At 37.4% G+C, this 288,358-nt stretch overlaps 16 protein-coding genes, 7 long non-coding RNA genes and 2 pseudogenes across 42 annotated transcripts; 12 read left to right on the plus strand and 13 right to left on the minus strand.

Annotated features, from left to right (window-relative positions):
* The first annotated feature begins 3,890 nt into the window (after positions 1 to 3,890).
* Positions 3,891 to 5,142, plus strand: LOC136241059 (uncharacterized). Its single transcript, XR_010694126.1, has 2 exons — positions 3,891 to 4,130; positions 4,535 to 5,142. It is a non-coding gene; the product is annotated as an uncharacterized lncRNA (long non-coding RNA).
* A 3,398-nt stretch (positions 5,143 to 8,540) lies between these two features.
* LOC136239928 (retinol dehydrogenase 13 pseudogene) lies at positions 8,541 to 12,660 on the plus strand (annotated as a pseudogene).
* An 8,896-nt stretch (positions 12,661 to 21,556) lies between these two features.
* Positions 21,557 to 23,378, minus strand: LOC136240543 (thiaminase-1-like). Its single transcript, XM_066031536.1, has one exon. It carries the CDS (start codon positions 23,336 to 23,338, stop codon positions 21,797 to 21,799), a length of 1,542 nt encoding a protein of 513 aa, XP_065887608.1. The 5' UTR covers positions 23,339 to 23,378; the 3' UTR covers positions 21,557 to 21,796.
* Positions 23,379 to 33,848: 10,470 nt separating this feature from the next.
* Positions 33,849 to 35,331, minus strand: LOC136240833 (uncharacterized). Its single transcript, XM_066031890.1, has 2 exons — positions 34,958 to 35,331; positions 33,849 to 34,900 (listed from the first exon to the last, which is right to left on the minus strand). Exons 1-2 carry the CDS (start codon positions 35,036 to 35,038, stop codon positions 33,965 to 33,967), a joined length of 1,017 nt encoding a protein of 338 aa, XP_065887962.1. The 5' UTR covers positions 35,039 to 35,331; the 3' UTR covers positions 33,849 to 33,964.
* Positions 35,332 to 40,562: 5,231 nt separating this feature from the next.
* On the minus strand, positions 40,563 to 41,623 carry LOC136241055 (retinol dehydrogenase 13 pseudogene; annotated as a pseudogene).
* An 8,362-nt stretch (positions 41,624 to 49,985) lies between these two features.
* On the minus strand, positions 49,986 to 54,138 carry LOC136241160 (retinol dehydrogenase 13-like). Its single transcript, XM_066032336.1, has 2 exons — positions 53,942 to 54,138; positions 49,986 to 51,147 (listed from the first exon to the last, which is right to left on the minus strand). Exons 1-2 carry the CDS (start codon positions 54,107 to 54,109, stop codon positions 50,353 to 50,355), a joined length of 963 nt encoding a protein of 320 aa, XP_065888408.1. The 5' UTR covers positions 54,110 to 54,138; the 3' UTR covers positions 49,986 to 50,352.
* LOC136241161 (uncharacterized) lies at positions 51,422 to 53,533 on the minus strand. Its single transcript, XR_010694202.1, has 2 exons — positions 52,274 to 53,533; positions 51,422 to 52,215 (listed from the first exon to the last, which is right to left on the minus strand). It is a non-coding gene; the product is annotated as an uncharacterized lncRNA (long non-coding RNA).
* Positions 54,139 to 54,205: 67 nt separating the features above from the next.
* Positions 54,206 to 73,639, plus strand: LOC136241267 (hydroxylysine kinase-like). 7 transcript variants are annotated; one of them, XM_066032454.1, is made up of 4 exons: positions 54,208 to 54,303; positions 57,285 to 57,374; positions 60,219 to 60,858; positions 72,571 to 73,639. In XM_066032454.1, the coding sequence occupies exons 3-4, from the start codon at positions 60,364 to 60,366 to the stop codon at positions 73,177 to 73,179; spliced, it is 1,104 nt and encodes a 367-aa protein (XP_065888526.1). In that variant the 5' UTR covers positions 54,208 to 54,303; positions 57,285 to 57,374; positions 60,219 to 60,363; the 3' UTR covers positions 73,180 to 73,639. The 7 variants fall into 7 exon arrangements, 6 of the variants coding, with proteins under 6 accessions (XP_065888527.1, XP_065888526.1, XP_065888531.1 ...); XM_066032456.1 differs by lacking the exon at positions 57,285 to 57,374 and adding an exon at positions 60,136 to 60,162 and having other exon boundaries at positions 54,210 to 54,303; XM_066032460.1 differs by lacking the exon at positions 57,285 to 57,374 and adding an exon at positions 60,136 to 60,162 and having other exon boundaries at positions 54,239 to 54,345.
* Positions 63,307 to 65,710, plus strand: LOC136241567 (uncharacterized). The gene is made up of 2 exons (XR_010694333.1): positions 63,307 to 63,643; positions 65,573 to 65,710. It is a non-coding gene; the product is annotated as an uncharacterized lncRNA (long non-coding RNA).
* LOC136241110 (uncharacterized) lies at positions 66,839 to 69,837 on the minus strand. Its single transcript, XR_010694167.1, has 2 exons — positions 69,461 to 69,837; positions 66,839 to 69,400 (listed from the first exon to the last, which is right to left on the minus strand). It is a non-coding gene; the product is annotated as an uncharacterized lncRNA (long non-coding RNA).
* LOC136241109 (uncharacterized) lies at positions 69,299 to 70,580 on the plus strand. 3 transcript variants are annotated; one of them, XR_010694166.1, is made up of 7 exons: positions 69,299 to 69,718; positions 69,772 to 69,912; positions 69,957 to 70,012; positions 70,063 to 70,136; positions 70,184 to 70,251; positions 70,306 to 70,349; positions 70,406 to 70,580. It is a non-coding gene; the product is annotated as an uncharacterized lncRNA (long non-coding RNA). The 3 variants fall into 3 exon arrangements; XR_010694165.1 differs by having other exon boundaries at positions 69,300 to 69,718; positions 69,769 to 69,912; XR_010694164.1 differs by having other exon boundaries at positions 69,302 to 69,912.
* A 4,444-nt stretch (positions 73,640 to 78,083) lies between the features above and the next one.
* LOC136240664 (retinol dehydrogenase 13-like) lies at positions 78,084 to 79,238 on the minus strand. The gene has a single exon (XM_066031687.1). The coding sequence runs from the start codon at positions 79,148 to 79,150 to the stop codon at positions 78,185 to 78,187; it is 966 nt and encodes a 321-aa protein (XP_065887759.1). The 5' UTR covers positions 79,151 to 79,238; the 3' UTR covers positions 78,084 to 78,184.
* On the plus strand, positions 79,214 to 83,664 carry LOC136240663 (hydroxylysine kinase-like). Its single transcript, XM_066031686.1, has 3 exons — positions 79,214 to 79,362; positions 81,140 to 81,643; positions 82,961 to 83,664. Exons 2-3 carry the CDS (start codon positions 81,149 to 81,151, stop codon positions 83,570 to 83,572), a joined length of 1,107 nt encoding a protein of 368 aa, XP_065887758.1. The 5' UTR covers positions 79,214 to 79,362; positions 81,140 to 81,148; the 3' UTR covers positions 83,573 to 83,664.
* Positions 83,665 to 87,615: 3,951 nt separating this feature from the next.
* On the minus strand, positions 87,616 to 90,335 carry LOC136240466 (uncharacterized). The gene is made up of 3 exons (XR_010693817.1): positions 89,290 to 90,335; positions 88,704 to 88,891; positions 87,616 to 87,725 (listed from the first exon to the last, which is right to left on the minus strand). It is a non-coding gene; the product is annotated as an uncharacterized lncRNA (long non-coding RNA).
* Positions 90,336 to 90,830: 495 nt separating this feature from the next.
* Positions 90,831 to 98,927, plus strand: LOC136240465 (hydroxylysine kinase-like). Its single transcript, XM_066031453.1, has 3 exons — positions 90,831 to 91,036; positions 95,049 to 95,529; positions 98,182 to 98,927. Exons 1-3 carry the CDS (start codon positions 90,957 to 90,959, stop codon positions 98,794 to 98,796), a joined length of 1,176 nt encoding a protein of 391 aa, XP_065887525.1. The 5' UTR covers positions 90,831 to 90,956; the 3' UTR covers positions 98,797 to 98,927.
* Positions 98,928 to 104,697: 5,770 nt separating this feature from the next.
* LOC136241530 (uncharacterized) lies at positions 104,698 to 107,748 on the minus strand. The gene is made up of 3 exons (XR_010694314.1): positions 107,619 to 107,748; positions 105,347 to 105,411; positions 104,698 to 104,836 (listed from the first exon to the last, which is right to left on the minus strand). It is a non-coding gene; the product is annotated as an uncharacterized lncRNA (long non-coding RNA).
* Positions 107,749 to 108,005: 257 nt separating this feature from the next.
* Positions 108,006 to 115,133, plus strand: LOC136241376 (hydroxylysine kinase-like). Of its 2 annotated transcripts, XM_066032570.1 has the most exons (4): positions 108,006 to 108,135; positions 108,186 to 108,255; positions 112,065 to 112,551; positions 114,426 to 115,133. In XM_066032570.1, the coding sequence occupies exons 3-4, from the start codon at positions 112,090 to 112,092 to the stop codon at positions 115,041 to 115,043; spliced, it is 1,080 nt and encodes a 359-aa protein (XP_065888642.1). In that variant the 5' UTR covers positions 108,006 to 108,135; positions 108,186 to 108,255; positions 112,065 to 112,089; the 3' UTR covers positions 115,044 to 115,133. The 2 variants fall into 2 exon arrangements, with proteins under 2 accessions (XP_065888642.1, XP_065888641.1); XM_066032569.1 differs by having other exon boundaries at positions 108,008 to 108,255.
* A 1,034-nt stretch (positions 115,134 to 116,167) lies between these two features.
* LOC136240371 (erythritol/L-threitol dehydrogenase-like) lies at positions 116,168 to 124,341 on the minus strand. The gene is made up of 13 exons (XM_066031328.1): positions 124,197 to 124,341; positions 123,649 to 123,774; positions 122,591 to 122,674; positions 121,519 to 121,623; positions 121,428 to 121,469; positions 120,843 to 120,892; positions 120,711 to 120,786; positions 120,152 to 120,276; positions 118,478 to 118,623; positions 118,012 to 118,106; positions 117,926 to 117,952; positions 116,417 to 116,475; positions 116,168 to 116,358 (listed from the first exon to the last, which is right to left on the minus strand). The coding sequence occupies exons 1-13, from the start codon at positions 124,231 to 124,233 to the stop codon at positions 116,239 to 116,241; spliced, it is 1,092 nt and encodes a 363-aa protein (XP_065887400.1). The 5' UTR covers positions 124,234 to 124,341; the 3' UTR covers positions 116,168 to 116,238.
* Positions 124,272 to 131,468, plus strand: LOC136240372 (ras-related GTP-binding protein A-like). Its single transcript, XM_066031329.1, has 9 exons — positions 124,272 to 124,382; positions 125,162 to 125,261; positions 125,617 to 125,683; positions 127,394 to 127,616; positions 127,825 to 127,920; positions 128,310 to 128,432; positions 130,709 to 130,800; positions 131,093 to 131,208; positions 131,263 to 131,468. Exons 1-9 carry the CDS (start codon positions 124,371 to 124,373, stop codon positions 131,370 to 131,372), a joined length of 939 nt encoding a protein of 312 aa, XP_065887401.1. The 5' UTR covers positions 124,272 to 124,370; the 3' UTR covers positions 131,373 to 131,468.
* LOC136240373 (uncharacterized) lies at positions 131,036 to 133,188 on the minus strand. Its single transcript, XM_066031330.1, has 3 exons — positions 133,033 to 133,188; positions 132,636 to 132,914; positions 131,036 to 132,055 (listed from the first exon to the last, which is right to left on the minus strand). Exons 1-3 carry the CDS (start codon positions 133,076 to 133,078, stop codon positions 131,793 to 131,795), a joined length of 588 nt encoding a protein of 195 aa, XP_065887402.1. The 5' UTR covers positions 133,079 to 133,188; the 3' UTR covers positions 131,036 to 131,792.
* Positions 133,179 to 138,907, plus strand: LOC136240370 (uncharacterized). The gene is made up of 4 exons (XM_066031327.1): positions 133,179 to 133,484; positions 136,421 to 136,549; positions 137,338 to 137,580; positions 138,007 to 138,907. The coding sequence occupies exons 1-4, from the start codon at positions 133,469 to 133,471 to the stop codon at positions 138,831 to 138,833; spliced, it is 1,215 nt and encodes a 404-aa protein (XP_065887399.1). The 5' UTR covers positions 133,179 to 133,468; the 3' UTR covers positions 138,834 to 138,907.
* A 6,114-nt stretch (positions 138,908 to 145,021) lies between these two features.
* LOC136240374 (uncharacterized) lies at positions 145,022 to 150,530 on the plus strand. Of its 2 annotated transcripts, XM_066031331.1 has the most exons (3): positions 145,022 to 145,506; positions 147,383 to 147,436; positions 150,126 to 150,530. In XM_066031331.1, the coding sequence occupies exons 1-3, from the start codon at positions 145,056 to 145,058 to the stop codon at positions 150,431 to 150,433; spliced, it is 813 nt and encodes a 270-aa protein (XP_065887403.1). In that variant the 5' UTR covers positions 145,022 to 145,055; the 3' UTR covers positions 150,434 to 150,530. The 2 variants fall into 2 exon arrangements, with proteins under 2 accessions (XP_065887403.1, XP_065887404.1); XM_066031332.1 differs by lacking the exon at positions 147,383 to 147,436.
* Positions 150,531 to 151,590: 1,060 nt separating this feature from the next.
* LOC136240375 (ubiquitin carboxyl-terminal hydrolase 9X-like) lies at positions 151,591 to 229,349 on the minus strand. Of its 5 annotated transcripts, XM_066031334.1 has the most exons (66): positions 228,715 to 229,349; positions 228,555 to 228,667; positions 223,863 to 223,975; positions 223,383 to 223,428; positions 223,262 to 223,315; positions 223,049 to 223,164; positions 212,071 to 212,137; positions 211,910 to 212,008; positions 211,246 to 211,368; positions 206,779 to 206,868; positions 205,993 to 206,058; positions 205,847 to 205,936; positions 205,630 to 205,734; positions 205,465 to 205,563; positions 202,914 to 203,021; positions 202,026 to 202,142; positions 201,681 to 201,831; positions 199,110 to 199,197; positions 198,313 to 198,364; positions 198,193 to 198,264; positions 196,710 to 196,813; positions 196,443 to 196,653; positions 194,539 to 194,762; positions 194,295 to 194,426; positions 193,677 to 193,785; positions 191,442 to 191,478; positions 191,347 to 191,387; positions 189,990 to 190,110; positions 189,807 to 189,937; positions 189,506 to 189,568; positions 187,039 to 187,127; positions 186,753 to 186,978; positions 186,204 to 186,386; positions 185,351 to 185,457; positions 184,932 to 185,040; positions 183,159 to 183,214; positions 182,335 to 182,425; positions 180,684 to 180,830; positions 180,227 to 180,290; positions 180,010 to 180,162; positions 179,373 to 179,494; positions 178,696 to 178,809; positions 175,311 to 175,447; positions 174,686 to 174,859; positions 174,481 to 174,622; positions 174,141 to 174,226; positions 173,846 to 173,937; positions 166,034 to 166,211; positions 165,329 to 165,410; positions 165,196 to 165,260; positions 165,048 to 165,139; positions 160,337 to 160,509; positions 159,685 to 159,773; positions 159,483 to 159,624; positions 159,162 to 159,252; positions 158,964 to 159,100; positions 158,577 to 158,750; positions 158,437 to 158,528; positions 154,360 to 154,441; positions 154,248 to 154,307; positions 153,459 to 153,567; positions 153,302 to 153,410; positions 152,383 to 152,476; positions 152,278 to 152,333; positions 152,152 to 152,221; positions 151,591 to 151,797 (listed from the first exon to the last, which is right to left on the minus strand). In XM_066031334.1, exons 1-66 carry the CDS (start codon positions 229,139 to 229,141, stop codon positions 151,768 to 151,770), a joined length of 7,386 nt encoding a protein of 2,461 aa, XP_065887406.1. In that variant the 5' UTR covers positions 229,142 to 229,349; the 3' UTR covers positions 151,591 to 151,767. The 5 variants fall into 5 exon arrangements, 4 of the variants coding, with proteins under 4 accessions (XP_065887406.1, XP_065887405.1, XP_065887407.1 ...); XM_066031333.1 differs by having other exon boundaries at positions 191,347 to 191,478; positions 228,715 to 229,348; XM_066031335.1 differs by lacking the exon at positions 205,630 to 205,734 and having other exon boundaries at positions 191,347 to 191,478; positions 228,715 to 229,348.
* A 10,316-nt stretch (positions 229,350 to 239,665) lies between these two features.
* On the plus strand, positions 239,666 to 270,685 carry LOC136240576 (glutamine-rich protein 2-like). 6 transcript variants are annotated; one of them, XM_066031586.1, is made up of 9 exons: positions 239,871 to 240,107; positions 240,198 to 240,303; positions 252,462 to 252,542; positions 255,874 to 256,102; positions 258,418 to 258,744; positions 259,282 to 259,459; positions 264,120 to 264,296; positions 267,482 to 267,523; positions 269,235 to 270,685. In XM_066031586.1, the coding sequence occupies exons 6-9, from the start codon at positions 259,306 to 259,308 to the stop codon at positions 270,566 to 270,568; spliced, it is 1,707 nt and encodes a 568-aa protein (XP_065887658.1). In that variant the 5' UTR covers positions 239,871 to 240,107; positions 240,198 to 240,303; positions 252,462 to 252,542; positions 255,874 to 256,102; positions 258,418 to 258,744; positions 259,282 to 259,305; the 3' UTR covers positions 270,569 to 270,685. The 6 variants fall into 6 exon arrangements, with proteins under 6 accessions (XP_065887654.1, XP_065887657.1, XP_065887653.1 ...); XM_066031584.1 differs by lacking the exon at positions 258,418 to 258,744; XM_066031582.1 differs by lacking the exons at positions 239,871 to 240,107; positions 252,462 to 252,542; positions 258,418 to 258,744 and adding an exon at positions 239,666 to 239,740.
* A 9,376-nt stretch (positions 270,686 to 280,061) lies between these two features.
* Positions 280,062 to 287,853, minus strand: LOC136239929 (ubiquitin carboxyl-terminal hydrolase 9X-like). Its single transcript, XM_066030672.1, has 23 exons — positions 287,813 to 287,853; positions 285,899 to 286,040; positions 285,640 to 285,725; positions 285,482 to 285,573; positions 285,200 to 285,380; positions 285,061 to 285,139; positions 284,942 to 285,006; positions 284,800 to 284,885; positions 284,465 to 284,646; positions 284,094 to 284,182; positions 283,890 to 284,031; positions 283,608 to 283,707; positions 283,415 to 283,551; positions 282,678 to 282,851; positions 282,529 to 282,620; positions 282,044 to 282,125; positions 281,932 to 281,991; positions 281,706 to 281,814; positions 281,549 to 281,657; positions 281,256 to 281,349; positions 281,126 to 281,199; positions 281,003 to 281,072; positions 280,062 to 280,469 (listed from the first exon to the last, which is right to left on the minus strand). The coding sequence occupies exons 1-23, from the start codon at positions 287,851 to 287,853 to the stop codon at positions 280,302 to 280,304; spliced, it is 2,454 nt and encodes an 817-aa protein (XP_065886744.1). The 3' UTR covers positions 280,062 to 280,301.
* Between the last annotated feature and the right edge of the window lie 505 nt (positions 287,854 to 288,358).

Raw genomic sequence — 288,358 nt, forward strand, 5'->3', positions numbered from 1 at the left:
ACAGTTTGGATACAGGCCTCTGCCTTGAAGTTCTGAATACATTGTACATGATACATTGTAATAGACTAATAGTGCAATGTTAGAATTAATGGATTTAAGCAGAAGAGTTTAATAAAAGTCACTATATCCACTTAACAGATGGCAGGAATGCTTATAGCCCCATATCCTGTTGCATTCAACATTTAAAAAATTTGTTAGCAAAAAAATTGTGTAGTTTGTGTACAATCACTGAACAGACTATATACATGCTGAAAAATTTTTTTACTAAGAGATACAGACAGTGCATAAAAATAAAACAAATGGAATTTTAACAAACTAATTTTGTCTTATGTTTTGATGATACTGTTCTCAAGGGACTGGAGTAAAAGGAAAGACTAGTACTGTTTCTGGTTACAGCATAATATTTATGTTTTATCACAGCCCTTACAATGATTGCTAGAGCTGGGCAGTATTGAAGAATAGCAAACAATATACCTTCTGTAAAAAATATCATGGTAATAATGTAAAAGCCATTGGTATTAAAGTAACAGCTCAATAAAAGCACCATTTAAATACCCATGCACGTTAGCTCAGCAACCCTCAGATACATTACCACAGACAAACTTGTTTACATATAGTTTGGTTAGCTGACTACATCAGCACCTACCTATAAACATTGTCAAGTGTCAGGTTACATGCTAAATATGGGATGAAACATGCCCACAGGGAGGCCATACTGACCAGACGGTATGGTGGTATTAAAACAAGCAGACAGTATATCAAAAGAGAAGTAGAATTCTAGGAAAATGGGAATGGAAAGCGGGGACAGGAACAGAAAGTGGGGATAAGAACGGAAAGCGGGAATGGGAATGACCAACAGAAAACTCAGGAAAAAGTCACATGATGAGTATGTGGTAGCTGCAGTATGTGTAGGTGCATGGCTCCAATGAGGAGACTAAGGACAGTATGAGCAGCTATGGGGACTTCTCTTGGAGCCACTTCAGCTTGACAAGCATACCTGATGCTGCATGCATACTCCTATCATAGGACTTCTATCTGGAAGCAGTAGGTGCAGTTTTGAAGCTTATAATAGGCACTGTCAATTAACTAGAATACTCAGTTTTCTAATGTTTAATCAATTAGTGAATATTTTAAAATGTTTATATGGTTTCAAAGGAGTAGCTAACTTTCAATATTGATGACTTAGCTAGTAGTCATATACCTAGTCTATGACAACTATAGTCCATCATTTCACAGGCTGTCATGATCAGTGTGGGTCCCTGGTGGGATAGGTAACAAAACAATAGTCTTGACTGCTCTATTAGAGTGTTTTGATCATTTTAGCAACAATGCTGCAAAGAAACATTGTCCTATAACATCCAACCTATATATTGCACAGTAACCTTTATCAGACATTTTCTGTGGGTCGTTCCCATTCCCATCCTGTTCCCATTTTACTAGAATTCTATCCCATATCAAACCGGTATGACTTAAATATCACAGATTACTAACAATACTGGTATATTGCCCAGCACCAATGATTACTGTACAAGATATGATCATTAAGGCATGCTTGCTCATTATATATAAGGCAATAACATACAGTCTCCTATAGCAACACAATAGGAGAAACCATGCAGCCATTTTAATACACTAGTTACGGCATTGTTACAAGTGTAATAAGATAGCACGAGGCAAAGTTGAGTTCTATTTATTTAAGCTTGAGGCTAGACCATGTCCAAGTGCTATTCTTCATATCGCACAAGTGTGCATGGTAGTGCTTTAACTGATTTAAACTAAAGAGTGAGGTTGTCCACTGATTTGCATAAATGCATTCTCATCACAGACCAGCTGATATCAATATATCACTACTGTACAAAGATTTTTATTCATATGTAAATGCAGATGATGCACAGTGCAACAATAAAGAGCAGCATAAAATAGATATTGTTAAAAAAAATATGCTACTGGTTCATGTGTACAATGAGGTCATCGCATTGATAGCAATGAAGGTCTGTATATCCCACAAATGGAGTTTTAAGCGCACCGGTATATACCTGTGTGATGGTGTTTACTTTTGTGTAACATTATAAAACCATCCACATTAAGTATTTCTGTTTTATAAATTTCACAGATGCCTCATCTAAAATAAATTCAAATTTCACAGACGCCTCGTCTATCAAAAGGGTCAATGTTTCCCCACTGTTCTCACAATGTATCACCTATAAAATGTTATCAGCATCCCAACTGACATCTAACATGTGTTTCATGTGTTGTACAGCCTCTCCTAGTTGTACTATATAGTTGATCAGGACTCAATGTCATTACTTACATTATTGCATCTCATCCAGCTTGTATCCATGAAAACCTATTATAGTTGTTTTACATGTTCTCCAAACCTCTCCAACACATTCTTCACAAGTGTTGTAATAGGGAGTTGGATATGGCTACAATGAATGATTCAAAGGCATGGATTGATAGCTGTGACCATAACCCACACAACAAACCCAACGTCAAAAGCTTCTGTACAATGATTTCATGACACAGTTGACGTGCTTCCTGACTTGTAGAATCCAGTAGATGTGTATTTTGTACTGTACACAAAGGGCCATAATATAGATTCTATGTGTTGAAGTGTAACTATATAGCTATATAAAGTTGGTTGTGATAACTTCAAAACTTTTTATGTTCTTAAAAATGTGTTAGTGTTTGTTAAAAACACAGTCTTATGGGTAGCATTTTCTGATTGAATCAAAGGTAATTAAAGGTTGGTTTTATCAAAGACTGGCACGTTTATTATTAAGTTAATGATTCATAATAATGTCAATGATGGGATATGAAATTTAAAGTTAGTGTCATACTCATTTTACATGTTAAAATGATAAAGGAGTGTACACAGGAATTTTGAAAGGGGCAGCTAAGCACTGTAAAAAATAACTAGTGAATGAAATAGTGAACGTCACTGAAGATTCTTAGTAACAGTCACTAAAATGTACAGTGACATTGACTATTTGCAACAGTATTCACTACTTATTCTTTTATTGTGAGTGATTGTTTTATTGGTGCAGGTAGTATTGCCTGACTGCTTTATTAGAGTATCTCAATGTTTCCCTAAATTATTGTTCAGAATAGTCATATAATGTTAACTAAGATAAATTTTTCATGATAGCTCTATTTAAAACATGAATTCTCAATTTCTTAATGTTCCAACCACTGTGTAAAATCCAAAAGGATTTCCAAATAAAAGATTTCAACCTGATAACTAAATGAGTTGCATGTGGTTGTTTAAACTTGGAAGTTTTATTCGTAGTTTTTCACAACTTGAGATGGTCGTAAGTATTGAATTTGGTACATTTTCAAGCTAGTTGCAGAAGATGCCAAAACACATGCTTGTCTACAGCTTATTGTCACAACTGACTGCTCTATTAAACACTGATTTACGCTAATATAACACAGCTCTGCTCAATTAGCGATACACTAATACAAAGCACATGAGTGACAAAATGCTGAATGGTATAAAATGTTAGGATACAACATGTACGAATACGTATATATATATATATGTTTACTGAATTTTTTGTGCTACCAACATGAGTCATACTGATATGACTCAATAAACACTGCTTAGTCAATACATTACACCACAGCTGTCTGTAACTATGCAAATGCTAAGACCATTCTCAATCCTTCAACTTTCCTTACAAAAGAGTGGTTTAGAATTCATACATATTACTGTGGTGGAATTAAGGTCAATATTCAACTAAATTGATTAGTATAGTATCAAGACACACGGTAGTGTGTCGTGCGGCTTCTGCGGCCCAAGAAGCCGCCGCGTGCGAAATTTTTTTTGGGCACACTTTGGACTTAGAAATTTTCACGCATTATTTTTTTCCGTATAGTGTTGCGCATGTTATACCGGATACTAATCTGCTCTTGTACACACATTGCCAGGGCACGTTGCTCTAAGCTGTGTTTCCTGCCAGGCTGACAGTATACAAAGGGAGGGTGAAAATCACTTTAGGGGGAGACGCCTCTTTTCCACCGTTCTGCCGCTTTTTCAGCACCAGAATGTTTTCTCACATCGTGATTGGCAACCTCAGTGCCAGTCTGGCATTAGACAATCACAGAACTACTCACAGCCATTGTTGAAAGTGAGTATGAAGCATTTTGTGTTTTAATTCTTGTTAGTATTAACCAACACCAGTTTGATGGATGTGTCAGTGTTATCACTGAAGTGTTAACAGTAGAGGCTGGAGTATTACCAACTCTTTTTATTAATGTATTTATTATCAACTCTTGGTGTTATGAACACCATGGTAGTTAACTGAACAAGCCCTTTAGTGTCGATTTTGTTTCTGAGCAGATAGCAATTGCCAAGATGTATTTTTGATTGTGTATTACTGAAAAATGTGGATGTTCCTTTCCCTATGGATGGCAGTGCTGACTTCTGTATATTTACATAATTTTTTATCACTGATTCATGATGTGGTCATGATTATGTGTGATGATCTGTGATCACATGTATTGAGTACGATATTCTTAATTTATTTTCTAGATGAGATTCTGAGCGAGTGATTATAACCAAAGAACCCCAATCTGTGGAACATTTTCTTGGTGATTGCATACAGCCGAGATAAGTTTGATGATTTAATACTTCCACAATAGGAACAAAGATAGGAAATTCAATATGGGTATACCTGTATGGGCGAATTTCTTTTCAACTTAGAGAAAAATTTATTCATTGTTTTTTCCAGATAATGTTGCACATGTTGTACTGGATACTAACTTGCTACAGACATGCACATTGGTCACAATGTCGTGTTCCCTGCCAGGCTGACAGCACAAAAGGAGGGAGAGGATGACTTTAAGGGGAGACCAATTAAGAGGCCTAATTAAGAGCCCTCTCTTCTCTTGCCATTTTTTAGCAGCAGACACATTGTGATTGACAGCCTCCACTGATTTGTCAGTACAGAGCTCCTCACAGTCATTGGTGAAACTGAGTGTGTGAGTATGATGGAGCTTGTGTTTGTTAAGCAACTGAAACAGCCAACTACCAGTTTGACAGTGCGTGTTAAAACATGAGTGAGTATGAATAGACTGAAAAGGCAGTAATGCATTTGGTTATGCGTGTCATGTTATTGTTCATTCAGACAGTTATCGAGATGTATGGTGTGAGGGTACATCTAAAGAGTATTAAGGGATTTCTGTTGACAGTGAAGCTGTTGTTTCTGAGTGTTGGCTTCCTTTCTTTGTTACGATCTATGTCCTTGTACAGTATAAACTGATACATGTGTGGTTAATCTATTGTAGCAAGTTCTTACTGGCTGATGTGTAACCAGATCATGACCTAGTGCACTTGTATACAGTAGAACTACCATATAATGGACACTTTGAGACCAACTAAATGAAATAGTACTGACAAAAAAAAAAAAGGAAAAATTGTGTTTGAGCAGAATTCCTTATATTATTATATAGGGAAATCCATTCAACAATGTCTGCAGGAATAAAATTTAGGGTTGCAAGTGGGTTAGTACTGCTGAACCGATTGACCCCAGTTCGATCACAATAAAGACAAGTGTCAAGCACTGGGTTTAGTAAAAGAAATAGTAATCGGCATAGATTTGGCATAATATCCATTATCCTAAAGTTCCACTAGTTAATCCTACATTTATTATACAGATCATTACACTATAGGAAGGATCATCTGCAAGGAGACAAGTAGCTGTACCAAAGAGTATTTTAACACTCATAATCAATTAATTAGGTATGACAGCTACAGCAACCTGCAATTCCCATATGTGGGTATGGCCCCGTTGCTTAGTCAGACTAGTTGCCTACAAGTAACAACCTCCAATCCTAATATTATATGGGCATAATACCAAAGATGCATGCTAATAGACAGTAGCATACAGTCCCGATAAGTGGGTGCTGCTCCACATATCCCTAGACACATTCTCGAATATAAGTTTCTTGAGTACATACAACTGCATTTCCATCAATACTTTGTTAATTTATCTCACATCTCAACTGGAAAGCGTATAAGACCCATTTGATCCAGACAAAATATGACCCAAATGATGAAGATAATCTGGATGACCCAACCCAATTGTAACGTTGATGCAAGTATTAAAACATAGGTACACTTCAAGTTCACAGCCTAATGAAAAGTAGGTGTGCTTTAAAATGTTTATCTTAAAGCTATAAAATGAGGCATTGATTCCACTGCAACTTGATGACAAGTGCTCAGTTGTGATGTATCCAAGAACTGATATCAATGATGTATGGCGGCATAACTTCGTTACCAGTTGTTTTAATCAAGTCTGACGATACGCTATCACAAAATTGGCCAAACATATACTTAATAGATGTGAATCTGTAACTTCTTTATAGCCATTAGCTAGCCATACTTAAATCAGTGAAGGACAAGTACATTTTAAAGTACAAGTAGCAATTAAAATACTTGTACGTGTACAAGTGCATTTAAAATGTCAACTGCTTACTTATTACAACTAACTTGCACTACTACACTAACACTACTGCAGCCCTTTGATGGGTGTGTATATATTCAATTCCTGTGCTAGCAAAAGTGTATACACAACATGATTAACAACTCATGTACTACTTGATAAATGCAAGTGCACCGATAATCAGATGAGATGTAGGGGGTATGGAATACTCTGTATCGGCCTTCTTTAGGATTAGATTGAAACCATATAATATGGTTTTGTGATAAACGAGTATTTAGATACACACACACACATACAGTACTGCAGACATAGGCTTGCAGAAACACGGGTGGAACAGCCAACGTAGTGAGCATACATACTCTATGCAATACATCAAAAATACAACTGTGGTAGAATAAGGGACACTGGCTGCACTTGAGTTTACTTTCTCAGTTTAACAAGGATAGGCCATAGCCCTTATCAATTAGTTGTGCAAGGGTGCTTCCAACTTTAAATATGTCTTCCTATAGCCTCCACCTTCAAATGCATGTTCACAGTCCAGCAATGCCAGATTGTTGAATTTCCTATCTTTATTCCTGTATTACATCATCAAACTCATTTCGGCTGTATTCAAGCACTGTGGGAAATGGGCTTGTTCCACACCTCATTCAGACCGGAGTTCTTTGGTTACAATCACTCGCTCAGAATCTCAATGTGAATCCATCTAGCAATAACGAATATCGTACTCAATACACACGTGATCAGAGATCATCGCACATAATCATGACCACATCATCACATGACACAGTGATAAAAACATTATGTAAAATATACACAAAGTCAGCACTGCCATCTTTGTAGGGCAAGAAACATCTGAGTTGGAAACGTTACTTCCTATTGTGATGGCTATACAATTGTTATAAATAAATAGCTGCCTGTCACAACTTGCACATACCATGTCTTCGTATTGGAAGTAAAAGGATTCACATTGTTCTGTAATAGGATGCCACCATGACACAATCAAAAATGCTTCTTGGCAATTGCCGTCTGCTCAGAACCAAAATTGACACTAAAGGGCTTGTTCAGTTAACTACAGTATTCATAGCACCAAGAGTTGGTAATGCACCTATCAATGTTAAGCCCCACTACCCCCCTCCCGGGATTACTAGGGGATTTTGGTCTGATTTGATCTGAAATTCTGCCCCACTAGTGGGGTATTTGATCGTTCGAAATTTTTGGCATTTGTTAAACCGCAAGCTACATAAGAATTAACTGTTTCCTCAAGTGTATTGCTGTCATACTACGTGGAGATTTGACCACTAGTCGTGCCCCCATGGGTGGAGTATTTGATTTTTCAAAAGTCAAATCCCCACCCATTTCCCCTTTATGCCCGGGAGGGGGGAGGTGGGGGATAATATTGATAGGTGCATAATACTCCAGCCTCTACTGTTAACACTTCAGTGCACTGTGACACATCCATCAAACTGGTGTTGGTTATTAAAAAGAATTAAAACACAAAATGCTTCATACTCACGTTCAACAATGGCTGTGAGTAGTTCTGTGATGTGATCTAATGCCAGACTGGCACTGAGGTTGCCAATCACGATGTGAGAAAACATTCTGGTGCTGAAAAAACGGGAGAAAGAGGCGTCTCCTCCTAAAGTGATTTTCGCCCTCCCTTTGTACTGTCAGCCTGGCAGGAAACACAGCTTAGAGCAACGTGCCCTGGCAACGTGAGTACCAGAGCAGGTTAGTATCCGGTATAACATGCGCAACATTATCCGGAAAAAAAATAATGCATGAAGATTTTTAAGTCCAAAGTGTGCCCAAAAAAACAATTCGCCAGGGGCGGATCCAGAGTTTGGAAAGAGGGGGGGCACCTTGCTGAAAAACAGTTGAAGACCAAAAAAAAAAAAAAGGTCACAACAATAATAGCTAGTTATCCTTTACCAAATATATCAGATCTGTTATGTAAAATGAAATCCTATTTTTAGCTTCATAGGTAAGCTACACTGCCTCATGAACATTGTGACTGCTTTATTAGAGTAATCGACTGCTCTATTAAAGTATCTCGATCTCGTATGCAATTTCTTTAAGGGAGGGCATTTGCCCCAAATGCCCCATCCTGGATCCGCCATTGCCCTTGGCATAGACCATAGATGAAGTGGACGAAAACCACAATCAATACAACTACAGTAGAAATTGTTAAATAGTCACGTGTGTGATAGTGGAACAGTGGAGCGATGCCTATGCAGGGGCGGATCTAGGATTTATAAAGGGGGGGGGGGGGGGGGGGGGGGGAGGGCTAACTCAAGGTACTAATCTCTTGGGTAGAGGTAGCGAAGCACACTTCCCAGCATGCGAAGCATGCTGGAACCAGGGGGGCCTGGGGGCATGCCCCCCAGGAAAATTTTGAAAAATAGATGCTAAAACACTGCAATTTGGAGACATTTCCACATAAAATTCATAATATTTTCTGCCTGTAGATATTTTATATACTGCCTTTAGATTATAGGTATGGCTCTCTGAAGCATTTTGCTAATGGAAAAGTTTGGGTAGGTACAGACAACCAAGTACATGATGCACCCCTCTCACAATTGCACAACACTGAATAGGTGCATGTTAGAATAATAATGTTGAAACTGGAAAATTTTGAAATTTGAACAATACAAGATTGAATCTGAGAGCATTTTCAATGGAAATTGTGAACCTGAATTAAGTATTGTCATACATATTAACTACACAAGTAGATGAATGAAGCCCTTTAAACAGACCAATTCATTTCATTGCATGTATAGGTGCAGGCAGATTTGGAAAAATTCCATAACAGAACCAACTACATGTTTCCAGTGAATGTTCTATTAGAGTAGTTAGCTGACTGCTCTATTAGAGTATCTCGATCTTGTAAACCTCCAATGCTGATTCGGGTCCTTGTTGCATAACTTTTAGCATAAATCCACTGATAATACCTTGGAAAGATGTTTATAAGGTGGTTTTATGAGTATTTGTATTATTAGTGATCATATAATTATGCTAAGATAAAATTTCATTATAATACTCAGCATATTGATCAAGTAAGGCCTAAATATGAAGGGGGAAGCTTCAGCCCCCAAAGCCCCCCCCCCCCTGGATCCGCCCCTGCTATGGATTACTGATCAGTATCCATACAATGTTGTGGCCACTGGCGTAGTACTGTAGCTCTAGGAGGAATTCTCGTGTTGTTGAGATGCTACTTTAATGGTGGTGTCTGTTACTCGAAGTGATTACTGGATGGATGAACTGTTATTATTACAGGAACCAATACTGGTATAGGAAAGGAGACAGCCATTGGTCTTGCCAAGAGAAACACCAAACTGATTCTTGCTTGCAGAGACGTAGAGAGAGGAAAACAAGCAGAGAAGGAAATTAAAAGAGTAAGCAAGAATGATGAAGTGAGTTTTAAGCAACTAGACCTAGCTTCCTTTGCTTCCATTAAGAAGTTTGCCACAGAAATTTTGATTTAACAGTGCTGGTATAATGAGATGTCCTTACTGGAAAACTGAGGATGGTTTTGAGATGCAGTTTGGAGTCAATCATTTAGGACATTTCCTGTTAATGAATCTGCTGCTTGACCGAATAAAAGAGTCCCCATCTGGTAGAATTATTGTTTCTTCTCTTGGACATAAAAGATTCAAAGGAATTAATTTTGATAATATCAATAGCATGGACTCTTATTATGATCCTCAAGCTGCATATCGCCAAAGCAAACTAGCTAACAACCTTTTTGCACTGGCATTAAGCAAACAGTTGTCTGGAACAAGCATTACTGTTAACTGCCTACATCCAGGAATTATTTACACTGAACTAGGACAACATTTGAATATACCATGGTGGATGAAGATCATCCTACTGCCTGTGACATTGCTCATAATGAAGACACCATGGCGATGTGCCCAGAAAAATATCTATTGTTAGGCTTGAGTACATTATGCTTTGTAAATTACCTATTAGAGCTGGGAGATATACTGGTATTGTTAGTAATCTGTGATATTTAAGTCATACCAGTTTTGATACCGCCTGTTTTTTTAATACTGCCATACCATCTGGGCACTATGGCCTCCCTGTGGGCTTGCATATTTAGAAGGTAACCAGACATGTGACAATGTTTGTAGGCAGGTGTTGATGTAGTCAGCTAACTAAACTATGTAAACAAATCTGTTTGTGGTAATTTTTACCTGAGGTTTACTGAGCTACCATGGGTATTTGGTACTTTTGTTGAGGTAAAAGGGGGTCTCTGGATTCAGCGGGATGGAATGGTGGACTGGAATGGAATGGAACAGTATTATGGTAATTTCATTGGTAGTCACCTCTTTACAAAGACCACCATTTTACTTTAATGTTTAAATTGCTGCATAGGCGATTCTAAAGGGGGGTCAGGAGGGGCCATGGCCCCCCCTGCTAAAAAATAACTTTTAAAAAATCTTGGGGAAAAGTCGCAGTATAGATTGGCAATGTTATTTTTAGCATTTTTCATGTTTTTAGAATAACTTTTAGGCTGTTCTCAAGCCTTTAAATTGCAAAAATCCTGCAGCTTCTGGGGGTTGCACCCCCAGACCCCCCTGAAATTCTACTTTATACTATAGCCAAACAACAATAGTTATGCTGTTCCCTACTTGGCCCCCCCTGTAGGTCAGGTCTAGAATCGCCACTTAATTGCTGCTATCTTATTGTTTTAGAGTGTATCCCGATAGAATGTCTTATTGATCAGTTGTACACCACATGCATAGAAAAGTCAGAGTGATACCTATTTGTAATACAGCAATATACCCCATACAAAAACAGTTTAGCTGTACAAGAATGACATCCCCATCAAACTAAAAGTAACTGATAACTAAAGGAACTAATATCTGGTGAGGCCACAAATAACTAGCTATAGTTTATAAAAATTTGGTCATTTATGATTGACTCGTACAGCCTTGCTACATTCCTAATTAATTCCTAATTGACTAGTAATTTAGCTGCTTTTTTTTCCTCTACACTGTCAGACTATTGGGAAAGGTACCAATTTACTAGCCTATTAGGGAATTAATTAGGAATACAGTCAGACTGCAAAAGTCAATGATAAAGGACCAAGATTATTGTAAATTATACTTAGCTGCCAGTATATATTAACATATTCATTTCTTGGCCTCACCAGATATTAGCTCCTTTAGTTGCCAGTTGCTTTTAGTTTCATGAACACATCTTTTTTTTGTATAGCCAAGCTGTTTTTGTGTGGGGTATAGAGGTATTACTGTATTGTATCATAAATCAGATATCACTGGCTTTTCAAAACATAATATGTGGCACACAATTCATCACAATAAGACTGTCTATAGTGCTCTAAAACAACAATTCAGATATTGAAGTGAAACGGTCTTTGTAAAGAGGTGGTCTTTATTAGAAGGTGGCCTTTTAAAGAGGTGACCACTAATTGAAATTACCTAAGTACCATTCCATTCCACTGAATCCAGACGCCCAGGTAAAAGGCAGTTACTTTAATACCAATGGCTTTTACATTAATACCGTGATATTTAGTAACACTGTGATACTTTTTATGGAAGGTATACCGTTTGCTATTTTTCAATACCGCCCAGCACTATTACCTATTATTCTTTTTGGCAATTCTTTTTTATTCACCTACTATTCCCAAAATTATTCCAAATATTCCTGGAGTAATTCCTGGAATTTTAAAAGTCAAATGGATATTCTTCTGCAGCTGAAAATATATCCACTTACAAGCATAAAAATTATACGCAAAGATCGAGATACTCTAATAGAGCAGTCACAACTAAACTTGTCTGACTGTTCTATTAGGGTAAGTGACTGCTCTATTAGATGAGTATCTCGATCTTTTTGTCCGATTTTGTGCTAGTAATGATTGTGGATGTTCCTTTACGAATTTTTCTGCGATACTACATGAAAAATGTGTAAATTCTAATTAATTATTCTGGAAGATCACCCTATTATTCCTAAATTATTCCTGATTCTTTTTACCACCAATTATTCCAAAAATATTCCAGCATAATGTACGCATGCCTATCTATTGTGCTGTAGCTGAAGAGTTGGAAGGAGTTTCTGGTTGCTATTTTGCTGATTGTAAAGAGAAGGAGCCATCACTGGCAGCTCTGGATGAGTTGGCAGCTGAGCAACTGTGGTCTCTTAGTATAACATTAACTGGTCTATAACTGTAAGGTGTGTGTGTCTATGACTTGTGATGTGATGTAGATGTATGGTATGAAACATTGTTTTATTCTACTATAATTCTTTCAATTAAACTACTTTTACTAAAGTCACCTTGTTTTACTTTTAACAAAATACAATCCCTAGGTTATATTACACTTTTAGCTGGAGACATGGAACTTGCATGTACAATGTTTTGAGTCTATAGAGAACATCACTGCACATTAAGTAATGAGTGACTATGTTCCTAATCTCAATAAACTTCTAGCTTACCAACATCACACTAGTATCCTGATGTACTTAACATATGGCCAAAACAGCTAGATCTTGGCTTTTCAATATACCATCTATTTAATGTCTCAGAGATGTGGGTTGCAGTAGTCTATAAGTGACTCAAGGCTTGCAGCATTTAAGTTTATGGGCTCTCCTATGAGTAACAACTTGAAATTGTGAGTTGGTAATGAGGAGAGATTTGAACTCAAGGTACCGTATAGCTGGAAATTTTCAAGGGATGAAACTTTAGCGAATTTTGCAAGTAATGATAGCTTCATAAAATGTTTGTTTATACACATAGCTATTACCTTACCAAATCTGTATTCTAGACTTTCATGAAAACAGATTTTTGACGAAACTGAAAATTGGCTTTTTAAAAATGTGAAAATTGGATTTTTTTTAAAAATGTGAAAATTAGATTTTACGCCATTTCACGAAAGTTTCATCCCTCAAAAATTTCTCACTATACAGTATATGTTTACCAGAATTAGCCATCAAAAATTTCAGAAAGGTGGAAGTCAGATGATTCAGTTAGCTAATATTAAATTTCATAGATGAATTTTGTCTCCCCCAATATTTCACTATATTGCTATTTTATATTGTAAATTGTAAACATTTAAAATGTGTGTCATACATACACATTCAAATCATACATCTCCAAAAAATTTTAAGCTCAAAATTGAAAATGGTAGAATAACAGCTGTGGCTTGTAAATTAAACTTTACTGAACAAAATTTAATCTGGACACAATGAAACTATAGCAAGAAATATATAGACAAATTACAAAACCTGGAATGTGACCAATTGTGGCACAAGCCAACTAGGAAAACTGAATTTTTTGCAGATTGAACAAATATCACACACGGTAACTATAATTACACTGGAGTTGCCATAAGTCACCAATAATGGCATCATTTTGTCAAGAGATTGTAGTTCTTCCCTACAATGACATATGAACTTCTGGTTTGAACTATTCAATAGAGCAGTCTTTAGTCTCTTAGCACTCTAAATTTCACAAGAGTGAGCATCGTGCTATAAGTAAAATCGCACAGCCTATTGTGTGTCAATACCTATTGTTAGCATCCTGTACTTCAAACATTTTTTTTTTAATTTTTATAAATAGTGATCAATATAAAACTATGGTACCAATATGTACAACTAGCTAAAACAAAGATAACATAATTACAAATTACCCTAATACAACTTAATTACAAATACAATAACTTCAGTGATAGCATAAATTTTTTTTCCCGAGCATGATATTTTTGTTTGATATATTTGGCAATATTTTCATTATCATATCTAGTGTTGTACACCTACAAAATTTTTGTCACAGGTTAATTGTCTACCAATAATTGGCAATAACCTAATTGGTTTGTGTATATATTGGCAGACATAATATGTACTCACTGAAGGTAACTTCAGTGGTTCAGTGATTGACCTGTCTTGCAATAACAGTTATTACAATCACATATTTACATATGCTTTGAGGTTGTGATATGATGTTAACACTTGTCAGCAGGGGCAATTTATGGTTTACCAAGTGGGTGGGCAATAACCAGTTTAAAGGTTTCTTTACCGTTTATTGGCTGACCTAGACAACACCGGTTAATATCCGGTTAATATCCGGTTATTTGCACACTGGTGTACAGCACTAATCATATCAATACACATGTAGCCGTGTTGTTAAATTCTAGTTTTCTAGAAGAAGATTTAATGACCCCATGAAATTTAGCGTACTCTTTGGTAATGATGCTGTTGTTTAAACACAGCTCATCACATGATGTTGATATATCAACATAAACATCAGAATTTGTTAAGTCAGTGTTGTTATATCAAATACAATATCTGTAGTGTTGAATGTAATTTTGTTGCTGGCAGTTTTTGTTAGGCCACAATATATTACTCCACCATGGTGATTAGCAGTGTTGTAATAAAATGTGATATGAGAATTATGGGATACATTTACAGTGAAGTGATCACTATATAAGATGCATGGCCCCACCACTTCCTGCAGCTGAATTGTTGACTAACTACAATTAAGATTTTTTTGCTACCATTGTTTCACAACAGAAATAGCTCCACCATTCTCTGCCATATTCCTGGTGAAATTCACTGAAATATTTCCTTCAAATGTTACACTACACAGTAAATAATAAAATGTTCCATCTCGCTCTGCAATATTGTTTGCAAATATTGCTAAAATATTTCCTTTAAACATCATTATGTAGCTTTCTTCTAATAAGACAGTGGCTTGGCTTGATGAATATATAGCTCCACCCTTCATGGCAGTGTTGTGTATAAATTGAACAGTTGAATTGTCTTGAGTTGATATATAAGAATTACCTTGACTGATTAGCTCCTTCAGTTATTGCATTGTAGTTGATAAAAGTTACCAATGTACTTTTATAAATTTGGACTTCACATTGAGAAGCGCAATATACAGGTCCTCCCCAATTACTGGCTTCATTATTATTAAATGAGTGGCCATCAAATATGATATGAGATGAAGACCAACAATATACATCTCCTCCATCATCTCTGGCTTCATTATTATCAAATGTTACATTTGATCATGAGTTACTATCAAATGTTATAAGAGAATAATGAGATGAAGTCCAACAATATACAGCTCCTCCATCATCACTGGCTTCATTATAGTTAAATGTTATGTTTGAGTTGATATTAAATGTGATATGAGAATTAAAATATGAAGATGAAGACCTTCATTGTTATTAAATGTTACACTTGAGTTATCTATCATCAAATGAATCAAAACAGATCTAGAATGCAGCTCCTCCATTAACACTGGCTTGATTATCATAAAATGCTACACTTGATCTACCATCGAATGTGATGTGAGATGAAGACCAACCATATACCGCTCCTCCATAACTGGCTTCATTACTACTACATGTTACATTTGAGTTATCATTAAACCTGATGTGAGATAAATACTGACAACATACAGCTCCTTCATTATCACTGGCTTCTTGTTACTAAATGTTGCACTTGAGTTACCATCAAATGTGATATGAGATAAAGACCCACAAAACACAGCTCCTCCATCAACACTGGCTTCATTGTTATCAAATGTTACACTTGTGTTTCCATCAAATGTGATACAAGATGATGTCCCACAATATACAACTCCTCCATCAACACTAGCTTCATTGTTACTGAACCTTACACTTGAGTTACCATCAAATGTGATATCGAAATTATTATTAAATATTATGGCACCACCGTACCTTGTGCTGTATGTGTTGCCTTTAAACATCACCATTGAATTTGCCCCAAATATGATTCTGGAATAAATTTGATAAATTGCTCCTCCAGTAGCTCTAGCAGTGTTACTAATGAAATTTAAATCAGATTTATCATAAAAGATGACATACAAGTTGTTGCTGTAATTCCTCCACTATTCTTTACTGCATTACCCTTAAAAAACAGACTGCTTGTAATTTTGACATTGTTACTTGAAATGTAAACTGGTACTCCTGTGTTGTTGACAAACACATTGCCTTGTAAGCAAACATGTCCAGGAATACCTGAGCCATCAATGTAAACTACACTTTGTGTGGCTCTATTGAAGCAATTTTGGACTCTGACCATCAACATTATTTGTTGACCATGACTAGGTAAGTAATGTATGGCTGCACCATGTCCGCTGTATTCATTTTTTTGCATACAACTGCAATTGTTAATCCACACATCTCCAGGCACTTCTGAAAGTAATACACTTCTTCCTTTGGAGTTATGGAATGAGCATCTTTCAAAAGAAACATTGGATGAGATGTAGAATTCAATTCCATAATCTTTAGAGCCACATCCCTCCCACCGGATACCTTCAATGGTTACGTTCTTGCAGGAGGTGAGCTTTACTGCACCAACTAAGGCTTTGCACTCACTGGGAATAGAATCCATGTTGAACGAAGAGACAGTCATATAATGGGCAAGTTTTTTTATGGAGGTAATAGAAATGATATGACAATTCTATTTAACGCTGATCAAAACAGCTAGCATTATGATGCCCACTTTTCCCCCTATATTTGTTTGTTTACTTTTTTGTAACATTAACTGTTATGACTGGTGAACCCACAAATACCTCATCAAAAGTAAGGATTAATGTTTTCATTATTGTCAAGCACCCAGCTCAACTAAACATACAAACACCACGTGCACACCGATTCAAACCAGTACCATGCAGAGCACAATGTTCACCCACAGTAATGATGGCAATATAATCCACTATAAGTGATCATGCACTGTATACATGATGTCTCAGTACACAAAAAACACTTGTATTCTGTTGTGCTAGACCAGCTGTTGGTTGGCTCTTTAACAACTGCATGTTCTCCATCCTGTTTCACGTAATTTCACAAACATTATATTGAGCCTTTTCACTACTCTTGGGTAATCTACTAATTAGCAAAATATATAATATCCGATGTATTAAAACTGAATACGCTACACGTTTTCTGCAAACGGCCCTTTCAGTGGCCAGCCTTCTTGACTAGCTTTCCTACTTTGAGTTCGCGATGTGACCATCCATGGTTCCACCGTTCTTCAACAGATCGGGTAGCTCTTAAGTCCCACTGCCTTTAAATTCACAGAGTGGTAATGTGCAGGAATCACGTGATTATTAAAGCAGACTAGATTCAATAATCGTCCATTCCACTGTTTGAAGTACTGTTTGAAATTATTTGGCCCTTCTTATAGCCCATAAAACTCAATTCAGTGAGTGTCACATGACTGTCAGTTCAATATCCCCGGCATTATTGAACTGACTTTCGGTTCAGACTACTGCCATATAATGTGTATATCATACTAAGTGACTGCAGGGAACATAGCTACCATCAATTTACAGTGAAAGGTCCACAATGTCAGGGGTGTAGGTGGGAGGGGGGGTTTGGATGGTTTACCCCCTTTTCAGTGGATTATTAACTTCCATCTGTGCTAAGGTCATGGAGCACATTGTCTATCATTCCATTATGAAACACCTAAATCAGAAAACCAACATGGTTTTAGAACTAACCATTCATGTGTAACCCAACTTATCACTCTGACTGAAGACATTTCCCTTGCTTTAGACCAAATAGACATCATCCTACTAGATTTCTCCAAAGCTTTTGATACAGTGCCATACCAACAGCTACTTACCAAATTAAGAAATCATGGAATTGATGGCAGTACTTACACTTGGATCCAAACCTGGCTTACCCATTGCTCCCAATGTGTTGTGCTAGATAGTGAATCTTCAAGCCCCATACCAGTTCTGTCTGGGGTACCACAAGGCACAGTACTCGGACCACTGATGTTTCTATTATCAACATGACCACAGGCATCGACTCACCACTTCGTTTATATGTCTGCTTTACAGAGTTGTTAATAGTGTAGAGGACACCAACAGGCTTCAAGAAGACTTGAATAGGCTGCCGGTCTGAATGGGCAGCCAGCAGATACCTGGCAACTCAAGTTCAATGTTAGTGAATGCACTTTTATACGTTGTACAAGATCATCAACACCACTTACCCATGGCTACATGCTTAACAACCACACTCTGAATATATCTGATCATCACACTTACTTAGGAGTCATACTCCATAAATCACTGTCTTGGTCACCACATTTTTCTAATACAGTCACCAAAGCATCTAGAACACTTAATTTTTTGAAACGTAATTGAAGCAAATGCTCAAAACAAGTCAAGGAATCTACCTACAATGAAATCTCAGCTATCCGGACCCCACTTTCCGAATTCTTGGTTAACCGAACTACGGAACTATTAGATAGTGTTGTTCCAGTTCTAAATACTGGAACTAAAATAATTTTGGTTCCTGCTGTTTTTATTACAGTTCCAGTTCTAGAACTGGAACAATAATTTTGCTTTTCTTAAAACTAGAACTAGAACTATAATTTTGCTTTCCTCAAAACTGGAACTAGAACTAGAATTATAAAGAAATTTTATCAAGTACTGGAACTAATACTGGAACTGAAATTAATCAATCATTTTTCCAATGAGATTTTATGCACTTCACAAGGCCAGAATTTTATCTGCTGACAAAAATACATAATGTAGTATATAACTTCACAAAAGCTGTATGTATTACAACCATGTATGCATGTGCTAAAACACTGCTCAAAACAACTGATTAGCTATAATATTAGAAGACAATGCCAAATGCAAAGCTGGCTCAGTCACATTGTTATGTCTGGTTCAATGTTTGATAATTAGCTACAGGTCTCCCTATATCAATGACGGATCCAGGATGGGGGCATTTGGGGCAAATGCCCTCCCCCCCATCACCTTGTGGAGGAGCCAGCCATACTTCTGATTAAAATACTAAACTTTATGTCAGGCCAAGATCAGTTTATAAAACTCCTGAAAATATGCACATTTTACTAGCATTTATTACAAATTCGCCTGAAACTAAAGCAAACCAAAGTCAAACTAACTGTGAAATAATCATCCAGCACCTTCATGCGTACTAAGCGCTTCTAAAAACAATAATTATTGTGTTGCTGTTGTTTAAGACATTCAGAGCCTTAAAACAGCTTTTAAGACTTCACAACCATCTGCAAAGGCCAAAATGGCAAAAATCAACAGTGATATGCTACTAATAGGTGATTATTTCCTGCTTCAAAAATGCAGCAACTAACAAGAGAATCTGGATCTCCCCAACCACCTACAACTTAGCCTGTTTGTGCCCCTCCCCTTGCCAGCTCCTGGATCCGCCCCTGTATATAGTGTTAGTGTTATTGTTGTTTGTGTAATAATGCTGATAATTACAGTATTAGCTACATACATGAAACAAATAAACCTGGCAAGACTAGTGTATGTAACTTAATAGTGAGCATCCCTAATTCATTATGGCCGGGCTTTTGGTAATCCTTAAGTTAAAATAAGAGTTGTTTTAGAAATTGAAGAATAATTCTAAATGTCATGGTTCCTGCATGAACTGGAACTAGAACTGTAATTCTAAAGGTTATGGTTCCAAAACTAGAACTGGAACTGTAATTCTAAAGGTTGTGGTTCCAGAACTGGAACTACGTAGAACTGTAATTATAAAGGTTATAGTTCCAGAACTAGAAATGGAACTGTAATTTTAAAGATTATGGTTCAAAAACTGGAACTAGAACTGTAAAACTAACTGATACTGGAACAACACTACTATTAGAGTAGTGACTGTTCTATTGGTGTATTTGAAAATACTGATAATTAAATTTTTTTTTTCTTTATGCTATTTTAAGTTATTTATACACAGTTTCAGAGATATGGACTTTTCAGACTTATGGACCACCCCTGGTCCCAAGGAGTTCGGGTAACTGAGGTTCTACTGTATTTAACATTGATCAGACCACAACTAGAATAACTACACCAATATCATCAAATTTCAAACTGATTGTTTGCCATGTTGCCGAATTCTACAGCGGGAATTGGAAAGTTTCATAGTGTGCTAGTTTACTTCTAAAATAATTTGCTAGACCCATGGTTACTCGCCTTCATCCATAGGCCTGGTCTGGCAGCTCTAGACTAAAGAAGGAAAAACCAAAACTTTGGTCACTCATGTCACAGAAATGGAAGGGGCGATGTCCTTCAAATTTGGTATGTCAGTGAGTTCCCATACCACGCAGGAATCTCTACTGTAAATTTCATTGCAATCGGATAAGAGACCATTGAACTACATATGTGTGAATGTCGCGTGATCTTATGTAGTACTAATTGCATCATGTGCGTGGGTGGGTGAAAATAGTGCTACTTGCGTACTTAAGCATTAATTTGACACCAAGTTTGTGGATTTTGGACCATGCATAGGTGAGACCAGAACATAAAATTGGATTTAAAAGTTACCAAAGGTCAAATCTGATATGACAAACATAACCTTTGCGATATCCATAAACTGTGTGGTAATCAGTTTCATGTGATTATCCAAAAGTGCACAAAAGGTTTTAGAATCCTAACTAGTTGAATTATGCTGTTTCTATACTAATCCTTTGTCAGTTGTGATTCGAGCTAGGTTCTGTTTGTAAGAGGTTCCATCATTTAGCATATATTATGCAGTGTTTGAGTGTCGTTCTGCCATAGATAGTGAAACTTACATGCCCCTCCAGTATCTGTGGTCCTGCCCGCTTAAATTCCTGAATATCATGACTGTAATTAGCATGCACCTTGGTTGATGGTTGCAATTGTGTCACCTTACACTCAGTCACCATGAACATGCTATCGGTAATAGTCTCAGCACTCTACATACATCATGCAGTACAAACCACAGAGAAACCAACGACTTCTCAATGTTGCATACTTACTACCTCCAGTTATTTTTGTATTTTATAAGTCAAGAAAATTTTTAAGTTATAAAATAGCTAATTTGCCCTGCTTAGTTGCCCACACTATGTCAGCAAGGTTGGGTCACCTATCAGTTTATCTGTCTTAACCTATAGTACTCAATTTTATTGATAAAAGAAGGGGGATAGGTTGAGCAGGGCACCTATAGGTTAGCATGGAAGCCTACTGGCATGCAGTTAATGTACAATTACCATGCACTCAAACAGAGTCCGTGTTAGATCTAGCTTGCTCCAGTGCCTGACTGGAGTGGAAGATAACAGACAACTATAAATTCTCCGTAGTCTCAGCAGAAATCTGCAGTGCCAGCTCTAATACAAATATAAACAGTTATGCACTCATATATTTCCCATCAATTCAGATTTCTACACACTGTAAAAATGCTAACATGGCAAAATTTGCACAGTATATGTTTCATTCAATATCACAAAATCACTCCTTGCAAAAATTGAGTTGATAAATCCTATATAGATGCATGTATGCAGGTTCTATGAATATTAAATACAATGTTATGCAAACACAGCTCCTTAGATACTTTCTTCTTAGCGTATTAAAAGCCATTCAAACACAGAATGACAAATGTCATCAGTAGTAGAAGGAAAAGATTAATACCTTCACATGTACTTTGTGCATTGTTTGCATGAGACAAACAAATCAAATCACTAATAGCATCAGGTAAGGTTTCCCAATATCTTTGTGAAGTATTCTTAAGGGTAGAATCAAAATCATCTAAATCCATTTCTTGATGTCGCCCATGCTGAATGCTAAGCAGTTCACATCTTATTGCAAATGACACAGTTGCAACAGCTGCTAAGTCCTTTGGTGCATCAAGTACTTCTATCAAATCCTTATTCATTCTGTCTCTTTCATTATAAAATAGACGGTTAGGTGCAGCCACTGCATACTCAAGTACTTCAGTTAGTTGTGTGTAAACAGGATCACTTGTCACTTGCACTGAAGAATAGAAATCTTGTCTGGCTTGCAAAAGGTATCTTGGTGGATGTGGCTCTGGTAGGTCTTCTCCAAATGCTATGGAAAGACGGGTAGATAAATCGGTGTAAAAGTTTATGAAAGTGTTTATATCTTGCTGGTTTTCAGCAGAAAGTGGCAATCTTTTGTTCACCATTAAAGCATCTGTGTACATAAGGAAATTATTCTGTGGTCCCAATGGTGGAGCAATAACACTATATGCATCAAATATTTTGTCGCTATTTATTGCATATTGTAAAAAGTTCCCAATCATTTCTGAGTAACTGTATGCTGTGATAGAGCTACCACCAACAATTTCTTTGGTAAAAACTCTGTTATCTTTAATTGAACCATCAAGACACTTATTCTGTATCGAATTTCTTTCATCACAATATTGAAGAAATGATTTAATTGCAGATATAACATCTGTTTCAGAAAATATATCAGAATCAATTGCTTCATAAACTGAATTGCAACCATGAAAGTCAATGTATGCATCCATATAAAGCAATGGAAGAGTAAATGATCCCTTCACATTACCTAACACAGTTACTGTACGAGGAGGAGTAATTAAATCTCTTTCACACTGATCTAGGGTATCATTTAAGGATGAAAGGTTACCCACTCCATCGTGTAAAGGGCACATTTCAAGTGTCACATTAGCACCTATCAAAAATGTTCCACAAATGAAAGTTGGCACGCCATAATAAGTTCCATTTAGCTGAACAGCTTGTAGAGGGAATTGTAAATATGCTCCTTGTGTGTCTAGATCATAATCTTGGGCATTAGTTTCTGCAATGAGATCATTGTTTACTAGATCTCCAAGTAGAATTGTATCCATTTCGATTATATGTGGTGCATTCGGGCCATTCAAATATTTCGTAACTGCGTTTACGTCATAAATGTCGACAGGAGGAGATACAACGGTGAGGTTAATTTCGGGATTCTGTGATTCAAATGACCTTTTAATCCAACTAGATAGAGATTGAAGCTTGTCATCCAAGAGATCGGGAATATATGGATAGATTGCCACTCTTAGTTCTCTTCTAGCCGCGTGCGCAGATGATAAAATGCCTGCCATTAGAAGCCAGAAAAAAATTGTGTTGAGGATTCGGTTGATCATCTCTAGCGTAAGTGACCTACTCGGTGACCTATTATCGAACATAAAAATGGTGGGGACTATTCTACGGAACGGAACGGAACGGAACGGAATGATGGACTAAACCACGGAACGGAACGCTTTCTAAAATTGAAGCTTGCAACTTACCATTGCTGAAACTTCCCTTATAAGTTAGCAGTGGCATCTCCAGTGGGTGATTAAACATAAGATAAAAATAATTAACGGATCGATTGTGGGTTTTTGTTGGTTGTCATTAGTAACGAAGTATTATTGTGGGATGAGCTGTATCAGTGATGTTCATCCATACGGAAGGGAACTTTATGTGAGCTGTTTTACTTTAGAAAACAGTCTGGGCCGGTCTTTCAAGTCATAAGTCAGTGTATAAATAAAGTAAGCAGGAAGATACTGGTAACAGAAAAGAGCCAGCTGAATTAAAACTTGAAGAATTTTGTGCAGTGTGTGAGGAGCAAATATTTTGGCAGACCGCAAGGAGGGTATATTCTGCAAACATCACTGAAGTGTATGCATGGAGTTATTTATATATTAACAGCTGGTGCAGTGGACTAATGCCGTATTCAATAGTGAGCTGATTTTATCTGTTGCACAATTCAAGGATGTGCCTGACTGCTAGCCTTGAATCAGGCTAAATGCCAAAACTCCAAGATCAGCCAAATCTCTATTATAAGCCGTATGTGAAACCATGCCTGTAGCCACCAGGCAAACGTGATTTGGACCAGGATGTGTGTGTAATTTCAATGTATCTAGTCAGACCTGAAATGGAACACTCACATTAATTACATACCACCTAAGAATCCTAGGATTTCTTAAGTGTAACATTTCACATGCTTCACTTCAAACAAAACAGGTTAAATTTGTTCGTCTATTTTCAAGTGATTCCCAGTCCAGCTGGTCCATGAAATTACAATGGGATCACATGTATTTGTTACAGTGCGGGCTGTCCTGTGTTGGATCTACTCTAGAGTTGAGATTTCAAGGTAGACTCACTGCCAATGTACTGACACTAGTACTGTTGTAGCATGTTTAAGTGGAGGACAAATGAAATAGTAATGCTAGATTATTTATGTATTTTTCATAATGAAATTGATATCCCATTTTGATTTGTACTTCCACTTTGCAACATATTCAAGAACAAGAAGCTACCACACTTAATCTCCAACCACTGTAATTAATTAACCAAGATCTCACTAGTCTGTAATTCACCCTACTGTAGTGATTTTATTGATTCATCTGTATGTTTTCTTCATTTTCCTTTGAAGTTGTACCAAGAGTTCATAATACGGTGGAGTGTCTAACTTGAACGCATTCACCAAACACCCTGCTTAAAGTAACACCTCGGCCTTATTTCAGAACAAAGGCTTTACCTTCTTCAGCAACACTAATCAACAGTTTTCTGTCCCCCAGTAAAGGTGTTGATTTGATGAAAGGTGAACTTTACTACGCAGGGTGTTTGTACAGGCCATACTGAGAGTTAGACACTCTCTCCCATACAAATCAGTATTACGAACTCTTGGTTGTACAGTATAGGTAAACAAAGATAAGTTTCTCTCCCATCTTATTCTAGGATTTCTATCAATGACAAGGAAAATTCAATTATTTGTATACAGGCTCAAAATTGAGAAAATATAAAGAAAGTGAATTAATATTATACAGTCAGTTTGCTTTTGGATATTTAATGTCTCCAACCACAACAAAAATTCGATGAATCCATGCTTCTCATCACTGGTCGTCTGAACATTCTGAAAGTGATACCTCACTCAATCAACCATATATTCTGTTTATTAGACTGAATAAAGTCATGATTACCTAAACAATCAATTAATGTTTTATAATTATCCTATTCCTTTTTCCTGGAGGTTCCACTGATAAAATGCAATTTCAGCAATGATAGCAGCTAGCCAAGCTGCAAGTTGATTCAGAAAGCATTCCATTCTGTAAAATAGACCCCATCCAGAATTCAACTCAGTACTCAGGCTGAGATATCTGACAATAGTCCACTACTCTGTTAATGAATCATTGATGTTCACACAATATAGCCTCCTTGAGGTATCTGAATGTTTGCTCCTCACACACTGCACAAAATTCCTTTAGATTCTGCTTAGACTGAGTTGATTCAGCTTGTCACCATACTTGTTTCCTTTGTAGTGTAGCTATACACATACTGATTTATGCCGATTAGAAAGGCTGGGCCTCAGACTGTACATTCTAAAGTCACTGAAGTAAGTAAAAATAACTCACATACTAGTAAAAACAAGTCATGCATTAGTTCCCTACTTGATATATCCGAAGATGAACCCACTGAGTCAGCTATTCCCACAATTAGTACTTCGTTACTAATGACAACCAACAAGAACCCACAATCGATCCTTAAATTCGTTTTATCTTTCTTGGGGTAACGTTTGATTACCTGCTGGAAGTGCCACTGATAACTTGTACAGCAATGGTAAGCTGCAAGCTTCAATCTGAGAAAGCATTCCGTTCCGCAGTTTAGTCCATCATTCCGTTCCGTTCCGTTCCGTTCCGTTCCGTAGAATAGTCCCCACCCATAAAAATCACGTAACGTATTCGGAAGTTTACAATTTTATTCCGCATATTATGGAGAATTCCAATAGTGTAGCCTAATCTTAATGAGCTTTCCATCCTTTAGAGTTTATGTGTGGACATCACAGCAGTCTTGATACTCATCACCACTGACGAAGAAATGAAGAAAAAGAACACAGGAATCGCCGTGAAGTACAACTCGAGCGTGACTTTGGCGGGTGGAATTGGGCTGACTGTTTGTCATTTACCTGAGTAAAAGATGTATCCACGAAGACTGTACAGAAGGGGTTGTTGTAAAAAAGGATAATAAGACTGTGTTATTGGTCGTAATGTGCTGATTTTTCACTGTACGCATTTTACACTAAACGATTCGCTGTTGTAACTCACAAGTGCATGCTTGTATCAAAACTATACTTCAGTTACAGTATCATGGTCAACGTTGAAACCGGGTCACTACTGCTGACTCGGATGACCCTGTGACCCGGATTAATTAAAGCCGAGACGTGTTTCGGCTAGTCTCGGCAAGCGAACGAGTCTACATTTTGAACGTTCGATTCGTGTTGAGTAAATATTGCAATTGCAACTTCAGGCTAGCTGTAGGTTGAAGACCAAAAAAAAAAAGGTCTTCACCTACTGACAATAGCTACCCCTCACCATAGATACCCTCAGTTTCGTGCTACATACTACACTTACTAACAAATGGGCGTGGCTGAGCGTATGTTGGTAATGTGATAAGTGGGCGTGGCTCACGAAAGAGCTACGCGATAGTGTTTATAAGTTTCCGGGTTTTACTCTTTTCACCACCTTTCATAACCCTTACGTAATATTAAGCTCAAAAGCATCCAGACTTCCTACTGTAGTTGTTGCTCTCTCTCTTCGACTTTAGGGCACTCATCTAGTAGTTGCCGCGAGTAGTCGACTTTAGGGGATGCGTCCAGTAGTTGCCGCGAGTAGTAAGACTTTAGAGGAAGCGTCCAGTAGTTGCCACGAGTAGTAGACTTTAGGGGAAGCGTCTAGTAGTGTTAGCGTTAGGGTTAGGGTTAGAGTTCAGAGTTAGAGTTCAGCTTTGGTTTCTTCTTCACCTTCAGGGTTAGGTTCTTCTTATATACTATATACAGCTTATTTCGTTAGTCACATTTATAAGATACAAAAGAAGGGAATCAAGGGAGCTAGCAGTGGTAGCATAATTGGTAGCACACTGGGCCATCACACTGGGATCCTGGGTTCGATTCCTCTTCAATGCTGCACTTTTTTTTTCGCCTTTTTGGTTCACCGTTATTTTTCTAAGTTCTGTAGGGTTATGAAATAGGGTGAAAAGAGTGATACCCTAAGTTTCCACGTCGTCAAACGAACAATTTCGTTTTTCACGTGATCCAATCCGGGTCAGACCCGGATGACCCGGAGAAAATGTGACCCGGATGACCCGGAGAAAATGTGACCCGGATGACCCGACCCGGCCTCAACGCTGATACATACTGCATGCTCTTGCCTATCCAGTAATATCAAAGACTTGCTGTACATCTTATGGTGTATACGTATACTCAAAGCAAGAGCTACATACATGCATGCTATATTATTTATTGTATATAGTACTTACCTCCCTATCCCTCTCAAAGCCTTCCCTTCTTGGCTACATAGTTGTAAAAAAAGTTGATAATTCTTCTTTAGCCAATGAGATCATAGTACAGTATGATTGGCCTTCATGATAATATACAGTGTCAAAGTCCAGCTTCATATGTAACAACTTTACTATGATCTCATATTATTCCCTAACCATGATTTCATCAAGAAAGGAAATCAGAAAAGTGTTACTTTATATGGCTTGTTACTTAGACAACCTGTTTGGTAACAGTAATAATGCTCATCAGATTTCATCACTTACAAACACTATAATGTACAAGATTTACAAAGAACTTCCTTTGAATTAAGCCTGATCACATACAGGAACAATGATGATAACTATAGCTACTGTTTCATCAGATGTGAGATCAATCATGTATACATCTGCTCACAAGGTTCCTATTACCAGTAGTGGGAATAAGTGCATTTTGAGCCCACATGGTAATAGAGGTATACATTACAGTAATGTGCATGTATTGTTTTAAGTAGCTAGGATATGCACACTCTAGATCTAGAACTTCTGCAACTGTAAGCTAGTATTATACTGAGAACTATCAAGTCTGATGAGAACTGATAAGACTTTTGAATATCTATTAGCTAATGAGTGTAAAATGATTTTTGCAAATCACGTCATATGCAGCTATAATTTCAAATCCTCATCACAATAATCATGCGAGTCATCAGACTATAATAATGACATTATAACTTAGACTAGCTGGAATGTGGTTACTGCAATAAACACATTCATTCTTTTGGTCCATTATAGGGCATGGATGGATGAATGCTGAATTTAACATTCAATCTTTCTCTTATTTTCATAAGCAAAAGTTAAAGCTTAAATCTTTGTGTGCGGCCACTATATAGACCTGCAAGGCTTAAAGCCTGTCAATACAGGGAGTCAGAAACATGTAGCTGAAACATGAAGAATGCAGAAAAAAATCCCAGACCCAGTGGTGACTTGATCCCCTGCAACATGCAGTCTAGGCATGTGCCAGAGGAGCCACAACAGCTGGGATCTGACGCATTCAACCTGTACTTAAACATCAACTTCTTGCCAGCGAATGATTTTATTCTGTGAATGCTATCCCACTAGGGACCTGTGAGAAGGCTTAAATCCTGTGAATACCGGCAGGGAACATGTAGTTTAATAATGATGGTTCTCTCTCGCAGCTCTCTCTCTCTCTGTCTGTGCATGTGGGATAAAGTATGAAATAGTTAAAGCTGACTGGCCTAAAAAATAGGAAGATTAAATTTAAGCATTGAAGTTACCATTAGCTATTATATGTATTCCATCATATAGCTGTGTGTTTGTGTGTGTGTGTGCGCGTGCGTGCGTGCGTGTGTGTGTGTGTGTGTGTGTGTGTGTGTGTGTGTGTGTGTGTGTGTGTGTACAGAAAGGATTACAGACCCTATATGTATAATTATACATATGGTTGCATGCGTGTGGCTCCTGTTAGTCCTGTAATTGACACTTTCTTAGTCTACATGCTGCCATGGCCAGTTAGGACTTTAATTTAGAGTCATGCATATACTGTATACACAATGGTTTTTACATTACATTGATTTCAATGCCTCAAAGATATATATTAATAATAGTGACGCTTGACAAACTATAGTCTAATTCAAATAGGTTTAGCTCTAGAGCGTTTAAGCTGTCAATTATAATTGGAGTTGTTTCCCAGTATTCCCATCATAGAAACCATAATCATGACATTTGATCAATACTACATGATGACATCATAATAATGATTCATTATCATCAAAGGTACATAACTGTGATTCCAAAGGCAATTGTTATTGCTCTTAAGTGACTTTTCAGGAATCAATTTATCATGTTGCAACAAAAGCAGAGTATATAAAGATACTAGGAAAGTGATGATAAAGTCACCTAAGCCACAGAGCAATAACAATTACCTTTGGAATCCAGTTGTGTATACCTTTGATTAATTGGCTTTAGTCAATTCTTAGACTTTGCATTGTTAAGATTGATGTCCTCTTTTGAAAAACAGTTATAACATTGAGAGAGAGTTTTCCTCGCATGCTCTTCTACAATTACAGCAGACATGTGATTATTCTCCTTCTCTTCCATCACACAATTATCAGGTTTTGATTGAGGTGTTGACTTTCTGTTGTTACCACCTGACCAGGAAAACTATCGGTGTTGTCAAGGTAATGGTCTACATTGTGTAAAGTTCAAGAATTGTTCAAGACAATTTTCGTAGTGCACAAATAATTTTCATGACATGGTAGTATCTTCATGTAGTGTCATTTCAGTTTACTGGGCCAGAATGATTGTGAAAAAGCTTTAAGTATATACACGCATGGTTGAAATTGTACTTGAGAGTTATTCGAATAAACAACATGTGTATTTCAAGTATCAATACTATAAAGGTACATTAGCAATTTAACTGCCAAGAAATTTAAAATACTCATGCATGTTTGTTTGCCAAGCAAAACTAATTACTGTAGACTTTAAAATTCCAGCAGTGACCCCCTGGTCTCTATTCTATGCATGTGTTGTGTATAAGGGTGTATGGACGAGTTTGTGAACACACAAGTATATACCATTATTGATGTTTTGTTTATCCAGTCCAGTCTTCAGCTTTAACACTGGGCACCCATAAGTTAAATATCTTCCTACGCTCCTGTGTATGCATGCATGTATGTATGTATGTATGTATGTATGTATGTATGTATGTATGTATGTATGTATGTATGTATGTATGTATGTATGTATGTATGTATGTATGTATGTATGTATGTATGTATGTGTATATGTATGTATGTATGTATGTATGTATGTGTATGTATGTATGTATGTATGTATGTATGTATGTATGTATGTATGTATGTATGTATGTATGTATGTGTATGTATGTATGTATGTATGTATCTGAAAGTATAAAAATACATTGGATGATACTTTTCACAATCCATTCAATGAGGGAGTATGTTGCTGTGATACCATGTTGCTAGTAGGGTTTAGGTATGTTATGCATGAATATATCCAGTAATTGGTAATAATGCTTTATGAACAACTTAGTATGATGCCAAGTTAAAATCTAGTATAATATATTGTGAGCCAATTAATGCGGAGTGTAATAAAAAAAAGTACTGAACATGTATACATGTACTGGCCTGATTTTAGCTGTTTTATATCCTAGTGTAACAACAAAAATGTTTATTACAGTATGTTTCCTTATGTAAAGCTTCTACAGCATCTTTAGACTGACTCACAGCTGTAAATGTTGGCTGCTATATTACTATGCTCATGCACAGAAGTTTCTTTTTAATAATTACCTAGTATACTGCAAAGTATTAGTAGTCATGCATTATTGATCATAAATCAGTTGAAATGGTGAAGGGTTATTATTATACATTATCACAATGAAAGTACAAAGAAGTTGAATAAAATTACTTACATTATGTATACAATGACAGTCACAACTTTGAGTTCCACAGTATTGTTTGGGTAGCTAACTAAGGCTTTGACACATGGTAGACCAAAGCTGTTGGATATTTGACATAATCTGTGCTAAGTGGAATTGCAGGATCTGAGTTGTTGTAGATGATCCTTTTGTCTTCTTTGTAATGGTTATCAATTTTTGCAATGTTGAATCCATTAGTGACAAATTGGTCAATAGTTGACTGGTCACTATAGAAGAAGTTAGGAAATGTCAGCACTTCCGTTTTCCTCCATATTGGCTGCCCATGAGAGAGTTGACTGGTATTTGTGACATTAAATATCTCTCCCTTGTCATCAACTGCAAAACATGTAACAAGAATATCATCAGTATTCCTGAATGCTTCAGTGACTTGTGAAGTGGTAGGATACTTAGGAACTGTTGACAGAATCTGTGCTATCTCACTCTTTACAGTGCTTGGATCAGCTTCAATTTTTGTGTACAATCTACTGTGAGACCAATCAGTAGGTATAAGCAGGAGAGCCTTTCCTCCAGGTACCAGTACTCGATGAAGCTCTTGAAAGTGTTTAGCGAATCCATTAGGTGGTAGGTTACAGGTAACGAAGAAGCTGAGAGCTACATCAAAACTATCATCATCATAAGGTATATCTGCAGCATCTCCAACTTGTATGTGGACCATGTCCAAGTGTGAAGTAGCTTGTTTAGCCAGTTCCACCATCTCTGGTTGTATATCAAAACCATCTACTGATTTTGCACCATATTGAGCAGCAGTAACACACCAGTTTCCAGCTCCACATCCAATATCAAGAACTCTTTTACCAGGCACCAAGCTGTCTAGTTCTTGGTTAAGAGCAGAGTCAAGAAAAGCAGCTCCAATTGTACCATATCTACTAGTAGCAAACCTTCTGACTTTGTCAGTTCCATATCTTGTTCCATCAGAAAGATGTCCATCAGCCACAGATACTGTCTCACTGGTAGCCATAGTAGAAAGCTTTGTATTAATGTAAATGTAACAACGTCTATATATAGTCCTCACAATATAAATATTCCACTGATCATGTTTAGAGATTTACAATGGCTTCTTCCATGTAGAAGGCTCTTTCTGAGAACTTAAATGCTTCTAATGGCAAGGTATACAAGTAGCTTCCTGTTGATGGATGGTTATGTGATGATAAAATTATTACCTCAGAGAATTTGTGAAGTCATATATAGAAACAAAAGATCGTAATGATCATACTATTATGATTATGTACAAAACTACATACGTATGTAGGTGTACTACTCATGGCCCAGGAATTGAGGCCTAATATAGGCTTGGTTTCTATGCTGTTATTAAGCTAATTCACATAATATAAGGACGCTAGTGAGAATTCAAAGTATTAAAATTAACACATACTAGCAGAAGGTGGGCCTGGCACTAAGTAAGGAATTTGCATTCCCCATCATGATGATGTCATGACTAATTCTTAATATTGCTATGAGCTAGAGAGTTTGTACAATTATAGATAGCATTTTGTATGATGTTTCCTTGAGCAAAAGACTTTACTCCTATGCATACATTGCTCTAGCGGCTGACCTATCCAATATCAAATACTTGCTCTATGTAGCTATATGTATACTCCAGACAAGAGCTAAATATATGCTTAGCTGATTTATCGTCAAGCATGTGTATGCATGTAGCACAGTTCACTCTCATACCCAACTTGTAAGAAAAACGGGTTCTTTAGCTGCTGAGATTATTGTACTTCATGATAGGGATACACATTGCTAGCATATGCAGTGTCTTAAATAAATAAAAATACATAGTGCTGCCAGTGTACATGTACATATGTAAGTTTAAACATTTAAACCATGATTTCATTAGCTAATTCTTAGGTTTAGGAAGGAAAACTTAAAAGAATGTACATATACCCATAAAAATTATAGCATAACTTAGAAACCTTGTGTGGTAAGAAACAGAGTGCATAACAATAGTTTAACCCAGGTGGTGCTTGTGGCAAGGCACCAATAGTTATGCTTATCAGACTTCACCACATCAGTAGAACTCAATTCAATTAGCATGCAGTCAGTTGTTTAGTAAAAGAAATACGAGATGTGCAAGATGCTAGGTATAACGTGATTATACCGATATAGACATCTTGTCACTGCATGGCACTATAGTAGTTCATGTATGTACGTGAAAATATACTCGAAGGGTCAACACAGCAAGGTAAGGTGCATGGAGATAAATGTTACTGAAATGATTAGGACCACTGGTGCTCTTACAGAGCTGGACTTGCTGTATAAACGGTTAATATACAGTAGTAAATAATAGCCATGTATTACATTTTAAATTTTCAGTCCAAATTTTTATTCGTCTCAAAATTTCAGCAAGGCGAGCGAGCACTGATTGCCACTACAGATTATATGAAGCTTCATTTTGTGCTGATGTAAGCACTGTCCAGTAATAGTGTGGATGTTGCATACTATATAAGGGAATTAATAGAACATGGCCATGAGTAGTCATTTACTATATATAGCTGGGATAGCAGTGAAAGACCAGTGCTGATTACAAACTCTTCCATAACAATGTATAGATTTACACAAAGCTGCCTTTGAAGTCTGATCACATACAGGGACAGTAGTCATAGGCTATATATATCTGTCAGATTTGAGATCATGTACGTGGCTATTTACATTTGCTGTTTACATTTGTTCAGGAATAAGTGCTTTTTGTACACACATAATTATTATTAATAGAAATATTTTAGGTGAATGTATAGCATTGAAGAGGCAAGCCTATTTGAAATCTATAGTCTTCTTGCATGTTTAGTTGCAAGGATAGTGATGACTTAGTCAGTACTGACAGTCGCATGTTGTACTACATCAGTCATATATACACTAAGCTGATAATGACTCATTGATGCATGTTGAGTTGCCAAATGAAAGTACATTAATTTAAAAGCTAAATAATATAGTTTACATACAATAACTAACAGTCACAATTTCAAAAATAATGTTTGTGTATCAGTCATAGTATAGTTAACTAAGGCTTTGACACATGATAGACTAAAGCTGTTGGATATTTGACATAATCTGTGCTAAGTGGAATTGCAGGATCTGAGTTGTTGTAGATGACCCTTTTGTCTTCTTTGTAATGGTTATCAATTTTTGCAATGTTGAATCCATTAGTGACAAATTGGTCAATAGTTGACTGGTCACTGTAGAAGAAGTTAGGAAATGTCATCACTTCCGTTTTCCTCCATATTGGCTGCCCATGAGAGAGTTGACTGGTGTTTGTGACATTAAATATCTCTCCCTTGTCATCAACTGCAAAACATGTAACAAGAATATCATCAGTATTCCTGAATGCTTCAGTGACTTGTGAAGTGGTAGGATACTTAGGAACTGTTGTCAGAATCTGTGCTATCTCACTCTTGATGGTGCTTGAATCAGCTTCAATTTTTGTGTACAATCTACTGTGAGACCAATCAGTAGGTATAAGTAGGAGAGCCTTTCCTCCAGGTACCAGTACTCGATGAAGCTCTTGAAAATGTTTAGCAAATCCATTAGGTGGTAGATTGCAGGTAACAAAGAGGCTAATAGCTACATCAAAACTATCATCATCATAAGGCATATCTGCAGCATCTCCAACTTGTATGTGGACCATGTCCAAGTGTGAAGTAGCTTGTTTAGCCAGTTCCACCATCTCTGGTTGTATATCAAAACCATCTACTGATTTTGCACCATATTGAGCAGCAGTAACACACCAGTTTCCAGCTCCACATCCAATATCAAGAACTCTTTTACCAGGAACCAAGCTGTCTAGTTCTTGGTTAAGAGCAGAGTCAAGAAAAGCAGCTCCAATTGTACCATATCTACTAGTAGCAAACCTTCTGACTTTGTCAGCTCCATATCTTGTTCCATCAGAAAGATGTCCACCAGCCACAGATACTCTCTCACTAGTAGTCATAATAGAAAGCTTTGTAGTCAAGTTTGTATGAATGTGAATGTAACACCATCTATTTATAGTCCTCACAATTGAGTTGTGCAGTGGCTTCTTCTGGGTAAAGGCTATTTCAATGAACTTGTTAAATGTACAGTAAGTGCATGAACACATCCTGTAATTAAAAATTAAACGTTTATCTCACAAGGAACAGGTATGCAGTTTAGCTGTTATCATGCATAATATTCAGAAAGGTTGTGAAGTCATACTAGATATATATGCACTCATAAGAGTACTAGTAGCCTGGCAATCACAGGTTCTTGGCTAAATGACCATATACCGTTGTAAAAACTTTTACTCCCATGCATGCACACTGCTCTTGTATATCCAGTTATAATATCAAACTTTTATATCAAAGACTAGCTGTACATATTGTGGTGGACATATGCATACTCAAAGCAAGAGCTAAATATACATGCATGCTATATTATTTATTGTGTATAGTACATACCTCCCTATCCCTCTCATACCCGTCCCTTCTTGGCTAGTTGTAAAAAAAGTATATTATACTATTCTCTTTTATGAGATTATGTATGCAGCAACCATGCTTTCAGAAAAGTGTTACTTAACAACTTGTTACTTAGACAACCTGTGTGGTAACAGAAATAATGCTCATCACTTACATTCTAATGTATTGATTTACACAGAATTCCCTTTGAAGCCTGACCACATACAGGAACACTATATTGGTGATTAACTAATAGTTATATGTGAGATCAATCATGTACACATCTGCTCACAAGGTTAGTAGTGAGAATAAGTGCATTACAGCAATATCTCTATTGTTTTAAGCAGGATATATGCACATTATAGAAACCATGAACTTCTGCAACTGCAAGCAAGTATTATTCTGAGAACTATATTAAGTTTAATGAGATCTGATAAGATTTTTGAATGCCTATTAATGATTTTGTAAACCAAGACTATGCAGCTAATTTCAAATCCTTCATCACAATGATCAGAGCCATCAGACTACACTAGCTGGCATGTGCATGGTTACTGCAATAAATACATGCACACATCCATTAATTTGGTCTACTAGGGTATAGATGGATGAATGCTGAATTAACATCCAATCTTTCTCTTATTTCCGTAAATAAAATTGAGTCTTTGTATGACAATTCCTGCATAACGTAGCTACTGAGTAGAGCAGGTAAGAGTTCATAATTTTTATCTAATATTCTGATCGCATGAACTCTTGGTGAAATAACTGAAGTACACGTTTAATCAACTTTGCATAATGTATGTCCTTGATTTCACATGAGTATCAATATCAACTCGCAATACAATACTAGTGTATGCTTTGCTTTCTTGGTAAAATCAATAAGCCATTGCTTTTCTGTATATGCTTTTCATCAAAAGAATGATGCATGATGTTACATTTATTTGGTATAAAATTAAAGTCAGTTTTTGAATAGTAGCCATATTGATTTAGTGGCATTGAAATCATGTCATACTTCTAGTTAAGGAATACACTTTGCTTATTATTTTGGTCCTCACTTCAGCAATCTATATTCAGTAGCATACATCAATCAAGGTGTATGTAGTGCAATTTGTAAGATGTATATCGATATCTATAGCTCTCAGGACCCCATGAAAATGACGCTTTATCATGAGCAATACCACTGGTTTTCATCTACCATGGTATATTGAAGTGTCATCCTAGTTCAGTGTAAAAGACTCCTGGATGAAGGCAGTTAACAGTAACATTTCACTTGCTTAGTGCCAGTGTAAAAATATTATTGGCTAGTTTTCTCTGGCAATACACAGCTCTAGGATCATAAGACTCTATGTTGTTAAAATTAATTCCTTGAATCTTATAATTATATGTCCTAAAGAAACAACAACAATTCTACCAACTGGGGATTCTTTTATTTGGTTAAGCAGTAAGTAGATTTGCTTACAGGAAATGTGCCAAATGATTGACTCCAAACTGCATCTCAAAACCATCCTCAGTTTTCCAGTAAAGACATCACATTATACCATCATTGTTAATCAGAATATCTATCCTGGATTCCTCCTTTGAAGTTTTAGTGGTAAACTTTTTAATGGAAGCAAAGGAATGCTAAGTCTAGTTGCTTAATGACATCAGATGTGAGATCATGTGCATTAACTGTATTGCTGTTTACAGCTGCTTCATAAGGTTCCTATTATTTTAATTTAATGAGGTAAGTGTTTCTTTGTGCACACACGACAACAGAAGTATAACACGTGTTGATAAACACAGCTTAAATTTCTTTAAGTACTCTAGATACCATATAGCTACATACAATTCTGCTTAACTGGTGCTATTCTGAGAATTATCAAAAAGTCACTTAAGTTATAACATTATAATTAATGCTAATGGAGAATGTTTCACTCATTTGATATATTATAGGAAAGCTTAGAGTGAATATTTAAAAAACACACACACCATTAAAATATTTTCAATGAAACATATAGTTGCAAGGAAGAATGCTGACTTTAACAATCAATCATTTGTTAACAAACAAGTACATGTTCAAATCATCCACTCCCATGAAGGGGGCAGACATGCATGCTTTGAGTGTCACTTGAAAATTGTCTGTTGTCATGCCGTGTATAAGTACTGAAACACAATAGATCTAGAGTACTATAGTTATGAAAATGTTAATTGTGATTGCAAATACGAATGTGCACTGTTTTCTTTGCAACAGCTGGAAGCTATAGTTCATTAGTTGAGAAAAGTCAATTTTTGCTAGCACCACTTAAACCACATCCTATACCTCTGTTCCTTCAATAATAAAACCCGGAACAGAACAGAATGTGGGTAAAAAAACTATTTGGGATGCAAGCCAAATTAAATGCATGATTATTAACTAGCAATCACACATTAATTTGAGTTGCACTATAGTCCTTTGTTTAGCCCTATTGCCATATTACAAATCATTTATATTAGTATAGCGGCTAGCCCCCAAAATTGGCAATATTGTGCACTTTTTCATAAAGCCACGAAACTTTACACATAAATAGTACTCCTTATGACATGTAATTTTAGATATAGTGCCATCGCTGAGTTGACCTTTGGTGACCTTTACGGCCATTTTTGTACAGATAATTGATCATTTTTGTCTTTAACTCCCTGAGGCAGTAATTAAATTGTTAAAACATGGTACCAAAACAAAGATCTTGCTGATAGAAACAACTTGGTTTTTATTTGAAGTCAATAGGTGATTTCATTACAAAGTTATGATCATTTTTACTAGCTGCAAAATTCGATAAATTTACCTGCCCTGAAGGTGTGAATTACCTGTGGGCAGATAATTATACATAAATTTATTGAATTTTGCAGCTAATAAAAATACTCATAACTTAAGAATGAAATCACCTTACGACTTCACATAAAAGTCAAGTTGGTTCTATCAGCAAAATGTTTTGTTTGGTACCATGTTTTAATAAGTTAATTACTGCCTCAGGGAGTTAAAGACAAAATTGATCAATTTTCTGTACAAAAATGGCAGTAAAGGTCACCAAAGGTCAAATCAGCAATGGCACTATATCTGAAAATACATGTATTGAGGACTACTATTTATGTGGAAAGTTTCATGGCTTTATGAAAAAGTGCACAATTTTTTGGTTGCGCCACTATACTATATAAGCTGAGCTTGTAATTAATCGCCACTGTAAGAATGTGTTATAGCTACATGTACAATCACCTAAGCTGAAGAAAAATGATTATTTATGATGCTAAAGTATAACAATACTGTCACTTCAGAACTGAATCCGCCTCACTGCTTGGATACAAACTACAACACAAAAATACTACGGTAGTTTACACTTTTAGAATGATAAGCTACATCAGCATTAAACTGAAGTTGATGGATGTTTAGAAACACAACATGCCATGTGGCAGGCATTAAATAGAAACTTCAAGAAAACGATTTCAACATGCCTAAGTAGAAGCCAACTAGCATAAGTTGCCTATTATCAGCAGGTACCAATTATCAGCACCTAGACTACAGAGTGTGTAGAAGCTATCCAGTAACACTGTGGGCTGCTGTACCCTCTAAAACATTTCTTACAATCATTTTCATTCAGTAATTATTGCTCCTAAAGTGCTCTACAAGCTATCATGAGTTCGCGTAAAAATTATTTTTGTATTGGAAAAACCTTGCATCTAACCTGAATATCTCTCAAACAGCTGGCCTCATCTTTGTAAAACTTCTGTGAAATGGAGTTATCCAAGGACTCTATATCACAGAACCAACAAGGCACCAGAGAGTTACTCACAAATTCACACAATCTGCCGATAAAAGATTATTGGTCAATCACTGAAGTAAATTTAATTAAGTTGTATTAAGGTGATTTGTAGTTATGTTATCTTTGTTTTAGTACACATTGGTGCTATAGTTTTATATCAATCAAAATGCAAAAAAAAAACAACAACCTGAGTACAGGGTGCCAATAATAGGTATTGACGCACAATAGACTGTGTAATTTCACTTATAGCACGATGCTCACTCATGTGAAATTTAGAGTGATAAGAGACTAAGGACTGCCCTATTGAATAGTTCAAACTGAAAGTTCATATGTCATTGTAGGGAAGTACTACAATCTCTTGACAAAATGATGCCATTATTGGTGACTTACAGTAACTCCAGTACAATTGTAGTTACCGTGTGATACTGATATTTGTACACTGTGTTCAGTTTTGTAACTTGTCTATTACTTGCTATAGTTTCATTGTGTCCAGATTAAATTTTGTTCAGTAAAGTTTAATAACAAGCCACATCCCAAATAGCTATTATTCTACCGTTTTCAATTTTGAGCTTAAATTTTTTGGAGATGTATGATTTGAATTTGCATGTATGACACCCATTTTAAATGTTCAAAATTCACAATATAAAACAGCAATACAGTGAAATATTGGGGTAGACAAAATTCATCTAAAAAATTTAATATTAACTAAATCATCTGACTTCCACCTTTCTGAAATTTTTGATGGTTAATTCTGGTAAACAATACCGTATAGTTGGAAATTTTCAAGGAATAAAATCCAATTTTTGCATTTTTAAAAATCCAATCTTTGCATTATTTAGAATCCAATTTTCGCTTTCGTGAAAAATCTGTTTTCACAAGTCTAGAAACCAGATTTGGTAAGGTAATAGCTATGTGTATAAACAAACATTTTATGAAGCTATCATTACTCGCAAAATTCGCTAAAGTTTCGTCCCTCAAAAATTTCCATCTATACGATACCTTGAGTTCAAATCTCTACTCAGTACCAACTCACAATTTCAAGTTGTTACTCATAGGAGAGCCCATAAACTTAAGTGATGCAAACCTTGAGTTACTTATAGACTACATGTACTGCAACCCACATCTCTGAGACTTTAAATAGATGGTATATTGAAAAGCTAAGATCTAGCTGTTTTGGCCATATGTTAAGTACATCAGGATACTGGTGTGATGTTGGTAAGCTAGAAGTTTATTGAGATTAGGGACATAGTCACTCATTACTTAATGTATAGTGATGTTCTCTTTTGACTCAAAACATTGTACATGCAAGTTCCATGTCTCCAGCTAAAAGTGTAATATAACCTAGGGATTGTATTTTTGTTAAAAGTAAAACAAGGTGACTAGTTTAAGTAGTTTAATTGAAAGAATTATAGTAGAATAAAACAACGTTTCATACCATATACATCTACGTCACATCACAAGTCATAGGCACACACCTTACAATTATAGACCAGTTAATTTTATACTAAGAGACCACAGTTACTCAGCTACCAACTCATCAAGAGCTACAGGTGATGGCTCCTTCTCTTTACAATCAGCAAAATAGCAACCAGAAACTCCTTCCAACTCTTCAGCTACTGCACAATAGATATTTGTCTGGGCACCTTGCCATGGTGTCTTCATTATGAGCAATGCTACAGGCAGTAGGATGATCTTCATCCACCATGGTGTATTCAAATGTCGTCCTAGTTCAGTGTAAATAATTCCTGGATGTAGGCAGTTAACGGTAACGCTTGTTCCAGACAACCGCTTGCTTAATGCCAGTGTAAAAAGGTTGTTAGCTAGTTTGCTCTGGCAATATGCAGCTCGAGGATCATAAGACTCTATGCTATTGATATCATCAAAATTAATTCCTATGCATCTTTTATGTCCAAGAGAAGAAACGACAACAATTCTACCAGATGGGGACTCTTTTATTCGGTCAAGCAGCAGATTCGTTAACAGGAAATGTCCCAAATAATTGACTCCAAACTGCATCTCAAAACCATCCTCAGTTTTCCAGTAAGGACATCTCATTATACCAGCATTGTTAATCAGAATATCTATCCTGGATTCTTCCCCCAAAATTTCTGCGGAAAACTTCTTAATGGAAGCAAAGGAAGCTAGGTCTAGTTGCTTAAAACTCACTTCTTCATCGCTCTTTTAATTTCCTTCTCTGCTTGTTTTCCTCTCTCGACGTCTCTGCAAGCAAGAATCACTTTGGCCTTTCTCTTGGCAAGATCAATGGCTGTCTCCTTCCTTACTGATACCAGTATTGGCGCCAGTGATAATAACAGTCCTGCCGTCCAGTAATCGCTTCGAGTAACAGACACCGCCGTTAAAGTAGCGTCTTAGCAATACGAGAATTCCTCCTAGAGCTACTATGCCAATTGCCACAACATTGTATGGATACTGATCCATAGGCATCGCTCCACCATGGGTTCCTTTGTGCACGTAACTATTTAGTTGATTTGTATTGATTGTGGTTTTCGTCCGCTTAAACTATCTCTGGCCATAGATAATATATGCTACGTAGTATAGTCTATATTATCTATTTCTGCTGCTGGACCACTTCAGCTTGTGCAGGCCATGCTGCTGGATCAGAAGCTGCAGTTCATGCCATGAAGGAGATGTTTGGTGATAGTTATTGTGAAGCAGCTCTCCTTGTTGATGTATTAATCGTCAAGCTGTACTACATAACATTTCAATGCTTTGTCCATCTTTTTCATTGATCCTGCAAAATACTTATGGTGCCCCAGTCCGTTTGTTTGTTGTTGGAGAGGGGGAAATCCCTTCTACTGAGGGAACAACACAGGGTGACCCCCTTGAAATGGCTATGTACGCGTTGGCAGTGGTTCCCTTGATTAGGCGTCTCCGAATGGCTGTCCCTGGTGCTTCTCAAGCTTGGTTTGCAGATGATGCTACTGCAGTTGGATCACTGTCGATGCTTTCAACCTGGTGGCAACATTTTTCATCAGTTGGACCAGACTATATGCCTACTTTACGAACGCTACCAAGACAGTTCTGATGGTGAAGCCAGAACATCTCTCTTCTGCACAGACCATGTTCGCCAATACAAATATAAGGATTACTGCACGTGGTCAGCGACATCTTGGTGCTGCCCTGGGTTCAAGGGAGTTTACTGAAGAGTATGTCACAACTAAGGTTGAGTCTTGGACTGTAGAAGTTTCTGTTTTAGCAAAGATTGCTAGTAGTAGGCCACATGCTGCTTATTGTGCATTCACCCATGGGTTGATTGGTTGCTGGGTCTACCTGATGAGAACTATTCCTGGTATTAGCTCCTTTTTTCAGCCATTGTAAGATGCTATCCGCTTGCAGCTTCTTCCCTCAATCAGTGGACGTCCTGCAGGTTCCACTGCTGAACGTACTTTTCCCTGTCGTTTTGGTGGCTTGGATGTGGTTAATCCACTACCATTTGTGATTCACAGTTTGCTGTTTCTCAACAGATTACTGCTCCATTGAAAGAACTAATCATTAAACAGTCTGTTTGTGCTCATCTCACTGATACTTGATCCATCAAGGCTCAGGTCCATCAGAGCAGGCGTATGGCAACTAAAGAACATGCCCTGGAGATTAAGAACAGTCTCTCTACACAACTTCAAAGAACTGTTGATTTAAATAGTGAACCTGGCGGAGCTTCTTCATGGTTGTTAGCCCTGCCACTACAAGATCAAGGTTTCCATCTTACTAAACAGGAATTCTGGGATGCACTCCACCTGCGTTATGGTTGGAATTTACTGAATAGTCCTAGTCGCTGTGTTTGTGGTGCCAATTTTCTACTAATCATGCCATGATATGTCGACATGGTGGCTTAACATTCGTACGTCATAATGATTTACGTGACATCACAGCTGAGTTACTACCTAAGGTTTGTAATGACGTTGCCATCGAGCCACCTCTTCAATCTCTCAGTGGAGAAGTGATTACTCCTCAGTCTGCCAACCAACAAGATGATGCCAGAGCTGATATTCATGCTCATGGATTTTGGGGGCGGCGGCAAAGTGCCTTTTTTGATATAAGGGTGTTTCATCCAAATGCACAGAGCTACCGCAATGCTTCTATTCCATCTGTATATAGATGTCATGAACAACAGAAGAAGGGGGAATATGGTGACCGTGTCCATGAGGTGGAGTTGGCATCTTTCACTCCTTTAGTTTTTTCAACAACCGGGGTGGGCAAGGAAGCAGTCACTTTTTATCCCCGTTTAGCTGATTTACTATCCAAACGCAACACCATGACCTACAGCAGCACTCTTACGTGGCTTCGTTGCTTGTTATCATTTTCTCTTTTAAGATCTGCAACTATGTGCATCAGGGGAAGCCGTTCCATCTCTTACAAATCATCTGATGCTTCCCCAGAACTGGGCCTTGTTAATGGCCCCAGGGACTTTTAAGTGTCCCCATTATTGTTTGTATCAGTTGTGTCCAGCACACATGCCTTTTGTGCTGGGGGTGGAGGTGGGAATAAAAAAATATATATATAAATAAATCTATGCTATGGCGAGGTGGGTATTATTATTAGTTGTTATTTTGCTGCTGAAAAACATTTGTACAAAGGTATAAAACTAAACTTTTCACTATAAGATACAGCAGCTGGTGTAGTACTGATAAGAGGTAGATTACAATGGAGCAACTAAAAATTACAAGTAAGTAAACTTTAACAAAGGAGTAATCGGGGTGGGTATGTACGTTGGATTGATGTTTGTGAGATTATAGAGGTGAAAACCTAACCTAGCTAGATACTTGATACTGATTGCCTGTATGGAGGGAATGTAGCTATTATACTCAATTTTTTTGTCAGTTTTACAATTAATTATAATATTACACAATTTGGTCACTTGACAAATGTATAGTGAAGGTGCAAATACTTATATTAGGCCACATATTAGTTTCTCATCCTCCTATATTCAAAATGTCAGTACGGCAGGGCAGATTTTTATTCTATTTTTTTACTAACTAGATAGCCAGCTAAAACGACTCAGAACTGATGCAGTTTTCTTAGACTGTTCTAGCAAGGCACCAACTTTAAAAGGTGCTAGATGGCTGCACTCAGCCACCAGTGGTACCAAAAATCCTTGATGAGGTAAGAAAAATGGCAATGCGGGTGGGGATGAGAAACTATAATAAAGTTTATGTGGCCTTAATGCACCTATCATCTGTAGCGCCCAGTCATAGATTATATATTCCCTACCAACAAAATGTCCCCCAGGTGTGAGAAATTTGCTACTGTAGAATACTTTTTTTTCCATTTTACATCTAGTGGTGATGGTTTCCTGTCACTTTACAGATAGCAACAGTAACCCAGCAGGGGGCTTCTAGTGAGGCATTTGTTTCATGAATCCTCACCCTTCCCATACTAGGGATGTAGGGGCTTAACATTAATAGGTGCATAATCTGTAACAAATGAGAGTAGTGCATCGATTCCCATTTAGTTCAATCAATTTTTTCACTGTTACAGGAATATCTGAGGACCTGTCAATGGCTGAATTGATTCCACCAGTGATATCAAATGAGAGAGTTGCTCAGATTGTGCAAATCCATTACTCTGTTTCCCCTATTGACCCATCCTGCTATATACATGAATATGAAGATCGTAACTATTACATTTAAGGATACAGAAAAATAGTCGTGACAAGGAGTACGTTTTCAAAGTGATGAACCAAAGATTCAAAGTTTCCAGACTTTTTAAATGCATTGTCTAAGCTATTGTTCTTTATAAATGCAGAGGGTTTCAACTGTTCATTTCCTCTATAGCCAGTTGATGCTCCAGAAGGAAGATTTATTATTCCTTTAAAGAAAAGTTATATGTTAGAGACTAAAATGAAAAAGGATGTCACCTATGTGGGATTTCTGCTAACGTATTCCCATATCTGAAGTTGAGTGCTCTCCAAAGTTTCTTATTATAGTATTGTAGAAGTTGTGAACACTTTGCTACAGGTGTGTGCAGAGCATACATTCTTTGTGTGTGTGTACGTGCGTGTGTGTGTGTGCTACAGGCAGGATTTGAATCCTTGACTACTGTACATTTGTATGTGTCCACGACTCCATGTTGCCAGCCTCCTCATGGCAGACACAGTAACACATCACTTGTAGGTGATATGGATAATGGTAGCACTTGCTGTGTGGTGCAGACTAGGCAGAGTCAGGGGATCCCTTGCATTGGCTTGCAAGCCAACAAGAGGGCTTTACACATTATGTATACACCATGCTTTGCACAGGTCTGACTCGGATCCCTACAAATGTCTATGTCATATCCACCCTCCTAGGGGTCCTCTCACCTGGCATAAATTTCAAAATTCAATGCTTGTAAATAAGCTGTTCAGCATCCCAGATAAGCAGAAGAGTATGTGTGGGTGTGTGCATAACAGGAGAAGGTTTGACTGAAGTTGACAAACCTTCACTTATTTAGTGAAACATTATAATGGATTGGCACCTGATTTATTACTCTCTTTTTCTTCAATGGTCCTACTTGACATGGTCAAAAGAATACTTATTGTATAGTTCAAACTTCAAAGCCTACTCAACTAGTTTGGTGTTAACCAAGCAAGTTAGCCTTAAAAGAGAGTATGCATGCTATTATTCAAATGAATATTCCTGATCCCCTACTTTTTAACAGTGAATGACTATCACAAATTCCAATATACATGTTCATATATCCAATCTTGTCCTGTACCATGAGAGGGCTAACATAGCACTTGATATTATTTTATGCACTGTCAGTGGTCACGTCACCACATCAGTGCTCACCTCACCACATCAGTGCTCCAGATAACGGTCAGACAATTTCGGACAAATTAGCCAATGTTTGACCATAACTGTATTTGGCAGGACAAAGAAAAGAGCCCAAGAAGCCCAGTGTGTGCATATTTTGTTTACTTTACTAATAATAGCTGTCTCTTGGTTGCTAGGAGATTAAACATTCAAACCACCCAAGAGAGTGACCACTAATGTACCAATGCCTCTGCTGCACAGAAACCTCACAAAATCACTTGCACATAAAAGAATGCCTATCCTCAGCACAACAAGTGCCTTACATCAGAGAATGCTTACTACAAGCAGTGTTATAGGTCACTTGTGTCCATGCAAAGTATAAATTTGTCTGCACAAGTTTGGATTTGTCAGGACAATTTGTCCTCACACTTAAGAATTCTTATCACTGCCACATGCAAGTACAAATGTTAATTGTGATTGCAAATACATGGGAATTATTTTCTTTGCAATAGCTGAAAGCTATACTTCATTAGTGGAGAAAAGTCAATTATTGCACACATTTTTTAAATCAATTTAAATTATCTCCTCAGTACCAATCCAGTTTCAATTTGTTACTCATAGGAGGAACCATAAACTTAAATTCCACAAGACTTGAGTTGCTTATATAGACTCCTGCAACCCACCTCTCTGAGATATTAAATAGCTGGTGAATTTAAAAGCTAAGATCTGTTTTGGCCATGTTTAAGTGCATCAGGATACTAGTGTAAATTCAAAGTATGTACACATATACCCTGGAGTAAGTGAACATTACATGAAGTTGAATTGTTCTCTAGTACAGATACTACTACTGTTTGTCCTTTGGTAAACTAGAAGTCTGTTGAGATTAAGAAAACATAGTCATGTGCAGAGATGTTCTCGGTAGACTTACATGCAGTGGCGATTCTAGACCTGACCTACAGGGGACGCCAAGTAGGGAACAGCATGACTATTGTTGTTTGGCTGTAATATAAAGTAGAATTTCAGGGGATCTGGGGGGTGCAACCTCCAGAAGCTGCAGGATTTTTGTATTTTGAAGGCTTGAAAACAGCCTAAAATTTAAGCTAAAAACATGAAAAAATGCTTAAAATGACAATGCCAATCTATACTGCAACTTTTCCCCAAGATTTTTAAAAAGTTATTTTTCAGCAGGGGGGCCATGGCCCCCCCTTAGAATGAATCGTCTATGTTTACATCTCTCCACTGCTCCTCGCACTGGCTCCACTATCGTACACTTGACTATTTCACAGATTCAACTGTATTTGTATTGATTGTGGTTTTCGTCCGCTTAAACTATCTATGTTCTATGCCAAGGGTATGTATGTTGTTTATTTAAAAAACTTTACATTGCTGCTGGAGCAGCACTGATGGTCCACTGGCATCCTGTACCAGTGGCCAGAATTTACACTTAATAAGTAATTATAATTAGCTATACCCTACTAAGTACAAGTGAGAATTACAAGTAAGAATTGATTATATATAGCCAGTGTGTTAAAGAAAGTCAAAGTTTGGAGTTCTCGGGTGCTTGCTGCAATTAACACAAGGAAACAAAAAGGAGTAAGTACCGATTTGATATCTGAGTTAAAGTTTGATAGGAAATGATTCCAAAGGTAAATACGTAGATTTTGCTTGATGGTAAGAACATTAAGATCCAAATCAATGACAGGGAGGTGATTCCAAATTCTAGGCACTCTGTTAAAATATAAATTTTTAGTGGTGTCTGAGGATCTGGTTTGGTTCAATTTATGTTATGTGGTATGTCAAGTGTTGCCAGTAGTGTTTCATAATCCATAACTAATGAGAGCAGTGCAGCGAATGCTCATTTAGTTCAATCAATTTTTTCACTGTTACAGGAATATCTGAGGACTTGTCAATGGTTGAATTGATTCCACCGGTGATATCAAATGAGAGAGTTGCTCTGAAGCCCATTACACTGTTTCCCCTATTGACCCATCCTGTATTAAACTACTATAATACATGAATAAGAAGATAGCAAGTACTACATTAAGGAATACAGAAACAGTTGCAGCAAGGAGCATGTTTTCAAAGTGATGAACTCAAAAGATTCAAAGTTTCCAGACTTTTGTAATGCATTGTCTACTCTTTCTTCAACAGTCCTACTTGACATGGTCAAAAGAATACTTGTTGTATAGTTCAAACTTCAAAGCCTACTCAATTAGTTTGGTTTTAACCAAGCAAGTTAGCCTTATAGAGAATATGGATGCTATTATTCAAATGAAAATGCCTGATCCCCTACTTTTTAAACAGTGAACGACTATCACAAATTCCAATATACATGTTCATATATCTAATCTTGTCCTGTCCCATGAGAGAGTTGACATTCTGTATGTAGCACTTGATATTATTTTGTACACTAGTCACGTCACCACATCAGTGCTCCAGATAACGGTCGGACACCAGACATTTTCTGGACAAATTAGCCAATGTCTGACCATAATTGTATTTGGCAGGACATAATGTCCTATATCAAAAGAGAAGGGGTAGGTATAAACAGTGGACCCGGGGACCCATGAGGATCCAGTTTTTGGAATTTTATCCTCTGCAAGTAGTCTTGCATGGCCAATCCACTTTTTCCCATCACGGTGTCCCACACGATGTTTTACCGATTAGAAATTATAAGCCCTCTGAAAAAGTGTCTCAAGCTGACTGCATTTATAGGCCACTTGCCTGCTGCACAATGAGCATGCTAGTCTATTGTGTTGCGTAGCTACTATAGTTTTGAAACATTGTCAAATGCACCATGTTGTATGAGGTCCGGTTGTAGAGTTCCTGGCCTGCTGGCCTGAAACTTGCCAACTCATTGTGCAGCAGGCGAGTGGCCAATAAATGCTTCAGCTTTGGACACCTTTTCAGAGGTGCTTATAAACATCGTGTGAGACCGTGACAAGGAAAAGTGGATTGGCCATGCAAAACTACTTGCACAGGTACCTAGTACAAGTATAAAATATTGTGAAGTGCATGGAATTCCCAAGTTGGATCCTCATGGCATACTTTGAATTTACACCAGTATCCTGATGTACTTAACATGGCCAAAACAGATCTCAGCTTTTCAATTCACCAGCTATTTAATATCTCAGAGAGGTGGGTTGCAGGAGTCTATATAAGCAACTCAAGTCTTGTGGCATTTAAGTTTATGGTTCCTCCTATGAGTAACAAATTGAAACTGGATTGGTACTGAGGAGATAATTTAGATTGAATTCAAAAATGTGTGCAAAAATTGACTTTTTCTCTACTAATAAAGTATAGCTTTCAGCTATTGCAAAGAAAATAGTTCCCATGTATATACAATCACAATTTTTAACATTTGTACTTGCATGTGGCAGTGATAAGAATTCTTAAGTGTGAGGACAAATTGTCCTGACAAATCCAAACTTGCGCGGACAAATTTATACTTTGCATGGACACAAGTGACCTATAACACTGCTTGTAGTAAGCATTCTCTGATGTAAGGCACTTGTTGTGCTGAGGCTAGCATTCTTTTATGTGCTGAGACACTATTACAAGTGATTTTGTTAGGTTTCTGTACTGCAGAGAAGTTGACATTGGTACATTAGTGGTCACTCTCTTGGGTGGTTTGAATGTTTAATCTCCTAGCAACCAAGAGACAACTATTATTAGTAAAGTAAACAGTAAACCAAATATGCACACACTGGGATTCTTCAGCTCTTTTCTTTGGGTAGGTATACATATAAACATATACCCTGGAGTAAGTGAACATTACATGAAGTTGAATTGTTCTCTAGTACAGATACTGTTACTAGGGGCGTACTGAAGGGGGTTTCCAGGGGTTTCAGGAAACCCCTTTGGATTTTACACACTACTTGAAACATTAAGAAATTGAAACTTCAGGTTTCTAGAATCTGAAATTTATCATGGAACACGACATATTTTAAACTTTTATCATAGTTTACACATGATAGCAACACTTATAGCATTGTTCTGAATTATGATTTTGGTGAAAAGATCGAGATACTCTAAGAAAGCAGTCAGGTAATATAAACTATAAACTACTCTAATATAACAGTCACTTAGCTGCAGTGGAAACCCCTTTTCAAAATTCCTGCGTACGCTCCTGTATTATTGTTTGTCCTTTGGTAAACTAGAAGTCTATTGAGATTAAGGACATAGTCATCATTACCTAATGTGCAGAAATGTTCTCTGTATAAAAAGTTATTTTCAGCAGGGGGGCCATGGCCTCCCCTTAGAATCGCCTATGCTTGCATGTCTCCAGTTAAAAATGTAACATAACCTATGGATTTTATTTTTGTTCAAATGAAGTGACTTTAGTTAAACGATGAGTAGTTTAATTAATAGGAAGAATTTTAGTAGACATTAAACACCATACATCTACGTCACATCACATAATGTGAGCCTACACAAGTCTCAGACACACACACCTCACAGTTACAGACCAGTTAATTTTACACTAAGAGACCACAGTTGCTCAGCTGCCAACTCATCCAAAGCTGCCGGTGATGGTTTCTTCTCTTTACAATCAGCAAAATAGTGACCAGAAACTCCTTCCAACTCTTCAGCTACTGCACAATAGATATTTGTCTGGGCACCTTGCCATGGTGTCTTCATCATGAGCAATGTTACAGGCAGTAGGATGATCATCTTGAACCATCGTCTTTTTATATGTCGTAATAATTCAGTGTAAACAACTCCTGGATGAAGGCAGTTAACAGTAACGTTTGTTCCAGACAACCGCTTGCTTAAAGCCAGTGTGAAAAGGTTGTTAGCTAGTTTGCTCTGGCAATACGCAGTTCGACGATCATAAGACTCTGTGCTATTGATATCATCAAAATTAATTCCTTTGCATCTTTCATGTGCTATAGAAGAAACAACAACAATTCTACCAGATGGGGACTCTTTTATTTGGTCAAGCAGCAGATTTGTTAGCAGGAAATGTCCTAAATGATTGACTCCAAACTGCATCTCAAAACCATCCTCAGTTTTCCAGTAAGGACATATTATACCAGCATTGTTAATCAGAATATCTATCCTAGATTCCTCCTTCGAAATTTCTGTGGCAAACTTCTTAATGGAAGCAAAGGAAGCTAGGTCCAGTTGTTTGAAAATCACTTTATCACTCTTGCTTGCCTTTTTAATTTCCATCTCTGCTCGAGTTCCTCTCTCTACGTCTCTGCAAGCAAGAATCACTTTGGCCTTTCTCTTTGCAAGATCAATGGCTGTCTCCTTCCATATACCACACAGGAAAAGTTACTGATAAATAATATGCAAGATTTTACAACAAATATGACTATCCACATACTCTATAGAATTGTTGGCCAATTGAATACACTATAGCAAGTAATATCACCTAAGGAATCTATTGTGATACTTATTGTAGAATTGTTTATAGAATTTGCAATGCATTTTTCTGTGAATCTTATCACAAATCATCTGACAAACTTATTGTATTTCATTTGTTAAATTTTCTATAAAACCATTGAAGAATTCCCCATTGCAGTTTTACTACTAATTTTGTTATAATTTTTCATGACACAAAAAACTTACAAAAATACAACCAAAACTAAAAGCATACAGTAATACAACATGTCCTGCATCAGTACATAGCTATAGTCCTGTCCTTTAGTAATCATATGTTCTGTCTGTTAAGTGATCAACAAATGTTCCATCTGTTTAGTGACAAATGTTCCGTCTGTTTAGTGATCAACAAATGTTCCGTCTGTTTAGTATTCAACAAATGCTCCATCTGTTTAGTGATTAGCAAATGTTCTGTCTGTTTAGTGATCAACAAATTTCCATCTGTTTAGTATTCAACAAATGCTCCATCTGTTTAGTGATTAGCAAATGTTCTGTCTGTTTAGTGATCAACAAATTTCCATCTGTTTAGTGTTCAACAAATGTTCCATCTGTATAGTGTTCAACAAATTTCTGTCCATTTAGTGTTCAACAAATGTTCTGTCTGTTTAGTAATCAACAAACGTTCCATCTGTTTAGTGTTCAACGAATTTCCGTCTGTCTAGTGATCAACAAATGTGTTGTCTGTTTAGTAATCAACAAATGTTCCATCTGCTTAGTGATCAACAAATTTAGTGATCAACATAAAATTATGTTCCGTCTGTTTAGTGATCAACAACAAATGTTCCATCTGTGAAAAGATCAACAACAAATGTTCCATCTGTGAAGAAATCAACAAGCATTCCGTCTGTTTAGTAATCATCAACAAATGTTTCGTCTGTTTAGTAGTCAACAATGTTCCATCTGGATCACCTTAAGTTGGTTAGCCAACACTACAACCTGAAATTTTTACATTCGACAACCATACAAGTTAGGCATTAGCTAGCTATCACCTCACCTGTTGTGTTACTTCAATGGCAGCCATTCTATAGGGCTACCATTAACAATAAATTTTCAGTTATACAAATGAAAGTGCATGTATGCATAAAAATTAGATTAAATCGCATCGTTCAGTCACAATTGCAACTTACCTCTCTGGTGCCGCCAGTTTTATCCCGGCTGGCATCACTGAAGAACTATAACATCTCCTTTACTTATGCCATCAAAACGCCCAGACTTAAAAGAATACCCTCGTGAAGCTTAGGCCTTCTCTCAAACATCCTGCACGACGTCCACGTCTTCATCAGTTTGAACTGAGCTCCCGCCGTTTCTATCACGTGGTTACTGTCATGGTGACGATCACGTGAATTGTTCGACTCTCGGAAGTTCGTCGTTCTGGAAGCTTTTGGTGATGGTTTATGCAAACAGCAAGATGTTTTCAGTCCGTGCAGAGACATTTCAGAGTGTTTGGAAATGAAAACAGGAAGAAGTTTCACAAGAATACATCCCGGAATACATGTATGCTCTGTGCGCATGCGTACAGATCATCTCTGTCTAAGACCTGATTATTTATTGTAGATGAGGCAAGTGGACATGGTGTGTGTAGGGATCACATCACTACAATACTAACACCAATAGAAAGTACTTTTACACGAGTCTTTATCACCATTCTAAGACTGACGATTTGGAGAACCAAGAAATCAACCATGCAACATAACCAGTCAGTATGCCATACCATAGGTAGCATATAATATCCATGGCCATACTTGACAGCAATGTCTGAAGTTGACTATGGTGTGGACAAAAGCCAACGATTGTAGCTAATGGTGATAGTACCTGATCAAACAATCATGTTTTGTGTGCATACTTATACACTCTCATGATTGCATTCAGTTGTTCATTCAATGCAATGCCATGCACATATGCTAGAATCATGTTACTTTCTATAAAAGCTGATGCTTTTTGGAATATACTCATATTGGGATTTGAATGGAAGGTTGAATATTTACCATCTTGTGAAGTTTCAGAACACTGGTGTATAAAGTCAGGAAGTTCAGTTTTCGGTTGGTGGCTGTCCACATGCAGTAGCATGCACATTGTTTAGTGATCATTTACTTTGGATTGGATTGTGCATGGCAGCTTATACAAAGGTGCTTTGCTGCTGTTGGTTCATCACAGCCCTATACACCCAGTCTTTAATCAGTGATGAAATCACAAGTCCACGATGATTTGCATACTACCACAGTCCATGCAAGTTGGATGAACTACTATAATAAATAATTATATGATAATAGCTCTGTGTGTGTTGATGTTGTAAAGATAATTAATATTCAAAGCCTCATGATCAGATGAACACATACATGTGGTAATAGAATTCTACAAAGCATTTTACAATGCACTAAAATTTGCTGTGAAATAAAGTACACTATTTTATAGTCATTATATCACTATTTGTAAAGTGAGAATATATTGTGGAATTACTCGCAATATTCTTTTGTCATAATTCCACAATGAAATATCATGTAGTATTTTATACTATATTCCCCAGTACTGTTTAATGTCCTGTGAAATTGTTTGCACTATATTACTGTGGTTTGTTTCAGTAAAATGTTATGCATAATTCTACTGAGTGTTTTATAGCACAGAAAAATGCTCTGCAAAACACTACATACTATTCCTCAGGTACTTTTCCTGTGCCAGTATTGGCGCCTGTAATAATAACAGTCCTTCCGTCCAGTAATCGCTTCGAGTAACAGACACCGCCATTGAAGTAGCGTCTCAACAATACGAGAATTACTCCTAGTGCTACTACGCCAATTGCCACAACATTGTATGGATGCTGATCTATAGACATCGCTCGCCAGTTCCTCCACCCCTTCGCTCCGGGGCGCCCGCGGGTATGAAGCGTTGTGAAACCCACCACTTTTGTGCATGTGACTAAGCTAATTAATGTACTTGTATTGATTGTGGTTTTCGTCCTCCTTATGCTGTGGGTCGCGTTGGGTTTATGTCTGTGAGATTCCCGAGGAGAATCTAACCTATAAACTTGTGAGTAACGATATGTTTGTTACCGGTATGGTATAACTGGCAGTAAGGTAAGTAAGGGGGTTTCCGGACAGCTGGGTATTCCGGACACTTCATTTTTAATCCGCTACTGAATGATGGAATAGAAACCGATCAGGCTATGGTTTAAGTACTTAAGTACCCTACTTGTGTACTATAAAATACTAAAGTTTTGTTTCGATAGCTTTAAGGATTACCGAGATACATCACAATTTGCTTGCGCGTGTAAAATATTTTTGTGTAAAAACTTTCACTACGCATGTTAACAGGAGATTGAGGGCACCATTTGTAATTCTAAGCCACCGTAGGCATCACAAATGATCAGTCACACTACTCAGTGAACGGATATATGATTTAGAGATAGTACAACTGGAATCCAAGCCCATTACCTGCGACGTGTTAACTGGCACGCGCAATCAACACAACCAGCATCCCGGAGAAGCCCCAAGTAAGGATCCGCGGGGCCACACTACTTAACTATACTGTTTCAGTGTTAAGGCAAGGACTGATACAGATTTCCAGGCAGTAGATTACAGTTAAATGTCGCATCTTTGAAAGCGCTGCAAGACACTCGCCGGCATGGTCCGAGCAAGGCTGGTAGCAGTTCTTCTTAAAAATCGCTGTCACCAACAAAGTAACCAGACTAATAGAATGCTTTGAGTCTCTGCTGAGCCATGACACTCAATAGAGTGCAGCATTTTCCATAACGATGGCAGGTACGCCTTTTTTAAGTGGTGTCCGGAAACCCCAGCCACATAAATTTTTGGCATTTTCTCAAACTGCAAATTTAAACTGCTCTTTCTCCTAGCACCCTATACTTTACCATCCACAATTTATACCACCGATAGCCTAGTTCATTAGCTACAATTCGGCACTAAGCATTTTAGAATCCGTTTTTCTCTCGAGGAGAACTGAACAAATTTCTAATACATGTGCATGTTCTATACCATATGCGTATTTTGTACCATACGCGTATGGTACATACCATATGCGTATACGCGTACGGTACAACCATACGCGTATGGTACGGAAAATCGTACCATCTGAGTATAGCTAACCTGGTATGCGTATAATATCAAGCAGAAGGTTTTTGTACTGCCGTACCTATTGACTACGCCTGATGGCACTCTGCTTTCATTTCTGTTCGGGGAAGAGGGAGGGGGAGGACTGAGCTAGTCTTTCTGTTCAGTGAAGATCGAGATACTCTAATAGAGCAATCATATATTTTATTATTATTATATAATTGCAAGACCTCGCACAGCGAGTATAAATGCAATATACAAATCAAAATATATAGCTATATATACAGCTACCTAATTACAATTTTACAGTTCATTTATAAGGTTGTTAAACACGGTGATAGATGAAGCTTCAAAAGTCTCTGGTTGCAAGTTGTTCCATATAGCAGTGGAAGGAAAAAAGCTGAATTTATATGTGTCAATTCTAGTGAGTGGCAGGGTAAGTTGATCTGATTATAGCTGTTCTATTCTCTAGAGCTAAGATCAATTTAGCTTTACTGTGATTAAGATATAATTTACTTTACTGCATGATGCAAACCTATTTAAAATAAAGCATTCCTTAAAATAAAAGAATAACATGATATCTCGCATGACTATATATAAGTGATGAAACTGACATCTTGATTTAGGACAATATATGATAAAAACAATCATGAATTCATCACACTGTTGGCAGATCCAGTCTTGAATTGTGTTAAGTCCTGCTGATCTGGTAGGATCTGATGAAATTCTACATTGTCAAAACTAATAAAGGTCAATCATCTGGGTTGGAAGCTGTACGAAAAACATGATAACACCTAGCTGCATACAGTATAAGTCTGAAAAGTATAAATCAAAGGAAGGGGATTAAATATAATATGTCTTAATTTATACGTAGTCATGCATTGGTGTATATCTAGCTATAACAATGTATCTCGTTGTCTGTTTAACATTTCATTTCATCAAAGCATCTGACAGTTCCACAAAACACGTGCAACAGAGCCATCACCCATATAATTATGATGGTTTATGTATAAGCACCTGTGGATTATTTTCTTGATGTCTTCTGACTTTTGTACATATTGATTTATTGCCTCGTCCCGCTGTCTACTGCCTTATTTGTCATGGATTTCCATCTTGCATTTTTATAATAAATGACTTCATTTATCCACAGCGTAATTGATTTGAAAGTACACAAGCTGGTATACTGTATACGTTCTTTAGAATAGTTGAGTTAAAATGACCAGATTTGTGAAAAGGTACTTTTCCCACACATTTTACATACCAGCAAACAAAATGGTGTAACACTCGACTCCTTACACTGATAATCTTGCTCTTAGTATCAAAATGCAGATAGATACTAGTAGCTACTGTACACTCATGGATAATTGCATGCAGGCAATTATGAGGTATATGTTCTAAAACTTACGAAACCCCAAATTTCAAAATATGCATGCATGGGTAAAATTTTGTCTGTGAAAAAGGTACCTTTTTGCAAATCCGGTCACAAATTATCTAGTTGTTGCATAGCAACTGCACACACTGACAACGTATGGCAAATTTTAAGTTTTGTTTTTTCTTCCACACAGTACATTGTGGCTGCAATTGCTACATATATATTGCTTCTTATTGGATTCATGATCCATTGTTGATACAATGAAAATTCAAAAACTAGGCCATTATTACAAATGCTAATCCTCCTTCATATCTATAATAGAGTTAATGATGTAATGTAATGATGTGACATGATGTAATATAATGTAATTTATGCATACCTGTAACATTAATATTGTGAACTGTAATTGTAAGAGTTAGTTGTTATTGTGTACTTTCAGTTATTGATTAATAATATTATATACAGTAGTCTGTTTTGCCTATAAATGCAGCTTATAGCAATATTAGACATGCTATACTATAAGACTGATGTGCATAGTAATTAATTGTGCAATAAATTTTTTTAAACTGTAGTTCTGTTCGCTGAATCTTTGCTATTGAATGAGGCATGTGCATTGCCTGCTGAGATGAAGTAGGAAAACATAACATGGCAGAGATTTTATGGTGAGTTTATGAGTTCTAATGTATAGTTCAGTAATGAATGTATATTAAGTAGCATTGTTTTATTATTGTTAAGTGCGTTGTATAGCTACTCGCTACTTACTGTCATGCTTGTGGATGGGAAGACAATGTGTTTAGCTACTCTTATCTGAATGTACTCTTTAAAGTTAACAACATCCACATTAATTTGTGCTGTAGGTCCAGTGTGATGAATATATTGCAGTATGTATAAACAAGAAAAGTAAGTAAACAAGAAATTGGATCCTCAAAAGAAGAAGAGTGTACATATAGTATATAAAAATGCAAATACATGCAGTGAGGAGCCATGTTGCACAACTGATGACACTTACGAAGTTCATTTTTCCAGTTATTAGCTTTGCACAAGCAGTATATGCATATATGTATAATTCAGTTAGAACTTACTAGCTACCTACCATGCATGTTGTAATTGCTCTCCTTGCTTATTTACCCAATTCTGTTGTAAATTGTCAGTTATCCACACTTATAATTGAGTATATTATATAAGACCATCTGCATGCTTCTGATAGCTAATGTATAAAGTAGCATACATGCACAGTACCATTTATGTAAAGTTCTGCAGACAGAGTGAGATCATGTACATAAGATTTAGGTACATTAGTATAGGACTATAGTGGGTATTGCATGGGCATGGCAAGCTAGGATAAAATGCATGTGTGTGCTGATGAATAAATTTATAGTTACAGCTCAGTAGTAAGCAGATTATTGTGTTGTGTTCTAAGTTTGCTCAGCTAGAAATACTTGTAAAGACAGCCCATTGTAGCTAGGTGATGGCAAGGCTAGAAGATACTGAGAAAAGGCATAATACGCATATGGTACGTACCATACGCGTATGTCTATACCGTACGCGTATGTCTATACCGTACGCGTATGGTACGGAAAATCGTACCGTACGCGTATGGTATGTACCATACGCGTATGGTACATACCATACGCGTACGGTACAAAATACGCATATGGTATAGAACATGCACACTTTGTCCGGAAACGCCCGCCCCTACCTTACTGTACAAACCTCAGAGTCGTGAGGGCTGTACTGAGTGCTCTTAATGCACCTAACCCCCAGTCATAGTTAGGCCACTCCAATTGGTAATTATGTTTCTGGTCCACCGCCCGCATCCTTTTTTGGAGAATGTGAAATTTCAGAAATACATGGGTAAAATGGCTGCATCAGCTTTTTGAAAAACCTGGATTTCTGAAACAAATATTGGGCTACAACAAGTATTTTAAGTCTAACTATCTAAATGCCATAATTTGTGTTTTATCAGTGAAAACCTGCAAGAAATGGGCAAAGTGCATAGTACTGATCGATATACTCTAATAGAACAGTCAGTAAATCACAAAATACTCTAATTGAGCAGTCACTTCATAGTTGTTTTGTTGCTGAAATCCGCCCGCCCGCACCTAAAACTTATTTTCAGAGGACCAGAAACATAATTACCAATTGCAGTGGTCTTATATATTCCCATTTTCCCCAGGTGTGGGGAATTTTGTTTAAGCCAGCCTGTGCCATTTATCGCCACTGCCATCATGACAAACAGCCTTGTTTACTCCTTGATCCTCCTATTGTGTTCGGAGCACAGCATAGTTACAACACATGGTGTAAAGACTGTTTTGCCAACCCACCTAGTTACCATTTATCAACCACTAAAAATATTCCGTTCCTCTCAGAGCTTCCAAGTGGAGAGGATCAAAATGCTGAAGGTCCCAACTCTTCTGGGCCATCAAACCTATACCTCACTGCTAAAATGCGCAGCGGTGAGCCCACATTCATGAGGGCTTGAAATTGCCCGATGTATTTGGGCAACCATACATACAGTAATTTTAAAGTGCAAACGTGGATCCCTATAAACTAGCTAGCTAGTCACTACATGCACTGTTATTTATGCAGATTTATGCTATGCTAGCTATGTAGTATGATGTAGCTAATTATATTCATTTGCCTTAGTCTTGTGATCCACTTCACCAATCAGAAAGCTAGCTTATCAGGGAACCTTCAAATGTATGCAGGACACTTCAATATAATACTCTTCTCATTCACTGTAGTTGGCTACATATATGGCATAATCTTGGCTGCTTGTGACCAGAACAACCTTGCTTTCAACTGTGCCGCGGCTGAGATTCACACTCTAGTTTAGTAGCTAGTTACTTCACACCATATAGATGATCTGGCTACCACACTATCTTCCACGTCCACTGTAACAACTTTGGGGAGCAATTCACATCCTATCTGACCTATCATCACATGCCATTCTAACCGTTGCACCGCTGGAGGACAAAGTTCAAATAAACCACATAGTGTGTGATCATGTGCCTACCAACTTTATGCCTGTTATGGAAAGGTGTGCCAAGTGGTTACTGTTTGTATGGCTTACCTTGTGTAAATAGGCACTCGTATGTGTTCTTGCAAATCTATGACGTGTCCATTTATAAGCTGCAAGATTTGATTGTGAGTTTGACTTATAAGGTAACTGGAAATGCTGGAGATTTAGGTGAGCATGCATGTGAGCTGGAGATTTGCCTAAAATGCGTGTAATGCGTGTGACTTGGTAAATCTGTCCTCTGCTACAACATGGTGGAATTCTCTTATAAAATCTATTCCAATTGATTGTAATTACAATTCCTCTGTTAAGGACTTTTATCTCTACACTTAAAGTAGTTAATTGTGTTTCTTGTGTTTGTATGTTTTTGTTTTTGTACTCTGTTGTATGTATGTGTGCTCCAGTAGGGAAGAACAGCTCTGCCGACTACTGTGAGGATAGACAATAAATCAATCAATTTGTTACTACAATATTTTTTTGCATTTAGTGGTGATAGTTTCACGTCAATTTACAAGTAGCGACGGTAATCCAGTAAGGAGACTTCTAGTGAGACATTTGTTTCAGAGTGAATTGTAGCGATTGTTAATTCAAACAATTTTTTCACTGTTACAAAAATATCTGAGGATCTGTGAATGACTGAATTTATTCCACCGGTGATATCAAATGAGAGAGTTGCTCAGATTGTGCAAGCCCATTACACTGTTTCCCATATAGACCCATCCTGTATTAAACTGTTATATGGATATGAAGACCGCAACTATTACATAAAGGAAATGTGTACAGGCACAGAAAGTTGTAGCAGCAAGGAGTATGTTTTCAAAGTGATGAACCAAAAAGATTCAAAGTTTCCAGACTTTTTTGATGCACTATCTAAGCTAATGTTCTTTATAAATGCAGAGGTTTTGAACTGTTCTCTTCCTGTACAGCCAGTTGATGTTCCAGAAGGAAGATTTATTATTTCTTTAAAGAAAAGTTATATGTTAGAGACTAAAATGAAAAAAGATGTCACCTATGTGGGATTTCTGCTAACGTATGTGCCTGGAGTTCCCATATCTGAAGTTGAATGCTCACCAAAGTTTCTATATAGTATTGGAGAATTTGTTGGTAAATTGAGCACTTCGCTACAGGTGTGTACATGCAGAGCATGCATTCTGTTGTGTGCGTTACTGTGGATTTTCTGTTGTCCATTTGAACATTGTGTACTGTGTGCTCAATGCACGTATTGCATAATAGGGCTGAAACGATCATGGTCTTTTAGTATTCGAGTACTTTCCAGAGTTATCAATCAAGTACTCACAAAATACTAACTACTTGTAGCACACCCATTTGACATGTTTTGTACCAACCTTAAACAGTTTTAATACAGCTTTTCAAGTAGCAACAATAATAATACACACGCTATATTAAAGTACTGATGTTAGTGTCTCTGCCAAAAAATTATGCCAATCAAACTCTACATCCTTCATTGTGTCACTCCCTTATTACAAATACATCATGTGAGCTGAGTCACATGATTTTAACAAGTACTCATGTACCAATTATACTATCTGAGTACCAAAATCCTTAACAGGTACTCACCAAGTATTAGTATTTGTTCAGCCCTATTGCATAAATTGCATGGATTATAATTAAGGGTGAAATGAATATTAAATTTTAGGTATTCGAATATTCTTCAAATTAACGAACGAATTAACGAATTATTCTTTAAGAATTTTCTGTATAATTAGGTGCTTGAAAGGGACAAAATCACTTTGATTACTACTAAAACTTTAAATGTTAAAAAAGAAAAGTCCTTTACATGTATTATTAAGACGAAAAATTATATTTTAAAATGACAGTTTTCAGTTGTCAAAATGTTTTCAAGGTTAAATGTATACATTATCTGTTACGAATATTTAACGAATATTTCTTAACGAATACGAATATTTCTTAACGAACGAATAACGAATATTCGTACTATTCGTTTCAGCCTTAATCATAATACAAACTGGTTCTTACTTTGTGTTGTAGTAGTAGTAGTAGTAGTAGTAGTAGTAGTAGTAGTAGTAGTAGTAGTAGTAGTAGTAGTAGTAGTAGTAGTAGTAGTAGTAGTAGTAGTAGTAGTAGTAGTAGTAGTAGTAGTAGTAGTAGTAGTAGTAGTAGTAGTAGTAGTAGTAGTAGTAGTAGTAGTAGTAGTAGTAGTAGTAGTAGTAGTAGTAGTAGTAGTAGTAGTAGTAGTAGTAGTAGTAGTAGTAGTAGTAGTAGTAGTAGTAGTAGTAGTAGTAGTAGTAGTAGTAGTAGTAGTAGTAGTAGTAGTAGTAGTAGTAGTAGTAGTAGTAGTAGTAGTAGTAGTAGTAGTAGTAGTAGTAGTAGTAGTAGTAGTAGTAGTAGTAGTAGTAGTAGTAGTAGTAGTAGTAGTAGTAGTAGTAGTAGTAGTAGTAGTAGTAGTAGTAGTAGTAGTAGTAGTAGTAGTAGTAGTAGTAGTAGTAGTAGTAGTAGTAGTAGTAGTAGTAGTAGTAGTAGTAGTAGTAGTAGTAGTAGTAGTAGTAGTAGTAGTAGTAGTAGTAGTAGTAGTAGTAGTAGTAGTAGTAGTAGTAGTAGTAGTAGTAGTAGTAGTAGTAGTAGTAGTAGTAGTAGTAGTAGTAGTAGTAGTAGTAGTAGTAGTAGTAGTAGTAGTAGTAGTAGTAGTAGTAGTAGTAGTAGTAGTAGTAGTAGTAGTAGTAGTAGTAGTAGTAGTAGTAGTAGTAGTAGTAGTAGTAGTAGTAGTAGTAGTAGTAGTAGTAGTAGTAGTAGTAGTAGTAGTAGTAGTAGTAGTAGTAGTAGTAGTAGTAGTAGTAGTAGTAGTAGTAGTAGTAGTAGTAGTAGTAGTAGTAGTAGTAGTAGTAGTAGTAGTAGTAGTAGTAGTAGTAGTAGTAGTAGTAGTAGTAGTAGTAGTAGTAGTAGTAGTAGTAGTAGTAGTAGTAGTAGTAGTAGTAGTAGTAGTAGTAGTAGTAGTAGTAGTAGTAGTAGTAGTAGTAGTAGTAGTAGTAGTAGTAGTAGTAGTAGTAGTAGTAGTAGTAGTAGTAGTAGTAGTAGTAGTAGTAGTAGTAGTAGTAGTAGTAGTAGTAGTAGTAGTAGTAGTAGTAGTAGTAGTAGTAGTAGTAGTAGTAGTAGTAGTAGTAGTAGTAGTAGTAGTAGTAGTAGTAGTAGTAGTAGTAGTAGTAGTAGTAGTAGTAGTAGTAGTAGTAGTAGTAGTAGTAGTAGTAGTAGTAGTAGTAGTAGTAGTAGTAGTAGTAGTAGTAGTAGTAGTAGTAGTAGTAGTAGTAGTAGTAGTAGTAGTAGTAGTAGTAGTAGTAGTAGTAGTAGTAGTAGTAGTAGTAGTAGTAGTAGTAGTAGTAGTAGTAGTAGTAGTAGTAGTAGTAGTAGTAGTAGTAGTAGTAGTAGTAGTAGTAGTAGTAGTAGTAGTAGTAGTAGTAGTAGTAGTAGTAGTAGTAGTAGTAGTAGTAGTAGTAGTAGTAGTAGTAGTAGTAGTAGTAGTAGTAGTAGTAGTAGTAGTAGTAGTAGTAGTAGTAGTAGTAGTAGTAGTAGTAGTAGTAGTAGTAGTAGTACACTGTTAAAAAGCCTGAGTGCATTTCATACCAAAATTGTATGCATTGCATACTGAGTTGCTACACTAGAAGGTATGAAACAGATCTGCATGCATTACATACTAAAAATGTTAGCATATCACACTAACATATTGGTATGAAATATCATACCCTGTGAGCATACCATGACGCCATAGCTCAGAGATATGCGCCTCTTATATGGGAAGATAAGCGCCTCTTATATGGAGCGTTTATGAATAGGCGCATACAAAAGCATTGGATGCGAGATGGGTTTGGGAGCTTGTTAGAAACTCTCGAGGGAAAGAGGTTGAAGGATCATGACGAGTCGAGTAAACTGAAGCACAGAGTGAGTTCTTAGTATTTGATAAGCAACGGTTTCAGGAAACCATAGATTACAATTATAACTCCCGTGACAAGTCATGCAAGTGTGGGTTAAATAAACTCTGGTAGGTTCTAAGCCTTGTTCCAAGCTCCTTTATATGTTGTGTAACTGTTAGAGTTGATAATGAATACCATCTGTCTCATACCCAGACCCAGCTGGGCCATTTTCAGTCAACCAGCTTTGGCATCCAATGAAAGTTTGGCTGAATCTTAGTCAATCGAATTTAAATTTGATCCGTGTTGACTAACTTCATGCATGCCTCTACAATGAAACTGCATTGCTTTGGTCGCTCCAAATAAATTCTCTGTTCCAGTCCACTGCCTGCATCCGTGTCACTAATATTATAATTCTTCCATTTTTTCTTGCATGCTGAACAGTTTCAATTTTATAATGTGTCAGTGTTCATTGAGTCTCTACAAATTTACATTTTGTTCTACCTGCAACTTAATTTTATGCTGGCTATGTTCAGGAAAAGCTACCAATTTTATAATGGAAATGGACTGCTCGCTTGCATAAATGTATGCCCAGTGGAGGACGGGAAACAGAGTCTTTATTTAGAGTGGCCTTGTGTTTGGAGCAGTCATGCACTTTTGTAATATAAGTACATCTTAGCAATGGTGCAACTAGCCATTCAGCCCTTGGTAGCCACTGAAGTACTGCAGGTGAGTGTTAATGATACACCGGTTTCTGTCTAGTTACAGTAGAGGGTATCTGTATGCAATCTTTTAAAACTGCATGTTGGCTATTTGCTACATTAATATAACTTGCTATTCTGCTCTACGGCTTTCATTATACAAACAGGAGCTAGCTGGAGTTGGCTATAATAATTATTTACATATGCCTATAGGTAGACCCATTTAGATGCTAATAATGGTCCAGCCATTTAGTCAAACAAAATCAGTCCGGCTAGACCAGTTTGATATCCAAATTTGGTCCAGCTAATTACCTACATTCAAAACACTTGATTAACCAGATTGTTTTTCATGTAATAGAACTATGGACCTGTAACCTCAAAAGCAAGTCAGCAGATGTATACAGATATAGTTATTGTTTATGGGTTCATATATAGTGGTATTGAAATTTTAGATTAATCCTAAGATACACTGTACATGCTCAATTAATGTTCTCACAACTAAGCAAGTGCATGGTTGTACTGTCACCTAATGATATAACTCACTGATAAACTTTGTCAATGGCCTACCTTTACTACATTAATATAGATTTCAATGATAGCTGTGACTAGGGTATGTGTGCACGGTAGTATCAGGTGGAGGAGACTGTTCACAGTGATATGGGTAACCATTTTAAATGATATTAAATCGGAATATGCTAGATAATATTGTACAGTGTGTGTGTAGGTGTAGGTGTAGGTGTAGGTGTAGGTGTAGGTGTAGGTGTAGGTGTAGGTGTAGGTGAGACTTTGGGTGCCTACACCTTCACTTGTGGGATATGGTGCAGCCTCCTGCGGGGTTACTAGTCCTAGGATTTGCCTGCACTGACTCCTGTGCTTGTTCACTGGGTAGGCATGACCATACTAACATGACAGCTGAAGGCTTTGCTTTTTGTTTGCTTTTGTGTGTGTCCAGGGTTAGTTCTAGAAATGTTGCTCACCTGGTTTCAAGTTCTGAAATACAGGGAGTAGTTGCTTTGTTTATTTAGGTGTATATTTTCATGTATGGATAACTACTGTTTGACACACGTATGCATGACGACTGCTCTGTTGAAATGTATGATTGTTATTTTAGAGTAGCTATGCATATGTTGATTAGCTATGCTAATCAACATAGAGTAGCTATGCATTATTTTTAGAAACTGTGGAAACACTCATTAAACATTTTTTGTGTGTATTATGTGGTGTTGTGCATGCAGAGTGAAAGCTATCTCATTTGATAGGAGCTGACACTGGATCATCGTCAACCAGTTGAAACAGTGATACAAAAGATGTGTCTTGTTCTTGTATAACTTTGTATGAACTGTACTGTTTGCAATATTATTTCAGTATGGAGATAACAATAGAATACGTAGCTTTCAGTTTTGGTATCTTGTTGAGGCAAAGTTTCCCCGACCTGTGGTCAGTGTTTTTATGGATGTACTTGGACCATACGGGCTTTATGTATGATGCTGGCAACTGGCCCAACTAATGTGTACTCAACATACAGCAACTCTGTACACAGGTCTAAGTGAGGGATATTCTCTGAATCCCTTTCATCAACCATACGAAACTAAAAACTGTTTTCTCAAGGTGTTCAGTCATTTATCAATGTGCTGTGTTGTGTGTAGTACTCATGAACTTTTTGGTTGTGTACACATACTGTGCAGATAACCACACAAATACAAATACATTGTCCACGAAAGTTAACTATATATGTTAAAATTGTGAAAATGAAAAAATGTATTGCAGTGTATATACATAGAGGTTTTGCAGTACACATTCCTTAGCCATGTATGCACTGACTAGTGGATTGAGGATTCTACATTGATTTTTAAAAGCACAAAGCGAGAAGTTTTACTGGGATATGCTAAAAAGCCATTGTAACAAGTGGCTATCTCTAGCAAATATGTATAATATTGAGGGTTGACATGTAGCTATGAATTTTGTAATGTGTTTTGGTATGTACATTCACCCACAATGTCTGCACACATATTATGTGAACATTCCCTGCAAAACCTCTAACGTGCATGTTATTTCCTACCAATACAACTGGAAGATGAAACACAAATAAAATCTGCACTATACATAATTCCTCCCATGTTTGGTAATAAGCTGATCGTTCACCAGAGTAGTATATATTCATTGCTGCGAATTTGCTGGATATGCACAAGCAAGTGCAAGGAGAGTAATTCTGTTGTGTTAGTGTACTATAACTATATTCCTGGACCAAGAATAATTAATGTTGGTCATTTCATTCTATATGAATCACTACAGGATATTTGTATGTAACATGGGATTACGTTAGTTGACTAAAACACGTTGAGAACAATTTTTGATGTATACTGTCCAATGGTTTCATTGCACAGTGACAGATAAAAGTAATGTTGGCCTATAGCCAAATGTAGTCTTGCATCCCATACAGTTTGTGTGGTAATAAACCATCTGGTCATTGTTTTACATTCTGTGACCACTGCCCATGCAAATGTTGGCAGACCCACTGTGCACTATATGATGACAAATATTCTTCACATTCTAAATGCAACAAACTATATAGTTAACAGTCTGTTTGTACAAAGTTTGAAAATGCCATGGGAATACTTGATTTCCCCACACAGAGCTCTCAAAAGTGCTGGCAAGGGAATATTATGGTATGTAGTATAAAAGTAAAAGCCACTTAGTATAAAAGTAATAGAACAGCGCACATATTATATGGTTATTAATATGCAAAAGGTTTCTTCTTAATTGAATTAAAAGAGTTTCTGTGAAAAAAGTAGGGCCATAGCTGTAGCCACTTATGATTGTGAATACTGAAGAGTACAGTTATAACTGATATATTCGGGGAGGTTACAAATCACAAAATAAGAATTATATTATAGTTACCTAAAAATGTTTCCAGAGATTGAGATTCTATAGTGTCAATGAGTAGGTTATTCCAATCACAGGTAGATCTGGGGTAGTAGCTGAATTTATTAGTGATTTGTTCTAGTAAAAGGTATCTCAAAATGGAGAGAGTGGGCTTGGAACCACGTGGTAGCGAGTAAGCCAGGTTGGGATCCAGCTATAAGTAGTACCATTAGGCCACTTCAACTAAATCTTTGTTTCTCGGGCGAAATTCAGCCAAATAAAGGTCGGTAAAATAAAAATAGGCTATTTTGCTAGCTGAAGAGTGATATTGCGAGTCAGGCGGTGGCTAAGCTACATTACGGTTGCTGTATCACTTGTGAGTAGGCAGCTATATGTTGAGATATTTAGTGTTACTTACTTTTTAAGAGCTTAAAGATAAATTTGCAACTCTTTCGTGGCGTTATCACTCTTTGCAAGGTGATCACGTGATTAACATAATTATTTTATGCTGAAAAATATAGGGTCGGTCGGGCCCGAGAAACAAAAGATTTAGTTGAAGTGGCCTTATCTTAGTTTGGTCAGTAAAGCAAATTTCTGCCAAATCTCAAATAACTAAACTTTCACAATTTATTGTATCATGAATAATACAATCTACTGGAGGACGTGACATTGAATTTACAGGTTTTTACAATTGATTTTGTCCCATTTGCAATAGAGTTTGTCACTTTTGCAGAATACTCTTTTGCTATTGATTTTATCATCCTTAACAAGATTGGCAGCTGCAGTAAACACAAAAACAAGATTATAGCAAGTGCTTGACAATCTTGTTAAAGCACAACTGTTGTAAACAACTCTTTAATTCTTCTTACAGCTTCTTTAACAGCTTTGCAATTTTTGCTTAACCATTGGTGATGGGTGTGGTCACTCGCCAACAAACTAATTAACTTGAAGGCCTTTGGTATCTAGTGTCTCAAGTGGTATTCTCTATGGCAAAATGATCCACCCTGTGATAAGCGGCTAGTTTACTGCAGACGATGCAATTATGATGAATTCTTGTGCAAAAGTGACAAAATGTAATGTAAAAGCGATGAATTCAATCACACATATACATGCTTCACACATGAAATATCACATCAGATCAATAAAATTGTTCATGACCCCCTGACCACTCAAAATCTCCGGGCCCTGACCCTGTACTGTCACTACAAAACGTGGGTTGGCTTGGCTGTATATGAAACTGTTTTGTTGCTGGCTTGGTGTTGCAGAAACACACAACCTTGGACCTTACAATTAGGATAATTCACTAGTTTTTCACTTTAATCCATAAAGGTTTCAGAAGAATCCGTAAACATGTATTATCACAGGACACCATTATGTCTAACCTTATGTCATATGTAATAGCCCTGACAATCTATAAGAAACATTGGAAGTCATGTGAAAATAATAGATGTGATTCAGACTTCCGGACGTATGAATTTTTGTAACTTGACTTCAGAGGCTGTGTAAAGAAACAGTGAAGGATGGAAGCAAGAGTTCATTATTATGAACTCTTGATAGATGCTTGTCAGTATTATATATAAACATATAAACAAAGATTATCCAGCACTATATTTTGAGAAAAGTCAGTGACTAAGTATGCTTTAGTCGCCAAAAAGATTTCGGTCAAACATGAATTTCGTCCCACCAGCCCGAATTAAGCTACAATACTCCTCAGACAATAATATTATGGGTATGTTATAGTGTTTAAAGACATACTTGTTCAGTGGCCAATTTGCAGTGGTGGTTTTCGAGATGCTAATAGAGCACCCCATGTTTTATACATCCATAGTGACCTAAGTTCTGTAAAACATCATGGCTATTGACGGACGTGAGTTTAAATGTAATGGCTTTCTGTAAATATGTGTTTCCAGATTCTTCTGAAACCTCTATATAAAATGGTGATCAAGAAGGAAAAATATTGATGATCACAGTTCATTACTCCAGTTGAAAGTGCATCACCCATCATCAACTGGCAGTGTGGAAGTGACTACCAATTGCAGAGTGACCTCAATCTGATGCTGCAAACTTTCAACATGAGTACTGCATATCTATCTGGAATAAAAGCAGCATAGTAGCGGTAGTCCGCCACAAACTTGGCAGCGAGTGATTGTCTGGTAGCTCAGCCCGGGTAGCTAGCCGACTCAGTTTATTTTTGCGTAGGCGCCTCAAGTGATGGTGAAGTGACTCTACATTGACAAGGAATCGTACAGTAGATAAGATTTCACATACTTGGAATCACAACTAACCTTGCTGTACTCACATGATTCGATGTTCCATCCCGTGTTCCATTTAATTGTCACCATCCCTATAACACTCACGTGAGGATGCTATCGACAGCTGCAATTTGTTAGCAACCGTATGGACATACGACGTTGAGTCGAATATTCACAAACGGAGGTTGTTGAGTAGGGCTGTACTTAAAGTTGTCGGAGCTGGTGGTGCATGGTGTAGGCCGGTGTTGGACTGAGCTGCCGCAACTGGGTTGAACCATACCAGACTATTCGGTTTGTTTCATTATACTGATAATAATTTCTTGCTTGACTAAACTTTTTAGCAGGCGGCTACATACTGCAGTCGACCATGAACTGTACGAAGGCGCTCCGCAGGCTCCTGTGCCGGCGGCTCAGGGGGCAGGTTCAATTAACTGCCATTCTCTCAGTTCCGGCGGCCGGGGTTTACATACTAGCACTGATAACAGGTTGGTAACTATGTTACTTGCAGTGGCTTTTAGTTTTTATATAGGTATGCTGACAGAAAAGTGTTGACAGAAGTGACAGGTCAGGATGAAGTGACACCAGGTACGGACAATACAAAGGTGTTATCATGTCACATATCATATCCTTTCTAGCAAACAGCAATTAGTTCTAGTGACATGGATTGAAATACTGCTATATAGTCAGGATGGCCAGACCACCAAACATGGTAAGATTATGGAATGCTATGATTTATCAAACATTTTTTCTTCCCAGAACACTGATTTGTAAATGTATAAGACCAGTCTTATGCTATTAAGACACAACTGATTCAATAACAACAGGTATTATACCGTACAATTCTTACATTAAAATTCATAATCTATAATAATTGACAGAATTAGCTATGCATTGCTTCTGAAAGAGATTTCAACCATGCATGGTAAGTACATTGTTTCTTGGCTTCATCTGTTCACAATGCATACCATAATGCCATAGAAACAACTGCAGAAATAGAAGATAGTGATAGCCGTATGCAGTTCCCATGGATGTCATTCATCTTCAGATCTTCAGATATGCAGTGTCGAAACCTAGAACAATAAATATAATTAGCAATATTTTGAAATATGTATTTGTAATTGTAAATGGATGTTAATCATACCAAAAAAAACAGTCTGCATAGTCTGCATTACATACAATGGCTAGAATGGTTATAATAATGCATTATGGATGTAGATCATACCGGGAATACAGTGTGCATTACGTACTATGGGTAGAATGGTCAGTAATGCAGACAACAAATGGAATGCTCGGTGTGAGGAAGCATATCATCTGCAGTTTGGTGTGATATGCAACCAACTGTTTTAACAGTGTAGTAGTAGTAGTAGTAGTAGTAGTAGTAGTAGTAGTAGTAGTAGTAGTAGTAGTAGTAGTAGTAGTAGTAGTAGTAGTAGTAGTAGTAGTAGTAGTAGTAGTAGTAGTAGTAGTAGTAGTAGTAGTAGTAGTAGTAGTAGTAGTAGTAGTAGTAGTAGTAGTAGTAGTAGTAGTAGTAGTAGTAGTAGTAGTAGTAGTAGTAGTAGTAGTAGTAGTAGTAGTAGTAGTAGTAGTAGTAGTAGTAGTAGTAGTAGTAGTAGTAGTAGTAGTAGTAGTAGTAGTAGTAGTAGTAGTAGTAGTAGTAGTAGTAGTAGTAGTAGTAGTAGTAGTAGTAGTAGTAGTAGTAGTAGTAGTAGTAGTAGTAGTAGTAGTAGTAGTAGTAGTAGTAGTAGTAGTAGTAGTAGTAGTAGTAGTAGTAGTAGTAGTAGTAGTAGTAGTAGTAGTAGTAGTAGTAGTAGTAGTAGTAGTAGTAGTAGTAGTAGTAGTAGTAGTAGTAGCTAATACTTTGTAATATAGTTCAAAGCCTATACCTCAGTAAGGTGTTGATCAGGCTTGCAAGTTGGTTTGAATTGCTAAGGCAATTCACTAGACTGCTGCTCACTTAGAGTCTTTCATTAGGACATATGCTGATATATCACAATCTTTTAATATTTCAGATCTGTGAAATACAACATAATTATTCATTTTTAGAGATTTATATTCTTAGTCAAGTGTATGCTCTGCTGATGTTTCAGCCTCATATACCAAGACATTTTGGAGGTACAGCCCTACATACAAAGTAGCAACAACAGAAAGATCAATTTATACAGAAAATGAATTACAGGCACTTACTAAAGTAGTTGTAACTTATGAATAATATGCAGAGTGGAGACTCGCACCATCATGTTCAACTGTTCACCATGAAAAGGGGAAACCATTGATGGATAGGTTTTTACTTGTATCACCCTTCAGCACTGACAAAGACAAAATCAGTGGTCGCATACTATCTCCTTGACGTGACATAAACAAATGCTCATATCTTATGTTTCAATTGAGGTGTCCACAACTCGAAGAAAATCCTGTATGAGATTTCTAAGATTTTATGGCAAGATTTCAAAGATATTTGATTCGTGTGATTTTAAGTACCCAAAAATATGTAAGATTTTAGATTTCAAAATCTCTACAGGCTGTACAAGTTTTCAAATGAGTTGCAGACCCCTCGGTCTACTGCAAATGAGATGATATATTGAGGTTTTTACCTTTCTTCACAAAGAACAAAGCGTTTAAGAAACTTTACGAAACTTATAAAAACGTGCAAGTGTTTTATCCAGTAATCAATGCCCTATACTGTAAAAATTAGGCTTGCATGTTTATTTTGGGTTGTTAGAAATCTGGTCACATTTAATCTTGCAAATTACTAATTATGTTATGGTGTTGAAACCAGGTTGGGTCAGCCTGGTCACATTTTGTCAGGGTCATTAGGGTCTGACCCACTTTACAGACTATTCATTTATGACCTGGATTTGATCACATATGAAAGCTTCTTTCATGAGCCATGCCCACTTTAATATTAGGGTGAGTTGAAGTTTGTAGGTATGCATGAAGCCACACCCACTTATATTACAGCAAATGAATCTTGACTCGCTAGTTGAGCACTCAAAATGTAGCTCTTGGTGCACACCTAAGTTTCAGGGTAAAATCTGGGTCGGTAGTTGTGACCCGGTTTCAACACTGCTATGTTATACATGTCAAAATCCCAGAAAAATACTTATGTATGTATCCTTGATTCATTTAGCTATTATCTCTTATAGAAATTTTCCCACCTGTATTTTGAGGCCAGATGTTTGTGCTTTGATCTCAAGCACTTCCTAGATAACAAGCTGCTTGTGGAGAATGTGACTGTTACAGAAGACAAGCAAATGTTAGAATCTGTCTTCAAACTGTATATAGAACATGTTAAGCCAAAGTTGACATCTTTCAAAATAGGAGCTGTTCATAACGACTTGAATTGTGACAATCTCTTGTGCGTTAAAGGAAGTGACCAAAATTCTTGGAAACTATCCGGTGTTATTGACGTGATGGATGCAACTGTTTCTCACTCTGTGTTTGATGGAGCTGTTTGTATAGCTTTCTTGATGATGAAAGATTGCACCAATCCATTAGAATATACTGTACCAGCTGTTTCTGGATACCTTAATAACTACTCCCTGAATGATGAAGAATTTGATTGTCTCTACTACCTTGTTGCTGCTCGCTTGACACAAAGTTACCTTCATGCACTTAACAATCAAATAACACAGCCAGACAATTTATGTCGGACAAAGTCTCTGCATAAAAGTTACACAGTATTAAAAGTTTTGTTAAGTACTCCGAAACAAGAAGTTGACAAAATGTGGAGACAGACATTAAAATCAGTTTAGATACTTTAATACTATATATGTATATATGTAGAATATTATATGTGTATTTATCACGCACAAACTAAACAGGACCTGCCTATTCACCTGAAAAATGCTGGCTAAGTCCAATAATATAACACCAGCTAGCAAACTTTGCTATAAGGCAAGTGTTAAATTTACTTAAATGTAGTTAATGGAGACTTCAACTTTTGGACTTGAGACATGAGGATTTGTTCTTGGCGTTGTCATAGTAACAGCAGTAACACAATTTTACCACATATTCACCAAGACAATTTTATACAAGCTACAAAAGACTAAAATTTGAAGTCTACCTGTAGAGAGAGCGGAGATGTTTTTTTGGGGAAAATGCTGCTAATTATATGGAACGGGTGATGGTATTGTGAGAAAATTACTTTAAGATGTTTAAATTTCATCATTTGTAATGATGCATAAAAATTGTCTATAACTCGAGAAGCCTCATTAAAGCTCATAATATATAGTTGAATAGCATAATTATTTATGTAATGAAATGTTATGGCATTGATATTCTGCAAAGTCACAAATATATATTGCATAAAACAATGAAAGAAGTACTGCATGTAAGCATATAAATCATGTAACTGTGTTCATAAACACTTAAGAGTTAGCTTGCAGCATAGCTACCTGTGTACTCAAAACAGCACGTGAATTTTTTTTCCAATTGTTCAGCGAGACTTCAATACCATTATACTGTGAGTAGCACATACTAGCAAGTCGTCTCCGTGTATATAGAGTCTAGTAGGAATATATACATGGCACATCAGACTTCGGCAACCTAATGTTAGTACGATATATATATATAGTACAGCTATATAGTTAAAAGTATGTCATGTATATCAAGTGCAGTAGTACATGTAAAAGAAAGTCACAGAACTTTAATTTCTATGTGTAGGGATCAGTACAGCCACTCACCAAATGCATTTATAGAACAACACTTCAAAAGTGATTCTCACTGTTTGGGGCTGCTAGGCACTAGAGAGTGGGTCCAGTATGGGGAAGTAAGGCAATGAGGCCCAGGCCAATCTGCTCTAGTTGCATTGTTGCCCTGGTCCCCTGGCCCTGTGTGGTAGGGTATCAGAGTTCTTTGGTAGGACTCAAATCATGCAACCCCTAGATAAGTCACTGGTCAATGCTATACATTATATCAAGAGTTAATAATAGTGGACTATTATTAACTCTTGATTATATAGTTTAAAATTCTCTGTGCAAATTAATACCATTGATGGATTGTAATTTTTGACTGCTTACATTTGTGCTGATTAAGGCACTGTTCAGTAGTATATCTAAAGGACCAACTCAAATTCTCAGCTACTCTATATGAGATGTGTATAGCAGTGATGTCTTCACAAACCTTTTCATTTATAATATTAACAGAACATTGTGTATAGATTTGATTTAAAACTATGGTAACATATACAGGTACTATAATTGGCCAGTTGATAGGAAATTACACATGTTATGGTTGAGTAACTTTACTACCTGTTTTAATAGCATCGCTAATTGCACAAATACATAATGTAAGATCATGTACATATCTGCTCCCATAAGGTTCCTCTTGTTATGATCTAATAAGATAAGTGTTAGCACATGATAACGGAAGTGTTATAGATACACACAGCAGCTGTAAATGTACTATATATATATATATATTCCTAGAATCATGCAATTCTGCAAACTGGCGCTATTCTGAGAGACAAGAACAACAGATAAGATGTCAAGTGATGGATGGAGAATGTTCCACAGAATCCACACTAAATGTAGTGCATTTGACAGAGTAGGAATGCTTAGAGTGGATATTAAGGTGGAACTGAGATTTTTTTTCAATACAATAATTAATGTGCTTACTCCATTATGACATAGTCAAGGAAGAATGTTGAGAACATGCAATCATTTTCATAAAGCTCTTTATATTAACAAACAATTGGATGTCAAATTACATTCACTCTAATCTTGTCACTTGAACAGGGACATGGGGCATGCTTTGGGTGTAACTAATCACTGGACTGGACTACTGGACCAATATATTTTTAGTTTTACATAAACTAAGATTGGATTTATTGAGTCTTGCTAGCTGTGAGCCTTGGGAACATTCAGCCCACATGCAATGCAATAAGCAGAAACTAACTTCTATCAGTTTCATTATGCTCTGCCCCACTTTTAAGTCTTAATATTTACTCCTTACCGTTATGCCACAGGGTATGTGATGGCAATAGTTAACCAACGATTAAGTTTTGGAGATAGCAGTAAGCTTGTATGATGCTATTCTAATAAATTCAATCACATATACTAGTCACACAGGCCAGTTTGCACCTGCCGTAAGCTATCATTATGGCAGAAAAAAACCTACAGTTGTGTAATAATTGGAAGGAAGCTATAAGCATGTCCTAGGACGGATCACTCTATTTTATACCATTGGTAAGTTGAGTTGTGGATAACCATTGCTATCACATTCCATACAACACTATATAATATAGCATATATGTGCTGAAGAACATAATAAGTAGTGAAATTCTTAGAAGAGAGTTTTCGCTTATTCTACTGCTCAGTTCAGCAGGCTGAAGGCCCTTAACACTCAATAAATCCAACATTAGCATGTGCAAAAACAAAACAAAAAAATGTCAGTCCGGTCCAGTGATTAGTTGCACCTAAATGCTTTGTTAAGTGTCACTTTGTAATAATTTTTTATTGTCTATTGTCACATGAGTACCAATTCAGTGGAATCTCTCCACTATTACGGACATTTTGGGACCATAAAACTTTGGCCACTTTTTGATGTAATATAGAGGTTTTCCTCTTTTGGAGGTAAAAATGTATTAACCAGACCTGTTGGGACCAACATATTTGTCCTTATTATGGAGGTTTTTTCTATTATGTCCTTAATTTGGGGAGTTTGTTAAGAGAGGTTCCACTGTATGCACTATGCAGTACTACACTAAAACCTCTCTAATCTGACACCTCTGTAATCCAGAATACCTCTATAATCTGACATTGTTTTGTATACCAAAAATACTTTTTTCTATGTAATATACGTATACCACCTCAATTATCCAACATCCTTGCTAATCCGACACAATTTTCATATCCCAATGAGTGTCGGATTATAGAACTAGGTTTCACTGTATGCATGTTAGTAAGTGTGTGTACAACCTTCAAGGCCACTGATTTGCTAATTTGTTTTCTTTGCAACAGATAAAAGATCATTTCTTGAGAAGTTTATTTTTGCATAATGCACTTAAGCATCACTTCCTATGCTACTTCTGTTACTAATAGTCTCATTGAGATTGGAATTGTCTTAGTTTTAAAAGCAACATGCACACAAGGAGATTGCTATAGTTTAACCACCTGTATGTGCAAGCACAAATTCTGAGCTAAAATTTTAGTTGGAGATGTATGATTTGAATGTACATGTACAATCCCCATTTTAAAAGGGCAAGTAGAATTCTAGGAAAGTGGGAATAGGAATGACCAATGGAAAATGTCTGATAAAGGTGATCATGTTAATATACAGGTTGGTAAAACACAATGCTTGTAGCACTGTCGAATCCTTTTGTATATAAGTGCCCCAGTGATCAAAACACTCTAATAGAGCAGTCAAGAATGTTCTGTTAACTATCTCACCAGGGACTCACAATGATAGCCCATTAATATACGTAGCTGCCATAATTAGGTATATGCTAGCTACAGTAATTGTCATCAATGCTGAAGCTGGCACCTCCTTTGAAACTATGAACATTTAAAAGATTCTATTATGTACAAGAAGAGGTTCACAAAGTATTCTGGTTGACTCACAGTGCCTGTTGTAGGATTTGGAAACTGTACCTACTACTTTCAGACTCCCCATTCATGACTGTTCATATTGTCCTAATTAGTCTCCTTATTGGAGTCACCTCAGCTTCAAATACTGCAACTACCACATACATCACCAAGTAATCTCACACCACTCACTGGCACCATTGAAGTAAATTAGGTATGCTAAGTCATCAACACTGAAAGTTAGTCACTCCCTTGATTTTGAAGTACAAATAAAACATGAAGAGGGCATTCTAATTAACTAACAGTGCATGCCTACATATACAAGAAGTTGTACCTGCAATCTCAGGATCAAAATATTCTTGACTGCTCTATCTTGACTGCTCTTAGGCAAATGATTGCAAAGTGTTTCGATTGTTATAGCAGAAGGATGCTGCAAAGAAGCACTGTGCTGTAAAATCCAACCTGTATATTGACATGATGACTTTTGTCAGAGATTTTCAAAGCAGTGCCATTAATCATTCCTGTTCCCATTTACCTAGAATTCTACTTACCCATTTTAAATGTATAAAATTTGTTTATGCCATGGAGCACTACGATAAGTATAACAATAAAGTGAAATATTGGGGGTGACAAGATTCATCTATGAAATTAAATGACTTTCCCCAACAAATAATCATCTGACTTCCATCTTTCTGAACTTTCATGGGTGATAAATTCTGTCAATCATCACCTTGAATTTAATTATCGTTCCTCAGTGCTGGTGCCAGAAGCCTTGAGTCGCTTATAGGCTCCTTGTTACCCAAGCCACCTCACTGAGATCTTAAACAGCTGGAAGCTAAACCTCATGTTAAATACATCAGAAAATTAAGATACTAAATATGACTTCAAAGTCCATACACATACGTATGACCTGGATTGTGCAAATATCACATAAAAGTAATATTATTGTTTGTCTTTTGTTAAGCTATAACTTACTGGAGATTAAGAGCATAAGCCACTCATTACCTACTGTGCAATTCAGAATGTTAATTCTCATTACTCAAACATTTTCATACATGTAAGTCATCCAGCGTGACATAGCCTATAGGGATTCTTTACTTTTGTTGTACCTTAAATAATAATTATTAGTTAAATAAGTTTAAGAGCCATTTAATTCAACAATAACAATCTACTCATATCTGTGTCACATCACAGCCTACACAAGTCGCAAACACCTAGCTTACATACTTTGCAGTTACAGACCAGTTAATTTTATACTAAGAGACCACAGTTGCTCAGCCGCCAACTCATCCAAAGCTGCCGGTGATGGCTCCTTCTCTTTACAATCAGCAAAATAGCGACCAGAAACTCCTTCCAACTCTTCAGCTACTGCACAATAGATATTTGTCTGGGCACCTTGCCATGGTGTCTTCACCATGAGCAAAACTACAGGCATTAGGATGATCTTCATCAACCATCGTAATTTCAAATGTCGTCCTAATTCAGTATAAATTACTCCTGGATGAAGACAGTTAACAGTAACATTTGCTCCAGACAACCTCTTGCTTAATGCCAGTGTAAAAAGATTATTAGCTAGTTTGCTTTGAGCATATGCAACTCCAGGATCATAACTGTTTTCGCTGTTAATGTCATCAAAATTAATTCCTTTTGCTCTTGTGTGCGCACGTGAAGAAACGACAACAATTCTGCTAGCTGGGGACTCTTTTATTCGGTCAAGTAACAGATTCGTTAACAGGAAATGTCCCAAATGATTGACTCCAAACTGCATTTCAAAACCATCCTCAGTTTTCCAGTAAGGACATCTCATTATACCAGCATTGTTAATCAGAATGTCAATCCTGGATTCCTCCTCCAAAATTTCTGCGGCAAACTTCTTAATGGAAGCAAAGGAAGCTAGGTCTACTTGCTTAAAACTCACTTCATCGCTCTTGCTCGCTCTTTTAATTTCCTTCTCTGCTTGTTTTCCTCTCTCTACGTCTCTGCAAGCAAGAATCACTTTAGCGTTTCTCTTGGCAAGATCAATGGCTGTCTCCTTCCCTATACCAGTATTAGCACCTGTAATAATAACAGTCCTGCCGTCTAGTAATCGCTTCGAGTAACAGACACCGCCATTGAAGTAGCGTCTCAACAATATGAGAACTCCTCCTAGAGCTACTACGCCAACAGCCACAAAATTGTATGGGTACTGATTTATAGGCATCGCTCTACAGTTCGTCCGCCGACTCCTTACTCCTTGTGATCTCCCCTAAAAGGTCACTTCCGTTAATAACGTGATCAGTAAACGTTAACTAAATCGTATTGATTGTGGTTTTCAATTCGTCCACTAGTGTTTGAGTATTTCTATGGATCTGTGCGTTGGATGTGCTCCACTGGTGTTTGGATACCCTAGGAGAATATAAACGATAAAAACTTGTGAGTACTGGTGCAATAATTGTATGGAGGGAGCACTACACTACAGCACTTAATAAGCGCCTATAAGTTTAATTAATAGTTTTATTTTAGCGCCCAAGACGTACATAATATTGGTATGGGGGCCAAAAGTGAACTTGTAGCAATGGATTTGTACAGACCATACTGGCAGTTAGATACTCCCCATACAAATTCTGTAATCTTGCATCTGGTGTTGTAAAGCAATAAAAAATAAAAAATATTGACTCATATTGTGAGGAGGCTAATTTTTTTGGGGCCTGGAGTTAGGCCACTATTTAATGATTTTCTGCACCCACATGTATTTTTACTACCGCACGTATTTCCCCATTATTAAAGATTTACCATTATTTCATCTTATTAACCAAATATTAGTATGTGCAGTTCAGCTTTCAAGATTGCTGCATGATAGCTACCTTGCGCATTGTGGCCAAGAGAATGTGAAAGATTAGTGCAATGAAGTTTATAGGTAAGAAGCTGGTTCTCGAGTAGAACTGTGATCACTGATGAAGGACGACAGGATAGTTGCCAAACTAGCTAAGTTAGCAAATTGCCTATTATGCAGAGAGTATTAGGCCCTAGAGAGTATAGAGGTATGAAAATATGTCTGTAGGGAGTGTAGCTAGCTATTGTGGTAAGTACTAGGGATAATGGGTAATGGTAATGACCTGTCCGCCCACACTTTATGTTTGGAATTTTCTGATGAAACACAGAAAAATAATCACTAAATAGTGGCCTTGGCAGCGAAAACTTTATCCTTGAAATGTTTTTGGGATTGTTGCAAAAAATTAACATTACTCAACCTCCTTGCCCCTCAACACTTTCACACCTCAGATCAAAGGAATTCCAAATTATGGGAATAAATAAAGCTCATGTAACCATGAATTGGAGTCTTGCAAGAAGCACTCAGATGAAGGCATTTCGGCATCTTTGCTATTCTATGAGATGGGAAATGTTTTTATTAAAGGTGATAACTAGTAACGTTTTGCGGTATACTGGTCATAATTTTTTCTCCTTAATCCACCTTTTCAAACACACTTTATGTAACAACATAAAACAGGCTGTAGGACCAGGTGTCCTACAGACCTTCAGCACTTGTGCTGTACAAGTGGTAGTTATGATTAGTAGTACAAGCCATAAACCAAACAGATAAACTGTATTCATTAGGCTCCATCCCTTTTCTTTTGATAGCTAGGACATTATGTCTGAGCAAACTGAGTTATGGTCAGACACAGAGGTGGCTATTTGGATGGTAAATGTCTATTGACCGACTGTTATATTTGTCTCTGTTATAGCGCATTCGCAAGTGTTTCGGCATGTTTTTTAAATATGTTTACATACCACAGATAACACGAGTTAACTACTGTGTAACAAAGTTTACCCCTTTAGTATATATTATAATTAATCTTTAAGCAGTGCAAATTCCCCAAGATTCTCAACTTTTTCCATGGTATCCTTAGGACTCATCCATTTGTTAAAACAAACGTAGCTACAATGTTACATGCTGCCTAACCAACTTTCAGGCAAGTACAAAAAAGAAACCAGTGGTTACACTCATATTGGCATGAGCGTGTACTTACCTGACGGAAGTGTTACATGTTATATGAATGCCTGCAGCCCTCAAGCTTTGGGGATACATATCAGTCATGCCCATGTTGCAACTATTACATAACCCCTATGATCTGTACAAATGCTCGACACAAGAGCTAAGCTAACAAGTGCAGTGATTTTCCAGCTTCATTTAATGTGTATGTGTTTTTAGGAAGTCAAAATGACAGAGTTGGTTCCACCGGTGATATCAAATGAAAGAATTTCTCAGATTGTGCAAGCCCATTACACTGTTTCCCCTATAGACCCATCCTGTATTAAGCTACTACATGGATATGAAGACCGCAACTATTACATAAAGGAAATGTGTATAGATACAGAAAATAGTAGTGGCAAGGAGTATGTTTTCAAAGTGATGAATCAAAAAGATTCAAAGTTTGCAGATTTTTTTGAAGCATTGTCTAAGCTAATGTTCTTTATAAATACAGAGGGTTTGAACTGTTCTCTTCCTGTACAGCCAGTTGATGTTCCAGAAGGGAAATTTACTATTCCTTTGAAGAAAAGTTATATGTTAGAGACTAAAATGAAAAAGGATGTCACCTATGTGGGATTTCTGCTAACATATGTGCCTGGAGTTCCCATATCTGAAGTTGAGTGCTCACCAAAATTTCTGTATAGTATTGGAGAATTTGTTGGTAAATTTAGCACTTCACTACAGGTGTGTGCAGGCTATGTATTTGTTAGTTTGTTTGTGTGTCTGTCTGTCTGTGTGTATGTGTGTGTGTGAAGATAGGTATGTTGTACCAAGATTGTAGTTTACCATATAACAGTAGAAGCTTAGACTGAAATTGACAAATCTTCAGTTTATGACAAACTATTTGTTGACGAAAATCACAGTATGATAGATCTAATGATGCCCATGCACTGGTACAAGTGCTTAACTGCTTAAATTAATGTTTGACATTATTTATGTTGATTCTTTGAATTCATGAATGTTTTTCTTCCATCAAAGCTTCCTGCTGTATGGCGGTGCTTACTGTATTGCTATCAATATGACTATGGATTGGCACCTAATTTGAGATGTTTAATTTTCTTTGACTGTACTACTTGACATGGACGGTCAAAAGAATACTTATTGTGTGTAGCTCAGACTCAGTAGTAGTTTGGTGTTAGCCAGGCAAGTTAGCTTCAATAGAGAATATATATGCATGCTATTATTCAAATGAAAGTGCCTCATCTAGTGATGTGAACGACCATCGTAAATCCCAAGAATAGCAAAAACTAATTGGAGCCATTACCACTATATGCAGAGCTTAATTTCACCAGGGATACTGCTTACCAGGTAAAGAAACCTATTGCCCTGAAGGAAACACCTGTAGCTAACTGGTTTACTGAACACATAATGAAGTGAGCTGTACATTTTGCTATAGGCCACAACAAATTTATTTACTGTCGTTATGTAACACAGAATTGTATCTTTATATTTTTGTATGCATATCAGTACTCACTATTGGTAACGTAATTCACTTGACTGTTCAATTAGAGTACACATTATAAGTATTGTGTCGTCTGTTACAATGTATATTTTTCAAGGGGCAGTCACCTCTTAGACTGCATGACTGTTGGAGCATGTTCAAAATAGGATCAAGCAATCAAAGTTTTTTTTTTTTTTTTTTTTTTTTTGTAGCAATCAAGACATCCTCGGAGTTGGCAATGGAATGTTGTCAAAAGCTTACTTTAACTCAAGAATTTACTTGGCTTTTATGGTAGACAATCAAGGTATCAAGATTCTTTTGTAAGTGAAATCAAGCGATCAAGGTAAACTGAATTTTGATGATCAAAATTTTTGATACCGGTTGCAAGTGTTTCAACCGGCTGTGTAAAAGTGACTACCCCTTGATTCTGGAAATCACAGTCCTTTGTAATTCTTACTATTAAGTACTTCAGCTTATGCAAAGTACCTGTTTATTGTATAATGCTATACCTAACACATAATCTTGATTGGACTAAATGTTGTCTATTATCTATTTTATAGAAATTCTCCCATCCATATTTAGAAGCCAGATATTTGTGCTTTGATCTCAAACATTTTCTAGACAACAAACCAATTGTGAAGAAGGTGACTGTTACAGAAGACAAACAAATGTTTGAATCTGTCTTCAGGCTATATTCAGAACATGTTAAACCAAAGTTGGCTTCTTTCAAAATAGGAGCTGTTCATAATGACTTGAATTGTGACAATCTCTTGTGCATTAAAGAAAGCAACGGAAATCCTTTGAAGCTATCTGGTGTTATTGATGTAATGGATACAATTATTTCTCACTCCGTGTTTGATGGGGCTATCTGTATAGCCTATTTAATGATGAGTGACTGCACCAATCCATTAGAGTACACCTTACCCCTTGTATCTGGATACCTTAATAACTTCTCCCTGAACGATGAAGAATTTGGTTGCCTTTACTATCTTGTTGTTGCTCATCTGGCACAAAGCTATCTCCATGCAATGCAGAGTCAAACAGTGGAACCAGATAATTCTTATCGGGCAAGGTTTCTGCATAACAGCTACACAGTATTGAAATTGCTGTTAAGTACTCCAAAGCAAAAGGTTGATCAAATGTGGAGACAGGCTCAATTAAAATCATTTTAGATATAATTTGATGTTGGCTTGTATGATTTTTTGTAACAATACTACATCAGGCCTTAATTTAATTTTTAAGGTGCTGAGGATAAATGTCCTTACATATTCACAAATGTACAGACATAGCGTCAAATTGTACAGACATAGCGTCAAATTGTACAGACATGAGCTAGAGGAGCACTTTGTATAGACTGCTGGAATTGGAATAGGGAGTTTCCATTGAAAGTTTTGAGGTTAAACACAACCACATAGCTGCAACATATCACCAGACTGTGGTCATAACAGCTGCTGGTGATAGCAGTACACAAAGGGGAGGTGGCATTGGTAAATCCTTGGGTTGGGAAAATGTAGTATCTCCTACCAACCAAGTGACAGTTATTGTTAGCACTACAAACAAACATGCACACATCAGCTTTTATGGTACCACTATTGGTTTTGCAAGGACATGGGTGTCCGCCCAAAACTAATTATGTGCAGACATTGTGCTATTTGTGCGGATTTTGTGCGGATTTTGTCCGTTGACCGCACGTTAATTTAAGGCCTGCTACATGCACAGTTTGTGCACTCTAATAGCCAATTGATTTCTTTGATACCGCACGATATATTGTGTAGCGTAAATATTTCGAGGAAGAAAATTTTCGCTGATTTCGAGGTTTTGGGGTTAACAGCGAAATTTTTATCTTTGAAATATTTAGACCTCCAGTACATTTTTGGGTTTGTTTGCAAAATCCACTAAAAGTTTAAATTAGGTAGCATTGCTCAACCTTGAAATATTAAGACTCAGTCAGGTAGTGAATTGCACGGCCAAGGGAAGTAGGGTGCACGACTGCCATATGTTATTTACAAAAATCACTAACTTTAATATAACGTTCACCCAAAACCAACCTTTAAAACTATTCTCTAGTAAAACACATCTCCTGATACAACACAATCTTTGGTATAATGTCATGTAAGCATTCATACAGTGTACTATATAGTAGGGACCACAAAGGTATGGACATGGCCCATGATAAAACATCACCCAAAAACCAGCCTCACTTTTCCCTTACAATGATGAAGCAGTATTGGTTAGGTAAAACTAAGCCCAAAAAAGTCTTCAGATTTACCCAAAACCCTTTCAAAAAAGTTGCTATGAAATTTTTAAAAAGTTATTAAACAGAATTTTCTAGTGACTGACTGACTAACTGACAAGCATAGCCGTAACTCAATAACAACTAAGGCTACAGGTTTGATTTTTCACTGTTCGACGTCGCTTCAGCCAGACACGTGCCTTTTGGCATACCGGAGTACGTACAATGCATTCTACCAGTGTCCTCCTTTGTGTCCGCTATACACAAGTGCACTAAAGAAGTCAAAGATTCATCTTATTTTACTTTAGTTAGACCAGTGCTTGATTATGCTACAATTATATGGGACCCCCACCAGAAATATCTAATTGATAATATTGAGAAGATCCTACGAAGGGCAGCAAGAAGACTATCGATTGACAAGCAGTGTTTCAGGCATGATATTGGCATTAAATTGGTTTTAACAGTAGGCTTACCATGTTTTATCACCTTGTAAAAACAAATTCATCTATCAACGTACCACCTCACCACACTCCACTTACCTCTGCTTACAACACCCACCAATTCCATCCTCTCCACTTGACAGTACCATGTTCATCCACAGCATATTTTCAGATTAGCTTCTTCCCTAAGACCATCTGACATTGGAACAAATTACCCCACCAAATTATTGAATGTGATTCACTCAATGAATTTTCTGATAACTTACATTTTCACTGACAACCAAAGCTGGACCTAGCATATATAACTGGTGCTTTACAGCCAAAACCATGCATGGGTACTATAAGCTACAATTTGTTTGATCGAGTGTCAGTTTGTTTTTGTAATTGTAATTATACTAGACAGGGAGTCCATTCAACAATATTAAAATACTGAATTTCAGTGGAAACAGACAAGTGAAAAAGAAAAACCAGTACAATACATACACATTACACAAAAGAATGCAATTATTGATACAACAACCTATAAGGGGTGGATCTAGGCTGTTTAAAACCTACTTCTGAGAGTTTCTGATCTACTGTACAATATGTCATGTTTTCACCAATAGTTATGTAGTTAGCTATGATAGATTAGTCTACTGAATTTTTATGATTAGCTACAAGTATTTAGCTAGCTTTATAGCTAGTCATTTGCTTCTTCATAGCTTGGCATTTCTGCTTCATTATCACTATTACCATCACCTTCTATATCCTCTTCTGTTTGCTCTGTAGTCTTGGAAGGTTTACTGCTATGTCAATATCAGGAGTGGAGAACAGTACTCTAACTTAACAGAACAGAACTCTAGCTAAGTTGGGGATGGGCGGGGGCAAACTCATATGAGGTGGTTAACATTCAGGAAGTATCTAACTACACCTTAGTGCACAAATCACAATATTAGGGCATATATACCTCACAGGAAAATTTTGAAGGTTGGGATTGAATTTGAGAACAATTTCAGTGGTGCATGCGTACATGAATACAGTATTCCTCAATGACCGTCATTAAGTACTGTACAAGTAGATATCAATAAATGAAAGGCCTTTGAACTACACACATAAATTTGTAAAATTAATGTACATGTCGTATCTCTAATTGCAGATAGGTTTGGATAAATTTCATCCTAAAAAACAGCGTATTGTTTAATGTTTCAACTGAATGTTCTGTTAGAGTAGATGACTGTTCTATTAGAGTATCTCAATCTTATGCTCTCAAAATACTTGTGATCCTTGAGTTTTACTGCTAGAATAGTGAAAGCACCAGTTAGCAGATGAGCATTGGTGAGTATGATTCGTGTGTTATGTCCTATGAGTGTATATAGTTGTAGTTAAGGAAAAATCAGTGTTATACTAGTTGCCTAAGGGCTGGACAGCTGTTCTGAAGTAAGCCCAGTCCCAAAGGGGTATCTGGAAACCCCAGTAACCCCCCCTAAAACTGCACCGGTAAGCACATACACAAAGTAATAAAATTGTAGTCTCCCCATCAGTTGATCTACAAAACAGACCAACAATAATAGAAACTCTTTCCGAAATTGGTAGAAATTCTGGGAACAAGGATATGATCAGTTTTATGATAACATGTTGATCTGTCTTATCTTCAAAACATTGAAAAATACCTCATTGCATGTGTATTATGCATGATGAAGAATATATACGTATGGGTTTGAAAACCTGAATAACTGTGGTGTTTTTGTCAGTCATGATCAGTTAAAGCCAAAGATGGTGGCAACTTTTTAAGAAATACATTATATTATTTTTATGATGCTGTCTCATTTCACATTAAAACATTTCAATGATCATGAGTAAACTGGACCATTAGTCGAGTTTATCTCAGAAAATTAATTTCCTAAGTTAACACGTGTAATACTTTTCAAAGCACATACACTGTAATTATTTAAGTGTCCAACAGTCAACTGCACATAAAATGCCTACTTGTTCAACCACAAAGTCTTCCTAAGGTGATATATAGTATAATAGAAAAGTGTGTTTCATTCACCAAACTACGTATAGCTACATACCAACCCCAATGATGAGAAAGAATAACGTATCATAATGAAAAGTCTGTGTCCACATATGACCTGGAGTGTGTGACATTACATAAACCTATTTAATGCAAACAAAACTATTTTTGTGTAGTAGATTTGGTAGTACGTTGTAAGTGCATGATCCAAATAAACCACCTAATGCTTCCTATAATTAAGTAGCTATACCACAATATTTATGACCAGAGCTGCAAAAGTTTTGAATTCTTTCAGTACTATGAATTCTTGAATTCTTCCAATATATATGGTTCATCAAAAATGAGAGCCACAAGTCCACAGGATTCCCTTCACTGCAAAAAATAAAGCGTGTCCTGCACAATAACAATAATTATGTCACAATTAATATACATACCAATTGGCATATTGACGTTTATACTTATCGTAACATTATTAATTAGTATTAGTATTAGTTGATGGATGTGCAATACAATAAACAATAAAATATAGTGTTAGCCTTTGTTCATATCCATATCCATATCCTGTTTCCCAGTACTTGTCTAGTTTGGCTTTGAACAGTCCAACATTGCTTGACAAAAACTATCTCTTTTGGTAAGCTGGTCCAACTATTGATAACTCTCTGCGTGAAAAAATTAGAGCAAACATTTAATCTAGCATATGGTTTAAACAGCTTCATATGGTGGCCTCTAGTGGGTGTATAGTAGCAGCTGGTGTAAAAATGGTTGTAGGATTAATATCATAGTAGCCATTCAAAATCTTTAAAAACCTCTATGAGATCACCACGTTGACGGCGACGAAATAAGGTAAACAAACCCAAGGAATTCAATCTCTGACAATTTACTAGGTGGGCAGGATCCAGACACATGCATGCACTTCATTTTACAGTGTTGAATTTACAGGAAGGGTGTTAATATGCTTTGGCTTGCATACACTAACTTTCAAGGGGCTACTCAATGTCACCACCCCCTATAGTGTCAACTCACTCAATGCACTTATATCATGATGAAGTTTCAGTCTCATAATTATGCCAAAATTGTTGGAGTTACAGCCCTACAAAGCTATCCTTACAAATAGCAGCAACATGCAGATAGCTTAAACTGCATGATTTGTATAAGAAATGTATTACAAGCACTTACTAAAATGGTTGTAACTTATGAATGCAATGATATATGGAGTTGAGACTCACATCATCGCAGTGTATTGTTTTTTTCATGAATATTATAGCTATAGGGAGACCGCATGGCTAAGTTTTTGTTGTATCCGCACCACAAAGAAAAATCGATGAAACTATCGCATACCATCTCTTTGATGTGACATAAACAAATGCTCATAACATTATACTGGAGCTAAACCAATATGAAAGACCCAGCAGTGGAAAACTTATTGAAAATGCTTTGAAATAACTAATGAAAAGCCAATAAAAAGATGAAAATAATTATGATTTCATTGCTTTTTCATTGGGCTTTCAGTGATTATTTTCAAGGAATTCTGACTGAGTTTTATCAGTTTTCATGATGAATATCCTGTGAAAATGTGACTGCATTTTCATGGCTACCGATGAAAGCTACCTATGAAAACTTCACTTAGTGTAACTTACATTCCCGTTGGTATACTGCAACGAAATGATGAAGATTTTTGAACTCCTCAGGCAAATAAGACGATTGTAATCAATGCTCTAGCTAAATGGCGGATCCAGGATGGGGCAAATCCCCCCTTCCTTTGTGGAGGAGCCATATACTTCTTTCAATTGAAAAACCTTGTCAGGCCATAATCAATTTAAACAACCTACAAAAAAATATGCATATATTACTACCACTTTATTTTATTGCAAACTCAAACGTCAAAGTTGAGGTCAAACATCACCCAGACCAAAATAGTGAGACAATTCTAAGAGGTGATTATTTTCAGTGGTCAGTGCCACTTCAAAAATACAAGAGAATCTGCTCTCCCCAATGCAACCACCTATATAACTTAGCCTGTTTGTGCCCTTCCTCCTTTTCAGCTCCTGGATCTACACACACACACACACACACACACACACACACACACACACACACACACACACACACACACACACACACACACACACACACACACACACACACACACACACACACACACACACACACACACACACACACACACACACACACTCACACAATGTGACTAAGTATTCAACTTACCACCTGAGATTATGCAGATTCAACTTCATTCTTATTCTTTGCTCATTCTTATCCTTTTCAAATTTATAAAAAATTATTTTCACACTTAGAAGGCTTCTCAGCAAGGTGAATGATTTCCTCCCCTGGTAACATAACCCATAGATTACGGATCCCTGCACGGAATTTAGTTTCTGCAATTGTTACAAAGGATTAAGGCGGGAAGTAATCAGATAGCCTTCCAGAGCTCAATCCAACTCAGTAAGTACAGTTATTCAGTACTCTTTGCGGGATATAAAAGATTTGGTAAGGAAGTTAGCTGAAACCCGCGCCTAAAGAAAAACAGGAAGGATTTTATAACATGATCTAACCTTTATAGTAACAGACAGCTTGATGTGGAGTATTTTCTTTAATAGTGAATAATGACCTCCCGCCCACATGGAAATCCAATTTTTTGTGGATGAGAAACAAGTAATCAAGGTTGCCTGGCCTTAATGCCCTGTTACACATACAGAAGTGCATCCGAGATAATCTACACCATCAGCTGGTTGGGCAGCAGTACCAGATATTGTGCCCCCTCCACACACACACATCAGCCCCTCCCCAAACCCACAAGTGTGATTTCAAAAACATCACGTGACTATGTAATCAAAATTAAAACATTTACACACATTGTATTAATAGTTCAGTCATTGGTGGTTTTCTTCAATATCTTGCCCTATAAAAAGTCTAAATATGTTACTTTAACACATTATTACACAATTTACACTAATGCACGCATGCGGGCACATGAACAGGCATGTTTATGTATACAGTGCATAGCATCACAATACAGCCGGCACAGAGCAGCACGTACTGCAAAAGCAACACAGCAGTCAGCATACAAACATATACATCCTGTCGGTGCCCTAATAAGTAAAAAAATAAATTAAATCTAGTATGGCTAATTGTATATGCCATCAGTGAAGGCACAAGACAGGACAATAATACCTAATCTGACGTAGCTACCGTATAGCCAAAATATTTCGAGGGGGAAATTTTTGCTGATTTCGCAGTTTCGGGTGTTATCAGTGAAAATTTTGCCCTTGAAATATTTAGACCTCCATAATTATAGTCTAAGGCCACTCCAATTGGTAATTATGTTTCTGGCCCTTTGAAAATCAGTTTTAGGTGCGGGCGGGCGGAGTTCAGCAACAAAGCAACAATGAAGTGACTGCTCAATTAGAGTATTTTTGTGATTTACTGACTGTTCTATTAGAGTATATCGATCCGTACTATACACTCTGCCCATTTCTTGCAGGTTTTCACTGATAAAATATAAATTATGGCACTTAGATAGTTAGATTTAGTATAGATCTATGGATTTAGCATACTTGTTGCAGCCCAATATTTGTTTCTGAAATCTATAGGTTTTTCAAAAAGCTGATGCGGGAATTATACCCATGTATTTCATATTCTCCTCAGTGAAAAGGATGCGGTAGTCTCGTGCCCAGATCGCTTTTTTTCTTTTTGTGTGGGGGCGGAGAAAAAACTATATCCGACACGCTGATATAATGCAGTGCGCCTTAATTACTATAAGTGCATCATCTCACGTGGTTGTGCTGTCTCAAGTGTTGTGATTTCTCCTAAATGTGTACATGTGTTGGGTCTAACGTAAATTAACTGATCAGCTCGGTGATAACTAGATTTGGATGTGGTCACGAAACACATGGTCTATCTTACCTGCTGGAGCTACGCTGATACGCTACTACCGCTGCAATACGATTACAAAGTGAGTTATTACAAGGTAGTATTATCCTTTACAGTGGAATATTTCAGAAAAAAGAATCGATCAGTCGTTTTTGCTTTAAGGGGCGTTTTAATACGCGGCCATGTGGCCGGCTACTGATTTGATCAGTTGTTTGTGTACCTAACTGGCATACTTTAGGGCGCGTACAGAACTGAGTAGATCAAGGGGGTGACACACAGGCACTCACTGTAGGTAGATCTGCGGTCAAAGGTCAAGGCCACCAAAATCGTGCCAATTCAACGGTCAAGGGTAAAAGCTTCCAACCCACAATCGAAAAGTGCTGAAATACCGTCGCTAAGTCACCGGTCAAAGGTCGAAAAAGGCTCTTAGTCACAGGTCAAAGTGAAATTTTGGCTGGTGAAGACTTTGACCGCGGTTACAGATCTACCTACAGCGTGTACCTACGTGACATCTCCTTGTAGATCATTCAAACATCCGTAAATGCAGTTCTCCATCTGAACTCAGTGTCTGCCCACCAAAAAGTGAATGAGATGACTGCATAGTGCCAAATTCTAATTACACTGATGGCCGAAAAATAAAATTGTTTGACCTGTGTATGCTGAACAAACTCTTAGCAGATCATCAAATTTATAGTTAACCTGTTGTTCATACATGTGACATGCATGTGTAACCACAATTGAATGTGGCGGTGGCAAACAGCTGCAGGTTTAATAGCTCATGAAAATCATAGTGGCTGATCTGGCTAATTAGATATGCTAGGTTTCCCTTTTAAGTACACCCTGATCCTTAATTCAATGCACGTTTACACATCAATGCTGCTGGCTAGTTTTTGATGAGCCCAGTCCAGGAGCTGAATAATAAATAGTCATCCCATGTCAACAGATGAAATGTCTATCCTTGGTGCTTTGGTTGTATACCATGAGCATGCAGATGCCAACTGACTATGAGGCCACAAACTTGTATTGTATACAATTCAGCAGTAGACAGCTATATAGAGCATAAGGAAAATGCCTAAAGGCACTCGATATATGTTGTTACACCATAAATGACCTCATACCAGAGTCATATGCATGCAGATATAGGTCAATGCAGAGTGGAGTACAGTACTGCTCAAATGCAACGTCGTCTCGCAAAAGTACAACCAATAGGCCTTTTCGTTTAACTAACCAAAATATGTCATTACTTCCTTAACTTTTCCGGAGTGCGATGTTGCTAACCACAACTCATGGTTCCCGTTGACTCCTGTACAAAAATACATTTTTTTTAAAGCTGAAACTTTCATACTACCGTATATGCATCCCAAGTTTCTTTAGATGTTAGATGTGGTCTTCCTCTCTCAGGAAAACTTTACATTACAACAACCCGTCTTCGAGTTACAGAAGTTGTCTTTGAGTTACAGAAGTGGTATAAACAGCTGTTCATGTACTTAATCGCTTTGTTTAGTGCTGTAGTTAACGAAACCACTGGTGATAATTCTAGTGCTATTGATAGTTCACCACCGTTCTTACCACTAGCAGCCATTCAAGCAAAGCTAAGGTAGCAACAACAGAAAATAGTGGTCTTATAGTGAATAACATACCTGGAGCAATGGTGAAGGCGCCGTTTGACCGGTGTACTGTTCCAAAACTTTGATGGTAGTTATTGTGTAGAGAAACCAGCGTACTAGAGAGGCTAAAGAAAGTAAAAATAGCTGGCAGTGACGTTATGAATCTACACACTGCTAGGAATTTATCTGATGCTATTGTAGCTCTTGGATAGCTTGTGAGTGCCATGCTGTTGATCTAGGCTACATCACTGGGCTACCTGTATACACTACTCTCCTTTCATACTGTTTCAGTGAATGATACAGGACTAGCATTCATCTAACATGGCAACAAAGCTACTACGGCTTCAACTTGATAATCTCACTAATTACTCGCAAATTAGCACTGAAAGTAATAATCCACCACTCGCCAACGCTTACCCATTCATACGAAATTGTTAGTGATATATATGGTAGCTGCAATGGTACAAACACCACCAATATCAATGGTAATGTATTAGTCATTGAAGGCAACATCATACCCCGGAAGCCATGTCATAGACCAATTATGTCGTCACAGTCTAACCACAACATTCCACTGCCTTAAACGAAAAGGCTTAATAAAACTCACTAATTAAAGGGCGTGGCACCTGTTTAGCTCGTGAGTATGCATCCCATTTCGTTTGGGATGAATGCTCGTGAGCTAAATATGTGATACGCCCTTTAATTAGGGAATTTTTAAATTGCTTACACTTGCGAGACAACATTTCGTTTGAGCAGTACTGTACCTGACCTCATGATTAGGGGTGCAGTAGAAAGGGACCATAACACTCAGACAACTGGCATAGAGCACAGGCCACAGTGCTGGATTTGTTGTAGCTGGTTAATACAAATAATCGATGACTGTTATTCAGAATGTGATAGTGAACTAAGGCTACCCATTTGATGATGTTTTTTGCAGTGCACACTCTTCAGGAGCTAATTCAGATAACTTGCTTAGCGGTACTTGACTAACTCTGTGAGAAACAGCTGTTTGAGGCCACAGTTTGAGAAACTATATACGTAACACACCATGTAAGCAGTCTATCCCTATAATCGTATGATAAGGTGACCCGGCAATGATACTTAGTGTGGTCTCCTGACAATCATTGTTGCCAAATTAGTAAGGTTGTCAGAAAGTCTTAATGCCACTAACACAGAATTATAGAGGTGTCAAATTAGAGAGCTTTGGACCTACCTGCTCACAGTTGGCACATGTGGCATACTGTTCCTGTGCAGTGCATTATTGGGACAGCCTGAATGGTTGATCTAATCGCTGCATGAACAGTGTCCTGTAAGCTGAATAATCTTTGATGTGTCAGGCTGTTTACTTTGAACCACTTCTGTGGCAGAGTTGTGCATGCATTCCCTACCTTGCTTTACCAAACCAAAATATTTTGAGGGGCAAATTTTTCGATGTGAGCAATGTTGCTAAAAAAAATTTTTTGGCGGATTCTCAAGTACTCCCAAAATGTATTAGACTATATGAAGGTCAAGGATTGGTAACCCCCAAAACTGTAAAGTCAGCAAAAAATTCCCTCTTGAAATGTTTAGGCTATACAGTATTTTCTGTTCAAGGTAACAGTTCTTACAAATACCAGTATGTTAAAACTGAATTAACTCAAAGGGTCATATCAAGAGTTAATAATAGTGGAGGGAGAGTGTCTAACACTGCATAGGCCTGTAAAAAATGATCCTGAGAAATTCAAAGGGATTCCTTCAGATGTGTAAAATGTTCACACAGGCAGAACAAGGTAATGTGATGATTGCACACTGAGAGAACAAAGAAATGTGATGATTGAAACAATCTTCACCTATGGAGAATAAAGAATCCCTTTGAATTTCTCAGGATCATTTTTTACAGGCCTATGCAGTGTTAGACACTCTCCCTCCACTATTATTAACTCTTGGTCATATGTTATACACATCTTTGTAATTCACTAGTATGACTATGCACATGAAGTTTTCACATGTCGTATGCACACAACTGGTACATACCCAACTTCCATGCTATTTTGGTTTCCCTGTGAGCCAGTCAAGCTATAATATAGCTTCTGTTTTTTAAGCAGTGCTTCAGTGTACTATAATGACTACACTGTATAGGCTTCTGTTTGCACATAAATGTCTAGCAGGGCTTCATTTTATAAAGACATTAATTATATCTAAGCAAAAGATACTTTTTTTTGTTAATTCTCTAAAGGTAAGATGATCACATAGAACACTGTTAATGTACTTGAAGTAGGGCTGAAACGGATAGAAATTTTTATTATCCAGACATCCTATGGATAGTGACATCATCACGAAAAGTTAGTGTAAAATTATTAGAAACTATCTTGATGGCTTCAAATTACTATCAGGATAGTAAATTATTTATATGTTTCAGCCCTAACTTGAAGCGCTTTATATAAATAAATAAATAAATCTGCATATGTTGCTTGTGCATACGATTTTAGTAGTTGCATCATTTTAAAGGTACATGGCAAGAAGTCTTCTAGCTCCACCAACTTTACCCAATAATAGGGTAGCACAACTGATACAGTCATCCTATCCCATAACCAACATTACTACCCATTCTGTGCAGCTACTAGATGGCTTTGAAGATTGCAACTACCTTTTCAAGGGAAGCCTAATGGGAAACAATGCCACCAAGGAGTACATCTTCAAAATGATGGTTGAAAGCAATCCTGATTATTTTGACGCCATAACTAAGTTAATGCATCACATTAGCAAAGAAGGGTTCAAGATTTCTTTACCAGTTCCATCACATAACAATAAGGACACAATCTTTTTAAAAAAGAGTTACCTTGTCCAGAAAGAGTCACAAGATGATGTCACTTATGGAGGATTACTTCTAAACTACTTGCCAGGAAATGTATTATCTGAGGTAGATAGGTCACCAAGATTACTTTATAGCATTGGAACAAATGTTGGGAAACTAAGCACTGTGCTCCAGGTATGTACATAGCAACAGTATAAAGATTTAGTATTTATTAAAACCCTGAAACATTTTCTATTTATATCTGCATATATGGTAGGGTGTTTGTGTATGTGTTGTGGTGTTTTTCAGGTAGTTAGACTACTGTGGAGTGATACTATGTATACCTACACACTGTTCAGTAGTCATGGACTGTGACGTCCTGCTGTGAAATACAAGTGATTTGTGTTTTGTGTTTTTTAGTGGATGTTTTGTTAGGGCTGTGCAGTTCAGAATTATAAGTTTCAAAGATGGGTACCTTGATCAAACTGTCTGGCAAAAGTTCCTGATTTCAGTACAACTTCTTAGTTTTTTTTTGTTCCAGGGTTGAAACTGGTTCAGGTCATCCCTTATAGAGTATCCAACCAGATTGGATCACATATGAAACTATAAACTTTATGATGTATACGTGTACATACACATCATAGTATAGTCCTGCTATGTTCACTTTTCAGGATTGTGTGTTACAGCCATGTCTGTAGGCTTATGTGGAACCACACTCACTAATCTCAGGGCTATCATTGTAGATAGTACATCAAACTGATAGTCTAGTCTTGTAGCAGGCCATGAGCCATGCCTATTTATTGGGAATGTGCGATACTGTCTGTAGGTATACACATCCATTTATTAGTAAGATATTGAAGTCAGTATTATATGCACAAGCCATGATGCCCACTTAATGAAATATGTTGTGCTGTCTATAGGCTTATATGAACCACGCCCACTAATTGATTGTTAGTTGCAACCTGCTTTGTGTCACAAGGCCGGAGGAGACGGTCCGGTTGGTCAGGCCTGAGCCGGACTAATAATCTGGAGTTGGACCAACTAGCTGACCAGTTTGTATTACTCTCATGCAATCTATATGGACAATCATATCTACACGTACATTTTACAGATGTTGTTGAAAATGCATGACACGAGTAGTTACCTAGTTTCTCAGCCTAACTAAAAAACTACACGTACAGTACTTACAAATGCCTTACAGCACAGCATAGCGTTTGCATTGTTTTGCACAGAAATGATTGTGGGTTCTATGTATCACATGTACTGACAGTTGGCATATGGGAATTATCATGTGTACGGCAGGTGCCTTCTTTGATTCTAAACCAGCGCACTTAAATCACAATTCAACCTTCATAAAATAATCATCAGCATTTCTTGGCTTGTCACTCTTAGCTTCTTTTACTAGGCGAAGGGACAAACTAGGCGTCTCATTCTGCGGCAGGAAGCTGTACACCCATACATCACATGGCAGCCATCTGGATGTAATTTGTAAAAAATTCAACCACCCACTCGTCTGGTCAAGATATTGAGCAAACTCTCAGTCTCATCCCACATCATGCCATTTTCAAATAGTGATTGCACGGTCTCGTGATTGTCCACCAGTATATTTACGTGATGATCCGTTTACTTCATTACATACTCTTGTAGTATAGTATACTGCATTTTTATTGTAGCTGTGTGAATTCACTGTATACAGCTAGCTGCCTAATCGTAAATAATAAATTAATTATAGGGTATTGTCTAAGGGGGCCATGCTGCATGGGTTCCCTGTGAAATTGGGGGAGGGGGGGGGGGGGGGGATGAGGGGCGGATCTAGAAATTTTCAGAGGGGTTTCTGATTCTCTGGAATTGCAACTTCAGCCTAGCTGCAAGTTGAAGACCAAAAAAAAGAAGGTCACTACATGGTTTTGAATGCTGTGAAGGTGATTTCAAAGGCAAAAGTATGAAGTTTAGCCAATGGAAAAGGCCATAATATAATACAGTATGTATAACTCTTAGTAATTTTTATCACCCAGACGAATCGTAGGGGCGCGTGCTATTTCAGAGGGGGTTTCTGGAAACCCCAGAAAGCCCCTAAAACCGCTCCTGGAAATGTTGCAAGTCATTGTTAGTTTTACTTGCTTTTTAAAGGCATTTTCAAGCATTTAAATTGCAAAAATTCTGCAGCTTCTGGGGGTTGCACCCCCAGACCCCCTTGAACTTCTAATGACTATAACTATACAGCCTTATAGGAAGTTTCAAGCTGTGTCCCCTGTATGTCAGGTCTACAATTACCAACCCATTATAGTATAGAAAGTCTGAATAACAACAAGGTATAGGCTAGAGCATATTTATATAGCTAGCTAGTAGTGAAATATCACTAAAATTACATATCTAAGTGTCTAATTTTCAAAATTTTCCCTGGGGGGGGGGGGGGGGGGGGGATATTCCCCCAGACCCCCTAGAATGTTCATGCGCAGAGTGTGCTTCACACACTGTGCAGCAATTTCTCTCTCATTGGCAACACCATAGTAGCAATTTCAACATATACAATGGCCTGACCAACTTAATTTTCCTTCCTCCAGCCCTACTGTCATATATAGCTATATACCCATTTACTCAATGTGCTAGTGGAGTGCCCAAAATGTATCTCTTGGTGTATGCCTTGGGTTTAATTACTTTGGGTCATCCAGGTCAGCAGTTTATGTACTTATCCAGTTTCAACCCTGGTATGTTTGAGTATATGCTCTAATTCATTTGTCCATGTAACCAGTTCTACTTTAATTAGTTGCAGTTGATAGAATTGCACAGCCCTCTATATTGTAGTGTTTGTATTGGGTACATTGTGTGATGTTCTGTTTGTTGCAGAAATTCTCTCATCCATACTTGGAAACACGACACTATGAAAGAGATTTGAAGCACTTTCTTGACCTCAGACCATACTTGGAGTATGCAGATGTTGCTGAAGAAAAGAAATGTTTTGAAAGTGCATTCAGACACTACTCTGAGCATGTTGTACCAAAGCTTCCACAATTTCGAACTAGTGTACTTCACAATGACCTCAATGGAGATAATTTTGTGTGTACGATGGAAAACCCTTCTGAATTTGTTGGCTTGATTGATGTTTTTGATGCAGTTTCTTCCTATTCTGTCTTCGATGGGGCCATTTTCATAGCCTACGTGATGATGTTGGAGTGCACTAATCCATTAGAATATTCTGAACCTGCAGTGTCTGGGTATCTCAGCACATTTCCCCTCAGTGAAGTTGAGTTTGACTGTCTCTACTATCTAGTAGCTTGTCACTTGACTCAATCAACATTACATGCCTTACATAGTCAATCAGTGTTTCCAGATAATCCTTATCGAACAAGGACTCTGTATGAAAGTCGTACCACACTACAGAAACTTCTCAGCACACCTAAACGAGAAGTGGATAGAATTTGGAGAGCTGCACAAGAAAAGACTGTGAAAGACTATAATTAAGCTATGTGTAGCTAGCTACTGTAGTCACAATCATTAACTATTTATTTTAATACGTCGTAACGACTTGTAAGTAGGCATTCCAGCCCGATTTTTAAATTTTGGAAAAATGGACTTTTTATATGCTCAACAGATAGAGTATTGATTGCCGATCTCAGAAATATATAGTTTGTTGGGTTGGAATTAACTACTTTGGCATGCACAGTGCTTTAAAACTGAAAAAAGGTACATTTTTTCTCCGGGGCTCCCCATACATTTTAAAGGGGAAAAAGGCACAATTGAATCAGGAAGCCATGTAGCAATCTGGACTGTCTTGAAACTGCGGTTGCTTCTAGCTGCAAGTTTGTACATATAATGAGAGTAACTTCAGATGTTATCGGATCTCAGCGATCTTTGTATGCTGTGTAATGAGCAAATATGTTTCACCTACTGCACACTTCTCAATACAATGGTGCATACCCACAGGCAAGAGGCTATCTCAAGTAAGTAAAAACACCAAGTTAACAACTTATAAAGGTAAACAACTAAAGTGGAGGTGCCACAAAGATGCAACAATACCTAAGGTGGAGTTGTGGTTTCAATTACAGCATTGTTATGCTGACTTTGAAGTGGTTTGTATTTTTGAGGCTGATGACACAGCCATCAGAAGACTGCTCTGGAGCTGAAAATCGCTAACCCGAGCAAAGTAACTACGTACTTTAAAGTAAGCAACAGTGACTACCTTCCACCCGACACTACGTTTTTTAAAAGTTTTAAAGTATTCTACATACATTACAAGGCTTGAAAAGATTACAAAACAACACAAAACTTACTTATATGAAACGCGCACGACAAAACTAAGATTTTCATGATGATCAGCGTGTGGACAAACCCCATAGCGATTTTCATCCTCATTGGAGCTCGGACTACGGAGCAATCCCAAGTTAAACGCGAGTTGTTGTTTTGTGCCAGGGTTCTATTGGGGAATATACGGAGAATTTTTTTATTAAAAAATCTCGGATACTGGAATGCCTATTGTAAGCTATAGTTATGGTTCCATAATTTATTTTTCAGTTGGTGGTACCGGTATAATGTAATTCAATCTCGTTATGTACAGACTTGCTCAACCACAAAATTATGTAATACAGGAAACTGGGTTGTCACGTGATCACCGCACAAAGTTCTGCGTAACAATGACAGATCGAGTGACCTTTATTTAAAGATTTGTTTACAGTGGAGTGGATATCTCGCTAGTCTGCTAGTATAACAGGTGACCTCAAGCTACCCCCTATATCTTGGCTTCTGCTTCATGGAAGGTATTATAAGTAGTCAGTATAGTGTTCTGGTAGTTTAATAGTTGTGTATGCCAAGTAGTACTTTCATTACATGGACTCTACTGAGTAGTGAGTGAGCCTTGAGCTAATAATGTATGGCATTGTTATCAGGTGGTTACAAATCAACCAAGCTTACCAACCAATGCCATGCATTCATAAACTGTAACATTACTGGTTATCTGCACATGGGACAATGTTGGGATTTGAACTTTGATTAGTACAAATGCCTGCTTTGTGCTGTTGCTTATACCATATAGGTGAAGCGACATAGCCAGTGTTGGGAGTAACGTGTTATGTAATATTATTACTTTTGTGGTAACAAAGTAATATAACGAAATACGCTATAAAAACAGGTCATATAACTCAAGTTACTTTACTTGCAAATGTAACGCGTTACCTAAGTAATATAGTTTCTGTAACGAATCTAATATTACGTAATATTATTACTAAAAGTAACGAAGTTACTGATCTCGTTAGTAATCCATTGAGTAACGTCTAGCCACAACGAAGTAATGAAGCCTACTAAATGAGGCTTATTCACCAGCTTCTTACTTATATCAAGACTTGCACATTGTCCAACAACGCAATCGTGTCACGTGATAAGGTGGTAGTTTCACACGTGACAGCTTAAGGCTATGGACACAGTAATATAATATGTCATATTATTATAGTTACTTTATTTTATGGGTAATATGTAACTGTAACTAAATAGTTCAGCTGCAAGTAATATGTAATATGTAACTACTAACTAGTTACTTTAAAAAGTAACTTGCCCAACACTGGACATAGTCAACCCGGCTGGTTAGAACATTGGCTTGGTAATTGCAGGTTCCAGGTTCGATGCCCCCTCCTCCAACTGTAAGTTGCAGTTTCCTGAGCAAGAGACCTACCTAAGTATGACTGTATAACTGGGACTTGGGGAAGCTAGTGTCACTTAGTGGTGTCGGGGTTATGAGTTCCACGGGCATTTACCGGTTGCTTGCGAAATGTAAAAACAAAATCACGTGCACATTTCACTTGAAGATTTTAAATTTTCTGATGAAAATTTGTGTTCTGCCTATCATATATAACAATCAGTATAATTATACATCACGTTTTGCTGGCAAACTGTTAACTACAATCCTTGCCATATAGTTCAAGATATTCGTATCATGGGTCACGTGTTTGATCATGTATCTGTTCTTACTACATTTTTGCAATCAACCTGAAAGTTGGTAGAAACGTGATCAGTATCCCAGATGATTGAATTTCACGGCTTGCGTTGTACTCTTCTTGATGCTTTCCACGAGCTCTATACAATGCTCTTCACTTCGTCATTTAATAGCACTGTTGCACAGAATGTTTAGAAATTATGACTGGTATTCATTTGATACCTGGCATTTGTTAAGTAGAAAAATTACTTGTATCCTCCCTATTGTGTTGTGCCTTATACTGATTGTTTTATTTTGCAGAGTATTAAAACAAGATGTCACAGAATTCACCAGTTTGATGTAAGTGTGTATTATTTTGTTTGTGATTTTACTATAAACTATATGCAGTCATGAACATAATAATGTAAAAAAAGTTGTAGGTGTTGAATGATCCAACTATTCTAAATGTCATTACTACCGTACAGTACATATTTCTTTGTATAAAAAGCCCGGTCTTGTATTTCCTTCCTAACAGTATTGACACGCCTGTAAATGAATCAGGCAGGCCCTGGTATTTATTTTCAAAGTGTGCTGGAAACTCCCTGGCTTATAATCAAGACAAGAGTTTATTTGCATGTGGCTTTTATACGAAAAATGTGGTATACATGTACCATGGAATTTGTTAATCAGGATACTTGAAAATAAGGACACCTGCATATTCTGGACACTTTGTAATGGTTAACAGTTAAACTTATTTTCACTATGAACATTAAAAATCTTCCCAGCATAGAATGATAAAGAATTTCTTTTTTTTTGCTCTCAAAATAATGGAGTATGTGTTGTGCATATTAAGAGGACCATGCTCTAAATTGCACATACTCCGTAACAAGGAATACTCATCTACTCTAAGTTACATGGAACTGAATTGGGCGTCCTTAGTAGGGAGCTTGATTTAAGTGATGGTTATTTGCATTGCCTATATAGGTTTGTAGTTGTAGATAATTTTAACAAAAGTAACTTCAGTGCCAGCAACTGTCTATCCAGTGCTTTTTTTACAAAAATTGTCAGTAGTATGATCAGAAGAGGAAGGAAACAATTTAAGGACCATTAAAATACAAATAGTTGTTTTCTGGGACAAACTAAAATGAGTGGACGATGTGAAGTGTGATCACTTGTTTAAAGTGTATACCTAGTTAGTGTTACAATGTTACGAGTGAAACACTATTTTATAGATTTCATTTTGGAAAACTAATTATAAGTGTTTTAACAAAACAAAATACAGTAAATCACTTAATGCTGACACAAAGCGCAATCTGAATACAACAACCCCTGCTAGCTAGTGTTGTATTGTGACTATTGAGGTGGCTTATGTGGTAAAATTTCAGATACACTATGCAATTAACAAAATAGTTTTGAGTAGGGCTAATAAAGTGTTACCGACCTCTGTATAATGATAATTAAAGTGGGGTGGGCAGTGGGCACCAACTAGGCTTTAAAATAAAGGAAGAAAACAATAACACTGTAGAATAAATGAGGGGCCTGTGCTGGCTCTTTAGAAAATGTAATGCATTAAAATTTTTACAGAAAATCGTACATTGATTTGTGGTCATACAGTACATGGAGATATACTTTGGTATAAAATTAATATTGTTATTTTTATACGTAACTACTTTCAGTTATATTAACATAAGCAGAAATGGATGATACTAATCACAAACCAGCACTATCCCTACCTGAGGTGTGTATTATGTGCTGAACCCTGGGACCAAGGACCTGTGGGATCCAACTATTCTTGGAATTTTATATACTTCCCTGTGTTTACACGTTCAAGTCACGGCGTTTCATCTTGCATGGTCAGACCACTTCTATATCATCACTTCACATAATGTCTATGATTAAAAGCATCTTGGACTGGCTGCTCATTGGTTACCCCATGAATGCACTATTGTATTACCTAACTGGAGACAAACCATTTTTCCAAGAAGCAATCACTACTGGCTATACAAGCAGTTAGGCTTGTATGCTTCTTCTGCATGAAGGCAAAATGTTTAGTTTTTATAAAGGTCACTATGTGGCTGGAAGTGTGAAAATCAGCATTCATCAGGCCTGTGCTAACCAGTCTTTCAGAGTAGGCTAGGCATCATGTGAAGCATTGTGATGGAGAGTAAGTGGTCTGGCCATGCAAGTCTGGATGCTGGCATGTGATTTGGAGGTACCGATACATATTGTGAGGTATATTTTCCAAGAAAAGTTGGTCCCCACTGAGGACTCCTCAGTACTGCTTATATTATGTACACTAGTAATCACTATTGTTTTTTTGTATTTATCATTAGCATTTATATTCCAGGAGGTGAGAAGTCTATGTGAATGCAGGTGTGCTCATTCAGCACTGCCCGTTTTACAGTGAAGAACCTTTGGTGATGCTGCAGATGTCCAAATAGGGTCAAGCTTAAGGCAGCAATCAATTTGTAAAGTTGTAAATTTGTGTAACTGACAATTTGATTGTAGGCATCTACAGCACCAATGTTGTTCTTTACTTGTTCTTTACATAGGTATTTGTGGAATCTATAATATATAGACGTGGGATTTTAGTTTGCAACACGCACTCAAATGTTGAACAATGTACATCAGTATAATATTTACCACAGCAAGAATATTAACCCTCATGTCGGTATTGTAATTGCTAATGTCTCTCTATATACTGAAACAATATGAACCACGGATCTATAACTGACTGCAATGCTATTCAATATGGGCCGTGGCCTGGTTTTGTTTGAGCTTAGGTAAATTTTTTGACTAGTGTGTAGTTCCATAACTGTAACATAGACAGAATAAGTACAGTTGTGTATGAATTATGTTGTGTATGTAGTCAGATGTTTTATGCCCCAAGTGTTAAGGTTACACATCTGGTGAATGTGCGGATAGTACATTTGATGAAATTACATATCTCGCCACTTAAATAATTGTGCTGCAAGTCTTGCCTTTTCTATACCTCTCATGTCTTTCTTTTTCACAGAAAATCTACTAGATTTAATAGTGTCTTTCCATGCTCATCTTGTGTCAAGCTTACTCCACCTACCAATTCTCCCCTCACAGACCAAGATCTGCCGGTCCATAATCCAGGATGAGCATCCACCAGTCTTTATCTTGCCTGGTTGCTTCGTACTACAGTATAGCCTGACAGACCAAAGTCTTAAAATCAATTTTCTTCCAACAGTTATGCACGTATATTGCCGAGCTATGCTGACTTTGCTCATGATTTGGATGTAGCATATTAATGGATAAAATCTAAATATTTACAGGAACGGTTGAAGGTAAAACTCTGATCCAATCATTTTACGTTGCCATAGAGTGCAACAGGAAATTTTTGAGGTGATAAGTTTGCTTATTGAGATTCAGCAAGTTAAAAATCATTACAGCATAGTGGACCCACTTTACAACATGCAACAGGTGTGAACAAGTAACAATATCCACAACTCATTGTCTAAAGTGACAAACAGTAAGCAATTAGAATGTACACACACTTTATATATAAACTAATTGTCTTCCCATAACCTTCGGTACAGACAGCATGCAGTAGCTTCTTCGAACAGTAGATACCTGTATGGAATGAAAAGAGGTGTTAAAGGCACAAAGCTGCCAAAGGCATAAAGCTTCTGGTAAGGATCACAGAAGACAATCAAATCAGCAAAGGAAGCCATCACAAACCCACAAATTGACACTTCTAGAACTGTGGAGTAAGGCATTAGATAATAGAGGTAATTCAATGATGCACATATTGCAGCTGTGATGGTTGGCATAAGCCCATTTTAGGTCTAAATAATGCCTAACAGTGAATCATTTAGTCAACGCAAATTTAAGATTTACTAACTTCTCAGAAACATTTCAGATCACTCTGAAAGCATATATCTGGGCTTTATTTTGCCTCAGTTCATTCAGTACAGGCTAGTAAGGATGATGTACGTAGATTGACATTTTCCTACTAAAATTCTCACTCAAAATTTACTTGGCTGCATTGGGTAGAACAAGTGATGATATTTGATTGATGATTTGATTGTCTATATGGTATAATATACATACATCACTAAAACTTTGTGACAATAGACTTACCTCAGTGGTATCTTGAGGACTTTACATGTCACCCCAACAATACAGTATCTCTGTGCCACTAGCACCTACAGTAATATGAAGAAGAACATTCGTTACTTGTGAAAGCAGTTGCTTCTCTAAACTAAAAATCACACAATATGGTGATTTTGTGAACCAGACCCTCCAGTCAACATGTTGAGTTGTTGGAAACTAATGATAAACACCATAGTCCCAGTCTAAGGTAACCCGAAATACTCCTTGCAATGATCATGAGCAATGGATGTTTAATATATTATTTGCCAGTATATAATAGAAACCAAGAGTGTCGAACGGTGTATTAGCCCGTGATTAATGATCGCATAAAATAACACGGATATTTCAGTAATTGTTCATTTGTGTGAAATGGTAACTTGAAATGTGTACATGGCAAAAGGCCTTTGTTCGCCAGTTTTCTGTGTTATTCAACCAAGTATTCAACAGTTATTGCCCCCAGCTCGCTAAAACAATGGCTGCACAAATGAGAGTGTTGCCACGCCTTCAGGGATCCACTTGGCAATGCCAGAACTTTAACATTAGCCATTTCCCTTTAATGCTATCACGTTTTCACTGGCTGAATTGGGCTAAATACAGCAACCTATCATGGCACTATAAACGAACAATTACTGAAATATCCATGTTACTTCACGCAATCATTTATGACTGGTAACACACCCGTTCAATACTCTTGGTTTCTATTATATACTCTCACTACAAATTATGAATTGGACTTTGTTATAGGTTGTGAACAGATAAATCATGCAAGTATCACCCATTTACAGCCATGTCAATGTACATTAAAGCACACCAAACGTACAAATGTGACAATTCACAACCAAAGTTATAACCAGTAGTTCCATTTATGATTGCACCAAATTAAGCAGTAAACGCATGTTCCTAGGTAGTAGTAGTTTTACATTGCCAAAAATTAAATAAGATTACACATAACAAATAGCCAGTGATTACAATTTATATAGAGGTGACTTTAGTAAGGAGCTTAATTTAAGCCCCCCACATACTAGGGGCTGGAAACTAGCCACCTGCTACTGAGGATGTGGTCACCATTAATTTGAAAGCAAAATCTACATTATATGCTGGGAAAATATTAAATACTCATAGTGAAGGGAACGTTCGATAAGTTAAGACTAAGTGTTCTTGTAATACTTTAGGATGGCCATATCGTGTACGATCAACACTTTCAATTTTTTTATAAAACCATGTCCAAAGACTGGACATGGTCTATATTAAACAACTAATACACACTTGCATCGGGATTGTTCAAACTGGTGAATTCTGTGACATCTTGTTTTAATGCTCTGCAAAATAAAACAATCGGTATAAGGCACAACACAATAGGGAAGATACAAGTAATTTTTCTACTAAATAAACGCCAGGTATCAAATGAATACCAGTCATAATTTCTAAACATTCTGTGCAACAGTGCTATTAAATGACGAAGTGAAGAGCATTGTATAGAGCTCGTGGAAAGCATCAAGAAGAGTACAACGCAAGCCGTGAAATTCAATCATCTGGGATACTGATCACGTTTCTACCAACTTTCAGGTTGATTGCAAAAATGTAGTAAGAACAGATACATGATCAAACACGTGACCCATGATACGAATATCTTGAACTATATGGCAAGGATTGTAGTTAACAGTTTGCCAGCAAAACGTGATGTATAATTATACTGATTGTTATATATGATAGGCAGAACACAAATTTTCATCAGAAAATTTAAAATCTTCAAGTGAAATGTGCACGTGATTTTGTTTTTACATTTCGCAAGCAACCGGTAAATTCCCGTGGAACTCATAACCCCGACACCACTAAGTGATACTAGCTTCCCCAAGTCCCAGTTATACAGTCATACTTAGGTAGGTCTCTTGCTCAGGAAACTGCAACTTACAGTTGGATGAGGGGGCATCGAACCTGGAACCAAGCCAATGTTCTAACCAGCCGGGTTGGCTATGTCGCTTCACCTATATGGTATAAGCAACAGCACAAAGCAGGCATTTGTACTAATCAAAGTTCAAATCCCAACATTGTCCCATGTGCAGATAACCAGTAATGTTACAGTTTATGAATGCATGGCATTGGTTGGTAAGCTTGGTTGATTTGTAACCACCTGATAACAATGCCATACATTATTAGCTCAAGGCTCACTCACTACTCAGTAGAGTCCATGTAATGAAAGTACTACTTGGCATACACAACTATTAAACTACCAGAACACTATACTGACTACTTATAATACCTTCCATGAAGCAGAAGCCAAGATATAGGGGGTAGCTTGAGGTCACCTGTTATACTAGCAGACTAGCGAGATATCCACTCCACTGTAAACAAATCTTTAAATAAAGGTCACTCGATCTGTCATTGTTACGCAGAACTTTGTGCGGTAATCACGTGACAACCCAGTTTCCTGTATTACGTAATTTTGTGGTTGAGCAAGTCTGTACATAACGAGATTGAATATAATTATACGGCTCTAAGCTTCCGGCGCGCGTATAAATAGATTGATTTTTAAATTTGCGGCTAGACCACTGAAGAGGTGTGTGTATGACCTAGTCTCGCGTGGCCAGACCCTTTCCGCGCAGCCGCTTATCGATTGGAAATTATAAGCGCCGCGCTACAAGGTTTCCAATCGATAAGCGGCTGCACGGAAAGGGTCTGGCCACGCGAGACTATGTGTGACCATAGATCTGGATTATAAGGAATATGTATTCTATGGTGTGACTGTCCTCACTGTCAACAATGTTCTCGTCAGATTAGTGAGTGAGTGAGCTTGTTAACGCTATTATGAGCATGTGGTGGCGAGTAGCGGCTTGGCGGCGACCTGTTAGAAGAATTTCACTACCGCGACAACGCAATAGCACAACTCCACAAACTTGGTAAGCCACAATGTGTTTGTCTGACCTATTGGTCTCTAGCAGTCTGTGAGTGCAAAACTGGTCCATAGTATTATGATATGCTAAGCCTTATTTTCTAGTGATCAGAGAATTTAAATTATTATTGTACAGCCAACCAGATGGCCAGGGCTCTACAGACCAATCGTATGGCTTGCCACTGAGCTATACAGACCACTTAACTCTGTTAACTGTGACAGCGAAATTTGATGATAGTGCATTTATAAAGCTTTGTGTTGGTGTCAAAAAATCGAACCTACTGGCAGGGGCGATAAGGCCGATCCTTAACACTATTGGTGCTGATACAATTATGCCTATGATTAATGCACCTATCAATGCATGTACCACCCTGCCCTTACTCCCCTAGTACAGGCAGGGTGGGTTCCATTCTGAAGCACTGTATGCCTCACTAGAAGCCCCTCTACTGGATTACTGCCACTACCAGTAAATTGAGGATTATTATATTATTTTTTTACTAACTACATAGCTGAATTAGCTAGCTAAAATGACTCAGAATGCAGGTTTCTTAGACCATTCTAGCAAGGCACCAGGTGCTGGATAGCTGCACTCAACCACCTGTGGCATAAAAATCCTTGATGAGGTAAGAAAAGTAGCCATGTGGGAGGGGATGAAAAACTAATAATTAAGTTTATGCGGCCTAAGCGCTGGCGAATGCCCCGCACCTGGGAGGGATATTTTGTTGGCAAATCTCTCTATAACAATTCTGTTCAGCCAGTACTGGGGATCATATGATAGATGCATAATTATGATGCTATTGAGTTGATTGACTTGAAGCTGCTGGTACAGGCTGGGACCTGTTAATGTGACACTGTATAATATTGTTATACTCTATAACTGATTACAGTCAGTGATGGTTCTGTTGACGTAGGCAGATCTGGGGAAAACAAATAGGGGTTTTGTTCCCTCCCTCTTTTCCTGAATTGTAAGACAGCATTCTTACCAAAAATAGGATAAGTAGAAATCTAGAAAAACTGGAATGGAAAGCAGGAATGAGAACAACCAGCAGGAAATGCCTGATAAAAGTCATTGTGTTAATTACAGGTTGGATTTCACAGCAAGGGCGAATCCAGAGTTTGGCAAGGAGGGGGGTGCATCAGGGTAGTATGTACTTGGAGTAGTTGTCTTGAGGAGCACAGCACCCCAGAAGCTATATAGCTATTGCAATGCACAAATATCTAAATAATACTGTTTTAAAGTGGACTGCATTGATAATTTTATGGTCATTAGCTAGCTAAATGAACCTAAAGAATCACATACAAAGCAAGGACCATGTGTATTTCATTTGTGAAACATTCTTAGGAGGCTATGTGCATCCATGCATGGGATATAGTGCTGCAGATGCTGATTTTCATATTCAGCAACTGTACACAATAGTGTTGTGTTGTAGTGACTGTTCTATTAGAGTATTTTGACTGACTGCTTTATTGATTGACAATCTTTATAATTTTTGGGTGAGGGAGGAGGGGAACATGCCAAATATTCCTCCCTTGGATCCTCCAAAGTACAGTACAATGCTTCTATGCAGCATTGTTGGATCTCTACACTTTAATGATCGAAACACTCTAATAGAGCAGTCACCTGCATTAAAAGGAATGTTTTATATGCCAGGGATTGCATTGAAAGAGGAAAGTCTGTGAATTGGTGGACTATAGCTAGGTATATAGACTAGCTGGGTATATATAGACTAGCTAAGTCATCAAAACTGAAAGTTAGCTACTCCTTTGAAACTATGGAAGGATTGTAAAAGATTCATGTACTACACATTAAAATAATAATGAAGATGTTCACAATGTATTCTAGTTAGCTGACAGTGCCTACTACAGGCTTTGGAAACACCCCTGCTGCTTCTATATAAGAAGTCATATGATGGGAATATGTATAAAGGATCTATGATGTAGCAGTATGCTTGTCCACCAGCTCATAATAATATTGTCATAATCTCCTCATTGGAGCCACCTACACGCACTTCAACTATAAAGCACATACCCATCATGTGACTTTTATCCTGAGATAGGTACAACTCCCACATCTATATATGTAGGCACTGTCAATTAAAATAGTTTGTAAACCCAGGGGGAGTTGGACTCAGTGATCTTACAAGGACAATCACTAATGTTTCCAAGGAATATGTGTCCTAATTACAAGGTGATGTGTCCATATTTCACGGATTAATGAATATTTTATGTTTATGGTTTCAAGGAATAGGTGAGTTGACTGAGTTCAGTATTGATGACTTAACTATACCTACTCTATGATAGTCTATCAACCTTAATGCAGTCCCTGGTAAAACATTTTTGACTGCTCTATTAGAGTGTTTCGATCATTTCGCAGAAGGATCCAACAATGCTGCAAGGAAGCATTATAATGTAAAAGCCAGCCTACATTATGTCATGATGGCCTTTTCCTTTGGTCATTCCTGTTTCCACTTTCCATTCCCGTTCCCATTCCCGTTCCCATTCCTGTTTTTACTTACCACTAAAATATAGCTTGGGAACTCACACTCATTTAAAGCACAATCATATAGAAAACTATAGTGATTTATTAGTAAATAATAGCTAGTTTCACCATAGATACAATAACGCTTACCAGGATTAGAAACGGAAGTATCTACGTCATTATTTGTGTACAAAATCCCCGATATTACGTCACAGCCTTTGATGTTATCCGTGTTTCGCCTTACTGCATTGGTACAGATAACTCACTTTCTGTACAAATTTCACTTCAACTACTTCACTACGAGGTTGTATTACACACTAATGGAGCCGTTAGACTGTAATATACTGAGGTAAAACGTTTCTGCTGGTTGTGAATTTTGTTTTTGTAACCGTGTCAGTCAAAAGTGTGGGTCGGACTCAATGAAAAATGGGCTTGTATCTTTTTCACCTGTGAGTATTTAAACTAATTTATACGCTGAATGCATGTCTCATGGCCATAACTAATAAGTAGAACATACTTTATCCAGTGAAACTGTGCTGCTTTGTAGTAAGATGTACCAAAAGTAACCGAAACACGGATCCCACGTGTACCCACTTCCATTTCCAATCCCGGTAAGCGTTATTGTATCTATGGTTTCACTGCTTAACTTTATGCATGTAGAAACTATACTCTCAGAACTTTTTGTGTGAGGTGTGCCACCCAGCCAGCCACCCACTATATAGAACTTTCAAACATCAAAATGTTTCTGTTGTGTATTTTGATGATGCTTCATATGGTAAAAGTTGGCTCTGCAGTATTGCTAGCTATATAGCTATATAGCTGTAGTTTAAAATTTCAGTCTTAGTCACATTAACAAGTTAATTCAATTTTCACAGTGTACATTAGGTGTATTCAGTCACAGGGTGTCTGCACAATCTTTAAAAAAATTATATGGAGATATCCATACTCTTAGAATGTAAGTGTACTTCACACATCAAGCTATCAGATAGTGATTCCTCATAACTATTCTGGTCACACCCAATCAAATAATGTCTTTAATTTGAACATCTTATAGTTCACTCTAGAGGCATGATAGTAGAAAACTTGTATTTGACCTAGGACTATTACATATATGACATTATATTTTAAAACCTATTGCATACGTATATATACTACTTTCATTAAGAGTGTTTATTAATGTAATGTGGTTGCCCAGGTAACCAACTCTGTGAGAACCATATTTGCTTGCAATATTATATCCAACTGTTTTGCATGGCCTTTCCAATTGCAAATTTTGCACCATTGGGTTTTACTCTACTACAAATATACCTGTTTATGATGTGAATCTCTATATATAGGTACGTTGCAAGGTTTCTTTGTACAATGCCACTGATGTCTAATGAGAGGGTAGCACAAGTTATACAAACATCTTATCCTGTTACAAACATCATCCCTGATTCCATTTGGTTACTTGATGGGTATGATGATCGCAACTACTACTTGAAGGGCAGTCCTGCTGGACAAAAAGTTACTAAAGAGTACGTCTTCAAAGTGATGACCGAAAATGATCCTAATTATTTTGATGCCATAACAAAGTTGATGTATTTCATCACAAAAGAAGGGTTTAAGGTTCCTTTACCAGTTCAACCACTCAACTGTAAGGATGCCATATTTTTGAAGAAGAGTTTTCTTGTTCAGAAAGAGTTACAAGATCAAGACGACACTACTTATGGAGGATTACTTTTGAATTATTTGCCTGGAAGACCCTTATCTGAGGTAGATAGATCACCAAGATTACTTTATAGCATCGGGGCAAGTGTTGGCAAACTAAGCACAATGTTACAGGTACATGTAATAATATTATATAGATGTTACTCGTACTGGTAAATAAACATCCATGGCAACTTGGTAAATCCTATCCATTCCAAAACAGCCAAGCCGGCTGTGAATAAATGTGTATCAAAACATCAGTGTTTATGAAACTATGAAATCTCTATGGTAGTCAAGAAGTGACGATAATCATGTTTAATAATGACAGTATCATAAATTGATTGGCATTATTATTATTATCAATGCATTTATTTCTTTACTACCACTTCTATTTTCACTGCCTTTCTTCCTTTAACCCTGATTTTTGATCAACATACTAGGGGATTCATTTATCATACAGTTGTGGTATACTGTATAGTAGGGATCACGGAAGGTTTGGGTTTTCCTGCCCAAGAATATTACCCAAAAGCTAGCCTCAGTTTTCTTTCACAACAGCTCGGCAGTACTGGTTAGGTATAATCAAATCCAAAAATTCTTTCAGAGTGACTTCCAGCAAGTTTTAAACTATTTGTTTATTTAATAACTGGATATCCTACAAACTGACTGACTGATCCTGCCTGTGGCCTGACTAACAAGTCAAGCATAACTCGACTATGGGCTTGATTTCTTCATTGTTTGATGTCGCTTCTGTTTGAGATGTGCCTTTTTGCCAACTACAATATGTGTTTGGTACAACTGTTCACCTATGTAGTAATGAATTATGTTATTGCTAAAAAAAGCAATTAAAGAACATAAAAGGATATCAAGCTACATTTTGAGGGCTTGTATACCAGGAGTAAATCACTTGTATTTGACATGGAGACTGCTGGACATTTGTACTGTAAAATCGTGAACTACATACATTGCATGTGACTGGATATGGGAAAACTGGCCCATGACAGCAGATCTGATTTTTCACCAAGAACACAAAGCCACTTGAATAAACTATCAAATTACACCATCAAAATCAGCTAGACTTGAGTGGTCTGCTTTTGCTGGCTGTCACAGCGACAATCCATACATGTGGTCTGGGGCCTTAATGGAGCTCTGGTCAGTCTGGTGATGGCTATGTAGCTGTACAGCTCCATGCATGGTGTTGAATAAAGACCTGTGATGTAGATTTCCTTTCATTTTAGCCAGTTTTGAGACCTGAATGGCCCATAACTTGTTGGCTGGATGCTCTGGAAGGTAAGGAATTGGTGTAAATTGTGTGAAAATTTTGTACACATAGCTTCAACCATTGGCGAGCTACGACACACTAAATGCTTAACACCAGCATTTCTCTATACTTTCAAATAGGCGATAAGACCAGTTTTCCCAGACTAGGTCACATATGTATTGTAAAAATACATTTTTGTTTTTCCTGTAAATAACACACTGATATGGTATGCCATCTTTCTTAACTGCATGATGCACTACTGTGCATCTTGATAATAAACGTTTTCTTATAATGGAAAAACACTACAAGAGTTACAAGCTTACAAGTGTTAAACACTTTTGATACTGTAATGTTTTGCCAAATTCATGTCCCCATTATACGATGTCATGTAGATATTGCTGCTTTTTGTGGCAAAAATTCCAGTGAACGTCACCGAGTGATTGGTAATGCTCTCTCTAAGTTGATCTGTGTCATTTGTTAGGAAGCAGTAACCTTTAATACTGATCATCTACAGACTCAATCTCACAATAGCTTTTATTTATTCTGGAGGGTATGCCCCTAGACCCCCCAAGTAGGTGTACATTCTGTTATAGCTTTCTTGGTTAAACACTTCTCCATTGATATACAAAAGCTCTTATAAAATTATCTTCCACAAAAATTATTTATTACAACAAAACTTAGTATCACTATGGGGTAGGTAGGTTATTAGGTTGTAACACAATATAATCTGCTATATATTTCTAAATTACAGAAATTCTCACATCCATATTTGGACACACGGTATTATGTTAGAGATATAAAGAACTTTCAAGACAATTGGCATTGCATGAAATATGCTGACACTGCTGAAGATAGGGAATACTTTGAGTCTTCCCTGAATACCTATGCTGAGTACATTCAGCCACGTCTTACAAAATTCCAAACTGGTGTGATCCACAATGACATTAATGAGGGTAATCTACTGTGTACAAATAATAATCCTAGTGAACTTGTTGGCATAATTGACATATCTGATGCGGTTTCTTCCTATTCTGTCTTTGATGGAGCCGTTTTTATAGCCTTCATGATGATGCTGGAGTGCACCAATCCATTAGAATATTCTGAGCCTGCAGTATCTGGTTATCTCAGTACATTTCCACTCAATGAAGTTGAGTTTGACTGTCTCTATTATCTAGTAGCTTGTCAATTAGCACAATGTGCACTACATGGGTTACGCAGTAAGCATGTTTTTCCAGATAATCCTTATCGCACAAAGTCACTCGGTGCTAGTCATACCACCATGAAGATACTTTACAATACTCCTAAAGAAGAAGTGGAGAAACGATGGAGAAGTGCACAGCAAAAAACTGCTCTAGATTTTCAAGAATAAAAATGACTAACATCATTTTGTTATAGTAACAAAGGTAGCTGAGGATCCACTATTGTATGTAATTTAATCAAATTGAAGATTTGCACATTAGTCATACAGTACAGTCAGATGAAGAAACCTCACTGAATATATTATAGTGCTCAGCAGAAAATACATTTACTCTAATAGAACACATACTAGTAATAAAATACTCTTAAACAATGCAGTCACTTTAGGTGTTCCAATAAACAAGGTATAATATTATACTGTCTAACTGATCATTGTAACACATCTAATCGACAAGATCTTGTATAGTAACAGCTGAACAAGCAATACGTACTGTGTGTTTTGATAATTCTCTTTTTTCTCATCCAAACGTCAATTATTCGCTACACATTTTCCCAGTACTGTACATGTATACATGGGATGTTTTAATTTATTAGTTCTGGGTCATAATCTCTTTGGTAATAAATTGCACATGCTTCGGAGTTGATGTAGATACTTATTATCAACTTTATCAGTTAGGTGCTGTAAGTTTGAAGTAAATGTTTTGGCCTCAGTTTTGGGATCCAGTCTTTGCAAAATAAAAAACACTCTGGTGAGCACAAGGTGTGTATATGCTCAATTGATAGCTGAAAAATATTTAGTGCTTTCCAACACAATCTTCTTGTCATTTATACTAACCTGAAAATGTACTCTCTATATATGTAAAAAATCACTAATACTTTCCAATGGACATCGGAGAAAAGACAAAAATTTGTGCGAAGCATGTACACAGCTGATAGATACTTGTATAAATTTCATATTCTATTAACAACTTATTCATAAATTAAATAACCATGCACCCTGAACTTTCTTCGCAAAATTATTTAATGCAGTTCTGTGTATTCATAGCTAAAGTTCAGTCGCTCAGGCTATTGTTTAAACAACCGAGACTTGCAGTGCTACAGTTTCTATCCCCAGTCAGAGTGATCATTTATTTGGGTTGTTTATCTATTGGGGAATCTTAGCACTACATGTCTTGCCTGTGCTGAGACACATTCAAAACATACTGCAAGCACCTTTTGTGTTCCTAAAATATCTACAACTACAAAAAAAAACAAAAAACATTTCATTTCACATACATTTCATGCAAGTGACATCCATTTAAGTGACAAACTTAATCATTTGTAGAAACAGACGTACGTACATGCCTACACAAATATATACAGTAGCTTTATTTATTAGCGTCTTCTGCGTTAGGAAAAAGAACCACCTTGATTGAGTTAGCGCTGTTGTTTACCATCTCCAGTCCCTTCACAACATCAGTCATTGGAAACTTGTGAGTGATTATGTCCTGAAACAGACAAGTTAAAAATATGTCTCCTATACAAACAGCTCTAATAGGTGCCTACCTTAATTGGGACTTGACCTCTTTCTATCATAGAAATAGCTTTAGGGTAGCAGTGTGGAGCTAAAAGGAAATAATATCAGTTATCTACATGAATAACCACATTGAATTAAATACTTGCAGCTGGGTATCAGTTATAACACAAATTTTCTTATTTTGGTACATCTGTACTCAATTATCTGAAATTTATATTGACCAATCTGCAATTAACACAAAACTACAGGTGACTCAGCATTTTTAAGAGGTTGCTGAAATTTAGTGCTACAATGTAGCATTATAGGTAAGGAATAGCTCAACAACGAAGGTGTCTGGGGACATGTTCCACTTTCATATAATAATCACAACAAATACAGTGCCTAACAAAGCTAGCTAACTATATATACAGGTAAGACAAAATGCCCTAGACTGTAGTTTTGATTGCTCTATTAGAGTAGTTACTTGACTGTTCTATTAGAGTATTTCTTTTCAAAACCTCAGAAACCCATCGATTGTGTTCTATTTGAGTACTTACACAGTATGTGTATAAAATGAACGGTTCTTCATTTATCTATACAAATGTGATTGAATTGCATACCAACAGAGCAACATACTGTGAAAGTTGTGCTGTTTATAAGAAAAGCATGAAACTTTTCATATAAATTGTGGTCCTAATGACATCAATATTGTTTAATATACTGCCATTATACAGACAATACATACCAATCTGTGATAATGTTCAGAACATTATAGTACATGAGCTGTTGACTTCAGGCAAATAAGACACATGATAGTGTGTCATGTGGCTAAGTACAGTTAGTGCAGATGCACGACAGACAAGTATGTATTTTACAGAAACCAAGAAAATATCATTTTCACGCATTTGTAGCTCAATAGTGTCTGAACGGAAATTAACCAGTTTTGTTTTAATAATGGCTGTATGCATCAACATCATTGCAGCCATTTGGTGGCTGCCACCTTTGATTTCACAACTTTTTTTCACCCAGGCTTTTTAAGGCTGCACCTTTTTTCACAGCTTGGCTGTTTCTGTGTGGATTTCTGTGATTAAGTAGGTACCATGATTTAACAATGAAAATAATTCCTCAGGGAGATAAACACAAAAATGATGAATTTACAATGTTAAAATGGTCATGGAGGGTACCGAAGGTCAAATCTGTGATGACAATATATCCAATAATAAATGCCATTGGGAGTAAGTACAATCTGTGAGTCAAGTTTGAGTTTCTCACAAAGTGCACATAATCACATTAACCACACACTATGCCACTGTACTACATGTCCCAATGTATTGAGTACTGTACAGCCTAAATATTTTGAGGGGCAAATATTTCGAGGTTGAGCAATGTTGCTAAAAATATAATTTCCGCGGATTTGCAAACACTCCCAAAATGTATTAGGAGGTCTAAATATTTCAAGGGCAAAATTTTCACTGATAACCCCCAAAACCACAAAATCAGCGAAAACTTTTCCCCTCGAAATATTTAGGCTATATGGTATGTGTATACATTTTACTTACACATGTGTCCTCCTTGGATGGTGATTTCTGGGAATAAACAAAAACAACAAATAGTTTATTATAGTGTAGGATTAAACAGAGGATACCTTTAGCGTCAGATATTATTGTCCAGTCAACACTTGTCTCTTTTCCAAACACGCTATATTCTACAAATCTTCCCTGTCGAATAATCATCTTTAAACTACAAGAAAGAAACACTATAAAGGAAAGCCGTTTCATCAAAAAGTAGTATAACTACTAAGACATCACACTATTGTATACCAAGAGTACCTTAATACTAGCTTAGGGACAAGCCCTTTATTTAAATTAGGGTGAGAGTATGCAATGGTCACAACAGTTAAATTAAAAACTTTCTAAACCAAGCAAACAGAGCACAGAGCAATGGTGCATAGCAGGCGTTAAACTACGTTAAAGTTATTGACAAAATTAGATACGAATTGTAGAACGACATAGAAATTGTTGGAGTGGTGAGATGGTACATATTCACCAACTAGGTATGTATACAGTACACAATATACGTATTGATGGGATGGCTGCTGGTATTATACTCACCCTTGTTTGACTGATGATGGATGACCTGTTGCCTCAATGTACACATCACACCCATACCCACATGTAAGCTCGGTCACCTCCTTGACTACGTCACACTTGTTAGGGTTCAGAGTGAGGTCTGCTCCACATTTCTTGGCTATGTCCAACTACATCAAAGAGATTTTGTACACAGTTAGTCAAGAAAACTGTGTGACATAAAAATTGACAAATTGATGTGATACACACTTTAACCCTTAAACACGCACGCAGGTTTTGAGAAATGCGTGTTTACCAAAATTGGTTTTATATTGAAAGTGGTGAGAGTTTGCTAAACTGAATTAGCCTAACACCTTATATAAACAGAAAGTTTATTCAATAGGCTATCAGGGGAAGTTTAAATAACCACTGTAACAACAGGCGCTCACTTGTTATGAAGCGATGAAGAACAGCGTCTTGACTTTTCGCGATTTCGTATTCCTTCCGGTGGCAGCCATATTTGTAATTGGCTGAGTCACGTGACCCACATATGGCCTGAGGCATAATTGAATGGCGAATCGATCGGCGTTTATTGCAGAACAATAGAATGAACTGGGAAGGAGATACGAGTCTTTTTCCAAAGGTATGTAAACAGTTTTACGTGTTCATTTCGTAAAAAGTTAGTTTCATGGCGAGTTTTGGCCCTGTGTTTCAGTGTAGGGTAAAACCCTGCATATCATTTCATTCGCTATTACATCACGAATTAAATGATGGCAGTTGCGTAGCCATAGGGACAATGGTTCGGAAGTTACAGCGCTTTGTTTACTGCCATGCGTGAGGGCCACTATAATGGCCTTTGCGCGTTTAAGGGTTAAAAGGTGTACTGTGCTCAGTGTTGGGAGTAACGCGTTACGTAATATTATTACTTTTGTGGTAACTAAGTAATATAACGAAATACGCTATAAAAACAGGTAATATAACTCAAGCTACTTTACTTACAGATGTAACCCGTTACCTAAGTAATATAGTTACTATAACGAGTCTAATATTACGTAATGTTATTACTACAAGTAACAAAGTTACTAATCTTGATAGTTATCCTCTGAGTAACGCCTAGCCACAACGAAGTAATGAAGCCTACTTAATGAAGCTTATTCACCAGCTTCTTACTTATAACCAAAATTTGCACATTGCCCAACAACGCAATCGTGTCACGTGATAAAGAGGTAGTTTCACACGTGACAGCTTAAGGCTGTGGATACAAAGTAATATAATATGTAATATTATTACAGTTACTTTATTTTATGAGTAATATGTAACTGTAACTAAATAGTTCAGTTGCAAGTAATATATAATATGTAACTACAAAGTAACTTGCACAACACTGACTGTGCTTGTGGATTGTTGCTGAAAGTTGCCCAGTGTGGTGTGTGCGTGCATGGTCACGTAAGTGCATTGCATATGGAATCAACTTAGCTACACAGGTGGCCCAGTTTCACTAAGTAGGTCTGGCATATTTTAATGGTAGCTGAAGACTGTGTTTGTATGTGTGGTCGTGTGTATGAACATTTTCGACATAATTTCGTGGGGCTACTTGCCTGTCATTAGTTTAAGGGAATTTGCTATCAACTGACATGCATGCACAAACACATGCTACACACACAGCAGTGCAAATACACACAAAATCATGTCTCATCTTAGTAATGCTAACACATATACCTTCCAGTCATACAGGTCCAATGCAATCAGCTTTACTGGATTCTTCTGTTTTGCAGCTGCCAACATCCCTAGTCCGAGGGGGCCACACCCAGACACCACAACGACATCATTGAACTGGATGTTACCTGCCGTAACACAAAAGACTATAAAATGACCAATATTGCACAGTTTCTGTACCAGTACATTTATTCACTACAATAAAAACGAGCAACAAAGGGCACCAAATTTGCATTAACTATCCTATGAACCTTGGTTAGTGGAACATCAGTTATCCAAACCACTGGGAACTTGAGTCATTGAAAAGTAACACAAAAATTGTGAATATAAAAACCATATTTTAACAAAACACTCAATTACTCTAATAAAACGATCATTTTGAGTTCAGTTAAATGAAACATACAATAACTGAGGAAATGTTCCACAACAGTATTGCCTGTAAATGAGAAGACAACCACTATGTAACAAGGATGGTACTAGGAGTTCTATTACTGGTGGACCTACTGGTAAGATACATACATAGTCTCAAGGACACTATCATTATCAGGGAATAGTGACGTACCCAACTCCACTGCATGTATTGCACATGCTAATGGTTCGATATAAGCAGCTTGCCATGCTGGAATAGATTTTGGCACCTGCGGATGAAACAGCATTTATAATATATATGGTGATGCTGTTATCTTATCATTACTTTGTGAATCATAGAGCCAGCAATGTACTTCATGTATGTTGCCATTGCACCTGAAAAGGAAAGGGTGCTACGTACTATGAGAATATATATAATTTTATTGCACTACACACTTTATTTGTGCAAATGGTCATGCCCATCCACTACCCAGTGAAACAACACTGGGACACCTGTGCATTACTCAGGTGCTAGGAGTCAGTGCAGACAAATCCTCCTGGGGCAGGACTAGTAACCCCCACAGGAGGCTGTACCATGTCTCACAAGTGAAAGTGTGAACACCTGAAGTTCCACCTGAACTGCACATAATGTGACAGTTGGAATTTGCTTCCTCAGATAACACCAGGTACCAATTGATGTTACAGCTGGGTGGGCTGCTTCCCCAGTTGCACCAGGCCACCTTTTAACAGCTGGGTAGACCAGAATAATGTGAAACAACAACAGCACTGGGCATCGAACCTTGACTACCAGGCCAATGCTCAAGCCACTTGGCTATGTACACACACACATGTGTGCGCGCATGCACGCAAGCATGCACGCGCACTACAAAACATGCAAACATAATGAACATCAATGTCACAGTTAGTTTACCATGAGTTTTCTGCTTAAAACCATAAACATCATGGGGAACACCTATAGATGATGCCATGATACACATATATAACCTAAGGCTATTACTTACACATGTTATAGCTGCCCTTGTTACACATTCTACACATTCCACAGGGAACAATCTGTTCAGCAATGGCATGATCACCAACTTGTAAGTTGTACATCTCTTTTGCCCCTGAATGATACACAACAAGGACAGCTTCAAAAAATAGATATAGCCTTACTGCTTTTAACACTTCGCTTAACTGTTTAGTCTACATGTACATGTATACCATAAAGGGGATAGTCACACTTACAAGGCCTGCAGAGCCACCTACAAGACTGCAACCAGAAAAATTTACCCAAGTCAGTTGATTTGCTTATTGCTTAATATTCTAGCAATACTTCAATTAGTAAGCACAAAAAATTCCTGGTCAGTAAACTTATAATTTCTTTTCTATTCTAGTCACAGTTGGTCCTAAGGGAGGGACTATGAACATTTTACCACACACATGACAATTACAAACATGTGACAACATATGACGTGACAAACATGTGACAACATGTGACAACATATGACGTGACAACATATGACGTGACAAACATGTTATTACAATTATATACATGCATGGCATGTGACAAAACATGCAGAAAACTGTTGTACATGTTCTATAGAGTGGCATACAAGTACAGTTGCAGATTTCATTAAGACTAGTGTAATATGGACACTGTAATAGTGTAATATGGACACTGTAATAGTGTCCTGATTATCAAGGTGCCCTAATTTTCTGTACGACCTAGCTTAACTACACGTACAGTTAGCGTATGGATCACACAGGTGGTGACATTTCAACAGGTTTCCCTTTACACCACTCTCTAAATTAACTAGAAAACAGCTTAGGCAGTCAGTATAGTGGGAAACAAGTAATAGTCACCGCAACAACGTGGGCATGTTTCACATGATTGTTAGTACATATGAAATTCAAGTCACATGTCCATAGCATGCTAGTTCATCCCGATTACATGTGTGCAAGGTGCAAACTATAAATGTGCCTATAATTCTCATCTGGGATGTACAAGCAAGCACATGTTCTTTAAAACATAACAATATGGCAGAGATGCTTTAATTTCGATTGTTAAAATGTACAGTACGTAACACAAACCTTTTCCAAGCTTGATAACTTCACCGAAAAATTCATGTCCCGGAATAACAGGTGGCTGTACATACTGAGGGTGATCTTCATCCCCTACCAGTGAGAGACCAGTATATAACATACAGTATACCTGGAGTACAAACATGTAAACATCTGTGCTATTATATCATAGGGACTTTACAGTGAAACTTCTCTTATACATGTACACTGTACAACACCTTTGAATCATGGACAACCTATTTACAAAGGACACCTTTCAGGGTACCAAATCAACAGTATTAGTACACATATCCCTTAACTAAGGACATCCTTTTACAAAGGACAAATTCAAGTCTTGTCCCCAGCTGATCACGCACTTGATCAAGTAAAGGTCATCTGATAACCACATTCAGTCCCAGGCTTAGAATAGTGGTGGCTACAAGAGATAGGTTTGGGTACAGAAATGTAGTGTGGGACCTTAACTTTGTATGTCACAGGTGAATCTGTAGTGGTTGTTGAGTGGTAGTGGTGGCTATTTTATTTGAGTGGTGGTCAGTACCGACCACTACCGACTGCTGTGGGCACATCCCTGGTTTTCATGAAGTAGTGATACAAATAATGCTCCTGCAGTTTAAATAATACATCTGTTTCAAGAAGTGTTGCTTTGGAAATCTTGCAGACATGATGGATCCAGACTTATAAAATGGAAGGTTCCACTCTGCATGTAGCATAGCAGTTATTAGTAGCTAGCTTATAAAAAATATTTACTCCCTGGTTTCACTGCCTCGAAATCAAAAAGATAATTATTTTAGAGGTGCTTATCACATATGAAAGTGCTGTGCAGTAGCAGCTTCAAGTGATATTGCAATAAAAAGAGATCAAATAAGTATTTTGTCACATAGTAGTCTTTGTAAGAAGTGGTTCTTTGACCGATAAACTCTAGAATTACTGAATGTAAGAAAAACTTGTCAGCAGGTCATCAAGTGACGTTTGGGCTCTTCCAATAGAGGGGTTCCATGGAACCCTTTGATCCATACAAAGAGAAATGCACAAGCTTTTGGAATGTGTAAACACAAAACAAGTCTCACCCCAGAAATAAGGAGCTCCAGCAAAACACTTAGCATCTCCTGCACAAATCCCTACTGCCAGTACTCTAACCAAAACATCACCATCTTCAACTTTTGGCACTGGCCGCTTCTCCAATCGATAGTCACCTGACACAGTACACAATGGGGTGTTACTCCAACACTCTACTACAATAACAGTCAAAAGAAATTTATTAGACTAGGTTATTTTCCAAATTTATACAAGTGCACCACAATTGTACAAATCATTAATGGAATTGGCTAAAATTACAAGAAAGCAAACATGAAAACTGACCTAGCTCAATGTCATAATGACAAGTTTCAAGGTTTGTATGGCTAATTCGCCATGCATTCAAAAACAATTAAAATCGCAGGCTACGTACTTTGCTTTGTGATTCATGCAGTCTGACACAGGTGTGCAAAAAATAATAGCCTGCAAATGAACAACGCAACTCTGCCGCAACCATCACACACGTGAGCAGCCGAGCAAGGCACCCCTCACACGCTGACATAACACATACACTAGTAAGGGATAAGGTTATTTTCTACACCTGGTGCATGGCACACTACACAGTCCATTTCTTCCATCTCTGCTTCTATGGCTTTTCTAACACCTTCCCAGACGGCCTCCAGTCACGAGACCAAACCCAGTGCGCGTTATTAAGAAATGCTCACATTTGACCGCTAACACGACGTGTAAAGATTTGTTTGTGTGAAGGTTCGAAATGAAGAAGAAGGTGAGAGATTTTCTGTACTATTTACTTCCCATGGTTCTAAGTGGTGTATATATGATGCAATACTTTGTCTGTGTGTCGCCGTGATAGCGCGAGTGATAGCGGGTATTGTTATAGGCGGGAATTCGAAGCTTCACATAGTCGGAATATTGAAAGTGACACTCAATAAAGCTGTGTATATTAGCACATATACTTTCATTTCTAAGGTTACAAAAGGGGCTTGGTTCTAATGGAAACAAATGTCATGTGTGATTTGCGTTTCGTTGTTGGTTTCTGTTGGCTTGTTACTGAAACAAGTTACCCATTCGTGAGGTATTACCCCATCTGTAGCTGTGTGTGACTGAGGGCTCATTTATTGTAATGTACTTTATTCATGATGATTTCTCTCTCGTGTGTGTGGTTAATAACAGCATAGATGTGTTACTAGCTTGTAACCCACGTTATGTACATAAACCAAATGTTAAGTAGCATTTTAGCACAGTACATTGACATTTTCAACGTTTAAATGGATCAGTGTGTGTTGGTATCTAACGCAGCAGTTGTCCACTTTTTAAGGAAAGGGTGGGGGAGGAAATCGATCACCTTCGTTGTCCCAAAAATTGTCCTTGTTTGAAAGCATAGTTCCAATCGATTACTTGATGCTATAAAGGAGTAATTTTTCTGTTTTTTTTGCTTACTAACTAAGCACTTCTAAAATCACATAAACACACTCACTACATACTGACAGTAAAATGGTTTGGAGACTTGTGGTTGCGAAGTGTATCAGTGTTGTTTTTTTACAGGTGCTATTGATGGGCAAGAGTGGAGCTGGCAAGACCAGTATGAGATCCATTATATTTGCTAACTACATTGCCAGGGATACAAGAAGACTAGGAGCTACTAGTAAGTGTATTATGTACTGGTTTTTAAAGAGTCATATATATATGTGGTGTTCAAAAAATATCCCCGACAACAAGATTGTTTAGGTAAACCTATTTATGAAAAAGAAAAAAAATTCCCAGTGGTGTTAATCTTAAAGGTCGGCTGTAAAAAAATTAATTGTAATTTATGCTGGAATTCAAGCAAATAATTGAGATGTTTCCAATCACTTCATTAATGATTTGATTGGGAAAGTAGCAATATGACATTTTCCTATAATGAACAATATTATAATGTTCAAGCATGCATTGGGAATTAAGTAATGCAGTGTGTATATGTATTGAAGTTTAGTTCATAAGGAATTACTTTTCTTTTGCAGTTGACGTGGAACACTCACATGTCAGATTTTTGGGTAATTTAGTACTGAATTTATGGGACTGTGGAGGGTAAGTATTACAATGTAAACTATTTGTAAGGTGTTATAATTACAAGTACAAAAAAGAATTTGGAATTTTCAACTAGAGTAGGGACCATAGCACATCGATAAAAAGTACTGAAACAAGTTGGAGTAGTACACAAGATTAAATCACAATAAAACAATAAGAAGTGTTATATCCCTACTGTGCTCAAGATACCATAATGGAAATGCATAGTAGGGATATAACACTTGTTATCATTTTACTGTGATTTAATATCATGCACTACTCCAGTGTTGTTTCAGTACTTTTATCAACGTGCTATATGGTTCCTACTCCAGTTGAAAACTCCAAAAAATTTTGTATACTTGTTTGTTAACTTTTTTTGTAAATAATCATTATGACTGGTGAATCCACACATACCGCATCTGAAATGGCCCAGCTATTTTAATTATTGTCTGAAAAGTGAAGCATCCGTTACGCTTTGTTGTCAGCTCAACGCGTTACACAGCATTTTGAATCAAGAACTCTTCAAAAAGCACGTATGCAATCCACTCACGCATACCAAAAGAAATGGCACTGTGTGCCCCAGTTATATCAATTATCGTCTGAAAAGTGAAGCATCCATTACGCTTTGTTGTCGGCTATGTTCAACCTGTTTCACAACAGTATGAATCAAGAACTGTTTGAGAAGCACCTCTGCAATCAGAACAGCCACTATGAAAAATACAGATGATTTTCATTACAAAGGGAAGCCATCATGTGCTGCCGCCAAATTGACACTTTTCGTTGTCAGCAAAGATGAATGGGACACAAAGGAAGACTCTGGTTAAGTCCATGAAGAATGCATTGTACGTACTGCAGTATGCCAAAAGGCACCTCTTGGGCCGAAGCAATGTCGAACAGTGAAAAAAGCAAGCCTGTAGCCTTAGCCGTTATCAAGTTACGCTTGTCTGAAGGCATCAGTCAGGCAGTCAGTCAGTAGAAAATTCCATTAAATAAATATATTTTTAAATTCCATAGCAACTTGCTGAAAGCATTTCGGGTCAATCTGAAAGCTTGTTGGGGTTTAGTTTTACCTATTCAATACTGCCTCATTGTCGTCAGGGGAAATTGAGGCTGGTTTTTTGGTGATGTTATTTCGTGGGCCATGCCTACTCCTTTGTGGTCCCTACTATACAATACTATTGTACTGTATGATGGGCCACCTCATCAATACAACCAATTCATTATAGTGATCATGTTAAGGTCCCATACACAGTTAAGGTGTACTTTGTGATTTCCATGTTCTCATTATAGTGGCCACACCAAGTTATATATACCACATTTTTGAGGTCATGTTTTCCCTTATTAGTGAGGTGGTATACATGATGCAACATCAGACTACATAAACTGTGTGTATTGTGATATGATAGGTGTGTGCCTGATGCAATGCATTGGGCTGTCCGTGCTTCACTATGTATTGCTGATGCAATAAAGATACTGTGTAGACTTATACTTTGCAACATTGCACATAAACTGTGTTCACTACATCATTGTAAAGTGTACATACCATTGTGAGAAGGTTGTATGGTAGCTGTGTATAGATGGGAATCATATGTTTTACTGTTGTTTGAAAACATCGAATGATTTAGTCTACTAGGTATATCAGTTATGTATGTGATTTATAAGTACCAGCATGCTGTATTGCCTCCCCCACCCCCATGTTGTGACGCACTAATTGTTTGTTTTTATTTCTAGGCAAAAAGTTTTCATGGATAGTTTTTTAACGACACAACGTGACACGATATTCAGAAATGTGGAAGTGTTGATATATGTATTTGATGTGGAGAGTGATGAATATGACAGAGATATGCATTACTATCAGTCATGCTTGGAGGCATTGATGCAGAACTCTCCTGATGCCAAGATCTTCTGTCTTGTGCACAAGATGGACCTTGTACCAGAAGATCAAAGAACCATGGTGTGTAGTGTGTGTGTGTGCATGCGTGTGGGTGTAGTACATACGTGTGTGAGTGTGTGTGTGTAGTACATGCACGTAAGTGTGGTGAGTTAGTGTGTAGTGCATGCATGTGTGTGGTGCCTACGTGTGCACACTCGTCCAACCATGTATTTAGTACAGATTATGTGCGTGCATGTCTTATGTAGCGTCCCATACATGTTGTTAACAGATATTTGAGAAAAGAGAGTCTGAACTAAAGAAGAGATCATTACCATTGTCATGTGAATGCTTCAGAACATCAATATGGGATGAGACATTATACAAGGTTAGTACTGGTAAATAAACACCTTACGGAATTAAAATACTTTATACATTATTATTGTAGAACTCCTATACTATTTTACTAGTGATATAAAGTAAACTGTTTTCTGTTGAAATTATATTTATAAAGTTAGATGGAGAAAAGATAGGTAGGAGATAGGCTTTGGTTCTTGGCTCAGTACAGAGGATAATTATCCCCTCTACAGTTTTACCAAAAGATGTTTGGTTCCAGGTGTCTAGTTTTAATGAGCAAGTCTTCTTGAACTTTTAGAAATCTTTTTATGGGTTAGGCGGTCATCAGTACCACGAATAGTGTGGTACTGTTTTATCTTACTTAATGTATAACAATTTAAACATGCTGGATGTGTGTTGAAGTGTGCTCTTTCCATACAGGCCTGGTCTACCATAGTTCATCTTCTTATTCCAAACATTTCTCAGCTGGAGGCAAGTCTGAACAGTTTTGCTACTGTCCTGGATGCTGATGAAGTGTTATTGTTTGAAAAGGCCACCTTTTTAGTAAGTAACTGAATTTGTTACAGCTGGTAAAGTTATAAAACTCTGTTTTTAGAGTTAAGCCCTCCAACAAGATGACGTTTAAATACAGTGCCTAAAATGGGCAATGGGGGTTGTGAACTTTCATAAAGGGTATTGTGTGGAGTAGGCATATGAAAGCTTATGGGGTGGCTTGTGTATGTTTGGGTATGGTTTAAGTCCATTTTACACATACTGTTCATTTTGTTGCCATGACACCTTTTACCAACCACTTACAAGGTGAATGGTGATTGAATCAATTATCAAAACTTGAAAATTCATTACTTTCTGATTATTTGTAGTAACTGAGGTATGGTGGAACTGTTATGTTTGTGACACATTTGGCAACCTGAAAATAGCTCATTTGCCATTTATGGAACAAAAAAGCATATTCAGTAGCTATTAAATATGGTACCTCTATGCTCTCTGTTAACCAAATGTGGTTATGATTACTGCATTAGAGTAGTCAAACTGTACTGTAGTATTGGGTTCCCTTCGAAAGTGACAGGTGCTGCTAAATGTACAGTGTCTAAAAACCATCATAGAAATATCATACGCAACAAGAAATCCCCTTTTGGAATAGTTCAACATCAAATACAGCATTAAAAACACACAGGTGGTTGGATATTGAATCTTTTAAAAATTGCCAGAACTTGCCTGCCTGCCTGGTCAGTTGCAAGGCTAGCGGCCAAATGAAGTATACGGCCACCATTCTATACCACCACAACAAACTCATGGGTGGAAAACATTTTTTGACAATATTCATTGTGCAACAGTATCATGTGATGGAATAGATCACCAGATGTAGAATTTAATGCAGAATCCAATGGTTTTTACCGTTTCTAAAAAGAGAGTTGACAAACGAACTGCTGGTAGTTGTATGTTAATGCTGTTAACAGCTTTCTCTCTAGGCATGAACAATTTATAGAAACTGTACCGGTGTGGCAGTGGGCAAATGTGTATGAATAATTTTTGACATACCTGTGCATTGAGGCTCCAAAGGGAACTGGTCTATATAGCTTGGTCTATAGCATCTAGCTACCCTAATGAAGTCACACTTGTAGTACGTATTATGTCTCTGTAAAGGGAGAACAATTGCAGGCCTTGCCAATTGTGTAACCCTTGTCTTTTGACAAAAACTAATCGTCGATCTATCTAATGCACAGACCCAGCCTCATGTAACAATGAATATAAAATCTTAATTGTATAGCTTACATCAGCACCACAGAGTGCAGGCCTGACAGGGTCACTGATTATGAGGGGCAGTCACTTCCAAAAGCTAGTCCATCTGCAAATCAAGATTTTTGATCAGTTTAAATTATAGCTTGACAGTAGCTTGATCGCTTGGAATGGGGCTTTAACTAGCTAGCTACCAAGAAATTTTCATGGTTTAATTTCATGGATTGCCAAAAATGTAGGGAACAAATTTTCTCCATGCAAATTGTTGTGATCAGTGACCCTGTGGTGCTGATGTCAGTCACACAATTATGATTTTAGATTCATTGTTACCCAAGGCTGGGTCTGTGCATTAGATAGATTATTGATTAGTTTCGTCAAAAGACAAGGGTTACACAAAAGGCAAAGCCTGCAATCGTTCTCCCCTTACAGAGACATGATATGTACTACAAGTGCAACTTCAGGGAGTAGCTAGATGTTATAGACCAAGCTATATAGACCGGTGTCGTTTCGTTCCATTTCCGGTTTCTATTGGTAATTATAACTTGCCATTGTGATAAACCACACACCCTGAAACAATCAGAACATGCCATCACACCTTGAGTAATTAGTGCTGAGGCCACATCATCAATGATCTAGGTCTGTAGAAAACAAGGCTTTGTGCCACACCACCCCCTAGTGTAATCTACTGCATAACTGAGAAGGGAGATCAAGACGCTCTAATATAATATACAGCATCACACATGTATTTCATATACAAAAATGTTAATAAACTGGTGCAATAAAATAGGGTTAAAATGAAGTAGGGTTCCATTGATACAAACTAGTGAAACAAGAAATGATGGTAGCTACACAAGGGAACCCCCTACTTAGCAAATGTCGCAATGTGAGTAAAGCCATACTTTGGCACTGAAAATGTCATTTTCCCACATTGCTACAATGCCAAACAGGTAGTGTTGATAGTACAAAAGTTATTTATGGAGTATTTAAACACATTTAGGTAACTGAGGTTCACTTTAAGAAACACTGTCCATGGGGTGGTACTAAGTGTACTAGTTCACTATGTCACTTCTGTTATTATTCAGGTAATAGCTAGTGCACTAAGAAGGGAACACACTGATCCTCACAGATTTGAGAAGATCAGTAACATCATCAAACAGTTTAAACTAAGCTGCAGGTACGTGAGTTGTTGAAAACTAGCTAAGCTATGCTGGATTTAGTTTTGGTGTGTGGTGTGACGTTGATGAGAGAATCTTACAATGTTTGCAAACTGTACAAGTATATATTTATATGTTTGTCGATCAATGTGTTCATGTATTTTAAACAATTGTTTGAATTGAAATGTTCCAATTAAACATTTATCATAGAAACATTTTAACATAACGTTCACCACTTGTACAGTACAGTAGTTGTTTTAAGTTTTTTTATATTAGCCTATAGCTCTTACTATTGTTTCATTCTTTATACAGTAAACTACAAGCTCAGTTCAAGAGTATGGAAGTTAGAAATCACATGTTTGCAGCATTCATCGACACATTCACAGCCAACACTTATGTTATGGTCATCATGACAGATTCCACGATTCGTAAGTGACTTTTATTCCATCTGGTGAGGTGGTAATCATTTTATAATCTCACAGCTTCTGCTGCCACATTGGTAAATATTAGAAATGCTCGGAAACACTTTGAAAAAGTCGAGAAGTTGGATGGCACAACGGTTATACCAAAAAATGTATCAAAAACCACATAATATGACTTGTTATATATTTCAATTATGCACACACAAACAAATGTATTTGTTTATTGTCAATGATTTTGTGAAATAAAGTGGTTGTTTTTTTGTGAACTCATTAGTCTTGAAATGTAACTCATTACTCCATGATTTTAACTCGGATGATCATGATAAGGTATATAGCCTTTCTCCACTGCTCTACTGTGCAACAACTTACATACACAACTAAAAATAACAGGATTTCTAAATTACAATAAGAGTCTCTAGAAAATATTCTCCACATCTTGCATGCTAAAATTTAGCACAATATTTGTGAGAACATGAGATGATTTGTTCATTAAGATCTTGATGTGCTTCTTCAGACTGAGTCTTGATAGATACAATCTTATGGTCCTTGTTCCTTGCACTATATAGCTTGACAACACCATGCTTGTAGCTTCACAAACATTCAATTGTTACTCTTCTTTTGACAAAAAAGGTAGTGATGATTATGGTATAGCCCAGAAGAAATATTCCCAGACCAAACACAAACATCGTCAACAAATTCAGGCACCAGCCACAAAACATCAGACAAACACCCACTGCTGCTAATGTGGTCCCGACTAGTGTCAACTTCGGACGAAGAGCAAAGTGAACTTGTTGACTCTTTAGCATGTCTGAATTCAACTCATGATTATTTGGCCCAATGAGAGCCTTTTTCCCTGGAAATAGAAATATTTGTGAAAGTGCAACATAAGTTAAAACAGAATGAAAAAATTATTTGGTGATATTCAGGAGCACATGGAATCCAATGGGCAAAGGATTCTCCGTAGAATTCAATGCACTCCTACCCTCACTTATATCTGTAAATTAACTATGAGATCAACAGCTTTGCATACTGGAAGTTGCACTGTGCATTTGGGTAAACATATTATACGTTATTAGAATAGTCAATATCAACTAGAGGTGTACGGATCAGAGGTTGACTATTGGTTATATGGCCTTGTTTTTGCACATCAGTAATACTTGGCACAGCTCAATAATGACAAAAACTACAACCACTCAATTTGGGTACTCAAGACATGATATCGGTGAAAAACGGGAAGCTACATTATCATTTGGGGAGTAGCTTAGTAATGAGGGGTCCAACACTTTCAAGAAATCTCATACACTTGCGTGGTAGAAATCAAGCCAGCAATTCTGTGTTTCTTGGAAAGGTTTCATGTAAACTATAATTTACGTAACGAAAATGTATAGAACTTAAGCTTCTTAGAACTTTATCTTACAATCTATAGAACTTACCCTTAAGCTTCTTTGTAATAAAATCTGCCCAGTAGTACAAACCAACAGCTTTGATACCTTCAAGTAGTTGACTCCAACTGGCACCCGGCTGAGTATCCAGCCACTTACTCAACATGCAGGTACAACAATCTGCTGCACTTTTAGGGTGGTCCATTTCAATAATATCTAGTACTGGATATAGCTCAGAGTCCAGTAATTGAATACCTAGATCCTTCCACCTTACAGATACAGCAAGTATGACATGATTCTTGAGGTCTTTAAGAGTTGGTCGGTCACGCACTGAAATTCATAGAAGAGAATAAACGTCTTAATGGTACACATTACAAGCATACAGGGGCCTAGACACAGGGGTATACTGTATATAGTAAAGTACACTAGCAAAGACTCGTTAACTCACCTGTTGCCTCAATGAACGATTTCTTATCACTACCTTCTTCTTCCATATTAACTTATGACTCTACTGTTTGACCGGAATCTTCATTTGACATGCAGACATGATCAAGATGATTCTCAAACCGGGGGCCGGGCGTGTGTGCGTGCGAGTCTGTGTGTGGTCTCCAATATTTTCGTACACATTATCTTGAAGGAGCGAGCAATGACCTATTCGAAGACCTAGGCCTGTTCCTTTTACACTCTTCTTTGTAGAGTGCGCATATAATACGTAGATAACTGGAGTTTATGCAGTTGTCCCGTTCTTGAAACAGCACGAAGAAGCCAGGCTAGTTAGAAAACTACAAGCGAAGTATCCACAAGCTAGCAGAAGAAACACAGGAAGGTGGAACTACAGTGCGCCAACATTTACATGTCAGTGAAGTCAAAGGCATAGAACAACAATGTCTCAGAAATTAGGTGAGATCATTTTTGTGTGTAAAGTATTGGTGTATTATGTATTGTATGATGCCACTACAAATTGAATATGAGTATATCAGATAGTCTATGGATGCAGTAGTTGAGAACCCCAACATCAACAAAGTATTTTAATATAAAACATGTGAAGTACAATGACGTGAACGGCTGTTTTACCGGCACTAGTTCATAGTTTAACCGGACTAAACACACACACACACTAGTTGTATTGAGGCAAGCTAGGGTTGTCACACATCCTGTATGCTGAACATTTGACTTCAGGGCACACGTCTAGTAGTATACCCTGAGTAAATGACTCTAGGGCACATAACCAGTAGTGTGCCTCACGTCTTGTACTTTAGGGCACACAACAAGTAGTCATTAGGGTTAGGGTCAGGCTCAGATTTGGTTTTTTCTTCACTCTTGTTATATATAGAAGTCATTTCAGTTGGAAGTTTATAAGGTAGAAACTAAGGGAGGTAGGTAGCTGCAGCACCGGTGGTACAGTGGTTATGAGTGTGGATGTGAGTATGGAGGCTTGGGTTCAAAGTCAACTTTTGTTTTTCACTTTCTTAGGTTTTTAAAGTTTTTTTTTAATGCACGTGATGCCAGCACTATATAACCTGCTTTTTTATTAATACGTATATCCCCTCCCTCCTGCAAAAGCATACATATAAAGGATGATGCTACACCATATTACGAATAATCAGTATTAATTTTTTTTTTAGTTACGTATACTACGTATGCCTGCTTCATCCTCTGATTTAGTACAATGTAGGCACTGATTAATTTGGTGCCTTGTGTTCACTCCTCCCTGTGTACCCTTGTAAAAATGCTTAAAATATTGGATAACCCCTTACCCATGAATTTTTACAATGGTAGTTTGAAATGCACTTACCAAAGAGCACTTCATCATTAAATGAAAGCATTAATAAATTGTGTTGTGTGTTGGTCAGTCAATAAATGCTGTGGGATTCTTCTGCCAAATCCTTATCCCACCTATAATTAGCTAATTATTGGCCGTACAATTGGCTTCTTTTTGTTTTTGATTACTATTGTCTTCCTCTGTTTGTGGCATCTTCCTATAATCACCTTACTAGCCAAAGAGGTGAAGGGGGACAATGAAAGTTGTGCAGTGTAGTTTGAAGTTTGCAGCAAACATAGATACATTGTGGTGGGTTTGAGCACATGTCCCAGGAATTTTTCTTGTGATATGATTTGTGACCATTCCAATAGTGCAGTTGACTGCTCTGTTAGTGTTGATATTTTGTTTACAAGAATTAACCAATATTAGACAATCACTAGACTGGACTACTGGACGCACGTTTTTCCCTTCTTACCAAATATTTGGGCAACTGGTTGTAAGGATGGTAGTTAGACCACTCCCCCACACATAAAGAAACCAAAAAAACATAGCCTACGGCAGCCATACGAGGACAGTTGGGCATTTGCTTCCCTAGTTAACACCAGGTTGATGTTACAGCTGGGTGGGCTGTTTCCCCAGTTGACACCAGGCCACCAGGTCCTCATTAACAGCTGGGTAGACTGGAGCAATGTGAGTAAAGTTTCTTGCTCAAGGAAACAACAACGACACCAAAGTGGCGCAACCGGAAATCGAACCTGGGACCTTTCGATCATCAGGCAGGTGCCCTATCCACTTCGCTATGCTGAAACCCACACACACACACACACACACACACACACACACACACACACACACACACACACACACACACACACACACACACACACACACACACACACACACACACACACACACACACACACACACATACACACACAATGCCAGACTTGCAACATTTCCCAGCTGCAGCTGTGTATCAGCTATGGATAGCAGGACAGTTTGCTGTCACCACTTATCCCTTTCGATATCGCGAATGCACCAGTGCATTTTATAGCATATACCGTGTAATCCCACTGACGCACTAGTGTGTTTTTGTTGACTTCCGTTAGTCTTTTGGGCCTACAGATCAACCCAACAACAGCACAACTACCACTATTTAACTCCATAAAAAATGGAGAATGAAATGACACTAGAAATACAGCCCTAGTGATTATCCTGCCTTGAGAAGCAACACTGAAACTATGCTACAGCACTGAAAAATCACAGGAAAAGTTGCACATCTTTCGAAAATGCTTCATAAGTTGATTTCTGTAGGTCCCATTGAAGAACAGTAAGTTTTAATAGACTCAGCATTAAATTCTGCATCTGGTGATCTATTATATCATGTGATATGGTTGCACAATCAAACATGGTGGTCAAAGATATTTCAGTGAAGTGCTGGCATTATTGCACGAATGAAACGCTTTGTAAGTTTGTAACTGAAAATAGTACAGGAATGAAACCTAGATGCCCATGCTAAAATATGATGAATGATTCTTCTCAGGCATGTTCTACGAGCAAAGTAAGCAACAAGTGAGTTTTTCAAGGTAAAGGAATAACAACACACGTTTCCTTAAATAATACGGTTTTATGTACAGAATTAGAAAAATATGCGGTATCGAAAGGGTTAATTATTTATTAATTAATTTAGCTGACTCGACTTGTATTTAGGATGCATGCATATGGGTACTACATACATATGTACTGTATATGGTTATTCTTCTGGTAAGACAAACAATGGAGATTATGCCAAGAGAGAGTTGTTATGCAAATTGCATACAATCCTAAGAGACGGGTTCACCTGCATATTTAGCTACAGCCAGTTGTACTTAAAAGGGAAGAGAAAAGTCTGTCCAGTAGTCCAGTCTGCTAGTCCAGTCCAGTGGTTGTATACAACCATATCCATTTCCATTGCCTATGCTATAGTCCTGGTAGAATCTTTGAAATATGGCTTCACGGTTCAAGATATTATAATTCTGGACTGTATGTATGCTCGATTATAATCATCATTTAATCTCTATATATCACTATGCAGCTCCTACAATCCAGCTCCATCCTAAGAATATCACAGTTCATAAAGGAGACGTGGCAGTTCTTGAAGTGAAAGTTACTGGAGCTACACCAATGTATTATCAGTGGTATCATGATGGTCGCCTGCTGGATGGTATGTGTTATTACAGATGTAGAATTTGAAGCATGTAGGGCTGTCAACCTCAGAATTCCTGAATTGGGAATTTTGTGTATATTAGACAGTGGTATGTAGAGTTTACTTTGATGTGTCTTATTTTATATAGGAGGTGCCTTGTTGGTAGGATACCTGGCTAAATATAATACTTGTTTGCAACCACAATGATACCATGTAATGGATCATGAAGGTTTGGGTTTGAACTTCATGGCTTGATTCTTTTTGCTGTTCAACGTCCCAACAGGTGTCTTTTGGCAACCTTAATACTAACTCACTGCGTGTACACCATTCCCTAAAATACTTATAGACACTCTCATTCCAGGATTTAAAAACCATAGGTGATGTGAACACTTACTGAGGCTCAGCTGAGGTAATATTGATATTACTTCAGGTTTTTTATCTTCCTATTACAAGCATCTTCCTATTACAAATGAGCTACCAAGTGCTACTTACTTCGAAATATATCTAGTCATTTATAGTCATTTAACGCAGTTATATTATACAGTAGTCTCTCCATTATCCAGCCATTGATTATCTGAGCATTCCTGTCATCCGAACTGTGGAAGTGACTGTTCTATTAGAGTATTTTACCTAAAGTGTATGTTCTATTAGAGTTTTTAACTGTATATGTAAATATGTAGGCTTCATTTATTCTTCCATTATTTGAACACACCTAGGGCCCAGTAATGGAGGGATCACTATATATCTTTCTTGAAATGAATACAGTCATATATATATATAATATATATATATGTACTTTGCTGTAGATGAAAATAAATCTGTGTACTCGATTCCTGGTGTGGTCTTGAGTGATGCTGGGCGCTACGTTTGTCAGGTGAAGAACAAATATGGTGAAATGAACTCAAAAGTATCCAGAGTGGTTGTGATGTCTAACAATGCAGCACCGCAACATGAAGGATACAGTCAGTATAATATATCATCACACGAAGAATGTAGTCAGTTTGATCTAGAGTCTTTTTTGTTAATAGAAAAATTACTAGATGAGAAAGGTAAGCATCATGTTTTTCATCAAAGACTGACAATGTTCTGCATAATAGCATTAAAAGGAGCTATTCATGAACTATTATCTATTATCTAAACTACTCTCAAAAGATAAGATTTTAGGTAGTAAGGATGAATAAGATACAGAGCTTTATTCAACTCGAGGGATTTATTACATTACTCACATACACCTGTATGTTGCAAGCTTAGCTGTTTTTATTATGCATAATTTAGGGAATTTGCAACTTGTATGACTTGATAACTTTTTTTTAATTAGCTCCCTTTGAAATTTTGTAGATACTTCTCATAACCTTATGCTTACATATTTGCATGTCAACTGCTTGCATAACTATAGATCGCAGAAAATAAATAGATGTGTTATCTTATGTAAAAATATATACACAATTGCTTGATATGCTTCTTTTTGTTTCTAGCTGCCATGTCAAAACTTTACCCATTGTTCAGTAATATTAAAGAAAGACACGTAAAATTTCTAAGTCATCTTGAAGTGTTGATTGATCATGTGATAGTTGTCACTAAAGAAGCAGAAAACATTAGGAATATTGTTGATGAACATCACAAGAAAGTTAGTACAGTTTCAAGAGCTGGATTTTCAGTAGGTGTTGTTGGAAGTCTCTTTGCATTGGCTGCTGCTCCTTTCACTGTTGGTGCAAGTCTTATACCATTTGGTGTTGGTTGTGCAACTGCAGCTGCAGGTGCTACAATAGGTGTAGGAGCAACGGCATATGACTTTCACCATGCTGAAGATAAGCTGTATGAAGTTATGAAATTAGTTGAAGATGTTGAAAGAGAATGTACAAGTGTCCAGGGTGAATATTACTATCTACAAAATAACTTTGAACAAGTAGGAGAAACTGTTATGGGAATGCTACCAACTACCAGTTCAAAGTCAGTAACTTTTGAACAAAGAGCTGCTCTGGGGCTAGCATTGACCCGTCATTTAATCTACAATCATAAAAATGTGTTTAAGAGAATCAATATGATGCCAGTTGTTGAGTATCCAAATTTTGATATAGTAGGAACCTCTGAACTGTATACTTCTTTGTTCCAAACAGTTAAATTATTTCAGAAGATTTTGGATGGTAAAGGTGTTTTAAGAGACTTGTTCAATATAGGTCAAGCTATGTTAACTGGAGATAAAATAAATGAAGTGTCTACAACAATTACAAATATTGTTCACGAACTTCAGAAACTCTGTGTAAACATGAAAGAGCATCATTCGTCATTGAAAATAGAGTAGCTTAAAGATATAAATGTATTTTCTGTGCTATTAACTGTATACATATGTAGTTATAACAATGAATTCCAATTCTGTATATGTAATGATGGGTGCAAGAAAACTCTAGGAGAGAAGTTGGGTAATAATATAAAGCTCCTGTGCACTATAATTAAAAATGACAAATGTGAGTGTGCAATGAAGAATACCTACCCAAAAATATTTTCCAGCCATTCAGGAACTGATCCATGCCACAAAATTGTTGGTCGTATCATATGCAGTAACAGAGCTAGAGATTAATGTATATTCTCAGTATCGTAATTTTTGTAACATGAAAGTCTGACATTGTATAGTTATAGTGGGTATCAATTTTTACATTTTATTGTAGGTAGCCCAAAAGCAGAACACAAATAATTTAAGTTGCACAGATCTTGGTGGTCTAATACAAAAATCAACTAACAAACTGATTGAATGGGAGGTCACCATATAGGTGTCCTTGAGTCTGTAAACTACTGGTATGAGTGGAAGCTGGATATATCAAAGAGGTGGGAGTGTGCAAAAAAATTAAATTGCATTTTCATTGTTTGAAATTATTTGGTTCAATACTGTATTCCACTTGTCCAAATATCATGTGACTTATTACAAATCTCACAATACATCTGGACACTTCCAGTTGATCTAACAAACAGAGACTCCTTCAGAATTCTTGGTATTTAGACAGATGACTGATTATAGTGATTATAGCAAGTTTCAAATACTATTTTATTTAACATGGTAAAATTCAGTTCTAGAAAGCAGCTTTATATGTCAAAATGAAACTATTGTATTTGGGTAAACTTACTGTGTTTGAGTAGTTTTTTCCCCAATATGTTGGGAATTAAAGAAAAGATCATTACCATTGTTATGTGAATACTTCAGAACATCAATATAGGATGAGACATTATACAAGGTCACCTAAGAGTAGCTCAGTTATTAACATAATTCACTTTTTCTTTGTTGCAATAATAATTTTCGTATACAAAAATCACTTAAAATTTCTTACATAATTTTTTTTGCAAAATAATATGGAGATACTCTAATAGGCCAGTCATTCACGTAGATCATATACAAAAATATTTTTACATGTTTTTTTATCTTGAAAATTTTTGCACGAAAATAAAGCGAATTATGGTAGTAGTAAAATTAGTTACTTTGAGTGTTAAATCTTTCTTTTTAGTTATGGTATAAGGTAAACCCTTCTGTTCTTCATATGGAGGTATATAGTACCCATACAAAAAATCCCTAGCAAGGAGACTGGTCGGTCCTTGGCTTAGAAGGGGACATCCTCTATACCACTGCAAAAAAAATTACCATAAAGGTATCTGTAGAACCTTTTGTCATCATTTATGGGTATACCACTAGCTTGTACTGTCATCAGTCTCATGAATGATATGTAGCAAGATTTCCTGACATAGCTATAGCTCATGATCATGCAGACACATTCCATAATTGCTCTACTTGTAATGTCCAGATATTTATAGCAAGTGTTCCTTTCATATAACTCTGATCTTATAGTTCATCAGTCTGAACAGGTTTTCTATTGTCCTGGATGCTGATAAAGTGTTGTTGTTTGAGAAGGCCACCTAAGTAACTAACCATCGGATAAATGTTGTATACATACTATGTTAGAAACTGGAATATTATAAACTCTGTTTTCAGAATGTAAGCCTCCAGTGGCCTTGCAGCTTTCTGGAAGGCATTGTGTCGCCTATAGCCATGCAGATCTAGAGGCTTAAAATGGGCATACGAGAGCACATAATGGCTCATGCACTTTAATTGAATTATTTAATTGAATTCAGTTGTTACTATGATGTCTTCTTCACTACTGCTCTACAACACTTATACAATTCTTACCCTTGTGCATAGCAATGCTGCAGAGTGGTGATAGCAAAAGTAGCAAGTCTACAGTAAAATTATAGTAAATTCCGTTTTAGGCCTTCTAGCACATGCAAGTAGCTATACAAATGACTCCTGCGGTCACTTAGTGTAGTCGTCATACTTCTGAAGTATGAGCATCACACTAAGCGACCACAGGAGTCATACCATCAGTATGAACATCACACTTCTGAATTTACAGTGTATGGTCTTTAGTTGTGTTGCAAGTTTGTATATGTAAAGTTTATGCTTCAGGATGGACAATGGAATATCTCATTATCAGATTCTACATACATTATTCAATGATATCACTATATACATGGCAAGTTGATCATCACTGGTTACCCATTGCTATCATGGCCCTACATGTGTTCTGACAGACTCACCAGTTACAGACTCTATACCTCAGGCTCTATATGAGCTGATTTAGAAATGACATAATTATATGTGTGAAAGGCTTACAAAGATAATGTCAAACCTCTACAAGTCTAATAGAACATTCACTGGAAGCATATAGTTGGTTCTGTTATGGAATTTTTCCATATCTGCCTGCACCTATACATACAATGAAGTGCATTGGTCTGTTTAAAGGGCTTCATTCATCTACTCGTGTAGTTAATATGTATGTCAATACTTAATTCAGGTACACAATTTCCATTGAAAATGCTCTCAGATTCAATCTTGTATTATTCAAATTTCAAAATTTTCCACTTTCAACATTATTATTCTAACATGCACCTATTCAGTGTTAGAGGGTGCATCATGTACTTCATTGTCTGTATACCTACCCAAACTTTTCCATTAGCAAAATGCTTCAGAGAGCCATACCTATAATCTAAAGGCAGTATATAAAATATCTACAGGCAGAAAATATTATGAATTTTATTTGGAAATGTCTCCAAATTGCATCTATTTTTCAAAAATTTCCTGGGGGGCATGGAAGTGTGCTTCGCACACCTCTACCCAAGAGATTAGTACCTTGAGTTAGCCCCCCCCCCCCCCCCCCCCCTTTTATAAATCCTAGATCCTCCCCTGAATGTCACGTTGCACACTTTGGCCCCTGTGACAATTCCCTCAGATTTAATCTCAGAGTGTTGAATACGAAAAATTTCCCTGTTGCACTGTAAAAAATGAAGTGTGCTTTACACACAGAAATGGTGTTTTGATAGTTTTGTGTGTCTTTAAAACAAGTATATAACAGTTATACTGTACCACCCAACTTCTCGACCTTGTTAAAGTGTTTCTCAGCTTTTATGGCATATACCATGCAATGTTGACTTAATGATTAGAAAATGATCCACACTACCAGATGGAATACAAATCACTTATGAATCATCAAATCCATCATGATCACCATAATGTAAGTGTTGGGTGTGAATTCAGTGATGTGTCGGTGAAGGCTGCAAACATGTGATTTTTAACTTCCATACTCTTAAACTGAGCTTATAATTTATACTATAAAATAGCAGTATAAGTAATGCCCAAAACCTGAATTTGTTTGGTGGTAATTACAGTTAATGGACTACAAAACTGGTGGACTTTTTATTAGAGTGTTCTAATGCTGTAGCTATCAGATAATTGGGCTCGCTAGTCGCTATTTACTGATAACTATTCATAATTATGCAAACAAACGTATTTTGTTTATTGTCAATGATATTTGAAATAAAGTGGTCCGCAGTGTTGGGCAAGTTACTTTGTAAAAGTAACTAGTTACATATTACATACTACTTGCAACAGAACTATTTAGTTACAGTTACATATTACCAATAAAATAAAGTAACTATAATAATATTACATATTATATTACTTTGTGTCCACAGCCTTAAGCTGTCACGTGTGAAACTACCACCTTATCACGTGACATGATTGTGTTGTTGGACAATGTGCAAATCTTGGTTATAAGTAAGAAGCTAGTGAATAAGCTTCATTCAGTAGGCCTCGTTACTTCGTTGTGGTTAGGCGTTACTCAGAGGATTACTAACGAGATTAGTAACTTCGTTACTTTTAGTAATAATATTGCGTCATATTAGACTCGTTACAGTAATTATATTACTTTAATAGGTAACGCGTTACGTTTGTAAGTAAAGTATCTTGCGTTATATTACCTGTTTTCATAGCGTATTTCGTTATATTACTTTGTTACCACAAAAGTAATAATATTACGTAACGCGTTACTCCCAACACTGGTGGTCCGCTTAAGCAGTCTTGAACAAACCGTGGCACGTAATCAGTGACGGCCACGTGCACAACCCACTGTACCATACATAATCTGCTTTGCAGGTATGGAGTCAGGCCGGAACTCTGGTATTAGAGTATAGCAATTTATTGTATAATAGGCTAGGGATTAGTTGTATTGTATGCATAGCGTACTACCAAGAGTAAATAATAGAAGGTACTACCTAACTAGGAGAAAATGTCCACACTAGGTAGTTAGTAGTCTGGCGCGGCCGCCTCTTTTAATTAGTACAGCCGCACACAGAAATAAGCACGTGCACAAGATTTCAACCAATCGAATCTGTCTTCCAAAAACTTACCGCACGTGACTTTTGCTTTAAATTTTAAGGCGGACACGATCTAAGTTATTACTTTGTAGCGGTGATTTTAGCGTTCCCAAATAAGAGAGATTTATCCTTCCCGACGATTCATGATGGCAGCCGACATTACAGAAAAGGATCGGCACTGTGCAAACTGCACGATCCAGCATCGCACCCTACTCTGCATTCCTGTCAAGTTACCTGTTCACCTAATCGGTCGTCCATCTAGTAAAAAAAGCGAAGTAGGTTGGAAAGAAAGTTGTATCTTGAGTTGTATAGACATGGAAAACGCAAAGCTACTGCGCAATGAAAAGGAAAGGCTAGACGATCGCCTCCAGAATTTAATTAAGAAACTTGAGGAAAGTCGTGAGGGACTGAGGAAAAGATTGCTTCAAACCTACGAGGAACATGTTCAATTTCTCCAAGGATGGATTTCGGCATTGAAAATGGAGAGTGCTCAGCTGCGGGACAAGCCAATCACAGTTCCGGAGAAAGTCCCGGTTTGTCCAGCACAGGCCATTTATGGGCAGTCCATCAAGCCCGGGAAAAAAAAAAAAAAAAAAAAAAGGAGGAAACTGAGGAACAACAGAATCGTACCTTCCAGGAAAGTGTTCTGACCCTCCATGAAAAGATTGATGAATGTCAGAAACAGATTAGTAAAAAGCGAAAACTCTTGAAAAAGTCACTTGACAAAAATTTTTTAGAAGAGTGGTGCACTAAAAATAAATATGATTTAAGGTGTGCAGGCTGTTGCTGGAGATTCTTAACTCAAGAGCGAGAATACAGTGCTGTTATGGGAGCAAACGATAACCGAGTAACATTTGGTAAATCTGAAGAGTACACATTGTGTTATATTGACAAGGGACAACGTGTACATGGACAATATAGATTTGTTGATGACAACCCGGATCAACCCAAATCACTAACATGCGGTGGTAAAACTTGCAAATTTAATCGTGATCCAAGTAGCAGCAGTGGCCAAAAGGAAGCTGGAGTAAAATTTGTCACGTCAATTGCATTTAATGTATTAAAAGCAAAGGATATTGATGGTACTACTACAAGTTACTACGATGCAGCTGTTTTGGAGTATTTTCGCATTGCCAATAACAAATTGTCGCTTAAAGGGAACTGTGAAAGCCAGGTAAAAGTTGTGATGGAGGAGAACACGAGTGAAAATGAAGATGAGGTTAAGGAGGACGAAAGTAAGAAGATAGTACAACAAAGCAAAGTACAAGAAGTGATGACAGTACTACTGGTACTATTACTATTATTGGTGTTATTATTATTGTACAACAAGCTAAACATTTAAGCTACAGCAAAAACTAAAGCGTATCAATATAAGAAAATGACAATTTTCACTTAACAGTGCTTCAGATGTGCATGGACATGCAAATTTCATTCATTGTGACTAAGCCACTCCAAAGTGTGCATCTCCATAGCTATACACTGTACATTGATGGTATGTTCCCTGTGGTCACTTAGTATGATATGCATACTTCAGAAGTATACTAAATGACTACAACACAGAGGGAAAAAAAAACAAAACTAAATGACTACAACACAGAGCATACCACTATTATGAATTTGAATTACACTATCTAATTTTTTGCCATTAATGTACCATCACTGCCATTTCTTAGCTGCCACTGCCACCTTTGATTTCACTATCTAGTTGTACATAGTATATACTTGATAGTAGATATCTACTGATGCGTTACAAAGGGGCGGGCGGCACCAAACTAGATTCTTTTTAATTGCGCTAGTTATCGCGTGATGTACGTGAAAGGACGGAGTCACAATGTCAGAGAAAACACCATTGCGTAACGTGCATTATGAAGCATTCAAGAAGTCATACGCCAAATTGATAAAAGCTCTTCCGATTAACGACCTCCTTCCTGAGCTCGTTTCAGCAGGAGTCCTTTCTGGGAACTTGAAAAAGAGAATGGACGCCACTTCCGTTGAGAGTGAAAAGGTGAAAGTGATGCTTGATGGAATGGAGGGCGGTTTAAAAGCACAGATACCTGACCAGTTTGAAGAATTCATTCGAGTGATAGAACAGTTCAGTATAGACGAAAGTGACATGGTAGTTGGAAAGTTAGCCAAGGATATACGTGCGCTTATCAGTGCTTCACCACCTGAAAAGGGGGCTACAGAATCAGAGGTAAAGTCATCTGTTGCAGAAACTCAGTCTCATCCAGCAGCACAACCACCTAACAGACAACAGCCAACATCATCACTGTCTGCAGCAGGTCAGCTAATTCTGTTACGCACATTAATTGTGTTGTTGCATGGTCAGCTTGTCACCCTCAATCAATCACACTTAATCGATTTTTAGATTATATGCACCCATTCACAATGGGTGCTAATAAAAGGGTGTGGTGGCAAACTACTTATCTTGATTACAGTTCAGGGTGCATTTGCATCACCAAGAATAGTAGCTAAATTAAAAGCAAATAATTTGTTCCAATTAATTTTGATGATGAAAAATATCTGCATGGTCACTTGCATTTTTTTGCACTAGATGTAGATTATGATTGTCTAATGAAAAGGATACAGTGTATTAGTCAATGGATCTCAATACCACCTACAACTAATATTCAACAAGAATTGAATAACTTGTTTAAAATGCTTACATAACAGTTTAACAGTTTCCATATGGCATTGAAACCACATTAAAGTCACAGGATATAGTCATTCAAGTTTTTGAATACCTATTTTTTGAGGTCATAAAACTATTCTTGCAACATAAAAGTGAACGTGAAGCCTTTCATGTATGTGACCTACTTATTGCTCATTTAACAGTATCGAGAAAATGCGGGTTTTAAGTATTTAGTGTGTTGTATGTAGCTCGCCAATGGTTGAAGCTGTGTGTACCAAATTTTCACACGTTTTGCACCAATTCCTTATCTTCCAGAATGTCCACTGTGCAAGTAGCCAACAGCTAAATTTCCTGCCATTTTAAACCGAGAGAGGCTTAAAATATTGAAAAGGAAGGTGTAGGGATGAATTAGGCTAAGTTGTGGGCCATTCAGGTCTCAAAACTGGCTTAAATGAAAGGAAATTCACAGCACAGGTCTTTATTCAACACCACTGAGCTGTACAGCCATCCTCAGGCTGACCAGAGCTACATTAAGGCCCCACACCGCACATACAGATCGCAACTGGGCTTAGGAAAAGCAGCCGGCAAAAGCAGACTACTCAGATTTTTGATTGTGAAATTAAATAGTTTATTCATGTAGCTTTGTATTCTGGGGGAAAATCGAATTTGCTGACATGGGCAATAAGACTGTTTTCTCAGACTGGTTCACATTATGTTTAGCTTGTGCAAGTTGTGTCTTGGGAGTGTAGCAATTGTGTACTTAGAAGTGCTAAGACAAAGCTTTGACTGAGATAGATAAAGTAATTTTCACTCTCCTGTAGATTCATCCTGTACCCTGCAGGGAAAGGATTATGTCAATGCTAAGAGCATATTAGCAGACACATTTTGTTTATTGCACTGTGGAGTGGAGTTGTAATAATCTGTGAGACATGCTAGCTAGCATTTCCTGGGTTTTCCATACTCCATATGGTGTAGTTTGAGGCAGGTGAACACTACCTGACACAGGTAAGCCAGCCTGTACATTGCTCACGCTCCAGGAAGCTGTCACTACCATGTTTTTCTGCTGCATGATACAGCATAATTATGGGGCATAATAATGCTGTATCCTCTGTGGATGTGTTTTTTGGCAAGTGATGCAGATAATGGCCTTGATAAAGCTTGGAGGATAATAGCAAGAGTTAGTTCAATACAAACAGTAAATTAAAAATCACTTTCACAAGCCCTAATAGTTTAATTTCTTATGTTGAAATAATAATAATTTGTTGGTCTAGTTTTTTGGCAGCATTTTTTTTGTAAAACTTTGATGCTATCATGGACCACATGCACCCAAGAACAGCTGTTGTTCTGCAGTCACAAAAACAAGTCCAAATAGTTGTATTATATATGCAACATAGTTGTTGCTGTTACTGTATCTTGCATGTTTAAAATTCTAGGGCTTGGTAACTTATAGTTACAGTGTGTATAGGTAATGTCTGTTTGTTAGCTATAGCAGTGGATAACAATCACTCCACAATATTGTTTTACAGATGAATCTTACCATTCCAGATCTTTGCTGAAAGAGTTAGCAATGCTTTTAAAAAGTTAGAAATTGATGTTGCTATAATGCTAAATACTTTTAGACACATTTAATGTAATTGTGGGTGTTGCAAAAGCAATTTAAATTTGGTGATTTGGTAACAAAGCAAGGTAGTTTAATTTCAAGTGACCGTCTCAGCAAAACCCACCTAGTTTGCACAACTTGGAAATTTCTTTTTATTTTCTCAGTATCATTTACATGAAATGGGCTATCCAATTTGTGCCTATTTTAGTGAGTTTTGGAATCATAGTGGTAGACATTAGGAAGAGCAAAGAAATCAATTTGTTCAGTTTCTAAACTACAGCTCGCAGTCATAACTTCTGTTTGCATTGGTCTACAGAGTTGGGATTTGGCTTAAAATGTTTACTATGATGAAGTGACAAACAAATTAAGGTATACCTGTAGTTATATGACGAATTGACAATAATATCTACCACATTGTATACAAACACATGTGACAGAAATATTGCTTGGGCTACTAGAAGATATCTGAACTCTCCATGAGCAGGTGAATACGATGGTGTATAACTTTAATCAACTTGAGACTTACAGTGGAACCTCAGTTATCTGGACCCCCACTTATCCGGATTCTGGGTTAACCGAACTACAGATATGACTTGATTGAAGTTTCAGTAGCTGGTACCCTCTAGCTGTCCAGCACTTGACAGCTAGTGCTGGGGGTGGTAGGCAAGGGCAGTCCATCTGGCCTGGGGAAAAAAAGAAATGACTGCTCTATTAGAGTGTTGACTGTTCTATTAGGGTAGTTGAAAATACTGATATTTAAAAAAAATTAAGGCTATTTATACACAGTTTCAGAGATACAGACTTTTCAGACTTATGGATCACCCCTGGTCCCAAGGGGTTCGGATAGCTGAGTAATTGCTTTCCCAAGTAATGGTTTGATTAAAACTTGTATTTTTTTCTTTGTAATATGCATTATTCCATCATTTTTTTTCTCAAAATGCATGCTTTTGTGAACTAGGTGGGTTGTTGCTGAGACAGCCATATAATGGATTAGTGATCTTGGCTTCATATAACTCTGACTGTTTTATTAGAATATTATATCAATCTCTTTCATTGGCAGCTTCTCAAATTGCAATGTACCCTTGGCATTTCAATTACTTCACTACGCCAGTACACATATGCAGACCAAACTATATTTGTTAATAATGATGTAGTCTTGTAGCACCCGACCCAAAGGAAAGGGTCTTGTGGAAACTGTGTACCAGTCCTAAAAGTTTGGTGCTATCAGAATGTTGGTGCCTCCAATCAGATCAGATTATGTATACATTTATGTTATGATAACATCGATTTTATTAAATCTGCTTACAGCAGTAACAACCTGATAGTGTTACTTTATTTGTACAACATTGCAGTCCAACAGAAATTACAGGTCCACAATTTTAGTGGTAAGGTTGCTGGAAGTAACTATCCATTAGCCATAGATGCTACTTACATAACAATAATTATCATCCAATAAACATTCCAGAACTCAAACATTTTGAGCACAGTTTCCCCAGACCCTTATTTGGGGTTGGGCATCACAAGACTGACAGTGGTGTAGCTAAGTACTGCGTACATAACTATGTTCCAGAAAACTATATAATTAAGACGCTTTACTTTAATAGAGCAGTCAACTACTCTAATAGGACAATCACTTTGTAACTACGCAGTGAAAATAGTATATCTGAAACTTTTGTGAGAGCATGTCACCCTGACCCTTCACGGGGGCATAAAGAAGGTTTCCTGGGATTCTAGATACCTCCTTTAAAGTTTGAGCTCATGGGCAAAAACACCAAACTATTACAGTTTGATAGCAGAATGGTACAGAAATAGATAAAAATAATGCAGTGTAGTGTATCTAACAGGAAACTTGCATTGGATTTCAGAAGTAGATAAAGGGAGAAGGAAGAAATCTTAACAGATTAAGGAGCAGCCAAATAAAATTAATTTTAAGTCAAACTACTGTATTAGAACAGTCACAGAGACCATATTAAAACAGGTAAAAGTAAAAGAGTGTAAATGTAGGACAACAAGAATGGTAACTAGATCTTGAAGTTTTTATTTTCAAATATGCTGGATTTCCACTGATGCACTGCATGATGTTTATATATCTCATAAACATTAAGCATTTATTGAAAATGTTGTTACAGTACTCTCTCAATTATCCAATCCCCTTGGGACCAATATGTGCTCAGATAATCAAAGCCTATTCATTTTTATACAGAGCCTTGTTCAAATACTGTAATAGAATGTACGTTTTAGACAAAATACTCTAATAGAGCAGTCATTTTTACTGTTCTGATAATCAAGTGTTCAGATAATAGTGGTTCGGATAATTGAGGGAGCTCTGTATATCCATGAAAATCATAAATCTAATGAGAATTTTTGAACGTTCAAATTTGTCAGCAGCTGTGGTGGCTCCACCCTTAAGGATTGCCATATCTGTGACTCCCTAGGAAACCACCTTTGAAAACTGCTGGCTATAATATTATAATTATGCTCTTGCAGCCCAGAGTGGAATCTGTATCTGTTGTATGCTTCAAACTTTACTACATAGCTTTTTATTTCCAAAGTTGTCTCCCAGTCTTTGTGACCTGCTCTAACATCCCTAAATTACAGATTTTACTAATCCATTCCAGATTTTACTGGTATATTTGTACATTGTTGAACTGAAGTGTGTTGTTCTTTAGGTGATTTACCAACTACAAAATCACTTTTGAACATCATTGAAGAACTCTCCCCAGAAATACATAGTTCTATTGACATGGATTCTCTGTTTCCATATTTGATGAAGCACATCACAATGACTGATAAAGAGTACAGTATGTTGAGCCTTCAGTGTGGTACTTCACATAAAAGAGTAGCTAATCTTTTGGAATTTTTGAGGAAGAAAGATGATGCGACCCATAAAAAGTTTTTACAAGCTTTGAAAGAAGAACAAGAACATATGGGACATGAATATCTGTGTAAACTTTTTGAAGAAAGAATTACAATGTAAATAGACTGTTTGTATATTGTAAGCACGTACATGTAATCACAGGTATGTTATTTACTGTATGTATGTGTAGTAATCCAAATGATAGGTAATACATGTACAGCTATGTGATATTGACTACTAAGAAGTATGGCTGGGTAAATCACTTATTTGGAAGGTGTATCCATTCTGGACTGACTTGAACATTTTTACTCTGTATTAATTCTCAAATACTTAAAGTAACTTTCCATGTGACTGGATTTGGGAAAACCTGAACTGGTCTTATCGCCCATGACATGGATAGACTATATCACAGTGCGCCATCAAATCAACTAGACTTGAGTGGTCTTCTTTTCCCAAACACAGTGACAATCCGTACGTGTGGTCTGGGACCTTAATGGAGCTCTGGTCAGCCTGGGAATGGCTGTATGTGGCTGTACAGCTCCATGGTGCTGAATAAAGACCTGTGTTGTAAGTTTCCTGTCATTTTAGCCAGTTTTGAGACCTGCATGGATGGCCCATAACTTGGCCTAATTCATCCCTTCAACCATTGGCAAGCCACGACACTCTAAATATTTAAAACCAGTGTTTCTTGCAAGACCGATTTTCCCAGCCTAGGTCACATATAGTTATTATTGTATTGCTGTGGCGAAGTTCTTTTCAGTACATCAAATATATAGTCCCTGAAAGTAAGTGCACAATGAATCAGTTGCTATATTCAAAAGTAGTAGCATGCTGTGTACACTCCTTTGATAAAATTCAAACCTAGGGCAGTGATATAAATTATATTTGTATAAGCGTGCTTGTCACTTATTTGTATATTTTATTTTAATTTACTGGACAGACAGACAGTTGTCTGATACATCCAGGGGACCAGCCCAAAGAATACATACAATCATATATACATTGTAAACACAGTTGGTATTACTGCAACTGTATCTGATGCAGCATCACTAAAATAATTCTAACTAACTACAGGAGCAGTGGAGTAGGTACTAGTGAGGGGTATGGGAAGGGACAGGGGCAATATTAGCTGTATAAGATAAAATAGACGTGATTGACTGTTCCATTAGAGTATCTATCAGCCATGCATACAATGCCCTGTACTGGCATGGCTCATGCATGATTAGTGAATAACTGAATATCCATGTTTGTTCTTTAAATCACACTGACTGAGGAACTCCATGCTACATTCTTTGTTGCATCTTTTTTTTTGCAAACAAGATGATACAAATTGCTGCTATTGTTAACAAAATATTAAACTTCAAACTTACAGTATACACAGTTACTATTGATGAACAGTATAACAGTCTTATTTCATAACACATGTTGCTCCCTACAATTACGTATCTGGTCTGTTAACTCCTAATCTGTGACATCACTGCCTCCTGTGGACAACACAATAACATTTTTACAAACTACCACATATAGAGCAAAACTTCAATATTGTCTTATTATAATGACCACATCAAGCAATTATGGGCCTGCGTCAAATATTCTAGAATAAAGCATAATAGACTACAGTGTTATGCCAGCATGATACTGCCATATTAGGTGGATACTTCAAATTATGGAACTTAATTCCTTGACAATATTTTGTCTGTCAATCTGCTTTGCTTACCAAAACTTAAGTGCCAAATTTTTTTTGTTTACGATATGAGGTTTGCCAGTATGGACATTTTAGGCATGCAAACATTATCTACGGTTAAATCTTCACGAAAAGTAATTCATTTTCAACTTACTTCTATAGGGAATATTTCTGTAGCCCTTTTCAGTGTAATTTTAGCACTATTGGACCTCTCCAGATGGCACCTGCAAGGCAGCACAAAATGTTGGACCAAGAGAATTTACAAGCAAAGTCTCCTTACCCTTTAGAGACCTCATTACTCTGGGCTGGTGATGAGGTAGTAGAGGCATGGGGCTTCTAGTGGGAAGGTAACTAGCCTGTAGTACTTCACACTATTGATACCTACCCTTTCTAGTTCACCATTCAACCACAGGAGGGCATACTTCCATGCCTTCTTCAGTCTAGCATCTTCATATACTATCTGTACTGCTAACTGAGACCTGTACAATACATATTATATACATAATGGAGGGGAGGTAGTAGTTTTTAAAGAGCAAGTTGATCTGTCTCATGAGTATCTGAAACTGCATGAGACAGCTTTTACAATTGCTTTTACTCTAATTCCAAGAAATTTAATCAAGACTTACTACCAGAACTTGAATTAAAAGGCCCTTGAACTCACAGGCTGATACAACAGATTATTGACATAGGTAGGGAAAAAAAAGCCATAGCAATTAATGTTTTATTACAAAGGAGGATGGACATGATATAGACACTACTGAAAAGTATTCCTGGTAATTGCAATACCAAGGTGAAGATTAGGTGGTAAAGAAGTGTTTAGCAATAGCCAAACCATTATACATTTTGCTTCTTGTGATGAGCGAAAGATTCTTATTAAAATAGATGAGTATATGCAGGATTCTTATTCTCTGCCTAGCCAAGCTTACAGTAGCTACTAAACCAGACATGTACCTGGTTTCATAAAATTATTCTATAAGAACACGTGGTATGTACTTGTACATGTCTACTTGTCCATATGTATATACCCATGTGAGCAAAACCATTTTGCCAGCACATGGTAAAAGCAGTCAGCATGTGAGAATTAATGGCTAAATGAACCTTGTCTGCACAGGTAAGCTTTGCTCTGAGGTGGTCTTTTCAGAGCTGAAAGAAATATCTGAATCGCTCATAGATATTTGCTTGATTGTGCTAGTACTTAATAACACTGCTGCATGCCTTTAACTTGTAATTTGAACTTTCCAAAACATGACAAAATTCTCTTGACTTGCGATTGACCTCCTTAGACTAGTAACTATAGTACTTACGTGTGGAAGATGTTCATTAAGAATTTAATGCACAAGTAAGCTCTCTTTTGGTGATGTTGTTTAGCTTGTTGAATAATGTCCATTATCCCATCAACTGTGTTGGGTACTCCTGTAAGATGTGATACTCATGTCTGCATCATTTTAATATGATACATACCTTTGAGTAATGCATTAAATCTAGCAAGTTGCCATGAGTCATCAAGGAATAGCAGGTTTTGTAATAGATCAAAAATTGGACGTAAATCAAAAGTTTGCATTGTGGCAATCTAAGAAAATTAAAAAAAATTAAACATACCCAACAGAATTAGAAAGATTTTAAAATTGTAATAAGAATTATCATAGGGATCATGGAGGTTTTCACTTCCTCACCAAAAAAAATTGATGAGAAACAGCCTCACAAAACCTTCATGGCGTCTCGGCAGTATTTGTTACATGCTTTTGGCATACCGCAGTGCATACAATGCATGCTTCATGGACATATCTGTGTTCTCCATTGGTCCATTTATCTTTCACAAGGTCTTGATCTGCATGGTGGCTTCCCTACATTTGTAATGGGAATCATCTGAATTTTCTGTTGTGAACAGATTGATTGCAGAGGTCCTTCTCATAGTGTTCTTCATTTGTAATGCTGTGCAATGAGCTGAACGTGACTGAAAATGAAGTGCAATGGCCACCTTGCTGTGTCGGTAATTGATAGTTGGGGCATGTATTCGAAGGAAAACAACACTCCTGGCATCATCATTCTAAAATGCAGTATACGAGAGTTCACCAGTCATAATAATGCATATATACACAAACAAGTAAGGGATCAAAGAAAAAAGTAGGGAAACAAGGGAGGTCGCCTACACCTGCAGATATACTAGTGGATGAGAATCATAAAATAGCATGAGACTTAGATATAACATCACGAATTAGAAATAACACTTGACATGTTAGAATATGTTACCTGTTGCATTAGCTCACTGAGTATGATGATGGAGATATGATAATTCTCCCAACAACAATGCTAAGGAAAAATGATAAATTACCACAGTTCTGCAAGCATACAGATATCAAACCTTCAACAACATTGCAGTTCCCTCTGCTTGACTGTTCTCACCAATCACTTGCTTGATATAGGTTGAGAACCGATTCAATTTCCTGTGTGTAAGGCAATGCAAATGAATACTCAAAACCCATGCAGAAAACCCTATTAATTTAACTGTTGTGTAAGGCACCTCTCTATACTGCAGAAACCTTAGAATCATGAACCTTTGGCCCATGTTTTCAACAATAAATCCATTTCAGCAGTAAAAGTGTCAAGACTAAACAATTTTTGTACTTATTAACTATGCTAAAATTACACTGTAGGAAAAGCTTTCTAAGTACATTTTCACTGCAAATGTGTCATTTTACTTTTGAGAGAGAAAAACCTGTAGCAAAAAATTGGCTATATATGTGCCAAGACATTAGGTATAGTAGGGAAGCTTAATGGCAATTTTTGAAGGGATGTGGACATTCCGGACAAAAGCGCCAAACTTTCTCCAAACGTTGTCTACCCTATCACCTTTCAATTTTTGATAGGAACCAGATTACACATATATGGCCTCCGAATTATTTGTGCATTTAATGTACTGATATAATGAAACCAAGTAAATATGAATTCAGACAAAATGAACATATGTTTCCCATGCATTTCCCCATTACAGTATTAATATTATATTACATAATGGCAAACAATCAGCTGTAGTAAAGCAGCCACACGTATGGTTGTCATTGACAACACATACGGTTACCACTGACAACTACTTTTTACTTGTGGGGTTGAGATTTTTAATACTTTCTAAGGTAAATAGCTTATCTGTATGTTAATATTAAGCTCATATAGTGTTGTCAAATAGACAGATGTAGTAGAACTAAAATTTTAAATATGGATTGGAGTATGTGTCTGATCTGTCAGCAAATGATAAAGGAACCATTGAAATGTCCACTGAATGCAAAAGGAGACAGGGATCTGTCAATATCGTACAGCTCATTTCTCACTAATGTTAGTGCTTTCAGAACACTTGGAATATTGCCAGTTGTCCTAAAGTTCAGTAATGATATTACAACGGAAGAACTAGTGCAAAACCAAGCAGCATGGCATAAGTCTTGTTATGTAAAATTTAGCAGTGAGAAATTAAAGAGAGCTTCCCAAATGCAAGCAAAGGAAGATTCTGTAGGAAGCAGTATTTCAGGTGTAAAGTCCTATCAATGCCGGTCAATAGATAAAATGGCTTGTTTGTTCTGCCAACAAGATGATGGACATCTACATGAGTTTAGAACACTAGAAGCAGACCAGAATATACGACAGATGGCTGTTGACCTGGAAGACACACAGTTGATAGTTAGGATGGAGGGTGGGGATGTCATAGCACTTGAAGCCAAATGCTATCTGCAGTGCTTAACAGCACTGCGGAATCGCTGTCGATCATTGGTACAACAAAATCAACAATTGTGTGGAGAAAATTTTGAGAAAAAGTTAAAGCAAGAGCACTAGTAGCTCCACCCTCATCTAGTACCCATACCCACACACCCTGCACCATACACATTCATATTAATATGTAGCTGCCAAGCACGGCTACCAGTTCACTTAATACCATGTAGTCTACACTTTGAAATATGCAGCGTAGAAGTGACATGCGTTTACACCTTATACATTTAAATAATGAGTCGTCATTCATTGGAGAGAGAACCTCCATTGCCTCTCTATATTGGGATGAAAATTCACACAGAAACTAAGATAGTAAACCAACTATGTCCAAGTGTAAACTATGACAGGGTATGTCATCTTCTTTTTATGGTAAGAGATCAGCATGGGAGGTATGGAATTGTTTCGATAATGTTACACAAGCATTCACCTACATGGCACTCCACCCTTTATCCATTATAGATATTGATTCTCCACATTTCAAGTTGCTAGAACATTTTACAGTAATAATGTATGACAAAACAAGTGAGCTACAATGTGTGAATAAAGCTAGAAAGGATTTATTTTGCCACAAGGGTAGGATGATGGAGAAGGCACCCCAACACAGGACGCAGCATACCAAATGAGTGGCATACTAAGCTGCAATATGGTGCGTCAGTGAACAAAGTATCCCACCTCCAGAAGGCTGGGGGTGGACACTTGATGAGTACGATGTCTGGATTCCGGTGTGGAGCACACTACCTATAACTGCTAAAGCTTGTACTGAAGTGTATAAATGTAAGAGCCAAACTGGATGTGGTGGCAAATGTTCATGCAGAAAAGCAGGTTTTTTTTATAGTACATAGCTATCATGATAATGAATAAAGAGCGTGTAATTTTACATATGATATATGAAGGATTAAAAGACCATTGAGAACATTACTGAGTATTTTCAATGTTTCCTTTTAGGCTTCTATGGAAACAGATAAGTGTTTATGGTAACATTCTACATGAAATATTTGTCTACATTAACCGTAACATGTCTTAATGGTAAACTGATCAGAAATTAGGCATCAAAGCGCTAATAACAAAAGCAAACTTCATTGTATTTGTAATTAAATGCATGGGAGGGCTGGTTTGGCAGGTTTCTGGTTTATATTAAAAGATCACAACTCTGCAACGGAGCAAGCTATTGACTTCAAATAAAAATCAAGTTGTTTCACGAAGTAAGCCCCATACTTTAATGCCTAATATCAATAATTTAAACAATGCCTAAGGGAGAAAAAAACAAAAAGCCACCATACTATCTATGGCAGCCATCTTTAAATGCTTTAGTAACTGCCTGAGGGTGATTGGATGAATTGGTTCCTATCAAAAACTGAAAGCTACCAACCTGAGCAGTATGTAAAAAAAAGTTGGTGCTTTTGTCCAGAGTGTCCACTTCCACCAGCTAAGCTTCCCTACTAGTACTAGTGTAGTTTATATATTATATAGACATACATTATCAATACACATGATCAAGAGAAACGGTATGCTGCCAAAGAAGCTGGTGTGCTACACCAGTATGTTAACAGGAAGAACAATAAACATGATTTTCATGCATGCACTTAACATAGCTCTGTGCTACTTTTATTAAACAATATGATTTTTGCTGTGGAAATGCCCTTCACCTTTAGTACCCCACATTCTGAATTTGAGCATAGTCACTCCACTCCAGGTATTCTCAAGGTATAAGCTGTTAAAAATTGGCTTATTTTCTTTGTTTTTTTTAAAAAAAATTTTAATTTTGCCTTGCAAGAGCTGCTTTATAAAATGCATTATCCGATTAACTTGGAATCTTTTACATGTAAGAAGGGTTTAAAGATGATTCTAGGAAACAAGTTTGCATGATTTGAATATGGTACACAGTTGCCATTATTAATGATCATTTGATTTGTTGTCATGCCTATATAGAGTAAATATGAGTTATAAGAGGATAGGTTAACCACTGTAGCTTGACTTTCTATAGTTTTAAAGCAATTGGAGTAGCAGTCTTAGTGTTATACAACACAAAAACCAAGCATCAGTAACAAGCATGCTTTATAGTTTAGTAAAAAAAAAGAAGGATTATTTGCCACACTTGTAGGACAAACTGCTTATGGGATTAAGTTAAAAATCAGTGTGTGGATAGTATACCCATCACAGCTTAAGCCTATTTGTGGTTACCACAACACAAGCTCATACACAGTCACCGGCAAACCATGAACCACATTCCAGTCTGTTACAAACTTTTTTGCACCATGGTATGTGCATAATCATTCAAATGAAAGTCACAACACAAGCTCCATGTGCATTAAATAAGTTCCACCTGACTGACAATTATCATGTGACCTATGTATTTAAGGGAAATCTCTTGGAAAGTCTCCGTACAGTAACACCTCAAGTGAAAATTGAAAACACATGATACGTGATTTGTATAGGTAATCACACACATTTGAGTGCAATTAGTCTATAGTCTTGCAGTAGGCCAGCTTTGTTTGTGAGCCACGCCCACTTTAATAAAAATAGGTGTTTGAATTACCCTGATATATCAGTCACCCTAATACTATAAAACATTCATAAAGAACATCACAGTATGCTGTTTTCAGCATGATATTATTTTTAGTGGGGGAGGGATTCTCTTCACTGTTTGGATGCATTAGATTTACTGTCATTACTACAAACTCACCTAGTTCTTTCAAACATCCACTGTTTGATGTCATCAGTTAGTGGAACTTGTACCTCAACATCAGCGATAGGATTAGGCTTCACTTTAGCTCCCTGTAGAGGCCTAAATACCAGTATAGCTCCAAAGCATCAATAATCAACCTTTACAGAGCTTTGTTGTTTAACTGAGAGGTCGAAACATCGTATCAATATGCTCACAACAGCATACAACTTTGTGTAGTCAATATTAGGTGAATGAACTGGGTTCCTTGTACCCTCATTTAGACAGAATGCTATAAAACTACTTGGAACACCAAGTTGTAGCAGCTGTCGTTTCTGAATAAAAGAAAAACACATTCTCAAACATTCACGATTTAAGAAAAATACAGTGCATGAAAGATGATGGAACCCAAACACTTTGAAGTGTGAACTTTTTGATATCAGGACACCATTTGCACACATTTAGACTCCTGAAGTCAGAACAATGACATTTCAGCATGGTCCCAAGGTTTCCAAAATATAAGGGGTTATATAGCAATATGCATTTACCTCTCTGGCTCCTTTCATTGCATAAGATAAGAACACATGGAAGTATTGCAGCAAGTGACTGATATGTTTCGGTACCTCCTTCTTCAACAGTGACAACAAAATTTCTAGGATGGTCTGACTAAGGTACTTGGTACCACCTAATGTAAGACACATGTGCTAATAACCCAGTGTAATGATAATATGTAGGACTCCCTTCACCTTTTGTTCCTGGTCCAACTACAGGGTATGGTCCATCACCATTGGAGACCTGACACAGGTACAGTAACAACTTGGAAAACATGTTCCGTACCTACAACAGATACGTAGATACATAGATAGGAGAATACATACTTGCTGCAAGTCCTTAAACAGAGCCCAGGCAAAAGAACATCTCAAAGAGAAGTCAGTACTATATTACTTTAAATGAATCATGTCCACAAATAGAAACCCTGTGCCACTGCTACTATTCAAAGTGCCAAATTTAATGCATTTCACCAAATACAAACATTTGGATTTACCTTATTAGACAGCAAGGCTCACCTCAGCACTGGGACACTCCAATAAATATTGTGGTATTCTCTCAGGATGTTTTAGGAGTACATTTTGAGCAAACCATTGTCTGATGGTGTGGCTGTAGTTGAGGTAAGGATGTAATGCGTCGTACCATTCATTGGCTGGTCCACTAGAGAAATAGGGATAAAGACAGTCAAGTACTGTAAATTAAGACACCAGATTTCATTACCAAAGTGGTTTCTTAACACGGAGTCCAAAGTTGAACAGAAATTCACTTCCAAGATTGATACAGAGAAGAGCAATTTCTTCACACTCCTCCTGCAGACAAGGTAATGAAGTCTCTACAGATACATGCAAGTGAATTTAGTGAAAACAAATTGGTACCTACTCGTAAAATTTATATATCAAGTACATGCACATACACCAGAATAGAGGAAAACTATTGCACATTCACAATGAACAGAACCTCAAAAGATGTAATAAGCTACACAGTATATAGTGCCTATTACTGTTTAAGTCACCTGGTCTAAAGCTGACCTTATTGTACAGTAATTTGGCTATAAGCTAAAACTCATTTATGTTAAAACGATACTTGAGAAAAAAAGACAAGAAGAGTTTGAAGTACTAACATTTTAGTAGATTAGTGATGAGGAGCGAAGAGATGATGTGTGTTTTTGGTTCCATCAACAGTTTGGAAAGAGACATATTAAATAAATTATTTGCTTATGGCTATACTACATTACCAGAGTTTATTTGAATGAAAAGCTTTCAGAGTATTTTAGTGTGTTAGGTAGTACAACAAAGTCGTCACATTTCAACCTCTTGTGTAAGGGAATTTTAAAGGTAACTAAGATAATGGTGCATGACAATAACTATCTTACAGTTAGTTTCTTGTTCTGCTCCATACACTGGTGTAGACATTGTGTATTGACATTGAGTAGTTGTTTGATGAACTGGAAGTATGGTAGATTGAAGTGAGCTTTGTGATGTAGGAACTCCAAGTTCTGTTTCTGTACTGCTTTCCTTATTGGGCATGGTACAGGCTGTCCTCCAACTTCAGTTATAATATAATATGTAAGATTATAATATAATAAAATGTGTGTGTGTTATTTGTAGTACCAATCCAACATTTATGACTATTCCTATTCCAAACTAATGTTTGACATTCACTACCATTCTACTGACAACGTATGTGATACATAATGAACACAAAAAATTATTTTATAATGTATTTATACCGAGCTGTGAAAAAAGGGTGCAGCCCCAAGGGTGAAAATGGTGGAAAATCAAAGGTGGGTGGCCAAGAAATGGCTGCAATGATACTGATTATGAAAAACAATTGGCATCAGCATCGTTGCTGCCATATCTTGGCTGCCACCTTTAGTTTTACAATTGTTTTAACCTGTCTTTTTTGGGGTCACACCCTTTTTACTGTTCGGCTGTTTTTGGTATAGATATCACTTCTTTTTGTATTCATAGGTCCAAAACAGGCCATAAAAACCAGTTTTGTGACTGACATTACACTTGTTTTTTCCTTAGCTGTAGGAATAAGAGGAAAAAACTATTTCAAGTTACATAGTTGTGATGAAATGTTATCATGTACCAAAATGGTAACTTGTAAATACTCTACAAAGAGACTTGCTTGTAGCTCACACTAAACTAGTGACTTGTAATGTAGCTGAACTTTCTACAGAGTGACTTATAATGTAGCAATTTAAATGTAGCTGCTTGCAGGGCTGCCCACAGGGGGGGGGGGGGCAACAGGGGCATTTTGCCCAGGGCCCCAGCCTGAAAGGGGCCCCAGGAAGCCCCATGAAGGGCTCCCTGAATACCTGTTTAAAAGATCGATATACTCTAATAGAGCAGTCAGATCTAAATACTCTAATAGAGCAGTCACAGTATTCTTCAGAGGAGCAGTGTAGCTAGCTTATAGATAAGGAGATATGGTTGGTGATGGGTAGTTATTAGTTATTGCCATTGCCAGCAGGTTGTGACCTTTTTTTTTTTTTTTTTTGGTCTTCACCTTACAACTTGGGTCAAGGGCCCCACTTTAACTCTTTGCCCTGGGCCCCTTAATTTCTCTGGGCGGCCCTGGCTGCTTGTACAGGGTGGGCTGAATTCTCGACTCTGTGACTAGCCTTGAATGAAAAATGAAACTGAATTCTCTACAGGGTGACTGAACCCTCTACTGGGTGAAGTTTGTTCATCCACAAATAAGTTACTCAGTAGATACCACATCAAAACATTTGTCAACTTTCACCATACATTATAAAAATCCGTAACATAAAAAATACGTGAAAATTATACCGACTGCTAAATACGGCGCCATACCTTCCGCATACGTTTATTTACGGAGATCTAATATGGCTCATCAGAATCCTTAGTCAATGGTGATTCGACTGATGTATAGGAGTTTGTGAAGTAACTAAGAAAAGGCAGGATAGAGCCTTGTATTGCTAGATTATGTGTTCAGGTACGTAATAATTTAGCGGGAAAAACCAGTTTTTTCGTATGTTTCGCAATGTAACTCCGTACAACAATTAGTTAGACACTTACTTTCGGCGGATTCTTAATCAGCAAGTGTTGATACGTAGAATGATACCAAGTTTAGCGAATTTGGTTGAGGGTAACATGTTGCTTTTTTGGGGTTTTCCCACCCAAGTAATTAAATTCACCATAGGAAATTGTATGGGGGCGCGTATTATGTTGTAATCAGCAGTAAATAACTGTTACTATGGTAATGATAGAGTGTTACTTCGGGCGGAATCGTGTAGAGCAATTCAAGGGCTTTATTTTGTTGTATACTGTCCTGTAGAGATTATGGGTGCTAATGGTTGCTTTTTTGCATTTTTTGTATTTAGTTTAAAATCCATGTATTTTGCATAGGAGAAGAAATAATGGCTGCCAACAAGGTTTATCAACCAACTGGATTGACTAAGCTATGAATACCAAAATGACGTGGAGTTCATTTTAAGCTATTTTATTACATAATTCATAAGATGTAATAGTAAAACTTGATGTTTTGCAAAATTTTGTTTAGGCCGCTTCAGTTTACATTTCCCAATAGAATGTTTTAATATGCTTCAGCTACATTACAAGTCTTCCGATAGGGAGTCCAGCTACATTACAAGTCACCCTGTAGAGAGTTCAGCTACGTAACAAGTCACCCAGTAGATAATTCAGCTACATTACAAGTCACCCTTGGAGAGTTCAGCTACATTTCATGTCTCTCTGTAGTGCCTTTATATGCTGACTTGTTTGTAGCGGAATTTTCTAAAGGGTGGCTAATTTGTAGCTAACTTTCTACAGGGTGATTTTGAACTTTCTACTTTTTTCTAGGGTGACTTGTTTGCAGCAAAATTCTATACAGGTAACTTGTTTGTACCTCAACTCTCTACTAGCTGAACTTTCTACAAGGTGGCTTAAAAAGTCTCTACAGTGACTTGTTTGTAGCTGAACACTCTACAATGTGGCTTAAAAAGTCTCTAAAGGGTGACTTGTTTGTATCTGAACTGTCTAGGGGTGACTTGTTTGTAGCCAAACTCTTTACAGGATGATATGTTTGTAGCTGAATTCTCAGCAAGGTGACTAGCTGGTGGCTGAACCCTCTATAGGGTGACTTCGCTGACTTGTTGGTCACTGAACTCTCCACACCAAGGGAGTTTCCACAACATAATTGGATAATAATTATAGGGCTACAAATGTGTGAAAATGACATTTTCTTCTTACTATTGGCTCCTGTGAAATACACACTTGTCTGTTGCACAGTACACACCCACATTCACTGTACTTGATGTGTTGTCATTTTTGGAATGCTGATTTCTTCGTAATGGTGTTGTTTTCATCACAAATATCACACCATTGTAAAGCAAAAACACAGTAGGATTCAAATATCTATCAATCCTTATCTAACCTCCTCATTGATATTTTGTACAGTAACCATTGGCTCACATGAAATACTGCTTAAGTGCATTGTGTAATGTATATCAGTTCATGTACCTCTCCCCCTTCACTGACCACAGTTGCAAGGCTAGAGGCCAGACAAAACTGTGCACAGTTACCATTTTACACCATGACAACAAACTCACTGGTGGGATATGCCTTTTGTGGCTCCAATGAATGTCTGCCTTCTGCACTTTGCCACTCCTTTTATCTTCAATTAAATGGTTATCTTCTTCATGCCAAGAAACCATATCAAGGTGCTAATTTCCGTATCAACACTTTCCTTACAAGAGCATATTCAGATGCCATGAAACTGTTTGAGGCACCCAACGGACTGTAGTATCTTTGGTAGTATCAGACAGCAGCTAAGGGCATATAAAATGATTGCAATGAGTAATGCCCCATTAAATGATCAGAATACACTACCACAACTCTAATATCAGTGCTGAAACCACACTCCCTAGTTTAATATACTGTGTAGTACTGTAGCAAGATTAAGATACTCTAATACAGTAGTCACAACCACATGTGTAAAAGTAGTGACACAAAAGATGATGGTAGCTATGAGGGAAAATCCCTACTTGGAATTGTATCAATGTGGAAAAATCTTCACTTTGGCATAAATGGTGAGAACATGCTAATTTAGGGATTTTCCCACATTGCTACAATGCCAAGTAGGGACTTTCCATTATCTCTTGTTTCACTACATTTTATCGCTGGAACCCTATGTAATTTTTAAATTAATAATCTTTTATACACACGGTGTTTGGTTTTCTACCAAAGCTCACTAGCCTCAGTAAGATTGAGGGTAAGTTTCACATAAACTAAGCAAATTAAAATTTCCAGATCTATAGCTTCAATTAGTAAACAGTACCTTTCAATACACATGCTACTAGCAAAGAAATGATAGGACCTTAGCCTGATTGTTTTCCTGACTAACTGTTAACTGACCGACTGATGCATTTGTGGCTCAATGCAATGGGCTTGATTTCTTCACCATTTGACATCACTTAGGTTGCCTTTTGTGTATACAGTGCAAGCATTTTTGTCTCCAATTGTGCCTTGTTTCTTTCTCTATTGGCGCAGCAGCACTAAATCATGGATAACGCATCAATTACCTCTAGTGCTGGCTATTGTGCTAATGTTAGCAGTTGTCTGTATTTTTGTGCAAAGTCTTATATTTAAAGTAAGTGAATTGCATTATTGGTCTACATTATTTTGTAACACAATGTAACAAGCATTACAAAGAGGAAAATGGTCACATAGATTTTCATGAAGCATTTAAATGGCCATTATCCATGAGCACTTGTAAGCGTAAACCATATTGTAGTATGCTACAGTAGTGATGCACCGATTAAATGGAAATTAGTGTATTGTATTGGCCAAATTTCAGCAATATCAGTATTGGTAATTATTAGCAGATTATTTAGCCAATTAATTTTACTGACCCTGATGCTATTGTCTCCATAAAAATAAGACAAAAAAGTTTAAAAGTGGTAATTTTACGTGTGAAAACATAAATATCGGATCAGTTATTGGTATCGACTATTATAATATTATGATTTCAATATCGGCTAATCAGATAATCAGCAAAATCTCTTATCAGTGCATCATGATCACTGCTACAGTATGTAACATCTTGGCACATACCAACAACTTCTGCCGTGTCTTTGTTGATACGCTCATAAAACAAGAGGTATGCACTCCACCATCTTTTCTGCTGTTGATATTGTGGTTGTGTTCTAATATATTGGTGCACCACAAATTTGAAATAACACATACACACAGACAGATGTACCTTTGCATTACATGATCAATTACTTCCCCTTTACACTCCCCTCCAAAACATTGAGCCTTTAGTTCCTACAGGTGTATTTAATGTGCATTAGTAACAATGTAGACCATCTTGACAGCTAATGATCATGAGGTACCTCATCACTATCCAATTTACACTCAGTAACTTCACCACTGTTATAAAATTTGTACCAATGTGGTGTTGAGCTGTTTGGAGGTCTATAGCAAACAGAATAAAATCATTATTATGTAGCTAATAAATTCTCCCTACCTATATGGTCAAAAGTAGACAGTGAAACATTACTCACAAATGTAACATTGAAGAATTGTTAAGTTTATAAATTGAAGTATGATCCCTACTCAAACGTAAAATTTCTAATTAATTTTATATTTGTTAACTTGTATGGTTTATGGCTTCATGATCTCTATTTTACAGCACTATCGTACTGAATGACTAATCGGAAAATCATAATTTCACCCTTCTACACTGAGATCTATGCCACTACAATTAGGTTGCTCTCTAAATTGTGCCAGCTTGAAAATCCAGAAAAATATATACATATTGTTCATTCATGTGTTTAATGTACATAGTGTAGCTACCAGCTTTATAAGGTCAAGACAATGCCCTAAAGGGCTATGATAGTTTTCAGTCTCCAGTGCAGTCATTGAGACACCTACTGTATACTGAATTCAAGTTACCAATACAGCAATAATTGCTTTATTTAAATCAAATGTTCTATCACATTAGACATGCCAGTTTACTATACTATGTACAGGGCTTGGAACTGAGGTTCCAATGTATAGAAAGTCATGGCATCCTAACACACCATTATTCAGGTTACCTGTAACTGGCAAAGGAATAGTAACGGCCTCCATTGCCATCACCACTGTGCACCACAACTCCACACAGTCTGTAGCGAGTGTCATCGTCATTTTCATTATTTTCTTTTTCAACTTCCTCCTTGTCAGTTTTCTCCTGTCCCTCTGTTGGACTATCAGTATTACTGGGAATGACTTCACCTGAAATAAGACACCACAGCCAGTCCCTAAAATATGTACACTACCACCAGTTGTTCAGAGTACTACATTTATTTGCACAGAAGCTTGGACGAGAGAATATTTCTTATAATTCAAAGAAGGCCAGCTAAAAAATACCTTTAGAGGAAGTTAGCTTTGCAAGGACATATTTCTCTGAGGATGAAACAAAATGCATGAGCGATTTACTAAAGTATGGTATCATGCTGTGTTTACAGAAAGTTATGTGTACATGTACAATAGTACTTATAGATTCAAAACTTTGTAGATTTTGCTTAGAGAACAATATGCTATTACATACAAACTAATGTGCCTACACAGTGCCTATACTAATACGTACAAAGCACAATTGACAAGCTTCTGTAAAGCCCATCATTCACAAGTGTTGCATAGAAATTGTTAAGGTTCAATAAATACACTATATGATATGATCAAAGAAGGAATTTTTAGTAATGTTTACAATGTTTCCAACCTGATCAAGATAACAGAATTTAATTGCTAAGGATATATCAACCAGATGTTTACAGTGACTGTTATAGGTTAGAATAGTTCCTAGTTGCACCTCTCTATCAGGACTAGAGGTGTACCGATATAAGAAAATTAAACCGATCCGATACCGATACGATATGGATTAATCATTTTCAAACCGATACGATACCGATACGATACCGATACGATATACCGATATAACTAAGTGTAGCTATTTATGTTTGAAGAACTACATATGCCATGTTTACCTTTATTTTAGTTACTGAAGAAACTACTGAAGACAGTATTAAGATTATTGGCTATGCTTGGTTACCCATGGTGGTGTGGCCTCTATTGACAGCTCAGACTATAAGGCACCCACAAATATTTTAATATATGCCCCTACCAAGATTAGTCCGGATTACTCCGCATTTTAATGGCTTGTAGAGATGGCTGGTTGTTTTATGCTGTGCTCTTGGTTCATCTTTTTGCTGTTTCCCCAGGCTCATCACTATGAGTGTTTGTTGTATGATTGGTAAGCTTTGTGACAACAAAACAGTAATTATCCACGCACTTAGATGGCTTCGCGTAACGTACTGCTTTTAGACAAGGAAGATAACTACTGTTTCCCGCACTTGTTAGCTAAATAGTAGGGTTTATAATATAGCTTGATCATTGGACAGTGTCCTCAAGATAGTTCAGTTGTATATCGGTGTATCGTATCGGTTTTTAGCAGCAATATCGGCTCCCACCGATATAGTAGAAATGTCTATATCGGCCACCGTTACGATATGTATCGGTATATCGGTACACCTCTAATCAAGACACACATATTTTGTGGCCAGCACACCACATCAATGGGTTATTGACAGGACAAATAATAATGCAATTTTCACACATACCTATCTCTGTGCTGCCTTTACAAAATGAGACAATTTTGCTGTGGAAATGTCCTCCACCTCCAGTGGTCCTCCATATACCAAATTTGAACAAAATTGCTTCAAACATTCCTGAGGTATAAGCTTTCAACAATTGGCTTAATTTCTTTGTTTTTTCTTATTTTAATTTTCACACACTTACAAACCAGTACTTTGATGGCTTTGAAATTTGGCACACATAAGGTGGATTTATAAGTGAATCCTGGCAGCAAGTTTGACTGGAATATGATAGAAGGTTGTGGAGTTCTTAATGACTCATGAAAAATAATACCAATATATTGTCACACCCACAGAGCAAACCACTTATAGCAAGAAGCTGAAAATCAATATGTGGGTAGGTTAATTATTGAATCTCAAGCCAAAGAAACTGAGCTAAAGACCATGACAATACAGCAAAAAACTAACAGTGTGTAACAGCTACTCAATCGAGATTTGTTAACAAAATAACGATTACTTGCCACATAGAAAATACTCTTTTCACCATGTTTCATGACTATTAGTTTTACACTAGGGCTAGAAATCATAGCATCAGCTGTTTATTTTGTATCATAGAGGTAAAGCATGCATACTTTAATGTGAATGGTCAGGTTCAATGCCTGATTTACACATCACTTTATCCCTTTACTTTTGGTATAGTTTGTTACCACCTTTAGTGATGCGACATTACTTTCAGTGATTTCACAACTAGGACACCAAAGGTGGTGAAAAAGTGACTCCCTTTGCCACACCTACTGGACAAATTGCTCAGGGGAATGGACTGAAAATAGGTGTACAGATGGACTAAAAGGCCTTTCAGCAGTTTAGAACTGGAGTAAAGACATTGAGTTTTAAGTGCGAGTCAAGATACGTACTCTAATAGTGCAGTCACCCTAATAGAGCAGTCAGCTAAGAAATAAATAACTTTATTAGAATACTAGCTGTAGTACCTGCCCTATCGTGCAGGGCAGTATGTACAATGACATGGAAATTAAATGAAATTACAGTTGGTAATATACTATTATAGATACTTTATAAAAGACTAAGGAAACAATGTGGTGTAAGGTAAGGATTGCATGAATGCAATAATTGTGGAGAAGTGCACTCTTATTGGAATATTTTGTGACTTAAGTTGCTCAAATTCTACCATCAACCAAACATACCATGAATTACTGTAATCTGCACTACAATGATTCTGTTATGACAAAATATAACGGCTTTATAAAATATAACAGCATGGGTACAGAGTCGGGGCTAGCAAGAAATAATAATAAATGAAAACAAAAAATTTTGAGTCATCCAGCCCAAGACAGCTCATGGAAAAAACCTGCCAGCCTTTTCTTTTGTTTTGCTGCACAGGAAAAGGCGAAAAATGCTCCACTCTGCTTTGTATGCATGTGTAGAAAGAGTTCAAATCATTGCTGCAAAGTCTATAAATAGCTCCCATTTTCACAACGTGCCCCACGTTGTGAAGAACAGTCTGCCACGGGACCGTGTCATTTCACTGTGTAGCTGCAGTCATCCCTCCTCCGAGCAAACCATCCAGGATATGCATAAAGACAAAAGAATAGAAAAGATAAATAGTTTCACACATACATAAATATACAAAGCAACCATCTGATACATTTTTTTTACCATAATACCTTCCTTACCACCATCCACAGGTGCTGATCCATAATATCACAACGCAGCAGTAGCAGCAGACATACCTAACTAAAGTGCATGTGTTTGCCTATCTAAAAACCTCACTACAGACTACATTACGTGTTTTGCAATCCCCTCTAATTAAAAGTGTCAATCTATCTGCTGAACCTACCCTAGATAGTGCCACATAAAGCATGCCGTGTGTGAAGCTTTCGTCCGTCAAATCTAATCCTACACCCTTAAAAGTTTGACTCTGGCTTTTGTTAATGGTCATGGCAAAGCAAAGTGCAATTGGAAATAGAAGCCGTCTAAATTCAAAAGGCAAAACCGAGTTACTCGGAATGAGAGGAATGCGTGGTATTATAATATCGTGTCCTGCATATCTACCGTGAGAAATCTTGGCCTCTACTGTGTTAGCCGACAGTTTAGTAACTACACACCTAGTGCCATTAGTAACCCTTGGAGGATCTAGAGAGCGTAGAATAATAATAGGAGCGCCTACTTTAAGTAAGAGAAGATGCTGAGGTAGTCCAGATACCTCTAAAGAGTTCAAGAATTCTGTTGGAAAGTGAACAGCCTGAGATTCATCAGGTATGGTGTCCAAGGACCTGTAGTCACAGCAGTCACCAGGTAACTGCTCCACCAGAGTCATGTTGATGGAATGAGTGGTCTTGTTAAGAGGAGCAAGAATGCAGCGTTCAGAAAGCCAAGCCAAGTCCCTAAAGTTAGAGAACAAATCTGGATACACCCTGGAAACCAGTTCCTCCTTGCTATCCACAAAGGTTCCCATGGTGTCAGGTAGCTGGACAACATCAGGTAGAGTGTCAATAGGAAACTTCCCATCTCCAATGGCCAATAGTTCTTCAGCGAATTGTCCAGCTGCCACATCCCCACACAGGTGCACTCTCATGTTAGCGTGTAGTTGTTTAACCACCACACTGTCCCACAGATGAGATCGCTTGAGGCAAGCATCAACAATGTTACCTCTAGTGCCACCTTGAATGACAGGTAGAATCTGCCTGAAGTCACCACACAGTAGCATGCACTTGCCTCCCATTGGATTATCATTCCCTTTTGCCATTCTGTTGAGTAGAGCCAAGCCCGTGGTTTCCCAAAAATCATCTCCTTTGTGAGCATCTCTAACAATTTCTTCACCTTAAGCCTAAACACACGGGCCACTAAGTCTGGATGGTCCAGAGGCTCTTGACCTGGTAGTAGATTGTTCCTAATCTCTGGCCAATTAGGATTGGTGGTCATGGTGATAAAGAGGTCGGGGTGGCCATACTTCCTAACGTAGGTCATTGCATCCTGCTGACGCTCATGCATGTAGCGTGGTCCACCAGTAAATGACGACGGTAGGATCACCCTACGACCAACATTCCTGGGGTCACCATCCCCATCTACCATTGCATCCCGCAAATCCTGGTAGCAATCAGCACGTAGTGCCTTTTGCTCACGCCTGAGAAACTGTAAGCGCTCAGTTTCAATCTTACAGTAGGTGTCAACCAGGAATTGCTGGAAAAGCCTTTTAGCCTTAAGCAATACAGGCACTTGCTGCCTGACCATGATGTGGTAGCGGTAATACACCATGGCTGTCAATTTCCTACCATTAGCCAATTTCAGGTTGATGTGCCATCCATCGGTGCCATAAGAAAAGAGTAAAGGATACTGTAAAGGATCATACCCCCTATGAAGTTCAGAAATGTGCTGCAAAGACCCATCCCTATAGTGCAAAACTATGTCCCTATTATTTACATTATCATTAGGCATTAGCACTCCTACCTCATCACACATCGGGCTATTGTACCTCCTAGCATGCTCTCCTACAGGCCGTTTGTTCTCATTAATCACTACCCTAATATTTGCTGGCTCATCATGCTGCTCAAATATTTCTTTAGCTACCTTAATAAGTTGAACATAGTGATTATCGTCATGCAAAAGCTCAGTAATACCCCTAACTATGTCAAGCCTTAACCCATCAACTATCCCACATCTTGTAGCTACTTCAGTTTGCTGGTTGTCGATAAAATAAATTTGGGAAAATTTAGGAGACTCACCTGTTGATGGAACTAAACTACCTATACGATGATAGACTTGACCCTGTACTCTAAAAGAAGGATTGAAGCCAGCCATAGTTATCTCGTTACAGCCAAAGCTTGTCATTTGAAATGCACTATTATACTTACGTATGCTAGCTAGAAAATGTTTACCTGCTGTGTTTGTACCTTCATACAGGTGTCTCAAGAATGACTGGGGCTGTGGAAATGCCTCTAACTGGACATTACCCTTCAAGCAACAAAGGGATTCGGTCTCCTGGGGAAATTTTAATGCGCCGCAGTGTGTGCATTCTACACTAAGTGTGCCTACATCTGTAGTGTTGAAGAAGTTGTGTGGCTGATAGTTAAGCCCCCTAAAGCTTGGGTGTGTGCTTGCACGTACCTGTTGTCTGCGTGCTGTGTTAGCCTGCTGCTCCAGAGCTCTGTAGAGTGGATCAGCTCGAGCTTGTTGATGGGAAGCTGTATCTTGTTGTTGCTCCTCCCTCCGCACAAGTCGACGGGCAGCTGTATCACGCTGCTGTTCTTCTCTGGCCGGGTCCGCACGCGCAAGTCGACGGGCAGCTGCATCGTGGATCCGTTCCTGTGATCTTCTTTCTTCGTCCTGGCGGGCCACACGATGGGCTTCTGCGTCACGTTGTCGTCGTCTCTGTTGTGAGTCCAGTTCACACCTAGCACTGGATGAGGTGGTAGCTCCAGTTGAAGCCTCCTGGCGGTGCAGTATTTGTCGTTATGCTTCTTCCCGTCTCTTCTCTGGATCCAATCTTTGGATCTGCTTGCGTCTCTTTGCTTGAAATGCACAAAAAGTAGACGATCGTTTTTGCTTAGGCGGCATGCTCCGGCATGTTTACACAGCACATCAAATGAATTTGAATTAGAAATATCACGTGTGTACAGTTGGCAAAAACACATGCAGTACAGTGCAAAAAAAGGTGTACTGAAAAGGTGCCCAAAACGAAAAAAAAAATTAACACCAGCTGGACTCGAACCCACAACCTCGCGCACGTAAGGCAGGCACCTAAACCATTAACCTATCTACTTCACCACATTGTTACAGCAATATTTTAGTATTATAAAGACTTTTACAAATGGACTGAGATAGGTGTTTACTTGAGGTTTGCATGCGGTTTATAGAAAGAATTCAAGCGAATTTTAGTCTACACACCTGCCTTCAACGGCCCCTAGACGACTAACGATAGCTCGCACAAACTTTTCGAAAGCGTCATTGTTGAGCTCAATAATCAGCGCTTCCGTGACACCAAAGACGCTTCCAAACGCGCAGCGGTTCGAGAGTACATGCCTGACATCAAATGGAATGCAGACAGACGGACGGACGGCTTTTCAGTCTTATAATATAGATGATACAAGTCACCTTGTAGAGAGTTCAGCTATAATCCAGTAGAGATACATTGCAAGTCACCCACCACCTTGAATTTTGCATCTTTTCTACTCAGGCTTTTTGGGGGGCTGCACCCTTTTTTACAGCTTGACTGTTTTGGTATAGATATAGTAAACACCAGTGTAATAAAGAGATTTTCCTCTTTTAGAGGTAAAAATGTGTGTGATAAATAAAACTACAGATTTTAGTACTGAGTTATTAATTATGATGAGTTACGGATAATAGCAAGACAACCAATAGCATCATGTCCTATAATTTTTCTACATAGACAATGATATTCAGAGAATGCCTCAGGGTTTTTATTCTGGTAAGAGACCTGTACACAACACATAGTCTGGTGTCCCCTGCCCCTTTGCAAAAATTAAGGGTCTGGTGAAATGCAGATACTAAATCGTTTCTATCACTCAGATTCGGCAGTAGCCAATTAATGCATGCCAATGATGTTCTCACACAAAATTCTTTGGCAACGCAATGCTTTTATCTAATTGAAGGGCAATTATCTGATGTAACCAGCAGTCACATACGCTGTATAACTGAATTCCTTTTGAAATGACTTTAATAAGGCTTCAGAGCACAAGTGCTGAAGGTATCTTATTCTAATTGAAGGGCAATTATCTGATGTAACTAGCAGTTACGTACGCTGTGTAACTGAATTCCTTTTGAAATGATTTTTTTAAAGTTAATAAGGCTTCAGAGCACAAGTGCTGACCTGTAGGACACGTGGTCCTACAGCCTGTTTAAAGATGCTATAATTAGTATCTGTATTCACCAGACCCTTACATTTTGCGAAGGGGCAGATGGCACCAGACCATGCAGCACCTAGTCACAAATTTTGACAAACAAATTGCATACTTTGTGGGTTACTAACAAAATTCCAGATACAGGGGCCATTTTCTAAATAACTAAGACAAGGATTCTTCAGTGGATAAATGCCCCTCAGGAATAATGTGTAATAATCACCTTAGTTCTGCCTTGGTGATTATTTCGGGATTGTTTATCCACTGAAGAATCCTAGCACTGCATGTCTTATCAACGTATTTTGGGATTTACTTAACACCTAAGGCTACAGGAACAGGAAAGTCAAGTAGTCAATCAAATGATACAATACAACAAACACATTATTTGCTACAACAAAGTTACCTTCTAGTTTGGCTAGTGCGGCAGCAGTATATGGTGACATGTCAAGCTCTCGAGGAAATTCAAAATAACTGTTATACTTTACTACACACTCCCTATGCACACAAAAACATACACATCGTTATTAACATGCATAGCACATGTGAGCACATGCACACACCTGCACACAAAGACACACACACACACACACACACACACACACACACACACACACACACACACACAAACACACAAATACTGCAAATGTACGGGCGCATGTGCATGTACGCACGCACACACACACACACACACTACACACTTCTCCCAATCATAATCAAATCTCTTCAACTTGATCACTAGTATCTGTGGTAGTTTCTTTATACACAATCTCTTTAGTGTATCAATCTGTAAAATACAGAAATATCTTGAAAGATAAATACAATGACGAATAACACTACAAACAGGAATACAGAATAGTAGGCAAGCCTTAGGTTATTTTACTCTCACAAGTTGGAACATTATTAATGGAGAAAAGAATTTTGCAGAAACTATTAGTACAAAACTTCTTTATTAGAGAAAAGAAATTTTCAAGCAATTCTAGCACAAAAATAAAAATAATCAAACAAAGCTATATAATATTTGGGACCTACAGCACTTACCTTTTTGTTACATTTCTCACAATGGTAGGCATTGAAACCTTCTAACAAGTATCCTTTGACAAAGGTATCCAGTGACTCATAGAGGTTGTTGCGGCATCTTACATCAACATTGAGTGCTGTGAAAGGCTCCTCTCGAGAATATCTGTAGACATTAAAGATTCATAGCTACTGTAATGTGTAACCAAATGTATAGAAACACACACACCTGTGTTGGCAGCCCTTACAAATCTTCTGATCAGCAAAGATACCACCAAGTACTCTAGCAATCACTGGTTTTTCCTTGTGAGCCTTCAATCCCTCATCAACAGCATCCATTAAACAGTTGAAGAATTCGAATGCATCACCTGGTTCCCTCACATTAACTGGACATCCCCACAACCTAGCAACGAAAGGATAATCAATACATCAGTGTTTTATTGAACATTAGTACACAACTTATCAGTTACTACAGCTGTGATTGTAATTATCATGAGACACATGGTAACCATGACACTTTAGGTCAACTAGGGCGTCCTTATTGGGTGGGTTTTTCTGTAGTCCAAAATTATCAAGTGCTATAGGTGGCTGCATTAGGCAGGTCACAGTTAGGATTTATTCCAGCTGGATGGTTTAGATGGCTGGCCATTTGACTCAGTCACCTACCAGTTCTAATAAGTATTACAATCTAGATTTCAAGATCATATGTATATGTACCAAGGGATAGCTAATTTGGGATATTCAACTAAGTGACCAGATTTCGCATGTATCCTCATTTAACAAGGTACACTGTACACCAGCTCTGTCCAAATTAATAATTTTCAACCACCAAACTTCATACACTTATACAATACCTAAAGTCCCTCCAAAATCCTTTAGGAGTGTGAATTTTGACACAACCCAGTAGTAAATGCCCAAATATGGCTTGCAATTGTGTCAAGACTTTCTTGTTTGTGTCCTTCCTTTCATTAGATTGTCTCAGACCGGAGACCTGTAATGGAGGGTTGTCATTTACAGTGTCTGAGCATAAGATTTGATTCTTAAATTTATCCTCAAGCCAGTCGGCAAAGCCGTTCTTCCCTGGCAGAGGTATAAAAACATACCATGCATACAAAAACGTTACAACTACACATATTATACAGATACAGCAAAAACAATTACAAACACATGCACGAAACTAATTACACATACAGTATACTGTAGATTGGGAAATGTTCAACAGTAAGAATATTTAGTTGTTGCCTTGACCAACAAAAATAAATTACACGAAATATTTTTGCTCTTGAATATTTTCTACTTGCGAAATATTTTTTTGGAGGTTGAACCATCTCAACACTTGAGGAGTTGGAGAAGGAAGACTAATGGCCTATTTATTGTCAGTGTTCCAATGTCCACCAAAATAAGCTTGTATGCCACTGTAGCTACAATATAGTGTCTAGTGGTGGAGGCTGACCTATAGCTCCATCAATGAATTGCATATTCATTGTACAACAGGTACCTGTTATCAGTTGTATTGTATCTTGCATACTCAAATCTGGCACACGAAACACATAGCGATTACTACACGGTGTTAGGTTATATACCCGAAAGTGTGCTGACTGCAAATATGAATAGCTCCATGTTTAATTATTTGCTGTACAGAAATATTCACTGGTAAAATATTTTTGTGGCTTGGGCTGTCCTTGAAAATATAACACATCTCAAATGAAAATTTCCCGATTTACAGTAGTATTAAATAAAGGTTTTACACATATGCAAAAATAGATCATCTTTAAAGGTTGAAGATGTAAAAATATCATTCAGTACTGCATTCCACTACTAAATGGCTTTAAATCTAAAAAAAAGGCTGAGCATAAGAAAGATGCCATCTTGGTGGCTGGAAAATAGCTGGGTAGTATGAGTAAAATAATGATGTTGGCGACCAAATGGTATGGGTGGAACTAATGGGATATGGTTCAGCTGAAAATACTAGTGATGCATTGCACAAAGTAAGTGATGTCGAATCATAATTCCCAGTGGTAGCCACTGTAAGGTATGGAAATTGTGTGAGACATGGTCGATGGTTGTACTTACGAAGACCCAAACATAGTCGAACAGCTCAATGTTGCAAATATTTTAAATGATTGATATTAGTCATTGTAAGGGGAGGACCCCAAACTGATAAACAATAGAGTAGGCGAGTAAACATCAAGCTCTCAATAAGCAACTTTAACAAACTTGTCTTAAAAATCAATCTCCGTTTGTTCAATAAGTATAGATGATATTGACACACCTTGGAGACATGGTGAGACCAAGAGAGAATATCATAAAAATAAGGCCCAAATACTTCTATGTACATATAATGGTAAGAGGGATATTATTCACAAATATTTCAGGAAATGAGGAGATGATACATTGATCAGGAACTTAAGCCACATCACAGTGGATTCAATTGCATTTCATTGTTTACAGTCCACTGACTTGTGTGTGTGTGTGTGCGCGCGTGTGTGCGCATGTGTGTGTGTGTGTGTGTGTGTGTGTGTGTGTGTGTGTGTGTGTGTGTGTGTGTGTGCATGTGTGTGTGTGTGTGTGTGCGTGTGTGTGTGTGTGTGTGGATATGCAGACGCACATGCATTTTGGAATTAATTTAGGAAAAACCAAGCACACACCAACAGACCAACAGCTAGTTGCTTGGTTTAAAAGTTGTACTTGCATACGTAGGCATTTGGCTAATACAGCTATTTGTACTATATGTGACTGGATTTTGGAAGAAGGATCCAAATCGCATATTAGGAAGTTTCGAGATAAACGGTTTTAAAGAATTCAAGTCAGCACAACTTGTCAAAGATAGCAAGCATGCATACGAAATTTACACAAGAGATACATCTATGTGTTACTTTTCAGACCACTTCCAGTACTTGTAGCTGCTTGTAGAGTTTCTTGCCAAATAAGTGAGCAGTTGGATGAGTGAAGTAGTATCACGAGTGCCCACAAAGTGGGGGGTGGTGGGGTGGGAAAGAGATAGACTTCAAATGGAGGCAGACCATATTCGAAATTCAGACATGAGTTTGCAGGGCTGTGCTAGCTTCTTAATGGCTGATATATAGCAAAATCAACAGAAAAAAATGTTTGGCTGACAGCCACCAGTAAACCATTGATTCTAACCAAACCAGGCCCTTTACAAGGCCAGAAACCACCATTCAAGCTCTCCACATAGGCTTGCATACATTATGCCAGAATAATTTTTGGAATAATCAGTGGTAAAAAGACTCGAAAATAATTCCAGAATAATTAATTAGTTTTCACACATTTTTCGTGTAGTATCGCAGAAAAATTTGCTGCTAGCACAAAATCAGGCAAAAAGATCGAGATACTCTAATAGAGCAGTCATTTACTCTAACAGAACAGTCAGACAAGTTAAGTTGTGACTGCTCTATTAGAGTATCTTGATCTTTGGGTATAGTTTTTATGCTTGCAAGTGGTTATATTTTCAACTGCAGAAAAATATCCATCTGACTTTTAAAATTCCAGGAATTACTCCAGGAATATTTGGGAATAATAGGTGAATAAAAAAAGAATACCCAGAAAGAATAATGGGTAATTTAAAAAAGCATAATGTACTCAAGCCTATCTCCACACCACCCCAAAAGACGTCTGTTAAAACCAGCTTTGAGTAGTTTGAGTAGTACTGAGGGTCAAAACTATTAGTACGATACTTGTAGCTATCCACTGGTGGTGTTAGTTTGATTTTTCCAGATGTGATTTGGATCGGTTTTGTTAAATCTGGTCAGATATATATGCTACACATTTGCCTTTTGCTCTTGCTGACAGTCTTTGCTAGTAAAGCATGAAATACCATCACACCCAAACCATAGTTGTTGGTTCATGGTCCTGTTTTACCTGACAGCTCATGACCAAGTTCCTTCCAGATCACCGCACAGGTCAGAGAATCATCCAAGTCAGTGGTGTTGCCTCAATTCAACTATGTTACAAGCTGTTTTCCATTGTAACAAAATACTGAATTTTTGCATAACTAACAGCAACTAAGGTACATATTAGGGCTGAAACAAATACTGCAAATACTGTACTTGTAAGGATTTTGGTACTCGGATGACAAAATTGTTACTCGAAGTAACTAGTATTTTGTGAGCACTTGATCATTAATCTCTCAAATACTAAAACATTTCAGCCCTAGTTTATATATCACCCAAATGATTCCAAAAACAGTACATGTATAAAAGCCAGGACAAATTCACTTACTCCCTTGCTCTTTTCTTTTGCAGTCAATGTGGCTTCTTTCTCATACTCCTCCAAACACTCTGCAGCTTTCTCCACAGAAAGAACACCTTTCCTTATGTCTGGTATCATGTACAGCTGTATTCATCATTGAGAGAGTGGCACATAATAACAACATTTTTTGCCTAACATAATTAAATAATGTTACAGTTCATCATCCTTGCAATAAAACATTTATAGTGGACTTCTCATTAAAGTCCATTTATATAGTGACCATGTTGAGTAGGTCCAAACCATAGCTAAGGTGCAATTCAAAGGCTCATAAATCCTTATCAAGATAATATTCTAGTCACAGAACTGGCAAAGTTTCACCACACAACATAAACTTCTACAAAAGCTTATATGTAGCTATGTGGAGCATGTCGTGTGTTACCAGTAGTTTGTAGTCTGCCCAGCAAACATAGTATAAATGTACAGTTGATGATCATTTGGAGTTAAAAACTTTACCTTTTCAATTAAACTAATAGCTATCTGAAGAGCAACTAAGGTATCGAATCAAATGAATGAATTGCACAATATCTCCAGTTAACAGCCACAAAGAAAAATCGGCACACACGTGCTTATTTAGTTTTATAGATTAGGAGAATTCTATTTGTGACATAGATTTATGCATTTACCCATGGCAGCAAATGTCACCATACCTGCTGCAGTATAACATTCATGTAGCCAGTTGCTCCACCATTTTTTAGTCCAACAAATCCTCCTTTAGGCCGTGATTCAATATCCAGATTATATCCCCACGCTACTACTGGAGCATCCTCACCTAAACCACAATGATAGACAAAGTACTAAATGAACAACTTTCAACCAAAGTACAGCACAACTCAAATGCAATGTTGTATCGTGAGAGTACAAGCGATTAAAATACTCCCTAATTAAAGGGCGTGGCACCTGTTTCACTTGCAAGTATTCATCCTGTTTTGTTTGGGATGAATACTCATGAGTGAAAAGGGTGCCATGCCCCTTAATTAGTGGTTTTTTTAATCGTTTGCACTCTTGTGAGACGATGTTGCATTTGAGCAGTACCGTACAATCTAATTATCATCAAAAGATAAGAATTGAAAACAAGTACCAAGCAAAAGTCATACACTGATAGTCATAATTCATTGTAACCTTTTCACTAGGTCACTTTTAGAAACTAGCTACAGTGATATTTTCCGATTGTGTCATTTGAGTACACAGTGACCTGCTGTCTGCTAAATGACATTAGAAGATTTATAAATCATGTCCCATGAATGACCAGATTATATCACACATACAAGACACACACACACATACCAGTATAGAAGAGACTGTGTAATAGACCATAAAGAGTCCTAAGGTTCTCAACACATCCATTACACAGAGCTGTGAGTAGTTTAAATGCTGCTGTTCTGCTGTCAGTACCATTACAGATTGGAGTGATAGATGACTTCTCTTTATAATCAAATGCTACGGTAACAATAGGGAAGAACACTTAGCATGTATGTTGTGTGTGGTGTGATAAAAGACTTACCATCGATTGTTTTTGATTCTGCAAACAATTTTGACGCAGGAAATAGGAATTCATGCACCAATTTCTGCAAGAACAAACTGGTAGGCATATGTACAATAAAAATTGACTGCTTCACTAAGTAATTTGTTAGCGACATATGCAAACATGCTGCTGAAGTACATTTATTTTTACTGAAAACTTGACTCTCCAAACTATAAGGACTTCTGCAATGAGGACAAATATTTTGGTCCCAAAAAGGCTAGCCTTATATGCTTTTAGCTTATACCCTAAAAAGAAAACATATCTCTACAGATCAACCATTCCAAAAGTGTCAGTTATAAAGATGGTCTAAAGCTAGGGGGTGTTCTTATCTTCATTTGAAACTGCCTTAACAAACTCTCTGAATTAAGGACACAATAGAAAAAACTCCACTATCTTTTGACAAACCCACAGATTTCAGCCCCACTCCTTAGTTCACCTCAATCAGCTGCATTCCTCCTGGTTTGCTGCCGATGTAATACTTGTGGTCTGACTTGTGGTAGGTCAACAGTTCTACTGCAAAGTTCATGTGACCCTCCAACAAGGGACCTTCAACTGACACCGTCCCAGTGGATAAAACATCCTCCTTAAAAAACAAAATTGCCAAGGTACCAGTAATATATAAAACATTTTCATTTTTGACTATTGGAGGTGTGGTGTGATGATTCCAATTACATTATACGTACCATTATAGACAACATGTACATTAAGCCTTGACACTATACCTACATAATTATAGACTCCTAGTCTTGCAAGTGAAGAGAAATAGGACACAAAGGAGGACAAGGTAAGTCCATGATGCATGCATTATACCATCTGCAGTATAGTATCATGTGCAGGGACAAAAGGACATAAACAGTGAAGAAATCAAGCCCATATTGTAAACTGATTTGAGTTTTATATTTATTTGAAGGCATCAGCTATGAGTATTTATTTGGTTAATTGTTGACAGAGTACAATATAATGGTTGGCCATTTTCTGACTGTTGACTGGTCAATGCAGCCATTGGTAGGCCATTTATGTTAATCAAACTTTATAGCCTTATACCATGTGTTATGGTAGTTATTGTTACTATCGCATTGTTACCTTTTATTATCAACCCTATTCAATTGCAGCATAAAGTCTTTAACTCATTGAAGGACCAACTTGACTCAACATGCATGCGTAGGCTAGAGCATTGCACTTTGTGTTTACCTCAATTATTGATTGTGGGCTATAGTTTATGTTGTGAAGAAGCAAACACCACACAAGTGGCACTAGAAGAAAAGGAAATAAGTATGCTGTGTCTTGAAGTGGGAAATGATATTGAGTTTAAGATGGCCATTTCATAGTTAGAATGTGCAAATACAGTAGGGAGTGGAACAAAAGATGCCTAGGTGTTCTGTATGAGGTACTGCATGAGGTTTTGCATGCAGTATGTTTCAATCTAGTGCAATTCACAAGAGAAACTTTAGCAATATAGCTAGGTGAATAATTATAACTGGTGCTGCATATTTATTCAATGTAAATAATGTTGCTTGTAGGGCTAGTCTACAAACTGAAACTGTAGAATGATTATCAAATTACACACTATTTTGATTGAATACAGTAGCTATATGTACATTTATTCAATTTTATTCATTTGTAATACATCACACAGTACAAATTGTACAATTAATTTACATACATTAAAATTTGGTGGCATGTACGTAAATAGTTGAAACTGGTCTCAAATTCAAGTTCTATTCCTTGAGGGGGAGGCAGACCTCCTAGGAGGCCTGTGCTCTGCAAATCAATCAAATTTACTTTTGATTAGCCATTCTGTCTGAGCAATAATTTCTCTTAGATAGTTATTTAGTTAGTCAGTAGAAATTCCGATTATATAATTTTATTTTGTGAAGCAGATTAATTTTTGGGTTGTTTTTGAAGGTGTTTTGGGAAATTTTATGAACTCTACTTACAGTACCACATGCTGTAAAGCACCTGGGATTCTGTAACAACACAATTACAACCAGAGCACCATCTTAAGCACCCATGTAGGCTCTACTCTTAAGCAACTGGGCTTCTATCTGAGTGTAAACACTACCACAATTGTAGCCACACAGTCTTACTCTGATTTTGCGGATCCACTGTAGCTCATTGGACAACAACTTGGTAGTGTTGGATACATGTACCCTGACAGCTTGTGCATGATTGAATAGTCTGTTAGGAAGGAATGACAGCAACAGAATAAGCAAAAAGACAATGCTGTAGAAAATAACTGATGGAAAGTTTGACAGGGCTAGAATAGATCTACCTGCAGGCACATACTAACTATTTTGTCCATGTATATGGACATGAAAAATTTGTACATGGACATGAAAAAGTTTCAAACACTAGGGAAAAATTGTAAAATTGAGCAAAAAGAATGGGGATCATTAGTTGTGATTATGAAAAAACTATATAAACAAGGGGATGCAGGGAGAAGGGATCGCTGAGGTGGTAATGTAAACCACAGATTCCTATTTTGACTGTTTTATTGAGGCAAAATAGGACCAACTCAGCAATCCCTTCTTCGTCCCTATTACTTCTTGATTATGCAGTTTTTTCATGTTCACAACTAACAACCATTATACTTCTAGTTCAAAATTTACAATTTTTGGTTTCCCTATATATGTACATATATACGTACACTAAATATAGCCAATCCACTGGAAATATGTATGTTTACAACACATGCAAGTGTCACAAAGACACTAGATAGTTAACTGGCACAACATTGTATCTTTTGATAGAGTTTTGCATGTCAATGTGTACAGTATAAACAAGGTATATGCATTTTATATAAAAGAGTTTTTACCACTGTGTAAGCCTTCATATGCAAATATGCGTGTATCTTGTGTATGCATGTGTCCATACATAGACATTACACAACCACAAGGTGGCGACAACATACCTGGCCAATAATCTAAAGAATTCTCCAGAAGTGTTAGGATGTTCCTTTGCCACCGTCTGTTATGGAAAATACAAAGACTACTACTTTCTTACCAGAGAAATTTTTTTACACAGTACATTATCAAAAAGGAAGAGGAATTGTAAGCTTACAAAAAGGCCTACTGTTACTTTTAAGACAGCCTTAGTCTCACATACCCAGACTTTCATTTATGAAATACTGTTGATATTGCAAATGTCCTTTGCCTGGCTAGGTACGCAGTGTTTACACAGCCAGTAAACATAAGATCTACAAGATGGAGTGGCTGGTTTTACTTTGGTTTATTGCGTGGCTTCTAAGATGAAGCATGAATATCTGGCTAAGCTATGATTCAAGGAATCATCTTCACACAGCAAAAAATACACACATTGCTAATGAAAGTTGACGTTTGGAAAAGGTGACAAAATTTAATACAGTAATAATGTCCATGGTAATCTTAATGATCTTGTTTGAAGGGCAACGCATATATACTAAAGTCCACCAACTACAGATAGATAATTAACCTTCAGCAGTGTCCTGCATAATCATATAGATCACCTTCAACATCTGTAACTGATTGTTTAGTGGAATTCTGAGTTCTCTAGTAGTGTCATTCACCAAGCATAGTATTGTAGTGACTTGAAATCAATTTACAACACAACCAGTGAAGTTACACAGATCATTTTTTCTGATTATCAGCTGGTGCAGCATGTTACTGTTCCAGCTGCTGACTGCTCTGCCATTTTAATCAATCATTTACTAGCTACACCAATCCTATCTGCAACATGTATCCATTATACTGTTGGTCTTGGTAACCGTCATTGCTAAGTATTGGAAATTGATATCCCGTTGTTAAGCCTTTAGTTAAATTCTTTTGGAATGCGGCCAGACATTCATTTTCAAGCATGTGATAGATGTATAATATTATTATGGTGATCTTAACGACATGTGGCTTTTTTATTCTATTGTATCTTGTTTACCTACCACTACACCCCATGGATGACTCCTGCCTGACCTTTTGAAATAATTAATCAGAAAAAACTAGCAGAATCTACCAGAGTAGATATTGATACTCCTACTATAAACAGTTGAAAAATAACTTAAAAGCGAAACATCCTATCTACATCAGTTGCTATTGGACTCTTTATTCTTCTGCTGACATTGCAGTCAGGTAAAATAATATTTGGGACACTTCCACATCCATCATAACAGCATATAACTTTTATATACAGTTGCCTGTTATCTGTTACAGTGCAACAAAATTAGTTTATGCTCCAGCTGATGCATTTCAATTTTACATAACATGATACTTGAGTCTTACGCCTTATCATACTGCATCAATTAGGTGTTAGAAAATTGTTGATCACTTATGAAGTTTTGGTAGAATGGATTTCGACTAAAATTTCAAATGGTTCTTTAAAGACTGGCATAGTCCCAAAATGCTCAAGTTTTCGCCATGTCAATAAGGGTGGACAACTTCTCCTTACACACACCATGTAAAACTCCTGTTACAGTTTTGACAAAGGACCGTACCACCTTGTACCCTTTTTCTAGTGTTGTATTCTGCATTGCATTTCCCTTGGCATTCCTCTAGCATTCTTAAAGTGAAATGCTTGTGTTGTGTTTCATGAAATACAACTCAAATGCAATGGGAACTTTCATGCACTACTGTAAATATCAAGTACAACGGGGTCTGGCAAAGTGAGACTGCGGCTGCTTAGCAGTAAGTGAGGAACACACACAGATGCATGCACTCACCTCAATGCTGTCCACAAGTAGTGATAGAAGGGAGGTCAGAGGGATGGGGTCAGATGTACAATATGCCACCATGTTGAATAGCTGATCAGCTGCCACCACACGAACATTCCTATGACAACGACAATGTCATCACCACAATTAGTAATGATATGTAAGGAACACATTTCTGTGATCTACAATGAGGCCTTGTTGAAAGGAACTCCATACTAGCAAACATGCTTTATCAAACATACATTTAAAATGTCAAAAAACAGACCCTAAAGATCTGGAAGATAACAAAGCTTTATTCATAACTTTAACTAAATTCAAATAAAGAAAGGTGCACTGACAATTTGCCAACACAAGTGCTGTAATTATGAAAAAGCAAATCAGAAACTCTGTCAGGCAATAAAAGTACACACATACAGACAACTACACACTTTTCCTTCACTTTCAGCAGTAAATCAGTCACAAAATGGTTCCATAGTGAACTCTGTTGAATGTTGAGTAGTAGAGCAGGTGAGAGGGCAAGAGCATAGCACAACACCTACAGGTATAAACAAATGCAGTTTACAGCAGCAAATTGCAATGAAATACTGTAACGCAATTGCAAAATTGTTGAAATTTTACATTGTAATAGAAATAATTCGGAGCATAGTAGGCTAGCAAAAGCATTAAGCATATAAGTATAGTAGGATAATCTTCAAGATTAAACTGTGCAATGCGTGTGCCAAGAAGAGACAACAAAACATGAACACACTGCATGTTGCTATATACAGTACTGCATTTCATATATATATTATATATAAAAAACAATGTTATATCAATACAGCAGTCATGAAATATTGATATATGTGCTCCACTAAAAGTCAGCTATCAAGCAATTCTTGGCTTTGAAAGCATAATTTGAGCATAGTAGGCTTGATTTTTGAGCATTGTAATTAATAGGCTGTTTTCAAAGCAGAATTGTTTCAAACCTACACTGCATGCACAAAAGTGTCAAAAATTTGAGCCATTCTGCATGGCTTTTTTTAACAGGGGCAGAAAGAATAATATTCTTTCTACCTTTTTCCTATCTTTTTCTAACAAAAATGATAGCAACTTACAATGAGGATTCAAAAATGCAGGCTTTGTAAAGTATAATGGTTAGAATAGCAATCCTCCAAATCAGATTTGACTATCTGTTTAATTCCTATTGAATTAGTTGGTTGCTCTATTAGTACTAAGGATAGGAGTTTGTAGAGAAACAGTTAAGCAGAATAAAATAAAGCTGGCAATAAGACATTTGATTACCTCTAGGCTCTCACAGACAAGGTTGATGTCATCCATTTCAGGTGACTTTACACTGACAGACTGACAAAACAACTGGTGGATCTGCTCCGGTTGGTTGAAGAACGCTAGTCCAGCAATACCTGCTGCCCATGCTATTCTCTGTAAACTCTCTACCACTGAAAGATTAGGTAGTGGACCAGTGGCCTGTGGAATAGTACAATCATTAAGAACTGTAACAATTAGAGGAGAGATGAAGAAGGGAGAACTATTTGTAACCTCCTAAACTAGCTTTCATCGTGAGATTTTAAAACATACATAGACATAATTTATAGGTGTGTACATTACAAAATGGTGTGTGTTTATAAATAATATGTGTGCACACATATGTATGTGTGTTGTGTTGTGTGTGTGTGTTGTGTTGTGTGTGTGTTGCGTGTGTATGTTATTGTGTATATATGTGGGTATGTACATGTTTGTGTGTATGCGTACATGTGTGCGTGCGTGCGTATGCGTGCGTGTGTGTGTGTGTGTGTACACATCAGTCTACATTATGTACAAATGCATACATACCAGTTCCATTAGATGTTGTGAGATATGCAAGGCAGCATTCTTGTAGCTATACTCAATGGCTGGCACGATACGATGTAGACCATTCTGTAACACACTGGCTGATTGGTGTACTGATTTGGTGGGAGGACTACTACTCTTCAGCGCTTTGGCAACCACAGCTATGGTAGAATAGCCAATGGTAATAAGCAACAATTTACACATCTTTACTGTGCTGAGGAAACATGACCTGCAGGCAAACAAAACATTTAATAAATTCAATAATGCACATTAATTAGAACATACCCACCTCATGATGTTAATATTAGTTCTCATGATGTTATTATTGGCAAACACTGACATTAGTAAGTGGATCCCTCCTGACTTGATAAAATTCAACTACAAACAATTTGGATACACATATGATATGTTATATCACAGCAGGAGTAGAATATCTTATAGTTACATAACAGATTTAGTAAAGTGGTATACATTTATATTATTTGTATATTTGATGTATTGTAGTGTAATCAACACACACTTGTAAGTTTACACATACATGTCATGCTCTAGTCAACTGTTGCTGTATGAAGAATCAATGAGTTAAGTCAATGTGTTCGATAAGTACACTTTAGGGTTAGGGGATTTATCACAGTTAGATATTGACACAAGTCCAAGGACAAGTGTCAATAATTAAGATTTTCCAGGTGTAGTAACAAAGTTTTAAGTAAGGGGCAAAGAAGCTTGAGACTGACACAATTTGCACAGTATGCAAAGCATCTATCTAGGGGGTCTGGAGGTATGCCCCCTAAGTTTCTGAAACATTAGCCTCTGAAATTCAGTTTGTGACATTATTTTATTCAATACTGCATCATGACTGATCCCTTAGAATTGAAGAGCTAATCTCTAAAATCAAAATGGAGGGACTCCAGCCCCCTTAATCCCCCCCCCCCCCCCCTGTTGCTATGCCTACGTCCAAGTAAAACACTTGCAGGCCTGCACTTGCAGAATAAAATACCACACTGACTGAATGATAGATACAATCCAGTCCTTATTATATCACACTAAAACATTGCGATAATATGGGAAAATACTGTGCATTACCAAGGCTTATATCATGATATGAATATGGCATAATTGTGTTGGAAAATCTAGCACAAAGCATCTGATAACTGGTTGATACAGTGGTCCCTCCATTATCCGAACTCATTGACCCTCAGATAAATGAGTTTGGATAATAGAAGCCCATTCATTTACATACAGAACTCTGTTCAAATAGTCTAATAGAACGTACACCTTTCTCCACCTTTTCAAACACACTTTATGTAACAACGTTAAACAGGCTGTAGGACCAGGTGTCCTACAGACCTTCAGCAGTTGTGCTGTAAAGCCTTAATAAATAAATAAAATAAAAGTACACTTCCATCAAAATACTCTAATAGAACAGTCGTTTCACAGTTCGGGTAACGAAATGTTCAGATAATCGATGGCCGAATAATAGAGGGACTATATTAATTGAGTTGGTGGACAATGAAGTAGCTTGTGATACCACTACTATGCTGCTCTGGACTAATTCAGGGGCATATGATGATGCCTGGGTGGCTGACATGGCTGACGCATTCGTGACAGTATCCAATTTTGATGAGGAAGGGTTCCAATTTAAGGGGGTATGGTGCCATAGCAGTGTTTCAGTATATGGTGACACGATGATAGGTGGAGATGGGACTTTAGTTGATAGATGAGTCAGCTACTGGATTGAGTAGCCTACAATGTCAATGGGGCTATTGGCATATGATTAACAGGCAGTCTTTGGTATTTTATGTAACTAGTATTGAGTTGGAGTAGTCCATGATATTAAATCACAGTAAAACAATAAGAAGTGTTATATCCCTACTGCGCATTTCTGTTATGGTATCTTGAGCACAGTAGGGATATAACACTTCTTATTGTTTTACTGTGATTTAATACAACTTGTTTCAGTACTTTTTATCGATGTGCTATGGTCCCTACTCTAGCTGAAAATTCCAAATTTTTTTGTGTACTTGTGATACTAAAGGTGGCAGCTAAAATCATGTCAAATAATTTGTAATGTCACAAATTAAGTGACAGTTTAATATCATTGCAGCTATTTCTTGGCTGCCACCTTTGATATCGCATCTTTTTCATGCTAGCCTATTTTTGGAAGGTTGCATTTTTAAAAAGATTGATTGTTTTGGATTATTCAGTGTTTACTCCAGACACGTACGTATGCTGGATTTGAGGATGAATGCTAGGAGGAGTTGTGTTCAAAATGCTTATAGGTCTCGATTTTCCAATGGGCTACCACAGGACATGAAATGAAAAACAATGCCATTGGTACAGTGATCAGAGTCTATAGCAAGTTTCAGAATGTTCTGCTGCTCCACATAGTAGCTATGGTATTTAGGAACAAAATCCATGAAGAATGAATCACTACCAAACTATACCAAAGGGTCACCTTTAAATTTATGGAATATCACTTCGAAATACATCCACACAGGAAACTGCACTCAAAAAAAACTGCGTGTGGGTGTTAAAAGAATTCCACTCTCCAAAGTGTTTGGACAACCAAGCTAAATTCCAGCATACTATTTCCACCAAACTAATGATTTACATAAATACACTACTAAACTGGATGACAACATGCTAAAGCATACATGTATGTGTATGGAACTTGGCTACAGCTAAGTTAGAGATGTTACCATGCAGACATCATATAGATAAACACTAATGACACCTGCATACTTTACACTCGTTACCTGAAACTCTGCACTTTCTACTTCCTTGAAGTCAACTGATGGCATTAATAGTGCATGACACACCTATAGACAGCAGACAGACAGACATCAACCAGTAACTAACAAGCATTACTGTGTATTATGGACACCTTAGGACCAACCAAAGCAACCTTAAAGACACAGTATATCAAATCAAGGTTACAAAGATATTCTCATTTTCCATGTCCTGCATTATACTTTGGGTCCTTAACTACGTAAGTGTCTGGATTATGTAGGTGTCCTCAAGTGTCCACAGTAAATGGTACCGGTATACATGATTCACCTCCAGGTAGTAGAGAGCTTGGAATGCATTTGCTCCAAAGAAGAATTGTGTCAACTTCTGAAAACCAATTGTAGTTTTCACATTAGCTAATTCCCGACAATATTTCATCATTTTTGTGACAATTCTGTGATCTATACATGATGGACACGCTACAAAAACTGAATACCATAATCAATTGTATACCTGATGGTATTAGCTTAAGTAAATTTCTTGTTGCCTCTATTAATTGTACATTGTTGTGTAGTAGAGCAAATTTTCCTAATGACAATAGTAGGTCCATGTACTCCTCATTACTTGACATGATCTGAATGGGAAGCAGAAAATTGTGATATTTGTAGACACCGAGAAACACACTACATGGGGGTTATGAGGCCCCGTGAAATTGTGCAAAAGAGCTTACAACATTTACCCAGTTTATTATTACAAGTGTAAGGAAACTTTACATTAGAGTAGGGACTACAGAAATAAAAAGCAATGAAACAACGGAGGTCATCTACACCTGCAATTATCTAGTGGACATTTAATTCAGCCATATACAGCCAGATATAAGTAGGGAATAAATGTTTACCAGTATAGCTACAGGTGTAGATGACCTCCCTTGTTTCCTTGCTTTTTATTTCTGTGATCACTACTTAAATGTATAGTTTCTCTTTTTTCTTTAAACTTGTTTGTTTACCATTATTTATGACTGGTGAACCAAAGCATACCATATAAAATGAAGGAATGGTACTAGTCAGATACATTATTATAAAAATCCACTGAGCAACAAATGCGTGCCCCAACTATAAAATAAGTATGTGGCCATTCCGCTTCTTTTCAGCTATGTTCCACCTGTTATACAGCAGTACAAATGAGGAACAGTATGAGAAGTGCCTCTACAATCAATCCAGTTACTATTATAGAAAAATTGCCCCATGCCCCAACTATACCACTTATTGAGAAGTGTAGCGACCATTCGGTTTTTGTTTACAGGTATTTTCTACTCATTATAAACAAAGAATAACATGAGAGCACCTTTGCAATAAATCCACTCACTGCTAAAATTATGGACAATTCTTGAGATTCACTACTGTAATAAGCCATAAGGAGTTATTCATGAATCAACACCTAAGCGGTAGTGGAGAAAAAAATGAAGCATAAAGGAGGACAAAGGTGAGTCCATGATGCATGCACTGTAGCTGCTGTGGTTAGCAAAAGGCATGTCTCAGGCTGCAATCAATCAATCAGTCGGTCAGCAGAAAATTCAGTTAAATTCCACAGAACTTGTTAGAAGAGTCACTCTGTAGGCATTTTTGGCTTGACTATATGTACCTACAAGCTGTCATGGAGGGAAAATGAGGCTGGTATTAGGGCAATACTTCTGGTCAGAAAAATCCAAACCTTCATGATCTCTACTATACAGTATAGTATGATACTAAGCATGGCAAAAGGACCTTTTTAAGGTCAAATACCAGAGGGGTGTTGTGGGGGAAAATGCCTGCCTCCCTCCCTTCTGCTCCCCAACTGGAAATAAGTAAACTAAATGCACATAAGTACATACCACAGATGGTAGTAGGTTCTCAGCTTCACGGTTAGGCAACACTGCCAGGTGGGAAGATGATGGGTCACTAGAACTCTTTCGTAATGACATCTTACCACTAATTCCCATGGGTACTACCTTGGCTGTCACCACCTGGAATGGGAACATAAACAGGTTTAACTTGAATATTGCCGATACAAGTGTATTTTATATAATGTATATGGCAGAAGTGTAATATATTTTGTGCACTTTTTACACACTTGAGATTACAGTGGAGAGTTAAATTATCCAAACACCAGTATTTTATCAACTAATGTATGCTCTGTTAGAATAATTGAACTTATACACAAATGCAGAGGAGGATAGAAGCATTGCAAGGGTTATTTGGAAACATTATTATTGTCTTTGTTTATGAGCAGCAATAGTTGCTAGTGAGCGATGAGAATAGCTGGGGATTGGTAGATATTTAGACTCTATGCTTTGTGTAAGCATTAAGTTCTTTAATAGAGTAAAAGAGTTTTCGCTAAGTGATGAAACACTTTTAGCCAAGCATGTATATTCTTCAAATGAGGCAATGATACCATGTACTCTTCATTACATCATTCATAACTTTTAGTTCAAACCAGGGTTTCACATAATTCCTTTTAATTCAGCTTAAACTACTTCCACCCTCCGCTGATATAAATGAATGGCTGTATGCAAACACCTCACCTTTAATCAATTGTCTAGTGTAAATTAAGACTCTTATTATTTGAGATGTAACTTAGAATGGGTGTGGCTTACAGTGGCGTAGCTACCATTGAAGCAACCGAGGCAGCTGCCTCGGTAAAAATGCACAACACCAGGCTGAGCAGGCTTGAGTTTTGGCACCCCAGATTTTCTACTCAAACGTTACTAGACAGCATTACTGTAACACACATAATAGGATCTATGGATGTAGTACTAAGCAGGGCCGGAGCCCACGATGACACTGTGCTAGACCACTTTTTTGCTAATTGAATTTGTAAAAGATTGAGATACTCTAATAAAGCAGTCATCATAATATTCCCTAATAAAACATTCAGTACAGATTATAGCCACTATTCTCATTACAGTGCTTGGTCTAAATCATTTACATTTATGTTAATTGTATTAAACTACTTTCCAAAAGTTCCAATGAGTCAACTGCATGGCACTGCATTGAGCTAATTGATCATGCATATCATGCAATGCATTAGCAGTTACAATCGAAAAATCGCCTCAAAATGCCATTTTCATAGCATATAATATTTTCAAAATTTTCCTTGAGGGAGCATGCCCCCAGACTCCCTAGCTTGACATGCTTAGCAAATGCAGTTGAGCATCACATGACTTGAATATTACATCAGATCAGTATGGTGTGCATGACTATGACCTCTGTTGTGGCCTGACTACTCAAAATATCTCAAGAGTAAGTCAGTTTTTTGTGCCGGTTGAATGCAATTAAACTAGTGTAATAATTGAACATGGTATACTGTAGCATTAACTAAGCTGGAGCATTGCAGCTGAGCCAGAAGCAGACCCTCTCAATTAGGTAAATGTGTAAACTTTGTCTTGATAAAATTTTTTTCCTGGCTTATAATAGAACAAACAGATGAATCTTACTTCGTGGCCTTACTACCCTTTCCACTATAGTAATTAATAATGGTGCTTACTGGCTTCTCTCAGAGAATTCATAATAGCTTTTGCTCAACCCTATTTAACTTCACTGCATACAAAAAACAATACAAACAGCATCAAACAAAATATCGATTGTTATTGGGATTTCACAGCTTTACCAACACTAGCACAATACCACCAAAGTAGAGCTGATATTGACACTAGTATTGGTATCAGTGCATCACTATTGACTATATATATGTATATGGGTTGTGCTTCCCTGGTCACTTTTGTGGTTTTACTGACCTGCACAGAAAGTGTTCAATGTTGCATATTTTTCTGTCATAGTATTTCAGGTAGGTTTCCATCCCACACTTTTAAGCAGTCAAGTTCATAAACAATGTGTTAATGAGCAAGGTAGTTGTGTATGACTTCAATTTTTGCTGTACCCACATAATCTTTCCTTAGTTCCCGGAAGGAAATGTGACCCGTAAACTCTTACCCGTGAAGGCTAAAACATCCTTTCTGTGTTGGATTCATTCTATTTATGAACAGCATTCTATACATCTACTCTATCAAAGTATTTGCATGTCACACCCATACCAATTCTGTAAACTATCGAATTTAACAATCATGCTAACTGATATTTGACTCCTACTACACTGCATGTAGCATTTTGTAACACAAATCTGTTACTGCTTGCTAGAAGGTCATCATTGGAACAATAAACTCACTGAGCCATTCTTTAGGGGTACAGAGACAACTAGTCTCTTGTCATCAGCAGTGTGTAGTAGTTCACTATTGATATATAACTCCAGTCTGCTTGATGATGATAGCTTCATCCTAGATTAACAATCAATAATACTAAAGAAAGAATAATGTCTAAAGAAATAATGATGTAATCACCAAAGATTAGTTATTTGGGTATTAGACAAACATGCAATTGAGGGGCATGAACACACACACACACAAACACACACATAAACAAACAAACGTGCACACACACATACAAACAAACACACACACACACAAACAAACACACACACTACACACAAACACACACACTACACACAAACACACACACTACACACAAACACACACACTACACACAAACACACACACTACACACAAACACACACACTACACACAAACACACACACTACACACAAACACACACACTACACACAAACACACACACTACACACAAACACACACACTACACACAAACACACACACTACACACAAACACACACACTACACACACACACACACTACACACACACAAACAAACAAACACACACACACACACACACACACACACACTACACACACAGAGAGAACACCAAACTCACTTTTGTAAGATGTGTCGTCTCAGTGCAGCCACAGTCTCATTAGAATGAGAGAACAAATCAATATCCTCTGGTGGTTGATAGTGTCCCATGATGCAACGTATCACAAGCATGAAAGGTCTGCCCCACCTTGACCTAATTAATAACAAGAAATATTTCACACAAAACTTTAATCAGTATGAGAACAGAAAATGTATGTGTATTCAACTGCTTGAACACAAAATCGCTAAGCATGCAATTCTGTTACCTCCCATGAGGTGGGAACGCTCTTTCCTCAGCATAGACTCTGTCACACTCATCAGCATATTCCTTTAGGAGAGTCAGGCATAGTATCAGTTTGGTGGCTTCTGCCCAGAAGCTATCCTGGACTTTTTGTGGTTCCTGTGACAATTTCTCAGGTGTGTACTTGTGAAGATTAGCTTGTGTGTGTCGTAAGATCTCCATGCACTTGTGAATAAAAGTGTGATGTACCTGTGGAAGAATGAACAGTAGTGGGTTACAGCACAGTTTAACTCCATATTTATCTAAATTAGTTAAATGCACTAAAACGGAAGACTAGTATCCCACAAGAGGACTGTTCCATACTTCACGGAAAATGGTTTAGTTATCCCCAGCCTTTCCTACCTGAACCTAGCCTATTTAGCAAATGTATGAAAAGCATGCACCACACTCCCCCCCCCTCCCCCAATGGCAATGTATTCTACTGTGTAGTAGATGGAATCAATCAATCATCAGTCCCTGTCTCAATCCATTGGAGAACATAGCATTAGCAACATTATCATTAATAGAGATCCCAGCTTATGTAAGGACTTAATAATTATTAACTGACTTCTCAGGGACACCATACTTAACGAGGATCAACCACATGGCTTCTTTGGGCACCAAATCATAAGTTTTCTATCCACAAACAGGAAAAATGCCTTGGCGTTGTGCACATAGCCTTCTCTACCGATTGGTGAGTAGTTTAATACTTTGCGATATATCGTTAATACCGTTTATCGTGATAAATTATCATAACCTATTATCATACCGCGACAGCATTTGATAATCGATATATTGAAATACTGGTATATCGATGAATCCCGGTATAGGATTGCTTTTAACCCAGTTAATTATCCAATTTGTTGATGGTTTAGCAGACACGCCCTAAACAAAAACTTGAGGTTGTCACATTACAACACATACTTACTTGTACTGAACTATATATATTTTGGTTTTTGGAATGATACCACTTCATGCTAGGCCCAAGAAATGATGACAATAGTTACAATAACAAGCTAACTATATACTAATATACCACGATATTTTCCTGTTACTAATACTGTGTATTCAAATTTCAATACCACCGAGCTCTATTGGTGAGCACAGAAAATCATGTTAGTACAACCATAATTATAGAGAAAGCCATACTGTGCACTTCTTCCACAATTGCTTGTAATTGCTGTTTGGATAATCTTAGCCAACACCGTACCTAATACATCAAGCAGACTAATCCCATGCCAATTGTCACACAAAGACAGATTCCCCTTGTTGGGTACAGGTACTAATGAGGCATCTCTCTCTCCACACACACACACACACACACACACACACACACACACACACACACACACACACACACACACACACACACACACACACACACACACACATACACACACACACACACACACACACACACACACACACATAAACACGTATGCATACCACACAAACACACACACACACACACACACACAAACAAACACATAAACACGTATGCATACCACACAAACACACACACTACACAGTACACAGTACACATGCACATGTATACATGTGCCTACACTACACAAACAAAGCCACAGTACACACATAAACAAACAAACACACACACTAGTGATGCACTGATACCACTTCTTCATTACAGATTCGGTACCAATATATTTTAGGTGAAATGTATAATATAAACCTTTCACTCAGCACCATTAAACTTGCTACATATGTTCATAATATTGAAAAGGCATCATATATACAAACTATCAGTTTGAATCAGATGTTTATAGTTTACCAATACAAGTGTGGTACCACTAAAATAGGGCTGATGCCAATACTAGTATCAGTATTGATGCATTGCTAACAAACACACTTACACTACATTCACACACTTACATGTTCTTGCTGTAACTTGGAGCTAACGTTAGTAAAAATATCCTTCAACATTTCAATGGCCTTATTGGCAATAGCATGATCGGCAGTTAACATAACATGCCACAAATGATTTAGTCCAATCAAATCAAGACTTTCTGTTAAAAAGCCATGTTGCCATGGAACTATCTTGAGCTCACACTGATTGACATAATAGAAGTAGCTACCAAAACATCTACATAGAAGAGACAGGGCACAATGCACTAACCAAAAGAATTTCAAGTAACTTACTTGAATCCGTACACAGATAATGCTGAAGGATTCAGCTTCATCACATTTTCTGTTAGCACCTTCTTAGCAATTTCTCCTTTAACGCAAGGTTCATCATTGACTAACTAAAGAGCAAAAGATGACGTGAATAGATAATTGAGCTTTGGTGATATATGCAGATACACGTCACTCAAACAAAAGTAAAAGCAAAGCCTTCAGTAGCCATTACATGGTCAGTGAAATACTGGGTCAACTCTACACTAGACAAGTAAATTAGAAATTTTAAATTTGATTAGGGATCAAAGAAAAAAGTAGGAATAGCTAAAATGAGAGGTGGTTTATACCTGCAGATATACTAATGGACATTTAATCCCAAAGAAACTATTTAGGGATTAAATGTTCATTAGTATAATTCAATTATGCATTTTCAGGTATAGACAACCCCTTGCTTTACCACTTTTTTCTTTGATCCATATTCCAACTTAAAACTCCTAATTTTTCATTCTACTTGTTAGTTTACTTTTTTGTAACACAATTATGACTACTGAACCAGCGCATACTGCATGCTTTGCTTTCGAATATGTTCAGCCTGTTATGAAGAACAGTATGATAAGCGTCTACCTGCAATCAGTCCAGTTGTTATGGAAAATAAGCATGATAGCTGGTTAACACATCCACAGGGAAGCCGTATCATGCTACGGTGAATCAACACCTTTTGTTGTCAGCAGCGAAAAGATATGACACAAGAGGATGAAGGAAGTCCATGATGCATGTATTGTATGTACTGCGGTTGGTGAAAAGGCATGTCTCCAGACAAGTGACATTGAATGGTAAAGAAATTAAACCCATAGCCTTATCCATAGTCAAGTTATGCTTGGCTGGAGGTATCAGTAAGTTAGTTAGTTAGTTAATTAGTTAGTCAGTCTGTCAGTCAGCATAAAATTTTGTTAAATAGAAAACTTAAAATTTCATAGAAAAGTTTGGGAAGGGTTTAGAGTCACTCTGAAGGCATTTATGGGCTCTATCCGATACTTCCATACTGAAGGTGAGGCTGTTTTTTGGGTGACATTGTTGGGAAAGAAATTGCAACCACTACAGTACTACAGCACTGTATGATAAGGTGCTACATGTCAGTGCTGCTACTAATGTGTCTTACTTGAATTTCACCTATTACGTACGTATGTAAGACATGGACCAGTTAGCATTATCTCCCCTGTTAACACCAGGTTCCACTTTAAATAGTAAGATCAATGTGAGTACAGTTTCTTGCTTAAAATAACAAGGGCATCAACCAATCAGAGATCAAATCTGGAACCTTGCAACTACCAGGCCACATGCATGCATACACACGCACACACACACACACACACACACACACACACACACACACACACACACACACACACACACACACACACACACACACACACGCACGCACGCACGCACACACACGCACGCACACACACACACACACACTCTGCATGTACACCAAATGCTGTCTTACTCTTGCAAACCACTTGAAGCATACTTCCTTATCACTATCATACACAGGGTTCTCTATCAATGCTTGCCAAACCTACACTCACACAGTGCCTCTATCAATAACCAGACAATATAAACCAACCATTAATGCTTGAGAATATCCAAGCCACAGTCTTCCATCTCTCAACAGAAACCTACAAACATAAAGTCGTCAAGATAAACATTTGTTAAGGAATGACCTCACAATCTCTAACACCTGGCATTACATACAACATAAACTTTACTAGCAGGTACTGAAGAAGATGAACACCAAAGCAGAATCAGCTCACATCCAGCCAAGGGAAGCTATTTATTTTATTTATTATTTATTAATGCTTTACAGCACAAGTGCTGAAGGTCTGTAGGACACCTAGTCCTACAGCCTGCTCAAAGACTTTAGCTACTTAGACTTTAACTACTTAAGGTGTGTTTGAAAAGTTGGAGAAAGGAGAAAAAATCCATGACTGGACCTAGGTAGCCTCGAACCTGCAGCCATCCGATTTACGCTCTATGAAACAGACCTCACTCTGCGGAATTGTCAAAAGCTTTATTCAGTATATTTCAAAAGAAACATAAAATATCTCAGTATTATTAAATATAAAGACTTTGTCCTCCTTCTAGGTCATGTGAATTAGCATTCACATTGGTTATAGATAATAGAGCCCTATCCAACACACATTGTAATATTATAACTATACTGAACATGGATTAAACTTGTAATTTATTTTGATGCAGCTCTATACAAATTTCATGTAGAGCCCTAGAAACACATTCAAATGCATATAACATGCCACCCAAGTACCGACTCAGACCATGTATAAGGTACAAAATATGCTCCCCACAAGCCAAAGGGTTGAATTAAAATTTTTACATAATAAGTTGATTATAATAATTTAATACCTCATAAAGTCCAGTCTGTTCTGTACTTGTACCACATGGTTGAACCGGTTGTCAAGGCAAAGGTCCTCTGCAGGAATATTGTGGTCTTCTGAAAGACAAACCTAGCTGCCATAATATCAGTACAAAAACACAAACATCCTATATAGCCTTTATGATATGATACAACAATGCATAACTGTATACTGATCTGCCCCATCTAATTTCATAGTGTTATCTCAATTCAAATTCACTCCTGTTACAATTTTATGTTACGCAGTTGAAGTTATGTAATATCATTGTGGCTGATGACTCTATAGCTTTTGGAAGCTAATGAGAAACAGCTAATCGGAAAATTTAGCCAACTTTTAGAAACAATTTTCTCAACAAAGTGATTTAAATTACTGGTGACCTGGCAGGCTACCAGGACAAGGACTGTGCCCAGTTACAGGTAGGCAAATCTAAGAGTGTCCAGATCAAGTTCAACTGACATTACAAAATTAATACAATTCCAGCAAAGAGAGCTTACTGGAACATAAGCTCAGCAGTGTAAACTAGTTGCCATTGAAGGCTATCAGCAGGACAAATTGACTGGTCCTTTCATTACATAGGCAATTACATAGAACTCTCCCTATTACTGTTTGCTTGCATAGCAGTGTTGAACCTGAGTCAGGTCATCCAGGTCATCTGTGCTTTACAGAATACCCAGGTCAATTGGATCGTGTGTGAAAAATTGATGATGTGGAAGTGTATTAATGCATCATAGTCTAGTCCTGCTCAAGGTTCTGCTGCAGCCCAGCTTCTTTCATGAGCCATACCCAGTTATCAGGATTACTGTCTGTAGGAATACGTGGAGCCATTATCAGTAGGTGTGTTGCAGTATGTAAACATACATGAATCCGTTTTTCATGCTCTGCAGGGTTAAGTGGAAACTATACTCACTAATCGATTGTCATTGTACAACTCATAGAACAGTCTTGCAGCAGGTCAGCTTCTTTAATAAGCCACGCTCACATTAATATCTGGAATGTGATACCGTTTGTAGGAACCATACCAATTTATTAGTGCAGTGTGTGTAGAAATATGTAGGTATGCACTAAGCCACACCCACTTATAGTAAATGTGTTTCACTGTCTGTAAACTTATTTTGAACCACGCCCATTGTTTGATTGTTAATCCATTGCCTGATTGTAAATTATAACACTCACCTAATTAGTTATCATTTACCTATCTGTTTAATATGCTAGTCAAGTGCTTAGATGCAAGGCAGGTTCATTGTTTTGTTTCAAAGACAAGATACTAAAGAAGTGCTACAGACATTCAAGAATACTGAAGCCAATATACATACCGACAAAGTTTCAAAATTGGGCCAGCCACGGTTTTAGGTGTGAGGCTGGCATGGCTTCAGGATTGGAGCTGCTACAGCTTCAGGGTTGAGGCTACAGGATTAAGATCGCTACAGCTTCAGGATGGAGGCTGCCAAACTCTTAGGATCAGCTTCAGGGTTGATGCTGCTAAAGCTTCAAGATTGGGACTGCCACAGCTTCAGGGTTGGAGCTATCACAAATAATAATGCCAATTACCTGATATTCAGGATCAAAGCTGTCACAGCTTCAGGATTGGAACTGTCACAGCTTCAAAATTGAGGTCACCACAGCTTCAGGATTCCAGTTGCCACAACTTCAAGATTGAGGCTAACACAGTTCCAGGATAAACCCTGTCACAGTCTCAGGATTGCAGCTGCCAAAGTAGGAATGAAGCTTCTACAGCTTCAAGATTGTAGCTAACACAGATTCAAAGTTGTAACTAACACAACTTCAGGGACGAAGTGACCATATCTTCAGGATTGCACCATACCAAATGCTCAAGGTATCCAAGACTAGCTGATAGTAGCCAATAGCTGATGAAAGAATACAGCACTAAGTGTGAACTCCTCAGAATCAACTGGTGGCTCACCAAGGTGAAGCAGCAAGGTGAAGCAGCAACCTAGTAAGCTACAACTGTGGCATTCTCTGTGCCTTTATGTATGTCAGTATGATGATTCTGGGTTGTAAACATGATAGGATAACCTGGAATAGAGGCATACGTAGATACATGGCAAAGTTTGACCTTGGGTGTAGGATTAGCTTCTTGGAAACATTTAATTAGGAACACTCATCAGAAGAAAATCCTCCTTAAGAAATCTAGTAATGACCTTGAAGTATTCAGGGGCAAAATGGAGAGCTAAGACACACCAAAGATTTGGCTAGCAATGGAGATTGAGATTGTAAAGAGGTACCAGTTACATTTGTTGTGAGTAAGCTTACCTCAGCACAGCAATATTTATACTACAATAACAAGATTTTTGAATGGATAGGTTAAGATGAAAGAACTCCATTTAACCACGTTATAGAAAATAATACAAACGCCTAGTAGCTTCTTATAGCACCTATATTAATGTGTCCACCATCACACAACGTGAATGTACAAGGTAATATAATTGCTTAATAAAACACTTAGAAGAGTGCTTGCTCACAAAATTGTCCTACTGCCTAAACTGTATCACCATAATGTATATACAGTCCCTACACTGATAATACAATACCACAATCACACCTTTTACAGCAATCCTGGCTTGGGCTAGGTACTGCTCCAGATTGTGATACACTGCTGTGAGCAGCTGAACCTTCTGATCAAACTGTCCAATAATGTCATTACGGTAGTAGAAATGTGAGGATTGGTGCTGGCTGGAAAAATGAGCTGGTGTCTGGTAACAATACATGAGTGACGTTAATAAATTGAAATACGTACAGTGTATGTTATATAAGAGAACTTTAGTGAGTTAAGTGGGATGTGCATGCATATACATAGTGTGTATGTGTACGTGCGTGATGTGTGTAGCATTTGTGTGTGTTTATATACGTATGTCAAATTTTATTACACAAAATGGCTACTACGTACCTCTGGGAAGAGTCCAAAGATCTCCTCCATCAGTTTCAGAGCAGGAAGCACCCAAGTATTGTTCATCAACTCATCCACACACCTCCTCAACCACTGCACTCGCTGGCTCTCTCGATCCTGACATGAATATGACACACACAGGAACATACATATGGACACAAAAAACCATGACCATTGTAGATATCTTCAAGAGAGTTATAAGCCTACTTCATACAAAGCTAGGAGCACCTCAAATAAAAGTACACTTTAAACTGTAGCCATATTCAAAATAAAATCTCATTCAAAGAAGAAGCCCTACTTGAATATAGACTTCCACTGATACAGAAAAATACCTACTGATCTGATACCAATACCTAGCAGTAAATTCCCACCAATACAGATACTGATACCGATAATTGCCATACAATTTACACACCTCTCAAGTTAGCTATGTGTGACTGCTCTATTAGAATTTTATTGTGCAGTGACTGTTCTATTAGAGTATTTCGATCTTTTTCATACAAACATAGTAAGTAGCAGTTGCTCAATGTTTAACAAAGCAATTCCTGTACCTTTTATGCTAGAATAATGCTCAACACTATTTCCAGTTTGTTGTACCTCATGTTTTGCTAGGATAGCATTTATGATGATAATTATGATGATGATGATTGGCATGAGTGGCTATTAATCAGTATTAGAGTACCTATATAACCGATATCGATTGATATCAGAAGCTCAATATCGGCTCTGATACAATACCGATCCGATTATCGGTGTAACACTACTTGAATATTAATCAACCCGGAACAAACTTCTAATCAGGTACTCACACTAGCAAGATCAACAGTATAAGTAAGTTATTAAGCTTGAGAAATAAATATTTATCCAAGTAAGGACACATACACACACCTGGGAACATGTACACTCCAGAATCTTAAGGTGTGCATTGAGGGCCTGGTCCATGGCATCCATTGGACAATCATCATGGTGAGCAAGATTCCACAGTAGACCTAGCACCTGTTGGGATAAAGACAAAGTATTACCTAAGTATCTTCTTAGATAGCTTTTATTGGATCACCATTTCCTGGCATAGACAACAACTTCAATGTACATGTGGGATTATATGGAGGACATAAACACAATACCGATGCTATATTTTAGTTGTCGATAGTTTATCTGTAAGTTAGAGACCTAGGGACCCGCTGATTATGCTGGCATAATTATCAGCTTAATAGATGCCTGAAAGCATTGAGCATAATGCTGGCATAATAGGAAGAATATTTCAGCCATACTACAAATCCTTGATGGTCAAACTACATATCACAGAAAAAGATCAATATACTCTAATAGAACAGTCAATGACTTTATAATAGAACAACCAGGCAGCTGACTGTTTTATTAGAGTATATCGATCTTTTCTGTCACATGCAGTTTTGAAGAGCAAAGATGTGCTTCAGCCACTTATTATGTTCCCATAACTGCAAATGTAATGAAACTGAGCATAATTGAGCATAATAGGTAAAAATTTTGAGCAGTGCAGCATAGCATAATAGGTAAAATTTTGAGCATAATAGGTGGGTCCCTAAGCACAAGGCTCTTCATGAATTAAAAAAAAGTCTGAGGTAAAGCCAAGGTTTTAAAACACAAAGACCTGAGGGCATATAGGTGGGGTCATTGTGGGATTCAGCTTATATGTGACTTTAAACTCACACAATATTAAAATAAGTGCAGATGATGGAACATGCTTATGTTGAAGAGCTGAAGAATTTTATTGCAAGCCCACACCTATTGCTGCTTCTATAGTTAGATTTAAATTTCAGTGGGAAAGCAGTGGTGTAGTTAGTGCAACAAGGAAATTGATACAAACTGTTGCCACCAGCAGTGACTACAGTATCATAGCAGTGTGATGAACAAGTATATAATAAAATAGTTTAAAGATGAAACACTAGTGTATCACAATGGTGACAAGCTGCCACAAGCTGTTGCTTATGGCACCACAGCAGTATGAAATGAAGATCAGACATGGTTTTGAATATTGACCACACCCACATTACAGATAACACAAAATAACTATACTACAAAGGAAGCCTACCCATTAACGTCTTTGGTAAAGTGCATCTGAAAGATGCAACTGGATTATAGCACAAGAGAAAATAGATGGGTGCTAAACAGAATAACCCATGACATTTCTGGACTTGTCCACTCACCATAACAAACATAGTTACAACATTAGTCCTGTAATCAAATTCTTTTGGTATACTTATAACAAGTGTATTGAAAAATTATAAATTTTATAACTGAGTAATGATCATAGAAATAAAAGGCAATAAAACAAGGGAGGTCATCTACACTTGCCCACTAGTGTAGCTGCAGGTGTAGATGACCTCCCTTGTAGTTTCAGTGCCATATTTTCTATGATCCCTACTCAGTTATAAAAATTCTAGCACTTGTTTGTTAACCTTTTTTGTAACATAATTAATGACATGACAGAAATCACAACTAAATGCGTCCCCTGACTATCAATTATACTGAGAAGTAAAGTGGCCATTCTGCTCAGTTTTCAAGCATTATCTACCTGATATACAGCATTACATAAAAAGAAAAGTACGGGAAGCACCACTGAAATCGATCTAGTAACTATAGAAATTACAGACGACTTTGTTACAGCCAGCTACATTGAAGCCATCATGAAAATCAATACCTACGTGGTAGTGAAACACAAAGGAGGACAAAGGTAAGTCCATGATGTATGCACTGCAACCACTGCGGTTGGCAAAAAGGCACATCTTGGGCTGAATTGATTTCAGACAGTAAAGAATCAAACCCATATAGCCTTAACCATAGTCAAGTTATGCTTGGCTAAAGGCATCAGTTAAACAATTAGTACCATAAATAACAATTTTTAGAATTCAATATCAACTTGTTGGAAAGGTTTGGAGTTGCTTTGAAGACACTTTTGGGCTTGGTTGTGACTAACCGATGCCTCCAAGTTGTATGAAGAAAAACTGAGGGGTGATATTTTTAGGCAAGAAACTTCAAACTTTCATGATCCCTGCTATACAGTGCTACTGTACTGTATGATAAATAGAGTGGTCAAACTCATGTTGGCTTAGGTGACTGGTTTCCAATTGTGGGCTAATTTTCCTCCTGTAATATGCTTGGGAGAGCACAGCATATGAAAGATTGAAAGTGAGATTTGTAATGCTTGAGGTCTTTCAGCTAGCAGTTCTCTAACTATTTTAAGGATCATCTTTTTAGGGGACTTTATAATCTTCTAAAAATCAAAGCATATTATGCATACCATCACTTAATGCACTGTATTGTAATTCATGAAAAACCTCTACAAAAATGTACATACTTCGATAAGAAAATAATATAATCAATTATTTAATATCCTACATACACATTAGAATTTCCTTTTAATTACTTATTAAAAATCACACATGTTGCACCTATGTACCTTGCAAGCCATTACTCCCTCTTTATCATCCTTGGCAAGATGGTGAATGAATAACAAAAGATCGTCTCTCTGTTTCTTGCTAGCTCCTACCCAGCTCTTCTGCAAACAAAAGAGACAAGGAACAATTTACAAGGCACATTTTGATGGACAAAATTCCTGTTATACCTGAAAGCAGCCAAACAAGTGGTCCAGTTGTTCAGGAGAAAAGTACCATGCAAGTTTTGCCAACAAATCACGAATGTTCTTTACTATGGCTTCATGTTTTCCATCCTAATTATAAAGATAGTTTGATTTTACAAAAGGCAAAATAAAACTGCAGAACATTTCAGTACACAAAATTACATAGCGTGGTATGTTCTATTAGAGTATTCCATGCACTGACCTGGCAAGTCCAAATAGCATCCAAGTCTTCTACAGACAGAGAATGTTCCTTGATACAAAATCTGAATATCTTTTCTAGTTTTTCTACATACTATGTGACAATGATATGGTGATGAACAACACTTGATTACAAGACACAGTGCTTACTTGAGGCTGGTGGAAGTTGTCATCTTGTAGTACAAGTAATAACACGCTGTGTTCCTTTATCCATGCCTGCAAAAGGGTGACACACAGGGTAACATACATGCAGGGGTAATGGTAACACACATAAGCAACTTCACTATAAAAGCTAGGGGTGCAATAAGGCAATTATCAAAGTGAAGTCCTGGATATAAATACAGTCCAATCAGTCTTGATTATTTTAGCCATTGTTTCAACGACAGTATTGCAGAGTTACAGCCCTTTGCTTACAGCCTATATATTGACTTGGAAGTGTCAAGCTGTCTGTAATATGGATGTAATATTACAGCAGTGGTCAAAGGGTTTTAACCAATAAGGCCAAAACTTATGGCTTTTAGATGACCAGAATAGACAGGTTTCACTCACTAGATTATGGTACAGATTAAAACAGTCACCTATCACCTATAGGACTAAACATGTGGCCCTATTCATGAGTTTAGCTCATGCATGTGCGGGAGAGAAATGCTGTACATGCATTTCCCTACTGAGTTGCAATACTACACTGTAAAATAAACTGACAGACAGATTAAAGGATAACCCTGTAGCTTAACAAATGGACAGATGAACACGCAGACAGGCATAACACAAACAAAAAGAAAAATCTCACATATGGCAGTTACAGTTTACACAGACATGCTCACTGCCAACATACCAGATGGACATTCATACATATAGACACGTATACTGATATGAATGTATACACATAGATGGATTGGATTAACACTACACAGACAGATGGACAGATATGCTTACAGCCAGCTTATCAGCAGAAATGTGTCCTTTTTCTATCTGATGTTGATAGTTGTGTATTTGAGTATGATCATTTGGGATTATCTTGTTGATCTATAAGCAAAGTAGACAAGCAGGTACACAGTAAATACTACAAGCAAAAAAACACAGCTGCACTGAAACCTTTTACATAGAACCACCTCAGAACAGCATGTCAGTCATGCAGGCGTCTACAATGTAGAATGTAGTATACTTCATAAAATGTATTCAGTTCTTTTAAAAAATTAGAAGTGCTGTGCACTCAGTTTCCTGGAATTATTTTCCAAAACACTGTTTGTGTATGTTTGTTTCTATGTCTTTTGAGTAAAATGTGCTAATAGTAGCCAGTATTAGTGTATAATAACAGACTATATAGGGCCCATATTAAATTTCTGCATGCAAAGGTAAACTTATCATGCCACTTTAAAATCTAACAGGTTGCATAAGACACTTTTTATACCTGGAACGTTACTGAAAAACAGTCTAGACAGTGTCCTAGGCTACCAGGAATGGCATAACCTATCAAGACAAAATAAAGGACATGTCCCTTCCCTACAAATATGAAAATCCACGTAAAAACAGCCAAGCTGTATAAAAAGGGCACGGCCTTCAAAAAACCTGGGTGAAAAAAGTTGTGAAATCAAAAGTGGCAGCCATGAAATGGCTGCAATTACGTTGATGATAAATTTTATTAAAAGCCATTATTAAAATTTATAATCATCCACATCATTTTAGCCATTTCATGACTGCCACCTTTGATTTCACTACTTTTTGCCCAAGGTTTTGAAGGCCACACCCATTTTATACAGCTTGGCTGTTTTTTGCATGAATTTCACTTCTTTTTGTATGTTAAATAATTTATATACCCCCCAAAGCCAACCATAAACCAGCTTTGAGGATTGTTTTTACAGAACTCATTGTTCTTCATATCTACAGATGCAACAAAAATGATATACCTGTAAGACAAACTAATACTCTACCAATACAGAGAAATACCTACCGATCCGATACCAAACCAATTTATACTTTTGTGCTTGCTTGTTCATGGCTATATAAAGGTGTAATATATATATATATCTAAACCAAAACAGCCAAGCTGTAAAAAAAGAGCGCGTGGCCTCCAAAAAAGCCAATGTGAAGAAAATCCAAGATGGAAACCAAGAAATGGCTGTGATGGTAGGTTAATGGCAAAAAATTCAATTCAGGTGAATTTGCGTTGCCTCCTCCACTAGGATTCAGCACCAAATTCACCTGAATTGTCGTAATTAAAGTTTTTGCCATTAACCTACCATCCCAGCCATTTCTTTGCCGCCACCTTCGATTGCACATCTTTTTCACCTTGGCTTCTTTGGGGGCTGCACTCTTTTTTTTTACAGCTTAGCTGTTTTGGATCACTTCTTTTTGTATTGCAAGCCACAAAGCTGGCCATAAACTGGCTTTGATGCTTCCTTATACCTTGTTTTTTTTTTCTGTACTGCAGGAATTGTGGAACAAAGGAAGAAATTGTATGTATAGCATTTGTCCAATTAAATATTTGTATAATTAACACTGAATGATTATCACATACTGTTGTTAACTGAACTGTAGCTGAAACTCTCATTGTTTGAAGCTGAACTCTTTTCAGGGTGATTTATTTCTAGCTGAACTTTCTACAGGATGATTTGTTTCTAACTGAACTCTCTACAGGGTGATGTGTTTGCAGCTGAACTCTCTACATGGTGGTTTCTTTGTAGCTGAACTCTCTACAAGGTGACTTGTTCTAGCTGAACTCTCTACAGGATGGCTGAACTCTCTACAGGTGCTGCTATACTCTCTACAAGATCATTTGTTTCTAGCTGATCTTTCTATAGTGTAACTTGTTTGTAGCTGAACTATCTACAGGTTGGTTTCTTTGTAGCTGATCTCTCTACAGGATGACTTGTTTCTAGCTGATCTATCTACAGGGTAACTTGTTTCTAGCTGATCTCTGGATAACTTGTTTCTAGCTGATCTCTCTACATGGTGACTTGTTTCTAGCTGAACTCTCTATAGGGTTATCTGTTTGTAATTGAAATGTATTCTTTGTAGCTGATCTCTCTACAGGGTGACTTGTTTCTAGCTGATCTCTCTACAGGTGAACTTGTTTCTGGCTGAACTCACTACAGATGATTTGTTTGCAGCTGACCTCTCTACAGGGTGATCTTTTCATAGCTGAAGTCTCTACAGGGTGATTTGTTTGCAGCTGAACTCTTTATATGATGGTTCTTTGTAGCTGAACTCTCTACAAAGTAACTTCTTCTAGCTGATCTTTCATAGGATGACTTGTTTGTAGCTGAACTTTCTACAAGGTGATCCTTCTAGCTGATCTCTCTACAGAATGACTTGGTTCTAGCTGATCTCTCTACAGGGTGATCTGTTTGTAGCTGAACTCTCTACAGGGTGATTTGTTTGCAGCTGAACTCTCTACATGGTGGTTTCTTTGTAGCTTAACTCTCTATAAGGTGATGTCTTCTAGCTGATCTCTCTACTGGATGACTTGTTTCTAGCTGATCTTTATAACTTTCTCTATAGAGTTATAACTTGTTTGCAAATCTGGACTCTTTACAGGGTGGTTTTTGATTGGTTGCTAAACTCTCCAGCTACATGGTGACTTGTTTGTACTGCAGAATGACTTGAATTCTCTACAGAGTGACTTACTTGTAGCTGAACTTTGTCTAAAGTAACTTGTTTGTAGCTGATCTAGATGAACTCTCTACTGGATAGCTTTTTTGTAGCTGAACTCTCTACACAGTGACTTGTTTGTAGCTGAATTCTCTACAGGGTGACTTGTTTATAACTAAACTATCTTCAGTGTGACTTATAATGCTCTGGATCTCTATAGCTCTCTACAGGGTGACTTGTTTGTAGCTGAATTGTCTATAAGATTAACTATTTGTAGCTGAACTCCCTACAGAATAACTTGCAACTTAATATAATTCTATAATGGAGTAGGTTATAAACGTACCTGAATGCTCTATTAGGGTAACTGTTCTATTAGAGTATCTTGATCTTGCATTGGCCACTTTCGAATCATAACTTGGTGGTTTGTACTCCAATTTTCTGTACTACTGCAAGGACTTTCTATGATAATTATTCCAGCTACACACTGATTTTCGGCTCCTTGCTCTAAGCGGTTTGCCTGGTAGGCGTGAAAACTAATAGTTTTTTATTCATAAAAATCGATCGCATAATTGTGACACAAGTTGGGTTGTGTGTCATATCTCGATGGCCTTTAACTGAATTCCTTTCAAACCATAAAAAGGCACTCCTACAATAGATACTCCATTTACATAACAATTTTCAGCTCATTCCTTCAAGGGGTTTACCCTGTGGGCGTGACAGACCTTCGACCTTATTTTATGCAAATAATTCATAACTCTGTGAATGTTCATTGGATTGCTACTAAACTTGGTACTGAGATTCGCCTTAATGAGCCCTTTAAGTGTGCCAAATTCAGCCCGATTAGAGCACGCATTTGTGTTTTATGGCGGATTTTGTGAAGTGTGCGAAAAGAAGTAGAAGAAAAAATGAAGAAAAAATCCCTAACTTTGACCACTCATATCTCAGAAATGGCTGGGGTGAGTTTCTTCAAATTTGGAATGTGGACTTCCCTACCTAGCCGGCACTTCTGTAGCAAATTTGGTTTCAATCGGATAAGGGATCATGGAGCTACAAAGGTGTGGAAATCGCATTTTCTTTCTTCCTGTTAATATACTGACAGTGTGGCGTGCCAGCTTCTTGGGCCGCACGACACACTACCGTGTGTCTTGATATATAGTGTCTGCATTTATGTGCAAGAGTTAACAATAACTCTGGTTATTAGCAATAGTGCTTCATAACAAAGTAAATTCCTTCCAAGTTTGGTATACATAGTGCCAGAATTTAGTATTTGGTATTGAGAGGTCGTATTTCCTAGCAAGACTAAATTTGCTAAGTCATTTCCAGATTTGATTGGTCATCCTGCATCATTGGGAATACCCTTTACAGTGTGTATGATGAAAGTTTTACAGCAGCTGATGAGTTTCAGTGACAGACAGGATACCAGTGGACACCATGAGCAATCCTTCATTTGCACTGCTGTGAAATCACGAACACATGTAACACCTAGAAACATTTCTGACTCCACCACATAGCCCATTGTCAAATGGGCTCCTACTAAACTTTGTTAATCAAAAATGTGTGTATTTATACTGAATTAAGTTTGTGTACCTGCATAACCCAAACACCTTGTGATCACCCAAAAGTGTCCTTCCAGCATTTTGATTTTCCAAAAGTTTAGATTAAGCAGGTGTCATTTCCACAAAACTAGGTTCTGCATACTGTATTTAACACACTTCTGCAATTATCTGCTTTTCTACTTAGCAACTTGGAAACCCACAAGATAACCAAGGACACCTATGTACAGTATTACCACCAGAATGTGCCAAAACCCACCTCATTTAGAGCATTCATCTTCCCACTGAAGGAGGATATCTTTAGTAATCTGAGAATCATCTTCAAACAAAATGCATCCACATTTTCTCGGCCAGGTATACGCCTTGATAAATGTCTCAGAGACTAAATTAAACCAAAGAATAATAAATACACACTGTACTACACTACACTTCACTATACTACACTACACACACACCACACACACAACATACACACCACACACACACACACACACACACACACACACACACACACACACACACACACACACACACACACACACACACACACACACACACACAAACACACTACAGGGGCGTACGCAGGAATTTGAAAAGGGGTTTCCACTACAGCTAAGTGACTGTTATATTAGAGTAGTTTATATTACCTGATTGCTCTATTAGAGTATCTCGATCTTTTCACCAAAATCATAATTCAGAACAATGCTATATGTGTTTCTATCATGTGTAAACTATTATTTAACTATGATAAAAATTGAAAAAATGTCCTGTTCCATGATAGATTTCAGATTCTGGAAACCTAAAGTTCAATTTCTTAATGTTTCAAGCAGTGTGTAAAATCCAAAGGGGTTTCCTGAAACCCCTGGAAACCCCCCTTGGTACACCCCTGCACTATACACACACACACTAAACACACACTACACCTTCATTATAGAAGAATAGGTGTCACTTTTAGCCTCTGATGCAGTTTCTTTCTTCAACTCATCATCTATGAGATTATCCAGGAAGTCTAGCACCTTGTCCTAAGAGAAGGTGGGGACAATTGATAATACAAAAAAATGTACTAGAGCAGTGGAAGTCTTACCACTACTGGAATAATGTAAGTCTCCAAAGATATGGGGGTAAGAAAATCTGAACAAAGTCCAAATGGTCTGTAGAGAAAATATGCAAATCATGTACTAGGCCTGTGCCAATTATACCAGTGTAATTTGGGGCATAATAGGTAGGTACAAGCATTGAGCATAATGCCAGCATAATGCCAGCATAATAGGCACAATTTTTGTGTATTGAGAATCAGAGAAGCAGAAACTCTGCACATATTGCATGATGTAGATTGTTATAGTCTAATAAAACAGTAAACATAATTAAAAATCAGATTTACAGCTAGACATGAGGCTATTATGCTCCAAAAAAATTGAGCATTATGCTTTTGAGCAGTGCTCAAAAAATCACCTATTATGCTTTTGAGAATTGCCCATTATTCCCAAAATTATGCAACCATAATTGGCTAATAATGCCAGTTCATTGATGTGTCACACCATTTTCATTGATGTTTAAGCTTCAAATAGTCTTGGAATTATTTAGCTGGTTGCTGTATTAGAGTATTTCATTCAATGTGACTGCTTTATTAGAGTAAATAATATTTGGTGACTTTTCTATTAGAGTTTATCACTGCTCTATTAGAGTATCTTGATCTTTTTTTAACGGAATTGTGTAATCTGCAGGTTAAAAACTTTACAATCACCTCAAAATGTTAGCATAATTTCTGATTCCTACACATACCTATTACGCCCAAAATTATGCTAGCATAATCGCCGCATCACTATTTACAACTAGGAAGAACAGCTAAAGATTGATATACTCTAATAGAATAGTTACCACATTTTGAAATATCCTAATAGAATGTTCACAAATGCATTAATAGAGATATGATCAGAGATGGGGTAATGCGTTACATAATATAATACGTTACATAATAAATGCGTTATGTAATATATAGAACAATTCAGAAGTTGGAGTAATATAATGCATTACTTCGGCTAGTAGCTTCAGTTACTTAGGCAACCATGCATTTTGTTACAAGTAGGTCTTCGTTACTTGTAAATTACAAGCAACGCTTCTTTACACAAGTAATGCTTTGTTACTAGTTACTTGGAATGAAGCGTTAGCTGCTTGTGCAAGTAACGCTTTGTTACTTTTCATTGCTAGCCGCAGTAATGGACAAATTTAAATAAATGTATCGAGTAGTAGCTAATGATCCATCAGTATTCAATGCTCCTTCGCGCCAGTTTGCAAGCTCTGCCTATGTCAGAAATCTAGACAGACCACGTGTATCCTATATACTACATGACTGTATTGGCTACTATTTAATGTGCACCATATGTGTGAATACTATTTAATGTGCACTATGCGTGTAAATACATATAGTTAGTCGTACTGATGTCGAAAGTTGAAGTAGTCATTGTTGCTAGTCAGGCTAGTGACAGTAGCAGCAGTAGTACAGGCACTAGAACTAACAAAGGGGTAAAGGAAGCTACATGTTATCATTGGAAGTATAGCCCTACTTTGAAGTAGTAGAGGAAGGTGATAAACCTGAGAGCTCGCTGTACTCTTCACTCAGCCAGTGCCAAACCGTTCTCCTGTGCCAGAAATACAACTTCCAATCTTAAGAAACACTTGGATTTCATTCACAAAACCGTGAATTTGGTTTCCATCTTACCAGAGACTGTGAAATGTAAGAGATCTGCAGAGAACAATGGAGGTAATGAGGCTAAGACAGGCAATACTGGATAAAAGAGGTGTGTCATCAGAAGAAGTCATCAGGAAGCTGGTAATGAAACATATAATTGATGATATGCTACCTCTGACAATAGTAGAGTCCCCTGCTTTCAAAAAGTTAATCAACAAGGTCTCACCTCACCCTGTACAGTTACCTGAAAGGAAGACATTACTTCATACATAGAACAGGCATATGATGCAATGATGAGACTGATCAAGGAAATTTTGGGCACAGTAGAGAAATTTTCCACTATGGCTGATGTCTGGACTGCACACCACAGAAGTTATCCAGGTAAAACTGTCCATTGGATCAATGAAAAATTTTTAAAAGGCAGAAGGCAGCCATTGCTTGTATTCATATAAACATTTATGATATCCTGGCAGCAAAGATCATAGAAGTCCACAGAAGCTTTGGGTTGCATGGTAAGATCAGTGGTACAGTGACCAATAACGGGTCAAATTTTGTGAAAGCCTTCAACAGTATTTCTGTGCAGGAAAGTGACCTTGACAACACTGATGAACATTCTATTACAGATGATGGTGTAGTGCTAGATAACGATGTAACCTTTACAGACTTGTATGATGTAATGATATTGGATCAAGAGGATGGTGATCTGACACAGGTTGAATACAACCTTCCTCCACACCAGCGATGTGCATCGCACGCTTTGAATTTGGTAGCTAGTACTGATGTTGAAAAGCACTTGCTATCATGTACCTTTTCAAAAAGTCTCTATAGAAGTTCCTTTGGAAAGTGCACAGCGCTGTGGAACAAAACAAGGAGATCAGCACTTGCTGCAAACAAGATGAGTGATAAACTGAAGAAAAAATTAATGGTTCCATCACCAATGCATTGGAACTCGCAGTACAATGCTGTTTCTAGAGTGATTGAAAAGCCATCTGCAACCCTGAATGAGCTGTGCACTAGCATTGGTCTTCGGAGTTTTAAAGAGAAGGAGCTGGTATTTTTGAAGGAGTACTGTGTTGTTCTTGAGCTGCTTTCAAGAGGATTAGACATCCTTCAAGGAGAGGACCATTGTCATTATGGCACTTTGCTTCCAACACTTCAAACAATTGTCAAAAAAACAAGTCAAAATACCAAATTTATCACCAGCAGCAATGAGGCTTGCGTATGCCATTGAGACAACTTGATAAAGAAGAATCTTTGATTCCAAAGAAGCCATAATTGCTGCACTTGCATCACTTAAGTTTAACGTGAAGTGGGTTGATTTGCAAGGAAAGAAGGATGCATACAAACAAATGATGATAGATCAATTGCATGCCTTAGAAAGTGTCACTGTAACTGAAGAAGATGGTAGAAGTGGTTTGAATACAATACAATACAATGAGAAGAAAAGGGATTTTTATGAGTTCGATACTGATGATGATGAACAAACAGAAGATGATGTGGAGAATGAGCAAAAAGCCTTGATTGCTTGAGTAAATATCCGAAAATTAAACAGCTGTTTTTGAGATAAAACATAACTATACCATCAAGTGCTCCTCTTCAGCCTAGACAGTCTTGTTTTGAGCTCAAGACGCAATAGACCAACAGATGGAAAATTTGAGAGAATCCTATTAATGAGATACAACAAACATTTTGTCAAGCTCATTAAAGCCGGAAGCTTATTTAGTCAGGACTTTCTAACAAGAACCAACGTCATTTAGCTTTTTTAACACTATTGTAGCTTATGTACTTCATTATTTTTTTATTTTAAATTATAATGCATATTTAGTAATGGTGCAAGTTCTTCATAGTAATGTAAATAAGCAATACAATTACATTATAAGAGACTAACAGTTATATGCTTAATTGGTAACTATTATGTAGCACTGACTTAATAATTATGTTAATATGTAATATTAACTAGTATATTAAAAATTATAAATTTAAAAGGAATCCAAACGATAAAAAGTAGTGAAATAAGAGAAGAATAATGGTAGCTATTACAGCATAACTCAGTGGGAAATCCCTACTTTGACATGATACAGCCATTATTTTGTGTTCAATGCCAAAGTAGGAATTTCCCACTGAGCTATCCTGTAATAGCTGCCATTGTTCTTCTCTTGTTTCACTACTTTTTATCGTTTGGATTCCTACTTTATTTTTAAATTTATAATTTTTAATATACTAGTTTGTTTAGTTTTTTGTTAAGGCATACAGCTAGCTATAAAACATGTGACTGTTCTATTAGGGTGACTGCTGTGTTAGAGTATCTCGAGGCAGCCTACAAGATGTCCGCTTGCCAAAAGGGGGGCGTGGTTTTGATCGATTATAGAGTATGTCGAGTCAGCCTTCCAAATTGAAGGTGTGTGGTCACTGAAATACAGCTAGTGCAAAAGGGGTGTGTCATCGTGGTTTCAATCGATAGATCGATAATGCGTAGAATGAAGAATGGGCGTGATCTTGTGATCTATCGTGAAGCTATCTAGTACCAGTACCTCCGTACAGTACCCTCCGTCACAGATTATATTAGTAAGGAATATAATCTATTCCTCCGTACAGTAGCGTAGTCTAAGCGTCTTAAATAATCTTGTGGTGTCTATTATGCTGTTTAAAGAAAGTGTTGATACGGAAAATTAATGCTTCGATATGGTTTCGTTGGATGAAGAAGAAGACAAGCAGCTCAATTGAAGATAAAAGAAAAGACAAGGCGCAGAGGGTACACACTCGTCGGAACCCCAAAAGGCACATCCCACTGGTGAGTTTGTTACTGTGGCGTAAAATGGTGGCCGTGCGCTGCTTCGTTTGGGCTCTAGGCTTGCGACTGTGGTCAGTGAGTGAGGCAGTAAGGCAGTGAGGAGAAAATTCGAGTTTTGGCAATTATTTTTAAAATTAATATCCGGCCACCTGTAAGCGTTTTGTTGTATTTAATGCTGTTTTATGTACTATATGGACTAGCACTATTCCGTAAAGGTGATTTTCGTCTCGTAAAATATCTCTAGGATAATTTTTAAAGGCGGAATTTTTGGCAGCATGCGAAAATTCACCTGGATTCCTACTTAAACGGTACGACCGTACCGTTTGATATGTAACTTAATATGTAACACTTTTACACCTCAGATCAAAGGAGTCGCCCAGGCTACATTTCATAAGTAGCCCAGCTAGCCGGGCTACATACGAAATGTAGCTGGGCTACAACTGGGCACTGATTATATAGATGTTGAGGCCAAAATCGACTGTGGGGATATCATGTGGTTAGGATGCACAACTTGGATTTTGTCATGAAAACCATTCATACGGAGAGCGTTTTGTTACCCTTGCTATCCTACGAGTTGAAAAACGTTACGCTAAGGTGAGAACTAGTGCTAAAGCTTATTCACTGATCATTTCCACATGTTTTTGAATACAGACATGCCCCCATCATGAAGCTATCACTCTGCATGGAGTAACCACTCTACAAGCAAGCTTACCTTTAGTAATCTCTGTACTTTTTCTGTAAATGATTCAATAGTACTGATTAAAACATTAAACTCGCGTATCCAAAATTCACCGTAATATCACTAGGATATGTCTGTTCATCGTAATTGAACGTAACCAGAATGTACTAGTTGCTGACCCATGATAGAAAATTTTAGGTATACATATATAATATATCCAGTGGCTGTACTCGTATTGGCTTGGGTGATTAATTGCCTGTTCAGACTATCAGCCTGATAAGTGTTACATATTAGCTGTAACACGGGGCATTCAGGCTTTGCCTGCTATGTATGCCTTCTTCCCTCAGGCCTACGGCCCTCAGGCAGGCGTATTAGGCAAACTCCTCATATGCAAGTTACAACTATTACATGTAATCACCACTTTGATACCTCAGATCAAAGAAATTCTAGAGAATACATTCGCCATGTATACCTCTTTAGAGAGAGACGTCTAAATGTATACCGGTGTACAAATGTATCCAGGGAAAGTAGTTGCACTTCTAAGAGAGCAAGCCACTTTCATCAAAGCAAGCATGGTCCTCTATTTGTTTTATACAAGCTCAGACCAAAACGGATTGTAGGGATGAATTAATGCTCATGTGATGATTACCACAAATTTAAGTGCTGCCACAAGAAGCACTCAAATGAGGGCGTTTCAGTATTCTTGCCATTCTAGAAGTTGGGAAATGTTACTTAAAGGTGAGAACTAGTCTTACACTGCTCTCATAAGCATTTTGGCATGTTTTTGAATGCGGACATGCCCACATTATGGATGACATGAGTTAATCACTCTATAACAAAGCATACCCCTTAGGTCTTTAGTATACGTTGTGATTAGTCTTTAAACAACCCCAAAGCATTAAAGCACTTGTAACTTCCCCGAAATTTTCCCTCCTCGACTTTTCCGTGATATACGTAGGACTTGTCCGTTAGACTCCGTTTGTTATTTATTAATATAACAATTGTAGCTACAACATTACTTGCTGCCTAACCATAATTGAATCTTTCAGGAAAGCATATAAAACGAATCCAGTGGTTATACTCGTATTGACATCAAGGCTATCAGTCTTAACAGAAGTGTTACATTAGCTGTAACATGGGCACTCATGATTTGGCTGATATGTATGCCTGCAGCCCTCAGGATTTGGACATACATAACAGGAAAATCACTCGTGCCCATGTTACAACTATAAAACGGAGTTAATTATGGAATATTAATAAGTAACTTAATATGTAATATTAACTGTGCCAAAAACAGCTCAGCTGTAAAAAAAGGCGAGGCCAAGAATGCACAAGTACATGTTCATGGAGTAACCAAAAGACATGATATCAAAATCTGGCCAAGAAAGCATTTACAGTATAGGCACTTTTGTGCATTCATTTTCTATATGCTTCACATTATCACATCCAGCTAGCTGTACATGTGTGCTTGCAATATAAACAATACTACTGAGATGATAAAAGATATTACACTGCATTGTTACCAAAATTAATTTAACTAAAAATTTATAATTGGTTTCTACTTGGCCATCTTTAGTGCAAAAAGATGGCCAAGTAGAAACCAATTGTAAATTTTTAGTTAAATTAATTTTGGTAACAATGCAGTGTAATATCTTTTATCATCTCAGTAGTATTGTTTATATTGCAAGCACACATGTACAGCTAGCTGGATGTGATAATGTGAAGCATATAGAAAATGAATGCACAAAAGTGCCTATACTGTAAATGCTTTCTTGGCCAGATTTTGATATCATGTCTTTTGGTTACTCCATGAACATGTACTTGTGCATTTTTGGCCTTGCCTTTTTTTACAGCTGGGCTGTTTTTGGCACAGGATATCACTACTTTTTGTTGAATAGAGAACATACAGTTAGGTATTATATTACATAGGAGACACTGCATGCATGCATGCATAATAACAGCTTCAGCAACAGATTAGCTAGCTAAATCAGTAGCAAAGCTTCCAAGTTCAGTGTTTAGAAGTGCTACTAAAAGTGACTTGCTAAGAGAAAATTCATTCAAACTGAAAATAATGTTCAAATTCCTGCAAGGACTCATGTGATATCTCACGTGATCTTTCATGTAAATAACAACCGGCAAAGTCGAGGCTACAGTCTTAACTGTTCTTGCTGAAGCAGTGGGTTTGTGATTAGAGCTCGGCGGTATTGAAATTTGAATACACGGTATTAGTTACAGGAAAATATCACGGTATATCGATATATAGTTAGCTTGTTATTGTAACTGTTGCATCATTTCTTGGGCCTAGTATGAAGCGGTATCATCCCAAAAACCAAAAAATATATAGTTCAGTACGAGTAAGCATGTTGTAACTCAAGTTTTTGTTTAGGACGTGTCTGCTAAACCATCAACTAAGGATAATTAAACACCAAAGGCTGGGTTAAAAGCAATCTTATACCGGTATTCATCGATATACCAGTATTTCGATATATCAGTTATCAAATGTTGTCACGGTATGATAATCGGTTATGATAATTTATCATGATAAACGGTATTACCGATATATTGCAGAGCACTATTTGTGATATAACTAGTCTAGTTGAAATCTGTGCGTGACAAGTGGAGCTAAATCAGCTGCGAGTTGTTGCTGAATGTATGCCTCGGAATGGACATGAAGCCTGACGGCACTGAATGCATCACACTATTCTCCCAGTAAATTGCTGGGTAAGCTCGTGTATAGCTAAGTCATTGTAAACGACTATATAACTACCGTCGTAATTTTAGAAAGGAATCTCCCATGCAGTGTTGGAGTAACGCGTTACATAAGTAACGCGTTACATAAGTAACGCGTTATGTAATATTATTACTTTTGTAGTATCTAAGTAATATAATGAAATACGCTATAAAAAGGGTAATACAACTCAAGTTAATTTACTTACAAACGTAACGCATTACCTAAGTAATATAGTTACTGTAACGAGTCTAATATTACGTAATATTATTACTACAAGTAACGAAGTTACTAATCTCGTTAGTTATCCTCTGAGTAACGCCTAGCCACAAAGAAGTAACGAAGCCTACTGAATGAAGCTTATTCACCAGCTTCTTGCTTATAACCAAGATTTGGACATTGTCAAACAACGCAATCTTGTCACGTGATAAGGTGGTAGTTTCACACGTGACAGCTTAAAGCTGTGGACACAAAGTAATATAATATGTAATATTATTATAGTTACTTTATTTTATGGGTAATATGTAACTGTAACTAAATAGTTCAGTTGCAAGTAATATGTAACATGTAACTAGTTACTTTTACAAAGCAACTTGCCCAACACTGCTCCCATGCCATAGTAGCTTCCTGGGATTATATACTATGCTTGTGTAGGCCAGAGCCTCGTAGCTGGCTTGTTCTAGCTGTGTGGGTCAAACCGTGAACAAGTTGAGCTGAACCCTGAGAAAACAGTTAAAAATGAAAGAGGATATTTTCTCAACGTTTCAACCAACCAAGATGGTTGGTGATGACAACAAAGATGTCAAGAGCAAACAAGTGCTTCCACCAACAGTTCAGGAAAGGTTAATAGGCTATATACTTTTATGGCTTCATATAATGTATGGTGAAAACTTTGGCTATAAATAATGTGTCAGGCGTTTGAATGATTAGCGGGTAAGTCAATACTACAAATGAGTTAATATTTTTGAGGGCTTAGCTCAATGCGTACATACAGTAGGCCGTAATTACTATGCATCGATTGATAATAATATAAGCAGATCTGAGACATCCATGGACCCTACTATATAGTAACTGGGCAGGTATATAGGGTTACGTATACTCTGATATAATTGTTGAGTGTTGTAGTTTGCCAATGGTCAAAGCTAAATTAACCATTTTAGATAGTTTTTTGTGATGTTGAAGGTGTCAGGCAAACTCCAGTTAGGGGCAGGCAATAAAAGTTTATTTTTCCAAACAGGAGAGGAACATGCTTAGGCCTGCAAGGTACAGGCTTAATCTACTTACCCCAGTAGATGCACCATATTATATATAATGCACATGTCAATGTATTTCCCTACTGACCCCCCCCCCCCCTTCGGGCATATATAGGGCTGTAATGTACACAACCGAATGTTAAATGCCCCATGGTAGGACAAACCTATTCTGTCAAATCCCCACCATTGGCTCCAGTTGCAACGTGGGGGATTTGACATAGCGTAGAAAAAATACTTGGGTGCTTAATGAATGATTGTCAAATGCCCCATAGTGAAGCAGCAGTTTCATGTCTATTCGTGTTGTAAAGCCCCACTTACAGGCTTTACATCCAAGGGGGGTGGTGGGGTAACACATTGGTAGGTGCATAATGAGTTTACATGTTAAAATTTAGTCTGTCTTGCTTTTTTCATGCTTATAAAAGCTAATGTGCTTATTCTCAAACAATCAGGACTGGAAAAACTACAAATTGTCTTCTACTTTTATCTACCAACTATTCAATCACTGCTGGTTTATTAAAATTTCCTTTGCTGTTGTGTAACTTGTTTACCATTAACCATTAGTTCCTCCTAGTTTATATGTCTCCTAGCAACAAAAATTGTTATGTCAACAATGTAGGTGAGAACCACAAAACAAGTCAAGTAATATATTCCAAAATTGGTCATCAACTACTGCAGTATGCTGAATACATCTTGGGAATGGCTATGTGGAATGCTCACTTTCACAATAATCATAATAGTCAAATTAAGTGTTTGTTAACATGTTAGCCTGACTATATGATTACATGCTTTTAGTTAGCTGTGCCTTACCATACTGTATCCCTTTCTGTATATGAGGGTGGATACTGATGTTTTGACTGTTGGCGGGTGAGTTTATGGTCAATGGACAAATCACGCAAATGGTGAAGAAAAAGTAATATGTGGTACCAAGACCCCACTACTATGAACTCTTGGTGGTACTTTATAATAGCCAAACACCAGTATATCTGGCTTCTTGTGCTATTGTAGTCATTTTTTAAATTTTATGGGCAAGGATTGTTGTTATACACTTGACTGCATTATTAGAGTATTTACATGACTGCTCTATTAGAGTATTTAATCTGGATAACCCGCCCACGTGCAATAATCATGGAGCGAAAAAAACCACCTTGCAACAAAGTCATCAGCCCAGATTAAGCTTCCTGGCCTATACTGAGTTTAATAAAGACAGATTCTATTAGCCACAAGCAGCGCACATCAAAAAACCTAACTTTGAGCGAGATCTTGTATGGCTTCTCGAGCGTAATGGTGTTTTGGCAAGAAGAAACGGCCCGGTTTGGGCTGTTTCCATTCGAAAATGAAATCAAAAATAAGTCATGGACACGCACAATGATCCATTCAGCAAGCCTTGCTACTTTTTATCCCAGGATTCTCCTTGTAAACTTCACTATGCCTGTGAAAGAATAATAATAATAATATTATGAATAATAATAATAATATGAACAAACTGGCAAATTTCAGTGTTGTCTGAAATACACATACTGTTTCCTTTTCACTTGATACTTACTAGTGGACCAATACTCATTGCAAAGAACCACTACAGGGTTGTTTTGAGTTGAAGGATGCTTTTCAAGATGGTTTTTAGGTGTGCATTCTATTAGGATTTTTGCAAAAAACATGGGCGATCCCTATTATGAACTCACTATCGTGGTTCATGATATTACTTTTGCAAAGTAACTTTTCCATCTCTAGATATGATTTTCTACAACTGGGCATAAATTGATATATATTTTGCAGCATTGCTCAAAAGCATAACAGGCAATTTCAAAATCATAATAGACTCAGGCTTTTCACACATACTGTGTTCACACAAGTGAATATATGTACCATAATCACAAGCTTTTTGCATGTAATCCTGTTTCTATGTTTTCTACTTTAACACCTACCTAATCATGGCAGCTATTATAGAAACATTCAGAGCAGAACCTTTCAATATTCGATCTCGGAATTTCTCAAATCCACCGTGTTCACCAAACAGGTTTATCATATCAACCAACCAGCCCTGAACAAAATAATCACTGTAGCTAAATGCAAGTGTGCATGCAACAATATCACACGCATGCACAAACACACACACACACACAATCACATTTAAGTACTTTTGGAACTTGGATATTATGAGGTCGTGCAAATATCTTGTGTACTTCAATATCCTGCAAAGGAGGATATGCGATGGCTAATGTATACACATCGTGTACAGCACCAACACAGAGCAATTACCTTTCCACAAGTCTCTGGCTCATAACGACAGTTGTGTATATTCCACCTGTTAAAAATTCAAAAACAAAAGCATGTACACATGTTCTCTCACATACTACATTGAAACTTGTTCAGAAAATGAGGAGACCTGTGCAATCTGGACACATAAGCAATAAGGGTCCCAAAAGTATCCTTTAGTATGTAAACTGACCAGGAAAATCAGGACACCTTGATAATCAAAAGACTTTTTGTTGGTTCAAAGGTGTCCATAATACACAGGTGCTATTCTATGCACAAGTACGTACAATGGAGCTTACATGTATCTAAGCCATGCAGTCAACAAACCTGGTAAGCAGGTGGCTGGATTAGACAGGTGGATTATTGTATAAACTTTATGAATTATTATAGTAGGCCTTATAACAATGGACCATTTGACATTAAAACAGGTTTAAATGTAACACACAGACAAACATGAAATACAAGTTACCTATAAAAACTAACTTATTTAGCGGGTTGAGTACTAAGTTCAACAAATCATGTAGGGCAAAGCAGTCCTGGTCCATCTTAACTGCACAGATCTCTATCAGAAGCTTAGTACAGTTGAAGATACAACGCTACATTAGGAATAAAAAAAATCTATGTATACACGTGTACATACAGCAATAAGACAAACAAATTAAATAGCATGATAAGAAAGACTGGACAGTATAAGTAACACGTACAGTGAGTGGTTGCTAAGAAGTACACAGAGACACTACAAAAACTAGTATACTGTAGAACCACACCTGAATCAAAAGAACCATTGGAGCCACTAGAGTCAAGAACTATATGTATACTCACATTAAGCTGATACCCGGAATTGTGCCTTTCTTTACAAAAAATAACATTTTGGCCAACTAGATGGCAGTAAAATTGTAAAGAATATACATATGTGGTTTCACTGGTTTGACACCATTGCAAGTTTAGAAAAAGTACATACAGTGTTCCAGAAGCTACTCAACATCTGTGTTATGCAAATCCAAATTTTCTTATATTTCCACATGCATAATATAAGTTGAATTTGAAATGATGAAATAACTAGACAAGTCATTTGTTTTTAGAACAGCTATTAGTTTTCTCTTTGTGAGAAACAAAATTAGGCCAGGAAAAATAAATTAGCTAAAATATGAATGCCTTCTTTTAGGATAATGTTTAGGTCAGACAGAATACAATATATATACTTCATTGTTTATGCACACATACCACAGTAAAGAAACTCCACCAAGAAACCTCTCCTTAAAATGGATAGTGTAGTATAGTTATTGAGCCATATTCCATGCATTCACAAGGGTAGGATTAGATTGCAAGAAAACCAAAATTAATAATGTCTGCTAGTTATGAACATTGGTGCAGTGCATAAAAGGACAGCATTAGTACTGTTAATTTTGAAGATACTACTAGTGCATGTGTATTGAAGATGGCCTTAGCTGCATATGCTGTGATTGCTTTTATGCTTCAGAATTCTATAGCAGTAATTGCTTAGGAGAATACCAATTATGATAGCAGGTATCTCACTAGGTATTGTTTGATGTGATAAGAGTGGTTTGATTGATATTATACATATTATCTTAGTTCAGGTGCATCAATGTGCATTGAATTGAAACAAGTAGCCAACCTGATGTCTACCTGGTGTTGCAGATACTATTGATGCATGTATATTGTTGTTTTGGCTGAGATGCCATTGCAAACAAACAAGATATAGCTATGTTCAAATCAAAATTCACAGAAACTACATGTTACCATTGTCCCTGGCACATAACTTTCACAGATATAAAGAGAGCTTTTGTTTGTCCAAAACATACACTGATATGATCCAATTTTTAAAAGCCATCGACATTCCTAATAAACAAAACTGCATTGATACAGGCTGTATCAGGAAACATGAATCTGAACTTTGGAAAACATTGACCAATTCAAGTGTGAGTAGTTCTAGATTTGATTCTTCCCAACCTTGCTCCATCTGAGAAAATCGACTATCTCATAGACAAGTTACCAAAACAGGAGGATCTTTTCTAGTGGAAAGTCTTAAACAAACTGCTGATAAAGAATTGGCAGGAAACTCCAAGATCAAATAAATGATGGTAAGTGAGTATGTTGTACTCTGTTTTAAATACAGTGGTGAATAAAGCAAATTAATGATTTTTGCTGGTTTTGATTCAGTATTTGAGAACTAGTTCACAAGTTACGGCAGCCAGTAAAGTATGCGGAATTTTGGTGGGGCAGAGTTTGATAGACGCGTTACTTAGTAACCACATTAACTTTAAAGCAAAATCCAATAAATTTGCAGTTAAACAAGTGAACTTGAAAGTAGAATGATGAATGGACCAATACAGATACATACAAGGGTGAATGGGCAATTACAGTAACAAGAAAAATACAGTTACAAAAGCAAACGGACAATAACACATAGAGTTAATACATGATATTACATGAATAAAGGTATGGGGGAGGAGCATGTATGGGATGCAGTTACTTTAGTATGAGTACACCAAGCAAAAAATACAACATGTATGGACTATGCTTGCTGTTTGATTCATACTTTTCTTCAAAACAGAATGTAGGAAATGTCCTAATAACCTTTTGAATTATCATGGTAGCAAATGGAATGCTTTTACCTTACTACATAAGTGGGCACAGTAGAATGACTGACAAAGCTCTTGTTTTGAATTGGCTAAGCAGGGTCTAAACAGCACTTCTGGTTAGCATCATAGATTACTATTTGCTTGGTTTTCTTGTAAGTACATCAATCAGGTAATTGATTGCATGGGCAACCTATATTTCTACAATTTTGGTATAGCCTTGCAGTCAAACTTTTCCATGATAAAGCAAGCCAAGTAGTTATAAAACAGCTAAGCCAGCTTCTCAAGCAGCATTTTTAGTGGAACTCTAGACCCTTTGCGAAGCGATCGACTAGCTAATTGCATGGGCGGCCAATAAATATACACAGCTTGTTATATAGTCTTGCAGCCAAACATTTCGCGAATAAGCAAGCCTAAATAGTTACAAAACAGTTAAATAAACTTGGTAACAATGTTTCTAGCAATCTTACAGCAATATCACGATAGTAAGCTGTAATTATTGTATCGCGACAATGATTTTTTGATCGCGAGTATCGGACTATCAATATTATCGCTCAACAATAAAAGTGAACTCCACCAAGGCACTTGTAAGCACAAAATTCCATCTTTTATAATATGTTTAATAGCTGTCTTCATTTCACTGAGCACACAGCAGTCATTGTAACTATAGGAATATTCCATATACATTTATCATGTAAGATAACATAGAATCACATAGCATAAAGCCATTGTGCCCACTTTCTTGGCTGCATGACACAATGCCAGCTGACTTCCTGACTAATACTAGTTTAAAATTACTTAGTCAGTATTTGCTCATTCTCACTGATTATTTACTACTTAGTATATATTTCCTAACTACTTGTAATTACTTGATGGACTAAAGCACCGTGAGTTCTAAATCAGTAATATACTATAGCTATACTCACATTTTCATTGCAGCTACAACAAGTTGCAAGCAGCACACAGCAGTAACTGCAAGCAGCATCATCAATGCAGCAGCAACAGAAAGTGATAACTGCAGTAAGCTACAAGCAAAAGGCGGCAGCAACAGACCTCAATGCCAACAGAAACACATGCAATGAAAGCAGCATCAGTTGGCTACAAACAGCATAGCAGTCAGTACATGCAAGCTGCAAGAAACAGCTGCAAAAGTAGGTACAGCAGTAGCAACAATGGAGCAGTTAGAGAATGTTGACAAACAATTTAAACAAAACTTTCTCTTGCTACATATATCTGGTACTTCTTCCAAGAATACTCAGCTTACTTCATCAGTCTTGTGTGCATTTAGCTCACAAAGTATTCATCTCAAGCGGAACAGGATGAATATTTGCAAGTGAATTGGGTGTCACACCCTTTAACTAGCAAGTTTTTTAATCGCTCACACTCTTGTAAGACGATGTTGCATTTGAGCGGTACCATATTTAGAGATCATAATTGTAATTGAATTTTGGAAAAACAATCCAAATCACATATTAAAAGGTTCAAGATAAAAGGTTTAAAGAATTCAAGTTAGGAGAGTAAGCACACGTATGAATTTTACACAAGAGATGCATTTATTTATTACCTTTCAGACCACTTCCAGTACTTTTAGCTACTTGTAGAGTTACTCAACAGAAAATCTGAACAGTTGGACAAGTATCTCAAGTGCTCACAAAGGGGGTAGAGGGTGGTGGGGTGAGCAAGAGATAGACTTTAATGGAGGCAGATAGAGGCTGACATGAGGTACTCTAATACAGCAGTCACCCTAATAGAACAGTTATCTTCATTGAACAGTTACATGTGTATAGCTGTATGCTATAACAATAAATAAATAAAAATGAAGTAGGGATCCCAGTGACATAACAAGAGATGAATGATGGTATTACAGTGACTTTGGCATTTAACAAAATATGTAATTGTTATGGACATGCCAATAATAGTAATATCATTCATCTCATGTTTCACTACTCTTATAATTAATATGCTAGTTATTTGACCAATACGTTTTTGCTTTATAATAATGCATCAAATTAATAACATTATTGTAATTGGTGAATTATTTTGTAATTCTCTAATTACGTTGCTATGTACAGCTAAGGAAGTGTTAATCAAACAAACTGCTTATCTTTCACTTTTTACTCAAAAAGATAGGCTATTCCTGGTAATCTAGGAGGCCCATAGTGTTATTTTTCAGTTATTAAAACACCTGTAACACACTAAGGAAAAGTAGTTGACAAAGCCTGTAGAGAGTTGCCACATCCATATTTCAGATCACTGAAAAGAAATCATCTCAGAACAGAGTTTAACTGCATGGAAGTTCAATACAGACTTCATTTAGCTTTCACTTTACACATGCAGGCTGCTTTTACTATTAAATGGTTTACTAACGTGGGTGCATACAGACAAACATAGGTATGTAGGTAGATAGATAAATAGGTACACAGACACACAAGTTGTCACAAAAACAATTTCAGGAAACCAGGCTCGGCTGTGGTACGCACCTAAATTAAAAAGCCATTTCTTTAAGCCAAATACTTGCTGAAAAGTACAATAGGTCCTACAAAATATAGAAAATTTCCACTTTCAGTTAACTCACCTGTATTTCTTCTTTCCACTTAATGACAACATTGTCAAGCATGATTTTGGAGAATGACATACTCAATCCTTCACTGAAAAACCTTTGGCATGGTTCACTTTTATTATCCACACCTGCAAAAACAATTTACGTAACCCCATATTTTTATAAATTGACACACCTTCACGGCAGAGGTTAATTGCAGCATGCAACAATTGTTCCAAATCATCTCTAGCAAACACTGGTACAACCCAGCGCAGACGATTCAACTTTTTGTCCAAAGCATCCAAAGCTCCGACAGGAAACGGAGGATTTCCAATTAACGGATATTGAAATGGCTCTATCTTTCCTTTCTCATCTGCTTGCGTCCTTCTCACTTGCTGCTGTTGCAGTTGCTCCTGTTTCTCCTTGTTTTCGTCCTTCGTCTCACTTAAGTGTTGCTGACATTCACTTCCTCTATCCTGGTTATCGGATAACTCCGTATTGTTGTTGTTGTTGCTAAAACGACTCTCCTCCGTGTTATTGTTGTTGCCACACAGTTGACCCTCTTCCGTGTTATTGTTGTTGCCGTATTGATCCTCCTCCGTGTTATTGTTGTTGTCGGACATCTACACCACTTGCGATCTCACTGATATGTCTAATCTTTCAAAAAGCTTCCTTCCAGGCCGAGTGCTCCCGCTGCGATGTTCAGTCAAGTCCAGAGCTCTACTTGTTTGTGAGAAAAGTTCGGGGTTTTACTTTAGCGTATATACTGAGCAAACGCCGTCGCTTAATTGCGCCCTGACTGCTGAGGCGTGGCAATTGATGACATCACGCCTGAACTGATCATGTGATCTATGTAATTCAGTGTTGTGTGTGTGTGTTATTATTATTTTACTAGGCCCGGGGCAAATACAACCAAGTACAATCACCGACGGGACAACCTACTAGTGGAGCATTGATTTGATTGATTTGATTTATTGTTTATCCTCACAGTAGTCGGCAGAGCCGTTCTTCCCTACTGGAGCACACATACATACAACAGAGTACAAAAACAAAAACATACAGACACAAGAAACTAACTACTCAAACAATACAAACACAAGAAACTAACTATAATCACAATTAATTGCTTTGAGTGTTGAGATAAAAGTCCTTGACAGAGAATACAAAGGAATTGTAATTACAATCAATTGGAATAGATTTTAGAAGAGAATTCCACCATGTTGTAGCAGAGGAACGGAAATATTTTTTAGTGGCTGATAAATGGTAACTAGGTGGGTTGGCAAAACAATCACACCATGGGGCATGTACAAACAGTGCTACTGCATGGCCAACACAGTGGCCAATTTGGCCAATACTGTACCTTCTTGTGATTTTATGAAATATAGCTGTTATGTCAAAAAACTTTACATACAGATCTTACAAAACAAATGATACATGTCAGAGATGCTATGGAATAGCAGAAAAGTTAGGCAGGGGAGTTGTTTGGCAAAGTAATGAAAATTAAAACCCTCCAACAATATTAATGGAGGCCTATTATGAAGGTTCACAATTTTTCTAACTTTTTTTCATTACCAAACTTAGCTAAAGTACCATAAGATAATTTACCACCAAACCTTCCCAATATATGGTATACAATCTCTATTATGGACTTTTGACAGTATTTGCACCAGTTATCATAACTGCATTGATGTTGGAGAGTATTGATACTTCTGTTTAATCTCATGGTTATATACCTTGTGTACTACCGGGATTTCCCACTCCATTGTCCTATGTATTTTGGTGCTTGCGCTTAATAGAGCAAAACAAATGGAAATTTCTAGTGAGATCAAGTAACTGTGTGTGCCCTATTACGATGGATGACTGTATATAAATGTGGTGAACCTATTACTCACTGTGTTGTTGTGACTCCTTTATCACCAGTGAATGGCCCTTCAGTTAGTAGGCTTTTAGCGCATGCGCAATTATAATAGGACAATGGACTGGAAAATCCCGGTATGCCTCCAACTGTATGTGTATTACAACTTGACCACATTCTGATGAGATTCCATACTACAGTACAGTGGCGTAGCCAGAAAAACATTTTTACCGAGGCAAAGTAAGTTATACATTGACGTAATTGAGAGGGTCTGCTTGTGACTCAACTGATTCACAAACACTTTCAAGCATGGGTGGTACAGCATTTGCAGGTTGATTCTCTGGTTGGATGGAAGAAATTGTTTCAGAAGACTCTGAGTACTTTTCTACATGTCATGCTCCAGCTTAGTTAATGCAACAGTATACCATGACTAGTTTAATTGTACCCAACACAAAAAAACTGACTTACTGTGGAGATATTTTGAGTGGTTAGGTCATCCATGGACTGCAACAGAGGTCATAGTCATGCACACTATACTTTTTATTGATCCGATATGATATTTAAGTCAGAGATATCTCTTCCATGAAATAATCAACTACATGTGCTAAGTATGTCAAGCTAGGGAGTCTGGGGGCATGCTCCCTCAAGGAAATTTTTGAAAATATATGCTTTGAAATGGCATGTGGAGGCTATTTTCATGATATACATGCATGATCAATGGGCTTTATGCAATGCCATGCAGTTAATTCATTGGAACACTTGAAAAGTAATTTAAAGACAATTATAATGTAAATGATTTAGACCAAGCAGTGTAAGAGTACTGGCTATAATTTACACTGAATGCTCTATTAGAGTATATTACGATGACTGCTCTATTAGGGTATCTCGATCTTTTTCCGCATACAAATTCAAGTAGCTGAAAAGTGGTCCAGGACTGTATCACCATGGGCTCCGGCCTGCTTAGTACTACAGCCATAGATTCTATTGTGTGTGGTACAGTAATGCTGTATAGTAACATTTGAGTAGAATATTCAAGGTGCCAAAACTCAGGCCTGCTCAGTGCTCAGCCTGAATTGTTGAGCATTTTTTTTACCGAGGCAGCTGCCTCGGTTGCCTCAATGGTAGCTACGCCACTGCAGTATAGTTGAATTTAAAAATTTGTATTGTTATAGTAGTGTTCATAGTTATACCCCCCCTGTATAGCATGTAAACATCAATAAGAATTATGTGTATAGCCATAACTCATGATCTATTTGCCATCCCAACTTCAAACTTACTGTCATGAAAGAAGGGTATTAGAAGAATATTTGAACAAAGAATAAAGCAATTAAAATATCCGTTTTTGAAAAAACTAAGATCAAAGGAAAAAGTCACATTTTTGTGGTTTGACCTTTTCCTTTGAGTAATTATAATGAATTATATATCACTTGAAAGAGAATTTAATAAGCATTCCAAAAATCTAAACAGCAATATTCTGTGGAAATCACTGACAAAGTTATGGCCATTTTATTAAACCTGTGTAAGCTGCTGTAATATTTTCTAATAAATTTTGAGTGGTCATATCTTAAAGAGAGATCAATAGAATGGGCCAAATTTTGGTGTGAGAAAGTTTCTTGGTAGAGTCCATGTCTATGCCAAATTTTATGAAAATCCGAAGGGGTCAGGATTTTTTTTGGTTGATTTGGTATGGAATGACCCCTATGTAATATAATAGCCAATCTTCAGTAACTGTATGTTCTCCATTCAACAAAAAGTAGTGATATCCTAAAACAGCCCAGCTGTAAAAAAAAGCGATGCCAAGAATGCACAAGTACATGCATGTTCATAGAGTAACTATATACAACCAAAAGACATGATATCAAAATCTGGCCAAGAAAGCATTTACAGTATAGGCACTTTTATGCATTTGTTTTCTATATGCTTCACATTATCACATCCAGCTAGCTGTACATGTGTGCTTGCAATATAAACAATACTACTTAGACGATAAAAGATGATTACACTGCATTGTTACCAAAATTAATTTAACTAAAAATTTACAATTGGTTTCTACTTGGCCATCTTTTTGCACTGTATATTAAAATAAAAAGATGGCCAAGTAGAAACCAATTGTAAATTTTTAGTTAAATTAATTTTGGTAACAATGCAGTGTAATCATCTTTTATCGTCTCAGTAGTATTGTTTATATTGCAAGCACACATGTACAGCTAGCTGCATGGATGTGATATAATGTGAAGCATATAGAAAATGAATGCATAAAAGTGCCTATACTGTAAATGCTTTCTTGGCCAGATTTTGATATCATGTCTTTTGGTTGTAGTTACTCCATGAACATGTACTTGTGCATTCTTGGCCTCGCCTTTTTTTACAGCTGGGCTGTTTTTGGCACAGGATTATTACCTAACGAAGTAGCTACTAATGCGTTATTTAACCTTGTTACCATTAATATATACTTATGATCTATGTGACATCCTGTTCTTTATTAAATCAATGAAAAATCCATCCGATCATTTTGACATCCGAACCTTCATCAAATTCTGCCACCATTCTACCAGGTCTTCTTCCTGTAACAAACTTGAACATGTTTTCACATCATCTAACAAACAAAGAAATTTTTACTTCAACAGACTACCTAGAACTTTCAACAGCCTACCTACAATTGACTTAACTAAACCATTTCTTACCATCAAAGCTCAGTTAATCCAAATTCTATGGCAGCATTTTACGAAAAACTTTAATCCTGATAACTTACACAGTCTTCATTTTTCTTGTCCCTGCAGCATCTGTTCTAAACACCCCAAGCCACCGAACTTTTATGCACACAATAGTTAGTTATTATAAGTAATTAAGTACATAACTTCAGGGTCTGGTACTTGTTACCAGATCCCTTTAGTGCAACTTTTGCTCATGCAGCTATAACTACTGTTTGTATCATTATGCATTGCACTATAAAGCTTTTACTACTACTACTACTACTACTACTAATTGTAATTGTGAATTTTGAATAGAGGTGTAGCCTGTACATCCAAATCATACACACAATTAGGTAGCTATACCCATACATTATATTACTATAGTGTCTGTCCAGCAGATTCTTAAATTGATGAGGAGAGTTGGAGTCAATCACTGATTGGGGTAAAGAAATCCAATTGCTAATCACTCTAACTGAAAAGAAAGATGATCTTGATAAGCAATTTGTATGTGGCTTGAATAATTTCATGTTGTGAACTAGCACGTTACTAGGTCAAGTCATTAGGTCTAAGTCCTTGAAATTAGGTTAGGTAATCCAAAGGCTGCAGCACATGTTGCTGTCAGACCTTCAGTGCTGGTCACTGTTAAGTGCTATATAATAATACTGTAATATTATTACCTAACAAAGTACTTTTATGCATTGTGTAATATATATTACTAGTTACTTTTAAACTGAAGTAGTGTAATTATAACTGTAACAAGTGCAGTAATGAGTAATAAGTAATATGTTACTTTTGAAAAGTATAGTGGCCCAACAATTATCAAAATTGTCAATTTCAGAAAGTGACCATAGCCATAGGATCTGGTTTCACTCAATCACTAAAATCAACACTTGTGACACACTCCAGCCATAAATGACTAACTACAGCTAGCAAGTAGGCTCACTATTTGAACTATTATAATTGGACAAGGGTAGACAGCTATCATACAGACTTTTCCATAGTCACCCACAAAAATTCCTTCCTCCTAAAGGAAATCCTAGTGATCATGATTATGAATTAGTTCAGGACAACACTGGCTGCCACAAAGAACACCAGTGCCAGTACTGGCTTCCATTTGGATACGTCTTTCACCCTGCTGACTTGGTATATGGGACCTAGGTCTGTATACTTTGAAATTGAAGGAATCTTTGTCGGGTCGCTCTGCAGTCTCAGCTGGTATGGTTGTTGCTAGAGGAGAGGAAGATAAGGATGCTCACTATGATGAACTTGTGCAGGCTGGTAGTGGTGTCTTTTTCCCTCTGGTGGTTAAATCTTCAAGATTGTGGTCAACTGCTAGTCGCCCTGTGTTACAGGACATTGCTGCTAGAACAATCACCAATTAAGAGTGGCATCTCTTGTGGTCTTGCCCTTCATCATCTGCTGGAGCAACTCTCTGTTTGTCACCACAATGCATGCTTGAATGTTTTTACATTTGTTCAGTTTGTTGCCTGGCAGTCCTCTGTGGGAGTTAGACTCTTTCTCTTACTCCCACTCCCTGCAGTGTATTCAGTCTTAGGCTAGTTAGGCTGCAGTGCTTTCTTGTTAATGCCCCTGTTTGAGGGTTACATGTGTGTTGGCAATCCATGCGGTGTTTTGTAGGCCTACATAGGCTCTGTTTTCAACTTGTTAAACTAGTTATAGCTAGAGCGTCAGGGTGAAATGGAGTGCCATTAGGGCTGGATAATAAAAGAATGGAATTTAAAAATGCAAGGGGAAAAAATAAATAGAAAAAAATTAGTGTAGAACGAAATTTTGTCAATAATTGGTTATCATGATTCAATTGCCAAATAAATCATAATATCAAATTTTGATATATATATATAATAACTATCGGTATATCAAGCCATGGGTATCCAGGGCCGGAGGAGCTGTCCGGCCGGACCAATAATTTTGGTGTTCAATCAAGCTAAAGCTATCTCAAACATTTACTTAAATCCCAGCTTCCATTCGCATATACAATCAGTGCATGGACGACCTTGCACATGTGCTTATTTGTGACTGAATTTTGGAAAATCACCCATATGGGCGTGCATGAAATAATTAGAATTTTCATGTTTAGTGGGTTGCTAATAAGAGCAGGGCACAGTTTTGAAAAATTTTCTTGTAATTTAAGGTATTGAGAATGGCTTAAAACCATCAACAAGTAGATTTGCACTACAAAGTTTGTGATTTTATCATTAAATATTTTAGGTGTCAAATGTGCCATGCATATGGGTGATTTTCCAAAATTCGGTCACATTTACTGATGTTATATCAGATGTATGGCGCAACTGGCTATTTATTCAAAGCACAAAGGTGCTGCACTTAATGTAGCACCACACTCCTGTAAGCAGTGAGCAATATATTATTACAGTAATCGATTGTAGGATCTAGCTAATCATCATGTGTGCTGACTGTGTGAGATTCTAATACTATTCATTCAAGTCAGTGCCTAAAAAAACTATTTTTTACAACTAGCCCAAACTTGGGGAGGGGGTAGTAGTACATATAAACAAATTTTCTTTTGTTACATTACTTTGTATTTTGCAATTGTGCTCTATATTGTCACAATTGTTGTGCAGCAAAATGTTAGTGAAGGGAATAATTGAAGTGGGGATTTCAGGGGAGTGTGGGAGCACAGTGGCGGATCCAGGATGGGGCATTTGGGGCAAATGCCCCCCCCCCCCCCCCCTTCAAGAAATTGCATACAAGATCGAGATACTCTAATAGAGCAGTCAATTACTCTAATAAAGCAGTCACAATGTTCATGAGGCAGTGTAGCTTACCTATGAAGCTATAAATAGGATTTTATTTTACATAACAGACGTGATAGTTGGTAAGGATAACTAGCTATTATTGTCGAGACCTTTTTTTTTTTTTTTTTTTTTTTTTTTTGGTCTTCAACTGGTTTTCAGTAAGTTTTTTTTGGTCTTCAACTGTTTTTCAGAAAGGTGCCCCCCTCTTTCCAAACTCTGGATCCGCCCCTGGAGCATAGTTTTCCTAGTTGAAACATATAATTGTGGAATCTGGAAGCAATTTGAGATAAGTGACTGAGACCTGGAACTAAAAACAAACTTACAGTAATGTACAAGCCAATTCTGTAGATCAAACTATTGTTTAATAAGATTTTAAGGCAGTGGCATAGCTACCATTGAGGCAACCGAGGCAGCTGCCTCGGTAAAAAAATGCTCAATAATTCAGGCTGAGCAGGCCTGAGTTTTGGCACCCCGAATATTCTACTCAAACGCAGGGCCGCCCACAGGGGGGGGGGGCAACTGGGGCATTTTGCCCCGGGCCCCAGCCTGAAAGGGGCCCCAGGAGGCTCCATGAAGGGCCCCCTGAATACCTGTTTAAAAGATCGATATACTCTAATAGAGCAGTAAGATCTAAATACTCTAATAGAGCAGTCACAGTATTCTTCAGAGGAGCAGTGTAGCAAGCTTATAGATAAGGAGATATGGTTGGTGATGGGTAGTTATTATCATTGCCAGCAGGTTGTGACCTTTTTTTTTTTGGTCTTCACCTTACAACTTGGGTGAAGGGCCCCACTTTAACTCTTTGCCCTGGGCCCCTTAATTTCTCTGGGCGGCCCTGCTCAAACGTTTATACTATGCAGCATTACTGTACCGCACATAATAGAATCTATGGCTGTAGTACTAAGCAGGCCGGAGCCCATGGTGATACAGTCCTGGACCACTTTTCAGATGCTTGAATTTGTATGCGGAAAAAGATCGAGATACTCTAATAGAGCAGTCATTGTAATATACTCTAATAGAGCATTCAGTGTAAATTTTAGCCAGTGTTCTTACACTGCTTGGTCTAAATCATTTACATTGTTAATTGTCTTTAAATTACTTTTCAAAAGTGTTCCAATGAATCAACTGCATGGCATTGCATTTAGCCCATTGATCATGTATATCATGAAAATAGCCTTCGCATGCCATTTCAAAGCATATATTTTCAGAAATTTCCTTGAGGGAGCATTCCCCCAGACTCCCTAGCTTGACATACTTAGCACATGTAGTTGAGTCTTTCATAAAAGAGATATCTCTGACTTAAATATCACATCAGATCAGGGGCTAAAAAAGGGGGCTAGTTGTGGCCAAAAAGCTAGTTGTAAATGACTTTAGGGCTAGTTGTAAATGGTGATTTGGCTAGTTGTAAAAGTCAGACTAAACAGCAAGCTGCACCACAGAAAAGAATAAAGTCAAAAATTACATACTTGTGCTGCCATGTTTACAGGGATTTGACTAAAAGTACCTCAAGATCCAGTCTTGAGGTTGCCATTTTCAAAAATTTTCCACTTCGTGGTCTAAAGAATTGGCTTGTATGTGGTTTGTTTGTTATTTCCTAGTTCCAGGTCTCAGTCACTTATCTCAAATTGCTTCCAGATTCAATCTTACCACAATTATGTTTCAACTAGGTAAATATGCTCCCACACTCCCCTGAAAACTCTTCAATCATTCCCTTCACTGACATTTTGCTACACAATAATTGTGACAATATAGAACACAACATGCAAAATAGGTTATTCAAACACACACAAAAATTTTTTGTTTACATGTACTACTACCCCCCCCGGTCTCAGGTTTGGGCTAGTTGTAAAAAAAAAATTTTTTTTAGCCACTGCATCAGATCAATAAAAAGTATAGTGTGCATGACTATGACCTCCGTTGCAGTCCATGGATGGCCTGACCACTCAAAGTCTCAAAATGTCTCCGGAGTAAGTCAGTTTTTTTGTGTGTGTTGAGTACAAGTCTAATAATTGAAGCATGGCATACTGTTGCATTAACTAAGCTGGAGCATGACATGTAAAAAAATGCACAGAGTCTTTTGAAACAGTTTCTTCCCTCCAACCAGAGAATCAACCTGCAAATGCTGTACCACCCATGTTTGAAAGTGTTTGTGAATCAGTTGAGTCACAAGCAGACCCTCTCAATTACGTCAATGTATAAACTTTGCCTCGGTAAAAAATTTTTTCTGGCTACACCACTGTAAGCCAATTATTTTATATCAATAGTGGACTGTGAAAATGACCATAACTATAAGTTGTAATCTTAGTGGACCACAAGTGGAAAATTTTTGAAAATGGTAATCTCAAGACTGGATCTTGAGGTACTTTTAGTCAAATCCCTGTAAATATGCACAGCACATGTATGTAATTTTTGACTTTTATTTTCTGTGGTGCAGCTTGCTAGTTAGTCTGACTTTTACAACTAGCCAAATCACCATTTACAACTAGCTTTTTGGCCGCAACTAGCCCCTTTTTTAGCCCCTGATTCACGTTGTGGAAAATTAAATGATGAAGGTGGGTGATTTGGTGTATCTGGCAGCAGTGGCGGTTGCAATGGTTTTAACTGAAACCCCTCTGAAAAGTGTGCGCGCCCCTAATTAATTTACAATTCGTGTGAGTGATAAGATCACCAACAGTTATGCATAGTGTATCACATTGGGACCTTTTTTACTGGCCAAATTTCCCTTTGAAAATATGGCATTACGGCGTTGAAGGGTGTTAAGCGCCCCTAAAAATAATTATCGTTTTAGTGCTGTTTTGCTTCAAAACTTTCTGCAGAAGGCCTGGATCAACATGTTTTGGAGTGATTTTTATGATTCACTATAGATCTATGTAGCTATAGGCCACTGAGCTATAAGACTGAGTTAACAACCCCAGCTGGACTATATATATAGCTAAGTGGTATCACAGTTATTGAAAACTTCCTGAACCTGAAACCCCCTCTGAAAATTCCTAGATCCACCACTGGGCAGTGTAGGATAACTTTGAGAAACAGAAGATGCAACGTCAGGGGCATAGGGAGGGGGGTTCAGGAGCCCCCCTCCCCTGTAAAATTTAAGCAGGACCCTAACACACCATTAATTTTAGTGTGGCAAGACAAAATGAGTGAGTAATATGGTACAGCACAACAATTGATAAAGCTTGCCTTCATCTCTCAGGAATTGAATTGAGGTATTCGAGTTGGTATTTGCTTATCTGAAATTTGGGTCTTCCAAGGCCTGGGCTTGAGCTGACCACAGGAGTCTGATATGATAAACTATGGAATGCATTTGCTGGATATGAGTTAAGAATGTCTTCATATTCGCTCCATTTTTGTTGCAGTAATCTTAAACAATCTTTTAATTCTTGTAAAGACACCTTGTAATCATCTTCTAATTGAACATTTTGCTAACGATGTGCAGCAAATTGGAACAGGTCTCCAGTCTTCTGATGTTTTGTTTTTGTATCATGTTGTTTTTATTTTTGTTCTTGTAATAGCTACCTGTATTTGATATTATCTTTGCTTTTGTAATGTGTTGTTTTAATTGTATGTATGTATGTATGTATTTGTTTGTGGGGAGTACGTTTACAGGTGTGTCCTTTTGTACAACCCAGTCTTTTGACAAAATTGATAATAATAATAATGATGATGTAATCTACGTAACTACCCATACAGTCGCTCAGCTTCCCCCACTAATCTTGCAACCTCTTGCTCCATCCATTTAAATTGTGACTAATAGCCGTACCGGTAGCCATTCCATTATAGATTTTATCATGTGATAGCTAGAAACTCAGCCTTGAGACAACTCACGTGATCTTTAAATGTCAAGTGAGGGACTGGACGTTCGACGTGATAAAGATGACGTTTAACGTGACGTTCAAGGTAAGGTTTTGTGCTGTAAGTACGTTTTAATTTTGCTACTAATCGCTTGCCATACTGACGCACCATGGGTTGACACTCTTGATGCTCTGCTGCGACGATTTGTACGTGGGTCACATGATATGCAGCTTCCGCTATTTCGTAATTTTGTGGTTGAGCGGACTCGAGTCTGTATCATCGTACTTCGTAGATATTAGAGTGTACTCAGTACGAATTGCGCGTAACTACGGATTATTGGTCTGTTTGACTTTGAGGAGAAAGCCGAATCGGAAATAGAGTGACAGGGTACATACAGCCACCCAATAAAGCCACACCTTGCATTCCTATTTTTTTTGTACATCTTCGTTTTTTATTAGAGTCATGGCCGAAGGTAGGCTATAATTTTATTTTGATGTAGTAGATTATTGTGTGGGATAAATCTAGCTGGCTGTTTACTAGATGCCTATGTTTTTACTTTTAGGAAATCAAGCAATACTAGGGGCAGAAAAAGATGGCGGTATTAGGATACTTCACATAGCTCAACTCAACAGGCATTGTAGTGCCATGTGTTTGATTAAAAATAATAAGTGAGTGTTGCCACATTTAGCTATTATTTTATTATTGAATTTGTGACCAGATTTGTGAAAAGGTACCTTCGCACACGCCAGCAAACAAAATGCATATAGCTATGTATGGGATTTGTCAAATCAAGCATTTTCAGGTGGCTAACAGTAAAAGTTTTCAAAACACTGCGTTAAACCCTTAAACTATAAGAATTATGCATCTAATATCTGTTTAATACCTTTTTTGAAACCTCAGCTTGGTAAAACAGGTTGATCATAAAATCTCATCATTCCTTGTCATTCAAAAATGCATGTATTTTACACTACATACAAAAACACTAATAAGCCTTTTCCATAATGACGTCACATCGGTTTTCTATTTGGGGTACTCTTATATTTTCGAGTATTGCATCCTATGATGACTAGTTTTTCATGAACCATTTAGTTGTTAATAAAGGATGATATTGAAGCCAAGTTACCAGGCATGGTTACAACGTATATAAAGGAACGTTATTTCTACTCAACCTTCAAAACCAGCCGAAATTTTCAAAACCCACGTAAACGATTTTATTTCGCTGCGTTATACCCATACCTGTTAGTTTTAGCTTGATATCTTCTTCCTGAATCACACAAACGATTGATCTTCATTTGTCGCCCAATATCACCTGTACTTGAAAACATTAGAGTCCCCCAAATAGAGGTTGCCATTTTTTGTTCTGGTGTCATTATGGAAAAGGCTTATTTACAACCTTTAACTCACAAAATCTCTACAGCACACCATGCAGCAAAAGAAAGCCCTTGAATTTCTCTATCCAATGTCGACCGTACAAATGGGGAAAATGTTGCCATAAATGTTGCCATAAATGTTGCCATAGCAACAGTTATTTACTGCTGATGATGACATAATATGCGCTCCATACATTAACCTATTGGAAAATTTAATTATCTCGGTGGGAAAATTCCAATTTACAAGTTATTATCCTCAACCAAATTCACTAAATTTGGTATCATTCTACGCAGTGAAGGATGCTTAATAAAACTCCGACCATACAAATCTGGTAAAACAAACCTTGTCTCTGTCAACCACAGTATGCGGAAGTTATGGCGCCTTGTTTAGAAGACGGTGTTATTTTATATTAAACGGGCATAACCTATTCGGAAATCTGAAATATCTTACATAAGTTTTGATATGGATGAAACACTTCACTCCTTACGCTGATAAACTTGCTCTTAATATCAAAATGTAGCCAGATACTGTAGTTACACTCATGGAAAATTTCAGGCCATCATAAAATAAGTTATGAAACAAAAAATGGATCAAATTTCATAAAGTATCACTATGCGACATTCAGCAACTTTTGGTGTTTTCAAAATGCTTTATAATATGCAGAGCAACTATCCTTGCCTTTGGGCAGTAGTACCACTGGGTAGTCCATGAAGCACTAGATGTGTGTATCAAGTATGGATGATGCATTATACAGTGATGTTATGAGCGGCAATGTAAAAGGTGCACAACTTACGGTCTCTTACGCTATCTAGTGATTTACCAGCAATACAAAAGGTGTACGTATTCATGTTCAGACAAGTCAGGCCACATAATATCACTGGATCTGATGGATAAACATTAATGTTCAGAACTACTTCTATAGCTAGTTTTTGGGAACACTGGTCACTAAAAATTGTGAAAGAAGTCTTCAGCTTATTTACTAAGCTTGTCAGAGTTGCATTATAGCCATGAAAATGCTTCATCTACAGCATCTTGGTTTCTGGCCTGTATACACAAAATGGCCATTACCATAAGTCACATAAAGCTAATAGCAGTTTCGTAAAGTTTTTCATGGAGGTAAACCAGAGATGATTTGTTAGTCCTTAACAAAATCTATGGGCACATGACACATTTCCAATCCAGGGATATAATTACCTGTTTGGTAGTTAAGACATGGGAAAAACAATAATATGTGACTGGCTGAGCAAAAACCAGCCATTTTCATGCATTCCTCAAATTCCATCTTAATGCTTCTCCTCGTAACTCAGAAACCCTCCTGTGTATGGAGATAAACAAGGATTTGTGAACTCCCTATGAACAGGCAAACATGATGATGCCCAGGATTTATCCATTGGCATGTTAATTTACCAACCGGTGAGGCAATAAAATCTTGCATAATTTTTTTTTCTGGAGCTTGCATTTTTACCCATTGCTTTTAAATGTGCTTTATTACAAAAGTACTGTGGTGCGTAGATCGACAGTTTTCCCTAATTCGGCCACATATACACATATACATGCACTTCCACATAGTCAAGCTGATTTATTTATGTGAGCTAATTTAGGGTCCGACCCTACAGATATTCATCACAGGTAGTTAGTAATGAAATTTGCAGGGAAACTTTTATGGTATTTGGCCAAACCATGAGATCCAAGAAAGTTTCCCATCAAAACTTCCTCATTATGGTATAAACTATATGAGTATGTGAACAAAAACATAAAGCCATTTATTTAAATGTCTACAGTAAATAAAATATGATATCACAAATGCATGGTCAGTGATATTTGCCTTATTAGGGATAAACAGGAAATGTATCAGCACAGTGTGGTCAATGATATGTACTGTTACAGTAGTGATATCATCTAACTAGAATAATTATATTCATGATTTAAATATATATTCCGTGTGGGGTCTATGATAAGCAGATCTTTGATTTTTTCAATCACAAGTTACAAGTTTTGAGTAGAAGTAACTGTAGGTGCCATGGTAGGGCACCAAAGTTTCACTGGATTCTAAGCAATAATTGCAACTATCTTGCAACTTTCATTCTTTTAGACATCACCTACAATAAAGGTAGAACCTCAAATTAGATGATTTTTTAATAGCGCAAATACCTTTGGTAGTCCTAGGGTCTGTTGTGGCAAAATCATGACTGTTTGACATCCCATAATAGTTTTATGAAATATTATGTCTCTGAAAGATACATGACCTAAACAAACTATAAGTTTAGCAAAAATTCAAATTACTAAAATTTAAACATGGCTATTCATGAAGGTTTTTCACAATAATACTATGTCCATGTTTCCACTACACTGACTGAGTACTGTACACAGAACGCCAGTTTCCGTCTTATCTGATTTTGTCATCTCTATAAAGATTTTCAATAACAGAACAGCAGTATATGCACATTAGCAAATAAATGTATAGCTAGCTATATAGCAACTGGTGTTCTGTGTACAGTACTCAGTCAGTGTAGTGGAAACATGGACATTGCTTTTGATAGAAAATAAGTATAACTAGCTATTATTGTGAAAAACCTTAATGAATAGCCATGTTAGCAATTTTCATTAAACTTATAGTTTTGTTTAGGCCATGTATCTTTTACAGAGACATATTTCATAAAACTATTATGGGATGTCATGGACGACTCATTCACAAACAGGAACTATTAACCTTTGGGAATGTGGTTGGGATAAATATAGTAAATGTAATGAGTTTTAATTTTGCGGATTGTCAAAATTAGCTGTCCGTACAAAGGGGTGCAGGGTGAGTTCGTGGTGGCACCCACTTTATACATCCTAAGGAATCACTGTACCAAATTTGGTGCTTTAATCTGCGGTGTCACTGCAAATCCATAAGGAACCAGACTATTACCAAATTTCAAATAGTTAGTAGTGCTGTTTAGTGTGGATCTTGAAAATACCAAAACGTTGCTGTTGAAAGGCATCATAGAAATATTGTAAGTGACAAAAAAAGCACTTGAACCAAAGCGTCTTAGTCTATCTAACGTCAAATGTAGTATTACAAAAGCACAAATATTGAGTGTTTAAAAATCAGTAAAACCTGCCTCACTGCCTGACCACATTTACGAGACTAGAGGCTAAACAATACATCATACCGCGCCACCATTTACACCACATTGCTCGAGCATCCAATGACTGTCTGCCGTATCTTTCCTATTGTTTTCAATCATGTTGGTCATCATCTGCTTCAAGCAGTGAACCCATAGTGAGGCATTAATTCCTCGTATCATACTTTCCTTGAGGAGTGTATTTAGACACCACAAATTATTTAAGTGCTTATGCTACTGTAAGATGTATAAGTAGCTGCATGATAAGTTCATTAATGATCCAGCTGTATTATAGTAGGGAATATCAGTACTGTATATTAGGGATTGGGCTTCTCTGGCCAAAAACATCAGCCAAACCCAGCCTCACAGTACCTTCATGGTGCCTTGATAGTATTGGTTAGGTGTAACCAAGCCCAAAAGTGCATTCAGTGCAACCTGAAATGCTTCCAATAGATTGATGCGAATTGTTTTAAAAATTTATTCAGTGGAATTTTCTGCTGACTGAATAATTGACTGACTAACGCCTTCAGACAAACATAACTCAATAACGGTTAAGACTACAGGCTTAATTTTCTCACTGTTAAACGTCACTTCAGCTTGACTGGTGCCTTTTGGCATACCACAGTATGTACAGTTCACACAACATGGACTTACCATTGTCCTTCTTTGTGTCCCATTTCTTTTAGCTGACAGCTCAAGGTGTCAATTCATGGTGGTAGTACTAGTGTTAGCTTCCCTATGTTTGTAACGAAAATCGTCTGTACTTTCCATAGTGACTGGATTGATTACAGAGGAACTTCTTTCACTCTTCTTCATGTATTACGTTGTGACATAGCTGAAAATGAAGCATAATGGCCTCTTCACCTTTTCAGTGATTGATTATTGGGGTACGCATTGGGATGCAAAATTAATTTTATGGCGTGCCTGGTGCCATTCTTTCTTTTTGATGCAGTATGCGTTGGCTCATTAGTCATAATTACAAAAAATAAACAAACAAGTAGAAGGAAAAATTAAGAATTTTAGGAATCAAAATTTAAAAAAGCAGGGATTAGCTAAAAAGTAGTGTAACAAGAGAGGTTACCTACACCTGCAGATATACTAGTGGATTTTTAATCCATACACTTCAGTCATGGTTATACATGTAGACTGAAGTACAGGGATCAAGACTTACGGTAGTGAGCCGCGCAGCCAAGGAAAGTTGGGCGCGTGACTACCATGAGTTATTTACACGAACGACTAACTCTAATAGAACGCACACCTAAAACCTACCTTTAAAACTGTTCTTTTGTAAAAAAAACCTCGTGATACAACAAAACCTTTGGTATATTATTATATAAGCATATTTAAGTAATCCCTGCAATATTTTAGTAACACCGCATGAATTTTTGCTGAAAACATCGTATTCTTCTCCTCCTTCTCCTTTGCATACTCGTTAGCGCGAGCCACCCATTTTTGATGCTTATATCTTAGACTGTGTTAGTTCCACAGCCTTGGATTTACTATCACAAGTTCTTGGCTAGTTAAGTTTCTTCAGTACAAATCTTGGAATTCTACCTCTCTTGCAAGAACCACCATAAGCAATTTTCTCAAAGTTAGATTCATTCACTATTGCGCTTCATGGGACAATCTTTGATATGTAATTAAACATATGGAGTAGTTTCGCTCGATTATGACCTGCCGTTTTTCTGGGAAGTGGTGAGTTAATTTCCATAAGCGAGCTTATAAGATAATAACGTCGCCTACGCTAATTGCTGATTTATTTAGCAATCTTTTAGAACCCTATCTTAAATTTAAGACACCTCTAACTACAGTAGTGTTTATTTACAGTTGGTGAACTCGGTGAATTCAGCCTAAACGTTTGTTTGCAGTCAACGCTAGATGAATCAGTGTGGTGAACTTGGTGAACTTGCTATCGCGTGCTATTCTCGTAAGTGCTTGTTATTCAGTTGTTATTTATAATGGGTCTGAAGTAGCTAACGCAGCCCACAATACAGCTTTGTGCATTTCAAGGGACAATCCAGTATGTTACAAAATAATAAGAAGTTTGGGACACATTCTCATCTAGTTGCCAGGAAATGTCCTTTACTCAATCTGTTCACTGACAGTTTTAATGGTGCCCAGAATCCATACACTATTGAGGTTGCAACAACACCGACAATTACCTGCCTACTTGTACCAAACTACATTATTTGGTTTTGCCACTTCATGTCCCAAGCTATGATGCAATACATACAATAAATGTTGAAGCTGTTGTGATAACCAAAGGTGGCTTGTATGAAACTATTAGCTTTATGCATTAATTTTTTTTTGTCTTGCTCAGTGACAAAAATGTGTGATATCCTAGAACAAAAACAGCCTTGGAGCTGTAAAAAAGGGAGCTGCCAAGCAAAGTAGGATCAATCAAACAAGCTTATTCAACGTGACTGGTAAGAACAAGGCTGATGTCAAGTTACGGCCAAGTAGATTGGAATATTACCTGGATTAACCCTCTCACCGCCACAACCGCCATATGGCGGTTTCGATTATAAATGCCTGTAGCATCACATTCTAAATGCTCTGTAACTTCAGCCGAGCGTTTTAGTAGCCCCTGCACTTATCCTGTAGTGGGCACGTCCTTAAGTGAATGGGAACAGGGATAACCGGTCTCTCCCGCACTGTTGCGCGGTTAGATGATGCAATCGCGTACTTTCGGAATGTCAATAACAAGCATTGTAGACGATTCTTCGACGTGATAATGGCACCACTAATAAAGAGAAACAGTAAGGAGAGGGATTATATAGGTTGGAGTGGCATATTGCTACTTTTGTACGCCTCCAAACAGTAACTTCGTGCTTGTATGCACATGCGCACTTGCTCAAATGCTAAACCTGACTTAGAGATAATTGCTTCAACTGTAAACAGGTTGGTGATGTTTATTGTATTATTATAAACAGTGCTAGCCAATAAAGTAGTGAAATTTCACGTTTGGTTTCACTTAGATTGATTTCGTACTTTAAGTTATATAATGGATTTGTGGTTGCTCTTGTGTAAACAACAACTTCATAATCGAATTCCTTGTTCTATAGTGAGTAATTTGATATATAGTTTTATAGGAGTATATGGTATGGTGTGTACGTTACAGCAGTTTAGAAACAGTAGATTGGAGCTTCTACAAATTTGGCAGTGAGGGGGCTAAATTAACAATGATCAAGCAAAGCAACCACACATCCCTTATTGGTCTAAGTAATAGTATAAGTGATTTGCCCTGATATATATGCACAATCACTGGGGCTGCAGGCTCAAGTGTGAGTGCATATATCAGGCAAATCACAAGTGCCTATGTTACAAGTAAGGCCAGGCAAAGTAGATCACCAGTTTCTCATCAGCCACTTCCTCTATTTTGATGTGGGTGGGTGGTCATATTTCATCCATTAATTATTATAGAAGGAACTACCAAAAATTATAGCAACGCAAGGCCATGCATCTGTCAATACAAGGACTATCAATGACATTCTAAAAGCTTGTGCTTACACTTGGAAGAATATTAAAATTTCTGATCAGGAAAAGGCAGGATTTCCTATAAAACTTTCCTGAATAGTTTCTTGTTTTTTAGGAACTCCCCAGGAAATTCTGCCCTGTGCTGCAAAATTTTCTGCTGAGGAAATTTTAATTTTCCAGTGATGTACATTTCTGGAGTGGGAAACAGGAAGAAAATTAGCTCTAAATAATGACTAGTCTATCTCCAACATTAAAATGCTTGCATGCATGATCAATTTTAGCAGTAGTGAATTTGAGGTGGCACAGTGGAAGATTGTGTGGGCGGGTAATGTTTTAATTATATTTTTTCACTTGGATAATTTATCTACAACTGTGGGAACTGCAGGTACACTTTGCAATTGCATTATATTGAGACAAGTGAATTTCAATCATGGATAATTTGTAAGGATAGCACAAAGGTGTTACTGAGGCTGAACATAAGTGTAATGACATGAACATGCAGAAGCTTTGATTGTGGGTGCGCAATTAAGCACAGAGAATCAAAATATGAGCTCATAAAGATGTTTTAAGTACTTAGAATATGTTTATAATACTAATGGCTAAATTCATTAAGCACCATACCATGTGGTATACGTAACACCATGCTAGGTGTCTTATCAATCGAACAACAATATATCTGTGACCTTCTTCATTATAACAGCGAACTGTCTTCCATTTCCACTTGCATAACTTAACTTTTCAATATTCACAAAACTAAACCCACGGTTTATCCCAGTAAGTGTCACTATATTACAGCAGAGGAGATATATCATGTGTCGTGTGGTCCAAGAAGCCAGCATGCCACACAGTGAATATATTGACAGGAAGAAAGAAAACACAACTTTCATGCATTCTCCGTACTTCCTTTATTAAACAAGACGTTTTTGCTGTGGAAACACCTGTCTCCATCAGTAGTCCACATACCAAATTTGAGCGAAATCACTTCCATAATCCCCAAGTTATGACACTTCAAAAATTGACTTACTTTCTTCATTTTTCCTTCTTTTTCTTCATCTTCTCGCACACTTACAAAAGCTGCCATAAAACGCGAATGGATTATCCAATTGTTATGAAATTTGGCACACAGAAGAGGGTATAAAGGTGCATCTTGATACTTCAAATATGATAAACAGTAAATGAGTTATTTGCAATTATTCACGAAACATAACACCAATATGTTGTCACACCTGCAAGGTAAACCACTTATGGGAAGAAGCTGAAAATTGGTACATGGATAGATTAACTATTGAGCCTCTTGTGATTTGAAGTAAATCGAGGTAAAGCCATAAATAAAGATATACAGCACAAAAATCAATAATGTATAACAATTATGCTATCAAGATTTGCTATTAAAAACAATTACTTGCCACACCTACCGGACAAACCGAATGAGTTGAAAATGCTGTATAGATGGATTAATCATCTTAGAAAGACCCTTCTGTGACTTAAAATAACCGGATTTAAAGGCACTGATTTATAATACAAAAACTAACTACATGTAGCAAGTACGAGATTGAGATACTATAATAGTGCAGTTGTCCTAATAGAGCAGTCAACTAAGAAATAAATTACTCTATTAAAACACTCAGCTATGTCACAAGTCACCTTGTAAAGAATTTATATGCCACCCTGAATAGAGTTCAGCCACAAAAAGTCACTCTGTAGAGAATTCAGCTATCAACAAGTCACCTTGTAGAGAGATCAGCTACAATCCATTCACCAAGTAGAGAGTTCAGTACAAACAAGTCACCCTGTAGAGAGTACAGCTACAAACAAGTCAGAGAGTTCAACTACATTAGAAAAAGTCACCCTGTACATAGAAGCAAATAGAGGTGTGTGATTATCTAGATATATCCAGATATCAAGATATTGTAAGACTTATCAAGATAAGGATGATAAGTTTATAATATTATAGTGAACTTCCGTAAATTACTTGTATACCAAAGAATACCTCACCTCCAACTCTCCCACCAATTGGGTGCAGTGCTAAAACCATTTTTCACTTCTTCATACTCATCAAATTGTAATTTGCTCACTTTACTGTTTACATTATTGGCAGTTAACTAAGATTAAATCCCAGTGTGTGGGAGTAGTGTCAAAGTACCGCACTACTTTATAACTACCATACAGCTAGACAGAGTGGCGCTGCTACTGTACGATATATTAGTTATCACCCAGTGATAACTAACTTATCACCCTGTTGCGGAGCCACTCAGTCTTGTTTGTGACATCATAATAACCACAAATGGTTTTTTTTTTACCAATGGAGCAAAGCCAAATAAGAAAATATTGATACAAAACATGCCAGTACAACACTTAAACCTGCTAAGTCTTACAAGAAAACTATTAATCCTTCATACAGTAACACTACAAGTTACCAATATGATAGTTTAACAAATGTCAAGAACAATCTGTGCCGATTTTTGCTCCAGCAATCAGTCCGAACAGTCATTATGGTGAAGAATTAACTTCTTTCGATAACCTCTAGCTTCATTGTTCTATCTTGGACTATGGTAGCCACTTGTTGGTCTTTTTTCCTCTTGCATGCCACGCAACACCACCATACCAACTTCTGACGAAGGTGAATCGTACCTGGAACCACTGCTTTGTAACACTGCCCTTTGCTACAGTTTGTAGGCAACGGAAGTCTATCTAGGGATGGGCGGTATTGCATTTTTGAATAATGGTACGGTATTAGGAAAATACCTCGGTATCACTAAATACCTTACACTTTTTAAAGGAACAAATGAAATGACAATTGTACCACCAAGTAAAGTTTGAAGTATCCCATAAGGTAAATTGTGTTCGTCTTGTCCACAGCATAAACATGGTTATATGGGGCTTGACTTCATGTATGGCCACCACTAAACCACCAAAAACTTCAAGTACTATATTAAATTCGGTATTCGGGATTTTTAGAAAGCCATAACGGTATCTAAAAATACCTTTAATAACTACTAATACCTAAATACCTCCCAACCCTAAGTCCATCTAGCCTGTTTTTTTTTTTGTATGCAGTATACAGGGTCTCTCTTGTAGCTATGAAGTTGAATCTCTACATAATTCAGACGAAATCTTAAGCACAGTGACAGGAACTCAAACCGGAACTTAATTTACTATCCATAAACTTCCACGCACTCCCGCACACTGGGATATAAAATAGTTATATCCCATATACACAAATGACATCATTGTTATTACACTCGTAACGGGATATAACTATAACTAAATATTTGTTATCTAGATATGTTAGATAATTGAGATAAGTTCAAAAGGAAATATCAAGATATGTCTAAACTTGTCATCGTACACCTCTAGAAGCAAGTCACCCTGTAGCTAAATACCCTGTGACTTGTTTCTAGCCAATCCCTCTACAGGGTGACTTGCTTCTAACTGTACTAGGGTGACATTTTTGTAGCTGAACTCTCTACAGGGCGACTTATTATTAGCTGATCTGTCTACAGGGTGACTTGCTTCTAGCTGAAGTTCAGGGTAGAAATGGAGGTAGTATGTATATATCAAAAATATATCCCTCCCAGGAGGGACTGTACTTTATTATATACTTAATTAACCCATTGACCACCACAACTGCCATATGGCGAAATTGATTATAAACACCTGTAGTATCACTTTCAAAGTGTTCTGTAGCTTCTGTCAAATGTTTTAGCAGCCCTTGTGCTTATCCACGCCCTTAGTGAACAGGAACAGAGATAACTGGTACCTCGCACACTATCGTGCGTGGGATGGCATTATTGCACACTTTTTGATGGTTGATAATCAGCATTGTAGACAATTCTTCGCAGTGATGATGGCACTACTAATGAAGAAAAACAGTAAGGAGACATGTACAAACTATATAAGTTAGAATGGCATGTTGTTACTTTTGTATGTCTCGAATCACTTGCCTTGTGCATATATATGCATGCACACTTACTTAAACACCTCACTTCAACTGTTAACAGGCTAGCGATGTTCATTGTGTTATCACAAACAGTACTAGAGTATTAAGTTGTGAGATATTACGTGTGGTTTCACATAGACTGATTATAGGCTTTGTGGTTACTGTTGTGTAAACAACAACCAAATAATCAAATTCCTTGTTCTATAGCAAGTAATTTGATATATAGTTTTATAGGATTACATAGGACCTCCATTATCCAAACACCTGTGTGCCGATTCAATCATAAAAGGTTTCAGGTAAAAAATTGTTCGGATTAATGAAGCCCATTCATTTATGCTAGTATATTAAAAATTATTAATTTAAAATGAAGTAGGGATCCAAGCAATAAAAAGTAGTGAAACGAGATGAATGATGGTATTACAACATAGATTGGTGGAAAATCCCTACATTGGCATGTTATAACAATGATTTTGTTCAAAACCAAAGTAGGGATATTCCCACTGAGGCTATGTTGTAATACCATCATTCATATTATTGTTTCACTAAATTTTATCGCTTGGATCCCTACTTCATTTTTAAATTAATAATTTTAATACTCTAGTTTGAGTATACAGCTATATGCGTGTAACTGTTCTATTAGGGTGACTGCTGTATTAGAGTATCTCGTGTCACTATTTCTTATTTTCATTGTGCTAGCATTATGAATACAGCTAGACCAATAATAATAGGGTGTGTCATCATGATCGAGTAAATAGATTGATAAGAGGAGTGGTCTCAGTGCTTGATTGTTATTAATCAACCAAGATTACTTTTAAACCTATTGTGAAGTTACCAAGCGTAAGCACTTAAATAAATTTGCAACATCTAAATAATTATGCTGCTCAAGGAAAGTGTTGATAGGGGGAATTAACACTTTAGTATGGTTTCATAGTATGAAGAAGAACAAAGACCCGGAAAAACAAGGCGCAGAGGGCACACACTCATCAGAACCCCAAAAGGCACACCCAAACTGGTGAGTTTATTATTGTGGCATGAAATGATAGCCGTGTGCTACATTGTTTGGCTTGTGACTGGTCAGGCGGGTGGGTGGGTGGGTGGGTGGGTGGGAGGGAGGGCAGACAGGCTGGAAAATGAAAATTCAAGTTTCGATAATTTTTATAAAATTCTATGTCTGGCCGCCTGTAAGTTTTTTTCTTGTTTTAATGCTGTATTTGATGTTTGATGGACTAATATTATTCCGTAAAGGTGATTTCATTGCATAAGATGATTCTAGGATGATTTTTAAAGGAGGCACTTTAGGTGGCACACATCTTTTTTTAGGGTGGGGGATTTCTACTTAATACTACTGTACTATTTGATACAGAGTTCTGTTCAACTATATACTCTAATAGAACATTTACCTAATGATGAAATACTCTAATAGAGTAGTCACTTATACTGTTCGGAATTGTTTACATGTATTTGTGTCTGATTAAATATTTGTATATCCCATAGGTAATATTGTCACTTGTTACATAACTGAACTGTAGCTGAGCTTTATTTGTAGCTGAACTCTCTACAGGATGCCTTGTTTCTAGCTGAAGGGTGACTTGTTTCTAGCTGATTTGTATACAGAGTGACTTGTTTCTAGCTGATCTGTCTACAGGGTGACTTATCTCTAGCTGATCCGTGATAGCAGTGCTATATGGCATTTATACAGCTTCTTTTCCTTTGAAGTGAGGTGGAAAAGTGGTACTTACATATATCTACATTTACAGCAATCAAGTATGCTAACCATCTTAATGATCTAGCTGTAAGATAAGTGTACCTTACTCTGGGTCATAGTTGTATGTCTGCACTGCATTAAAATCAGCTAGACAGTGCCTTGCATTTGAAATTTTATCACACATGACAATAAATCATCACCTTGCCTGGCAAAACTAGTAAGAACTTTTTTACGTAGCTGATTATGGATGATTTTGTAAGAACCAGTCTCATTGAAACTGCATGAAAATTTTGTGAAATTACAGCTTGATTTGAAATACCCATAATTTGACAATGTCAATTAAAATCAAAAGTGCTGCTTCAGGCATGACTGGAGTTAGGAGCATTGACTTAATTTACACATACTTATTTTAGAGTGTACCTCTTTGAAGGATGGAAATGGTTCAAAACTTTGCTTGCATGGCAGAAATATACAGAGCACAATGACATGCTAATATTCATAATTAGAAACTCTCCAGAATTAGGTGCACTTACCTTACTTATAGCGATCGATCATAGTGAACACACCCTAGCTGTAATACAATGGTGAAAATCAGGCATGACTACCACACCCTTTGAAATATCACTTAGGTTAGAGGCTCACTCAAGATATACTCTAATAAAGCAGTCATCCTGGTTGTATGATATTCTAATAGAACAGTCACACATCAGTTATATGCTAAAGCCTATATCTCTAACCTCAGTATGAGGCTCTCAAGATCTGACCACTCAAAGTGAATGGAGATTTGGGTTTTCCTAGTCAAAAAAAATCACCCAAAAACCAGCTTCACAACTACATCCTGGAACCTTGGCAGTATTGGTTAGGTATAACCAAGCCCAAAAGTGCCTTCAGTACAATCCTAAAGGCTTCCAATAAATTTTTACAAATTTTTAGAAAAAAATTATTCAACGGAATTTTCTACTGACTGCCTGCCTGCCTGCCTGCCCTGCCCTGCCTGCCCTGCCTGCCTGCCTGCCTGCCCTGCCTGCCTGCCTGCCTGCCCTGCCTGCCTGCCTGCCTGCCCTGTCTGCCTGCCTGCCTGCCTGCCTGCCTGCCTGCCCTGCCTGCCTGCCCTGCCTGCCCTGCCCTGCCTGCCTGCCTGCCTGCCTGCCTGATGCCTTCAGGCAAGCGTAACTTGATAACGGCTAAGGCCATGGGCTTGGTTTTTTTCACTGTGAAACATTACTTCGTCCCGAGGCATGCCTTTTGGCATACCGCAGTACGTACAATGCATGCATCATAGACTCTTTGTCCTCCTTTGTGTCCCATTTCTTTTTGCTGACAGCCCAAGGTGTCGATTCACAGTAGTGTGATGCATGGCTTCCCTACAGTACATTTGTAAACGGGAATTGTCCATATTTTCTGTGGTGACTGGATTGATTACAGAGACAATTCTAACACTGTTCTTCGCTTGTGACATTGTGTAACGGGCTGAAAATAGCTGAAAGCAAAGCGTAATGGCCGCTGCATTTTCGAGGCAGTAATTGATAGTTGGGGGCATGTGAATCATCGTATTTTCGTGGTGACTGGATTGTTGCAGAGGCACTTCTTCTACTGTTTTTCGTCTGTAGTGCTGTGTAACAGGCTGAACATAGCTGTAAGCGAAGTGTAATGGCCATTGCACTTTCGAAGCAGCATTTGATAGCTGGGGTACATGTTCAGACGAAAGCATTAATTCTGGTGCAATCCTTTCTTTTGATGCGGTATACGTGGGTTCACCAGTCATAATAGTGTTACAAAAAAGTAAACATACAAGTTTAAGGAAAAATTAGGAATTTTAAGTTCGATTAGGGATCATGGAAAGAAAAGTAGGGAAACAAGGGAGGTTGCCTACACCTGCAGATATACTAGTAATCCCTAATTCAGTCTTGGTCTTGGGGATATATATAGACTGAATTAGGGATTAAATGTTCACTAGTATATCTGCAGGTGTAGGCGACCTCCCTTGTTTCCCTACTTTTTTTTTCTATGATCCCCCTTAAACTTGTAAGTAGAGTAAAGTTAACATCTGGGCAAATATCCCAGGGTGTCTGTGTCTCTAGCCTTATATTCCATGCAGCTGGCCATTTAGCATTCCAAGCATTCACAGTACACACAGTAGCTGACACATGTCTCTAGTAGTCCACTCATCATGGGCAAACCAGTGGCATGGCTGTGGAGCACATGTGTAGTGTTTCAGTGTAGCTATATCCATTCTTGTTGAAAATCAACTTCAATGGTATGTGTGTGTGTGCGTGCGTGCGTGCGTGCGTGCGTGCGTGCGTGTGTGTGTGAACATCGATGATTATAAAAAAATTTGGTCACATGTGCTTCATATGCCATGGCAAGTACTGAGTGCTTATTAGTAGCATTAACATCATTTCTGCCATTTGTTGGTTGCCACCTTTGACTTCACTTTTTAAACCCAGGGTCACATCCTTTTCACAGCTTGGTTGTTTTGCATGGATACATACTGTGCACATGATATGTGAACATACGTACCATAGCTATACATATCAGACAGCTAAAACAAATTGGTACAGTGTATGCATTTGTTTGTAGGAATGTATATGTATATAACTGTTGTGTAATAAATTTTCTGTTACATTTACACCCATAGATCTGGTAATAGAGGAACAGGATTTATTGGTTACTTTCCACTTCATAAATCACGTTACTTGCTAACATGCCATCATGTTCTACCTGGTGGAAGAGTTGAAAAGAAAGCCATAAGGGAGGCAGACTTCACCTTTAATCATAATACTGATGAAAGTGTGTCATATAAAGGACACCAGTTGTTTAATATGGATCGTCTTTATTCCTTCACTAGTCCTGTTAAAGTCACTGAAGTATGTAACATACACACTATAATAGTGAGGTCATATAGCTACACACTGTGTATGTGTTCATCATGAATACAGTTAATATCTAACCAAAACAACTGATCTGTAAAAGTATTGATATATGGCCTTAAAATCTGCTGTTGCTATGTATAAGTGATGTTATCAAAGTTATGCATGACTTACCTTTGTCCTTCTTTGTCTACCATTTCTTTTTGCTTGCAACACAAAGGTGTTAATATACTGGTAGCATGTCAGTAACTTCAGCTATCACATAATGTCCATAACTTTCACACCATATCTCCAACAGTCAGAGCCAGCAAATTGACTTCATTTATTGTTCTCCAAATATATGGGAGTGTTGCTTAACTGAACACACTACTGTGTTTGTCAGTATTTAGTTTTATGACATGACTAAAACATGGAACAGATTTACTGCGGACTGGCTAATAGAAACCTAAAACATGGATTTTGCAGTGTAGCTTACAGTATAGCACCACAAAAATAATACAAATCACAACAAATGTCTTGTCAAGCCTTGGAGTGTGATAAAGCATGCTCAAGTTGATACCAAACCCTGAGTATGCTTTTTAGTGCGAGTGATAAGCAAACTTGTCACTACAGTATTGGAACAAGGTTAAAACTAATAAACAACGTAACACAAATTCTGTTGTAGCGGCCAGCCTTGTCAGCCAATGAACTACAACATGGAATGACCTGTGCCCATCACCGCCCGTCACCTGTTAAGCTGAGAAGTAGCCACAAAACTAATTGTTGCAATTAACTTGAATGCAAATCCACCTGCCTCTTGACCAAGGCAGGTATACCTGGAGACATGATATAGTCCTACAGGTTCTCGTTCACAGACTTCAATAGCACTTACCTGACATTTTAAAACTCTATGCTGACCTTCCAGGATATCTTGCTAGTGTTTGCCCTCCTAGCACCATTCCAACCAATTTGTCCTCCACCCTTAGAAGACCCGACTTGGTGTTGGTTTCCAATAATTCCATCTGTTTGTTATCCCCACCAATACCCAGCAACATCTTTTGGCTGCTAGAACTCGGAAGGAAGATCAGTGTAGCTGTTTACAATATGACCTTCAGCTTTCTGGCTTATCTGTTAATCTCATTTCCATCGAGATTGGTTGTTTAGGCCATTTTATGCCAGACACAATTGCCCAAGTGGCCAATGCTTGTGAAGGACAAAGAAGACCATAAGATCCCTGTTTGAGCAGGCTGCTCGTATTGCTGTCTCCTGCTCATACAGGATTTTTAATTCTAGAGCCTCCCCAGACTGGGATCTATCGGTCTGCCTATACTGAACTTTTCTGCATGCTATAATTATTATTTTTGTATTGTAATTTAATAGTGTAAGTCTTGCCAGGGCTCCTGTACTGTCCATCCAGTGCATGCTACTCCTGAGTCTAGACCCCTGTACTTTATTGTCTTAAAATAAGACGTCTCTCTCCTCCAGTAACGTAACATTGTCTCTTCAACAAGTCTCAAAGATTGTATCTTACAATGAGGTTTACAGTCCGGTGTAATGCTAAGGGTGTGCTTTTAGTTAAGCATAAAAAGAATGGAAAAAGAATGGAATCCAAGACTAGTTTTAAGCACAGAACTTAATATTGGCTCAAGCAAGCTTCAAGACGATGTTCAGAGGTTAATTCATTGTCACTGTAGCATTTGATATTGGTTCCAAGTGGCTGATTGTAGTAAATGGTTGTTTTAAGACGAGCTTCTTTCAGTCCGTTTGTGATGTCACTGTAGCATTTGATATTGGTTCCAAGTGGCTGATTGTAGTAAATGGTTGTTTTAAGACGAGCTTCTTTCAGTCCGTTTGTGATGTCACTGTAGCATTTGATATTGGTTCCAAGTGGCTGATTGTAGTAAATGGTTGTTTTAAGACAAGCTTCTTTCAGTCCGTTTGTGAATCTGTTTCCCCAGTCCGTTCCATGTTTTAGTCATATCCTTAGTTTTAAGGGTGCACGTTTTTTCTACATAAATAAAGTGTCTGGTTTCTTTTAATGCAGTGTATACAAGTTCACTTGTGTTACTAAATAAAGACAATGTAAGGGAAATTAGGAATCATTATAATTAAAGTGCTGATGAAACAAGGAAGACCATTACCTGGCATGCAAATTTTAATCCCAACGTTAGCTATTCTGTTTACTGATAAATATATGGTCTAAAGTAAGGATTAAAAGGTGCTAATTTAATAGCTATTTATTATAACGACCTTATAAAATTCCTAATTTTCCATACACTTGCTGGTATTACAGATATATAATATTCCTATAATGTAACACTTTGACACCTCAGATCAAAGGAATTCCAGAAGATATATTTGCTATGTATACCTCAACACAGGGAGACATCTAAATGTACACTGGTGTACATTGAAATGTATCCCGGGAAAGTGGTTGCACTTCTAAAAGAGCAAGCTACTTTCATCAAGCAAGCATGACCTTGATGTGGATGAAGTAGTGGTACCGCCCTCTGTTTGTTTTATACAAGCTCAGACCGAAATCGATTGTGGGAATAAATTAATGCTCACGTGATGATTACCACAAATGGAAGTATTGCCACAAGAATCACTCAAATGAAGGAGTTTCAGCCATTCTACAAGTTGGGAAATGTTACTTAAAGGTGAGAACTAGTCTTACAGTGTATTCAAAAGTATTTCGGCACGTTTTTGAATGTGGACATGCCCACATTACGGACAACACAAGTTAACCACTCTATAACAAAGCCTACCCCTTTAGGTCTTTAGTATATGTTGTGATTAGTCTTTAAACAATGCAAAAGCATTAAAACACTCGTAAATTTCCCGAAATTAGCCTTACTCAACTTTTCCGTGATATCCGTAAGACTCGTCTGTTAGACTCTGTTTATTATAACAATTGTAGCTACAATGTTACTTGCTGCCTAACCATAATCAAATCTTTCAGGCATGCATATAAAACAAATCCAGTGATTACAATTGTGTTGGCATCAAGGCTATCACCCTAAATGGAAGTGTTACATATTAGCTGTAACATGGGCACTCGTGATTTGCCTAATATGTATGCCCACAGCTCCTCGGGCTTTGGGCATACATATCAGGTAAATCACTCATGCCCATGTTACAACTATAAATTATATATACTGGTTGTAATAGAATGGATTTCATGTCAATGTGCATAGGATGAATATGGACTAGACTACACTATGATTAGGATTAGAGATGATGTGCTACTACATTGTGAACCATTTGAACTGACTGATCAGTATGGAGTAGCACCAGAGGACCAAGTTGCAATACTACAGCATGCTGGGGGTGAACAACTTGGAATTTCTAATCATAATTGTAAGGATAAAATAGGTGAGTAAGTGTGCATTGTATGTATTGCATACACTATTGCTGCATGAGAAACAACCTTAACCATTTTGCAAAATACATGCAGGATTTATAAAGCCTAGTTTTAAACTATTTTGTGAATTTCAACAGCATAAATTTGCTCTTTGAACATTTTCATGATCAACTATACAGACCTTCAGCACTTGTGCTGTAAAGTCAATAAATACAGTAATGTCCAGTTGGTTCCACTTGGGGTACTTTGAGATAATAAAGTCACTCTCTAAGATCCCTATGGATACATATACTTGAAATTAACAAGGAGAAGACATCCTTGCCACCTGGCAGACTCCTGTAAGCATTCGAACATTAATCGGATGGCTGCAGGTTTGAGGCTGCCTAGGTCCAGTCATGGATTTTTTCAAGCATAATTTCTGTAACAACTTTAAATACGCTGTAGGACCAGGAGTCCTACAGACCTTCAGCACTTGTGCTGTAAAGTCTTAATAAATAGTACTTCATTTTGCAAGATTTCAATATACAGTATGATAGTACTGTATATCATACTAGTATATTTAAAATTATTAATTTGCGATAAAAGTAGTGAAACAAGAGGATGGTATTAGAGCATAGCTTGGCGGGAAAATCCCTACATTGGCATGTTATCATTTTGTTCAATGCCAACTCAAAACAATCCTCTGGTGGTTATTTGTAATGAGCATTGGTCCACTAGAAAGTATTAAGTGAAAAGGAAACTTTCACTGTACATGAGTGAAACTAATAATAATATGAAGGTGAACAAAACAGCAAATTTCAGTTTTGTCACAAACACACTTACCCACTTTTCATGCTAAAACTATATAGCCATGCTTACTGAGTCCTTCTGTGTGTCCATGGCCTATTAATAAGCCTGTATTCCACAGATCACCAACCACCCTACACCTCAAAGTTTTTATAAGTTGTCTTTGCCATTACACTATTGGCAGCAGCTCGGTATATTAAAGAAGCCGTATAACAATAAATTTACAGGATTCTGTTGTGTGAGCTCCTTTGGGCTTTGTTGTAGTGTTAGTCAAGGCTGAGGCAGCACTTCTTACCCTTAGAAGATTGTGCATAGCATCTCTGCATGGTGAGTACTTCTTCCTGTAAGTGCACAATCATGATTTGCTATTAGTGACCATACAAGCGCTCTCTCACAGAGACATAACGAAGTGATAGCACTGATACCAGAAATTATTCATATAGTTTCTACAAACCATTTCCTTTCCATGCAAAGCCTAAAATTGAGTGGAGTCAGTATTAGTCTTGTTAATTTAAATTAAAACTATTAATATTTTATAAGTACCATACAGGGGCGGATCCAGGGCATGACAAGGGTCATTTCATCTGCAAAAATAATCCTAGCAAGTTAAATGTGCTCATGGCCAGTCATGGGATGGTGTTGTAGATGCAAGTTTTAATATTCAGCAACTGTGCTTAATATATATGTACAATAGTAATCCAATGTTACATGCAGGTGATTGTTCTATTAGAGTATTTGATTGACTGCTCTATTAGAATATCTCGATATTTTATCATATTTTTGGGGGGAGGGGGGCGTGCCCCTATGCCCCTCGTTGGATCCTCTGCCATTGCCATAATTGTCTGACCAGATTGTGCAAGCAACATGGCTTCATGCTGCTGGTTTCCAATAAACATTGCAGCTATCTGACTTTGTTGTTGTGAATGATGTGTGTGTGCATGTAAGATTACCTACTCTACAGACTAGGTGTATATGATGTGGTGTGTGAAATAATTTGTTTGTGGGTAGCCATATGTACTCATACGTACATGTCCACAGCATAGATTTCTTCAGTGTGATATACTCAATGGATACATGAACAAATAACTCTGCACTACATAATTATCTGTTTTCTGACTTATCATTTATGCTACTCAGTGGCGGATCTAGATGGGTTTCTGGGGTTTCAACAGAAACCCCCTTTTAAATTTAGCTCAGTAAAATTCTAAATACATAAACAATGTTGTGTTGACAATTTGTCATAGCAAACAACTATATACCACTGCATTTCAGTAGCATGCATGCAGCTGCACTTAACTAACACCATTTATAGCTATTAAACCCTCGGTAACACTTCACTATTCATCTCCCACTGCATTAAAAATGATCGAGATACTCTAATAGAGCATCAAGTAACTACTCTAATACCATACCTGTTTCACTGCCCGTACAAAAGTCTCAATAGTAGCAGTGAAATTTATCCCGTATTTCACTGACAGCAGTGAAAAAGTTGTAATTGCAATTTCATTGGCTAGAATTTATGTTAACAATGTAGCGCCAATTAGTGTCGACGCGTGTTTAGTACATAGTGACAAATTGCGTACATAGCAAAGCTAATGCAGCATATGCAGCGAGTATGGTATTAACTGGGAATAGCATGGGTAGCAGTGAAATTTGGGATAAATACCACTCTTGTTGTATTGGAAATGGTAAATTTCACTCGGCTTCGCCTCGTGAAATTTATCCCCATTTCCAATACAACACTCGTGATATTTATCCCAAATTTCACTGCTACCCATGCTATTACTAGTACTAATAGAGCAATCAAAGCTACAGCTTGTAGTCACCATATTATTTGCCCTATAGTTAGCTATAGTATTTAGTAACTATTTACAGTTTGAAGCATTGGATTTATTGTAATTGCTAATTAAAAATAGCCTAAAATCCGATCTCAGAGCATCTAAAATCTCAAAATTTTCTGGAGAATTGCCTTATTTAGCTATGCCAACTTTCAGAAACCCCCTTTTAAAAATCCTAGATCTGCCACTGCTACTGTGTAATACCAGTAAGCCAATCATATGCTTAGTATAATATTGTAGTTTGTAGTCCATTCACTTCTGGAAAACTGCATGTGATTCTTCTTATTGTGTACGGTCTTGGTTGAAATAATAAATGCACAACCACTGACTGTTTAACTTATAATTATATATGCTTGTCAGAGTTCCATGCTTGTGACAGGTAGCTAGCTCAGTATAGCATCTTGTGTGTTCATGAGCACTGCATGAGGATGTTAATGTGATGACAATGACTAAGAGTCCTGAGACTACAACTACACATGTAGTATGAGAATAGCTGCTCAATATTAGAAATAATATAGAGCAGACACGTAAATACTCTAATAATGCAGTCAAGTGTATCTGGTAACAAGTACTAACAACCAAGCTTGCACTGAACTTGACAGCTATTAAAGACACTAATGTGAATTGCCCTATTTGCAACAATTGTCATTATCAAATCCATTACTGGATGAATAAAAGTACACAAACTAGATGAATAAAAGATCGAAATTTTTAAAATGGGAATAGGGATTGCTGAAAAAAGCCATGAAACAAGAGGGGATTTCTGGGAATCACAAATCCCTATTTTGACTCATCTCAAAACAATGGAGCAGGTAACTACAATGTATGACAGAGAGTCAAATTGGGGATTTGTGGTTTACATTACCACCCCAGCGATCCCTTCTTGCTTTTCTCGGCGATCCCTATTCCCCTTTTTATTAATCTGGTAATATGGAGTCTGAAACATGTAACTGAAATGTTGAAGAATGCAGAAAAAATCCCAGATCAAGTCACCACTGGGTCTGGGATTTTTTTTGCATTCTTCAATGTTTCAGTTACATGTTTCAGACTCCCTGTATTGACAGGCTTTAGTGTTCTCACAGGTCCCTAGTGGGATAGCATTTAATAAAACTCCCTTGATAGTAGTGTTGCACCGATAATCGGATTGGTTATCGGAAAAACCATATATCGGCTGTATTTTTGTATATCGGTATCGGATCACTTGCATGATGGAAAAAGTAGCAGATACAGATATATGTTTTCATAGAGAAATACAAGCTTGTGTGCTTCAAACGATGTTAATAAACACCTTGAGTTGCATTACAATGTTATTACTGCTTAAATATAATGTCAGCTATTGTTGTAGCGCTACTGCCACTATAAATGAACTAAATTGGTCTTTAAAAAGTAACATTTGGTGGAAGATAGCCTTGCAGTACCATATCGGATCGGCTATGTTTATCGGCTTGAAAATATTATCCAATATCGGTTATCGGAATATCGGTCAAATCTCATATCGGTGCAACACTACTTGATAGCAAGAAGTCAATGATTAAGTAGAAGTTGACTGCAGAGAAGATCACAGATCCTGGCTGTTGTGGCTCCTCTGGTGCATGCCTAGACTGCATGTTGCAGGGGATCAAGTCACCACTGGGTCTGGGATTTCTTCTGCATTCTTCAACGTTTCAGTTACATGTTTCAGACTCCCTGTATTCACAGGCTTTAGCCTTCTCATGGGTCCCTGGTGGGATAGCATTTAATAAAGGGATTAAGAGCCTTTTAGAAATGCACTATTTTTGTCATAAATATTCCTAGGGGTATGGTAGGGTACCATCATATATGCTGTCAAACTTCATCTCATTTTCTTCATGCAGCCTACAGCGTTTTTGTTTTCATCATTGCATCCTTTTGTATAGTAAAACATGAATAGCTCATAATGCTTTACCTGATTTACATACCACAATGGATTTCTTGGCTGTGCAACACACTGATACACTATCATACATCTTGATTATTACTATTTTTGTTAAGTGATAAGTGGTAAATAATGTAACTGTGTACTTTGCAGGGTTTCTAGTGTATTATGTAGCAGACACTGATCGTGGCTCATCAGGTGCACCAGTTCTGAGAATGATTGATCGAAAATATCGTGTTGTGGCTATTCATCGTGGTGTAGAAGTTTTAAACTATGGATCACTTCTCTCAGAAATTATTTATCATGTTCAAAATATGGAAATAAGTCCAGGTATAACTTAAATATTTGTGTGTATACTGGGGAGTCGATTGTCTGAACCTCAATTATCCAAACAATTGATTATCCAAATGCCAAAGGGACTGCTCAATTGGAGTATTTTGTCAACCAGTGTATGTAGTAGACAAACTGATATGTATTTTAAGGATGAATGCAATGGGTAGTTGGAAAAGGCAGATACAGTCGGACACGGGCGCAGACATGGACACGGATATTTTAAAAATACACTTTTAAATTACCTAACGTTTTTACAGCAGCATTCGCTTCCAGATCCAGGCGTCAATCTTGTCATAGCGCTTATCCATTTGTAAGCGCATATGCGATGGATAGACTAGCACTCTAAAGACCATATAGTGTTGTACACATGCTCTAGAAATCTAATTCAGTGTCATAGAGATTAAGCTGGAATGTCCCCACATGTCCCAGCTTAATCTCGTAGGCCAGGTCCTTGAAACCCTTAACGCTTGGTATAAGCACCTGTGCCTTATACTAAAAGGCATAAGATTGTGGATTTGGCCTGCTAAGCTAAGTTGCATGGGGCATACAAGCTAATCTCTACAATTATATAACTCTGTATTAGACTTTAGAGCATGTGTACAACACTATATGGTCTTTGGCATTCTGTGGAGTGCTGGTCTAGTCCTTCACATGTGTGCTTATAAATGGATAAGCACTATGACAAGATCGACGCCAGGGTCTGGAAGGGAAGACTGCTGTAAAAACAACGGTAGGTATGAAAAATAACTGTTATATAAATGTAATAGTGCTTTTTGAAAATGTCTGTGTCCGCGTCCGTGTCCATGTCCGATCGTATCCACCCTTTCCAACTACCCGAATGCAATGGTGGATAGGGCATTTGGGGCATACCGTAAAGTCGGGTTGTTAAGCGCATGCGCTTATAATTTTCGGAGAAAACTTTTTGTAAAAATCATACTATCTGTTAGGCGCATACGCCTAATAAATAATTATGGTGAGTGTAACATGGAATTGCTACGTTGTAATAGAGTAGTTAATAGTTTGTACTGGTCACCACGCCAGTATGTAAGGATATTTGACTCCATTTCCGGGTGAATTCCTTCATGATGAACGAAATTATCACTATCCAGATGGCTGATTTGCTGTATAAATAGTGAAGAGAGAACTCAAGGAAGACGTAAGCGCTTGAGGAGACATTAATTTTTCAGTACTTTCAGCTTTTCTTGCCGTTTCTTGCTGTGTGTAGCTCTATCATCACATTTTGCCGTGTGCGCTTATCATCCATGGTTAATTACAAGAAATGTTATGCGCTTAACAAATAATATGCGCTTAACAGATACATGCGCTTAACAACCCGACTCTACGGTATGCCCCCTCCCCTTGTGAAGGAACCATAGCCAACTTCTTTTGATACTTTGTCAGGCCAAAATACATGCATATTACTACAAACTCACCTGAAATAATCAAATCAAAGTCAAAGCAGCTGTCAGACTGTCATTCAGAACTTTCATGCATACTAAGCGCCTCTAAAATAGTTATTGTGTTGTTGGTTTTAAAGATATTCATAGCCTTTTAAACAGCTTTAAAGATTTCAAAACCACCTGCAAAGGCCAAAATGGCAAAAATCAACAGTGAGACACTACTAAGAGGTATCTGCTGCAGCAACTAACTGCTCTCCCCAATCATCTACAACTTAGCCTGTTTGTGCACCTCCCCTTGCCAACGCCTGGATCCGCCTCTGGAATGAATGTTTGATTTTACATACTTTCAATTATGCAATCACCCTTCCCCCCATATTAGTTCAGATAATCAACTCTCCATGGTATATAGTCTCAAACTGACTAAATGACAGAGTTGTGCATTTCTTCCTTTAATTTAACAATACAGGAGTAAACTGACATGATAACATTTCTCAACCCCCCATTATCTGCTTATGTTGTGTTGACAGTCAGGCATAAGATTCATTAATTGCATTATTAGATGCAATGGTGTGAACACTGTACCTTGAGTTAAATCTTATAGGACTACATGAATGTAATGTTCTGCTATCTTGTTAAGTTTAGAAAACAGGAAGTCTTCAACAACAGCTGGGGGAAAGTCCTATGAGCAATCACTATGTTTAAACTATGTACTAGTGCTGGGCGGTATACCAGATATACCGGGATACCGGTATTATCACCAAACCAGTTCAAAGGTATTCACTTTCAAATATACCAGTAATGTTGGCATGAATTCCATTGGGTGTATTATGCTATGAGGGAAGCCAGGCATCAGGTGTTTGGCATTTAATTAAGTTACGTGTTGGTGACCACAGGTCCTGCCTAACAGTAAACTGTGAGGGGTAGTTGGAAAAGGCAGATATGATCGGACGCGGACATGGACGTGGACATGGACACGAACATTTTCAAAAAGCACTTTTACATTTATATAAGTTATTTTTCATACCTAATGTTGTTTTTACAGCACTCTTTACTTCCAGACCCGGGCGTCAATCTTGCCATAGCGTTTATCCATTATAAGCGCATGTGCGAAGGACTATAGACCAGCATGCGCCAAAGACCATATTATAGTGTTGTACACAGTCTAATACAATTGTAGATATTAGCTTGTATGCCCCTTAGCTTAGCAGGCCAAATCCACAATCTTATGCCTTTTAGTATAAGGTGCAGGTGCTTATACCAAGTGTTGAGGGTTTCAAGGACCTGGCCTACGAGATTAGGTTGGGACATGCCAGCTTAATCTCTATGACACCGAATTAGAATTCTAGAGCATGTGTTCAACACTATAATATTATGGTCTTTAGAATGCTAGTCTATCCATCGCACATGCACTTATAAATGGATAAGTACTATGACAAGATCGACGCCTGGGTCTGGAAGCGAATGCTGCTGTAAAAAACAACGTTATGTATGAAAAGTAACTGTTTTGTAAATGTAAAAGTGTATTTTAAAAACATCCGTGTCCGACCGTATCCGCCTTTTCCAACTACCCAACTGTGAGGTTTCGGGTTACACTGTAATGCCAGCCTACTTGTATCAACTTGTTTTCTCAATACCAGATACCGGGAGCAAAAATGCAATACCACCCAGCACTACTATGTACTACTAAATCTTGTATGCTCTATGTTTTGTCTTGGTGTTCATGTATAAAATGTCCAGCATATTATGGATGTGTGTGCTTTAGTCCACTTTATTGTTTCATAGGCTCAATGACTACGTCAAAAATGGTTGATGACTTTAAAAAGCGTACGTTGTTAAATGTGGCAGTATATACATGTCCATGTGTATTGAGCTGGTTGCTTTGTTGCTTAAAGGAAGGTAGACATGAAAAGGTCAAAAATAATGGTTATCATCTGCAATAAATTGGAGTAGAAATATACATATATACTCCTGAAGTGATTTATTGACTGGAAAATGGCGTTCGTGTTTTTTTTTTCCTTGTAAAGAAATTAATTTATACCTTCAAAACTCCATCAGCTGTATTATCAAGAATGTGTCATGCTGCCAAGAAAGCCAGCGTGTCACACAGTGGGTGTGCTGACAGGAAAAAATTACAATTTTCAGGCATATGTATTCATTTACCATATAGAATGATTTTTACGCTGCAAATGTCCTTCACCTCAACATTCCACATACCAAGTTTGAACAAAATTTCCATTTACATTCATGAAATATGAGCCCTCGAGCCAGGTTTGGTTTAATTTCTTCATTTTTGCATTAATAGCATTGTTATTATAAAACTAGACATTGGGTGACCTGCAGTTCGAATCCTGGGGTTGGAGGGATTTATTTCCTTACTTTGGCCCCTTTTCTGTTACACCTTTTCAGTCAGTCAGGAAGTTAAGTCATTAGGTCTAAGTCCCTGAAATTAGGTTAGGTAATCCTAAGGCTGCAGCACATGTTGCTGTCAGACCTTCAGTGCTGGTCACTGTAAAGTGCTAATAATAAATAAATAAATTATCATTACAGCTATTTCTTGGCCACCACCTTTGATTTCTCAACCTTTTTACCAAGGCTTTTGAGGACTGCACCTAACAAATCTTCGATGTTTTTGCATGAATCCCATTATGACCTAGCAACCAAGTGGTATTTATTATTAGTAGAATAAACAAGCCACCAAACAAGTTAGCAGCAACTTTTAGGTTCCCTCCTTGTGCTTTAATCTAAACCAAACTTCATTGTGGTCAATAAACTACAAGCCACATAACTAATTCGGGCTGTCCAGACAATGGAGGTGCCTGGATAATAGAGGTCCGGATAAGGGAGGTTCCACTGTAGTTCACACTAATGTACTTTTCTAATAAATGTTAAAAAGTGGAATGCACAATCTATAAAGAAAATTTATGCAAGTTTAACAGCCCCATTTCTCAGTATAGGTTGGGAACCCAGACTGAGGTTCTTTGTGCATTTAGAAACCTTGCTTCACTCAATTTCTAAACCATGAAGAACCGGAGGCATGGTTCCTAACTGACTTAGAACATGACTTGGTGTTTAATTTTAACTGCATTATATTTTTTGAAACCCACAATCAAAAACAAATTTCATAACTAGGTTTTAAGTACATTTTGCTAAATACTACACAGTGAATGTGCTTGAAGTCTGAATAAATTACTCAGCAGGTTTCTACCAACTCAAGGAGGTTTCTAATATGCCAATTAAGAGGTTTCTTAGTGATATTAGAGATCTCATTAAAGATCAAAGCATACTATATATGCATGTCATTTTCTAGTCTGAAATTGATAAAACTCTATATGCCATCTTGTTTTGTCAACTCATTAGGGATGTGAATATCTATTTTTGTAACCAATAGAAATTTGGAAGTGGTGCAAACTATGCAGGAGACATTCACAAATGTGTAACATTTATAGCCATCCTCTCACATAAACCATGCTAGCAGTAGCATTATAATTATTATATAGGATGTGACATTATTATATAGGATATGAATTTTGTATAGGCCAATTACAGCCTGTAGCTGTCATACCACAGCATGGTCCACAACAACCAGATCAACCAGAACCTGATGGACCACAACGTGGTCATCAACAACCTGCTGTACCACAACGTCAACCTGCTGTACCACAACTTGGTCAACATCATCCTGCTGTACTACAACCTGGTCAACAACAACCTGCTGTACTACAACTTGGTCAACATCAACCTGCTGTACTACAACCTGGTCAACAACAACCTGCTGTACCAAAACTAGGTCAACATCAACCTGGTGTACTACAACCTGGTCAACAACAACCTGCTGTACCACAAGTAGGTCAACATCAACCTGCTGTACTACAACCTGCTGTACTACAACCTGGTCAACAACAACCTGCTGTACCACAAGTAGGTCAACATCAACCTGGTGTACTACAACCTGGTCAACAACAACCTGCTGTACCAAAACTTGGCCAACACCAACCTGCTGTACCACAACCTGCTCAACAACAACCTGCTGCACCACAGCATCAACCTGCTGTACCACAACTTGGGCAACATCAACCTGCTGTACTACAACCTGGTCAACAACAACCTGCTGTACCACAACTAGGTCAACATCAACCTGCTGTACTACAACCTGGTCAACAACAACCTGCTGTACCACAAGTAGGTCAATATCAACCTGCTGTACTACAACCTGGTCAACAACAACCTGCCGTACCAAAACTTGGCCAACATCAACCTGCTGTACCACAACCTGCTCAACAGCAACCTGCTGTACCACAATTTGGTCAACCTGCTGCACCACAGTGCAATCAACAACAACCTGCTATACCACAACATGGTCAACAACATGGTCAACAACAACCTGAGCCTGGTGGACTACACCGTCCTATACCACAACAACAACCTGTCATGCAACAACCAGCTGTACCACAATGTAATCAACAACAACTTGCTATACCACCACTTGGTCAAGAACAACCTGCTGTACCACGCAGTAATCAACAACCACCTGCTGAACCACAACCTCCTATAGGTGTGCGACAACCCACTACCCAACAATCAATCATGACAGTCATCCATAGGATTTATCCTGATATGAGGAAATATATAAACATATCATCACTCTATCCCTACTTAAATAAGTATGGAATTTTGACAAGAGAGGAAAGAGCAAAACTGATAAATCCATATACAAGTCAAATAGAAAAAATAGATGAACTTTTGAAATTGATGGGTGCCAAGAGCCCTAGCAGTCAAAGTGATTTTTTAAAAGCCATTAAAGATGCCAGGGAGCATACAGGGCATAAAGAGATATGCAAACTTCTCAGGGAAAAGGGTTTACGTATATAATTTATAGCTGTATAGTTTTTGTACTTTAGTAGCCTGTTCATAGAGCTTTTAGGAACCTAACTTTTTGCAATGAGTATTTTTTTAGCTGAAAAAAGAAGTCAGTTCATTATTTATAAATATAGTGCATAAATGAACAGAACACACAGGTAGTAGTAATACAATTGTAGTCTCAGATGAATAATTGAAAAACGTAGGTGCAGGCATAATGTAGTCTTGCTAGCCAGACATGTCATGAAAGTGACATGAGTAATTTTGAATTGAGAAGTGACATTTAATCACTTCTGACTACACTTAGAAGTTACACATACACTTGATTTTCCTTAATTGACTAAAAGTTTAAAAGAGATAATCTGGCTAGCAATGCAAGATGGACTCAATTTGCATTCTCCAGGCTTAAATCAATGTCCGTAATGGTATACTCGATCTGGTCTATGTATAAGTAGTATTATAAATAATTATATTGGTAAACAAAATGGGTCTTTCACCCATTGGTGACCTTAGCACAGTACTTCAAAAGCCTTCCCATCAGTAGTCTCCATGTCTCCATTCTGTTATTAGCATTCTGATTCCTGCACATTTATAGGTACCAGTGCTAGCAGGTAGTAGAAAAATTTTAAAAATTGGCTAGTTCAAACACATTATATGCTTACTGTCAATTGATTAACTATATAGCTGGAATCGAATATGATAACAGATTACACCATATATAGCTAAGAACACACACTGCTGCTGTGTAATATAGTGAAACCTCACTTAGTGGCCACCTCTTTAATAAAACCACCTCATTTTTTGAGGCCAAACTTTGGTGGCACTAATACTAAGGTCTCACTGTATTATATTGCTACCCTGTACACAATTATTATCTGTCAAATTAAAGTTGCTGCTATCATCATTAATCTCAGCTTCTTCATCAATGTGATCCAGGCTCTCTGAAATACTGGTGTCCTGTAATACTTGGTGTTCTGGGCCTCTGGTGCAGTTGTTACTTGAAATTTCTGCTTCTGTAGCTGGCTGGTATCCCAGAGTCTCGATCACCTTTAGGAATGATAATGACATCACTGTCTTCATCTTGTGCCTCCTGTGAACAATATGACATTCTGTAAAAACTAAGGTGCACATCATGAGCTTATTAATAAAACCACCATTACTGAAATCATATCTATATCCCTAGCTAAGTGAATCAGTGAAACTACGGACCTCGGACAACTTTGTGGCATACATATAGTCAGCCAAATTTAGACAGTTTATTGAGTTAACACACAGCACATGCACAAGGAGATTGCTGAGCAGCTTATTTATGGGTCATTCCATGCCAAATCAAAAAAATCCCAGATGAGCCCCATTCAATTTTCATACAAACACAGACCCTATCAAAAAAACTGATACCAAAACGTAGCTTATCTCCCTTTAAATTACAGTGTATGACCACTCAAGAGTCTTTTAAAAATTTCACCTAGTTTACACATCTTTATGGTCATAACTTTGTAATTTAAAGACTTTTGAAATGCTTATTAAATTCTCTTTCAAGTGATATATAATTACTCAAAGGAATGATCAAAATGTGGCCTTTTCCTTTGATCTCAAATTTTAAAATGTATTTTTAAGTGTTTTTAATTTCTTATTTACATATTGTCCTATAGCCCATCATTCACCACTGTCAATTTTGTATTATAATGTGCAGCCTTGTAATTATCCCAGCTATTTCTATGGTACAAGTATATGTACACATAATGGTGACATCACTAATTGCACTGATTAGAATGCCAATTTGAAATATTAAACTTTATGACATCAAGACACACGATAGTGTGTCGTGCGGCCCAAGAAGCCGGCGCGCCACACTGAGTATATTTACAGGAAGAAAGTAAACGCGATTTTCACACCTTTTTAGCTCCGTGATTCCTTATCCGATTGAAACCACAGTTGCTACAGACGTGCCGGCTAGGTAGGGGAGTCCTCATTCCAACTTTAAAGAAAATCGCTCCATCCATTTCCGAGATACGATCGGCCAAAGTTTGGGGGTTTTTTCTTCGTTTTTTTCTTCTTCTTTTCGCACACTTTGCAAAATCCGCCATAAAACACGAATTCGTGCTCCAATCGGGCTGAACTTTGACACACTTAAAGGGCTCATTAAGGCGAATCTCAGTACCAAGTTTGATAGGAATCCGATGAACATTCACTGAGTTATGACCGATTATTTTCGTAAAATAAGGTCGAAGGTCTGTCACGCCCACAGGGTGAACCGCTTGAAGGAATGAGCTGAAAATTGCTATATAGATGGAGTAACTATCGTAGGAGTGCCTTTTTGTGGTTTGAAAGGAATTCAGTTAAAGGCATCGAGATATGACACAAAACCCAACCTGTGTCACAATTACGCGATCGATTTTTATGAATAAAAAAACTATTAGTTTTCACGCCTACTAGGCAAACCGCTTAGAGCAGTGAGCTGAAAATCGGAGTGAAGCTGGAATAATCATCATAGAAAGTCCTTGCAGTAGTACAGAAGAATCGGATTACAAACCACTGAGTTATGATTCCAAAGCCAACTACGTGTAACATATGCGAGATCGAGATACTCTAATAGAACAGTCACCCTAATAGAGCATTCAGCTAATTTATTTACTCCATTATAGAATTGTATTACATTGCAAGTTATTCTGTAGGGAGTTCAGCTGCAAACAGTTAATCTTATAGACAGTTCAGCAAGAAGCAAGTCACCCTATAGAGAGTTCAGCTACAGATATATCGCTGTAGTGATTCAGAAGAATCAGAACATTACAAGTCACACTGAAGAGAGTTCAGCTATAAACAAGTCATGCACCCTGTGGAGAGTTTGGCTACACTCTCTAGAGAGTTCAGCTGCAAACAAGTCACTGTGGAGAGAGTTCAGCTACAAAGAAACTACCCTGTAGAGAGTTCATCTATACAAACAAGTTAACCTATAGAGACCAGCTGCAAACAAGTAACCCTGTAGAGATTTCAGCTACAGACAAGTCACTTTATAGTTTATACAATGTTCAGCTACAAGTAAGTCACTCTGTAGAGAATTCAGCTACATACAAGTCACTCTGTAGAGAATTTTGCTACAAACAAGTCACAGTGTAGAGAGTTCAGCAACCAAAAAACCACATGTAAAGAGTTCAGCTATACAAACAAGTTACTCTGTAGAGAGAACAGCTAGAAACAAGAGAGAGCTCAGTTAAAGAAGTTGCCCTGTAGAGATCTCAGCTGCAAAGAAACCCTGTAGAGAGATCAACTACAAACAAATCACCCTGCAGAGTGTTCAGCTATAAACAAATCACCCTGTAGAAAGTTCAGGTACATACAAATCACCCTATATAGAGTTCAGCTACAAAAAAATCACTCTGTAGAGAGTTCAGCTACAAACAAGTTACCCTACAGTGAAATCAGTTTGAAACAAGAGATTTCAGCTACAAGCAAATCAACCTGTAGAGAGTTCAGCTATGAACAGATCATCCTGTAGAGAGTTCAGCTATACAAGTCACCCTGTAGAGAGATCAGCTAGAAGAAGTCACCGTCTACAGAGATCAGCTAGAAGCAAGTCACCTTGTAGAGAGTTCAGTGACAAAGAAACAATCCTGTAGAGAGTTCAGCTAAAAACCAATTACCCTGTAGAGAGTTCAGCTACAAATAAATCACCCTGTAAAGAGATCAGCTACAAACAAATCACCTTGCAGTGAGTTCAGCTACAAACAAATTACCCTGTAGAGAGATCGGCTACAAACAAAACACCGTGTAGAGACTTCAGCTACAAACAAATCAACCTGTAGAGATTTCAGTTACAAACAAATCACCGACTGTAGAGAGATCAGCTACAACCAAATCACCCTTTAGAGAGATCAGCTACAAACAAATCACCCTGTAGAGAGATCAGCTACAAACAAATCACCCTGTAGAGAGTTCAGCTACAAACAATTCACCCTCTGGAGAGAGTTAAGCTACAAACACACCACCCTGTAGAGAGATCAGCTACAAACAAAACACCGTATAGAGACTTCAGTTACAAACAAATCAACCTGTAGAGATTTCAGTTACAAACAAATCACCCACTGCAGAGAGATCAGCTACAAACAATCACCCTGTAGAGAGATCAGCTACAAACAAACCACCCTGTAGAGAGTTCAGTTACAAACACATCACCCTGTAGAGAGATCAGCTACGAACAAATCACCTTGCAGTGAGTTCAGCTACAAACAAATTACCCTGTAGAGAGATCAGCTACAAATGAAACACCGTGTAGAGACTTCAGCTACAAACAAATCAACCTGTAGAGATTTCAGTTACAAACAAATCACCCACTGTAGAGAGATCAGCTACAAACAATCACCCTGTAGAGAGATCAGCTGCAAACAAATCACCCTGTAGAGAGTTCAGCTACAAACAAATCACCCTGTAGAGAGTTCAGCTACAAAAAAATCACCCTGTAGAGAGTTCAGCTACAAACAAATCACCCTGTAGAGAGTTCAGCTACAAACAAATCACCTTGCAGTGAGTTCAGCTACAAACAAATTACCCTGTAGAGAGATCAGCTACAAACAAAACACCTTGTAGAGACTTCAGCTACAAACAAATCAACCTGTAGAGATTTCAGTTACAAACAAATCACCCACTGTAGAGAGAGCAGCTACAACCAAATCACCCTGTATAGAGAGATCAGCTACAACCAAATCACCCTGTAGAGAGATCAGCTACAAACAAATCACCCTCTAGAACGATCAGCTACAAATAAATCACCCTGTAGAGAGTTCAGCTACAAACAAATCACCCTGTAGAGAGTTCAGCTGCAAACAAATCACCCTGTAGAGAGATCAGCTACAAACAATCACCCTGTAGAGAGATCAGCTACAAACAAATCACCCTGTAGAGAGTTCAGCTACAAACAAATCAACCTGTAGAGAGATCAGCTATATAGACACTAGACACAATATAGGGAATTCGGTTACAAGCAAATCACCCTGTAGAGAGATCAGCCACAAACAAATCACCTTGCAGTGAGTTCAGCTACAAACAAATTACCCTGTAGAGAGATCGGCTACAAACAAAACACCTTGTAGAGACTTCAGCTACAAACAAATCACCCACTGTAGTGAGAGCAGCTACAACCTAAATCACCCTGTAGAGAGATCAGCTACAAACAAATCATCCTGTAGAGAGTTCAGCTACAAAAAAAAATCACCCTGTAAAGAGATCAGCTAGAAATACATCACCCTGTAGAGAGTTCAGCTACAAACAAATCACCTTGTAGAGAATTAAGCTACAAATAAATTACCCTGTAGAGAAATCAGCTACAAACAAATCACCTTGTAGAGAGTTCACTTACAAACAAATCTACCCGTAGAGATATCAGTTACAAACAAATCACCCCCTGTAGAGAGATCAGATCACCCTGTAGAGAGTTCAGCTATAAACAAATCACCCTGTAGAAAGTTCAGGTATAAAAAAATCACCCTATAGATAGTTTTGATACAAACAAATCACCCTGTAGAGTGTTCAGCAAGATAACAGTCACCCTGCAGAGACATCAGGTTACCCTATAGAGAGGTCAGCTAGAAGAAGTCACCTTGTAGAGAGTTCAGCAACAAAGAACCCACTCTGTAGAGAGTTCAACTAGAAACTAGTTATCCTATACAGAGATCAGCTATATGTAGAAACAAGTTATCCTGTAGAGAATTCAGCTACAAACAAATCACCCTGTAGAGATTTCAGCTACAAACAGATCATCATCCTGTAGATAGTTCAGCTATAGATACAAGTCACCCTGTAGTAGGAGAAGTCACCTTGTAGAGAGATCAGCTAGGAACAAGTCACCTTGTAGAGACCAGCTACAAAGAAACCATCCTGTAGAGAGTTCAGCTACCAACAAATCACCCAGAGAGTTCAGCTATGACCAGATCACCCTGTAGAGAGATCAGCTAGATGCAAGTCACCTTGTAGAAAGTTCAGCTACAAAGAAACCATCCTGTAGAGAGTTCAGCTACAAACAAATCATCCTGCAGAGAGTTCAGCTGCAAATAAATTACCCTGTAGAGAGTTCAGCTACAAACAAATCACCCTGTAGAGTGTTCAGCTAGATAAAAGTCACCCTACAGAGAGATCAGGTCACCCTATAGACAGATCAGCTAGAAGAAGTGATCTTGTAGAGAGTTCAGCTACAAAGAACCCGCTCTGTAGAGAGTTCAGTGACAAAGAAACTATCCTGTAGAGAGTTCTTCTACAAACAAATCGCCCTGTAGAGAGTTCAGATGCAAACAAATCACCCTGTAGAGAGTGCAGCTACAAACAAATCAACCTGTAGAGAGTTTAGCTACATTTCAAGTCCCTTAGTAGAAAGATCAGCTGCGAACAAGTTATCCAGTAGGGAATAATAGACATGTAATAAATATATTTATATAATTACTGATAAAATCAAAAACAGTTGAAGTATTAAAAATCTGCTCTGTCTTTGTATTCTTTCTGTGGTAAAGAAATAGGATAGGTTAAAAAAGCCCCAAAGCCAGCCTATGGCCAGCTTTGGGGTATACAAATACAAAAAGAAGTGATATCTAATCAAAAACAGCCAAGCTGCAAAAAAAGATGCGGCCCCTAAAAAGGCCAAGGTGAAAAAGATGTGAAATCCAAGGTGGCGGCCAAGAAATGGCTGTGATGGTAGGTTAATGGTAAAAATTTTAATAACGACAATTCAGGTGAATTTGGTGCCGCTTGGTCTTGGCACAAAATTCACCTGAATTGTCGTTATTAAAATTTTTACCATTAACTTACCATCACAGCCATTTCTTGGCCGCCACCTTGGATTTCACATCTTTTTCACCTTGGCCTTTTTAGGGGCCGCACCTTTTTTACAGCTTGGCTGTTTTTGATTAGATATTTACTAGCTGCTATTTTATCATGTAGTGTTCAGTGCTAATTGTTGATATGTATAAACACTGTTTCATTTATGTAGCTGGTTTTGAATGCTTGCAAACAAAAATGTGATGTCACATAGCTGCATTTTGTGTTAAAACAAGCATCTTTACTTCAAAATATGGTCATCTACAGTATATAGGTACAGTTAATTTCCTCTATGATCAGAATGATTTTACTATTCAAAACCAAGTATGTTAATTCACCTGTTTGTTTAGCCCACCTCTGACAAAGGTTACCAGCAGGTCAACTTTCAAAAGAATCAAACTGACCAGATATTCAGAGTAACATTATCCATATATAGCTAAATTCCTGTTTTAAAATTTTTCTCATGAAATTGCAGGAACTCATGTGCTAAAGCTCATATTAGTGAGAATAGCTGAAGGATAATTGATACTTGAATTTATACAATTGATTATAATTTACCCATATACTCACAATCACTTCCAGTAGTTAAAATTGAGCTAGGGCAACATGTTTTCTAAATAGTTAATTCAAGTCAGAAGGATATGGCTGGTTTAAAGTTTAATTGCATAATATTAAGCTGTTAGTTGTTCAAATACCTCTTTGACAATTGTACTACCAGCTGCAGAATTACATATATAATAAGCTATAGTGAGTCGTGACCCTGATATACACTATATTATAGTACTACCATACAGTATAACCGAAAGTTATGTATCTTACATCCATGTTGTCAACATTGCAGTGGCCCAGCACTGAGACACAACTCAAGGAAACTCGTTTGATAATGTTTTACAAAATTAATTATCCACGAAATTGTTAATATTCCACTACCTGTTTATATTTGTCAGCCATCAAGACCTTCAAGGGAAAACCATCTCAAATACACACAGCCAGCAGTCTATGTAGATCCTTACAAATTTAGCTCTTACCCTTCCACAATCAAGCTCTGGAACAATTTACCATCACATATTGTTGATTGTAGCTCGTTAGATGATTTTAAGGATAAGATTAGAATGTATTTTAATTGATAATGACTTTATTTCCTTCCTCTCCCTTCCCCCAATTGTAATAAACCCAGTCATACAATTATGATTATATTATTATTATATTATCTTCATTTAATGTTATTGTCCTTATAAGTATGTTAAAATGTTAAATAAACAACATTTACAAAAGTCTTATAAGAAGTTGGGATCTTCTGAGATGCGTACAATTCAATCATGGCCCAAATGTGAGCTTTAAAACTGGTTTGGAATTACTCAGAGTTGAATAAGCTGTAACTGATGTTTGCAATTCATCTACTAGGTATATCCCAACAATCAGAGTGGTCTTTGTCAATTTCACAAGAATAGTAGAGCGGCTAAGCAACAATTTTTGATGAAATCGTTCACTTTGTGATAAAAGCACCAAATTTTCTGTGGAAGTTGAGTAAGGTATACTAAATCATTTGAGATACGGTGCCACATCAAAATCATTGCCTTACAGCATGTTTCAAAACTTTTAAACTAGGTTAAAAGCCCATTTCTAGCTGGTCAGGGAACCATACAAGTGCATTTAAAATCTTAATTTTTGCTTAAATAGCATGAATGTATCTCAAATTTACAGGTGTGATCAGAAAATCTTTCAAAATGTGTAAGACACTGCAATACTTCACCGACTAGTGATGTTTTTCAATTCAATAACCTTCCCATACAACATAACATGGAACACTGGTGAACCAGTTGCCACCGATATGCACACTCACATCACCACCATCAGATGTCTTGAATGTCACATCATGTGTGCTAGGATCCTCTATCAAAGAACTAAGCATTTTAGAACATCTTCATATATACTAATAGAGCATTCGCTGATTAAAACGTTTCCAAGATTATGGTAAGAAATGTTGCTAACCTATAGCTAGGAGCATAATGCAAGCATAATGGAGGAAACCGAAGAGCATAATAGGTAAGAAATTCCTGAAAGCATTTTGGGCAAAATTTTGAGCATATTTAACTCAGGCCTAGTGAAAGTTCTGAAAGTATTTTAGGCAAAATTTTGAGCATAATTTACATATTATATAATAGCATGCAATTCTTAGTTACAGACTTTAATGAATAGTGAGCCACAGAGTGAATGGTTTAGGCTAACTATGAAACATAAAAATTTAATGGCCTTAGAATACATACTTCAGAAGTATTTTCACTTCTTTATAATTAGTATAGTCACCAGCCTTCTGCTGGCATAAGAGTCAACAACTACTTGACTATATAATAATTTTTTTCATAGCAACAGTATCCTTTACTTTTTGATCACAAATAAATTATTATTGTCTATTTAGAAAGTGATGTAGTTTGTGTATTCAGCATGATAAATTTTGAGCACTAGCACTACATAGTCCCTGGTTCTTCTCCATTCTGTTGTACCAGAATACAGCTATAATTATAAGTGTTGAAAGGTACCTTCATCAGCACTTGCAAGTTCCTGGTTGTATTGCAAAGCAACTATAATCCTGCATGTACAGCAAATATCAGTACCATTAGGTAGCAATAAAAATAATTGGCAAGTTCAACCATGCTTCCTGTTGGAAATTCAGTTAATAATCATTGTTGAGTAGTAACCACACCATAGCTAGATAAACAATAACACAGAAATTTTTGCTGTGTAATAATATTGTTAACAAAATAATAAAATTCTAACTTATACACAGTTATTATTGATGTACAATATAATAGTCTTATTTCATAACACATATCGCTCCCTATAATTATCATCATTAATTGTAGTCTGTTAACTCCTAATCTGAGTCAGCCAGTTTTGAAAACTGTCAAAATTGCTGCTATCATCATCAATCTCAGCTTCTTCATCAATGTGATCCAGGCTCTCTGAGATACTGCATGGTGTCTTGTGATACTTGGTGTTCTGGGCCTCTGGTGCGGTCAATGCCATGAATTTCTGCTTCTGGGGCAGGCATCCCAGCATCTGGATCACCTCCAGGAATAATAGTAACATCACTGTCTTCATCTTGTGCCTCCTGTAGACAATATGACATTCTGTAAAACTACTGTTAAGGCTAGCAACAGACGAGGGTGGAAGTGTTTAAACGACGTTAAAATGAATTATGCAAAACCCTTGGTTTTCTGGATTAAATAAAATTATAAATGCTTCCACCCTCCTCTGGATTAGCAATGTACAATTTGGCTATGGTGGATATCATAGGCTCATTGATAAGGCCACCATTACTGAGACCATATCTTGGTCCCCTAAGTGCAATCTCACCTTAGGAAAGTCAATTGATACAATAATGAATTTGAATTAGAGACAAATAGCTGTTTACCTGCAAGGTGGTTGGTTTATTCTATTAATAGCTACAGTTGCTAGGAGATAGTACATTATTACAGCCCAGGGGAGTGACCATAAAGTAGCAATAACAACACTGACCACGTTTTAATTTGATCACTGTAGCAGATATAGCATGCATTTCTTAGTAATAGACATTTCTGAGATATAAGACTAGACAGCCAAGGTTTAACTGTACGTGACTACTTTTAAAAAGGTTCAACTTACTTCTATAGGGAATATTTCTACAGCTCTTTTTAGCATAATTTTAGCACTGTTAGATCTCTCCAGGTAGTATCTGCAAGACAGCACAAAACATTACACCAAAGGAATCAACACAACACCTCTTACCCATTAGACACTTCATTACTCTGAGCTGGTCGTGACCAGTTAGCATAAGAGTATGTAGTAGAGGCATAAGGTTTCTAGTGGAAGAGTACCAACTAGCCTGTAAGTATATACTACACATGTTAACACTTACCCTTTCTAGTTCACCATTCAACCACAAGAGGGCATACTTCCATGCCTTCTTCAGTCTAGCATCTTCGTATACTATCTGTACTGCTAACTGAGACCTGTACAATACACAATGGATGGTAGTAACAGTTGGTTAATGTTGGTAGAGTTACTCAGGATGCTCAACATAGGCTGTCAACAGTATCTTGGCCCTTGAACCCAGGTGCTTATCCTTTAATAATAATTCAGGAAACACAGACAATACACTTCTAAGTCATAACATTCTCTGATGACACATCAACCTCCTTATCTACTTACGTGTGGAAGATGTTCACTAATAATTTAATGCACAAGTAAGCTCTCTTTTGGTGACGTTGTTTAGCCTGTTGAATAATGTCCATTATCCCATCAACTGTATTGGGTACTCCTGTAAGATGTGACACTCATGTTTGCATCATTTTAATATGATACACACCTTTGAGTAATGCATTAAACCTTGTATGCTGCCATGAGTCATCAAGGAATAACAAGTTTCGTAATAGATCAAAAATTGGACGTAAATCAAATGTTTGCATTGTGGCAATCTAAAATTGACCATAACATAAAATATGAAATTAGAAATAAGTCAATAATATGAAGATTCAGAATCAAGAATTCAAACTAGCACTAGTACATATTAGAAATACATTTCAAAGCATTACCTGCTGCATTAGCTCACTGAGTATGATGACAGAGAATGGATAGTTCTCCCAACAGCAATGCTGAGGAAGAAAAGGTTAACAGTTCTACAGCAAAGTAGACAGAATCACAAACCTTTAACAACATGGCAGTTCCCTCCGCTTGATTGTTATCATCAATCACTTTCTTGATATAACTTGAGAACCGATTAAATTGCCTGTGAAAAAAACCTATAATTTGATTGCTATTAAGTCAACCCTTAACCCTCATTTATCCGTAGCCTTTGTTTATCTGAAATGACTGCTCTATTAGAGTATTTTGAGTATAGGTGTATGTTCTATTAGAGTATTTCAACATGGGCTTTAGTAATCTGAACACTTTACCATTGCCTGAGACCATTGGAGTTTGGATATTTCTCTACTGTACAAGACACTTCTTTATAAAATACACCTTAGAACCATGAATTTCTGGCCAATGTTTCCTGGTAAACCAAAATCTTTGGAGAATTTGTGTTAAAAGTTTTACTATAGTTAGTTTGCAAAAGTGTAGGAAGGAAAACAATGCAATAAAGATCGATTATACAGTATAGTAGATACACGTGTCATTTACTATAAACTCACCCTGTTCTCTCAAATATCCACTGGTTGATGTCATTGGTTAGGGGAACTTGTACCTCTACATCAGCTATAGGATTAGGCTTCAGTTTAGCTCCCTGTAGAGGACAAACAGAGTCCTAAACACCAGTGGCCACTAATCACTGACAACCAACCTCTATGGAGCTTTGTTGCTTAACTGAGAGGTCATAACATCTTATCAATATGCTCACGACGGCATACAACTTTGTGTAGTCAACATAAGGTGAACGAACTGGATTCCCTGGACCCTCATCCAGACATAATGCTATAAAACTACTAGGAACACCAAGTTGTAGCAGCTGTTGTTTCTGTAATAATAAATGAATAAAACCATCAACAACTTCATTAGATTACACAGTAAAATTCCTCAAAAAGGAAACCCTGAAATGTGAATATCTTAGTAATCAGGACACTTGCATTTAGATCCCTGAAATCTGGACACCTCGCTACAGTGGTCCCTCTATTTTATAGGGCCCTGAGCAGAATCTCTAACCCTAAGCGTGTTCAGAAAATTGATAAATGAACACCATTAATTTATATAGAGAGCACTATTCAATTATGAATCTCATAGACAAAATACTCTAATAGAACAGTCATTTCTACCACTTGAATAACAGTTAATCAATGGGCCGGATAACGGAGGGACCTGTAATAAGGACACCTCAATGATCAGGGCACTTTCCCATAGTCCCTTTTGTATTAGTTTACACACAACTAGAAATCAATGATGCCTATTTTTCATAAGGTTACTCAGCACGGTCCCAGAATATTGGTATAATAATAGTGTTCTGTGAACAGGATATACCCTGTATCACTAATAAGGACACTTCAACATGGTCCAGAGGTGTCCTGGTTCCACCGTAATACTAACTTCTCTGGCTCCTTTCATTGCATAAGATAAGAACACATGGAAGTATTGCTGCAAGTGGCGGCCATGTTCTGGTACCTCCTTCTTCAACAGTGATAATAAAATTTCTAGGATCGTCTGACTTAGGTATTTGGTACCACCTAATGTAAGACACATGTGCTAATAACTCAGTGTAGCATGTGGTGAGTTCTCTCACTTTTTGTTTCTACATTTTCTGGTCCAATTATTTGGTATGGTCCATCATCATTGGAGACTTGACACAGGTACACCAATAACTTGGAAAACATATTCCGTACCTGAAAATAAAAGATAGATAAGAGATAGACAAATAAAAATCTCAAAATCACAAACAGAAGCTAATACTAACAAATTAAACAACTCAATTAGAAGCCCTGTGTTAAACAAAGCTGATAAATTATGCTAATTTCACCATATTAGGAGATAAATAATTACTACTACTTATGGTAACACAGCTCACCTCAGTACTGGGACACTCCAATAAATATTGTGGTATTCTCTCAGGATGTCTTAGGAGAACATTTTGAGCAAACCATTGTCTGATGGTCTGGCTATAGTTGAAGTAAGGATGGAATGTGTCGTACCATTCATTGGCTGGTCCACTATAGAGACAACAAAGAAAACAGTCAAGTTATACATAAGCTACAACAAATGGTTCTCTTACCGAAGTGGTTTATTAGTATGCGGACCAACACTAAATAGAAATTCAGTACCTAGTTTGACACAGAGTAGAGCAATTTCTTCACACTCCTCCTACATATATAGATGATTAAGACAATAAAAGTCTCTACAGCCCAAAAGGTGTACATCTATCAAATACATAACTCAAGGATCCTCTCAAACTAACAAATACTCTGAAATATAGTGAGACCTCCATACTGCATCACCTTTCAAAAGTAGTCAAATTAAAAGTTTTCCAAATAGTACTACATATTTATCTTGCATAATTTTGGCAATGGAAATTCCTTTAATAAAATGTAATTGAGAACACAGTGGTTTCCGTTACAGTACAGTGTACGAAAACAAATATCTTACAGTTAGTTTCTTGTTCTGCTCCATACACTGGTGTAGACATTGTGCATTGACATTGAGTAGTTGTTTGATGAACTGGAAGTATGGCAGGTTGAAGTGAGCTTTGTGATGTAGAAACTCCAAGTTCTGTTTCTGTACTGCCTTCCTTATCGGGCATGGTACAGAATACTCTGGCTCTTCAGCCACTACAATGGTAAGCAAGGTGATGTAAATGACACTTAGAGATCTTAGCATGTACTTGTCATAAAAATACACAGACTGCCATTAAAGTACAACAGAAGTAGCTAATACCTAGCAACTTACAATATGAGATATGTAACATCTTGTACAGCACTTACCTACAACTTCTGCTGTGTCTTTGCCTATACGTTCATAAAATAAGAGATAAGCACTCCACCATCTTTTCTGTTGTCGATATTGTGTTCTAATAGATTGGTACAGGATAAATTTGGATCAGTATATACACACTGATGGACACACCTTCGCATCACATGATCATACACTTCCCCTGTGTACTCACCACCAAAACACTGAGCCTTTAGCTCCTAATTGATGTACATTGGTAACAATGAAAAACACCTTAACAACTATTGAGGTACCTCATCATTATCCATCTTACACTCTGCCACTTCATTATCATCAAACTTGTACCATCGTGGGGTTGAGCTATTTGGAGGTCTAGGAAACAAAATCAGTTCACACACGCACACACGCACACACACACACTACACAGGTTACCTGTAACTGATGAAGGAGTAGTAATGGCCTCCACTGGCTTGACCACTGTGTACCACAATCCCTCTCAGTCTGTAGCAAGTGTCATCATCACTTTTGTTAGTATCTTCTTCTTCAACTTTCTCCTTGTCAGTTTTCTCCTGTCCCTCTGAGGGACTATCAGTATTACTGGGAATGACTTCACCTGAAATAAGACACCACAGCTAGTCACATACATGTCACAAAAGTTCAAAATATTAGAACTGGAAATACAGTACTAGCTGATACAATAAAAGGATTTAATACCTTCCACTTTGGCTAATGTAGTAGCTGTGTATGGTGACATGTCAACTTCTCGAGGGAACTCAAAATAATCGTTAAACTTTACTGCACACTCCCTACACGCATACAAAACACACATACACAACACCATTTAAATACTGTTAACACATTCCGGTACACACCTCTCCCAATCATAGTCAAATCTCTTCAACTGGATCACTAGTATCTGTGGTAGTTTCTTTATACACAATCTCTTTAGTGTATCAATCTGTACAATAGAACAACACAAAAATAATAGCAGACTACTACTTTGAAAGACAACAACAGAGCATGGCACACAGGAATACAACCATAATAGAGTCATCCTCACTCTGTGATGGCACATGAAGCTGATATAATTTTACAAACTAAACAAAAGCACAGGGTGCCTGTATCACATACCTTTTTGTCACATTTTTCACAATGGTAGGCATTGGCACCTTCTAACAAGTCTCCCTTGACAAAGGCGTCCAGTGACTCATAGAGGTTGTCATGGTGTCTTACATCAACATTTAGTGCTGTGAAGGGTTCTTCCCTTGAATATCTGTAGATGTAAAGATAGATAATATGCAACCGAATGTAAACATGGAACATAAGCACAGCACACGCACGCACACCATGCACACACACACACACACACACACACACACACACACACACACACACACACACACACACACACACGCACACGCACGCACAGTAGAGAGTTCAGCTACAAACAAACCACCCTAGAAAGTTTGGCCACAAACAAATGACCCTGTAGAAAATTCAGCTACAAACAAACCACCCTGTAAATAGATCAGCTAGAAACAAGTCGCCCTGTAGAAAGATCAGCTAGAAACAGGTCACCCTGTAGAGAGATCAGCTACAAACAAAATCACCCTGTAGGGAGTTCAGCTATATTTCAAGTCACCCAGTAGAGAGATCAGCTTCAAACAAGTTATCCTGTAGGGAATAATTCCATATATATATATATTAATTAGTTTATTTACTGATAAATCAAAAATAGTTAAAGTATTAAAAATCTGTTTTAAAACTTTTTCTTCTTCCTATAGTAAAGAAAAAAAGATAGGTTAATAAATCCCCAAAGCCAGCCTATACAAATACAAAAAGAAGTAATATCTAATCCAAAACAGCCAAGCTGTAAAAAAGAGTGTAGCCCTCAAAAAGGCTATGGTGAAAAAAGATGTGAAGTCCAAGGTGGTGGCCAAGAAATGGCTGTGATGGTAGGTTAATGGCAAAAATTTTAATAACGACAATTCAGGTAAATTTGATGCCTAATCCTAGTGAAACTTGGAGGAGGCAACACAAATTCACCTGAATTGTTGTTATTAAATTTTTTTGCCATGAACTTACCATCACAGCCATTTCTTGGCTGCCATCCTGGATTTCGCATCTTTTTTCATCATAGCCTTTTTGGGGGCTACACTCTTTTTTTACAGCTTGGCTGTTTTGGATTAGATATAATTATATCGGTAAAGAATTGTGAATATTAGGATGGTTTTAGTGTGCATTTTGACTGTTTCTTTAAGGAATTAGACTCTTGATTATCCAATTTATTGTTCAATTATCTAATGTCTTGTTCATATCCCTCAAGCCTCTTTCACTTTGATACCTTTTAATTCATCCTATGTGACCTAGAAAATCTGCACATCTTGTCAATCCAGTTACAACAGTTGATCTAATGTGACACAAAATAAGAACACCTGCATAGGGAAATGATGATGCAGTTTTTGAGAGGCTGTTATGTCACTGCAGGATATGTATTTCCCTGACATAACAAACAACACTTGCTTTAAAAAAAAGAAGACATTTTATATGCTCCATTTTATACAGTGTAATTTGAGACTTATGTGCAGCAGTTCATTATGAAATTATTCATGGCTCAGTACATTATTTACACAGGCAAGGAAAATAGAGGTGTCTTTCTTTCCATATAGCTAAATGTGACTGTCTCATTGAAAACCCACATAGTTCACACTTATGTATATATACTTCCCAATAGATGTTTTATAAAAAATGGCCTGAAAATATGAAAAAAGTTGTACAAGTTTATCCACTCTATTACTTCGGAAGGCTAGTCTGAAATTGATATAACCCTAAAATCCTATATACCATCACTCATTACAAGTTTGAATACAACCAATATAATTTTTTATAGTGGTATGAACTATGCAGGATTTTGCTGAGACAGTCACATACGTGTAACGTTTATCTTTTGTAATAATGACTGTCCTCCCACATAAACTATGCAAATTAATTAGTGTTGGGAAACAAGAGATAAACTATATAGGGGTTGTCTTATGATTTTTATACATCTGATTTTCTATAGGCCGATTACAGCCTGCAGCTGCCATACCACAACATGGTCAAATACAACCTGATCAACCAGAGCATGATGGACCACTACGTGCTGCTATACTACAACATGGTTAACAGCATCCTGCTGTACAACAGCGTGATCAACAACAACCTGCTGTACCTGCTGCACCACAGTGCAATCAACAACAACCGACTGCACCACAATTTGGTCAACCTGTACCTGATGGACCGCTGCGTGCTACTATACCACAAAATGGTCAACAACAACCTGCGCCTGATGGACTACACCATCCTATACCACAACAACAACCTGTCATACAACACCCAGCTGTAGGCCACAACGTAATCAACAACAACTTGCTATACCACAACGTGGTCAAGGACAACCTACTGTACCACAGGGTAATCAACAACCATCTGTTGAACCACAACATCCTATAGGTGTAAGACAACCCACTACCCAACAATCAATCATGAAAGTCATCCATAGCATTAATCCTGATATGAGGCAATACATAAACATATCATCACTCTATCCCT

This window comes from Dysidea avara, chromosome 12 (assembly GCF_963678975.1).
Source record: "Dysidea avara chromosome 12, odDysAvar1.4, whole genome shotgun sequence".
Classification (NCBI taxonomy): Eukaryota; Metazoa; Porifera; class Demospongiae; order Dictyoceratida; family Dysideidae; genus Dysidea; species Dysidea avara.

Coding starts and splice junctions, on each gene's coding strand:
- LOC136240370 (XM_066031327.1), top strand. Junction 136,550..137,337: donor TGATGGTCGCCTGCTGGATG/GTATGTGTTATT, acceptor ACTTTGCTGTAG/ATGAAAATAAATCTGTGTAC. Junction 137,581..138,006: donor AAAATTACTAGATGAGAAAG/GTAAGCATCATG, acceptor TTTTGTTTCTAG/CTGCCATGTCAAAACTTTAC.
- LOC136240664 (XM_066031687.1), bottom strand. CDS start 79,150: ATGCCTATAAATCAGTACCCATACAATTTTGTGGCTGTTGGCGTAGTA.
- LOC136241376 (XM_066032569.1), top strand. CDS start 108,164: ATGAGCATGTGGTGGCGAGTAGCGGCTTGGCGGCGACCTGTTAGAAGA. Junction 108,256..112,064: donor AGCACAACTCCACAAACTTG/GTAAGCCACAAT, acceptor CTCTATATATAG/GTACGTTGCAAGGTTTCTTT. Junction 112,552..114,425: donor AACTAAGCACAATGTTACAG/GTACATGTAATA, acceptor TCTAAATTACAG/AAATTCTCACATCCATATTT.
- LOC136240465 (XM_066031453.1), top strand. CDS start 90,957: ATGTGGTCACGAAACACATGGTCTATCTTACCTGCTGGAGCTACGCTG. Junction 91,037..95,048: donor CGCTGCAATACGATTACAAA/GTGAGTTATTAC, acceptor ATCATTTTAAAG/GTACATGGCAAGAAGTCTTC. Junction 95,530..98,181: donor AACTAAGCACTGTGCTCCAG/GTATGTACATAG, acceptor TGTTTGTTGCAG/AAATTCTCTCATCCATACTT.
- LOC136240373 (XM_066031330.1), bottom strand. CDS start 133,078: ATGGAAGAAGAAGGTAGTGATAAGAAATCGTTCATTGAGGCAACAG. Junction 132,915..133,032: donor ATCGTTCATTGAGGCAACAG/GTGAGTTAACGA, acceptor TATGAATTTCAG/TGCGTGACCGACCAACTCTT. Junction 132,056..132,635: donor TATTACAAAGAAGCTTAAGG/GTAAGTTCTATA, acceptor TTCTATTTCCAG/GGAAAAAGGCTCTCATTGGG.
- LOC136240375 (XM_066031333.1), bottom strand. CDS start 229,141: ATGTCCGACAACAACAATAACACGGAGGAGGATCAATACGGCAACAAC. Junction 223,429..223,862: donor GTACTCAACCCGCTAAATAA/GTTAGTTTTTAT, acceptor AATTTTTAACAG/GTGGAATATACACAACTGTC. Junction 153,568..154,247: donor TCAGTGAGCTAATGCAACAG/GTAACATATTCT, acceptor TAATTTTCTTAG/ATTGCCACAATGCAAACTTT.
- LOC136241160 (XM_066032336.1), bottom strand. CDS start 54,109: ATGTCTATAGATCAGCATCCATACAATGTTGTGGCAATTGGCGTAGTA. Junction 51,148..53,941: donor CCAATACTGGCACAGGAAAA/GTACCTGAGGAA, acceptor GGTATATGGAAG/GAGACAGCCATTGATCTTGC.
- LOC136239929 (XM_066030672.1), bottom strand. CDS start 287,853: ATGGCAGCTGCAGGCTGTAATCGGCCTATAGAAAATCAGAT. Junction 284,032..284,093: donor CATACTAATAAACCACTTCG/GTAAGAGAACCA, acceptor TTGTCTCTATAG/TGGACCAGCCAATGAATGGT. Junction 281,200..281,255: donor TGAATGGTGAACTAGAAAGG/GTAAGTGTTAAC, acceptor CTCTTCCACTAG/AAACCTTATGCCTCTACTAC.
- LOC136240543 (XM_066031536.1), bottom strand. CDS start 23,338: ATGATCAACCGAATCCTCAACACAATTTTTTTCTGGCTTCTAATGGCA.
- LOC136240833 (XM_066031890.1), bottom strand. CDS start 35,038: ATGTGTTCATGCACTTACTGTACATTTAACAAGTTCATTGAAATAGCC. Junction 34,901..34,957: donor AGCCACTGCACAACTCAATT/GTGAGGACTATA, acceptor TTGACTACAAAG/CTTTCTATTATGACTACTAG.
- LOC136240372 (XM_066031329.1), top strand. Junction 125,684..127,393: donor AATTTATGGGACTGTGGAGG/GTAAGTATTACA, acceptor TTTTATTTCTAG/GCAAAAAGTTTTCATGGATA. Junction 131,209..131,262: donor CATGACAGATTCCACGATTC/GTAAGTGACTTT, acceptor ATAATCTCACAG/CTTCTGCTGCCACATTGGTA.
- LOC136241267 (XM_066032455.1), top strand. CDS start 60,364: ATGACTGAATTTATTCCACCGGTGATATCAAATGAGAGAGTTGCTCAG. Junction 60,859..72,570: donor AATTGAGCACTTCGCTACAG/GTGTGTACATGC, acceptor TATCTCTTATAG/AAATTTTCCCACCTGTATTT.
- LOC136240374 (XM_066031331.1), top strand. CDS start 145,056: ATGTCAGAGAAAACACCATTGCGTAACGTGCATTATGAAGCATTCAAG. Junction 145,507..147,382: donor ATCATCACTGTCTGCAGCAG/GTCAGCTAATTC, acceptor ATTGTTTTACAG/ATGAATCTTACCATTCCAGA. Junction 147,437..150,125: donor GTTAGCAATGCTTTTAAAAA/GTTAGAAATTGA, acceptor GTTGTTCTTTAG/GTGATTTACCAACTACAAAA.
- LOC136240663 (XM_066031686.1), top strand. CDS start 81,149: ATGACAGAGTTGGTTCCACCGGTGATATCAAATGAAAGAATTTCTCAG. Junction 81,644..82,960: donor AATTTAGCACTTCACTACAG/GTGTGTGCAGGC, acceptor TCTATTTTATAG/AAATTCTCCCATCCATATTT.
- LOC136240371 (XM_066031328.1), bottom strand. CDS start 124,233: ATGGAAGAAATGGACTGTGTAGTGTGCCATGCACCAG. Junction 121,624..122,590: donor AGTTATCAAGCTTGGAAAAG/GTTTGTGTTACG, acceptor TGTATCATTCAG/GGGCAAAAGAGATGTACAAC. Junction 120,787..120,842: donor CTGGCTCTATGATTCACAAA/GTAATGATAAGA, acceptor TTTCATCCGCAG/GTGCCAAAATCTATTCCAGC.
- LOC136240576 (XM_066031581.1), top strand. Junction 240,304..255,873: donor TGTTTGATTAAAAATAATAA/GTGAGTGTTGCC, acceptor TTACACCCATAG/ATCTGGTAATAGAGGAACAG. Junction 259,460..264,119: donor TAATTGTAAGGATAAAATAG/GTGAGTAAGTGT, acceptor TGTACTTTGCAG/GGTTTCTAGTGTATTATGTA.